General features: G+C 48.7%; 13 protein-coding genes and 1 long non-coding RNA gene across 16 annotated transcripts in view; 5 read left to right on the top strand and 9 right to left on the bottom strand.

The window, feature by feature from the left end:
- The window catches only part of HIF3A (hypoxia inducible factor 3 subunit alpha), a 39,087-nt gene extending 3,007 nt beyond the window's left edge, over positions 1 to 36,080 (bottom strand). Inside the window, exons 1-15 of one of the 2 annotated variants that reach the window (XM_063312411.1) lie at positions 36,023 to 36,080; positions 17,210 to 17,400; positions 15,818 to 15,963; positions 14,721 to 14,805; positions 13,955 to 14,064; positions 13,026 to 13,240; positions 11,107 to 11,213; positions 10,217 to 10,364; positions 8,999 to 9,159; positions 8,683 to 8,915; positions 7,334 to 7,429; positions 6,044 to 6,426; positions 4,970 to 5,081; positions 4,751 to 4,856; positions 1 to 3,691 (exon numbers count right to left, since the gene is read on the bottom strand). The exon at positions 1 to 3,691 is cut by the window's left edge and continues 3,007 nt beyond it. In XM_063312411.1, coding sequence (XP_063168481.1) covers positions 3,540 to 3,691; positions 4,751 to 4,856; positions 4,970 to 5,081; positions 6,044 to 6,426; positions 7,334 to 7,429; positions 8,683 to 8,915; positions 8,999 to 9,159; positions 10,217 to 10,364; positions 11,107 to 11,213; positions 13,026 to 13,240; positions 13,955 to 14,064; positions 14,721 to 14,805; positions 15,818 to 15,963; positions 17,210 to 17,400; positions 36,023 to 36,048 — 2,271 coding nt within the window. In that variant the 5' untranslated portion in view covers positions 36,049 to 36,080 and the 3' untranslated portion in view covers positions 1 to 3,539. Of the gene's footprint in view, positions 3,692 to 4,750; positions 4,857 to 4,969; positions 5,082 to 6,043; positions 6,427 to 7,333; positions 7,430 to 8,682; positions 8,916 to 8,998; positions 9,160 to 10,216; positions 10,365 to 11,106; positions 11,214 to 13,025; positions 13,241 to 13,954; positions 14,065 to 14,720; positions 14,806 to 15,817; positions 15,964 to 17,209; positions 17,401 to 20,684; positions 20,787 to 36,022 lie in introns of those variants that run through there. The other variant, XM_063312410.1, reaches the window with a different exon arrangement.
- A 14,983-nt stretch (positions 36,081 to 51,063) lies between these two features.
- SNRPD2 (small nuclear ribonucleoprotein D2 polypeptide) lies at positions 51,064 to 53,941 on the top strand. Its single transcript, XM_063312419.1, has 3 exons — positions 51,064 to 51,128; positions 52,779 to 52,958; positions 53,512 to 53,941. Coding segments are annotated over exons 1-3 (357 nt in total). The 5' UTR covers positions 51,064 to 51,126; the 3' UTR covers positions 53,687 to 53,941.
- Positions 53,942 to 59,319: 5,378 nt separating this feature from the next.
- On the bottom strand, positions 59,320 to 60,624 carry LOC134503586 (adenosine receptor A1-like). Its single transcript, XM_063312417.1, has one exon. The coding sequence runs from the start codon at positions 60,442 to 60,444 to the stop codon at positions 59,395 to 59,397; it is 1,050 nt and encodes a 349-aa protein (XP_063168487.1). The 5' UTR covers positions 60,445 to 60,624; the 3' UTR covers positions 59,320 to 59,394.
- Positions 60,625 to 70,689: 10,065 nt separating this feature from the next.
- MEIOSIN (meiosis initiator) lies at positions 70,690 to 82,678 on the top strand. Its single transcript, XM_063312623.1, has 13 exons — positions 70,690 to 70,779; positions 71,205 to 71,295; positions 71,488 to 71,587; positions 72,726 to 72,854; positions 73,396 to 73,668; positions 74,612 to 74,738; positions 75,592 to 75,695; positions 75,940 to 76,086; positions 76,930 to 77,006; positions 78,839 to 78,955; positions 80,670 to 80,920; positions 81,554 to 81,643; positions 82,486 to 82,678. The coding sequence occupies exons 1-13, from the start codon at positions 70,700 to 70,702 to the stop codon at positions 82,676 to 82,678; spliced, it is 1,779 nt and encodes a 592-aa protein (XP_063168693.1). The 5' UTR covers positions 70,690 to 70,699.
- A 1,854-nt stretch (positions 82,679 to 84,532) lies between these two features.
- LOC134503345 (homeobox protein six1b-like) lies at positions 84,533 to 91,886 on the bottom strand. The gene is made up of 3 exons (XM_063312124.1): positions 89,739 to 91,886; positions 87,412 to 87,575; positions 84,533 to 85,783 (listed from the first exon to the last, which is right to left on the bottom strand). The coding sequence occupies exons 1-3, from the start codon at positions 90,120 to 90,122 to the stop codon at positions 85,534 to 85,536; spliced, it is 798 nt and encodes a 265-aa protein (XP_063168194.1). The 5' UTR covers positions 90,123 to 91,886; the 3' UTR covers positions 84,533 to 85,533.
- Positions 91,887 to 94,006: 2,120 nt separating this feature from the next.
- Positions 94,007 to 106,037, bottom strand: SIX5 (SIX homeobox 5). The gene is made up of 4 exons (XM_063312642.1): positions 105,273 to 106,037; positions 101,582 to 102,861; positions 95,335 to 97,554; positions 94,007 to 95,281 (listed from the first exon to the last, which is right to left on the bottom strand). The coding sequence occupies exons 1-3, from the start codon at positions 106,016 to 106,018 to the stop codon at positions 96,959 to 96,961; spliced, it is 2,622 nt and encodes an 873-aa protein (XP_063168712.1). The 5' UTR covers positions 106,019 to 106,037; the 3' UTR covers positions 94,007 to 95,281; positions 95,335 to 96,958.
- An 8,025-nt stretch (positions 106,038 to 114,062) lies between these two features.
- On the top strand, positions 114,063 to 141,778 carry DMPK (DM1 protein kinase). Of its 2 annotated transcripts, none has more exons than XM_063311958.1 (15): positions 114,063 to 114,799; positions 125,855 to 125,946; positions 127,033 to 127,116; positions 128,108 to 128,203; positions 129,053 to 129,201; positions 131,085 to 131,178; positions 131,514 to 131,714; positions 131,880 to 132,143; positions 134,131 to 134,216; positions 135,177 to 135,282; positions 135,922 to 136,064; positions 137,137 to 137,234; positions 138,536 to 138,612; positions 139,051 to 139,127; positions 140,439 to 141,778. In XM_063311958.1, exons 1-15 carry the CDS (start codon positions 114,640 to 114,642, stop codon positions 140,542 to 140,544), a joined length of 1,833 nt encoding a protein of 610 aa, XP_063168028.1. In that variant the 5' UTR covers positions 114,063 to 114,639; the 3' UTR covers positions 140,545 to 141,778. The 2 variants fall into 2 exon arrangements, with proteins under 2 accessions (XP_063168028.1, XP_063168027.1); XM_063311957.1 differs by having other exon boundaries at positions 139,047 to 139,127; positions 140,439 to 140,547.
- Positions 141,779 to 145,341: 3,563 nt separating this feature from the next.
- DMWD (DM1 locus, WD repeat containing) lies at positions 145,342 to 150,495 on the bottom strand. Its single transcript, XM_063312604.1, has 4 exons — positions 150,013 to 150,495; positions 149,226 to 149,408; positions 146,939 to 148,192; positions 145,342 to 145,639 (listed from the first exon to the last, which is right to left on the bottom strand). Exons 1-4 carry the CDS (start codon positions 150,463 to 150,465, stop codon positions 145,592 to 145,594), a joined length of 1,938 nt encoding a protein of 645 aa, XP_063168674.1. The 5' UTR covers positions 150,466 to 150,495; the 3' UTR covers positions 145,342 to 145,591.
- A 305-nt stretch (positions 150,496 to 150,800) lies between these two features.
- On the bottom strand, positions 150,801 to 166,426 carry SYMPK (symplekin scaffold protein). Its single transcript, XM_063311941.1, has 26 exons — positions 166,269 to 166,426; positions 165,616 to 165,681; positions 164,747 to 164,800; positions 164,404 to 164,477; positions 164,095 to 164,221; positions 163,252 to 163,501; positions 161,967 to 162,137; positions 161,220 to 161,459; positions 160,957 to 161,111; positions 160,462 to 160,612; positions 159,879 to 160,095; positions 159,076 to 159,226; positions 158,759 to 158,994; positions 158,157 to 158,238; positions 157,484 to 157,597; positions 155,785 to 155,932; positions 155,482 to 155,642; positions 155,293 to 155,401; positions 155,045 to 155,145; positions 154,267 to 154,357; positions 153,948 to 154,049; positions 153,165 to 153,352; positions 152,852 to 153,028; positions 152,412 to 152,552; positions 151,320 to 151,622; positions 150,801 to 151,085 (listed from the first exon to the last, which is right to left on the bottom strand). The coding sequence occupies exons 1-26, from the start codon at positions 166,380 to 166,382 to the stop codon at positions 150,876 to 150,878; spliced, it is 3,933 nt and encodes a 1,310-aa protein (XP_063168011.1). The 5' UTR covers positions 166,383 to 166,426; the 3' UTR covers positions 150,801 to 150,875.
- Positions 166,427 to 172,326: 5,900 nt separating this feature from the next.
- On the top strand, positions 172,327 to 212,416 carry LOC134503647 (uncharacterized). The gene is made up of 3 exons (XR_010068565.1): positions 172,327 to 172,370; positions 210,855 to 211,603; positions 212,092 to 212,416. It is a non-coding gene; the product is annotated as an uncharacterized LOC134503647 (long non-coding RNA).
- FOXA3 (forkhead box A3) lies at positions 188,646 to 211,157 on the bottom strand. The gene is made up of 2 exons (XM_063312525.1): positions 211,076 to 211,157; positions 188,646 to 193,085 (listed from the first exon to the last, which is right to left on the bottom strand). Exons 1-2 carry the CDS (start codon positions 211,145 to 211,147, stop codon positions 191,898 to 191,900), a joined length of 1,260 nt encoding a protein of 419 aa, XP_063168595.1. The 5' UTR covers positions 211,148 to 211,157; the 3' UTR covers positions 188,646 to 191,897.
- Positions 212,417 to 216,293: 3,877 nt separating the features above from the next.
- Positions 216,294 to 218,320, bottom strand: IRF2BP1 (interferon regulatory factor 2 binding protein 1). The gene is given in 3 exon segments (XM_063312071.1): positions 216,294 to 216,741; positions 216,744 to 216,855; positions 216,857 to 218,320. Coding segments are annotated over 3 exon segments (1,791 nt in total). The 5' UTR covers positions 218,263 to 218,320; the 3' UTR covers positions 216,294 to 216,468.
- Positions 218,321 to 223,920: 5,600 nt separating this feature from the next.
- MYPOP (Myb related transcription factor, partner of profilin) lies at positions 223,921 to 224,806 on the bottom strand. The gene has a single exon (XM_063312622.1). It carries the CDS (start codon positions 224,799 to 224,801, stop codon positions 224,124 to 224,126), a length of 678 nt encoding a protein of 225 aa, XP_063168692.1. The 5' UTR covers positions 224,802 to 224,806; the 3' UTR covers positions 223,921 to 224,123.
- Positions 224,807 to 234,031: 9,225 nt separating this feature from the next.
- NOVA2 (NOVA alternative splicing regulator 2) lies at positions 234,032 to 269,606 on the top strand. Its single transcript, XM_063311952.1, has 4 exons — positions 234,032 to 234,490; positions 252,571 to 252,714; positions 262,733 to 262,899; positions 267,216 to 269,606. The coding sequence occupies exons 1-4, from the start codon at positions 234,268 to 234,270 to the stop codon at positions 268,224 to 268,226; spliced, it is 1,545 nt and encodes a 514-aa protein (XP_063168022.1). The 5' UTR covers positions 234,032 to 234,267; the 3' UTR covers positions 268,227 to 269,606.
- The last annotated feature ends 11,039 nt before the right edge of the window (positions 269,607 to 280,645 follow it).

Raw genomic sequence — 280,645 nt, 5'->3', positions numbered from 1 at the left:
GTGTGCGTGAGAGCTTTGCTCGCAACGAAAGGGGACAGTCTGAGTTGGCAGGTCCTAGCAGGGCTGGTTCTCCCCACAACCCCCTTCGCCCATCTTCTCGCTTTCCAAACCATGCGGCTTGGATGTTACGGACAGCTCCAGGAAGGGAGTTCCGTGTTCCATGTTCACAAGGAGGAACCTACCTTTTGCAGAGGATCCAGGAACTAGCCACTTTCTCCCTGTGCCTCTGTGCCATTGACCAGAGTCATGCTCACTCCCCAACCAGGAAACGATTGAAAAGGGCTGGATTCGTTTCGGGTTTTGTTTGCAGCTGGTGAAGTTGTCAACGAGAAGGCACAGGTGAACGATGACCGAGGCAAAAGTGGTGTACGGGCAGGGCCGGCCCCTCTCAAGACTGCAGCTTTCAGCACGGCTGATCAGGGGAGAGAACGGGGGACGCCGAAAAAGAGGTCTCCCGTGCCACTGCAATTGTGCGAGGGGGCCCGACCCCGTGTTTTTGCAAAACGGTCATTCCCCAGCTGGACTGGAGCAGGCCCCAAGTCTGGAGGACCTGTTCAGGGTTGAATTCCCCTTTTGGAACTCAACCTCTGCTCCACCACGAGGACAAGCGTGCAGTGGACCACAGACCAGGACTTGTTCACCCTCGGTGAGCCCGCTAACGCCTGTGGACGGGTGCCCCTCCCCACACTGGGTGTCACCAGGTGTATGTGGGACAGAGGAGAAGAAAGCACCACGAGGAAAGGGAGAATTTGGCTTAAGTATGGAGCTTCTGACAGCTGCTATCCAGCTGGGAAACCGGGGGGGGCCTTCACCCCACTCAGCCACTTCTGCTAAGGGGAAGTGGGGTCACTCAGTCCCTGGTCAACAAAATGACAACTTTTCTCAGACACATACACCAACGGGCACACACACACACACACACACAGACACCCCCCCCTAAGGGAGGCGTGAGAAACACTGGTTTTAGCTTACACTGTCTCCTAACACTCCATTTTCCTTTTTTTTTTTTTTTTTCATCCAAAGGCTTTGGACAGCGGGGGAAAGCAGTGAATTGTGCAGATTAAGCCTGGTTTTGGGACCGGGTGCAAAATCCAACCTTTAACATGCAAAAGCCTGTAAAGTTTTGCTGTTAAAGTAGCAATGCCGTGGGCTAAGCAACTGAGGGGTTTATATATATAAAATGAAAAACAGAAACAAGACAACTTGTTCTTTGTTCTAAACTGGGAATACTTGGAATCTCCCTCCCCCCCACCACCAAAGGCATTATCTAAGATTGTTCCCAAATCTGTAGGGGAGGGTTGCAGTGATTTTAAGAGCCTCACAGATAGGAGAACTCCAGCCAGTGTCGGTTCACCCGTTGTGGTAGCTTTACAGTGGGGGATTAAACACTGGCCAACCTTCCTTTTCCTGGGCGGCAATTCAAGATTATTTAATTAAATTAAGTGCAACCTCTTTATAAGCATTAAACCTTTGGGGGCCTTCTCAGTCCAAAAGACAGGAAAGAGGTAAGGCAATTCAACTTTTTGATAACTTTTGCTCGTCCAGGAGCATTGGATTTACAGAACGGAAAAGTAGCTCGTTTTTAAGCCCATTGGTGAGTTACAAATGCAAAGGTTTTGCTTGCTCCTTATCACAGGATCCTGTGACTTCATTGCAAAACCTTTCTTCATACGAGCCAAAAATGAGTTACCTTCCCATACTGCTGGTAAGATTGCAATCGTAGGCATGCTGACTTGAAAGTAAAGTAAACTCACTGAGCACCATGAGATTAGCTTTTAAGTAAAACATTCGTAAGATCAGGCTCTAAAAAAGTTGGGTGTAATTTCTATACACCAGTGTTTTTCAACCTTGGCCACTTTAAGATGGGTGGACTTCAACTCCCAGAATTCCCCAGCCAACATCTTAAAGTGGCCAAGGTTGAGAAACACTGCTATACCCCATTACTTTGAACTAAGTTGCACTGATTTTGGTGCAACTTACTTCCAAGTAAGCATGACTGGGATCAAGGTTAAAAACACAAGAAAGGGGAGCACCTTTTTGAAATTTTGATTCCCCTCTCTTTAAAGTAGAAAAAAAAATGATTGAAGTATTGACAACAATGTCATTTCTAACAACAGATGACATTTTGTAGCACCGGTTCAAGCTTGCTTAATGAAAAGCTTTCTTCGTTTTCAAAGATCTTAGTCGCAGGCTGTCCATCCTGAAGCTCAAACACAGGACGGCCTTTCACTTCACGCTCAAAAAGCTTGTCTCTGAGATTGTCTTTTTAGAAACTTCAGGTAGTACTTTAAGGGTCCTGAAAATTTCCCTTCCGGTTCCGGATTTTGCAACCACTTTCTATTTTTCTGGAGAGTTTTGGCTACTGATAGGTTCGAAATGCTGAATGGGGTGTTTGTTTGTTTTTCTGGTTCCTTCCTATTCAAGTCTTTTTTTTTTTTTTTTTAGGTTTGCATGTTGGGGGGCTGTTGGATAGAAAAATTTTGAGCTATCCAATCTTCCCCAATCTGGCCCTCTCCAGATCTGCGTTGGCTGCCATGACAGCTGGCAGGGTGGATCTGGGCCCTGCCCTCCCAACGCACCTGGTGACCACTTGATAAGGGAAGCTGGCCCAAGATGCTTTTTAAAAAATTTTCTGAATTTTTTTTCCCAGCTCGCCTTTTTTCTACATTGCATCCAATTTCTCTGCACTGAACATGTGCAGAATGGAGAGCACTTTTGTAAACATATTTAACGAGGCCCAGAAACGGCCAAAGCACCACAGTTTTGTTCTAGGGACTGGTTATTCAGACGTTGGCTGTCTCCGGGGGGAAAGATCAGTCTGGAGTTAAGGACAGGCATTCTAACCTGGCCAAGATCTCCTCTCCGGAGCAGAAGCTTCGAGGACCTCTCTGGCTTTCCTTTTTGAAAAGCGAGACCTCTGCTGAGGTCAGCGGGAGGCACCGGGCGTTGTGGTGAGGACTGCCCTGAGAGGCTGAGGCTGAAGCAGATGTTCGCCCTGTTCTCAGAGCAGGCCCCCCCACTTTCCACCTCCCTCAAATGGGCGAGCCCTTCCGTTGCCCCGGGAAGGGCCGATCGCGTGCTGGGAATGCCCTGACGGGCATGTCCTCGCTGGCTGAGGGCAGAGGAGATGGCACAGCGCCCTGGGCCCTGCGTCTCTTGAGGGGGAGGCCGCACCGCCCTTTCTCGACCCGGGAGTCCCTCTGTGGTGCTTTCTCTTCCTCTGGGGGATGGAGAGAGCAGGCCGCTCCGCGAATCGGTCCTGCTGCCAGCCCCCCTTCCTGCTGCTCGAGAACACCCGGGTGGATAAGCACCAAACGGGGCGGCGGAGCCTTCCTCCGGACCTCTCCGGGGGGGAGAGGCTGCCTGGGGAGGGGACGGGACCGAGGTAGGAACAGTCCTAAGAGCGCCAGGGGAGGGTGGAGGGGAGGGGCAGGAGGGACCCCTCCCCAGGGCATTTGGTTGGATTTGGGTCCGTGAGTCCCATCTGCGGCGCAGGAGTGCGGGGTGGAGGCGCGGTGGGGGCGGCCACGGGAGCCGCTTCAGGTGGCCTGGTCGAGCTCCACGAGGAGTTCCTCCCCCAGCTGGAAGTGCGCTCCGCCACGCCCGGAGGCCTCCTCCTCGCCATCGCACAGGGCCAGCTGGGAGAGCGCCGGTCCGTCCACCACGAAGGGCAGCACGTCTCCCAAGAGGCCTGGGGGCAGAGAGAGCAGCCGTCAGGCCAGCACCCCTCCTCAGATCCGGCTGTCGTGGGACGTCCCGAGACGGCGTCTCCCAGGATTCCCAGAGACGCCCCGGCTGACCCTCGACCGGGCCCCTCCCTGGTACCCCATTTGCGCCCCGACCGCCATTGCTGGGCGGCAAAGGCCACATTGCACCGAGGGGAGGGCTGGCCGTGCCTGCTCCCTCGCCCAAACCGCACCGTTGCTGGAGCAATCTGCTCGAGTGCAAATTCAAGATGTGGGGATGGATCCTGGCCTCCCCACCCCACCCCCCATTTGCACACAGACCCTTCAAGGCCTGTCATACGCCACCCATGAGTAAGAGGGGTGGTCTAAGCAAAGCAATGATGAGGCAACAGCCACAGATGGAGGTAAGTACTGATGAGGAAAGGATGCCCATGAGATGGATGGGCACATGAATGCCCAGCTGGACACTATGCCTGATGCCAGCACAGGGAGTGAGAGGGAGCCAACAAAAGAGGCAAAGATCAGCTTTACAGGTAGTCCTCGCTTAACGACCACAATTGGGACCAGAATTTTGGTCACTAAGCAAAGCGGTCATTAAGCTAATCCGACCCGATTTTATGATCGTTTTTGCAGCAGTCGTTAAGTGAATCACTGTGATCATTAAGCAAATTGTGCGGTTCCCCATTGATTCTGCTTGCTGGAAGCTGTCTGGGAAGGCTGAAAATGGCAATTACATGACTGCAGGATGCTGCAACGGTCATAAATGCAAACCGGTTGCCAAGCACCCAAATCGTGATCACATGACTGCAGGGATGCTGTGACTGTCATAAATGTGAGGACGAGTCTCAAGTTGGTTTTTCAGCACCGTTTTAAGTCCAAACTGCCACTAAACGAATTGCCATTCAGTGAGGACAACCGGTATGCTTTTTATCTAAGAAGCAGCTGCCACTGGGAGCCCAAAACGTGAGAAACGTTCGTTCAAGAGCGCCAGGTCGGAGGGGCGGGCCAGGGGTTCTCGCCTTGTTCGCGAAACCGCTTCCAACTCAGGCACCAGGGGCACTCACCCATTGGTTCCTCCAGAGACAGAAGCTTCTTGCCCAGGGCCACAGTGCCGCCGCAGCCACGCTCAGGCCTGGCATCCAGACACTCTTCCACGCTGAGCAGGAACCCCTGGCAGAATGGAAAGGTTGGCCGTCACAAGGGGTCTCCCGTGGGCCCAGGCAAATGTGCCGGCTGCATCCTGGGCCTTCTTCCCCAAACGGGTGGGGCACCTTGGCACTTACCAGGCTGAGCGAGGGCATCAGGAATCCCTCTGCCTCATGGCTATGGGCACGCTTAGGGGGGCCAGTCTCCAGGAAGAGGTCCCTTTCTTCTTCCACGCTCACCTCCCGAGCCCTGTTGGAGGAACAGCGGAAAGCCTTAGCAAAGGGACTTGGAAGGAAACACGGGTTCAAACTGGGGTGTCTACAGGGAGCATTGCAAAAGAGGGCGGCTGTGCCACACAATCCGAGCCCCACCCGTTTCCTGCAAGTGTGCTGTTTGTAAAAAAGGGGCATAGTTGTGGCTCCATCTTGATTTTGCTTATCTCCCTGCAGACGCCTCTTAGTTAAACGGAGCAAAAACGGGCATGGCTTATTTGAAAACAAAAACAGCATATATTTTAGATCAGTGCTTCTCAACCTCGGCAACTTTAAGATGTGTGGACTTCAACTCCCATGGCTGGCTGGGGAATTCTGGGAGTTGAGTTCTGGGAGTCGAAGTCCACACATCTTAAAGTTGCCGAGGTTGAGAAGCACTATTTTCAATGCCGAGCAGATTAAAGGCTTCCTGATAGACCAGCGCCTCCATTCCTCAAAACAACTGTTCTTTCAGTTTTAACATACAGGTGGATGGCCAATGCCAGAATGCCAAGCTTCATCCAGGATGCCAACCTTCAGATGGATTAAATGCCTTGGTGAAAGTGATGTAAAAAGAAAAAAAGTTCACTGTTGGAAAATTTCAAAGGTAGCCTGGTCTTTCCCCTCCTTTTGGTAGTATTCACAGAGTTATTTTTATAAACTTCAGACAGCAAAGTTTATCAGGGAACTTCGCAGTAGAGTAAGACAATTCTTACAAAAGTCTTCCCTAATCTATTTGGACTTCACTGCCCGGAATTTCACTGCCCAGCGAAGTCATCAGGCTGGGAAAGACACTCCAACGGTTTGCTTCTAAATGTTACGATCAATAGTATATTTTTACCTATGGGATAGTAATATGCATTTGCCTGTGAACAAAGCACATCCTGGTTTTCCTCTATTTTGGGGTTATCACAGTCAGCCGCCCTACAAATTCTGATATGATAAAAGTCAGCGCCTGACCTCTTTCTCCCACCCAAGGGGGACCTCTGGCCACTCAGATTGGTCCCGTCTTGCACAGACTGAATCTTGACCGATGCCACCATCTCCACCATCTGGCCTTCTCCGCAGGGAGAGTTGGCAAGAGGTGGCTGGATGGGGCGGCCTTGGCTCAAACTGCTGTCGCTGCCCCAGCGGGGGAGGGTAGCTGGCTCTGGCGGGCGTGGGGACACCCCATGGAAACTTCGGGAACGAGGCCTTGGAGGGGGTGAGGCTGGCCGGGGTCCTGCCCCCAGGTCTCCTTGTTTCTCGGCAAGCCAAGGAGGATGGTCGGTGCTGCTGAGCTGGAAATCGTCGTCCATCGAGATGTAAGGTGCCAGCATCTCCAAGTCCAGGCCTTCGTAATCCTGCAACGGGGAGCAGGGAGTTCTCAATGGAGGTGGGAGTCAGACAGGAGAATGTGGGGGGAAGGGCTGCAGGACACCCCAAAACAGTGGCCTGGGGTTCTTTCCCAACTGGGCTGATTATTTTGGTAGCACAGTTGCTGAAAACCCGAAACCCAGTTTCCCACTATTTGGAGACTGGAAACCCATCAACAACATAACTTACATGCTGAAAACAGGACAAAATAAAACTAAGAAAGGAAGAAGGATCTTCATTCATAAGGGTAATAGGCACCATCCCACCTTTTGCATCATCAACCTGCCCTTGGCCACCCCAAGATTGCTTGTTCTGGGCTGCTTATTCGGTCTTTGGACGATGAGTGTCAGCCTTACCAGGTAGACCAGACAGGAAACACAACCAGATGAGCTGATTCTACTTTATTGTAAAGCTACATTGACGGCATCTTGCAAGTCTGAAAGTACAATTCTCCTGCCGCCTCCTTTACAGCCCGAGAAACTAGGGAGGGTCCCTTCTGAGCCTCTTGCCCTTCCCACTATCCAGCTGTGGGCTATGTCCCCTCTTATCGGACCATTCCCTTGGCAGCATCTCTTTGCCCAGTCTCCCAAGGACTTTCCCACATACCATTATATCAAGTAACCCTTGTCAAGACAAAAAAGGGGGCTGATATGCCACACAAAAGGGATCTGGACATCTCTTACAACCCAAACTCAACTAAGCCCACCCAGAGCAGGGTCTGGAACTGGAAGAAAGAGGTCTCAAGGAAATCCCTCTCCCTTTAAAGAGGGAAAGCAGCAGTTAGTTTCTTCCAAGGTCACCCAATTTAATACTAAATCAAACAGATGGATCAGAGAAGCTGTTCGGCCTAAACCTCCCAACTGACCCCCTTCTCTGACTCCCAAATGGTCATACCTGCAGCGCCGTCTCCATGGGCTGCCCCTCCTTGTTGGTTGCAAAGAGCTTCTGGACGTTCTCCATGTCAAAAAGCAACTCTTCCGGCAGGTCCGCCTTGGGGTAGAGGAGAGAGGAACTGAGCCTGAAAGCTGGAATAACCCACCTCCTTGGTGTCCATTTCTACCCCAGCAAGGCCTTTTCCTTCCTCACCCCCAGGGATCTCGAGTGGAGGCCATTTTAGACAGGGAAAACTTACCATAAGGGTATCAACAGAGAGAGGGCAGATGTGTGCTCAGCTCTGTCCCCCTCCCCCCCATACCCAGTGTTTCTCAACCCTGGCTACTTTAAGATGGGTGGACTTCACCCCCCCGAATTCCCTGGCCAGCCATCTTAAAGTAGCCAGGGTTGAGAAACACTGTTCTAACCAGAGATTATTTATTCATTTAAAGCAAGGAAGGGCGTAATTTCCACCGGGTGGGGTTGCCTTTTAATCTTTTATTCACCCTCGGAGGACCACGGGGGGTGTGGATGGAACAGGCTTGACTCACTTAAATCTTTACTGGTTTTAAGATAGAGAGAGAAAAAAAAATGTGCTGCCAAAAATGGCCAGACTATTGCTGAATTTTGACAGCACAGTCCTAGCTCTGCCTGGGAGACTGTAAAAATAGGGTGCTGTTCTGATTTTTTTTAATTGAAAAGATCCTGACTGGTCCATCCCTTCCTTGTCCCTCTCATCTCATTAATTTGTACTGGTATTATACATTGTTTATGATCGTATTTGCTTTTTTGCAGTTTATTAAAATTGTTGTGAGAGCCAGTTTGGTGTAGCGGTTAAGGTGCCAGGCTAGAAACTGGGAGGCTGTGAGTTCTAGTCCCACCTTAGGCACCAAGCTAGTTGGGAGACCTTGAGCCAGTCCCTCTCTCTCAGCCCAAGAGCCAATCAGGCATGGTATGAGACTTCTAGTCCCGCCTTAGGCACGAAAGCCAGCTGGGTGACCTTGGGCCAGCCACCTTCTCTCAGCCCTCAGAAGGAGGCAATGGCAATCCACTTCTGAAAAAGCTTGCCAAGAAAACTGCAGGGACTGGTCCAGGCAGTCTCCAAGAATCAGACATGACTGAAAGGATTAAAAAATAAATGTTGTAAGCCATCTAGAGACGTGAAGTTGAGATGGGCAGCTACATAAATGGGACTATAAATAAATAAGTAAACCAGCCACATGGAGTCTCCCCACGATGCAGGCACTGGGCCAACTGGTGCTCTTCCACCAACGGCCTGCTGCTTAGCTGACCACCCGGCAGGGCCCACTAAGCCGACCGCCAAGATCGTGCCACCCCCAACCCACAGCTGCCCCTCCAGGTTGCCTTACTGGACTGTTATTTCCAGAAGCCTTCTTAGAAACCAGAGCCAGCTTGGGAAGTGGGGCGGGAGGTCTTGCCCGCACGGTCCCTGCTGCTGAATTCTGGGCCCCAGGTGGGTCGAAGATGGGCCCCAGCAATTTCTGGAGGTCCGGGCTGCAGAAACGTTTGGGATCGAGCTGCAATTCCTCCTCACTGATGTTGGCCGGATGCAGAAAGGCCAGGATTTTGGGGCCACGCAGCTCTGGGGGTGAAGAGAGGAAGCGCCGATGTTTAATGGGAGGGGCCTGGGCTCACTCCCCACCCCTCCCCACCATCTTTCCGCACCAAAGCTGAGGTTGATAATGGTGTCTCCTCCGTTGGGGTCCATCTCATCCAGGGCATTGTCTGAGTCCAGCTCTTCGAGGCAGGGCGGGGGCAGCCGGCGATGCTCCCCCTGGCGCTCAGTTTGCTCCAGGGACAGCACCAAGCCATTCTCTTCCACTTGGCTGTGAAAGGACACGGGGACAAGGTGTGGGCATTTGTCCACCTTTCGAGGTAGGGCAGGTTGCAAAACAGACTCCCCAAGTTTGATTGGAACTCTGTTGAGATAGACGACAGCAGCATTCTTCAGCCTTGGCCCCTTTAAGATGCATGGACTACAACTCCCAGAATTCCCCAGCCAGCATGCTGGCTGGAGAATTCTGGGAGTTGAAGTCCACATATTTGAAAGGGGCCAAGGTTGAGAAACACTTCCACGGTGCTTCCCACACTTTTTCCTTCATTACCCCAAACCACTTATTAGAAAGTCCTTTTTACCCAATGTAGGTAAAGCACTTTTAAGTCAATTTTATGGGTTTGTGTGTCATTACCTAAAGAAAAACCACTTTTACCCAATTTTGGGTAATTTAGCACCTGAGCTCTGGGTATCAGTGCAAGGTCACCCTCTGCTGGCAGCAGCCAGAATGGCCGCATGGTCCTGCTGTCCCAGCTGGATCTGAGCACTGAGGAGCATCTTGCGAGTGTAATATTTAGCATATTTTACATTTCATTTTAGGACATACTGTATGTTAGTATTCAATGTGATTTTCCTTGTGTTTTCAAGACTTTGTTTTGACCCCTTGTGTGGGGGAGTTATTGTTTGACGCTATAAGCTGATCAGAAATGTGGGGTATGAACTGAATAAGCAAGTATATAATTGTGCCAGCCTCAGGGGCATCCACACGGTGTGGCCAAAAATATCAAGATGGTAGGCATGATGGTGCGATAGCTCAGTCCGTTTTTTAATGTGCATTGCACCATTGTGGCCATCATCTTCACTTTTTTGACCATGCCTTGCAGATGCCCAGCCTAAAGCCCCAAATCTCTTGGGCTCTGCTGCTCCCACCCCACCGCCCCCCCAGCAGGCAGACAGGGTAGTGGGCATCATCTCAAAACTCAGCAATTCTCTCCACCTTTGTTTTTCAGGGGCAGCTGAGCAGGTTTGGGAATTGCAATGCATATAACAAAGGGGCGGGGCTTCGGAGATGGCCCCCATCTTGATGTTTCTGACCTCCCGGAGCTGACCTCAACACAAAGTGAATGCAGACGATGCTCTCGGGCTGAGAGTTCTTGCTGCTAGAGATGACGGTGGCTTCAGTCTGGATCCAGAGGTAGCCGCCATTCCTGGCCAGGAAGCGGTACTGCCCGGTCACTGCCTGCCCTTTGCTCAGCACTACCAATAGGGAGTGAAAGACAGACAGTCTAGAACAGACAGACAAACGGATAAGCGGGGACATGGGGAAAAGACTGTAAGGCTGAACAGGATTCACTCTTGTGGGGAAGAAATTACATCCGCGCACAGGCCCCCTTTCTAGCGCCCTTTCGTCTTCCGCACCGGTCTCCCTGCGCCTTTGTCCTCCAGATGTGGAGTGGATGGTAACTCCCCTCATTCCTAAGCAGCACGGCGACTTTCCAAGAATGCCAGAAACGGCTCCCTTGAGTGAGCGCATCAAACTACCTGACCCTGGATCCAAAACTCAAAAGATTCTTCAGGCTTGCCTGTGTATGTGTGTGCACAGAGACAGGTAATTTGATGCTTACATGCTCCTGCACGAAGCCAGATCTGGATGCCCTGATCTCTACCCATTACGCAAATTAAATGAGCACATATCTATTTCATTCCCAGCGGCCTCTGTGCAAGGAGGTCAAGCAATCAGTCCCTGGTGTATTTGTCAAGGTTCCCTTAGCCCTCAGAAGGACTAGAAACTTCATTGAAATAAATGAGGACAGCGCTTTGGCACTGCTGATTTCTGCCCCTTGGGTGTCCCTCTGCACTCTGTTAAGTCTGCCTTTTCCTGCCATTCTCACTTTTATTTTTGCAGCAGGGAAGGGCCGTTTCAAAGCCAGGACCTCGCTCCTTGAAAACTTGGATTTTCCATGAAGATCAGGCCAGGCCTGGGACAGGCGGGACTTACGGGTGTTGATGCTCTTGCTGACGGAATCTGAGTCCAAAGCGTGGATGTACTCATAGAGGGAGCAGCCGAGCAAGCTTTCGGAGGTGTAACCAGCCATCTCAACGATCCTGGCCGGCAGAGGAGGGACAGTAAGCAGGAAATCATGGAGTCACAGAATCTTAGGTCTGGAAGGGACCTTGCAGGTCTTCTGGCCCAGCCCCCTGCCCAAGGCAGGAGTCCTCATCCCATCTCGGACAACGGGTTGCCCCATCTTTTCTTGAAAACCTCCATCGATGGAGCACCCACCACTCCGTTCCACTGTTTAATAGTTCTCACTGTCAGGAAATTTCTCCTTGTTTGGGCTGAGTCAGGCTAGGCTGGCCCCAGCAACTGGGTAGTTTGTGTTACGGGAGTTGTGAGAAGTGGGACACCGGTTTCCTATGTGGGTGAACCAAACCACCAGGTTAGACCCCCTGGGTTTCCTGGGGGGTGAGAAGGTGAAAGGTCCCCTGTGCCTGCACCGAGTCACGTCCGACCCTTTGGGGGGACGCTGCTTTCGCGACCTTTTCTTGGCAGACCATAGCGGGGTGGTTTGCCGTTGCCTTCCCCAGTCGTCGCCTTCTGGATGGCAAGCTGGGCGCTCATTTTACCAACCTCGGAAGGATGGAGGGCTGAGTCGACCTGAGCCGGCCACCCGAGAATCCGGCTTCCACCGGGATCGAATCCGGGTTGTGGGGAGAGTTTCAGCTGCAATACTGCCGCCTGCCACTCTGCGCCACACGAGGCTCATTTTGAACTCTCCTGGGGGGACGGTTCAAAAAAAGTAAAAGTGGCCTCTGTGATTGTGTGATTAGAGAGGGGAAGTCTTCAATCACATGGTCTTGGTAGCCATCTTGACTTTTCTGACCCTCCTCTGTAGATGCTTCAGGGCTCCTAGCTCCTTATGGGAATGCAGCCGTTGATTAACCTGGCTTTCCAGATTAGCGTGCTATGAGAACCAAGACGCAGCCAGGCTACATTTGAGAGCTTTCTTTTCCAACCTTCTGCATCCCTTGAAGGAACCCCCCATTACCCCCAGCTAACTGGCTGGATAGTATGGGAAATGTAGTCCGATGCATCTGGGGAGGGCTGGGTTAGGAAAGGCAAATTTAGAGACACTTGCTGCAGCCCCCCAGTGGGCTCAAGGCCCTCCTGTCTGAATTGGGGTGAGTGAAATGAGAAGAGCCACACATGTCTGATGCCCTCCCTGCCCCACACATGCAGACCCCACGGCCTCAACCGAGGGGCACGAACTGTCTTCCACTCCTATGATGGGACACCAATCTGCTGACCTTCTTTGCTATAAGGAGCCCCCAGGGGTCATCTTCAGCTGGGGGACAGGGCCAGGACAGTCCCCAGAGTGGGGAAGACCTGCAGGGGGCAGAAGCTGGCTTACGACGACTGGCTCGGAGTTCCCGCATCCCACTAACTTGGACCGTGTTAGAACCTAAAAGGCACACGAGGTATGCAACATGCTACCGTAGACTTTTCTGGGGCTAACACAGCAGCAGCTGCAGAAGCTGTTTTCCAAACTCATCTGGAAAACACTGAATGTCGAGGGGGTGGCTTGGATAACTCAATGTTGCCCCTGCAAAGTCAATTTATATCTCCTTCGTATGGTACTCTCCAGACTTGGGGGCGGGGTGCGTGTGTGTGCGGAAAGGGAGAGATCTTTTAGCTCTAGGGTTGAGCCTTGTTTGCTCATCGGCCACGTTTGCCCTGTACGAGATAGTCACAACCGCTTGGCACAAAGTCATAGCCCACGTTAAGGAGCCCCTCAGCCACGGACAGAACACAATGGCTGCCGGATGAAGCATCCCCCTTGGCTGCTATCTCCCCAACTCCCTGGAGGGCAGGAGGGTTGAAAAAAGAGAGGGCGGTCCTTGGCATCTCCGGCTCACCTTTCATCACAGTAAGTAAACTTCATGTCCATGGTATGGCGGCTGAGGAAGGTGCCACTGTCCAGGGGGGTCTCAATGTTGGCGGGGTGTGGGATAGCCTCACAGATGAGCACCAGGCACCGCAGTGGAGGCTCCACAAAGCCACCTTCCCCTTCCTTCCCTGCGGCAGGCTTGGAAGGCACATAGGAGCGCATGTGCCCAGCGCAGTGCAGCACCTGGCAGGAGGAGAGAGGAAGGAAGCCAAGCGCAACTGATGGATGCAGGCAGTGGCTAGGTTTGCCGGCCTCCTTATTCCGACATGCCCCTTCTGAGGGTGTTGAGACGGGTCGACTCTTCCAAAATTGCTCTCCCTTGGCCATCGGATACCCTGCCCTGCTATTCCATGTGACTGGGCCTTCCTGGGAACAAGCCCAGCCTGTTCTCCCTCATCGTGGCGTTTGACCAGCCCCGGTGCTCCAAGACACTGCCACCCGAACCACCAATCTTCAGCAGCGAGGTTGTTTTCCCATTTCTGTTTTTCACAAAATAAAGCCAAAGAAAGCATGCTAAACACCTACAGCAGTGTTTCTCAACCGTGGCGACTTTAAGCTGGGTGGACTTCAACTCCCAGAAGCTGGCTGGGGAATTCTGGGAGTTGAAGTCCACCCAGCTTAAAGTCGCCAAGGCTGAGAAACACTGGCCTACTGGGTTAATGAGGTTAGCCTGTCTGAACGCCTCATCACGGCCCCATCAAAGAATCAAAAGGGGTTGGAAATTGCAGGCCTCTCTGGATGCTGCTTCAGAACCTGGGAAAGTAATTTTATGAAGTGCAGCCCCCGACTGCAGGAAGACCTGCCCTCTTCTCCGGAATCCTGTTTCTTGGAGGGCCCAACCACCCCCTCCCCAAATCCACCCCTGTTCCCCCCCCAACCCCGCCAGGAGTCACTCACTTTCCAGGTGGCAGACTTGAGGTTGACGGTGCGCCCCCTGGTGGTGAGAGTGCTCTTCATGCGCAATGAAAAATCGCGCTCGGTCTTCACTTCTGCCTTCTTGGAGAAACCTGGGGAGAGCCAGGGTCAGATGCTGATCAAGATATGGGGTGCACGGACCCAATGGGCAGAGCAGGAAGGGAGCAGGATGGGATGCGCCCCACATGTCTGGTCCTACTTCCTGGCTTTGGGGAATCAGAGGTGCAAGCAAAATAGGTATCTGGAGATTACTGAATGCTTAAGTCCCTGTTTTGTTTTTTATTTCTTTTTCAAAACATGGCAAATTGCACTGGAAAATTACACAGGTATAATTCAAGGAGGCTTCAAAGAGGGGAGGAGGAGGAGGAGGAGAAGGAGGAAGAGAAGAAGGAAGAAAAGGAGGAGGAGGAAGAGGAGAAGGAAGAGAGGAGGAGAAGGAGGAGAAGGAAGAGGAAAAGAAGAAGGAAGAAGAGGAGAAAGAGGGAAAGGAGAAGGAGAAGGAGGAGAGGAGGAGGAGAAAGAGAAGGGGGAGGAGAAGAAGGAGAAGTTGAAGGAGGAGGAAGAGGAAGAGGAAGAGAAGGAGCGGCTGCTAGAGGGCCCTGTGCAGCAGCCTACAGCCCCCTGAATACCCCGGGGCAGAACTGTGACGTGCCCGGAACGGCAACGCGGTGGAGGACAGGGGAAGGCAGGGGGCGCTCTTTGCCACCTCCGGCTCCCAGTCTGCACACGACGGCGAGGGGAGACTCACCCTGCCTCGGACTCAGTACATCTTGGAGCTCTTCCTGATCACAGGGATGGATGAAATCAAACACGCTGTGGCCAATGAGCTCCAGCTAGCGGGAGGAAGTAGGAAAAAATACGAGGCGCCTCAGAGAGCAGGAGCGGCGGGAGAAGCCGCGGGGGCGCTGGGGCTGCAGTACCGGGCCCGGCCGAGCCGCGCATCAGCAGCAGCGCATCGCCATGTGCTTGCGCACGTGCCGGGACCGGACACCGGCCAGGCGCCAACTGATTGGCGGGGCTCCCCGGGGCCAGCCAATCAGAAAGCCCTCCTCCTCCTCCCCTCTCCGACGGTCACAACTTCACGTCAGATCCCAGATTGGGAAGGACACGTTTTCAAAAGGCGTCCTGGCCCCCGGGTGAGAGACCTCTTCTTTATTCTTTAGCCCAACTTTTGCAAAGATTTACAAGGAGGCGGGGACTAAAAGCTTGTAAAAGTTTGCTTTGGTACGACTAAGAGAATGAGGCTATTGTACCGGATGAAAGAACCGGATTATGGACATCCACTCTTCGGCAAAGAAAAAAGAGAAGAAAATCAACTCATGCACTCAGCAACGACAGGAATGTGATTTCATGTACAAGGCAGGAGAAATTAGAGGGGGAAAAAAATCAGGGCATTTTGCAAAGAGGCCAGTGCATTTGGGGCAAAAACAGTTCATTTGAACCAGATTTCAGCAAAAAATGAGAAATCAATTCATTTGAAAGTATGGCTTGATTGGAATATTTAGAATGGCCTTCTTAAACTTATCCCCCCACCCCACCCCACCTCCCCAAAATTATCTACGGGATAAAGCTGAAGCTAACCCCGAAGAACAAAAAGATCCATTCAGAAATCAGTCTGCAGGGCGGGAGAGGAATTTTAATGTTAACCCCTCTGAAATTTGAATAGAAAATGCCAGCATGGGGGGGGGGGGTGTTCCACAAGACTGAGAGAGAAGTGTTGTCTTAAATTTGGAAAATGCTCCCAGTGCACAGTGTGAATGCGAATGGGCCGTCTTTTCTTGAACTGTCCCCTTCCCACCTAGGCAGGCTCCTCCCGCTTTTGGCTGGCTCTCTTTCGGATCTCACCTGGCTGAGGCCCAGGTGCTTGTTGACGTTCTCAGAGAGGTAGATCATGTCTCCTTCCTCAGTCAGGACCATAAGGAAACCATCCAAGGCTTTCAGATAGTAAGAATCCATCTGTTCCTCAGCTTCTACTTGATCTTGCCATTCTCCTGGGTAAATGGAGTTTTTAAAAATTGCTTTAAGGCGAGGCTGGATTAAGGGTGACTTCCCATACCGAAGTTGCAAGGCAGGGGCATCTGCGGTGGGGTGGGGCTCAAAAAAGACATGTCAGTGGCCGCCATTGTGCGATCCTGCCTCTTTTTTACATACAGTATGTAAAAGTGTGTAAAAGTCAGTATGTTTACTTTTTTGATCCCTTCCTCCTGTAACTTTCTGCTTTTTCTTTTTTGTGCCTTCGAGTCAATGTCGACTCCTGGCGACTGCCTGGACAAGTCCCTGCAGTTTTCTTGGCAAGGTTTCAGAAGTGGTTTACCCTTCCCTCCTTCCTAGGGCTGAGAGAGAGAGACTGGCCCAAGGTCACCCAGCCGGCTTTGTGCCCAAGGCGAAACTAGAACTCCTGGTCTCCTGGTTTCTAGCCTGGCGCCTTAGCCACTGCACCACGCTGGCTGTCTAACTCCCTACTTAACAGCAGCAAAATCTGGTACAGTCCCGGTGGAGATGAAAGGAACCCTTGTGGACTCGCTTCGGGCATCGGGTTTATTGAGCGAAGAGTCTCTGCAATTTAGTCCAAGCAAGTTTATGGACCTCCTGAGCGGGGTGGCACTTTTGAAAATGCATGCGTAGCATTATCACAGCAGGAAATAGGTTTTCTTAGTGTAGAATTTTGTACACTTCAAAAGATATTCAATTCTGGGAAAGGTGAGAACCCTCTAAGCCCCTGAAAGGCAGGCTGGGGGCGTCTAGACCCAAGACTGGGATGCAAACTGATGACGCGGTGCTGCATGTAGCCCCCAGCCCCTTTTCCCTGGTCACCGAGATCTCCTGCAAACATGTTGCTCAAAAGCAATTGTCAGAGGGAGAAATAAAGAGGCAGTTGTCCCTGGAAAAGTTTTCACAAGCCAGCAAACAGAATGGAGGGCAATTTCCTTCCCATCCTGTTGGCCAAGGGAACAACAGCAAGCGATTTGTACTAAGGGCGAAGAACGCATGCATCCCAAAGCCCAGAGATGGGTGGTAGCAATTTTTGGAACCTGAGAATCTCCTACTTTTTTTTAAACTTAAAGCACCAGGTTCTAATCCAGCTGGGCCCTGCTTGCTGCCTGGGTTAGGGTTAGGTGAGGGTCCCAGACGTTGACATCTAATCTGTCTGGAGAACATCTGCTTAGGGAAGAAAAGGACCCTGTTAGCATCTTTCACGATCTCCCCCCTTTGCCAAGGGAATGTGGCAACCCTCACCAGAATTCAGCAGCTTATGCATCCTTAGGTAGCTAATGGTCAGCCGCATGATAGAGGCTTTGTCCAAGTGGGCGCTAACCCCCCGAGCGAAGGGCAGGGTGTGCGCCAGCTGGTAGAACACCTCCGTCTCCTTGCTGCGTCGGCATCGTGCTGCATCCCGGGATTTCTCCTTCCGGATTTCTGTGGTAGACCTGCAGAGCAAAGGAGAGGCAGACAGTGAGACTGTGACCTGTGAGTGGGAACTGCTGGGGAGGGGCAGATTAATGGGGAACACACCAGCTAGAACCAGAGAGACCTGGGTTTGAATCTCCACCAGGGCAGAGAGTTCATTTGGGCACCATGGCCTTTCAAATTCTCTCCCTCTCTTTCCATCTCCTTCTCTGACCCCATATCTCATCTTAAAAGAATAAAGAAAAGCGGAGTAGGATGCAAATATAAGTCAGCAGAATATTATCAGCTCTCTTTCTGAGTTCTGTCTCTGGATCTAGAACTGTATATACAGCAGGCAACTAACAACCAACTTTCTTCTGTATGCACGTTTTTTAAAGCAGTGTTTTTAAAGCTTGGCAACTTTAAGATGTGTGGACTTCAACTCCCAGAATTCCCCAGCCAGCATGTCCAGACATCTTAAAGTCGCCAAGTTTGAAAAACACTGTTTTAAAGCACACTGGTTTACAGTCATTGAGTGACTGGGTAAAGAGTACGAAATCCTTGTATGGAGGCAGGGAAAGAGAAAGCGATGAGAGGCCAGCGTAGCCAACCAAAGCTTTGAACTTGCCCACTCCTCCTCTGACACGCTCTGCCTTGACGGTATGCTATTCTAGCTTTGTCCCAGCTGTTGCTCTTGTTATCAAAATTATAGTAGAGCGTCTGAAAGAAGGAAGTTCCCATCTGCACTATGATACGGTCGAAACTATGGAGTCCAATGGCCCAGGCAATGAACTGACTTTACATACCAACCCCACTGTGGTCCAGGAGATGGAGAAGGTCAAGCCTTCTCCCCTGCTGGTTGATTCCTTCTGGAATACCCTCTCCAAAGTAGGTCCCGTGAGGACCCTGTTGGGGATCCCCTCTTGCTTCTGTTGAAGTGGGCCCGTTCTACAAAAGTCTAGGCCAAACTGCTTCTCAAGTCCAGCCCTGTTTTGGGAAGGGGGAATTAATCCGGCTTAATGCTTGACCTTTCCTTGCTGTGGACGGATGCGGTTGAGTGGAGAAGACATCTGTATCTGCACCTGTGCGTGGCTCCACCAACCCAGAAAGACAGTGATGAAATGAGCACCTATGTCAAGAGTTCCTACACCTTACGGACAGCTAAAATACTGGGGAGAAAATTGGTCGTGTGCGAACAAGCCACTTTCCAGAGCAAAATGCAAACAGTTCCAGCTGGCTGTGTAACACGTCTACGCTACTCTTACTCTAAGCAGTGAGGTTGTTATGAGTAAAAGCAACCCCATGAACATACCACCTTCCTTGATCACACCTAAATATGCAGTTTAGGGTAGCACGTTTTACCTCTGACGTGGAGGCGTCCACGCACTGCCAGGACCACGTTCCCAACCCAAATAATCACGTATGTCACTTGTGATTCCCCACAAAGCCCGCTAGAACAGGACTTTGAAGGGTGTGACTTCATTTTTACCCTCACAGTCATCCTATAAAGTGGGCTGTGTGTGAGGGAGGTCTCTCCAAGTCTGCCACTGAGCGCTGAGGCTCAACAGGTTTTCCCAGTCTGTCCCACTCTCCCCCCACTTGATTTTTTTCCTCTCACCCAGTGGAGAGGCTCTACCGATCACACTGCGAAGGTGCACAGCTCCTTCCATCAGCATAAGCCCCTCTTCGTGAAACCCCTGTCGAGTGATACACAGCCTCGGTCAACCCCCCTCCCCACCCACATGCACCGAGGCTAGGTTCACACGACACACTGAATCCCAAACCTGGGTTAATAAACCTCGGTGGCCGTGTTCTCACCCCTTGCTGCGCCCAAACAAATCAGACATACGAGAGTTAACACAATGGCATGCCGATTCGCGCAGGACGCTAAGGCACGGGCTGAGGGCACTATTGCATGAAGCCAGATGCAAATGTAAAGATCGTATCCTACATGCAAAACGAGCCCTCCTGCCCCCAAGCTCAGTTCCAGAATAACATCGGTTGCAAGTCCTTTCCCCCAGCTGAGCGTTCTGGGAGGCGCAGTCCAAATCACCTGGAAGACGCCCTTTGGGGCCGACACTTGGCAGGCTTGCGCATAGAAACTACCACTTTGGAAGCACACTCCAAACCCAAGCGGATCCTGGCCCTGACCCTGTTTAAACAAGCCCTTAAACCTGGGTCTTCCCCCTGTGTGGGATTTCAGTTTATCTGGTGGGTGGCCGTTGGTTTCTCACAGCTTTTGGCCTTTTCAGGTGATGTATCTCTTCGTTCTTGTGGCCTTTGTTGATAAGAGTCGTGACAGACTGGGGTGGCCCGTGGAAGTCCCAGAGAAATAAATAAACCCGCCCACCCTGGGCCAACGTCACAACTGCAACTTGTTCCAAAACGTACAGGAGCAGACACTTGGGGTGGAATGGAGGCAGCCCTTCACCGCCATTAATCTTTTGGCCCAAACGTGCCCTCTGGTTGGAGTTTCCCAGAGCAGATAAAGCAACTGAGGACAACGAAGTGGAGGCAGAGCTGAGCGGGCAAGAATACGGGAGGGCAGATGCCACCCCCAGCTGAAAAACAGCAACTTTCCTCTATTTAATTCCCTCCTCTGCAACAGATCCCAGAGCCCCCCCCTTTTCTTTATTCTACCATCAAAATTAAGCTTAAATTAAAATTAACCTCCCATCAAATCTCCTCCAAAATCTAACGCTTTCCACGCCCCTGGACCTAAACCACCACATGAACTTCCTTCTCCAGATCCCACTGCTTTTTGGAACTCGTTATCTCTTCTTTTTGCAGTCCCAGCGGGTTCTAGTTACCTCATTTTTCAGATTTCTGGGGTTCCCCTTTCCCCCAAGTGCATCCTCTTTACATTGCAAGCTTTGGAAAGATCTCCAGGCACCTGGGGTCCACTCTCCTGAGCCACCCGGGTCTAGTTTGCAAAAAATGTCAGCGACAAAAACCCCCAAACCTCACAGATCCCAGAAATGGGCTGCCCACAATGAAAACACTAACTGCTTGCCACAGCTGGCTCCACAGACATCCTGCCCAACAGAGACCTGAACAAGCAATAGGAAAACTGAGGTTCACACCGTTTCTTAGCTTTCTGGCCTGATTTCACCCCAGACTGAAGCCCTTGCCCTGGAAAGGCCCTAGAACAGTTCCAGGATCTTCCGGGAGCCCACCAAACCACGCATCTCCTGTGAAGACACCACACCCTGCTGGGAAGTGGACAGGGAGATGGTTCCTGCGTACCACGGACACCATACAAGCTGGGGAGCACGGAAGTTTGCCATGCCCCAGGGGCTTCATCCAAGCACCAGAGGCCCCTTACCTGCACCATCTCCTGCCCCTTGGCCGCTTCCAACGCCACCACATAGCCGATGTCTGGCTTCCCCTTCGCTCCCCGAGACGACCGAGCTGGACTTCGCACTTCCTGATCCTCCCACAGCTTCTTTCCACCATCCCTCCCTCTCCGGTCCTCTTCAGGGTACAGGCTGTTCCATTTCTGTGCCCTGGCACCCTGCCCATCATCCTGGGGCTCTGTTTTGCAGAGAGCAGGCAACAGTTTGCCACAAGGTTCGGCAACATCTTCTCTGCCTCCCAAACGGCTCCCAAGCAAAGGGGTCACCAAAGAGGCATGGCCGCTAGCCAGCCCAACCGTGGGGTCATCAGACATGGCTGGCCGGCCGCAAACGGGGCCGGCCTCATCCCTGCCACAGGTACCAGCCTTGTGAATAGGCACGTTGCGCCTGGGAGCCATAAACAGCCTCAACATAAACAGTGGCTGGGCCAGTGAGAAGGCCAGGTTGAATTCTGATGCAGCCTTGCCCCAACAAAGCAGCAGAGGAGGAAATTTGGTGGGATGCACCCTCTTATCTCCCCCAAACCCTGCAGAATTTGCAAGGAAAAGCTCTGATCAGGCTGTGATTTATTTTTAGAAAGAAAGGTCCTGGAAGTAAAATCTTTTGCCTGGGATGCACAAGTTCCAAGTTAGATTCTATGCAAGTACATGTATTAGCCATAGAGGCGTGTTTACTGGATGTGCGACCTTTGCCTACAAGGCAGAGCTCCCGATTGAAAGGGACTTCTCCACCCTCCCTTACAGTATCTGTATGCTTGAAGGCACTCTGCGTATGATCAGAAGAACTCTTTGTGAATATCTCCTTCCACATTCCAAAGGCTTTCCAAGTCTTTTTCTGGATAGAATCTTAATCTTCTTTCTCTTCTCTTTCTCCTCTTTTAGAATATTCTTAGCATCTTCTAAGCGGAAGACTAGTGGCCTGCCCGATTATGCTCACAGACCATTGACGCAAATTTCACATTGAATAAAACAGGCATAATTTAAGGGCCCCGACAGAAAGATCCGCACTTACATCAACTCCTCAGTTGCCGTATCGGTCTTCTGGGAACCCCCTTCAGGAGGCCCCCAAGCATGGTCGTGTTTGGCCCCAACATCAGCTCTTCAGAGGTGCATTTCTCTGAGCACTGAGTTGGGTTTAAGCAAGAGTCATTTCTGGGGTGTGTCATGGCTACAAACTGAGTTCTTTGTTTTAGCTCAGCTTCCATCCAAGTTGGGACTTCTCAGAATTCTCAGCCAGTCTGAACAAATCATTTATCCGATGCATTATCCCGCTACTTCTGACCTTCGAACGGTCAACTGCATAATATATCGCCAAACACTTGGGAATGCAGCATTCCTGGAACCTCAACTTTCCATCCCCGCACCCCCATAGCAAGCTTCTAGTCCTTAAGGTTGTTTAAAAAAAAAACTAGGCTGGAGAGATTGCGGGCAACGATCCACATTACTTGCCTGGGAAGCTGTTTATGAATACTTTTTTTTTTTGTTCTAATTTTAGTTCTAGACAAACAAGGCCTCCTGAACAGGAAAAAAGCAGCAGTGGCAAAGCCCACGGGGGACCAAGCAGGTGAAAGCTGGGGAGGCATCCATAATCTTTGCAGCTGCCCACCCACTCCCCCCTCACCCCCAGCTGCTGGTGCCCTATCTTGGATGCGGACTGCGCCAAGACCCGAACTCATTCTGGGACATGTTCTGCACGCAGTGGCATCGGTCGTCAGCAACCGGCGACGCAAAAGCTCACGCGCATCGTCAAAGCCTCCTGCTCAGATCAGGCATCTCTGACGTCAATTTCCTTCCTCCACTGAGAATATCTCGGTTTCGCACATGCCGCATGTTACCAACTGGTTCTTTGGCACACAGCTTCCCCCTTATTAGCCCAGAACTGAAAAAGGGGGCGGGAGAGAGAAGGGGACGCTGCAGGCAGGCAGAACATGCTCTCCTTGCATCCCAACGGCCTCTGCAACTGCAGCCCCCCCGCCCCCCCCCCCCTTCGTTCCACCCAGATGTCTTCTTTCAACTAGGACAGTCAGTGGATGGGAAGACAACCTCCCAGGAGGCAACCATGAATGCAGATTTCAAACACCGAAAACGGTGCTTTACAGAGCCCACTGAAGCAGGAGGCTTCCCCAGCCCCCCACCCGACACTGGGGTAGCAGGCCCCCCGCTAGAAAACAGCAACGGGAGGATGAGCGCCTCGGCCAACTTCCCTGCGAGAGGCTTCAGTGGCTGACTGCACTCAACACTCCGAACGCAGGCCAGGAAAACACCGTGGCTGTCTTCCGGGAGCCAGCTATGCCCAGGCAAACCCGCTTCTGCCTTCGTGGTCTGTTCACACGGCAGGCCATGGCACAAGCTGGGCGGTTCCCACAACCCGCTGCCCCACAAACATACTGAGCAACCCTGCTAGTGTTTTGTTCTAACTATACTGTGTTCCTACTGGTAGATGGGCAGCCACATACGTTTGGCCAGTTAATGAATTAATTAGCAGCCTCACCTGGAGGTGGATTGCGTGTACACGCCCGGACTGGCCGTCCGCCTGGATGGTAGGGCTATATCCTGGTCCCCCGTTAGACTGATTTTTAGGATTTGAGGGTCCCGGTGGGCTGGCGTGTCCTGCCATCCTTGCTAGGCAGGGGGATGCCACTGACTATGGGTGAGCTGGCCCTTGGACTTCTTACCACGCCTGGAACAATCCCTGCTAGACATGGCTGCCCCACATGGCCAGATTTGCATTCCACCCATACAAACTGAGGGTGGTAAGGGGGGAAAAAACTTTGTGCATGCTTAGGGGCACTCTCCCCACGACAGACGTTTTGTTTTCCGGCAACACAATGGGGGAAATATCACCCCCCCACAGAACACAAACCCAGCTCCCAGTCTGGGGGCCACCCCCTCGCTTTCCAAACAGATTCCCTACCCAAGCTAGTCTGTGCTCAGTGTCATTGTCATGGGTGAGCGTGAGCGTGCTGCAAAGCCTTACCGAGGCAGCATCCTGCTCTGCAGTGCCCAGTCCCTGAAGCTGTCCCCGCCCACTCCCATCCAAGATCCTCGCCCTGTGTGCGTGTGCGCGTGTGTGCATCTCTTGTCTCCCGCCCACTCCAAAGCAGGAATCCTGCTGCACGTGCCCTTGGCAATGCCTTTGGCTGTTCTGTCCACGTCAGTCCAGGACACTGTGTACTGGAAACAGGGACCGATGCCAGCTGCTTGTCGCGGGAGGAGGGAAAAGGGCGGGAGTGGAAGGAGGCTGACGGATGGGGAGGAGGAAAAGGCTTCATTCATTACTGCAAGTCTTGTACAACCCTTGGGCACCGCTCCGAAAACGAGTGGGACATCACATGCCTCTGCACTCGGTGGGACCCGTACACCCCAGCCCCGCTGCACGTATATTCCCAAACCAATCTTATTATCCGGCCCAACGGAGGCAGATCTGCTCCCTAACATCACTCCCAAGAGGACAAGTTAAGGATTCCAAATGCTTTTTAAAATTGTTTTGATTAGCAGCTCCTTTTTCCCCACGTTGCAGGACCAGCACCACACGGGAATCTTGCACGGGGCCCTTTCCTGCCCCTCAGACTGAACGGGCCACTACAAAGCCAGCCCTCCCCCACCCCCAACCCCCCGCTCCTCACACCCACACAAAGGCCTCTTCCCTCTGGCTCGGGTGGGAACGCGATGTTCCTGGCAAGGGAGCGAGCTCCACGCCCCACAGCTTTACATCTGGAGAGCCCTGTTTATGTACACAAGGGAGGGGCAAAGCACCTTTCACCTGAACCCACCCTGGATGGTGGCGGGAATCTGGGCAGGGCTGCCAAGAAAAAAGAAACAAAATGCCACCGCGTGCTTTCAGTCTGTCTGGTTTTTTTTTAACCTATACATTAATGCACGGAATGAAATCGACAACTGGCTTTCCGGATTCAGCCCCGTCTTTGGGCTCACGGTTTTCCCTGTTCCCCAGACCGAGAACTGACCAATGTTGGCAAACCAGGAGACGCTCCTAAGAGGCCAAGGTTCTGCAGCCAAGTCTCCGTGTGCTGGATCACGTCTGTTCTTAGGGAGCGGGCTCACAATTCCTTAAAAACCAGGCAAGGGCAGCCAGTGTATCAAAGCTATTCTCACTTCGGGTGGTGGCTCTCTCCAAGGCAGAGAAGCGCTTGTTGGCACATCTTCCCCCAGATTATGGGACTCACTGGAGCCCCCTTCCCAAATTCTAATCTCTAATCCTGGCACAAATACTGTGGAAGGGGTTGCTTCCTCCCCACGTCTTGCATGATTTGGGGCAATTCTTCTCCACTTTATCACCTGCGGTTACAGAACTCCTGGCAGTAGCTATTCTGAAACAACCAAGTGTGGGCACCTCCCTGCGGCGACCAACTCTTTCCCCTTTTCTCTGTTGATGAGCAGGAAGGCAACTTGCCCAAGGAAAGCAGGAGGGAGAACCTCACAAATTCCTTCTCATGGGTCACCTCTACTTGGCTGGCATGAGAATCTGGACTCGTATACCAATATTTTGGGACACCAGACCAGCACTCAGACAGCTGCTTCCGCACATCAGTGGCAAGGGATCCGGCCTTGGAAAGCCAGTGTGCACTACTTTCGGGGCTGGGCTTTTCAACAGGGGTTCCGCATAGGTGCGGGCGTAACCATCACCCACAAAATCCGCCAGCTCGTATAAGAGGATTCTCGGTAGAGGAGCAAATTCAACCAGCAGGCGATGGCACGGGCTGGGGTGTGGGTGGGAGTAGTTTATTTTCCTCCCTACGGCTAAATCAGGCTTGAAATGCCCTCTCGTCTCGGCAGGCAGGCTCTGATCCAAGTGGGTCAGTGGGTGACGGGAGGAAGGGCCCCCTGGCTGAGTCACCCGGACTGCCTACCCAGGGCATAAGCAGCCTGGCTTTCCCTAGCCGCCGGAGCATCCAAAACTCCGCAGGCAACTGGAAGGGGAAAGCCCAATGCCTCTCTGGTGCTCTTGAGGTGGGGGCTGCAGCACCAGAAGGATGCACACCGCCGGCCAGGCAGACTTTCCTTGGCGCTTTTCCATGGCCTGTTCCCAGGCTGAGCCAGCGGAGAAAGCCAAGAACATACATAGCGTGTGAATAAACAGGGAGTCGGAGCAGAGTCCCCTGACAGCCAGTGAGAAATGGTGCCGGAGGCTCTCCTGGCGAATGCTGCCAGGACCGGGACCCTAGGCCTTGCTTCGCGACTTCACCCACTGCCCTATAAAAAGGGATTGGGCTTGGAAAGGCTTCCCCAGCCTGATCCCTGCACTGCCTGATCCCCAGCCTGATCCCACGGTGGTCCCAGCAACGACCAAGCCGGCCAGTGGGGGATGGAGGTTATAGACCAGTGTTTCCCAAAGTTGGCTGCTTTAAGATGGGTGGACTTCAACTCCCAGAATTCCCCAGCCAGCAAGCGGCCAACTTTGGGAAACACTGCTACAGACTGATGCATCAGGAGGGCATCAGGTTGGGGAAGGAGTCTTAAGAAGAGTCCTGGGATTGGCTGTAATTACTGTGGGCCCCCATCCTCCTAAAACATTCAGTGATGTGTGGCTGAAGTTCAGCCTTCTTCAATTTAGCATCCTCCAGTGGCTGGAGAAGCGCACCCACCATCCCCGAGCCATGGTGGAAGGGGATGGTGGGAATTGTAGTTCAGTCCAGCCCCCTCCCCTTGCAAGCTGAAAAAACAATGCTGTTTGTCCATTCTAGGCCCAGGGCCATGCACTGTGGAAGTCTGAGAATCCTCCTGGAAAAAAGAACCCGTGGCCTGAAATCCATCCTTAAATATCTCCTGTTCCACCCCTTCCCTCGCTGCAAAACGCCAATTTGGAGACCGCGCCAGTTGGTGGATAAGTATCCAGAAGAAGGCCTTTCCGAATGTGGATCCTAAACCTTGTATGACCTTACGACAGGCCAGAGGAGCGAGAGGAAAGATCTTGCGTGGAACAAGCAAGCTGGGTTGCTCCTTTCCCACTCACGCAGTAGTGCATTCCCTGAGAAAAGAGATGCACGCTCTGCAGGCTGAAGTCAGCATTGGTGGGAGGCAGAGAGGGTTTTTGGGGGCAGGGTCCCCTGGATAGAAAGAGTGCTTCCCCCAAATGCCGGCTGGGCACTCTGGGAGCTGTGGCCACAACGCCTCTGCGGAATGCCAGCCTGGGAAATCAGCAGCCCAGAGACTGGAATAGCACCATCAACTGCCTTTGCAACCAGCCCAGCTGATGGGGGGGGGGGCGCCTGGCTTGAGCTGGCCTCTACGGTTGCCCACGGCGCACAGCCAGCCAAGAAGCCATGCCTCTGGGTGCCCTCTGGTGCCGTGGCCGCCCTGCTTTGGGGGAGCCCCTCCCTTCGTGCCAACCTGGCAAGCCAGGCTCCTGGGCACCGAGCGAGCCTCAGCTTGCCGCCTGCACCACCCTGGCCTCTGGGTCCTTGAGAGGCCTGAGCCGCTCCCCTGCCCTCCCCCAGCCCCCCTCACTTGGAAGGCAGCCCAGAGGCCCCTGGCTCAGGCCAGGCCTACGTGAGCTGAGCGACGGGCGGGGGGACAGGGCAGGCCGAGAGCAGCCAACCAGCGGCCGGCCTTTTTCCTGTTTGCCTGCTAATTTCGGTTGGGAACACAGTGCTGCCATTGGACGCCTGGCTGCAACGCACAGACTTGGGCCCTCTGCCAAATGGGCCGGCGCAGGGCTGCTGCTGCGGCAGCTGCTGATGGGCTGGGGGCCGGAGAGGAAGGAGATACAAGCTCCCCCCACAGGAGACCAGCCTGGGAAACCAATGCAAGGAAGGAAAGCGGGCAGTGTGTGAAGAGTCCAGGCATACCCCCTCTCCCCTCTCTCTGGATTCTGCTTCCCCCACTGTTAAAATACACAGTGCAACTTTTTGTTCCATTTTCATGCAACGCCAAAATGCTGCGGGCCTCCCCACTGCCGCTTCTTAATTTTAGTTTAATAAAGCCTCGTTGCTGAGACGGGTTCGGAGCAGAGACCGGGTGTGGGGTCCATTCCTCCATCCTTTCAGCCGAAAGCCCCCTTCCCCTTCCCAAAATAGTGGGGATGTGTATTAGTCACCAGTGAATTAGCTGAAGGCAATGATATCACATACACAAGGTGGAACACTTTGCGCGAGCATAAAAACGGGTTTCATGCAAAATAGATGGTAGGGAAGAGAGTAAATTGGCATTCGCGAGCTTTGTAGGAACATTTTGCCCTCCTCGGTTTTGAAGCCATTTTCGTTAATACCAGTATTCGTGCATGTCTCTTTCCAGGGAGTGATCTGGCCCTACTGGCACCCCTGGATTCTGTATGTAGCGCTTGATTTGTAAGCATGCAGTTAAAAGGGGAAAGAAATTGTCACCCTTTGCCTGCTCTTTAGTCATCCATCTTTGAGTGCAATTAGCAGAGGAACTACAGTGTGCGAACAGCTAAACAATCTCGAGTCGTACGCCTGGTATCACCGGTTGCAAGATATTTCACCCGCTGGTTTGGATTTAGAGGTTTCTGAACCAGCTTTGGAGACTGGAGTGTGTGTAAGAAGGTCTATAGGATTTCCATGACCAAGTCCCACAGACACCCCTAGGACCAGGCATCAGCTCCAAGCCTGATGCACAAGTCCACTGTCTTCTCCAGATGGATTGGACTGTGGCTCCCTTCACCCCTGTCCAAGGGCTCTTCCTAAGCTTGCAAAAAATATAAATGAAAATCATATATTGGGAGTCCCAAAAGTCTGGGTCCATTTTTGACCTGAGAACAAGCCAAGGATGCCTCCAGGTGTTGCAAAGATACCTCCAACCCCAGATGCCCATGACTTGAATTGTGAGGAAGAAAGATTTCCTCTCTCCATGGGAAGCAGAGTCAATCAAGACCCCAAATGCCCATTACGGATGTCCTCCGATGGTGCTCTCCAAACGTGTTGGATTCCAACACCCATAATTGCCAATCAGCGGGAGAAGGTTGCTCTACACAGAGAGCTGTTGGCATTCAGAGGTTCATAACACAGAGATGCCACCACCTCATCGCAATGGTGAGACGATCAAAGCTGGCTGACAAAACCCTTCCCTACTGGCATCTTGTGGACATGGGCTGCAATACTTTACTTGCCAGGAAGAGAGCTAGTAAGGACTTTGGGATCAGATTTTGTTTTGTTTTGTTTTGTTTTGCTGGAGAGAGGTGGAAAGTAGGACCACTCCATAACTCTTTTCCCCTTCCTTGGCTGGTTTTCATGAGTGCAGATTTCTGTATGAGCAGAGGCGATAACCAGAAACAGTGCAAAACCATGCGTCTCTTGCACAGTCTCAACTCTCTTAGAAGACAATGGTCCCTCTCCAACCTTGATAGATTCCCCACTTCAGACCTCAGAGCGAAAGAACAGAGAGAGCCAGAGGTTCTTCAGCCCAAGCATTGGTCCAAGATGTGATGCAGTGGTGCCCATCACAACACCACAGTCTGCAGGGTATGGTCAAACAAGTCAAAATGGCATCTTCACTTGTTCCACCATACCCCGGGGACACTCCTGGGACAGTATCATGCAAATGACATGAATTATACAATTTGCAATTGACACACAATTCAGATGCTGCTAAATTACAACGCCCGGTAACCGGAACACTGGACAAAGATCAGAGCTGCTGGGCATCACAGCTCAGAGACGTCAGGCCAATGAGGCTGCCCAGCCCTGAGAATTATACTAAAGACAGTTATTCCCAAACACAGTTTGCCCATACAGCAAACAAACAATGCTGGCTGTCTTCATGACATGGCAAACTAGAACTCCGAACAATTTTGGATGTCTTGATCATTCTCAGCCAACTTCTAATAGGAGACAAAGCACAGAAGCATGCGTATGTGTGAGCCAGAAAGGAGTTTTCTTGATCCAATAACACAGCTGTTGATGTTGTTATCATTTACATTGACAGGTCACCCAACTCCAGAACAACTCTGAGTGGCTTACACTCAAAAACAAAAACAAAAATAAAAAAGATGCTGTGTGCCTGGACACACCCCACAGGAAGAGCCAAGCATGCCAGAATTCAGAAAAGTCATGGCATAGGGTGATATGCACCCAAAAACAAGTGGCAACTGATGAAAGAATTGCAAGAAGCTAAACAACAATTAATACATATTTATTTAACTTTGGAAAGGCGGAGAAAAAAATGTGCAGCACCCCCACCAAAATCCACTACCCAGAAGAAAATCTGGGACAAGGAATCCTCTAATCAATGCTCATGGTCAAAGCCAACAGAGAATCAAATAACTGAAAATGCCCTTGGCCTCTGTCTGAAAACCACTCGTGCTCGGCAGAACCAGATTACCATTCCCACTCTAAAGGCCAGGAAGAGAGGAGAGTGTTCTACTTACTGTACAGTGGCAGAAGGGCGGGGAGAGGAACCCCATTCGTTTTCCTAAACAGAATATTGTGTATCACGTACAGGTGGGGGTCTTAAAAGCCAGAGTTCTTACATTCTGGGAGAAAAGCAGAGGCTAAGCTAGAGAGGGGTGTGCATGTAGCAGCCACAACCATGCAGTTGAAACCCCACCCCTTTTAACTTGTGCATTAAAAAGGTGTGGGGCTTCAGGAAGTCACTCTTCCTTTCCAATCTGTGTCAGTCTGACCACATTAAGAATAGGGCATCCAGTTCTGGGTATCATACTTTAGAAAACGGAATCCATCCAGGGGAGACCTACCAAGATGATCAGGGGCTGAAAGGAAAAGCACACGAGGAAAGGCTGGGCACGTTTAGCTTGCAGAAGGTAAGAGAGCAGGGAGACCTGAAAGCCTCTTCAAGTATCTGGAGATCGTCATGCAGAAGATGGAGTAGAACCACTCAGGACTGATCCAGAAGACAGGACAGGAAGTGGTGGGTTTATATTGCAAGGAAGTAGATTTTGGGTGGGCCTGGGGGCAGGGGGGAAATGTCCTAATCTAAGAGCTGGTCAACAGTGGGGGAGGCTGACTTGAGAGGTGGTGGACTTTCCTTCAGTGGAGGTGCTGAAGTGATGGCTGGATGGTCTTCTGTTGGGGATGCTGGAGTTGGCGTAGATGATCTCCAGGTCCTTTCCAGTCCTTACGTTCTGTGATGTATTGCTTCTGAGATTTGAAGAAGCTGCTTCCATACAAAGGGTTTACTTCCTAGCCACTCTACCTGCTTATCGATGACCTCTTCACCCCCAGCTCACACTGAAGAGTCTTCCTGCTGAAGTGATGGACATATCACCGTCAATGTGCAGGGGCCAGGCTGGCAGGAGAGAGGGCAAGTCCCTCAACAGTCCTAGTTGATTGGGAACAGTATGGGGCAGTCCTTGGCGAGCCTCTCTCCTTTGGCCCAGCCTCCCTTACAGGCGTGTGATTTGGCCCATCTTGTATGCGGCCTTCAGGTCCACCTTCATTTTTTGCAGTCTCCTCCTCATTTGGAAAGGGAAATCAGCACCCAACAAAGCACATCCAAACACACTCCCGGGGGTGTGAATTCAGCATAGACATATGCGTGCATGGTGCCAGCATTCTTTCTCTGTACTGCTTTGTGTTTTGGAGCTTATCAGGTTTAATTTATACCAGTCTTGCCCCTTCAATTTCCTGTATTTACGTGTTTGCTTGTTTGTTTGATTTTTTATATATATATCCCACTGTAATCTTGCAACTCTTAGCAATATTCAATTGACTTTGGAGCATGCAAAACAGTGCCTCTGGACACGCACAGAGAACATTTCCTTCCCAAGAGCGTAATTCAAGCCTGTGGAAGAAGAGCTTGCAACATGGACGCTGCTGCTCTTTTAGAGCACATATGGACCTGGATTCTTATTTTAGAAAATTAATCACTGGTTGCCCAACAGTCATATCCTCTGAAAGACCTTGGTGGCTGGCCAGGATTTCTTTAAAGAAGTCTGCAAGGTGTAGGGATGACTCCTCTGTTAGATATGCGACATGGAAGACCCCTTTGGCGCAACACACTTTTAACCCTGTTGGCCTACTTAGAATTTGTACGCAAGCAAAAGGGAAGTCAGTAGCAGCACCAACAAAGCCACAATTCTCACACTTTGAAGGTCGAAATACCTCTGTCCTTCCCAACACCTCCTGGTCCTCTTTCTTGCTCATCATGAGATGGGAAGGCCAACCTCTAGAGCCCCTTGGTTCATCCAAGACCACGAACAAATAAGTGCTAAAAACGGCATCCTGAGTGTGCCTGTTACCCAATTCAAGGGAGGGGGAGACTGAGGCACTAAAGGCACTTATCGATCTACAAGGAGTCCTCAACATGCTCCCACCTTTGTGACTGCCACAAGACCAACCTTCCCAGGAGACATGCTCCCACCTTTGTGACTGCTCTGGCTCTGATTCTCCAAGGGGTCATCATCATCCCTCAAGTCTCATTCCCCCTACACAGTCCCTCTTGCCAAGAGAATAAGCCCCATTTCAAGCAGATCAATCTAGTCCCATCAACAGGAGCATAAAAGAAAAGAAAAGGGGGAATAACATGGTCTGGATTCTGAATACAGAAAACATTCAGACGAACCGCCTTCAAGTTCTAGATTCATGCACCTGAGGTCTTGCTGTTTCGCCAGTGTAGTGGGCAGACCATATTTTCGCAACATCAATTCTGTGTTGCTGCTTGGAATATGCGTACAAGTCAAGAGAGGCCCCCCAAAAAGGGCCTGAATGCCCCAAGCCTGAACTATGACTGGAAAGGAACAGCCAATTCAGTTTGGACAGAGTATAGACCAGAGGATGCAAGAATGTGTGTGTGTGTGTGTGAGAGAGAGAGAGAGAGAGAGGACTGATTAAAATAATAGAGAAAAGAGATGGGAGGAAACTAAAAAGAGATGAAGGAATGGATAGCGAAACATACAGGGAGGGAGGAAGATTTAAGAAATGAAGGGGAGGCAGGCAAAGATACAGCTGAGCAGGAAACACATCCCAGAAGGAAGGAATAAAATGTTCTAGAGCAGATCAGAGAATGGAGAACAGAGAATTAACTGATGGGGAAACCAGAAGAGAAAGAGACAAGGGGAAAGAGGAGGAAGAAAGCAAGAGAATATCTGCAGGAAAAACTGGATGCAAAATGAGAGGAAAATGAAGCAAAGCATGAACGGGAAGGCGCACATGGGAGGAGAGAGTGAGTGGAAAGCGCAAACAAACCAAGCAGAGAAAGAAGAGCTGGCAGGAAGGAAAGACACAGCGGCAGAACAGTGCCCAAACTCACCTGCTCCAGAGCCCCCCCACGGGAAAGGCACCCTCGGGCCCAGCTTCCTGCCTAACTGCCCCATCGCTGGCCGCCGACTCGTTGCCAACCCCAAGCCGAGCAGGCTCCTCTCCATATGTGGAACTGGATCCTACCTCCACCCACCGCGTCACGGCCTGGCATGGGGCCGGGAACACGTGATGTACACAAGACCTGTCATGTGTTCATCGTCCAGCACGCGAGGGCCACCGGCTTCCCTGCCCGGAGGAAAACAGCCAACAGCAAAGGCTGCGGAGGAAGGACATGTGTGAGGAGGAGGCTGGGTTGGGACAGCAGCCAGTCAAGATGCCTGCAAATGGGAAAAGGCTGGTGCAAAAGCAAGAGTGAGCGAGGAATGGGGAGGCCACTAGGGGGTGCCAGCAGAGCAGAGGGGGAGAAGGACCCCGCAGTGCCAGGGAAGTTCTGCAGAGGCAGAAGTCCCAATTCCAGAAGGAACAGAGGGCGCACGGGGATTATGCTTATGGAAGGACTTTACTGGGCACCAGGTTAATGTTTTAAAAGTCTCCCTCCTCTTGGCCCAAATAACTTTTCAGAAGTTATGATCAGTGGTTGGGCATCGGCTGGGCATCAGCTGGGGGCACCCAGAACAACCAGCCCCAGAGGCTGCAGGAGTTTGCAGGACTGACGCGGTGCTTGAGAGGCACCAAAGGCTCCCGGTGAACAGACAAAGTTGCCGATAGCTTCTCCTTAAGGTGAAAATCCATGGAGTCCCAGGACCGCCCTCCTGGAGCCAGCAGGAGCGGTGTCTTTGTGGGCAGGAATGGCTCAGGGCCTTGGAACAGTGGCCAGGATCGGCAGGAGACCAGCTCTGGATTTTAAAATGGGTGGGGGTTGATTTAGTCAATCACAGCAACGATCGTTGGGAGAGAAGGAGAGGGATCCCAGGTTCTCAGCAGAATCAACAGGTGCAAATTCCTTCCATGAGCCTTTCCGTATTCCCAGAGACAGAGATGGTGAGGAGCTGAAATGCTCTTTATTTTAGCTCATCAAAGCTTTCCCTTACCTTTGATATTTTGACCAGGACATCCTTGCGTTATACATTCATTGTCTGGGCTGATGGATACCTCTGCCCTCCAGAAAGTTCTCCACGCTCATCTTAGCGAGAGGCCACAAGAGGCTAAAACTCTTATAGGCAAGTAGCAAGCATTTCAAAAAAGGAGGGGAGGGGCAAAGTGAGGTCTGCCTCGGCCGAATGCCTGTTACGGGTGGAAGAGTGCCAGTTTTGTCCTACCCAGCGACAGAGGCCAAGATCTGCCTCGGAACAGCCAGTGCGGCAAATTCTGCAGCCCGGAACCACGCAGCAGAGCAGGGCCACACACCCACCTGTGGGCAGCAATGCTCCCGGGGGCACACACCCTGCCCCCTCCCAACAAACCGGGCGGAGGCCCCAGTGCACAGCTGAGCAACCTAACAAGTCCCAAATTCCTTTCAGAAAGCTGAAAAGCACGCGCCAGGTGGAACTTGGCTTCCAGCTGGTATCTTTATGTCCCGCCAAAGCACCAGCCACCCCTTCTCTACTCTGCCTGACCCAGTTCTGGGAAGATCCAGACAGATTTGACCTACATCCCCATCACCTTGTCTGCCCACCGCACACTCTGGGAGCTGGTCTGCAAGTGCGCCTTCAAGACCACTTTTTTGCTAAGCTTAAAACCAAACTCAGGTCGCCGACAGTATTTGGATGCATATTGATCCCAGGAGCCCCTTTCTCTTCCCCCTACTTTCTTGGGAATGTAAACTTCCAGCCTCCAACCTCGGTGGCTGTAAAAGCCTGTTGCAAGACCAACGTTCCTAGACATTGCCAAGAACTTGGCTACTTTTACCCAGTCACAAACATTCTCATTAACAATGTTACTGCCACCGTAATCGGTAAGAACTGGCGAGCGTTTCCCAGCATTTCCCTGGTCAGTTTCTCCGCAATCCTACTGGACAAAAATCCCTGCCAGTTGCAAGCTGCATGCTGTTGTCCCCTTACGGTTGGCTTCTTCCTTTGTAAGTGCCTTTGAATATGTATATATGTATGTATCACACACACACACACACACAACACCGGAGAATGCTGCAAAAGCATCCAAGCAGAAATATTTTTGAAAAATAGTGAGACCTTTGCCCCCAACTCCCTCTTCCTTGTGCAGATCCCCCCACCCCCCTCCACTTCTAATCCATACGATTAAATAACCCAGCTGGGGTCTGAAGGCAGCAGGCGAGAGGCCATGACAGGAACCCTGCCGCACTGTAAACAAGATGTATGTGGAGGCTGAATTGCATACACACGACCAGGGAAGAGACAGGAAGAACGCCCCGCTCGGGATCTGCTCCATGATCCCCTCCTCAGACTTATAGCTGGCAACCAGACGGGGGCTCACCTTTCCCCCCTTTCTCTAATTGCTGATTAATACTTGGAAAGATCTCTACTGTAATCTAGTAGATTTCCTCGCAGCCAAGAAGACATTTTCCCCCTTCCTTTCTTCTGCAGAACTACAGGCAGAGTAAGGAGTGACATGTACGTTCAATGACAAATCTGGCCAATTGATTTATTTTTCAGTGCCCAAATAATAAACGCCCCTCTCCTAAGCACCCCCCGCCGCCTCCAATGCAATCAACATTCCGAAGGAGCCCCGCCACGGAGGATGCCACGATCCTTCCCCAGACACTTTTCCAGGACACCTGGAGGGGGCGGGAGAAGAAGAGGACTTTTTTCGAGGGAATAAGAGGGGTCTTCTGTGCGAGGGAAAAAAAATGGGGGGGGGGACTTCACCTTGCAAACTGCAAGTAGCGCTGGAAACCTCCACGTCCAAACGAGGGGACGGGGTGGAGGGTAGGATGTTTTTCAAGAATTTGCTGAGTCTGCAAGTCTGCACCCCCCCCAACTCCATACCAATCTACCCAGTCGCCCCTCCGCGCCCATGTGTCTCTGGGTTCAAGAGACCCCTGCAGAAAAAATTCCCCCACCTCGGCCTCCCCTCCCCTCCCCTCCCCTCCGAGCACCCGGGCTGTCCGCCGCCCGCGCATCCTGCCAGTCCTGCAAAGGATGCAGCACCACGCGCGAAAATCGACGCGGGAGCTTCCCGGCGGATCTCCCGCGGCTTTACCTGGGACCCTGCAGCCCATTCTCCATGGCTGGCTGGCTGGCTCGCTCCCCTTCTCTTCTCTTCCTTTCCCTTCCCTTCCCTTCCCGGGTCCGGCTGCTCGGCTCCGCGCGCTCTCCCTCCGATCTCTCCGCCTGCGCTCCTTTGGCCCCCCGCCCCGAAGCCCACTCCCCTGCAGGCTACTCCCACCGCCCCTCCCCCACCCGCGCCATTGGCTCCCCCTCCCACCCCCGAGGAGGCCCCCTCTCCAGCCAGGCAGATTCGGGACGCTTTGGCACGCCTCCTTCTGCGGAGACGCGCGGCCATTGGGCGCTGGGCTGTCACTCCTGAGCCCGGGGGGCTCTTCTCCCTCATTTGCGGGCACTTGGCCGGGTCGAGGGTGCCCCCCCGCGGCTGCGGATGGGAGCTCCCGGCGGGGGCGCGAGCGGTGGGCGTCTGAATTCAGCGCAGGCAGCTTGGCCGCGCAGAGCTTCTCCAAGCCAGCGCGAATCTGGAGTCCCGCGTATTTGGTTTGGCAGGTTGGCGCCTCGGCGGATATACCTGGGAGTGAATCCTGCTGAGTACAGGGTGGAGGGGGCGTACTTCGGAGCCAGCGGCACCATCCAGGACCCCAAGGGGGCTGACTCCGTATTAGGCTGCCCTGCGCGGGGCTTAGCAGTCGCGGGGGAGGCTGGCACCGAGAGTTGCAGGACGCGCGCCGGGAAAGCGATTCCCAGGCTGGGGCGCAGGTCCAGGAGGGGTCGGGTGGAGAAGGGAAGGCAAGGAAGGGGGCCGGCACCCCGGGCAAAAGGAGACGCCCCCCTCCGCTGGGTGCGGCGACTGGGGGCTGGTTTGCTTTCCTTACTCCCCCCCACCCAAAAAAAATTAGAGGTCACGCCGTCAAGTTTATACTGTACTTCAAATGGAGTAATCCGAAATCATCTCTAGGAAGTTAATCGCGGTTTCCCCCACCCCAGTCTCGCATCAGGCGGGGGAGCAATGCATCGCATCGGGATGGATTACGCCAGCGTCCCCGAGCCGGGTCCAAATCCCGTTGCAGGAGGATGGCATTTGTACTCCAGCGCACCTGGAGCTGCGTCTCCCCTTTCCCCCGCAAATGGCTTCTGCGAGGCGAAGCAAGGGCCGCTCCTGCCAGCGCGCGCTCCCGGCCCCCGCCCCGCAAACACCTGTTCGGCGGCGGACGGCCCGGGTCCTGGAGTGGGCGAGGACCTCGGACCGCCGGAACGGTTGTGTGGACGCGCCCCCTTGCGGGGAAAGGAGGCAGCCCACCCGTTCTCCGGCTGCGAAACCCTTTCCACAATCCGCGACATGCGGCCCTACTCGGTTGATGCGCTTTAGGCTGTATTTATTTCTGTGGGGGCGGGCGGGGGGAGACACCCGCGCGTTAACCATTCCTTCTCCCAAGCTTACCATACGATGGAGCAACACAATCGCTAAAACGAAGCAAACGGGGCAGGACGCGCAGAGCAACTGGGTATTTTGTGCACCCCAGAACCTGCTTTCCATCTCTCTGGCCTGGCCGTCTCTTTTATGGCAGCATTCCCCAACCGGGTGCCCTCTGCATTTGAGGACTACAACTTCCGTCACTGCCAACCAAGACATTCCAGGATCCACTTGCTGTGGGAGGGGGGTTCGTTCTGGGGATGCAGAATTCCAGGGAGGGGGCCAAGGAAGGGCAAGGGGGGAAACTTCTGGACAGGCCTCTCCATGACCACCGTCCACTAGAGGGCACCGCTGGATCTCCGGCTGGGCTCCCTGAAAAAGCCAGCTGGTTCTCATCTTGGGTACCGCTGATTTAATAGGGGTGAAACCCTTTTCAAAGTGGGTTAGCTGCTCCCACTTGAGCGCACCAGCCCATTGTGTGTTTTAGCTTTGCTGGGACAGTCAAAAGGCAAAGACCGAGAGAGCAGATCATGGCAGACGGCCAAGCAACAGCAGCGCTCCTGCCTTTGCCGGAAATGTCGCTCCTGGCCTCCTCCTGTTTTTTTGTTGTTTTCCAAACAAGAAATTCACAACTTTGCAACCTCGGGCTAAAATATCTCCAGAAATATTCATTTGGGAGAGTCAGTCTGGGATAAAAAGCCTCCGCCCCGCACTGCCATCAATGAACTAACTCTGGGGGGACTATAACTCGATGGCCAGGATTATGGGTTTATTTTGCTGATGGATAAATCCTGCTCGGTCTCACAGGGGTGTGGCAAGACAGCTGAGTCCCTTTCTGACTGGCCACTTAACTTGAAGATGTTGAAAAATCCTGTTAGCAGGAATCAGGCAGCGAGCCCAGCTGGGGTGGCAAGATTACGCAGCTGAACCTTGGGGTGTCTTGGCAGGAGATAAATTGCAGTAGTAGGAAAAATGCACAGATTCTTTTCCACGCCCTCTGAACCCAGCTGGCCGAGATCCTGGCTTAATGTCAGATTCCCCACCCTCACCCTGTCTTTTGGCTCGTTTCCAGGGTTCATGCGTGAGGAAGAATACAAACTGTTTTCTTTAACCTTGTCCTTGTTCTGGATTCCAGCCACAATGGATGAAGTACCCGTAAAGAATTCTTGCTGTTTATAGTTTCTATGGCTGGTAGATGTTTTGGCAACTCTGTTTATTTTAAAACGAAAACACAGTAGGAACTGGGAGGTTAAAAAGGCAGCCTTGTCCTCAGATCCACGGTGACTCTTGGTGATGACTTGGACACACCGTTTCCGTGCAACAGTGAGAAAGAGGTTTGTTACGGCCTTATTCTGAGCTGTTTTCCCAATTTCCCAGTCCAGCTCTCAGCCCTGGGATCTTCCGATGGTCTTCCATCCAAGTTCTAATTAGGACTGACTGGTTTAGGTTTTGAGCCCAGACAAGGCGGACTTTGGTGCCTTTCCATATTCTTAAAAGCAGATGAGAAAAGTTGTACTACTTTTAAGAGGCCCCAAAAACATATAGGTAGGCTGGGTGAAGAGAGGAACAGGCTTCAGCATTTCTGAAAGTCAAATTCTCCATCCTAATTGTTTGGCTTCTTAGGAAAAAGGCTTAGGAAGGAGGCCGCAAAACTCTGTGGTGGAGACGTTTCACATAGACAAGTTGATGAGGATGCGCTGTCTTGCTGCATCCCGTCTGAAAATGTCCGGCAGTGTTTGAACGGTGGAGTCCCTGGTGGTGCTCTCTGAGCCTGGTTGTTTTCCTGCAGACGTTTCATGGCCAGACTAGGCAACATCTTCAGTGTGAAGAGGGAGAAGCCTTGCTGTCTTGTTTATATATAGTGGCTTGGCCTGCTTGTGTTGGTGGTGGGGGGTGTTCTCTCCTTGGGGGTTCCTTGTTTGGGCTGTTGTTTGCTGCTGGGTTGATGGACTGAGTTAATGGCTCCTTGATCAGGGTGTATTGTGCTGTTTGGTGGTTCATCTGGTGTTAATCCTAGTGTTGATTTTTGGATATCTGGGTGTTGATTGCAAAAATATACAAAATCAACACTAGGATTAACACCAGATGAACCACCAAACAGCACAATACGCCCTGATCAAGGAGCCATTAACTCAGTCCATCAACCCAGTAGCAAACAACAGCCCAATCAAGGAACCCCCAAGGAGAGAACAACACCTCCACCAACACAGGCAGGGCAAGCCAGGGTGTATAAACGGAGAGCAAGGCCCGCTCCCTCCTTGCACCGAAGGTGTTGCCTCGTCTGGCCATGAAACGTCTGCAAGAAAACAAGGCTCAGAGAGCACCACCCAGGACTCCACCGTTCAACCCTGAGCTACAAATATTCGCTTCGATTGGTACCAGCGTTTGAATGTCAGACGTTGCTTGGGGAGTCAAATTTAGGAGAACTGTTTTTTCTGTCTCTGTTCTGGACAAAGTACTTAGATGTTGAAAAGGAGCTAAACAAACGAGAACCAAGGTGTCTATGTCCAACATACTCCATCCGCCCCAATTATGTAAATGGGAACGGGACACGATGCATCCGGGCACCAGTGCAAGAAAACCGGCTTCCAAGGAAAGAATTACGGGCATGAGAGCAACAGCAGAGGTTGAGCAAGCTTGAGGGCTTCCCAACAGAAGCCCCAAGTCACTCTGCACCTGCAGGGCTGAAAACGTCTCTCTGTTGTGTGGTTGGGTAACCAGCAAAGACAAAGGACTTTTCAGGGGTGACCCTGGGCCTGCCGTGATCATAGGGGGTACAGCCAAACAAAAATGACTGACGCTTTTGTAAACAGATCCAAGCCCAAGGAAGCTGAGGCCGAGCCATCCCAGCTGCCCCAACGCTGAGAGACAGGAAGGAGAGGGGCCGATAGTGTGGAGAGATGCCAAGCGCCAGGCAAAAACTGCAGCTGGGATAGGTGCGAGGCAGAAGGAGACATGTGGGACGCTCTGCACGAGATGGCCCCCGGCATGGAAGGGAAAGGTGCTCACCCGTCCCATTTCGGAGGTGCAGGTCGCACCCGTCCCACACACTAGTTAATGTGGAACAGGCCCGTCTGTTGGGAACTGACATGAAAACTGTGGAGAAGAGCCACTGGGCAGCTGGGGCTTGAAAACGGGCTCACCCACCAAGAAGTGACACTTCGCCGTAGATGGCAGAAGTTCTTGAGCTGTGCTGAGATGGAGAGCCAGGTGCACAGAGGCTGCGCTGTCCCCTTCAGTTAAGGGGAAGAAAGAAGAGGGGGGAAGAGGGATGGGGAAATAGGGGGAGGTTTCAGATGGAAGGCAAGACTGTCTGGATCCCGGGAAAATCTTGGGGACCTGGCAGGGCCTGTTAAATCCCTCAACAGCAAAGGGCTAAAAGAAATGTGGAAAGCAGGCTTCCTTCGAGAAAGAGCTGTACGAGGGAATCCCTTTTTCAAAAACCATCCACATTTTGAACACGTCACAAATCATAATTGTTTTCCTGCCCCAGTTCAAAACTCATTAATAAATTTAACAATTTTTTAAAGTGCCTGGCTGAGATGGGAAAAACCTGGAAGTCACAAATCTGCCTTGAAAAAGGCAATCTGAGTGAAAGTCCATTTGTCTGTCAGCTCCTTTAAAAAAAAATTGGATTTTTTTTTAAAAAACAGGCTTGTCAGCTCCTTATTTTTTATTCCTAGCTTCCCAAATTGTTACATGCACAGTAAAAATGGTTTAATGGTTTTGGGAACCATTTAAAACCTCTGCTCTATAATAGAAATACAATTTCACATATTCGAAAAATCTAATTATGTTAAAAGCAGCTTCTATGTTTATTTGGCAATTTTACAAACTTAATACCCTCCCTCCTTACGACCTACTATTTTTCTGTTTTTCTTTCATTTACAAAATTGGTTCAATGGTTTCTTTTAATAGTTACTTTCCAGGAATCATAAACTTAGGGTTTGAGGGAGTACATTGTTTTATTTCGAAATAGCCATTCTATTTATAAAAAGTGCCACCAAAATCATTGTTAAAATTTACAGATTGGTTGTCACATTGAAACGCTTCTTTTTTGTTTAAAACAAACAAACAAACTTGGGAGCTATTTAAGAAAATTTAGATGGAAAGATTATTCCCTTCTTTTTTTAGTGCTGACCATCTTATTTGTAAGTCACAACATTAACACTTCACCCACATTGGGGATAACATTTATATACGTTTCCTCTTTTTTTAACTAGCAAAAAAAAGGGAACAGAAAAAAAGAGAAAGTCAGAAATGTATTGAATATACAGTCTAGAATGAGTAAACAACTGCAGTATTAAACTCCAGCTATAAGAAACTCTTGAATCTCTTTGAAGGTATTTATCTTTTTTCCCTGCTCCTCTTAAAAAACATGTGCTAAAAAAAGATGCCAAGGAATTTAAAGAACCTGCAACCTGGAATGACTACACAATTGCAACATCGCATCCCATCTGACGTAAATCGAAGTTGGGAACTTTTCACTGAACAGAGGTTGCTGAAGAATGTTTCCTGCCTGCAGTCCTTTTTTTCAAAGCTCCCATCAGCTTACATGGAAGTTGTCCTGCTTATGGTTAGGCTTTAAAGTTAGGATCCAATTAAAACTAAAGACAGAAGCGTCACATTTGCTGCCTTTCATACTGGATTTAGCCCTGTGGCCTGGAAGTGTGCAATACCTAAATCAAATCTGGTAGAACAGATTGCCATACCACATTGTCAACGTCTTTACCCATCCGAGTGAAACTAATGGTGCAGTTTATCAGATCCTGATTTTGGCCTCAAATTAAAGAATTTTGGAAATTTATTTAACTGGAGAAACAAGTTCAGCTGATCAGCTTAACTGAATTATCTGAAGGAAACAGTTTCTAAGAAATTTACTACATACATATTTGTTATGTCACACGAAGGAATCTTTTTGCAGACAAGAAGTGATTACAAATATTGTGTGCTATTCAGAAAACTATTACTGAAAAAAGGAAAAGTTGAAAAAGTGTAAAAAAATGTTTTTTTTAAATAATGGCCAGAATGATGTTGGAAGTAAACAAGCTGATAAAGATTTGGGGAAAACAATATTTCATTGCAAAATTAAATATTTCTTTGAACATGGTTTAATCTATACATTCAATTAATTACAAATTATGCACAATGAAATTTTAAGTACTTAAAGTTCATGTCATAATTTTCAAACAAATTTTCAAACAAAGCTTACTTCAAAAGAGGCAAAAAATAAACTCCCCAAACTTACTGTAGAAATAATCACATACATATGTATACACAGACAAACACATGGAAATACAAACCACAGATTTCTAAATTTTTCAAAACTGGGTGCAGCTGTATCACCGGATTTTCAGAGAAATTCTAGTTTCAGTTTGTTTTCCAATTCTTATATGAACATCAAAGACATGCATCAATATTTGCTTTGGAGAAATAATTTTAAATCAGGATGAATTTGTTTTCTTGTTATGAATCTGATATAAGGTAGAAAATTAAAAATTTCACATGATCAACCCAAACTGCCCATATTAAAAAGCAAGGTCTAATAGAGACATTTGAATATATTCTTCAGTCATTAATTTCCTATATCTGCTTCAAGGTAATCAGTTCCTAGCATTTCCCAGTCCTCACCAGAAACTACACAAAGAATTATTATTTATTTTTCATGCAAATAGATATATTACACATTTTCTTTGTTTGCATATATCATGCTATGTTCCATCCACACTAGTACTATGATGGGGTTTATGTGGGCAAGAAAGAAACGACCAGCAGCAATTCAGATAAAAAATATCTCCCAACTTTTAAAATTTAGTTTATCATGTTTTTGTTAAAATCCAATTGTCTTGCTGCTTCCATGACTCACTACTAGTTCAAAATGGAAGTATTCCAGGTGTGCAAGAACACTTGGAAACACTAAACGAAAATGAAAAATCTGGTGTTAAAATGGCAATGGCTGTTTTTACAAAATAGCATACTGAATAAGTGCTACTAGATTCTCCCTTATCTTTGAGACTAGCAAATGCAACAGTGAAATTATTAACACTAATTTTAAAAATAATGGGATGATCAAAAGGGGTCTAGCAGAAGGCATGGGCTGACAATGTTTATGTCGAGAAATACTGCACTGTAAATTACCGCCCACGTGTCACAGCAGATGCAGAAAACATAGTTTGCCCTTGGAAAAACAGAAGAGAAAGACAACAGAAAGATACATAATCATAGAGACTCCACTGTTGTTTTGTTCTTTAAAAGAAGATTAGATTTCTCTGCAGTCCAACCCAAAACTAGGATGATTTAGGAAGACAATGAAAGGGTTATTACACCATTCTGCTCAGAAGTAAATTTCCTGACCCAAAACTCCCTGGTGATTATTCTCACACATTTAGTATAATACTACAACTGTCCTAGACATGCAGTATTTTCATGTTTTTTTTTAAATTTATACTTCCATTATTTTAATATTCCTTTTGTTGTAAATCACCCAAAGTGAATGGTAATCTCCAGTCTATGTGGCAGTCCCTTTGCGCAGAGAGAAAGAAGGACAAGCATGCAAAAATAAATGTATGACAAAACAACAATATTGCATTTAAAAGCTTATTTCAAAATGCCTTTTTTCTGCGACAGCAGCATCAGTTGGATTTCATGCTGTTAATAATTCACACTGTTTTAAGGCAAAAGGGAGGGATTACCTTTGCAAAACACATTCAATCCGTCCCTGGGGGTTTGGAACAAAGACACTGTAATACCTTGTTTTGTTTGTATAGATTTTTAAAAACATTCTATAAATGTAATATCTTTTCTTCCTTCTAAAATAACCTATAAAGCACTGCTTTCACAAGTTTCCTAAGCCTGTTATTTGTTTAGAATCCAACCAAAGGAATTTTAGTTGTGTGAGTATAATGGATTTGTTCAACACCGATTAAAAATGCCCACCAAATAGGAATCAATTGTTCTCTCTGTTACTTATTTCTTTCAAATAAAAAATGTGGGGGCATTGAGGCAAACCCAAGTAATCAATGAATTTTAAAGTGGGGAGGATGGTTTCAAATCACTCAGCAAAGACTAACTAGCTAACCAACCAACCAGTCTCTCTCCGTTTAATTCATGTTTGTTGCTAAAAGAAAACAGAAACGGATATACAGTATACTGGCCTGAAATCTCCGAGGAAACAAGGAGTTAAACTATATGTTTTAATTTGGGCAATGTAGCATGTTTGTATCCCCCCCCCTTTATTTTTTTTGCATCATAGCTTTAGCAACAATACAGCTGCAATTCATGGCTAGAACATTTCAGAATTCCAAAGGATTGCGCAATTGAATTTCCACCATAGTAAGATCTGACCTACGGGCCATTCTAGGACTTCCCATCAGAATTTATTTATTTATTTATCTATCAAATTTGTCACCGCCCATCTCCTCCGACCGGAGGGACTCTGGGCGGTTTACAATACAGAATAAATATACAATAAAATGCGAATAAATATACAATAAGATTCTAATAAAATCCCATTATTTAGCCATTAGGATATCACTAACGGCTCCTCTGTGGTCATCAAAGCAGGAGCAATGCCTGGCACTTTGCTGCTCACCACCAAATGGGGGTGTGGATACCACAGCCACTGTGACGGGATTGGCTAAACTGCCAGAGCCCAACCACCCTGGATTGGTTAAAAAAGGGAGGAGACTTGGTGGTGGCTACACAGCAGCTCCCTTGCTGCACTGAGTTAACGAACCAGCCCATTTGCTGGACAGGTTGGCTGAGTTTGTGGACTCTTGGGTGGACCCACAACGCCCAGCTCCACCCCGTCCTTTGTCAGCAATGGAACGATTCAGTCCCGACGGCTGGGTCCTGGAATCTCCCTTTAGCATCACCAACCTCCTCCAAGATGTAGCCTCGAGCAAAGGTCTTGGGGGACCTCTGTCATCACCGCTGGGGGAAGAGGAGGTAGTGGCAGTTCCCAGCAAGGGACGCCGGCGGTTTGGAAAAGGAGATATTTCTGCTGAGGGGAGAGGGAAAACCGAGAGGCCACCTTTCAGCTACGATGCTCCGATTGTGACGGCTGTCTGTCAGAGCCCAGAGAAGCGCCTCACGTTCAGTGGCATCTATGAATTCATCACGGGGAACTTCCCTTACTACCAGGGGAACAAGCAAGGTTGGCAGAACTCCATCCGCCACAATCTCAGCCTGAATAAATGTTTTGTCAAGGTGCCCCGGCACTACGATGGCCCAGGTAAAGGAAATTGCTGGATGCTGGGCCCTTCCAGTGAAGACACCTTCATCGGAGGGGCCACAGGCAAGTTGAGGAGGAGGACTGTCGCCTCCCAGGCCAAGACGGCCGTCCGGAAGGGTGCTAGGCTACCTTCAACCAGGGTGACCCTCGCTGGGTCATCCCATTGGCCTCTGCCCCCTCTCTGTGGTGCTACTTCAGCTTACCCGGGCCACGTCCTCCCAGCTCTTTCCCCCAGCAGGCTCTCACCCCTCCAGGGGGGCACGGACAGGCTGAAAGAGGCAGTCATCGACACCTCAGCCTTACCCTACGGTCTCACCGGATCTGATCATCTGGAAGGCCAGGCAGCTCCCACCGTCTCTTGGAGACACCACCATGCCTTGCCAACGAGCTCTCGGCTCGGCCTCCCATCAAAATCCTCCAACTGTCCCTGGACAGCTCTCTCCAGAACCCCCAGCCTTCTTTGCTTTTCCAAATCGCCGAGCTTCGTTTCAACCATGTCTGCCCTGATGATACCTCATCTTCTCTATAGCCATTTTACTAAAACAACAAAACAAAACAACTACAGAACGTCCTGCCTGGTCGTGTTTAACCTTTAAAAGCACCAAGGATCAGACAAATCCAACATGTTGTGTTCCGTATTCTTTGATTACCGTCCAGTGACTGTGGAGAAATTTGACCGATCACCCACGTGTTCCTTTCCTTTGCTGCATCTTTCTAACATATATAATGACAAAATCCCCTTGGTGGGCGTGAGCATGAAACATGCTTTTGCTAATATGCTGAACCGGAAGCAGCCATGCCTTCAAGGGTTGACGAAAGTGCGCAATCGCCCAGTACACGTCCAAGATTTTCCCCCATCGGGAACCAAGTTGATGCTCTGCACCTCTGGTGAGACAGGCCTGCTTGGCCAGGCATCGACAAAAATAATATCCACAGGTAGCACACACATTCACTTGCGTTGTCTCCGGTATCATTGGAGCACAACTTTCTAATTTTTTTTAATCCGTTCAATCATGTCCAAATCTGATACCGTAAATCAGTAGATCCTAAATGCGCATAAAACGGCAAAGCTAAGCATTTGCTTAATTGCAGAAGTACTTACTAACTTCTTTCTCTTAATAAGCCTGATTGTTTTCTCATTTTGGAGATACGTTTAAAAAGAGCAAAATGATTGAAGCACCATCCAGTAAAGCTTTAATTTAGATGAGCTGGGATTGAGCTGTTAAGCTCCTCCTTGTAATTAGATTTGTACTGTTTGGCCATCGGCCATTTACATTAACAAGGTTCAGGTACAGCTAAATAGAAGTGAGCCAAGCGTGGCTGGATGGAATGATCTTTTGGGTGAGACTGTTATTAATCTAATGGGGCAGCAAAGAGATATCTGTCCACAAGGACCTTTCTGTATAATTTCAACTGTGAAGAAAGATGAGAAGAATGGAAGGAACAGATAAACGAAAGACTGTGACGAATGCACTCATCCCTTTCTGCAACTGACTAGAAGTTTTAATGAGAAGCTGTACTGCTTGAGGGTACTATCATCATATTTGGTTCTGTTACAAATACACAGGTTATACAGGGCTTAAATATTCTGGCAGCTAAGGTCTGTTGATCTTTAGAGACAACTAAGATGTTTCCAAAGCCTTAATACAGTTCTTCGTATTTTTTAATTTCCTCTGAATAGACAGTAAGATTACATTACGTTTCATATTAAACTGGAGTAAATTGATCTGTCGTGCTAAGTCGACACAGACTTGATGGCATATAATCAGTCAGCGGATGGAAATACAATTCTTCTATTCAGCAGATTCCCAAAATTATCCTGTATTAAGATGTAACTGGTTCGTTGTTTCATTTTCAATACAGCCTATTGTGTCTTGGAACATCAAAGGGCTTCTAAACCAGGGCTATTCATCCCAATCTCGGAATCATAAACTTCCCAAGTGGGAGAGATTCCAGAGGTCATCTGGTCCAACCCTCAAACTTAAGGTAGAAAGAACCCTCAGAAAAAGAAAGATGCATTTTCCCCAAGAGCAACTCCGAAGGTCACGCAAAGTGCAAAATGGGTTTCATACCTTTCCTTGGTCCATTATGACCCACCGGGATCATGTCAGAATAAAGCACTCCAGGAATCTGAAATGGAGGAATTGGCAGTTATTATTAGACATGCTTACTTGCACAGAGCAAAGACACTGTTCTCCAGAACAGCCAGCCTCAAATGCTGTGGATGCTCAAACAGCACCTTATTGTTAAAGGCAGGCCATTTTAGACTAGACACAGAGACCCAGTTTGCCCATCATGTTAAACCATAATGTAGTTTGTTTGGTTTTACTTTACGGGTTGTGCAAACCCAGCCATCGCAGCTTAAAAACCATGTTTCGTCTTAATAGTACATGGAATCCCACCAATTGTGTCTTACTTACCAAACCATGATAAAGCAACCATGGCCAAACACAATATGTGAACATGGACATCTATAATTATAAGGCTAACAGTCATGCATTTACCAGTCATTTTTTAAAAATCAGGTTACGTGGAAGCCATTTCTGCTCTATTTTTAGTGAATCGCAAAATTAATCTTATTAAGCAAATGAAATATTGCATTTGTTTACAACTTGTTAATTGGTGTAATTGAAGGATCTCAAAATCTAGCAGTTTGGAACAGGAATACGTGCTCGGCGCTCACCGATTCCCAAATAGCGCTTCCAGTCTGCCAATTTACAGCGCTGAGATGGCAATCTTTCAAAAATTTTTCTAAAACCAACTGGTTTCTAAATGAAGCTCCAGTTTCGACTGTTTTCTTTTAAACTGATTTCTCAGTGAGCAACACTGCATTTGGAACGGTAACTTGATGATTATACTGTGAAGTCCCATTGATTTGAGTGCTCTACATCTGAAAATGGATTCAAAAGCAGTTAATTTCTAGCATATTTATTTCCAATGTTTTACAGAATTCTTACATTGTTATTAATTAGTTGCTATAATGTTTGCATCTTCATTCAGAGAAACAAAACACTTGCAGCTCAAATATTAACTTGCATAAATCACCCCTCAAGGAAACCAAAGGCAACTTACATTTTTCAAATATTCTAATTTCTGTTTTAATGTGCATTTAGATTTAAGAGCTGGCTACAAATGAACTAAGAGAATGAGCTCTTAAAACATGAAAAATCGTATTTTGATTCTATTATCTTCCACACTGTTTTAAACAGAGAAGCTCCTTAACATGAAAACTTATTTTAGGGGTGCTGCCTGTTTAATTATTTTATTTCCCAGTGAACCTCAAAAAATAAGAGCACATTCTATTAAAGAAGGTTCATGCAGAGAAGCCAGTAAACATTATTAATTATATGCAGGAACTGTCATAAGGTGGTGTATCTTTCAAATTCTGCTGGAACAATTTGTTTCCATGGAAGAAGTATCAAAGAAAAGACCTTTTGGTACTGCAAAAACTATGAATGAAATGCCCCTGAATCAATAAAGATATATATTCAAATGTTTCTCAAAAGTGGTCTTTGTAGTTTATTTTTAACGTGATTATTCTGTCATGTTCATTACTAGAATTGCGGACATTGTATGGTAATCTGGGCAATTTGTTGCATCCTTGCATAGTCTCACAAAACTGGGTGAGCATTTTTGTTCTCCTGTGAAGGAAAACTTCAAGACAGCTTACAACATAACCTTTAATGCAATACAATCAGTCCATGATGCACATAAAAGGCGCAGCTTCAGTTGCACCGTCTTGGCCCCATCCTGACTTTTAGGATCATATCTTGTGTTGAATGCAGAGCTGTGGCCACCATCTTGACTTTTTTATCCATTCCTTGCTTTGATTGCACCATCGTGGCCACCTTTTTTACTTTTTCATACACACTCTGAGGATGCCGCTGTCAGCTTGATATTCCTAACCCTATCCCCAAAGCATGATTGTAAACCGCCCAGAGTCCCCTTCTTGGGGGAGATGGGCGGTGATGGAAATTTGAAATATAAATATAAATATAAATCTATCTATATATAAATATAAATCTATCTGTATATAAATATAAATCTATCTATCTATCTATCTATCTATCTCCTTGTTACGCCCTGTCGGCCTTGCCTTTTCTCAAAGCAGGGTGGGCCCCGTTCTTTCACAAGCCAGCATCTCCCCCGGAATCCAAGGGCTGGAGATGCAGTTGGAACTGAAGCAAAGAATCAAAGGGAAGACGTGCCATGGCCAGGCTCGCCATCCAGGAGGGTTGGGGTCTATGGGGGGCTGACTCAATGGGGCCATTTCAACAATATGGGTTGTCCTCGCTTAACAACTACAATTGGGACCAGAATTTCAGTTGCTAAGCAAAGTGGTCGTTAAACAAATGCAACCCAATTTTATGACCTTTTTTGCAGCAGTTGTTAAGTGAATCACCATGGGTGTTAAGTGAACCGCATGGTTGTTAAGCGAATCATGTTGTTCCCCCATTGATTTTGCTTGCCAGAAGCCAGCTGGGAAGGTTGATAATGGCAATCATGTGACCACAGGATGCTGCGATGGCCATAAATGCGAACTGGTTGCCAAGTCCCCAAAATCATGACCTTGTGACTGCAGGGACGTGGTGATGGTCGTAAGTGTGAGGACTGGTCGTAACTTGTTTTTTCCAATACCGTTGTCTGAACCGCCACTAAACAAACAGTTGTTAAGTGAAGACTACCTGTAAGGCAGGGATGCCCACACCCACTGCTCCGTTAGCTAGTCTGGTGTCCTGGGGAAGCTGCTCAACCAGGAACTGGGAGGCCCGTGTTCCAATCCTCCCTCAGGTGTGAAAAGCGGCTGGGTGATTTTGAATCCGTGCCTTTCTGTCATCCCAGCCCACCTTGCAGGGTTGGTGTTGTTGGGGAAAACAGGCAGAAGGAGCATTATATACCCCACCTTGTACAAAACAGAAGTGGGATATGAATGTCATAAATAAATAATCGACCCCACCGTTAGCCACGGGGGGCCAATCCGACGAGGGAAGGCACCGCCACTTGGGCTTCCGGGGTCTTCTCCCCGAAGACCGGTGGATGGTGAAACCAGGCTTCAACAGTTGCCATCCCCGCTCAGCCATGGGTCTCTCGGGAGATCCTGGCCTACCGCGCAGGGTTGTTGTAGCAAGTTAGTTCAGCCAAGGATTCGACAAAATGGAGTAAAACGCAAGCTATTTTCCACTCGGCCGCCTTCCCGCGCTTAAGCTTCGCGCTCCTCCCGCTCCGCGTCGCCTAATCAAATCGCCACAGAAAGAACCGCCTTCCCTCCGGCGCACGCGCCGTAGAAAACGCGTGGGTTTTTCTAAGTTTTGACCCTCTGGGCTAGCCGTCGCCGTTGCCACGGAGAACGCCAGCGGGCGACCAACCCCGCCCTCCCCGATTCATCCGACGCATGCGCGCCCTTGCCTTAGCCCGGAAGCGGAAACGGTTTCTTCCCAAGCGCGGCGGAGTAATTTCTCACGCGAGAGGGGGAGTCCATCGCACCGGCATCATGTGAGGAAGCCAGGAGGGAGATGGCGGGGGCTCTCAGTGGTGGTGGTGGGGGACGGGGTTGTCTGTCTGTGAGTATTATATGTGTAGGGGCTTCACCGTAAACCTTGGAATAGGTGCCCCTGTTGGAAGACCGTTACCTTTCAGCTCTGCTCTGGGGTAGCCGCCGGGGGGAGGGTTGGTGGGGGGCAAGGAAGGACTTCCTCCTGTCACTTCCTTGTCTGCGCTCTCCCCTCGCCCAAGTCTTGCTTGCAGGGGGGGCGCCTGGCATTTCCTTGCGCGGCTGGGGATGAACGCAGCCAATTTGTTGGGGGGGCGCCGTAGGTCCCCTTCCCTGGCACGTACTTACTTATTTATCATGTTTATATAGCCGGCCATCTCACAAAACGTGACTCTGGGCGGCATACAATAAACAAGAAACACCATAAAATAAACAAGAATTTAAAAAGCTTTTTACAATTAAGACATTACTATTATTATTCAAAGGATAGGAGACAGCATTAGATGCTACAAACAACGTAGCCACCTCATTAAGTCACCATTTCCGTGAGATCCTTAGAGCTCCTCCTCTTCTTTATATTGCTGGGGTCTGTAGTGGCTGTGCAGTATTCTAATTACCCTTTATCTAAGGACTGATGGCCATGTTTCAGGAATGTTCTTCTCTGCAGTTAACCCTGGCTGAACCCGGTTTTCTGAGATCCCAAAGCCATGAATGAACCCATGGGCGGTGTTTGCCCAACACGCTGAGTTAAAATGCAACTGGATGACTTGTAGGTTGTGAAAACGCAGTCCGTAGACTCAAGAGTCTATGGGAACGGGTGGCCATAACAAATTTAATGAAATAAGTAAATCATGTCTTTGCTGCTGCCCTCAGAGGCAAGGAGGAGGTCAGTTGTGGCTCCCCACGTCTGAGGACAGTCATAGCTTCTAAGCTTGTGAACCGTGTTTGCACTTGGCTGAGAGATTCAGCACTGACGCCTGTTTTCAATACTGTACCTGGTGGCTACACTGTCTTCCTCAAAACAGCCCTTTCTTAATGTAATAGACAATTGTTTCTCATTATTTTCAACCTATTTGGCTATTGGCTGGAGGAAGACACAGGCTGAGAGTTCCAGACCTTGGCACCATTATGATTTTCCTTTGTTTAAGAAATACAGTAAGTTTGTTTCTTTTTTCTTTTTTGCAGTTGGAAACAGGAGAGCAAGGACGCTACATAGGCTGAATAGTAGTAATACCTTTCTACTGCATTTTGAAGAGCAGTATTATATCTGTAGTCTGGTGATTTGTAGCATCTGGGTGGTAGTCATTCTAAATTAGCGCAGAAGTTAGTGCTCTTTTGTTGCAGAATTATTGGGAGAGAGTAATATGAGTCTCTGCCTCTCATTCCCCTTTAGTTATCATGGTGATGATCTTAGTTACTGTATTTGTTGGTTATATATATACAATATGTGCTGCATTTTTTTCCAATAACCTGTTAGAAGAAAAGTAATGCTTCCTATAGCTGTGATGTTTCTTCCCAGTACTTTGGATAGGAGGACTAGAAAGCTTTTAAAGTCAGTCTTGTTCAAAGAGGGCTTGTTTTCATCCATTTAAAGACCTATGGCATAACCCCAAAATCTAACATTATGTGTTTATTTTCCTTTCCTTTTTTAGGAGCCTCTTAAACAAGCCCAAAAGTGAGATGACCCCTGAAGAACTGCAGAAGCGGGAGGAGGAAGAATTCAATACAGGGCCTTTGTCAGTACTCACACAATCCGTTAAAAATAATACCCAGGTGCTAATCAATTGTCGCAATAACAAGAAGCTTCTGGGGCGTGTCAAGGCCTTTGACAGGTAGGTTCTCATCTGGGAACTTCTCTATTCCGTCAGATGGTTATCTGTGGGTTTAGTTTATATTTTCAGAGAAACTATTTTGTAGTGTTCTGGTTTGTTTAAGATTTCTTATTCAGAAGGAATATGCAGCTATGGGGATCCAAAGAGGGAAAGGTGCTTCGGATCCAGCATAGGTACACAATTGTCAGTGGTTCCATAAAAGAAGTGCTGCTTTCCCTGGGCTCAGGTAGGAGCCATATGGACTGCAATAACATGGCTACCATGAGTTCCCAGGAAAGCTCGTGACTTCTTTAAGAAGCTGCCAGCAGGTACTGTGAGCACATTGCCAGTGGATTCAGAGTTCCTTTTCTGCTTCAGGTCAGAATCATTGTGTATCCCTACTTTTCAGTCTTGAATTCTATGGGAGTTGGGCTTTAGCTTCGTCTCTCCGAACTTCCTCTGGAACAGCAGGGTTGTTTGGCATCAGAATGGTGCAGGCATTCTGGTCCCTGCTGATTTGCCAGGGGCCGGTCAGGGCATCTCGTCACTGCATAACAGGCCCTTTTTCCACTAGGCACTGCAACATGGTGTTAGAAAACGTCAAGGAGATGTGGACCGAGGTGCCCAAGAGTGGGAAGGGCAAGAAGAAGTCCAAGCCAGTCAACAAGGACCGCTACATCTCGAAGATGTTCCTGCGGGGAGATTCAGTCATTGTAGTGCTGAGGAATCCCCTTATTGCTGGCAAGTAACAGGCTGAGGAGGCTCACGAGCCTGGCAATGCCAGGATGCTATATTTCAGGTCCTTGTCAAGAGAGTGGAATATTTTGCCCATAACTTTGATATTTTTCCATTGATATTTTGCCCATACGAAGCAGGGATATCACTGTGAACCGTCTGCCTTTCAAATGTTTCTTGTGTCAGAAGTATTCAGTTCCCTGATCAGCTGATACAGAATTCCCACTTCACGTTGGTATGTTCTTGCATGCGGGTTTTTGATTTTTCCTTTTTTTTGTAATAAACATTTTGTTAAATTCATTGGATTGCTTTTTCTGGTACCGGCTCTTCTGCCCAGTGAGTATTTCATGATTTTGGAGACAGAGTTATATTTATGAGTAGGGCAGAGTGACTTTTATTGCCATGTCACTATACACCAAAGTGTACATAAAAATGAAATTTTGTTACAATTGGCTCAGCAATAAATAGCTGGCCTTCTCCCTTCCTGGAGCTCAGTTGTATGGTTAGATATTAGGTAAACCTGTTTGCACATGGAGACAGCCTAATTCTTTTCGATTGGCACAGCCTAATTTCATTACACTCTGACTCATTTGCTTTCTTTCCTTACGTCTTCACCACCTGGTTAGTCAGCATACCTGACCGTTGCTTGGATCCAGCCAAATGAAGAGTATCTTTGCAGCCAGATGGCTCTTGCTGAAGGGAACAGAGTTTTCTGTCCAGAGGCTTGAGACTGGTCATGCACACCCACGTATGTTTTAATTCAAAGAAAATAAGTGCTTTTAATCCTGTGAATGCCCCCTTCTTGGCTCCTTAAAATGTATGGTTTTGTTTTTTATCTCTGGTAAGGAAGGGATACTTGGGGATCCATTTTCTAACTCTAGCATTTTCCAATTAATATTATCACATCCCTGATCAAACCCTAACACCAACAAAAAATTTTATCCTAATCCCAACCCCAAATCTCTGGGCTTTAAGGGCTGAAAGTGGCGAGGCAAGAACTAGCCTAATACAGAATAATGATGTAAACACCAAGCAGATATCTCTAATTCTCAAGGCCAGGAAAAAAAAAGGGTGAAAATCAATTTACTCAAAAGGATTTAAATCCTGGGCTCACACGAATGCACATAGTTTGGCTGCCATGTTCTGCAGTACACGGATCTACATACATGACTTCTTTCTCGTTTGCAATAAAACAACATCTCAGCTTTTGATTCTGTAAGCAAGTACCTGATTTACGGGGTTCACTGTCTGGAGAGCTGAGATCTATTCTTATGCCTGATGTGAAGTCCGATATCACAGTAACAGAAACGTAGCACACATGATAAAAACTTAACTTCCTAATTTAACCCTAACTCTGGCAAAACCCTGACACAGATACGCACACTTAATCTCAACCGGAGAGTCAGGCGGAGTTGGGTGGCATAAAAAAAATAGAAGTCTATAAATAAACTAACCTAGCCCTAACCATCAAAGACTTAAGATTTGATGTGTTGCACAATTCAGTGTTTTTAGCCAAACTGAATGATAAAACTGTTCTTAAATATGAATTTGTGCGTAAGGGGAAAAAAGTAATTTGAACTATAATTCCTAAAGTTACTGTGATTTCCTGATGTTGTTTCTGTCTGCTTTTATTTTCCATGCTGTCTGCTCTGCCATATGCGTCTTCTCCGCCCACCTGGTTAGCAGGAGCTCACTCCTTAGGCCCAGCTGTCCTTCTCTCATCCCGCCCAGCCCCAATGAAACTTTAGGTCTCCCCACCCTCTGAAAGTGTCTTTGTATTGCTTTGATGTGGGACCTTTTTACCACTTCATGCATCCTATGGTTATATCTGTTGGAGCAGCACCATGACATAAAAACACATTTACTTAAAACATCAATTATCCTCCAGGGAACAATCAGTTGAGTACACACAGTGAAATCCCGTGGCCGCATTGGGGGAAATTCTATATGGGGACAGATGGCTTTCTCAGAAGGGTCTTGGCAGAAGGACTAAGGTAAAGGTGGGGTGCCCTGCAGCGTTTTCATCACAGACACGGGGGAACCAAGATAAAAATACGGAAAAGTACTTCCACCCTGCATTTCTGGAAGCGACATAAATGGTAGTCTTCCCTTTGCACATTAATCAGATCAGTAGCAGGGCTCACCATGTAGTCAGTGGCATCTGTCATGTACCTCTGGGAACGTGTCCTTACTGGTGCACCTACTCCGTAACTGCAACTCATCAACAGCTGCATGGTCCAGAAAGCCATCCTGTTTCCCAAGAAGCCCTCTGGGAAAAGTAGTTCATTAAGCTGAGTACATGTGAATGGATCATTTCCATATTCAGGGGCTCCCCAGCAGATACCCTGACTGCAGTTGACCAGTGTGCTGGTTTGTCCGAATGCGGTAACATTGCTCCAAAGAAACAGTAGATCGTGTAAAGTGTGAAGAAGACGTTGGGGTACTAGTAAGGCTTTCAGAGGCACTTCAGAATTCCCTGCTAAGCACAGGGCAGAGCAAGACGAGCATCCTGGAGACCAAGCATCACATTTCTCATTCCCTAGAGCCTTCTGTTGCCCTCCTCCCTCGCCCCCAGTTCACACATCCAGGCAAGAAAATCCGGCTCAATATTGTAGCTCAGATTTAGTTCAAGCCAGGGCTCCGATTTCAATGAGTCACAGGTTTTTCACTTCAGGAAATGGAGAGAGAGAAAAGTCCAATTACTAATTCAGGAAGAAAGGGAGAAGAGGGTGACGGTTAAAGGCAGGACCTGGGCCAAGAGATGGAATATTGTAATGCTTCCCACTTAGCCAAGTGAGGAGCCTGAATCCCACAGCATAGATGCTCCAGAATAATTAACTAGCTTCTGCCTTAAAAAAAAAATACACAGACTGCAGCCCTTTCAAGGACACTGTATGCTTAGCAATATTAACTTAATGGCAAAAGCTTTATCAACTTCCAGGTTTCCATCATTCATGGCTCAATTTTCCCCTAGCCTAATAAGATAGAAAGTGTGGCAGGTTATCAGATGCTAATATCAGATTTCTTCCTCCCACCTCATCCTTAAGTAGGTCCAGAGGTGGACAATATTGACGCCTTGCATTTCCACAGCTGACTGTGACACACAGCCATCTCCAGCCTGGAACAGCAGCTTTAACAGGATCTGGGAACAGAAGCCGTTCGCTCAATGCGTTGTAGGGAAGAGGCAAATAGTTAAGGATGCTGACCATTTCCAGCAAACGTGCTGAATGCCTTGAGCTGGCGTTGGCCACAGCTTCTAAAGAGAAACCATCCGTTTTCAAGGGACAGTCTCGTTGCACAGAAAAACCAGCAAAATAAAGATGTCTCTGGAGCGTTCTGAACCGAGGAGTTCTGAATCCTAAATCTTACTGCTGCGTTAACTTGACCCAGCAATATTTTTGTTTCTGGAGAGAAAATATAGCAACTTTTACAAAGGCAGCAGCAATCTGTGGTGTTACAACCCAACCTTCGAATTCTGACGTGAGAGCTCTAACTATCCAATACTGAGAATTAGAAATCTCATATGAATTGATCCTTCATCTCATCTGCCCAAGTTCCAGAATGAAACCTGAACAGAGAAAATCAGGAACAGCAGCAAACATAACAGCCCCTCTTAGCTTTCACGTCTCATGGCGGGCTGAACGCTGGTTTGGGAAAAGATTCCAGTTAAAAAAAGGAAAGGAAAGAAATCTGGCCTGGACATGAGGAATATTCTTAGTTCTGGGAAGTGTGTCTAGTGCAGTGTCCTTGGTACAATTTTGAAAAATAATTATGCAGTGAGCTGTATTGGGAAGTAGTGGAAGTCAGTCATTAGCTGATGCTCATTGTTTTCTCATGGTTAAGACAGCGGAGAAAACTAATCCTTTTCAAGTCCTGCTGCCCCCTCTTGTGGGGCATGTGATTCATAGAACTAATGAAACGGACGGTCACTGTATAGCTGATGAAATCGTTCTTTCGTCATACAAAACTACGGGGAATCACCCAGTTAAAACAACGCTGGGTAGGAAGCTTCTATCACGTGTCCTATATGTTACAAATTCATTCTCTTAAGGTGAAGCAAATCACACACAAGAGGGGAGGGATCAGTTTAGGGAGAGGCCAGGACTTGCCAAAGTACAAAAAAAGATTCTAGGGGGAAAACGGTGAGGAGAAATGCAAAGCCTAAAACAACTGAAGGAGGACTTAGGCTGCTCAGATGGGGGTGATCAGAAGGGTATTTTAAGTTTTGCTTGTGTGATACACTGCAGCGCTGACTGCTTCAGTTTACAAACCGAAAAGGCCTAGATGCATTCATGGAGGAGATATATTTATTCGGTCAGCAGTTGCTTTAGGATGGGGCTTCATAGAACAGAGGTGGTCTGCCACTAAATGCCATACATTGTGCATAAACCTCAAGAGGTGCCCCTCCCCACCCTTCCCTGGGAAAGAAAACTGGCCTTGATGGACTTTTACACCCCAAAAGTAGGAACCACCACAGGGTTTGCATGTATGTTGTTTCCTTGGAATCTTTCAAATACTTCAGAGATTGGTCCATAAATCATCATAACAGCCCTTAAGGTCGGCCAACATTAATATTGTTCCCCTATTTCAAACAGGGAAGGATAGGGCTGGGATGGAAAAAGAAGGGCTCTTGTAAATCCCCCTCCCACAAGGTCATGACTAAAGCTTTTGGGAGTTAATTCAGTGTTCCTTTTGACCATTATGCTGCACCAGCCATAAAATAGTGGAAAGAGAACTGGAGGCCCCCTGAGACTCTGTCCTCATTTCTAAGGCAGGTTTCACCCCACGTTCAGCTTGCTGGCAAAAAAAAAGTATTTATTTGCCTGGATCTTGCAGTTTCAGACAGGATCTCCTCTTTTCCTGGGCAGCATCAGGAGCTTTCAACTTGGAAAGTGGGGTACCATCAAGAAGCTGCCAGCCTTCTCTATGCTTTTCATTTTTTGACTGGCTTCCCTTTGGACAAGCAAGTGAAGAAAAGGGGCAACGAGGATGTGATGCTGCATCTCCTGCTGTTTGCTAATCCCTCGGCACCCAGGTCTTCAAGCAGCTGGTTCAACCCTGGCAAGGAGCCTAGGAAGCCATAAGGCCCATTTGAGGAGCTGTTCCTCACAAATACAGTATTGGTTGCAAGGCTAAGATTCACCAGCATTTCATGCTGGCCAGAACTTTCCCGTATCAGAAAAGAAATGAATGATCCAAGACAGAAATTAGTTACAAAAATTGGTACAAATCAGCCAGGAAACACAGGAATTCAGAGACAGCAGGCCCCAACCTTTCACTCTGCATGTTCTGACATTTTCTGCAATTCCATGGCAACAGAGAACAAAAGTAGATGGCACCGACTAGAGAATTTGATTTTCTGAGAATTTCAGCTTTTGAAAAAGAGCAAATTTGTAGCCCTTGTGGTATGAAGATATGTTTGAAAGGACGGGGCAATCTTCCAAGTCATAAGGCTGAGCTAAGCAAGTTTCCCAATGGGCACTTGTGACTTTAACAGCAACTTACCCCTTCCCATAAGTAGCAATCCCAGAAGAAAATATGTCAGGAGAGCATCAGTTACCTCTTTTGCAAAAGGAGTTCAGCCTCCCTTGGTGCCCAGTGTAGATTTTGGCCGCAGCGTTACACAAATATTTTGCTACGTCGCCCAGACAGAATTTTACTGGCTCTGATATTTTCTTTCCCATTGGATAATAGTTTGATAGTTCCAATCAGACTTCTAAATTCACTTCCCTGGCAGTAAAGTGTTATGAAGCGGTGGCACTTCTAAAATGTTGGAGGGCATTATCTCAGATGTGGAAAATGTGGCGGAGCAGCAGATGCAGAGGAAGGTGCTTTCGAGGGCCTTCCGGAAGGATCGCACACGGAAGACGTAGACCACTGGATTTATGGCAGAGTTGGCATGGGAGAGGATTATGGTGGCCAGGATAAGCTGACTGGGGATGCAACAGGTTGGACAGAGAAGCATGATGGTGTTGAGAATGTGAAGTGGGAGCCAACAAACAATGAAGAAGAAGAGGATGATAAAGAGCGAGGTGGCAGTCTGCATCTCCTTGCGCACAATGATCCGGCGTCTCTTTTGGGCACTGATGTTGACTTCCCCCTCGGCAACTTTACGGATCTGGCGCTTGACCTCCAAGAAGATGCGTCCGTACAGCATCAGCATGACCATCAGTGGTGCCAGCATGCACACCATGAAGTTGAAGTAGACCATGTATGTATTTGTGATGATGCTGTTAAAGAGGCATTCCCCACTGGGCGGCAAGGGGTCATGCCAGCCCATCAGAGGCGCCAGGCCAATCAAAATGGATAGCAGCCAGGAAGTCAAAATCACCAGCAGGGAATTGCGAGGGCACATCAGAGACTGGTACTGGAATGGTTTCAGGATGGAGATGTACCTTTCCACAGCAATGGCCAGCAGCCCAAAGACAGAGGCCTGTGTGAACATTAGAAGCATACAAAGCATCAGGAGACACAGCTGTGGCCTGGACCGTGGCAAGCCCACATCAGTAAACTGGGCACAAGGGATGGCCACTGCCCCTACCAGGAAGTCTGCTACAGCCAGCGAGACCAGAAAATAGTTGGTGACGGTGGCACGCAACTTCCTGTTCCTCAAGATGACAGTACAGATGAACAGGTTGCCCACGATGGACAGCAGAGCAGCCGTGCTGTCGCTCAGCAAATAGGGGATGTCCAGAACAGATGGGGACGTGGCGTTAGCTGCTATAAAGCACTGCTGCAGCTTTGCGGAGGACGAATTCTCCAAATTACCCATTACAGGACTTGGGCCATGTTGACTCTATTGAGGAGAATCTTCCTTTCGGGTTTTTGAACCTCTGCAGATTGTTGTCCTGTTACCTTCCATGCTTAAAGAAGTGAAGAATCTGTGAAATGGGGTTGGGAGAGGAGGAGAAAACTCTGCTGAGAATTCAGTTAGGTTTCTCAATCATATTGCTGCTTTTCTGGTGACAAATTTCCTGTAGGTTGTTAAGGTTGGTATCACACTTGTGCTTTTAACATTTTCTGCATTCAGAAAACACTTTTTTTTTAATGTAGACTCATCTGTTGGAAGAAAAAGCACACTGTAGATGGTTCTTGAGGAATGTTCTAAGATGCACTCCCAGTTAATTCTGTGAAATTCTTTCACTTGTACAGTATGTTACAAGGGGCCAGATTCCTTTCAAGGAAGCTTGCCCGCCTTTACTTATCTTCTGTGTGAGGAATTCTGATAAGCTTCAAGGAGCAATGGACTTCGTCAAACACTTTCTGGAAATCACTGTTCCAGCGTACCTGTCGGGAATATAGGAAGCTATCATGCATCAGGTCATTCACTGAGATTTCGAAGACTTTTTTCCATTACCTGTTACCTGACTTTTATGAATAAAAACACTGGGATTGATCCTGCTCAGCTCTCCTGTAAGCAAGGCTTGTGCTCTGCCACCAAGTTAGACCCCTTCCCCAACATGAGAAACATTATCAACAGGGAGTGTTACAGAATAATAATGACCACGGTGTGGCAAATGGCTTCCCCCACATATCAAAATGCTGCTGCTGTTCCACAGACTTTCTGTAGGCTTCCCTTGATGTGTGCCCAATATTATTCCATAAATGTTTATGCAAGTCACCCCAGAGGCATAAAAATAGGGCAAAGCAGATAACCAAATATTGGTTGTGTATTTCATGAATACAGCTCCCTAATTAAAAAAAAAAAAAGTCTGGTACGACTTTTTTTTCTGCAAATGCATGGAAGAGGGTTTATGGAGAAATCACCTAGCAAGTGTTTCATATTTTAAAAGCTGATTTCAAGTCCCTTCTTTGTTAGCCACACTCCTCCACTTGAATCACCAAGCATCCCTCCTGGTCACATCTTTAAGCCCTCCCTCTCTTTTGATGCATCACTGCAGATCGTCTTAGGGTCTGGTACCATACACATGGATCAGAAACATTTAAATTGTCCACATTTATAGCAAGGAAGCCTCAGATATACAAGGTGATGTACGTCACAAGATTTAGTGCTGTAAAGACAAGAGGTGGGATAGAATAGTAGCCCTTGAGTTGGGTATGTAAATACTGCTTACAAAGAAGCAACAAGGCAGATGAATCCTAAGAATGACCACAATTGAAACTGGTATCTGACTTACCTACAGATCTCTCCTGTCATCCCCCAACGCAAAGGGGCGTCATCAAAAGTGGGGGGAAAAACACCTGCAGGCTTCCAATATCACCTCTTGTGCAATCTGAAATGTCTGGTCCAACCGTGGCTCATTTTTTCTGCTGCTTCTGCCTTCCGATGTTTATAAATATTAGATCTGATAAGTAGCAGTCGGCCTACAAAAGCTGCTGCATTTTCCACGAAAAGGGATAAACAACGGCTGGGCCGCAAAGAGAACGCTTGCCTTGCCGCAACCGCAGAAGAGGGTGGAAGAAGGAAGAAGTACAGAAACAATTGGCAGATGCATTTAAATTATCTGTGATGAAGAGCATAGCAAAGTTCAGATCACATTGTATAGCTGCAGCCTGGCTGTGAAATGTGGGGTGACAGCAGCGAAGCAGGGACTGCTTCTCGTATCTCATAACCTCCTAGTTTTCTCAGCCTCTGGGCTGCTGTGAGAGAGGAGCCATATGAGTCACAGACACTTTCCCCACAAAGAGACTGAATTAAAGGTAAACATCATGTCCCTTTGCTTTGTTTTGCTTGTGGTATTTGCATTACAGACACAGGAACACAGTCAGAAAAAAAACACACACCGGTTTGGACCCTCAGGGCAGTGTTATCACGGAGTTCTGGAGAATGTGTTGATTCTCCACTTTGGAGAAGGCAGCAAGTAGGTCTCTCCAAAATTTTTAAAAACTTACTTTTACATCAAAGAAGCCTAATTTTTTTTCTTATCTGGGGATGTAGCTGGCAGGGAGAAAGGAATCAAAGGCCTCGTAAAAGCTTTTATCCAATGGACGGTTCATTAAACCGGTTAATCTAGGAATACAGGCTTGGTGGAAAGGTCACCCATTACAGGCTGGTCTTCACATCTACCAAACAGCTAGCTTTTTATTTGTGTGTGAAAAAGTTCAGAGATTGATTTTTGTTTGTTATGTGTTTTACAGTTCTATGAAAACCACAATTGCCTTAGAGAGCTAAATCAATATTGTTTAAATAAACATTCATTATTGGGGGCAGAAAGAGGGAAGGGATTTCAAAGGAAATTCATGGATGGGAGGAAAGCAATCTCTCTTCGGGGGTCCTTTTTCTCAGAATGTGTTATTTATTCTATATAGTCTCCCCTGAATTTTAGTTCAAAGATATTAGAAAATACCTTTCAATTCTGGAAAGCTTTTTAGGGTTGTTTCTTTCCTGTGTATACCGACTTGTCCAGTTTCAGATTATTTATTTATTTATCTATCTATCTATCAGATTTGTCGCTGCCCATCTCCTCCGACCAGAGGGACAAATTATGCTTTGTTTCCTGTTATTTCTTGGCTTGATCTTATTAGGGGCATTACAGTGCCAATTATCTGATAAATACGTCAGTGCAGTTATCTATTTAAAGAGTGGAGCCTGGCAGACTTGAAATGTCAAGAACCACAGAGGTCTTTTACCAGACTGGCTTTGGCAGATGTATTAAATGTACCTCCCATCGCTGAGGCTGGGATGTGTTTGTATAAATAGATCCCACCATTTATTTGGGCATAAATGATGCAATGCAGGTACTATAGTTACTCTTCTGAAATAGATAAAATATATATAGTTAGTGCTTCGAATGGCCACTTTGGAGTAAAAACTCAATCAAGTAAAAAACGTTATTTTGAAAGTAAGGAAACCCTTGAACGGGTGTACCTGCAATTCAGAATACCCCTTGGCTTGCTCTAGGCATCAACTTCCTGGTTTCACCTGCAAAGAAGTTCCTGGATATCACGTTAGCCTCAAGCAAATCATTTTCCTTGCAGCAGAATAAAATAGCAAGATGATAAAGGAGGCTGAAGCAGACATTCTGCTTCCAAAACACTCCAGTCCCACCGTCTCGACCGGCTTAATGAAGTAGCAAAACCCTCCCCGGGAAGGAATAGTGGCTTTGCTGACTGCAGGCTCTCCTCTAGCACTGTGGGCAGTCTACAGATCAGGGTTGTGCCTGTCAACGTGGAAAATTTTGTTCCAGAGGGTCCACAGTGGAGTTGTGGTTTGCCACAACTGGAAGAGAACTAAGCCTAGAGGTCCGGGACCGCTCCTCAGTTCCTGAACCAAGCCTCGGGCTGTATCCCTTTGCCTGGAAGAACCAGATGACCAGTGTAGGATGTGGGGAAAGGGGGCTGCTCTGACTCTGCACACCCTCACAGCACCAGGAGATAGATAGATAGATAGATAGATAGATAGATAGATAGATAGATAGATAGATAGATAGATAGATTGATTTGTAAATTTATTCACCGCCCATCTCTCCTCAATAGGGGGACTCTGGGCAGCTTACAATAAAACAAGATTAAAATATAAAACCATTACGATTACAAAATACAATAAAAATATAAACATAATAAAATCTACACGGCGAAGAGATCTTAATCAGACCTTCAGTGTGGTAGGTCCCTCCGGATCACTTCATGGCGCTAGCCATCCCCAGGTGTAATTATTTGCCCTCCCGTTCCAAGCCTGCCTGCAAAACCAGGTCTTTAATCTTTTGCGGAAGTCCCGGAGCGAGGGGGCCTGTCTCACCTCTGGGGGAGGATGTTCCAAAGGGCAGGAGCTACGGCAGAGAAGGCCTGCTTCTGGGACCCCGCCAGGTGGGGTTCTCTTACCGATGGGGTCCGCAGCACGCCCTCTGCACGATCGGGTGGGGAGGGCCGATGTAACGGGGAAGAGGCGGTCCCTCAGGTGGCCTGGCCCCATGCCATGGAGGGCTTTAAAGGTGATAACCAACACCTTGAATTGGACCCGGAAGCAAACTGGGACCCAGTGGAGCTCACGCAACAAAGGTGTTATCTGTGCAAATCTCAATGGCCAAGGTTGAGAAACACTAATCTAGCCTCTGTAATTTATACATTTATATACCACCTTCTTCAGCAAAGGATTGTTACCTTGTCGTGGTGCTGGAGCTTGAGCACCTCAATGACGCCATGAGCTAAACCGTGAAGGGCCACCCAAGTCGGGAAGGTCATGACAGAGAGGTCAGACTAAATGCGATCCCTGGGGAAGGTAATGGCAACCCACCCCAGTATTCTTGCCGAGAAAACTCAATGGATCAGTACAACCAGAGATATGTCGGTAAACCATCGGAAGATGAGACCCCCCAGGTCGGAAGATGGTCAAAATGCTGCTGGGGAGGAACAGAGGATGAGTTCAACTAGCCCCAGACGTGATGACGCAGCTAGCTCAAAGCCGAAAGGACGGTGCTGGTGGTGAGCGGTGAACCCGATGTTCTAAGGATCAACACACCATCGGAACCTGGAATGTAAGATCTATGAGCCAGGGCAAATTGGATGTGGTTATTGGTGAGATGTCAAGATTAAAGATAGACATTCTGGGCGTCAGTGAACTGAAATGGACTGGAATGGGCCACTTCACATCAGACGACCACCAACTCTACTACTGCGGACAAGAGGACCACAGAAGAAATGGAATAGCCTTCATAATTAATAGTAAAGTGGCTAAAGCAGTGCTTGGATACAGTCCAAAAAACGATAGAATGATCTCAATTAAATTCAGGGCAAGCCATCTAACATCACAGTGATCCAAATATACGCCCCAACCACAGATGCTGAAGAAGCTGAAGTAGAGCAGTTCTATGAGGATCTGCAGCACCTACTGGACAACATGCCTAAAAGAGATGTTATTTTCATCATGGGAGACTGGAATGCTAAGGTGGGCAGTCAAATGACACCTGGAATTACAGGTAAGCATGGCCCGGGAGAACAAAACGAAGCAGGACATAGGCTGATAGAATTTTGCCAAGACAATTCACTCTGCATAACAAACACTCTCTTCCGACAACCGAAGAGACGGCTTTATACATGGACTTCACCAGAGGGACAACACCGAAATCAGATTGACTACATCCTCTGCAGCCAAAGATGGTGGACATCTGTACAGTTGGTAAAAACAAGACCTGGAGCTGACTGTAGTTCAGATCACAAACTTATTGCACAATTTAGGATAAGACTAAAGAGATTAGGGAAGACCCACAGATCAGCTAGATATGACCTCACTAATATTCCTAAGGAATATGCAGTGGAGGTGAAGAATTGATTTAAGGGACTGGACTTAGTAGACAGGGTCCCGGAAGAACTATGGACAGAAGTTCGCAACATGGTTCAGGAGGCGGCAACAAAATACATCCCAAAGAAAGAGAAAACCAAGAAGGCAAAATGGCTGTCTGCTGAGACACTAGAAGTAGCCCAAGAAAGAAGGAAAGCAAAAGGCAACAGTGATAGGGGGAGATATGCCCAATTAAATGCAAAATTCCACAGGTTAGCCAGAAGAGATAAGGAATTATTTTTAAACAAGCAATGCACAGAAGTGGAAGAAGACAATAGAATAGGAAGGACAAGAGACCTCTTCCAGAAAATTAGAAACATCGGAGGTAAATTCCACGCCAAAATGGGTATGATCAAAAACAAAGATGGCAAGGACCTAGCAGAAGAAGAAGAGATCAAGAAAAGGTGGCAAGAATATACAGAAGACCTGTATAGGAAGGATAACAATATCAGGGATAGCTTTGACGGTGTGGTCAGTGAGCTAGAGCCAGACATCCTGAAGAGTGAGGTTGAATGGGCCTTAAGAAGCATTGCTAACAACAAGGCAGCAGGAGATGATGGCATCCCAGCTGAACTGTTCAAAATCTTGCAAGATGATGCTGTCAAGGTAATGCATGCTATATGCCAGCAAATTTGGAAAACACAAAAATGGCCATCAGACAGGAAAAAATCAACTTATATCCCCATACCAAAAAAGGGAAACACTAAAGAATGTTCAAACTATCGAACAGTGGCACTCATTTCACATGCCAGTAAGGTAATGCTCAAGATCCTGCAAGGTAGACTTCAGCAGTTCATGGAGCGAGAATTGCCAGATGTACAGGCTGGGTTTAGAAAAGGCAGAGGAACTAGAGACCAAATTGCCAATATCTGATGGATAATGGAAAAAGCCAGGGAGTTTCAGAAAAACATCTATTTCTGTTTTATTGACTATTCTAAAGCCTTTGACTGTGTGGACCAGAACAAATTGTGGCAAGTTCTTAGCGGTATGGGGATACCAAGTCATCTTGTCTGCCTCCTGAAGAATCTGTGTAACGACCAAGTAGCAACAGTAAGAACAGACCACGGAACAACAGACTGGTTTAAGATTGGGAAAGGAGTACGGCAGGGCTGTATACTCTCACCCTACCTATTCAACTTGTACGCAGAACACATCATGCGACAAGCTGGGCTTGAGGAATCCAAGGCTGGAGTTAAAATCGCTGTAAGAAACATTAACAATCTCAGATATGCAGATGATACCACTTTGATGGTTGAGAGCTAAGAGGAACTGAGGAGCCTTATGATGAAGGTGAAAGAAGAAAGTGCAAAAGCTGGCTTGCAGCTAAACCTCAAAAAAACCAAGATTATGGCAACCAGCTTGATTGACAACTGGCAAATAGAGGGATAAAATGTAGAGGCAGTGAAAGACTTTGTATTTCTAGGTGTGAAGATTACTGCAGATGCTGACTGCAGTCAGAAAATCAGAAGATGCTTAATTCTTGGGAGAAGAGCAATGACCAATCTCGATAAAATAGTTAAGAGCAGAGACATCACACTGACAACAAAGGCCCGCATAGTTAAAGCAATGGTGTTCCCAGTAGTGACATATGGCTGCGAGAGCTGGACCATAAGGAAGGCTGAGAGAAGGAAGATCGATGCCTTGGAACTGTGGTGTTGGAGGAAAATTCTGAGAGCGCCTTGGACTGCAAGAAGATCCAACCAGTCCATCCTCCAGGAAATAAAGCCAGACTGCTCACTTGAGGGAACGATATTAAAGGCAAAACTGAAGTACTTTGGCCACATAATGAGAAGACAGGACAGCCTGGAGGAGATGCTGATGCTGGGGAGAGCGGAGGGCAAAAGGAAGAGGGGCCGACCAAGGGCAAGGTGGACGGATGGTATTCTGGAGGTGACGGACTCGTCCCTGGGGGAGCTGGGGGTGTTGACGACCAACAGGAAGCTCTGGCGTGGGCTGGTCCATGAAGTCACGAAGGGTTGGAAGCGACTAAACGAATAAACAAGAAAATATACCACCTTGACTTGTTCACCTCAAGGCAGTGTCAATAAAGTTCCCTCCTCTTTTCTCCACAACTACCACCCTGTTGGTGAGTTATCCCAGAGAACAGGAAACAAAAAAAATAATTTGGTACAGGAAAGTCGATCTGGTTGAATGTGAGGGGTTAAAGAAGAGCAGTGTGACAGTAACAGTAAAACCATTTAATCATCTCCTTACAAACGGATTTGCTGCCCACTCCCTGAACACCTCAGTGTGATTTTTCCAAACTGGGCAACCCCCTTGGCCCTTTTTCCCCCCCAACCCAGCTCTCGGGTCGGGGAGAATGTCATTTTTAAAACGGCAGTTGGTAGGTCGGTGTAATCCAATTACCACACAGTACTTCCTAGCATGGACAGAAGAGGAGCTGACCCCTTCACTTCTCATGGCAAAAAATCAGGAGCCTAAAGGCTCAGCCTTTGAATAAAACGTGCGAGTCGGAAAAGGGCTCCCAGACTCCTGATTTTCCGTCCCGTAGGCTATCGCAGCTCTCCTCTCACAAGGTCTCAACTGCCGGAGGTGACTCTACTGATTAAGAGCAAAGGAGGAGCGAGGGGTAGCCACGCTTCGCCCCTCAGAGAAAAGCGTCAAGCATGCTCCCCCACCCCACAAAGAGCAAGAGAGTTGCAACCCACGCCTTTTATAGTGGCATCGGTTCCCGCCAAAAGCGGGAGAGACGCCGGCGGACTGGCCGGCCTCTTTCCGTAAGTCCCGCCCCGCCGAGGCCACAAATCAATCGGCTTGCCCCGCCTGGCCTTATGAGGACAGACTCCGCCCTCCCGCGCCGCCTGTCCCCTCGCTCCCGCTCTGGCCGCTCCCTTTTGCCCCCGGGCGCGCGCGCCCCTGAATTGCGCGGGCCCCGGCCTGGGAAGAGCGCGCGCTGCTACCGCGGCTCCCTCCCCCGCGCTCGTGTCCGCCGTAAGGCAGCGAAGGTATCCCTGAGGGGATCCGATCAGCTGCTCGCCTCCCTTCATGAATGCCCCCCGCTGCCATTCCTACGACGCGCTGGGAGGGGGGGTACATCCAGATCTTCCTCATAATTTGTTCCTCTCCTTTCCTCTCCTCCCTCCACAAAAGAAAAAAGATACATAAACTGCTATCCCCTCCTTGGTCAAAACCCTTTCTGACCTGCTTTTCTAATTCAGATGAAGCCTCCCGGGATGGTTTGCAGCCCTGGGTGGCCAAACCAGGTTTCTAGAATAAGCCATGGTGGTCTGGGTGTGCATGATCTCCCAATTGTGGTTTACAAGCCTCAGTGGGTTCATCCCAAGCTGGTCAAATGTGACAAGGGCTTGAAGTAGTGTGCAAACCAGATTCCTCAGCTGGATCCCTTAGTTGGATCTGCTCTCTCGATGCCCCTGTGGGAAAATCACCTATATTCCACCTCTTGAGCATCCTCCATCGGCTTCTTCTTCTTCAGCTGGTTTCCCTTTCTGTCTTGCATCTGATCCTGGCATCCATTTGCCACCGCTGCCACCCCGCCTTCCCCACCACCACCTGTGGCCTCCCCGAGGGGAACCTTCCAGTGAAATCGGATGAAAATGGCCATTTGTCTGAATCTGGATCATCCGTGCCTCCCTTTCCTCTCTCCCTGGGCTAAGAAAGTTCTCTGCCTCTGGCCCCCCCAGAATAATCCTCATCCCTCAGGACTTCCAGGAGGTGCCTAGGTTCCCCCCCCCTTTTTGGGGGGTAGCCAAAATCCTTTTTTGGGTAGCCAAAAGCGGCTGTTTTTTCCTTTCTGGCCTTCAGTTCGTAACGCCCAAGAAAGTTAACCAAAGTTTAACTTTTCAATTATCTCATCATCACCGACGTTTGATTATAGGGTACCCCCCAAAACAGATCCGTTCCCCTCTGCCCTCACGCTCTCGCTCCTTAATAGTTCTTGTAACACAATGTGCGTCCACACTTTTCTGTTCTTTCTAGAGAGGTCTCTTTTAAATGCTTCACTGCCATTTTGAATCCCTCAATTTACTATTCTTTTACTGTACTTTCCCCCATTGATTGATTTTCCTCTCCATTGTTCTCCCCAGGCCATTGTCAGCACAGGGTTCCCGTTTACCTGTCTTTCACTATAGCATTTTATTTCTCCCATCATGACTTACAATCTCGGATCCCGCAACAGAATAATTGCAGTAGCTATTTTTGTCTTTCTTGAGAGTTGCTCTCTCTGGTGTTCGACAAAACCCTGCTTTGGAACAAATCTACACCACTTGTGACCTCCTCTTTTGAGTGCAGTGCTTATTGGTGTCTGGAATGAGTTTGACAGCTGACGTTGTGGTCTCGAGTTGAGGCTGCTGCACACATACTTGGTTGGCTTACAAATTCTGTAGGCCTGGTTCCCATTCAGCTAATGGAAGAAAACGGAGCATTCTAGTCCGTTCAATTCCAAAATGGAGCACAGCATACCGAGCACATTTTCTTTGTTTTAGGTCTTTCCCACTGAGGAACTCCTGCCTCCTAATTCCTTTTCCCAATTCATGTGCAATTTTGCCCTTTCTCTTACAACAATGGTTTTCAATCTTGGCAAGCATTCTGGCCAGGGAATTCTGGGAGCTGGTCCACACAACTTAAATCATACTGGATGGGGAATTCTGGGAGCTGAGGTCCACACTTCTTAAAGTTGCCAAGGTTGAAAAGCATTGTCTTATAAGGTTAAATTTCCTCTCACATTCTTTTCACTCTCCCCTCATAGCAACACACTTTTTATAGCTATGAATTATGGAATCAAGAAAATTTCTCTTCACTTCTCTCTTAGATGTGGGACCAAATAGGACGGGTTTGCTCTGAGGAATTGCAAGCAAATAGCAAAAATTTCAAACAGAATTGTGATGACAGGTGAGGAAAGAAAGCAAACCAGCTGTAATCCTACATCCTCAGTGACGATGATATAATAATAACCACCGCTATTGGGTCAAACAAAGGTTGTTTTAACACAGCTGCAATCTTTTAGATATTACACACACACACACACGATACAGTACGTAATACATATATCTGAGACTGCCCCGTTGAATAGAATGAAGTGGAAGGGACTGAAAGTTCTTCCAGTGATATTACTGGATTAAATATTGGTATTTGACAATTGCTTTAATAATATCTAAGAGTGAAAGGATGCTCAATTTTGTACTTGGACAATGAGAGGGCAATCATCTATTGCCTCTGGAGAACAAAAGTAGCAGGCACCTACAGAGAGAGAGAGAGAGTCTGTGTGTGCATTTGTAAGAAATACCTAACATTCCTTCTCTCTTTATTCTTAACAGAAGGAAACGCAATAACTACACCAACACACTTAAAGAATTGGCTCAGATGTTGCCCATACCATTGCGGACTAGCTGTAAGAGGTTGACAAAGGTATTGTAATCAAGAATATATCATAAACATTCAAGGGACATTTTGTCATTTTGGATCTGCACAGCTGAAACTGGTCCTGGTTGTGCAACCAATTTAATGTGTGTGCTGATTCCAAACTGTAATTAATAAAAATGGCAGATGTTCCTTTTTCCATTTCTGCTCTTTAGTTTTGCATTTTTAAAATTTAAACAGAAAGAAATCCTGCTCCGGGTACTCCGCTACATTGAACATCTGCAGGCAAGCATTGATACAGCCAGATCACTGCTCCAAGTTCGTGGTGGGGAGCAAAAAGGTAGCGTAATGCCAGAATAGAGGCAGAGAAGAAACATGGCTTAAACAGTGCGAGCGCCATGGCGTAAAAGCCAAAGCATACTAAAGAGTTGAAATAATACGACACATAAATCAGTCCAGGTGCAGTAGGGAAATAATAGAAGACGGTTGTCTAAGAAAAGTCAGGGAGCAAACCAAGGTAACCTGTAATTTATAAGCTTGTAAATGGTTCACCACTTGTTCATATAAAGCAGTGTTTCTCAACCTTGGCGACTTTAAGCTGTGTGGACTCCAACTCCCAGAATTTTCCAGTGAGTGCTTGCTGGGGAATTCTGGGAGTTGAAGTCCACATAGCTTAAAGTCGCCAAGGTTGAGAAACACTGATCTAGGGTAAGTAAAAATTGCCATCAGTGACTGGGCAAAAATCTTTATGAAACTCGTTGGTAATGAGATATGCCTGAACAGAGTGCCTAGTAAATACTTCTGTGAAGTAACATTTTTATGCAATTATTTGCCAATTAGCTACAAAACAGCATTGCCAGTGTTCTGTGTTCCCTTCTGCACAAATGGTTTTTCCATTAAGGAAGCATGCCTTTTGGGTTGGAGATGTGTACTGTAAATAATAAATACACTTGCAGAGTGTTTATTTATATGTAAAATTATATTTTAAGACATGATTATGTTAAGATTATTGTAATTATTTCTAGAGCACCTCCTTAATTAATCACTATATCTTTATTTGTTTGTTTGTTTATCAGATTTATTGCCCGCCCATCTCACTCAGAGAGTGGCTCTGGGCAGGTCGCTATATAAAACAAAAATGAAAATCACAGCTTTTCCTTCAGATTTAGAATCTGAGTGATGAGAGCCAAGAGGAAAGGGGAATGGAGAGAGAGGCATCAAATCAATTTAGGGACTAATAGCAGGATGATTTGAGCTTTTACTGGAACGAGTTCAAGGGAAGGGAGAACGTGTACAGTTACAGATTGGAGGATAAAGTTCTACCCTACAAAGAATATTGGAGGAGTGATAAATGGAAAGAGGAGGTAGAAGCAGAGTGATAAGAAACACAAGAGAGTCCAGACATGTTGGGGGGCAGACAATGCAGAGGACATAATAGAACAAAAACTCTGGTCCTATTTTCTCTTTGGTCAAAACAGCTGGATCTCAGCGGGTGGTAATATCTGCCCTGAAGAGGGAGCGCAGAGAAGTCACGCCACGGGCAAAAAATCCCAAGCCACTGGGCGTCTACAAGAAACCTAGAAAGAGGAGACGGACCCGCAAATCAGGTTTGGGAAGTATTCACGAAGCTTTGGGCTTCTACAGTTGATGCTTCCGTGTGTTTTGCTTTGTAGGTTTTTCTTCCTTCCTCTGCACGATAAGCCATTGCAGTGCTGTATGTTACAGCCCATGCCTCACATCCATCGATGGCTTCAGTAATTTTAAACATTTCCTTCTCTTCTACTTGGATCTTGGGTGGATGACAAGGCAGAGGCAGGTAGTGGATGTGGCACAACATACTTGTTGCTTTTTGATGGAGAAGTGGTCTGGAGAGGAGGCACGGTAGCTGCATGGCTCAGCCAAGAAAGAAACTAGATAAATGGGGTTTTGCACTCCTGGGGAGGTTAAAAAAGGAAATAAGAGATGTGGGAGCTGATTGAGCTAAGGAAATTGGTATAGCAGATGGATAAACTTGGTGCAGAATTTTCTTACGTTTTGGTGCAACATAGGGAGAAGTGTCTTGCTTAAGGCTCCTGCTGAAATGAGGCAGGTCACTGTGAAACCTGAGATTCAGCTCCTCTAGCATGCTTGTATCACTTGGTTTTGTAGATCGGCGAGGTGTGAGCAAGAAAGTGTGCAAGTGCCTTGCTCTGGAGACAGGAAAGGACTCTGCCCGTACTGTCTCCCCCCCAGAGGAGGAGAGCCTGCCTGATGTGGGAGACGTGTCTTCCATTCTTTCATCCTTCCAGGAGCAATCAACTTCCCTTCCCAATTTTAAGGTTCCATTGCCAGAGTCGGGCCAGGCTGCAAACACTAACCTTCTGGATATCACCAAGGTTGGAGTCCCATTTGATCCTGCAGGTATAATTTCTTTGTTGCTTTGTAAAAAATTCGGTGGAGAATAAATTGCTCCTTTGTGTCAAACGGCGTTTATAACTTGAAATATGGGAGAGGTTAATGAGGGCCTGTTTCCATCAAAGGGAAAAAACCCATATTATTTATTAGATTGTGTTGGTGTCTGAACATAAGGAATTCTGTTGTACAAGACCAACAATTTGCTTAGTCCAGAATTCTGTTTCCCACAATAGCCAATCAGCAGCCACTGGATGTTTGCAATCCTGATGCTTTAACCCTGCATCTGGCATTCAGTGCTGAATGCTGCCATGTGTCTCTGAACAAGTTGCTTCACTCTAATTGCTAAGAGGCAAGGAGTATATCCTTTCCATATGTTTATACAGGTCACTAGTGTCTGTGTGGAATGGCAGTGAATTCCAAATAATTATGCATTGGGCAGGAAAAAAATATTCTGCCAGTTTTCAATAAATCATTTTAATTGGGAGCCCCCCTTTAAGTATTTTTAGACAGAACTTGTCATTAAGATGCAAATATTTTTGGCTACCTGAAATAGATTTTTCTCATTAAACTTGTGGCACGCAATAGTTCAGCAACGTCCTTGCTAGTCTCTGCTAAATCCACTAGCCTTAATGAGTCTATTAAAAAAATCCACCTGAATACGTCACATTCCTTAGTTTCCAGAGTTATTGTTTCATCTATATTTAATATTAACCTACATATGCATATATTAGCATCTCATGTAAGTCTGTCTGCCTGTCTTTCTTTCTGGATTCAGGTCTGGCTTTTATCAATTTTCAGAAAGAGTTCTTGACATGAGGAAAGATCACTACAAATTGTTCTGTATATTCTATTCCTATTTCATTTACAATAAAACTTGATTTTCATAACTCACAGGGTATAAATTGAATAGGATTGGATTCTGAAGAGTTTAACAATTTTTCTCCTCTGTCGCTGTCACTGTTATTGACAGGCTGGCATTTTGGTGCCCATGGTGACCAGGAATATAAGAATGACAATGTGCTTTCTATGTGTGCAGCACAAGTGGCTTACAATAAGCTGCATCAAGGTAGTGAGGGGCCTGGACACACATTGGTGAGGTAGGAGCTGAGTGTTGATATCTGACATTTTGTAAAACTGAGTTCCTAATGGCTGTGGATTTGTATTAGACCATTTTTAAAATGTTTGTGGCTTTTTAAAATAGACAAGTTTTAAAAAATAGACCATTTTTTAAATGTTTGTGGCTTTTTTAAAGCCAAGAAGTATGGCATCTCCATTCTAGAGAAGATGAAACACTTCTCAGTAACAAGAGGTTCCGTTAGACCTCTTATTGCTGAGCTAAGTTGCTCACTTACATTTGGCTGTGTCTTGGCAGTTTCACAAGGGTCATCAGATACGAGTGATACAAGTTAGACCTCTTTGCCTGCCTGCATTCAAGACTGATGACGTTCACTATATAATAAATGGTTTGAGGGGAACGTAGGATTGGAGAGGAAAGAAACGTGAGCTAACTGAAAAATCTTTGAGGATGGTGATCAAATGGGACCGGAATTTAGGATGCTAAGCGACGTGGCCGTTAAGCAAATCACACAGTTCCCTATGGATTTTTGCTTATCGGAAGCCAGCTGGGAAGGCTGAAAATGGCAATCACATGACCATGGGACACGGCAACCATTGTAAATATGCGACGGTTTCCAAGCACCTGAATCATGATCATGTGACCGTGGGGTCACTGTGATGGTCGTAAGTGTGAAGAACAGTCATAAGTAGGTTTTTTCAGCACCATTGTAACCCTGGATGGTTGCTAAACAAACAGTCATTAAGCGAGGACTACCTGTATCTTGTTCCTGTAAAACAGGAAAGATCACCCGTAGCCATTCCTTTTTCTGTTGTCTTCTTAATCTTGTACAGTATCATATTGTCCCTTCACTGTCTTCATCTCAATTGTTCCAGGCAGGAGCTAGTGCATTATCATTCCTCTTGTGAAGAAGAAGAGGAAGAAGGACCCAAAGCTAATCCTTGGCTTTCCGTCCAGTCCCCTTTGGGATTCTCCAGTAGTAAGTTGTTGCCTGCAAATATGCAGAAGAGCTCGAAAAAAGGCACTGCTGAAGGGTTGGTGGAGATCAAGCTAGCAAGTTTAGTAAGAATGAAACTCTATGAAATTTAGTATGATTTAGGCTTCCTGCCTAAATACTGAGAGGTACAGGTGCTGCTACTGGGGTTATTACTTTCAACTTCTTCTAAAAATGAGTGTGCTGAAATGAATAATATCCTGTATATTTTATTCATTTGATACTGTAGCAGGAAGTATGCAGCTGTGTTCCCCTCGGATTGGAACCCAAAGCAACAGTTGTTCTGATTTGGGGCTGAGCCCGTCACTTTTCTCCTCTCCTGCTCGGCTCCTCCCCACACACATTCTCCAAGGTGTTCAGGAGGAACTTTCTCCAGGTAAATTGGCAGAAAGGCAGGAAGGAATCTTTACAAGCAACTTCACCCTGTGAGATCAGTTTTATAGGCAGCCTTTCTCAAAAGAGGGACGCGGTGGCGCTGCGGGTTAAACCGCTGAGCTGCCGATTGGAAGGTCGGTGGTTCGAAACCGCGCGGCGGGGTGAGCTCCTGTTGCTCGTCCCAGCTCCTGCTCACCTAGCAGTTCGAAAACATGCAAATGTGAGTAGATCAATAGGTACCGCTTCGGTGGGAAGGTAACGGCGTTCCGTGTCGTCATGACCTGGAAAATGTCTACGGACAACGCCGGCTCCAAGGCTTAGAAACGGAGATGAGCACCGCCCCCTAGAGTCGGACACGACTGGACTTTACGTCAAGGGAAACCTTTACCTTTTACTTTTCTCAAAAGCTTATTGTGTTTCTCACCAGAAGGGATGAGTCTGTACCCACAGGCCCCTTCCCTCCTGAACTGCTTTGTTTTCCTCTTTAAATATGAGGAGAGCAAATTGATTTAGGAAGGTTTCCCTGGAAGTGGAACATGTTAAAACTGCCAACCTTATTGGTCTGTTACAGACGGCAGCCTCTGTGGGAACTAAACCCTGGGCACACCGAGGCCTTATGAATGGTGGGTCACTGGAAGATGATATCTGCAAAGCTGCAGTGTGATCCTTGAGGAGGAGGGTTGCCTTCCAGTAAATGTGACGTTTGAATGAGTTGAAAAGAGGGAAACAAAGAGCAAGTTACCAAACTTGCTTGATTGGTTTTGGCGAATGTGAACCTTCTCTTGAAATGTGATGAAGGGAAGCAGGTGACCTTTAAAAGATCTTTCATTTTGTTTCTCCACAGTATTATTCGAAGATGTGTATTTGTCTCCTCAGTCCGGCAGTTCAGCTCAGACCCCTTCTGGAACACTCTTGAGAAAGGTAAGAACTTCGCTATTCGGCGCATAGTATATTATTTTCCTTCTTCATCTTCCATTCGTCTATTTCAGATATAGTCAGCTTGCAGAGTCTGAATTCCAGCTTTTCCCAACCTGGTGTTCTCCTGAAGTATGGAACTACAAATTCCATCATGCAACATGATGTGTAGTTCCAGGTATATGTGTTATTTCTTTCTTCATTTGCTAGATTTATTTCCTCCCTTTCACAGAGGAGCTCAAGGCAATGTACGCAGAGTTCCCTCCTCCTATTTTTCCCCACCACAATAATCCACGAAGCAGATTGAGTTGAGAACGTGTGACTGACCCGAAGCCACGTAGTGGGCTTCTGTCGCTGAGACCGACCTCAGCCTGGAATTCCCGGCTCCTAGTCTGACGACTTAACCTCTACCCACACTGGCTCTCAGTAGTGTCGTTCCAGATATTAATAGCAACAGACTGGAGAAGGAAGCTTGCTCTGTTGTGGGCCCTTTTACTTCTGTCCATCTGAGGTGTTTCTCACACTCTTGCTCATTGCAATTGATTGCAATCAAATGTTGACTTGTGAATGTTAATGAATAACTGCACAACACAGTTTCCTATTGTTAGCTCACATAGGATATTTTTCAACGGAGACAGTTTACATACTTGGGTTAAGACTAATTGTATACATTGTATAATTATTTCATTGTATAACAGTGAAAGATTTTATGTACTTACATGTGTCCTGGCCTTAATAGCAGACTGGGAAGGCAAGAAATGCTTAATGGTGGAGCAGATGTTTTGCATACAGAAGACCGTGCAATGTCCTTGTAATCTACAGTATAGGGTAAAAGGTAAAGGTAAAGGTTTCCCTTGACGTAAAGTCCAGTCGTGTCTGACTCTAGGGGGCGGTGCTCATCTCCGTTTCAAAGCCTTGGAGCCGGCGTTGTCCATAGGACACTTCCGGGTCATGTGGCCAGCATGACTCACGGAACGCCGTTACCTTCCCGCCGAAGCGGTACCAATTAATCTACTCACATTTGCATGTTTTCGAACTGCTTGGTGTGCAGGAGCTGGGACGAGCAACGGGAGCTCACCCCGCCGCGCGGTTTCGAACCGCCGACCTTCCGATCGACAGCTCAGCGGTTTAACCCGCAGCACCACCGCGTCCCTCTCACAGTATAGGGTAGCTAATGATAATTCTCTGAAGACCCTGGAAAGCCTTGGGCAGTTGCAGTAGATGGCATTGGATTATGTCTGGAATATGCAGGTTCCTTTTAGGCTGAGGGCCACACTTGGCATTTGAGTTGTATGCCAGAGGCATGCTCTCAACAGGGTAAAGAAATGAGGAAATCTAGGAGAAAATTATTCTAAAACAGCAAAGAAAAGTTAAATACAATTAGTATGGCAATTCAGTAACAGCTTTTAGAGTCTGTGGGAGCCTTGAGGTCTAAGATGTGCTTAATATCTTGGTCAATATGCAGTTTCTTCAATGGTCTGACCCTATGGCTCTTGCGGTGCCCAACTGCATGCTTATTTATTTTTATTCTAATAGCCCTGTCTTTCTAAGTTTCAGTAAGCAGCTCTTTTGGGATTAAGTTATCGTCACAGTTGTTAACAACTTTGCAAATCATGTGCAGCTAAACAGATCCAAGACTAACTTCAGTTTAAATGATAAGGAAATAAGATTGAATGGAACTTTAGACAGGATTTTGTGTCAATGACTGTTATATACATTCGTATAAAATCTTATATTTGAAGCATAATATTCTTTTCTGTTCTTCCTTCCTGCACCTGTCCTCATTAATTCCATTTACGATGCCATCCCTCTCTGATTTCTTCCTTCATCTCTTGCAGTCAGCATTCACACTGGATCACTGTTACCTTTCCTACAGTGAAGCAGGTAAAACCGATTCCAGCCCCGCGTCAAGAGTGAATGAAATAGAATCCTCATGGAGCGAACAATTCCAAGAGGTGGGGAATGGATTGTGGGTAATGGAACTGGAAATGGTAATTTGTGAGCCAGAGAAATCAGGTCACGGAACCGTCTGATTTCCTTATTAAAGCCTATTCTTATACTTAACCAATATATTTTTCGGTCCAAAATGTAGTCATTGTCACCTGTATTACCATGGCTTTAAAACAGAACTAAAGAATTAATTGAGAAATTATAAATAGCTGTACATCAGTAGTATATTACTTCCAGGGTCAAAGGCAGCATCATGAGCCTGAGTATCAGTAATTAGGATCAATAGATGTTGTCCTTATTCAGTCTTTTGGTCACTTTTGACTCTTCGTGACCCAGTGGATATGACTTTGCCAGGAATGTCTGTCAGTAACTGTCTCCTTGAGTTCTTGTAAGGTTTTGCTTATGTCTTCAGCTAGATTGTCTAACTAGCTTGTCCTCTGTCAGCCCTTTTCCCCACTGTGGTCAATTCCTCCAAGCATTAGTGTCTTCTCCAGTGACTCCTGCCTTTGCATTACGTGCCCCAAATATTAGAGCTTCAGTCTCATTCTTTGTGCTTCCAGTGTGTCTGCGTTTACTTCATCTAATACTGAATGGTTTATTCTTCTTGCTCAATAATTTTCCCCAGCACCATAGTTCAAAAGCATACATTTCTCTTCGTTCATCCTTCGTGCTGATCCAACTTCAACAGTCGTATAATCTGGGAAAACTTTAACCTTGACAATATGTACTTTGTTCTGAGCGTGTTTCTAAGCACTTTAATATTTTGTCTGCATTTGTCATAGTGTTTCTCCCAAGTAGCAGACATCTTACAGTCACCATCCCAGTGAATTTCTGAGCCTATAGGAAGAACTACTGTTCTCATTTCCTGCTGACTGGGTTTGTATTCTGCCATTCCACAAATGCTCATAGTGGTCAACAAATAAAGAAAGCAGTATAAGATTATCACAAAACATTATTGCAAAACCCCATAGAACTGACAGGCCTATGATCTGATCATCCAGCAGGGCTCTTTTTACAACTAATTTTTAAAATTCTTTTACAGATGGGTGTGTGTGTTATAACTGACTATAAACATAAAAAAAAATGTAAAACCTTCTAACATGCAACACTTTTAGTACTATGTATTCTATTCAAATTAAGAGCTTGACTATTCTGTGGTATTTTAACATTCTCTTCTGTACCTGTATTTAGTTTAAGATTTTATCAAAAGTCAGTAAGATTAGTGAAACCCTTGTTAAAATAAATGGGAGGAATGGGACACTGTCTAAGAGACTGAATTCTACATGTCTCCAGTGGGGCAGAAAATGCTAATTAAACAACCTAGTCACTCACTTATGTTAGTGTAGCAATTAAGATATGTTTTTCATTTTAGTACGTGTATTTGTTCATACTTCAAGGAGGTTTTCTGAGAGTAAGATGTTGGTGGGCAGGTCTGTGATTCTCCATAGAAATTAACATTCAAGGTCACTCCAACCCCAGATACTAGATCAGTGTATGCTTTACTCCTGTGCATTTACGCAATATAATATTTTTCCATTAAATTAAATTATTTCAAGCACGTCTTACTGTGTCTGTAATTTAACTGAGGGTCAGATGACTGAAGTTATATTCATAGTAGAGCTAGTTCCATGTTATTACCTTTCTTATCCAGACAATTATTTGACATCGGTTACAGTTCCGTTTGCCTCTTTTTGCACTGAGTCCACCTTACCCTTTCAGGAGGCTCCTCTCATCAGATCAGAATGTCCTGTATCCTCCAGTGATGAGAACAGTGACAGCACCTGGACCCCGTGCAAGAGGGCCAAGTCGTCACAGGGACCCTGTCAGAAGAAGAAGAAAGTGGGCAGGAGACAGAAGCGCCGACCAGCGGCCTGTGAGAAACGCAGCAGCTCATCTCCCCTGCAGCTGAAGAAGAAATGCGTGAATGGCTTTATCATGTTTTGTCGCTTGAACCGCAAGCACTTCATCCGGTGAGAACTGAAAGAGCAAATTCTTTTAGGGAGATTAAGCTCCACCTATCTGATGTATTTCCTACAATTAGCAGGTGTGTGGCATTTTAGTTTTTCTTAATATATATGATCACCACTAGAACAGTCTTGAAATGTAAATTATTTTATTTTCTATCCCTCCTTTATCATTTTTATAAATCACTCAAGGCGGGGAACAGACCTAATACTCCTTCCTCTTCCTATTTTCCCCACAGCAACAACCCTGTGAGGTGGGCTGGGCTGAGAGAGAGAGGGACTGGCCCAAGGTCACCCAGCCGGCTTTCGTGCCCAAGGCGGGACTAGAACTCACGGTCTCCTGGTTTCTAGCCTGGCGCCTTAACCACTACACCAAACTGGCTCTCTTTATAATACCATAGATTCCTTTATATATAAAAAGGATGTAGATAGGATGTATGTGTCAGGGATGTTAGGTTTCATGTAGATTTTTTCCAGTTCTTTTTTAAATCTTTAATCTCATTGGAGGAAAAAGGCTGGCCTGGGTAGAGCTCACTACAGAAACATTTTTTTCTTGAAGGCTTCGAGGGATTTAGGGAGGTGGACAGTATCTGGGCTGCCTGCTTCTCACGAGTTTGATCAAATGTTTTCTCTTCACAGCACTTGCCCCGGCATGGCTTCTACTGCAGCTACAAGGGAACTGGCCCAGCTGTGGCGTCTGATGACAAAGCAAGAGCGGAAGCCGTATTGGTACGTTTGGTTTGGGCAACAACAGATGGTGGGATTAGGTAGTTCTTTGGGGAATCAGTGGGCCTGTGGTAGATCATTCCAGTAACTAAGAAAGTGCTTAGAGAAGATCCCAGCCTTCGTTCTGGGCATTCGACTCACAGAACCAGCGACTTTTGGTCAGTATGCAGAGAGAGATGATCAGACAGGTGTAAGGCCTCTTCCTGTGTATCTCTCTGTATCTCAGGCTGATGGAACTCACCTGCTAATACCTTTCTTAAGTCCTTGTGAACCTAACTATGAAAGAAGATATCATGTTGCCTCCCGTCCTAATTTTGGTGCCTTTCCTTTGACAAATTTGTGTCTCTCATTTTGTTACCTGAATGCATATACCTAGTATTTGAGCTTTTTTTTCAATGAAATAAAACTTCGCATTCTTTCACCTAGGCAAATATGGTGATTGATGTACCAATCATTTGTTCTTCTTCTATTTTGCTTTTCTTTAAAAATTAACGAATGCCATTTTTCAAGGACTGATCTTTTGTTTTGCTATGTATGATGTTTTAAATCAGCAAGTCCTCTGAGGGCCGTCTTTGGGCTAAAGTCTGATTGACAAGGACTCATAAACTAAGTCGATAAAGAGGAGGTGGGCCTTTCATTTCTCATTTCAGGGCAAGCGGTGCTGAGTGGACTCGTCTCGCATGGTTGTAGTTCGTCTTCTACTGACGTTTTTCACATGGTAGATTGGCTGGCGGTGGTGTCCATCACCGCCTGCTTTATATGGTGTGTCTGTACAGATAATTCCAACAGAAAGTAGCCTGTAGGTTCTGAACTTACTTCTCATGTCATCTCCCTCCTTCTCGTAGCATGAAAGCTCGGAGGTTCAGCCGCCTCAACAACCGAATCGTGCGGGACGGCTTCTCCAGTGGTGACGAGGAGCCCGAGCCACCCAAGCCCTTCCACCTGCTGCTTGCCGAGAAGTCGGTTCCCGGCAGCCTGGCCTTTGGCGGCTTCCCTTCGTCCAGCTGTGTCCATGACTCTTCACCACCGCAACGGTAATGCCCATCTGTCCAGCGGGGTCAGGACCCCACCCCGTTTCTGCAGATGGTGCCTGAACACCCTGACCCACAGGCCTGCGATGCAGCGTGTGCCTGCTGCGTTTCTAGCAATGTATCAAGCAGTGGGAGCTTTCCTGGCCTCCTTAGCAGGGGGAATGTAGGGCAGTAGGGAAGTCCTAAGGGAGGAGGCCATCCCCCCCCGCCCGTTTCCTCCGTTCTATCGGTCCTCCCCATCCGTTTCCTTCTTCAGCGCTTGCATAGCATCCCACCATCCGCGTTTCCTCTGTCGCGGTGCTTTCTTTGAGACTCCCAGGTGTTCCTGTCAGGTATGCTGTTCTGTCCTGCCTGTGGCCCTAAGTTGATCTCTAGTGGTCCTGGACAGAGCAGTATCAACTGCAGGAAGAAAACAGCAAGAGGAAAGGGAACCCACGGCTCTAGGTGATGGGATCATGTTGGTTTACTTGAGAACCTGCAAGCTGGAGGTTTTATATTAACCTTTATCCCTGATCTAAGAGCACAGTTGCATTTGAAATGAAGGGATCTAATTTTTAAAATAACTCCAATGGGCTGGAAACTTTTTTTTAATCTAAAATCTATGTTTATTGTTTTTTATCTCCCCTTTCTCTCTCCCACAGCTTAGTGCAGGGAGTAGGTTTTATTCTATCCAGCCCAATGAGTTTAGTTACCAGCTGCTTAGTTCCATGAGCTATTTGGCAGGTACAAAATGCCGTTTCTGAGGTCTGTATAGACTCACTTGCTGCACACCAAGTTTGATGCTTTATTATATAGCAAATCGTTTCTGGGTTCTTTAAACTTTTAACTGAAGCAAATCCATTTCAGAGCTTGGTCTGGACGGCACTGCATTCCCACTGACCCTTAGATGTGGGCTAATACCTCAAGTTCCTGAGGAAGGAATAATTCTGTAGATTTGCTTTTGTTCAAGGAGAGTTAGGAAGTTTTAAAGAGACAAAACTAGTTCTGAGCTAAGGAGGATTAATGCTTCATATTGAGAAGGGAGAATTCTGTCTTTGTGAAGGGCATAAATCAGGCTCTGCTTCTGGATGGTTTCTGTTTTGTTTGGTGGAACGCAGAGTCCTCCTTCCCTTATCCGCTTTTTTGGGCTGTCTCTTCTTTGCACCTATCACAATCAACTGCTGTTTGAAATTCTGTTATAGGCTTCAGTGGATTTTTCCATTGTTGTTTTTACCTATTTATATATTTATTGGTAGTGTTTCCTCCGTCAACTCTATTTATAATTAAAATAAAATATGACAGTAAAATCAACTGTTTTGGTGCCTCGGTGTCTCTTCTCTTTAGATCTGAGTTCAGTGGCTGTGAAAGTGAAAGGTAGCCATAGAGTGGTCAGTACACATTTTGATCATGTAGGCAGCAGAACTCCTAACCACGCATTAGCTTTGGAATATATTGTTGTATGTTCTTTATTAATATGCTCTTTTAAACAGCCCTGTAAAGCAGAGCAGCATTATTATTTTTCCCTTCCTGCAAATGTAGATCAGGGGCTGAGAGACTGATGATGTGCCTCACAAGTTTGAAGTAGACATAGTATTTGTCCCAGAGCGTGCTGGCTGGGGAATTCTGGGAGCTGAAGTCCACACACCTTCAAGTGGCCAAGGTGGAGAAACGCCGTCCTAGAGATTTCCAAGTCTGCAATGCGGTCCTGTGCATGTCTACTTAAAAATAATTCCCATTCGGTTAGGACATGTCCTCAAATAGGAAACTGCAGCCTCCATTACTGATTCCAGAAATTACCATAGAATAGCCTTGTACCCAGCATTTTTCTTGGAAGCTAACCACAGTTGCCAACAGAACCACGGCAGACGGGTGAAAAGGGAAGACGGACTGACAGCCACACAAAGGTTTGTGTAGGAAAGAAGCAGATGGGCAGTGGGTCTTTTACTTGGACATAACCCAAAAAGTGGTTAATCTGGCCCTAGATAATTTTTTCTTCAATTTTACATTTATTAAAAAATTGGCAGTAGAACATTATTTGGCTTTGATGGACTACTTGTACACCATTTGATTCTATACAAGCAATCAGTCAAAATAGGCTTTGATGCCTATCCCACACCTTTCAAGAGGTATATTCCAGGATCATCTCCCAACCCTGTTAATTCTTCTTGCTGAACCTTTCTGCAGAAGGAGCCACCAGCAGACGATAAATAGCAGGCTATTTCTAACCCCCCCTTTTCCTGGTCCCGTTCCAAAATCCATCGAATGTTCCACTATAGTTCTCTGTCCAAGTCATTAGGGTTCTTGGCACCGTGGCAAGATATGCCAATTGCATTTGTTCTCTCTGGAGGGTAAGTGTTTATACGTGCTCAGCTGTCCAGGCCTAAGTCCTAATTAACCTTAATTGGATGCTTTCTAGTTTAAACAGATGTTCCTGGTGTATACGCCCATGCTAACTTTAAACTTGTGATTCTGTGCCTTTCGTTACTAGTTTGCTACTTCGCTTTTGCTTGGTTCTATAGGGAGAGGACTACCCTTGTTTTGCAGCTAACTGGTTTTTATGCTGGTGTTCTGGTGCAAAGGGCAGAGAAATCAAGATTTTTGGCAATTCAGGGAATGTGCAGATAGACGAAATTTCACAGGCTGACGGCTTCTGCCTTTCTCACAATTAGAAAAACACGTGTCATTTTCCACCAACATAAAGGCTGTTGCTTTTTGCTCAATATCAAAAGTGGTGATTCAATATGGTTGTAGCACAGTTTCCCTGTTAGAAAGAGACATGATGTGATGTGATAGTTTTAGTGGGAAACAGGAATATTTATGCGTGGAAGGGCTAGAACAAAGAAGCAATCCACCGAGAATGGGGCGGCCTCTTATTGTACTGTTTCAGGACCCCAGATTTACAAGCGTGGAAGTGAGGGATCCCAGGAGACCGCTGTGGAGTGGCTGGTGCTGCAGGTAATCCACGCTTTGGGCATTGTGAATGGAGTTTCCCTCAGGAGCTGAAAGCTGCACAGCAGGGTACAGCAGCGAGGGACTGTCAGTGGGGGAACTTTCATCCTCGGAGCTGGGGATCACATGTCTGTCTCGTGGCAGGCCCCTGCCTTCCTTCAGAACACCACCCTCGCTGTTCTCCCTGCAGCCAGAAAGAAAAAGACAGTGCCCAAGTCCACGCTGTTCAGAAACTCTTCAGCCGAGATGCCAGATAAGACAGTTGGGCCCACAGTAGTCTAATCAGTTGCATATGTTAATAGATATTTCAGCCTTCTCTGATCCAGGATATTTCAGGGGTGCCTGCAGGGGGTCATCAGGAAAGTCAAGATGGTGGCCACGATGGTGTGATTAAAGCCCTTCCTGTTTTTCATCTGTGTTTCACATAAAAAACAGGCAAAGCTTTGGTTGAACTGTCATGGCCACCACACTGACTTTTTTGACCACACCCTGCAGACATGTTTTTTGAATACATTAATTAACCCTGATACACACACACATATATACACACCCTAGTTCTCTACTACTTTATATCAAAACACAGAGCATTTGGATTTTCCCTCTGAAACTTCAGAGAGGCAATTTACATCAGAGAAATATTCAGGAATACGGTCATCCTTTCTTCTAGCAATGCTGCTGCCTTTCAGAAGCCCTCCCCTCAACTGCTTTCGGGTAAAAATGGAAAGGTTGGGAGATCTCCTGAAAGATCTCCAAATCATGGGAAAGATGATGAGCAGCTGGAGCCAACAAGACCGGCCCCAATAAGAGTCAGCTTGGCTGTTGGCAGTGACGGGGAGCAGGGACTTCGGGGCAGGCTGCGTGGGCTGGCCTGGTGGGCCCGAAGTTTCCATTCTTGTTCTACTTCTTGTCTGACTCAGACCACTTTGCAGTTAAAACTGCCTTTTAGAAAGTCAGAAGACATTATTGTTGGCTGCCCTGAGTACCAGTAGAATGATTGGATGGAAAGATGGATGGATAAATGAAATTAAGGCTGAGGTGTGGTCATCACCCACATGACAGTTGCATCCGGTCACTGTTCTGCACCTAAACAGAATACTGAATAAGCAGCTTCCCCCGCTTTTCACGGCCTGCAAAAGGCAACAGGACAGGACCAATGGAGAAGCTAGGTGGACCAATGGTAAAGCGTGCTGGAAAAATGAAGCTATTACTGCTGGTTTGGGAAAAGCTTCACAGGAAAGTTTTAGAGGATTTGAAAGAGAAGTAGCAACAGGACAATTTATCAGCATGAGGCTACTCTAAACCAATGGGGGCATTACAATGTGGCATCTGAAAAGCTTGGGATGCAAAGATGGAGAACAGGGAATCTTGTTGAGCAGAGTGGCGGCAGAGGGCACATAGCTGTCTTAAATGGAAGGAGTGAGGATTTGCGGTGGAGAATGACACAGTGATGAAAGGGAAGTTTGGATAACTGAGAGAATTAATGACAGGTCTCTGGAGTGTCCTTGGTAACAAGACAGGTTATAAATCTGAATTTCTTAGTGGCAGTGGCAGTGGCAGCAGCGTGGAGAGATGAAGATGGAAAAGCATGGAAGGTCTTTCCCTCTCCAGAGATCCCCCCAAGTTTCTGTTCCGCATCTGCCCATGCCTTGATCCTAATTTCTCGGCTCACCCTGGCCATCACCTGCATGTCTAGCACCAGGACCACTTTCCTCCCCCTGCCTGTGCCCCAAAGTATTTCATGTCTGCTGCTGCTGTGGTAAGAAATACAGAGTGGCTGTGTTGGATTCCATGCTGGCGGAGAAGCCCCCTCACCTCTCTTTGGTCTCAGCTGCACGGTCTCTCTGGCGCCGGTTCTTGAACCAGTTGCTGACCTGAATAGTGGTCAACCCAGTAGCTTCTGCCAGTTCTCTCTTCTCACGAGGGGAAGGGTAGGGGTTGTGGATGTACCATTCCCGTAACACGCTCCGGGATTTTTCCTGTAGGAGCGGAAAGTCATTGAACTTAGCATTAGTCCAACCAAAATCATCAGCTGTCTGGGAAAACAAAATCACCTCTCTGCACTACAGGTAGTCCTCGACTTCCAACCACAATTGGGACTGAAACTTCCACTGCTAAGCGAGGCAGTCGTTAAGTGAGTCACACCCAATTTTACTTTTGCCATGGCCATTAATCGAATCACCAGTCAGTAAGTGAATCATGTGGTTGTTAAACAATCTGGCTTCCCCCATTGTCTTTGCTTGTTGGAAGCCAGCTGGGAAGGTCAGAAATGGCAGTCACATGACCCTGGGATGCTGCAACCGCTGTAAATACATGCTGGTTGCCAAATGCTTGAGTTTTGATCATGTGACTGGGGGGACACCGCAACGGTTGTAAGTGTGAGGACTGGCCACAGGTCACTTTTTTCAGTGCCGTTGTAACTTTGAATGGTCGCTAAACAAATGGTCGTAGTCAAGGACTACCTGTACTTGTAATATAAGGCTCTATCTGATCCTTACTGAAATATTTTCTTCTAAAATAACGGCACGGAACTCTTTAACTGACTCCATACAGAGTACTCCAGTTCTTTGAACATTTTAGTTATTGATTTCTAAACATTTTCCAGCTAGGGCAATCAGATCTGTATACGCTTTAAACGGACTTAGTAGCTTTCGGCTTCTTTTTGCAGGAATCCAAAATCAGAAATTCCACCAAGGTTTTCTCCTGATTCCAAAACCTTTTTCTTGAATTGCTGCAACTAGTTTTGTCCCCAAGTATATGTTTCAAGTGTATGTTTCAATGCCAGGTTAAATGTTATAACGTAACCTACAGGGGGCAATGTCATCGTACTTTGATCTTTGTTGTCTTCCAAAAATTAGCAGTCAGTCACCATTCCCTTCTTTTATTTTTAATCAAGGGGGAAATTTTGCAAAGCCTTAAGGCTTGGCCAGTTTATGTAATATAATGGTGAAGGAAAAACTAGCTTGATTGTATTAAGTGAGCTAGGGCATATATTATCTCCCTTGGTTGCCAAAGGCTGTATAAAATAAATGAGGTTTGAAACTTTTCCAGAATGTTGTCAGAAATGCATAGTATTAGGCCTTACTCAGGAGTTTATTTCAGGAGGTTTCAGGAGGAACTCAGAGGAAGTGTGGAACGGCATGGAAGACTGAAGCAGGCAAGAGGCCCCTTCCCCAAGAATCTCCCGATTTAAATTTTGCAGAAAAGGAGAATAATACAAAGACAAGGATAAGAGGGAGTATTATGAGTAGCAGCAAGCTTGTGCTTTGTACTTTCACTAGGCTTTTCAAGATGTTGATAAGGCATTAAAAAGTTTTGAGCAGTGGTACACAGCCTGAGACTCCTGAACCATAGAGAGCCCCGGGAAGCCTTGGGCGTATCACCCAGCGACCCTCGAAACGCTGCTCCAACATTTTCAATGTGACAAAAAGAGGGAAGCATAAACACAGGGGAGATATCCTTGTTCCTTAATTAAGCTAGTATTTATTAAATGAAGTAAATGAAAATGAATGAAATCAAGGGCAATTTTAATCTTCACTGGGCAATCATTTTTGTCTTGTCCCTTCTACTTTCTGAAATAGAGCCCCAGTTTCTAAGAGCAGCCCTCAGCCTGAAAAAGGTTTACGTACCGATGGTCAGGAGGAAATTTCAAAGGGCAGGTTCTTGCATGACCCGAGTGTTTCGGAGAGACTATCAGGAAAAAGAGGAGGAGGAGGAAAGAAAGAAAGAAAGGGATGGGATCAATAGGCAAGGTGTCTTGGCAGGAGAAGAAAACAAGACAGTTGGATCACAAGGAAGGCAACAGGGTCAATGCAGAGGCTTAGAGAGAAATAATACATCCTAAAGGTAATCAGGTAAAAGCTATTCCAGTGGGGAGTGACACTGGAGTTGTGTGTGATAGAAATATGAAGGATAATTAGAAGGAAGTTGCAGATTTAGGCAAGAGAGGAGTTGTAATAATCTTACTGGAGTTCCAGGTTGTTTATCCAAAACGTAAAACTTTTCAAGGAACGATTTATCTTTTTTGTGCCTGCGAAACTCCAAGTTCTGAGTGTTGGAAACTTACCTTTGTTCCATCCTTGGGAGAGGGATTTCCATGAGAGTTGAGAACTACCCTTAATGTTAATTCCAAGGAGACTTACCTTGAAACAGTAACTGGTTTCTTCCCCGTCCCAGATTGTCCGAGGCAAAGGGAATTTGCGCCGCACCCTGTATTTTCCCACGGCCCCCAGCGGCCTTCCGCGCAACTTCTCTGCTTCAGAGTAGTGAGCCTTGAGCCACAGTTGCTGGAGTTTGGGGTGATTGTGCGGTGAGAACTGATAGCCCTCCAAGATCTTGTAGAGCTCCCGGAAATTGCCCCGATGGAAAGCCACCACAGCCTTGGCCTTGAGGACACTCTCATTTTTGTGCAGGTGGTCACAGGCGGGCAGGGACCAGAGGAAACGGCCCAAGCGCTCGATGTTGCCCCCTTGCTGCAAGACTTCGCATACGCATGCCACTTGCTCTTGCGTGAAGCCAAAATTCATGGCGGAGTGGGAAGTAATTTACTCCTCTTTCCTGGAGGATGTACAGTGGGGGCTCCAAAGCTTGGTGGCTTTTAAAACCGATCTATGAAGGTCCACCAAGGCCAGCCAACACCTACACGCGCTGCCTGTAGAAGACGCTGCTGCCCTTGAAGCAAAGAAGGGGAGATGGTCCTGTCTGGTTGGAAGAGGGAGCCAGATCTGCCTCACTAGGACAAGAAAGGCCAAGAGGAGTGAGAGGCCAAGCCGGCGCCCATCCCATTCCCCACTTTGGTGGCCATGTCCCTCTGCCTCTCTCCAGGACTCTGCGCACAGGACTCCCTTTCTCTGTCTTCTGGCTCTAGAGACAGTTGCCCAGGGTACATGTCTTGGGGGGTATCGGTTACAGGCCCAGCCCACACAGACTGCAGCTGTGGCCAGCCATTGGCCAACTCTGCAAGAAGAGCAAGGGAGACTTTTACCACGTCACCCTGGGATGGTAAACCTTTCAGTGGAGGGGGTCATCAGGGAATGGAAATGTGAGATGCCCCCTACAGAGGGGGGAGCAGGAGAGACATGAAAGGAAAGGAAAGGCCCAGCTCTCCTTTTGTTCCCCAATCTGCTAAAGTCAGCCCATTTGTCCAAAATCAGAGCTTTTCTGATTTGCACTTTATGTAATGCTGGCTTCAACGTGGATTGCTTCCCCCTTCTTGTCGATTATTGGTAAGGGACAAAGAACTAAACAGGACACAGATGCTTCTACCAACACTGGGAATCCTGCCCAACCTGTCCCTAAGCTCCAAGAATTTTATCAAACGTAACCCGCCTTCAAGGATAACTTATAAATTTTAAGGCCTTCTCTCCTCTTTTTAAAAAGGGAAAACTTAGAAGCACAATAGTAACAAGGTTCCTCTTTTCCGAACATACAGGTATGGGGAAGCGGTGGTTGTTTCTTAATCTTCCACTTTCTGAGTAAAATAAGTGGATTTTTTTCATAGGGTGGCCCGGGTCCCTCTGAAAATGGCTTTGTCTCCCTTTGTTCCTGGCCTCACCAGGTGACAGTGTGGGCAGAAAGCCAAGGTTCCTGCCTCTGCCGTTTCCTGCTGTTCCCATGCAGGGATCGTGTTTCGGGCCAGGCCGGCAGCTATTCACCAGACAAATAACCTGTTGCGACGCAAATAACAAGAGGCTGTCGCAGCCGCAGGCAAAAGGAATATCCATTACGAGCGAGGGATGGCTGGAAGGCAAAGCCTTGATGGAGCGATCTCCCCAGATGCGCCGGAACAGAAGCATCACAGTCTTTCCTGCCAAACAAGGCCGTATTCTATTGAATGGTTCGTGATGGGATACCTGCAGGATCTCAACTCTCCGCATGGTGCGCCCTCCTCTCCCGTGCTGTGGCTTATTGGCCATCATTGCAACATGCTCAGCTGGGACCCTTGGTGGGCTGTTCTCCTCTTCGTTTGGCAAAAAGAAGTGGCATTTCTTGAAAAGTATATACAACCTTCTTTCTCCAGCGCTTCCAGCACACAAGCTAATCTTTCAGAAGGATGGCAAGTGGCCAGGGGTGTCCGCAGCAGGCGGTCCAAAAAGTCAAGACTGTGGCCGTGGCGGAGCCATCGAACTTGACTTTGCGGACCACCTCCTGCAGACTCGATTTCAAGTGGCCATTTCTGGAACATCGCTCAGCCAGAAAGTATGAGTTTATTTAGAACCACGAGAGCCAGTCTGGTGTAGTGGTTAAGGCACTGGGCTAGAAACCGGGAGATGGTGAGTTCTAGTCCCACCTTGGGCCTGAAAGCCAGCTGGGGGACCCTGGGCCAGTCCCTCTCTCTCGGCCCTAGGAAGGTGGCAATGGCAAACCACTTCCAAAAAACCTTGCCAAGAAAACTGCTGGGACTTGTCCAGGCAGTCTCCGAAAATTGGACACAATTGAACAGATTAAAAAAAAAACACTTGAAAAATAAGGAAATTCTGCAACTTGTTCCTTTTTTTGGTCTAGTTGGCACACTCCTTTTCTTTGGGCCTGTAGTCTGCTTTTGTATGACTGCTGCGACTAACTGCAGGAAACCATCTTCAACATGACATTTCCAGCTTTAAGGACCAGAAAACGTGCTTTCCAAATTTTATTTTCTTCAAAACAGCAGGCTGCGTTTCCTTGGGGCTGAATTGGATACTCAATACTGTTGAGTGCAATGGAGAGGGACTTGGTGTTACATACAGCAGGCTGCCTTGAGCTGCCAAAAGCGAGGTGGGATATTCATCTAATGCAGCATATCTCAACCTTGGCCATTTTAAGAAGTGTGGACTTCAACTCCCAGAATTCCCCAGCCCACATGCTGGCTGGGGAATTCTGGCAATTGAGGTCCACACAATTTAAAGTTGACAAGGTTGAGAAACGCTGATCTAATGAACGAATCAGTAACATCACATACATAAATCCAGATCTGGGCTTGCTGTACTGCTTGATGTTGCTACTCAGAGCCTTTCAGTCTAAATTCTAATTTTCATTCCTACAGCAACTTGCAAGCTGCTCCTCTTCCTGCATGTTTCATACCAGTGCAAGATTTAATCCCTACAAAGGGTTAAGCTCACCTGAGATTCGGCCTGTCCCTCCACCCCCCCCTGCTGCATCTTCCAGTTCAAGGACCAGAAAATCCCCCACATGCTCCCACCCCAGACGGTATTACTTACCCAGCCATCTGAGTCACACTATCCAGCCTGGATTACCTTCCTTCTTCCCAGCAACTCAACTCTCTGGGGAAATCCTGGCTTTGTTCTGGAGTTGAAATCGCCCCACATTCACCAGCGCATTTTCCACAGGAAGGCCCTGGGTTCCTCCCAGTGCACTGGAGGGCTGTGTGAATGACCATCTGTTCGAACTGGTACAGTTCAGGGATGCAGCGGCTCCTACCTGAGGTGACTTTAATGCTTGTTTTAACTTTTCAAAAAGGCAAATTAATGGCTTGGTCTATGTGAACTCTAACTGCAACTATCTCCAGAGATATCCAACTGGCCCCTTTTGGAAGCCAAAAGCTGAACAGTCTAACTCTGATCTGGAATAACATTCACGTTCTTGAAACCTGAGATGCATAATTAAGGTTATGGACAGAAACCAGTATTCAGAAGAGTGAATTAGGGTGAACTGGCCAAGGTTGTCACTGAGTTCTTGTGAGCAACGTTGCCTAAAGCCAAATTGTTTCCATTCTTTCCTTGAATCTTTTTTACATAAATTCGCCTCTTGAGGTGGTCATGAAACACGCTTGGCTGTGGATGCATTTTTAAAAATTTCCCAGCAAGCAAAGTCAAACAGCTATTAAAGACAATTAGGTATTTATCAAATTGAAGGCGCTTTCTTCAGGATTTCTGTTTTGCTTGCCAACCCCACCAATCTCTGTGCAAATTAATATTTAACTTACATTAAAGGTATTATCATTACTAGATACTAACAGGAGGCAGGTGGGTCCATGGGTGGCCAAAAATGGCAAGATGGCAGCCACAGGTGTGCAAACACACTGGTAACTAGGATCAAAAGGGCCTCCCGATATTACCAATTTCAACTCCTATCAGTTCCAGCCAGCAAGAGCGATGCCAAGAGATTGTGGGACTTGTGGTTTCAACTGTCTAGAGCAGTGATTCTCAACCTTGGCCACTCTCAGATGGGTGGGCTTCAAGCTTGGCTGGCTGGGGAATTCTGGGAGTTGAAGTCCACCCATCTGAGAGTGGCCAAGGTTGAGAATCACTGCTCTAGAAGGCCAGGTGACTTATCCTGATTGTAAACTATATGCAATCTTGAAAACTTGGTTTAAATATTGAGAACTTAACAGTCCTCAACTATGGAGACAAACTGTCTCATAAATCAGTGCATAATCTGAATTCACAATAGGACGTATATACACAAAGACGGCTTTAGGATAAAATATATATTTATATATATATATATATAAAATATATATAAAAGACACAAATAGACATAAAAACAACAAAGGAGAGATATAAAAATATCTTATAGAAATGATTGCTTCTCACAAACTGTGGGAAAAGATGTGATTCTGTAGTACCTGACCGGAGGGAGGGCATATTTAGAGAAATCACAATGCTTTATTTGGACACGCTGAGGAAAAGGTAGTGTTGGAATAGAACAATTAGATGATCACTTTGCCGTACTGATGGAATTGATCTCGTACAGAGAATTGTGAAGTTTCCCACTTTACCATTAAATGTATCTCAACTGGTAATTCCATCCAACAATGGTTTTTCAGTTCAAAGCCTTCATAGACAGCAAGTGGTTCAGAAAGAGGGTGATTTTTTTTAAAGGAAAAAAAAATCACTTGAGCTACAAGTTTCTGCCCTGGAGGACTGGAACTAACTGCATTTTTTTTTTTTTTTAGCGTGAGGGATAATGGAGAAAGGTACCCCATTGTATTATTTAAAAATATCAGACCTGTCTGTGTCAGAACTTGGAATGGACATGCGTGTAAAATGTACACTTCAAACTACTGTAATGCCGTTTGGAATTCCAAAGGCATGTGCAAAAATATGTAGCTGGGGAAAAAAAACACCTTCTGTCTACTGGAGAGAAAGTATGCGTAACACGTATTTCACAATGGGAAGACTGCTTGCAAGAATATACACTTCAGAAGTGGGTACAGAAATTGGAAACACGCATCAACTATTCTGCATGTGAAAGGGGCGGGGCTTTCATTACACAGTTGCGGCCATCGTCTTGACCTTTTTGCCCCCCCCCCCAATACATGCGCTGTATTGATGCTAAAACAACCGAGTAGAACCTTCAGTCAATAAAGTAAGAATCAGATGAAAACAAAACTGGCATTTGCTCATCCCTACCAAGAAGTAAAGTGCAAGGAAGCTGCCTTACGTCGTAGACCTCTGGGCCATCTTACCTAGTTTAGTTCTGTCCACACTGACTAAAGGCAGCTCTCCAGGATTCCCTCAAGAATATTTCTCAGCTTTAGCTGGAAAAACCAGGATTTCAATCTGCAATTTTGCTCTGCAAAAAAATAAACGTCTCCAGTTTAGAACAACGTATTTTTGCTTGTGAGGAATGTGGGCACTTTCTTTTTAAAAAGCATCTTTCTAGAGGACATGTAAAAAGCTGGCCTATTATGACTATGTTTGATGCAAGATTATTGCACTAGGGCAGTGTTTTTCGAACTTGGCCACTTTAAGATGTGTGGACTTCAACTCCCAGAATTCAAATTCAACTTCAAATCACAGCATGGCTGGCTGAGGAATTCTGGGAGTTGAAGTCCATACATCTTAAAGTAGCCAAATTTGAAAAACACTGCATTAAGGCTTTACTCCCCACCCCCCCGGTCCCCATCCATATATGGCAACTTTAATTTATAGTAAACTCCAAATTCATTTTATGACTGGGATAGCTTCAGTACTTAAAATCCATTCTCACGTGTTCCTCAACTTCTTAAGATTTCCTAAAAATCCTAAGAATGTAGTGTGAAAAAATGGTACTTTTTTCCATTGATCCACATGATAGAAGCTCAGATATACTGTACAGATAGGAGAGTTGCAAACTATGGGGAAATGTGTTTTTTAAGACCTTTCTATTAGAAATGGATTTTATGTATATTTTTTTTCTCTGCCTTACAGAAAATCAGATTGCTGGCTTTAGGATTTAGACATGCGACAAGGGAAGCAATACATTTTGGGAACATTGGGGATGAACTCAGTTTTGCAATAATGCTCAATTATTTCTGTCTTTCAGGCCATTCCCTCCACCCCATGCCTAAGTAGCACTGGTTGATGGCTGCCTTTGGCTCCCAACCCCCAAATATAGAGATGTTACAGCGTTAACTAAATTTCGTTGTGGCTTAAGAAGCTAATTCTGTATCTAAAATCTATGTACCTTTTAACTAGAGGACCAACCTGTGCAGAATCCAATCCCATGTCTTGCATTGTCCATCGACAGGACTGTCATGGTTGGCCCAACATTTTTGTAGTTCTCCTATCTTCACTGAAAACGCTCAAAATCTGTTCCACAGACAAGGCATGCGGGCATAGAGATCAGAGACATTCCAGCTGCCCTTTCTGCCACAGAGGACTAGCACTATTTCAGAACAGTGTTATTTGAACTCCCTAAGATTGCACGCTCATGGCCCAAAACAGCCTCCTCCAACCCGGGATGCTCCAGATGCGTTCGGTTTCTTCCCCGTCATTATCTCCATACCGTCAGAGGCCATCCTCCTGAAGGAGGACAGGGAAAGCTGTCTTCAACACCACAGAAAAAAATGAGAATGAAAGCTGGGAGAAGCTGGATAATTTTCCTGCCCCTCCAAAGTGGGATTTGGGATCACACCAGTAGCCAGACCCCATCCCTAGCACCATGGGCGAGAGGAAAGGAAATACAACTCTATCCTAGATGTTCTCCTTGCACCGAGTGGGACGTTCCCAGCTTCCCAAGTTCTATTGTGACTTTGAAAATGCCAGAGGAGAATCTACTCGAAAGGAAGTTCAAAGAGGATATGAAGGGGAGCACCTGACCTTCACGGGCCCTCCTTTGCCTATGAAGGAAGTAGTGTTTGCTATTCTGTCAGCAACCACAAGGCAGCGCCCAGGTGTGCTACACCAGCAGTGGTCTGTCATGGTCAGCATGGAGGGCAGAGGGGAGAACTGCCCCTGCCCTGTAGTGTTATACCATCCCTGTGCACAGATGGAACTGCAGCCCCGATGGACAGGGGGCCTGAAAAGGGAAGCGTTTCTCTTATCGAGGCACTTTGAGGACTTCCAAACTCACAGTTACACTGGGAAAGATCAGGAGCCCAAGAATTCTCAGTCTGAAGGAGAACACTGCCCAAGGTGACACATCACCAACTGCCCAAGCCTTACAAGTCCAGCGGCTCTTCCACTGGCACAGACTGCAGCTGGGTCAGCACTTTCTCATCCGAGTCCAGAGCTTCAGGACCCATGGCGTCATCTCCAGAAGCATCCAGCAGAAGGCCCTCACCCTCAGGGAGATGGAGCTCCTCTATGGAGCCCTTCTCCATCTCAAATAGCCCCTCAGAACTGTTCCCTTGAAGATCCATGCTGACCGGGCTGGACCACACCACCTGCTGTTGGGACACGGTCAGGGTCTCTGGCTGGGAGAAGCTGGAGAGGAGGCTGGCTTCACTGGAGTCTGTTCCAAAAGCCAGGCTGGCTGGCCTGGCGCTGTCAGAGGTTGAAAGAGGGGAGGCTACCGAGGGAACCCCTGGAAGCAACACCCCGTTGCCTTCATGGCCCCCCAGAGCTGCTGATGTGGCCACCGCAACCTCCTGCTTGATGGGGAGAGTCAAGGTTGAGGCTGCTGGAGCAGAGAGGACAGGAGTCATCAGCATGCCGGCTGGGAAGGCGGCTGTGAGGATGAGCTTGCCTTGCTGTACGGCCATGCCAGTGACAATGGTGCTATTGCCAGTGGCTGGGCTGGCCAGGAGAAAGTTACCTAGAGCAGAAAGACAGCAGAGAATCCCCTTTAGGCACAAAAAAAAACAAAACAAAACTCTACCATTCTGGCTCCCCATCCCTCGATCCTGGTGTCTCCCTCGTCTCCTGATTTAGTCACAAAGTGCACAGGAATGTGGAGATGGCCTTGGGGAAGGAATGAGCAGACAGTTGAGGGAGGAGGAATGGCAACTTGGTCCCGAGAAAGTGGAAAGCATGAGAAAGGAACTCATAATAACCCCACCTTGATTTTGACTGGTATAAGACGAGCTGAGAAACTCTTGAGAGGTCAAGAAATAGTCATCATAGGGATTCCAGGAATGCACACAAGTTTGTGTGTGCTCCTTCTAGCCGGTTTTTTACTCCTGGTGACTGCCTGGACAAGTCCCTGCAGTTTTCTTGGCAAGATTTCAGAAGGGGTTTGCCCTTGCCTCATTCCTCTGGCTGAGAGGGACTGGCCCAAGGTCACCCAGCTGGGTTTCTGCCCAAGGTGGGACTAGAGTTTGCGGTCTCCTGGTTTCTAGCCTGGTGCCTTAAGCACTTAACTGCAAACTGGCTCTCCTTATCGTTGCAGAATCCTGAAAGCCCATCAGAATTTCTCACTACTCTATCTTATACCAAGCAAAATGAAGGCGGGGTTATTTTGAGGGTCCTTCCCACACTTTCTTCCTGATCAGGACCAAGTTGCCATTTCTTCTCCCTTAATGATTGGTTCCTTCCTTCCCTCCCTCTCAAAGGTCACTTCTACCTTCCTTTACATGCAGAGACTTTTGAAATGGCCACTACAGCAGCAACAATGCCAGGAAGCAAAGTTTGGCTTATGAAGCCTGCATTCTTTGACTATTTGTTGACTATGCTGTATCTACACCTTTATCGTAACTCTAGACTCCTGCACAAGGACAATCCTGTTTCTGATTAATTTTATTGATTAGGAATCCGGCACAAGGTAATGGCAACCCACCCCAGTATTCTTGCCGTGAAAACTAAATGGATCAGTACAACCAGAGATATGTCAGTATACCATTGGAAGATGAGACCCCCAGGTCGGAAGATGGTCAAAATGCTACTGGGGAGGAACAGAAGATGAGTTCAACTAGCCCCAGACGTGATGACGCAGCTAGCTCAAAGCCGAAAGGACGGCTAGTGGCCGAAGGTGCTGGTGGTGAACGGCGAATCCGATGTTCTAAGGATCAACACACCATTAGAACCTGGAATGTAAGATCTATGAGCCAGGGCAAATTGGATGTAGTTATTGGTGAGATGTCAAGATTAAAGATAGACATTTTGGGCGTCAGTGAACTGAAATGGACTGGAATGGGCCACCAGATGACTACCAGATCTACTACTGTGGACAAGAGGACCATAGAAGAAATGGAGTAGCCTTCATAATTAATAGTAAAGTGGCTAAAGCAGTGCTTGGATACAATCCAAAAAACGATAGAATGATCTCAATTCGAATTCAGGGCAAGCCATCTAACATCACAGTGATCCAAATATACGCCCCAACCACAGATGCTGAAGAAGCTGAAGTAGAGCAGTTCTATGAGGATCTGCAGCACCTACTGGACAACACGCCTAAAAGAGATGTTATTTTCATCACGGGAGACTGGAATGCTAAGGTGGGCAGTCAAATGACACCTGGAATTACAGGTAAGCATGGCCTGGGAGAACAAAACGAAGCAGGACATAGGCTGATAGAATTTTGCCAAGACAACTCACTCTGCATAACAAACACTCTCTTCCAACAACCTAAGAGACGGCTTTATACGTGGACTTCACCAGAGGGACAACACCGAAATCAGATTGACTACATCCTCTGCAGCCAAAGATGGTGGACATCTATACAGTCGGTAAAAACAAGACCTGGAGCTGACTGTAGTTCAGATCACAAACTTCTTATTGCACAATTTAGGTTAAGACTAAAGAGATTAGGGAAGACCCACAGATCAGCTAGATATGAGCTCACTAATATTCCTAAGGAATATGCAGTGGAGGTGAAGAATTGATTTAAGGGACTGGACTTAGTAGACAGGGTCCCGGAAGAACTATGGACAGAAGTTCGCAACATGGTTCAGGAGGCGGCAACAAAATACATCCCAAAGAAAGAGAAAACCAAGAAGGCAAAATGGCTGTCTGCTGAGACACTAGAAGTAGCCCAAGAAAGAAGGAAAGCAAAAGGCAACAGTGATAGGGGGAGATATGCCCAATTAAATGCAAAATTCCACAGGTTAGCCAGAAGAGATAAGGAATTATTTTTAAACAAGCAATGCACAGAAGTGGAAGAAGACAATAGAATAGGAAGGACAAGAGACCTCTTCCAGAAAATTAGAAACATCGGAGGTAAATTCCACGCCAAAATGGGTATGATCAAAAACAAAGATGGCAAGGACCTAACAGGAAGAAGAGATCAAGAAAAGGTGGCAAGAATATACAGAAGAGCTGTATAGGAAGGATAACAATATCGGGGATAGCTTTGACGGTGTGGTCAGTGAGCTAGAGCCAGACATCCTGAAGAGTGAGGTTGAATAGGCCTTAAGAAGCATTGCTAATAACAAGGCAGCAGGAGATGACGGCATCCCAGCTGCATTGTCCAAAATCTTGTGAGATGATGTTGTAAAGGTAATACATGCTATATGCCAGCAAATTTGGAAAACACAAGAATGGCCATCAGACAGGAAAAAATCAACTTATATCCCCATACCAAAAAAGGGAAACACTAAAGAATGTTCAAACTATCAGCCAGGGAGTTTCAGAAAAACATCTATTTCTGTTTTATTGACTATTCTAAAGCCTTTGACTGTGTGGACCATAACAAATTGTGGCAAGTTCTTAGCAGTATGGGGATACCAAGTCATCTTGTATTCTCCTGAAGGATCTGTATAACGACCAAGTAGCAACGGTAAGAACAGACCACGGAACAACAGACTGGTTTAAGATTGGGAAAGGAGTATGGCAGGGCTGTATGCTCTCACCCTACCTATTCAACTTGTACGCAGAACACATCATGTGACATGCTGGCCTTGAGGAATCCAAGGCTGGAGTTAAAATCGCTGGAAGAAACATTAACAATCTCAGATATGCAGATGATACCACTTTGATGGCTGAAAGCGAAGAGGAACTGGGGAGCCTTATGATGAAGGTGAAAGAAGAAAGTGCAAAAGCTGGCTTGCAGCTAAACCTCAAAAAAACCAAGATTATGGCAACCAGCTTGATTGACAACTGGCAAATAGAGGGAGAAAACGTAGAAGCAGTGAAAGACTTTGTATTTCTAGGTGCGAAGATTACTGCGGATGCTGACTGCAGTCCGGAAATCAGAAGACGCTTCATCCTTGGGAGAAGAGCAATGACAAATCTCGATAAAATAGTTAAGAGCAGAGACATCACACTGACACAAAGGTCCGCATAGTTAAAGCAATGGTGTTCCCCGTAGTAACATATGGCTGCGAGAGCTGGACCATAAGGAAGGCTGAGAGAAGGAAGATCGATGCTTTTGAACTGTGGTGCTGGAGGAAAATTCTGAGAGTGCCTTGGACTGCAAGAAGATCCAACCAGTCCATCCTCCAGGAAATAAAGCCAGACTGCTCACTTGAGGGAATGATATTAAAGGCAAAACTGAAATACTTTGGCCACATAATGAGAAGACAGGACACCCTGGAGAAGATGCTGATGCTAGGGAGAGTGGAAGGCAAAAGGAAGAGGGGCCGACCAAGGGCAAGATGGATGGATGACATTCTGGAGGTGACGGACTCGTCCCTGGGGGAGCTGGGGGTGTTGACAACTGACAGGAAGCTCTGGCATGGGCTGGTCCATGAAGTCACAAAGAGTTGGAAGCGACTAAACGAATAAACCACCACCACAAAAGGAATCCAGCACAGGGGCCACCATTTCTAAGACAGCAACCCCCTTGCAATTCTGAACTTTTCACAGTTGACCTTCCAGAGAATACCTAGTCCTCCTCTAACGGTATGAGAAGTCCTTGATTATGGACTTCTCAGGGCTCAGCCACTTCGGATGCCCTTGGTAGGTACCTGGGGCCGTGCCTGGAAGCTGCAACGTTGTGACGCCTACGCCGGCATTGAGCAGGTGGATGTTGTTCTGGCCGAGGCCTCCAGCAGCCACCGTGCCTTGTGGAGTCCCAGCCATGGGGCCCACCTTGATGGGCGTAGCACTGGTCAGGATTTGGATGGGGTTGCCCACGCCCTGCTGCAGAGTCACCACCTGAGAGGTGGGCACCACTTGGGGCAGGGAGATAAGCTGGGAGCCTTGTGCCACCTGAGGAATGGAGACAAGCTGAGGAGGTGGAGCCCCATGGGAGACAGTGTAGATCTGGGTGGGGGACACAGGCACCATCTGAGGCGGGGACAGCAGCTGGGTTCCTGGGACCGGCTGGGACAGAGGGACAACCTGCGAAGGGGGCGACACCTGGGTGAGAGGGAGAAGGGAGGGGGCAGGAACATGGAGGACCGTAGCCTGGGCTGCAGAGGACACAGGGACCGAGAGCAAGGGCGTGGCGGGGACAGTCGGAGACGGTGCCGCTGCCGTCCCCTGCCCACTGCCTACTGCCCCTGTTCCCTGGGAGGTGGGCAGAGCTTGGCCAACAGGGATCAGTTTAGCAAGGGGGACAATCTGAGGACTGGGGGGGGCTGCTGGCTGAGGAGCTAGGGGCACCTGGGGGGCTGGGGGGCTTTCTTCATTTGAAGGAACAACCTGGGGCAGGGACACCGTGGCCAACAATGCCCCCCTGCGCTCTGAGAGGAGTACAGAGGCATCCGGGAGAGAGAGCAGGGGTGGCATGGCTGCCCCCTGGCCATCCTCGGACTTCATCTCCATGCCCAGCGCCAGCGTGTCAGCGGCTTCTGACTTCACCTCACCCTGGAGAGCAGCCGGGCTGAGGATGATCGTGGCTGGGGAGAGGCTCTCCTGGGGGGCTTTGCCAATCTCCTGGCGGCCGGGGGCCTTCGGGCTCAGCAGGCCAGTGGAGCCGTTCAGGAGGATGGGCGGGCTGGGCGCTGCCACGGGGCTGAGGGTGACCGTTTGGTTCTCCCCTAGGGTCAGCCCGTTGAGGATGACCCCTCCGGCGGGAGTCTGGATCACAGAGCCCCCGTTCAGGAGCACGGTGGGCGGGGAGCTGGCAGTGATGAAGTTCCCGTTCAGGAGGATGGACGAGGCACCGGAGCAGGCAGCGGGCAGGAACAGGCTGCTGGGGGCTGCGACTCCTTCGTGGCCAGCGGGCAGTCCCCCGGCTGCTTCGGGTTCTTCAGGACCGTGGCTGGACTCATCCTCTGTGCTGGGGTTCCCATCAGATTCGCTGCAGGAGAGATCAGGCAGTGAGTCCCCTGATAGCGTTGGGGTACAGGCTGCACCTCCAAGAAAATCCTCAAGGAGACAATCTTCAACCTCTCTACAGCTCCCTGAATTCCTGCCACCACTTAGTACGTTTCATTCTTTATTTTCAGTTTAAGAGCACTGTTCATACATACATACAGGCCTACCCATGAAACGCATATAATAATTTTGTAACTTCTGCCCTATCTTTGAGCCTGAACGTGCAAGGGGTCCCCGAGGCCTGAAAAATATTTCAAGGGTCCCTCCAGGGCCAAAACATTGAGAAAGGCTGACTCAGGACCTCCCTTAGGGATCCCCATTCCTCTGGGCCAGGACAAGCTACTAGCTTTCTTCCTACAAATTTCTTTAGGAGGTGAAGGGGACATGCACAGGGTTAGGGTTAGCACCATCTGATCCAGCACCAGGCATCTCCCCTGGGGTCAATCACGTTTCTTTGCCAAGCCCACAAGCATGAACCTTCTGGGAATTATGGAAGGTGTGATCCAATTTCCTTGGATACTGCCAGGTTGGAAAAGGCTGGTGGCTCAAAAGAACAGTTCGGGGAGGGGGGGAGGTGTTTTGCCGTCAACTAAAATATATATATATTTTTTTTTCAGCCACCTGGGCTGCAGAGACCACAGTACTCAAGCTGATGGGGAATGGAATTTTCAGCCCCCTCTTTCTGATGTGTGAAACCCTAATCCTGGGTAAATAAACCACCATTCGATGTTCCTAGAGCATGGGCACCTAAATGTGTCTTTGGATGAGTTCCCATGGTCCCCACCCCCGGGAACCTGTCATACTAATGACTAAATTCCCGTAGTAGACTCAGCTTCCTTTAAAGCAGTGTTTCTCAACCTCGGCCGCTTTAAGAGGTGTGGACTCCAACTCCCAGAATTCCCTGGCCAGCATTTGCTGGCTGGGGAATTCTGGGAGTTGGAGTCCACACCTCTTAAAGCGGCCAAGGTTGAGAAACACTGCTTTAGAGGGTTGCACAAACCGAGCCAATGTAAGGATTCCCAACCCTTGAGGAAAAGGCGGGACTCAGCCCGCTACCTCTGACGAGGAGATGCTTCTGGGTCTCCACCCTTGCACTGGGAAGGGAGGAGACCAGGAGAAAAAGGCCAAGGGAAATTCAACGCCTGGGATTCAGATTTCACAACAAAGGGGAAGCTCGGAGCAGCCCCGTCCACGTTGCGACTGCTGAAGGCAGCCCAGGCAGGGCTTCCCTCGACTTGGGAAAGAGGGACATGGAGGAGCAGGAAAGCAGCAGCAGCTGCAGGCACATCTGGAACAGCCAGCCTGGCTGTGCTCCACCCCACCTCCCTTGAGAGCAAGGGGGCAGAGGAATGACGGGGAGCGTTCTCCCACTCCTTTGTTCGGGGAGGGCCTAGAAGAGATGTCACCTCCCCAGTTTCCTGGCCTTTCATGATGGGGGGGGGGGAGAGACCAAGATGCTCAGGAGGGCCTTTCACAGGGCCCCTAATTCCATCTCTAACAGTGCCTCTGCAAGGCCCTGGCTGACCTCCCCCAGGTTCCCCCCACCTCATTTGCCCTTTTTGCACATTCAGAAAGTTCTGATAACTCCAAAGAAGGGCAAGCTGGCATGCACGCTCACCTCTGGCACCGCCCTGGTTCCCCCCCCCCACAAAAAAACGATTTGCAAACCCAGAGAAATGGAATTGGTGAAGGCACGGACCAAGGCCTCCTTCGTAAGCCTGCTTGCCAGCTCAGGACAAGGCCAAAGTTGGGGAGGGCCAGGAGGGAGGTTCCTGGGGAAACAGGTTGCCTTGGGGGGCGCCAGGGATGTGCACCTGGCCAGGTTCTTGCACGGCAGCCATTTTGTGAGTGGGGAAGACCTCCCAAGAACTACTTTGCAAAAACACCCACAGGGCATTCCCCGAATTCCAAGGCTGCCCCCCCTTCCGAAAGCAGCTGGGGGCAGCAGGTGGAATCCCCTGCACACCTCCTCAAGATCAGGCTGAAGTTTATCTGCTGCTCTGTGGCTCGCTGGGGGGGGTTGCTTTGATTCAGGCCTGCAGGAGTTGGGTTTACCCAAGCTCTTAGGGCTGCATCCCCACCCCATTTGGGGGTAGACCTGCCAAGACTTCAGCCCCCACCCCATCTGGGGATTATGAGGAACGGCCTCCCACGCACTCAGAAGGCACTAACTTCGGGACCGTGGCCCACCCCCGCGCCGCCCGCTAAGTGCGCATCCAAGACGTCTGCAAGCCTGTCCACCCGGGCCCCGATAGCCTGCGCACGCCCACGGAGGATCTACTGAGCCCCGCCTCGCCGTGCCCCAGGCGGCAGAAGCGGCCTTCCAGCAGCCCCGGGGAAGCGGGCGCGCTCTGTCCATGCGCAGAGGGCCCGCCTTCCCGGCGGAGAGCTCACCTCTTGCTGGGCGTGCCGCCGCCGCCGCCGCCGCTGCGGTCGCGCTGCCGCCGGTTCTTGAACCAGTTGCTGACCTGCGTGAGCGAGAGGCCGGTGTCGCGGGCCAGGCGGCGCTTCTGCTCCGGGCTGGGGTAGCGGCTGCGCCCGTAGGAGTCGCGCAGGGCGGCGCGCGAGCGGCGCTTGAAGCAGTAGACGGTCTCCTCGCCGTCCCAGATGGTGTTGGGCAGCGGGAACTTCTTGCGCAGGCGGTACTTGTCGACGGCGCCCAGCGCCCGGCCCCGCGCCGCCTCGGCCTCCCGGTAGCGGGCGCGCAGGTAGAGGTCCTGCAGGAAGGGGTGGTGCGGCGCGCCGAAGGGCCGGCTCTGCACCAGGCGGTACAGCTCGGCGAAGTCGCCCCGCTGGAAGGCCAGCAGCGCCCGCGCCTTGGCCAGGCTCTCGCCCGCTTGCGCCTCCAGGCGGGGCGCCTCGTCGGCCGGCAGCGAGCCCAGGAAGCGCCCCAGCCGGCCCGGGTCGCCCGCCTGCAGCAGCGCTTCGCACACGCACGAGACCTGCTCGGCCGAGAAGCGCGGCGGGCGCGGGGCAGGCGCCGGAGCCGCGGCGGGCTCTCCGCCGGGCGGCGCCGGGGAGGACGGGGCGGGCGCCGAAGTTGGCAGAAGTTTGCGCGCCTCGGCGCCGGCAGCCTCCGGCGCTCCCGCGGGTGGGCCGCGGCCGGGAGGTTCCGCGGGCTCCGCAGGGAAGGAGGCCATGTTCGGGCGCGGGAGTCCGGCCCCCGCCTCCCTCCCTCCCTCCCTCCCTCCCTCCGGCCGGTCCCCTCCCCGTCCGGCCCCCTCGCGCCCCTAGCCGTGCGCGCCCCCGCCCTCCCGGCCGCGCCGCCCGCTCCGCATTCTCCCAGGCCGAGCGAGCCTCGAGTCCTCCCGCGCCCGCCGCTGCCCCGCCGCCCCCGGCCGCCGCCCCTCCAACTTTCCTTTCCCCTCCCTTCCGCCTTCCTCCTCCGGGCCCTCGGGCTCCTCCTCCCACTCCCCCCGCGCGCTCTCCCGCTCCGGCGAGGCTGCGCCCGGCCCTCGCCGACGCCGCCCCCCGGCGCCCCCCCGCGCCCCGCGACACTCGGCCGCCCCGCGGAAGCGCCCCCCTTCGCGAGCGGCGCAGTCCCTTCAGGCGCGTCCGAGGGGGTCTCCCCGCGGGAAGCTGCTTTCGGACCGGCGGGCGTTGGCTCCCCCCGGCCCCCCGCGTCTGTCGGGCCCCTTGGAGCAACCCCCCCCCAAAGAAAGCGGAGTGGCGCGGGAGGATGACCCGGGACGAGTTCCCGGAGCCGAAGTCCCCGAGGGCCCTTTATGCCGAGGCTGAACTCGAACCTGGGACTGCCCCCTTCAGCTCCCGTAAATCTCAGCCGGGACGGGGCGAAGCGACCCATCTGGGGGCCGGCGGGGAAGGCCGACCTGCCCCGTCCGGCATCTGCCCTCCGACCAAGGCGGCTTGTGCCCCGTCTGCGGCCCGGCCTCCCGGGCCGGGCAGGAGCGGTTCTCCGAGGCCAGGACCGGCCCATCCTGGTTGGCGCTGTGTCCCAGCAGCTCCCGTCCACTTCGTCCCGGGCTCAGGCTTGCAGCTTCTCTTGGACCGTCCCGGCGCCCCAGCCTGGGCATCCCCCACCGGCAGCAGCAAGATGGATTGGAGAGGGCAGCTTCATCAGCCCCACTCAGGAGGAATGGGGGGCTTTAGGGGCGGCCGTCCAGTGGACTTGGAGGGCCCCCGGTTGGGGAAGGCTGCTGTAGCAGGCCCTTAAAAGCAGGTGCAAATTCCCTGCACACCTCCAGGAGTAATTCAGAGAGGCAGCCGTGGATGGCAAAAGCCGCCAGCACCTCGATCTCCCTATCCCAGCAGTGCCATCTGCCCAGGGCCCCCCTCAGTGGGGCACCAGATGGAGAAGAGCCAGAGAGGGCATTTTTGCTGTGGCATCCCCACTACATAGAGGCCAGGCTGGTGCCAGCTTGGGTGCCCTCTGAAAGTCAGGGACAGCCTTTGATTGGAGAAAAACAGTATCTACATTTATGGCTGACTGGAAACCCCTTACGGACTTTTTGCAAGAAACGGGGAAAAATGCACTCTTGATTTGTGGTCTTGATGATTAGAAAAGAATTGGATAAGAAAAAAAAGCGAGCTTTGGTTTTTGTAACCATAGAGGAAGTTAATTTTCTAATTGTACTTACCTTTGCTGCGGAAGAAATCGGAAGCTTCTATTTCTTTTTGTTCTTCTTTTCTGCACTTTTTCCTTCTTCCTCCTTTTTTCCCTTTCTTTGCTTCTTGTACCCTATTTGTTTGTGTTAGTTTTTACATTCTTCGTAAAACTTTTAATAACATTCTTTAAAAGTAAAATTATTTTCAAAAAATTAAAGTCAGGTACAGCTGCCTGCCTGGAATTCTCTTTATCATGTTTTTACTGTTCTCTGTATTTCTTTTATTGATTGCATCTGCTGTTGAGATAAGGCAGTTATAAGTCCTTCCGTAATACAGTAACACAATAATACTGTAAAGGGTGGGGGGGACTGTTCTGGGCCTTCCAACCCAGAGCTTTCAGGAAACCCTTAACTGGAGCCTGAAAGCATTAATTTTGTGGAACGGTGACCCTCTAATGCAGCGTTTCTCCACCTGGGCAGCTTGAAGGTGGGTGGACTTCAACATGGCTGGCTGGGGAATTCTGGGAGTTGAAGTCCACCCATCTTCAAGCTGCCCAGGTGGAGAAACACTGCTCTAATAATGCCTGAATTTGTGTGATACCCCCGTTACCCCCTTACAATATATTATTTACAACAGTTAAACTTTAAACTAGTGTAATCTGGGACTGCCCCATTCAGATGCTCAAACGTTGTGGTCCTCCTGAATATGCATAGGCAAAGCAAGGCTGATAGGTGAGTAATAAGTGAACTCCCTCCTCAAGAGGTCCTGCCCCAGTTTGATTCTGTTCCCTCCGAGCCAGTTTGGTGTAATGGTTAAGGTGCCAGGCTAGAAACCGGGAGACCCTGAGTTCTAGTTGTGCCTTGGCCACAAAGCCAGCTGGGTGACCTTGGGCCGGCCAGTCTCTCTCAGCCCCAGGAAGCAGGCAATGGCAAACCACTTCCAAAATCTTGCCAAGAAAACTGCAGGGACTTGTCCAGGCAGTCACCAGGAGTCAGGACTGATTAAAAAATGTGCATGCATGCGTGTATGCGCACACATGCACACTCAGTTCTCTGGCTGGCTATGCCATGCCTCTTGGTTGGACCAGGAGTGGGCAGCAGGGACCAGGGCAATGAGGACACCATGCCTCATCACCCCTGGCTGGACCTTAGATTTTCCTCCTCTTTTTTTTTTGCCTTGGGGATGAATTTTGAGGATTTTCTTTGTTTTGGAACCACTGTAGCACAGCCTCAGTTTTTATGCTAGCAAATGCAATTCCCATTTTCATCATGTGGGACTTGCGATCCATACTGGTTGTCCTCATTAAGTTTTAGGAGGGCCTACTGTGCAGTTGTACTTTCTGCCAGATAAGAACCAGTGTGCACACCTGGTGGTTTTTCCTCCCTTTAAAGCAGTGTTTCTCAACCTTGGCAAGTTTAAGATGGGTGGACTTCAACTCCCAGAATTCTCCAGCCAGCAAAGCTGACTACGGAATTCTGGAAGTTGAGGTCCACCCATCTTAAATACTGCCCTGGCTCTGAGATCAATCTCTTCCACTGTCCCTCAACCCCCTGCTATTACGCCGCCCCCCGCCCTTAATTCCCTTGCTTGATGAAGAGTTCTGAGAAACTTGAAAATCTGCAACTGTTCCCTAACTTGGCCCAACGGCGGTGTTGCTTTGAATAGAATTCGAGGGTTGCCTGCTATTCCCAGAATTGACACCAGGGGTCGCTGCTTGCCACGCCAGTTTATCTGCTTAATAGAGAATTCTAAGGGGGGGCGGTTCTTAGAAAGAAAAAAACGAAGACAAAAGGGCTTAACGTCTGTAGGTAACAAGTCCTGTTTGCAGATAAGAAATTCCAGCAGTATGTTGGACATCCGGGGTGGGATAGAAATGGGGCAGGGAGGCTTAATCTCTTAAAATCAGGAGTCTGGGAGCACCTTTTCCGAAGAACCCATTTTATTAGAAACTTTTATGAACTGTTTCTGCCTTTTAATGAAATGGGTTCGTCGGAAAAGGTGCTCCCAGACTCCTGATTTTTCTGCTGCGACCGGCAAATGCTTCTCCTCAAATGTCTAACCTGTTTGGCTATTCTAAAAGATACCTAACCTAGCAAAGCATCACTAAGCGTTCAACGCTTGCCTTCGCTTAGCATATCTGAAACAAAGCAGCAGGAGATGCTTAGAAAATTAAAAACCACTTTGTGGAGGTTTCTGACACGCGGAATTTAAAAGGCAGATTTAAACGTCTAGAATAGGTTTTTGAGGACTGCAATAGAAACTAACAATAATTACTAAAGTTTGATGCAAAGCTCATATATCTAAACTGTGGTCTGTGGTTGAAGATACATGGAAGGGAAGGGAAGGAGGTATTACCAAAAAGTAATTTACTTTTCCTTTTTACTCTTTTTTTTTTAATTCAAATGTAGCATCTTTTTTTTTTCTTTCATCCTGTTTTATTTTCTCTCTACTTTCTCTGTGCAGGTAGTCCTTGATTAATGACCATTTGGTTAGCGATGGTTCGGACTTACAACGGTGCTAGAAAATGACTTGTGGCCAGTCTGCACACTTACAACCATGACAGCGTCCCCGTGGTCATGTGATCTCCATTCCCAGCTGGCTTCCAGCAAGCAAAATCAATGGGGAACTGTGTGATTCACTTAACGACCATGTGGCTCACTTAACAACCATGTGATCTGCTTAACAACCATTGCAAAAAGGTAAATCAGTCTGGATTCACTTAATGACCACATCGCTTAGTGACCAAAATTCCAGTCCCAGTTGTGGTCATTAAGCAAGGACTATCTGTATATAATTATGGCTGGTTCTTCACTCTTGTGCTGCCACAGCAAATCAGTTCAGCTTCTGACCAATGCCCAGTGCCAGCTTTGGGCCGTCCACCCAGGAATGTCTCTGCTGCTCTTGGCATTCAACTTGCTCCCTGGGATATTCTCCTGAAGCTTCTCCAAGGAGGGATGACTGGCGAGCAAGAAGCGTGACCCCAGAGAGAACCAGGCTGGGGAAGGGTCTGTCTTGCTCCCTTAAGCTGATTCACCCAACAAACTAAGCAAGGGATGGGCAACCTTTGCTTGCTGGGAGATGCGTCTTGGCTGCCTGGTCTTCCGGAGACCAAAGGTGGCTGCCCGTTGACTCAACGAGAACATTGGGGCACATTGTTGGCCTTTTTTTCAGAACTGAGTGCGGGGGAATGGGGAGACTCCTGGGAAGCCAACTGCTCCCTTCCCCCTCATCCTTAACCCCCACTCCCCAAACAGCCCCACATTCTGCCACTGAATGTCAGCAACATGATCCCGGCCTGCAGATGTGGTGGGTTCCCTGATTTAACCGGGATCTGACAACCAGCTAAGCCCCCGAGTTCATGTTCCAGACGCTGGGGCTGCGTGCCCATAGTAAATCAAAACCCAAGAAACCATGTGTGAAACTGGTCATGCCAGCTTATCCTCAACACGTTGCTTAGCTTTACCTTCCGCCTTTTGCTCAGGAGCTCGAGGCCGGGCACGTGGCGTGTCCTCCTCCTGTTTCTCCCCACAACAACAACCCCGTGAGGTAGGTTGGCTGAGAGTTCCCAAGAGTTCTTCTGTGGCTGAGCTGGGGGGTGAAGCTGGTCTCTCCAGTGCCAATCCCCCCCTCATCCCTATGCCTTCCTGCCTCAAGTTGGCTGACGGGTGCAGCTAGATCTGCTCAGACCTTGCTCCCAACTGGATCTGCTCCGGTGATCAGATGTGTAAGGAGGGGGATCCCTATTGACCTGGCAGGTCAAAAAAGTCAAGATGGCAGCCACAACGGTGTGACCAAAGCCTGCGATGCCCATAAGAAACAAGCGGTGCTTTGGTCACACCGTTGTGGCTGCCATCTTGACTTTTTTGACCCCGTCCTGTGGACGCTGCTGCTATTAACTTTGTTCCTGATCAAGCCAACATCTCTTCCCTGAGAAAGCCAGCTAGGAAACAATTGCCATCTGGCCTTTGCTGCTGGCGGGGGCAGCTGGCTGCTAGGCAGGCTGGAGGGCCCCTGCTGGAGAGGGACATGGGGCAGATCTCTAGCCCAGGCCCCGAAAATGGCCGGCGACATTCGTGGGGGCAGGAGGGTGAAAGGGGAGGCCGAGAGCCTTGCAAGCCGCTCCCAGCCAGCCGAAAAATGCCGGCTGCCCCGTCCCTCCCTTGATTTAGGCTCCAGGAATGTCTCTGTTCTAAACTTAGCTTGGTGGGGAGGGGGGGCGCTCTCCAGCCAGCTGATCAGGGCCCCATCACAGCGGTGGGTGGGGGGTCCCTAAGGGCACCACCTCAAGCAGAAGAAGCCCCCCTCAGACATCCTCGTGGCCTGGGTGGGTGGGGGAGAGCCCCACCCCCCAACTCTCTTCCCTGTTTACCTCCTGATCACTCCTCCGGACACCAACCGGCATTTACCGGCCCAAGCAAAATGGTTCTGCGCATCTGTCTTTGCACTTCAATCGAAATCCCAGCATTTCCCAGGTTAGCCCCCTCCCTCCTGGACTTCAGGAAACGGCTGGAGACCTGGTTTTGTCACCATGCTTGGAGTGGGAGAGGAAGAGCCACTCCTGGGGCTGGCTGGCTCCCTAGCTGTGCCGGAACCAGTCTCGTCCCCTTTGGGTGGAATTAGATCTGCCGTTACTTCATTATATTTTATATTTACATTTGTTGATTATCGATATTATTATGATTTTATTGAACTTTAAATTGTTTTATTGTGAACCACCCGGGGTCCCCCGAGTGGGGGAGATGGGCGGTAATAAAAATATGATTGATAGATAGATAGATAGATAGATAGATAGATAGATAGATAGATAGATAGATAGATAAATTTCACGCTGCTCCCGCCATCTCAAGCCCGCCCCACCCCTTCTGCTGCCTCCTGCAGCCCTAATACAGGGCTTCCTGTACTTTTTCTCAAGGAGAAGGAAGTCTTACTTGCAGCGACCCTTTTAAGAATAGGACCAGGTCAGAGCATCAATGTGCAAATGAGTTACCCTTGCAAGGAATGGTTTGCCTATGCTCTGTTAGAAGCTGGCAGTGCAGAGTCAAAGTGGGTGTGTTAACACACGGGAGTGGCTTTTTAACTAAGGATGTGTGTTTTACAGATCAGTCACCTGCCTCCTCTGTCTGTGCGCAGGAAAACCTTGCTGTTGCGCATGGAGTATGGCTTGCAGGATGTAAGCAGAAACCAATAGCCATCTTTACTGTTTAACGTAGAGCAGAGATGTCTAAACTGCAGTTAGCAGTCGGGGACCCAAACAGAAGGGAGGACGTGTGACTGGAAAGTCTTTCCACCACGTTTCTAATTTGTATGTAGCAGCGATTCTTCTGTTTTATCTTTTTCTTACTCCCATTTGTACTTCCTTCTTTTAATAATAAGATCTCAAGGGGGGGGGAAGATTTTTTAAAAATTCCTCCTGCTCCGAATGTGGAAGGTGAAAAGGTGAGCAGCAAACTCAGCACCAACATGGTGAAAGAAGAAATAATGTGAAATTCAATGTAGATTGTGTGTGTGCAGCTGCACCGGGGTGCATTCTGACAACACGCAGGTCACCACTCTTTTGGCAAACCCATTTTCCCCGTGGCTAGTGAAAGAAGAAACACGAGCGATAGTTTTTCATGGTTTACACTTCCTTGAGCCACTGAAGCTGTCCTGGCCTTTTTCTCAGTGGTTATGTAAGACTGGTAACAGGATGTCCCTCATTAAAGTTCCTTTAATGGAAGGTGACATTCCAGTTTGCAAGTACTTTGTCTGTGGGGGAGGACGGACATTCAAGGTCACAGGCAGGTAGCCTTTGTGTAACACGTGACATTCGCCAGTTGGCTGTGGCGTTTGGCTGCAAGGCAGTGCACCGCGGCGGCAGCGGGTGACTTTTTAAAGGAAATTCCCATCTCGTTTGCATTCCTCAACCAGCTTGTCTGGGAAGCCAGTCTCGCCCCAAGTCTTGCCCAAAGAAAGTTGGGTGGGTCGATACACAACTAGAGTGGTCCTTGCCTTGTCTTTCCCCCTCTGGAATTTCATTACCAATCCCATCATCTGCAGCCAGGCTGGGGAGGATGGATTGCAGCTACAGGATCCCAGGTTGGGGAAGCCTTTGGACCCCACCCTGGTGGTGATGGGTAATGCTTCAGGAGGGGATCGGTGTTCCAGACTCCCCCCAGCGCAAAAGTGTAACCTTGGTTTGCTGGAGCTATTTTTAAAACCTCCCCCCCCCAAGAGCTGCAGGACTCATGCAGGATATGACTTTTAGACCCCAGGCAGGAAAGGGTTAAGTAGGAGACCAGCCTCTTGGCCTCCATTCCTGGGACCTTTAAATGGGCACCTCTTGCCTGTTTGCTCCTGCCCAGGCCTTGGCACAGAAAGGCACCCCTGGCTGGATTGGGCAGGACGGAGCAGGAGTGCAGGCAGGGAGGCCAAGGTCTGGCTTCCAGGGGGTGGGGGCTGAGCCAGAGAGGGGGAAAAGGAGCACAGGAGGGGGGGGGAGAAAGAGGGCTGGGGCTTTTTCCCCAGAGGGGGCCGGCCGAGAAGGTTTGAGTGCTGGAGCTCGGCAGAGGAGCGAGCGAGGAGAGATTGTCTGTGCACGAAGGAGGGGACGGAGGGCTGCAGGCTGTGCCAAGCCCCAGCAGCCAGCGACGGGGTGGGGAGGGAGTGTGCAAGTCCAGGAGAAGGAGCCTATTTTGGCTCGAATGGGAGAGCGCTTTTGATACTGGGGAAGGCGTGGAAAACCGGGGTGTTTGTGGGTTTCGGGGAAAGAGCATCCATCCAACTCGGGGTGGCCACAACGCAGGCAGCGCAGCCAGTCTTTGGCGGGGGGTGGGGGGTTCTCCAGGGAAGAGGCACTGTGTGAGTGAGTGACAGAGGGAGGAAAGACTAAGGCCAGGTCTGGGGCATGCAGCGGAGAGAAATCTGTGTCTCTGTGTGTGCGTGCATACGAAGAAGTTGCCCGGCTCTGCGTTGGTGGGAGAGAGAGCGTTTTTGTCCCCCGCATCGCTCTCAAGCAGCCTGTGGATTGTAGAAGTTGTGCTGCCACCCAGGGCGGAGATGGCCGTGCCCGCCATGAGCCGGGGGGGTGCCTGCTCAACATAGGCCCCCTGGCAGCTGCAGCCAGCCCTCCCTGGATGCAGCCGGACCCCCTGCGGAAGGCGCAGCGACAGCCGTTGCTGCTGCTGGAGCGACCCCAGTCCCCAGCCAAGCTGGCACCATGGCAGCGGAGGTCCGACTGAAGAGACTGGAGGAGCTGGTCCTCGACCCCAATGTGGTGGGCTTGGAGATGCTGGTGGACCTTCTGCTCTGCGTGCATCATGAGCTGAGCACATCGCCCCTGGCCCCAGAGAAGTACATCATGGAGTTCCTGCAGTGGGGTGAGTCACTCTGAAGCACCTGCCGTGGGTGGGTGAGACCTTGCTTGGTGGTAGTTGATGTGCCCCTCAAAAGCAGGGAGTGAGGCAGTGGTGGGGCGGGGGGTGGGGGAGACTGTAGATTTCCAGACAGTTAGTGGCTTTGAGGGCACATCTGCGATCCTGCTTTACCACGTAGTTAGGTTAGATGGACCTCTCAAACTTGGAAAAAGGTTCTCTTCCGACTGGTAGGTTCTGAGGGACTGAAAGAGATACCGACAGTGCTCTCATCAGCCAGGCCACAAGGAATCGTGGGTCGAGGACCACTCTTCTGGGCATCTGTTTTCAACCTGAGCAAGGCATCTGCGGAGCAGCTCTGTGCCAGGGCTTCTAAATTTCCCTGTTTTACAGTTGGCGTGACTCAGGCCCGGGCCTATCGAGCAAATCTTTTCAAGGCTGTATGCTTTGGTCAAATCCAGTACCCAAAACCCTCCAGCAGTGTTTCTCAACCTTGGCAACTTTAAGAGGTGTGGACTTCAACTCCCAGAATGCCCAGAATTCCCCAGCCCACATGCATGCATGCTGGCTGGGGAATTCTGGGAGTTGAAGTCCACACCTCTTAAAAGTTGCCAAGGTTGAGAAACGCTGCTCTCCAGGGACAAAGATTTTAGCTGTCAAGAAAAGTTTTCACTGCAGGAGCTGTAAAGGTGGGCAGAGTAAATTTTTCAGTGTATACTGAAATGTATGTGAAAGCAACCATACCAATTTGAAACAGAATACTGAGGAAATGATCAATTTGTCGGTTGCCTTGACTGAATCACAAAAAGCAGTAATATGCGAGTGTAGCTGTAGTTTTCTCCAGTGTGTTCCATTGTGATAAATGTAATTTAACAAAAGTTACTTTCCATCTAAAAGGGCCACCCCCTCTGCAAAATAAGAGCTGCTTTCTGCTAACATGAAGCGTCCTGATCTGAAATTCCCACCCAAAGATGTAAAAGCCTGGGGGATGCAGAGGTTGTTGGCTTGCTCCATTCGGGACTAAGCAAAACTATTCACGTTGCCTGGGACAATATTTACTTCTGAGGAGATGTGTATCATGGTTTCCAAAGCTTTAGGAAGTGGCCTGCGCACCCTTTCCCATCTACATCAATCAGATACGTAAAATATTGCTATTTCTAGCACTCTTCCTATAGACCGCAGGATTTACACACTTTCTGCTTCACCACACGTAATTCTTCATCGGTGGATTTCTGTTATGAGGTGTCAGTGGGGAGCAACCACCAGAACATTGAAAAAGAGGTTGGTGAGACTTTGGGCAGGAGAAGGCATGAACACATGAAGGCTCTTCAGTTAAGCGTTCATCGCAACAGCAACGTATTTTGTCCGGTATCTCTCATGGGGCTGTGGAAGGTCCTCTCCACGCAGAAACCCGGTGTATATTATTCCTAACCCGGCCATCTTTGCTGTATCAACACCCTGGCCAGGTTTCCGTCTCCCCTCTTCTGCTTGCCTAGCTGCTTCTCTCCCCTGCTGCTATCCACCACCCTTCCAACCAATGAAGATTTGCTGTCTCAGAAGACTTGCACACCCACCTCTGTCACCAACAGGACACCAAAGTCTTCCACCTCTACCCGTCTCCGATCCTGCTCCTCCCTCAAATGCATATGCACTATTTCCTCCCGAAATGTACATTTTCCAAGCCCACCTGCTCACTTATATTCGTTTTCAGACTGCTAAACAGAGTCAACATGGGTAGGATTTGGATGGGGGGCGACCAGGAAATCTTAGGGTGATCAGTTAGACTGGAAAGATGAAAAGCATTCCAGAGGAAGGGAATGGCAAACTACTACTTCTCCTGCACAGCCACCTTGAAGGATATTTTACTTTCGCCCACCCAAATGGAAAGACTCTCACAGATGACCACGGTGGCCTAGCCGGTTGCTTGGAAATCATTTTTTACCTCCTTAGTTGAGGGTCGGTTTGTAGGCTTGCGACGGCAGGGGGCGGGGATGCCCACCCCCAATCTGAAAAACCAAAAATCACCCAAGAACACCGATAAGCTCTTTTGCGCAGAATCAACATGAAAGGCATGCTCTGGCTGCAGTTTGTGTTGGAACTATCTTTAGCCATTCAGGATACCGAGAGATGCAATTTACTTTTTATTTTTTATTTTCCATGGCTTTCTTTTTTTTAACTTAAACACCGTAGTCTTTCTCTTTTTTTTGGTATCATTTTGGTTTTGTCGCTCTTTTTCCCTTTCTTTGTATTCCACTATTTGCCTTTTTCAATATTCTTTGTATTTTAGTATTTTAATAATAAAGTTATAGACAAATAGACATGGACAGACCTAGACCTAGACACACTGTGAAAGAAATGGTATCTTCACAACCTGCCCAGGGAAACTTTAAAAAAGCAAGAGCTGAGTCCAATGTGATAAAGAGGAATTAACTTGTTCTTTGATATTGATCATTTAGATTCTCAGCTGATGAGCTTGAGCCTTATCAGTGAGATCAAAGGACCCTGGATCTGTGGCTTTAGGTTTTGTTTAGTTTTGAATTGGCAATTCCTTTTTTTCCTCTGACCGAAGGCCGGACCAAACTTGTATTTCTTCACACTCCGTTCCGCTTCTCCTTGGTCATTTGGCTAAAGGGCATAGAGTGGTCTTATTAGTGGACTGGGTAATTGGGTCACTTAATGAGAGTCCCGGGTTACTCTTTGTGGTCTGCTCATGAGGAAATAAGATGTGGGTATCAACGGGACTTGCTTGCTTCAGCCTTCTTGCCGACCAAGAGGCCCCCAACTTTTATAGTCCCTGATGCTGGGTGAGGCGTGATAGGCTTTGAATGGTTGTGTGATGAACAAGATGGGAAATTGCAGCTACTGGAGAGATTTATCTTGCGGGGGGAGGGGGTTAACCATCTTCTTGGGGTGGGGGTGGGGTTAAAGAAAATGTTCCCAAATAGGGTTTCTGTCTGGAATGGGAAAAATTTCTGGTGAGCATTGAGATGCTACGCACAGTGGCCAGCTGACTTACAGACAAAAACACAACCATCACCATCAAGAGGCAGTTCTTCAGACTCACAGCCACACCCACACTCACTTCCTGGCGTCCCTCCAGCTGTGTTTGTATGTGTGTATCTGAGAACTGCAAATGTTACGAGCAACTGTCCAGACTTTAATCTGAGACCGGCTCCTGTTCGACCCCGCGAGAAGGTCAGGATTTTGGAACTGGGTGCCAGGGATCGATCTATATGGCCTTTGCTGTTGTAAGACTTTGTGATGACGGGGAGAAAAGCATTTTCCCCAGACGTCGGTTGGTGCTGTGTGGGCAGTTCCAGAACTGGCACTGAATGGGATGGTGGGGACTGATGTTTTTTTGAGCATATAAATAAAAGGAGTTGAAAAGCCAACAGGACCTTTAAAATAATATATATCAACGCCCTTGGAGTTCTGGTTTAGTTGTCTTGGGTGTATAAAATCCATAACTTGGGACCTGCAAAAGGAATCATATTGGTAATCTTTGTGAATCAGATGCACGGCAAAGGAACAAAAGATCACCAGCGCGATTGCCATCCTCCACAGCAGAAAGAGAAGGGGGAAAAGGCTATTTTGCAGAGTCTTCTTCTAACTCAGTGTTCCTCAACCTCGGCAACTTTAAGTCATGTGGACTTCAACTCCCAGAATTCCCCAGCCAGCAAAGCAAAGCTGGCTAGGGAATTCTGGGAGTTGAAGTCCACATGACTTAAAGTTGCCGAGGTTGAGGAACACTGTTCTAGCTTCTTAATTGCACCACCGTCCCTCTCCCCTTCCTTCAGCAGTGCAACTGGCCTTTTGTGGACAAGAGGGCACAGTCCAGACCTCCAACTCCGCCCCTTTCCCTGGGAGATCCGGCGGGCCGAGCGTGGGCCTTCCCGGGCCTGCGTGAGAAGCTTCTAGGCTGCCACGACGTTGGAAAATGCCATAAAAGGCCACCTGCGTAGCACACGCCGGGCCTTCTTCTCCTATCTTTGCCTTCAACTTCTCACTCCCTTCTCCGCTGTGCCACAGTACTGTTTATTCCAGGGAGAAAGCGTGCTGGCCGCCTCCGCGCATTTTCCTTGCTTTTAATTGCAAAAGTTGCCAGTGGGGCAGGCCTGCTGGCAGAAGGAACGGGTGAAGCGGTGAAGGGAGAGGTTTTCAGAGGAACCCTGTGAAGGGCAGGACAGGGCTTGTATTTAGCGGATCCGTTAACCGTTCGCTGCCTTGAGGGCGGTCATTTGGATGTTGAAAGGAACAGAACAAGCTTAAGGTTGCTTCCTCTGAAAGCGTCTGTTTGTTCAAGCTGGATGCAAATGCAAAGAAAATAATACTGTTCTCCTCTGCCTGGGAATGTATAGGTCAACAGCAAAGATTTCAGGGGGGTTCACTTACTAGGTATGGGTAGAATTGCACCCTCAGCTTCAGGCCTCATCTGGGGATTAGCTGCACTCTGCACATGCCACAAAGCCCTTTACTCTTGAGGGAGGCTGCAAAAATCCCAGAGCGCCACCTTTTCCGAGACCGATCCCCAGCTGGAGTTGAATCCGGATGAAAAGCTCCACCTTTGGACTTTGACAGCTTGTGTACTGCACAAAAGTTTCCACGGGCAGGAATGCTACGCGCGCCCCTCCCGCCCCAGCCGTGAGCACGCAGTCTCCCAGCGCCCGCGCTGGAATCTGAGAATTGTCGCGAGCCCAGATTCCCAACCGGCCTGGTGCCCGAAATAGGAACGCAGCGGAGCAGCTTCTTCCCCTGCTGTCTGGCAAACCCTCTAGGTTGGCTGGGGAGGGAGGCTCACCCCAGCTGCCCCCCTCCCTGCTCCTGGCTGGAGGGTTGTGTATATGTTGGGAGAGGCCAAAAATAATCTTGGAACCAGATATACCCTGTGCCTGCTTTCCACTGAGGGAGCCGGGGATCTTTGCAGGCCGCTGGAAGCCGAATCAGGCAGACCGATGATTGATTGATTGATTGATTTAAACTCACACACAGTGACTCTGGGCAGCTTATGATGAATAGATGATGATGATGATGATGATGATGATGATGATGATGATAGATAGATAGATAGATAGATAGATAGATAGATAGATAGATATAGATGATGGATGGATGGATAGATAATGGATAGATGGATGATGGATGATGGATGGATGGATAGATGATAGATGATGGATAGATAGATGTATAGATAGATAATGGATGGATGGATAGGTAGATGATTGATGGATGGATGGATGGATGGACGGACAGATAGATAGATAGATAGATAGATAGATAGATAGAGATGATGGATGGATGGATAGATAGATAATGGATAGATGGATGATGGATGATGGATGATGGATGGATGGATAGATGATAGATGATGGATAGATGTATAGATAGATAATGGATGGATAGGTAGATGATGGATGGATGGATGGATGGATGGATGGATGGACGGACTGACGGACGGATGGACAGACAGACAGACAGACAGACAGACAGATAGATAGATAGATAGATAGATAGATAGATAGATGATGGATGGATGGATGGATGGATGGATGTAGATAGATAGATAGATAGATAGATAGATAGATAGATAGATAGATAGATAGATAGATAGATAGATAGATGATCGATCTTGTTACCTGACACTTCCCCGCACCCCACCTGAAAAACTGTGAATTGATTTGGGAGTGTGAGGGCTCACTCATTCACTTCTGTGTCTCATCCTGTGATTTTGCAGCCAGGAAAGAATGTGTGAACAGGTCAAAAGCATCCTTGTGTCAGCTGTGGGCAAAAGAAGGAGCTGGAGAAGTTATTTTTGACTGTTGGGTTGGTTTTATGTTAGCAATGTCTGATTCCTTAAAGCAGTTCATTACTTGATTAATAGCTAGAAGCTGCTCCTCTGCAGTTCTGCTTAGCAGGAAAAAAGGTGCACCCAGGTTACCTTGTACTGTGTAGTTCTTCCAACAGACAGTGGGTGTTGGCACAGCTAGGGTTGGGCTCCTACACGGCGCACAGGGGCATCCCAGTGGCCCAGTTCGCTTCATCTTGAGCCCCGGGTTAAAGAGGGAAACAGTTGCCGGTGAGGCCAGGAAGCTGGAGGGAGGATGTCATTAGCACCTCAGTCTGTGCACATCTCAAATGATCTTCTCCAGTGCCCTGGTCCAGCTCTTCTCATCATCACTGCAACTTTAATCTTCGAAAGAGTTCCTATTGGCAAGAGTTGGCAAAAGCTCTGCCTCTCCTCGCTTGATAGGGCATCATCCAGTGAAGTGGCTGGCTGGAGGGTATTTTTCCATTAGCTTTTTTGAGATTTGTTTGTGTGCATGTGTGTGATGCAGGGTATGAAGAAGGGAAATGTTCAGAATGTTTTTCTGGAGAAAGGCCTGATCCTGTCCTCCACTGGAAAAGCAGAGTATGGAGTTATCCTTGGGTGGAAGTAGGCTCCAAAAGAGATAGAAAATCCCCCCCTTTTCACATCTTTCAGGACTTTTCATTGGTCGATTGATTGATTGATTGATTGATTATATGCCATCAAGTTGGTGTTGACTCCAAGTGACCACATAGATTTTCTCCATGATGATCTGGAGAACCTGGACCTTCAGGTCTTCTAATAGTGCCCCCATTGCTGCTGTCACGGAGTCCCTCCACCTCGCTGCTGGTCATCCTCTTCTTCTTTTTCCTTCCACCCTTCCCAGCATTGGAGCCTCCTCCAGAGAGCTGGGTCTTCACATAATAGGTCCGAAGTAGGATAATTTGAGCCTGGTTATTTGTGCCTCGAGTGATAACTCTGGGTTGATTCATTTGATGATCCATTGGTTTATTTTCTTGGCTGTCCACAGTATTCTCAGGAGTCTTCTCCATCACCAAAGTTCAAAGGTGTCAATAGTTTTCCTGCCCTGCTTCTTCAAAATCCAACTTTTTCTTCCAAAGAGTATCACAGGGAATATTATTACTTGCACGGTTCAGATCTCGATAGGTATAGACACATAATGACCTCTGAATATCTTTGAGGTCTTATTTATTGGCAACTGCCTTGGCCATCTCAAATATTCTGTATGAATGCTCCTCTGGGTGTGAATTAAAAGCAAAGGGCTGGTTTCAGGATCTAAGTTCCTCTGCAAGTTCTTTCACATCAATTTTACTGGACCTGAACTACTACATATTTCACTCCTAAGGGCTGTATTCACACAACAGACTTAAACAGGGCTCTTAAGGACTACCCTTGGTTAGTTTTAACACCGGCCGGTATTTCCTTGGCTTAGCATGTGGCATCAGCCCATACCATTTCATTAGTTTATGGGGCAATATAATGTCTGAACCTGAAACTGGGTGAAATCAGTGATCGGATTAATCCTGCTGGTGAACAAGATGTCAGCTCCTTTGCCTGCCAGCTTCAGTTGGGCAATGCCTGGGTTAGAACGTCTCAACAGAGGTTGGAATAATACATCCTAATTAAGCCATGAAGTGGTTTGCTTGTTTTTGAGTCAGCTTGTTGTAAGAACTATGGATTATTTAATGTTAAAGCATGGTTTAGTGCAGTTAACATAGAATGACCACACAGTAGATTACTTGCCTTATTTTAAATAATGTGGCATTGTTATATTTTTAAGCATGTGCATTTTATTTATATATTTATATTTATATTGTGCAAAGGGACAGTAAAACAGAAAACAGTTTGTGCCTTGACCGACCTGATGCTAAATAGGTTGGGAATGCAGCTTCCAGAATTCCTAGCCAACACTGGCTGGAAAATTCTGGGAGTTGCAAAACCAACACATCTGGGAAGCCCCAAGAAGGCTGGGTTGCTCTGTATTTTAAAAATTTTGCAAACAGAATCTTTAAAGAGCTTGGTCTTTACCGCTACTTATGTTGACTCAAGATGAATCTCGCTGTCCAACTGGATTTGCTCTCAGGCAGTACCTAGAACACCAGTGTTTATGTCCATTATAATAATTAGTGCCCATTATTTATTACAGGGCTCACTGCATGAATTGCGCCTTAAAATTACATCCGATTGCTCAATCTGTGGATATGTCGGAACTTTAAGAAATATGAGAATGGAACAAAAAAAACCCTGTTTGTTTCCCTTCTTGTCTTGGAATCTGGTCCTATTTTTGTCCTTTCTTCGCTGGTGCCAAGAATCGGTGGCTTCTTAGCATGTCTGGATACATTTCTCAGGTGCTGCTGTGAAATTCCTAGGAAAGTTGTTAAAGAGCGCTTCTTGTTAGGGTGTTGCAGACTCATGTCCAAATTTGTCCCTTCATTTTTAATGCCCCCCTTTTTTTTAATGAGTTGGCCTGAGGCATGGTAAGAAGTTGGTTCTCGGCCTGGAGGAATTTACTTACTCACTTACTTACTTATTTATTATGCGCGGGTTTTTTTATACTGCCCGCATCACCAAATTCTGAGTGGTATATAAAAACACAGGAATGCTAATTTTTAACACTTACTAACACTGACATTTATTATAAAACAAATATAACCTCTCCAACACAGAGTAAAATAGCCTCCCCCCGGGGGGGTCTGCAGACTGGTCAAAAAAAGCAAGATGGCGGCCATAACGGTGCACTTGAAGCTCCGCCTGTGTTTTATGTGTATCGCCCCTCATTATCGACATTTCAGAAGGCGGTGAAATCAGTCTTATTTGGGCAGGTTCTTGAAGTATAATGGTGTCAGCCTTTTCAAGTAGACAAGGTCAAGAAACAGACAGTGGAATTTCTCTCTCAGGCTTCCTTCAGGCTCTGAACTGTGTAATCTCTTCTCTGAGTCCCTCTTCAGCAGCTCTTTCACACCCTCCCCGAGGTCGGCTCTCAGTTCCTTTACCAGGGTGATAGGACCACCTGTTTCTTCTTTTGGGTGCTTTGGGGGGCTTTACGTTGTTTTAACGTTTTATGAACTCTTCTTACGCTTCGGCGTTAGCACGCACCATTTGGAATCTGGTGCCCTGGCCTGTTAATGAATCAGCAAAACAAAAACCCAGTTCAGATGATTAATGGGGGGCTCGACAAAGTAGCTTTCTCTCAGCTGGTGCCTTCTGGAGGTGTTGGATGACATTTCCGCTATTCTCAGCCTGCTTGATGGCTTGTTCCACCTTCTGTGGAGCAAGGCCTGCCTGCCTGCCTGCCTGCCTGCCTGCCTGCCTTCCATGAACCTGGGGAAGATGCAGTCCAAATGATGGACTGGAGATTCTGTGATTAGCCAGTGGAACTCGCTGCCACGTGGCGTCCGGGCAGTGCGGGACCCACATTCAGCTGAGAGGAGAGGACGGCTCTTGTGAGTTGCCACAAGGGCTCCAGAGCGCTCCAGCTTCAAGGCCAGCCGGAGGTGCGCCGGGGGCAGTGGCTTTGCTGGACTGCAGCAAGCCCCCCTCCCCCACCATTTGACGACACTTCCCCGAGGTGCCGGCTGGGGACGATGAGTCTTGTAGCCCTCTCCCCTGAACGGCGCCAGTTGGGCCTTTTCCTCCCATCTCTCCGGCTGTTTGCGTCGCCTTTGGCAACCCCGGCCCCCCTCCCCAGAGGAGTCCCATTCCAGCTGCCTTGATCACATCCTTAAGCTATTTATAAGCCTGCTTCTTCTCCAGAGGGTTTAGCTGTGCTCCTGCCAAGCTGACGACAGCATCTCTCTGCTCCTCCTGGATCTCTTTGCTTTATCTTTTTGTCACCATGTGAGGAAATCATTTTAGATCCTTGGGATGTTTTATCCTCCCCCCTCCGCCAAATCTGGGTATCTATGCAGGCCAGCAGCTGAGTCACCCGTTGATGTTAAACTTGATGACCACTTGACCTCTTACTGGTTGCAGGTCACATGGTTTCTCTCCTTCCCCCCCCCAAGTTGGCACCCACACCTTTATTTTCAAGGCGTGCACTCAGTCCTTGCATGCCGAAGACAATCCTTAACAAATAGCTGAGTCACGCTACCGGATCCATGATTTACATGATGGAATATGGGATCCTCTCTGTGGTTGTTAATATGTGTGGAAGGGAGCTTGGCCAGTGCCAGGAGGGGCAGAGTGCTTAAAGGGCCGGGCAGTGGCCAACAAGAAAATGAGGGGACTTCTTTCCTGCCCTCTTGCTGATCCCAAATCACCATCTCACACAGGGTAGGTAGAGTTCAAACCATAAATGTGTGGAAGTCATTCTACAGCCCTCCCCACCTGTACAGGTAGTCCTCACTTAATGACCATTCATTTAACAATGGCTTGGAGCTACAGTGCGGCTAAAAAAGTTACTTATGACCTGTCCTCAAAGTTATGACTGTTGCATCATCCCCATGGTCACATGATCTTGATTTGGGTGCTTGGCAGCTGGTTTGCATTTACAACCGGTTGTAGCATCCTGTAGTCACGTGATCACAATTTGTGACCTTCCCAGCCAGTTTCCGACAAGCCAAATCAATAGGGAACAATTGATTTGCTTAACAACCACATGGTTTGCTTAATGACTGCAGTAAAATGGTCATAAGATTGGGTCCTGTCATGTGATGCCTCGCTTAATGACTGCATCATTTAGCGACCAAAATTCCAGTCCCAATTGCGGCCATTAAGCGAGAACTACCTGTAATGGTATGTGAGAAAGACCTTGAGAAACAGGGCGAAGAGATGCTGCCTAGGGAATAGTCAGATAAGAGAGAGCAGAGCCCAGAGCTGCATAACGGGTGGAGAAAGAGGCTCAGGAGGGACCCTCCCTAAGTTCTCGGGTTATAAAAGAGATGGCAGGAGATTTGGACTTTCAGATTTGCCAGATTCTGTCAGTGTAGCTTTACAATAAAGTAGAATGAGCTCATCTGGTCGTGGTTGCTGTCTGGTCTTCCTGGGCAGGCTGACATCACCTGGCATCCTGCAGAGGTGTTAAGCCTGGAAATGCTGGGCGTTGCCATCCCACACCTGTCCCTCTCAAATGCTGCTTGAGATTTTGTACCTTCCTTTTAGCAGCGACCGTACGAGACGGTGCCTCCCGTTTCCTTCTTCAACCTCTCAGCCTCAGGGTTTCTGGATATTTAATTTAATCACACCCAAAGTGGCCATTATATGAGGAGCCCCAGTAATTTCTGTCTCCTTCTCTCCAGCGGAGCCAGTAACCTCCAGGCTAAAACAGCTTCGGTTGCAGCGAGATGACTTTGAGATCCTAAAGGTGATTGGCCGAGGAGCTTTCAGTGAGGTGAGGAGAGGAGATGGGCCCCACTGGAGGTGGCTTTAGGGATGGCCAAAGGGACATGTTTGTTCTCGCAGTGAAAACAGCATTGATGGGAGACCTCCGTTAGAGCAGAAGTGGCCACAATTGAGTAGGACATTTCAGGTGGGCGGAACAGTATGGAAGAAAACCATGCTTACATTTTATGCAATTATTCCAAAGTTGTTAGACAACTCTGGGATGATTGGCAGGGTGTTTGGGAGGAGGCACCTAAGCTATCGTAATGGGCAGGGAATAACCTTGAGGAAGAGGAGGAAGCAAGCGCTGCAACTGAGGCAACGGTCAGATAAGAGGAATCTGAGTCTGGGGCAGAAACGTAATTTGAGAAAGCATCTTAGACATGATCCTCCCTAGTTCTCTTGAAGATAAAGGGAGGGAGGTGGGGAGGTGCATTCAGACTTGCAAGACTGATGTCAGCCTCCAAGGTAGACCAAATTTGGAAACCAACAACATGCAAGCTAATACTACTTTTATTATTAGATTATAGTAACAGAATCTTGCAAGTCTGAATGCGCTTCCCCCCTCCCTCCCTTTATCTTCAAGAGAACTAGGGAGGATCATGTCTAAGATGCTTTCTCAAATTACATTTCTGCCCCAGACTCAGATTCCTCTTATCTGACCTCTTACCTGACCGTTGTCTCTGGTGCTTCCTCCTGTTCCTCAAGGTTATTCCTTCTTCCCATTACGCCTACGGCCACCTCAAACCTTGTTCCTGCCTGGTTGATGAATCATCACTATTCCCCACCTAATTTGAGCGTGGCCTCTGCAGACGGGATCTCTTTTAAAGCCAATGTCTCTGTCTTGGTTCACATGTTGCTCTTTCTTTGGGGGCAAAGCATTCCCCCAGAGGGTGCATGTCTTCAGTTGATGATGAGAATGCATGGGTGGGCTCCGTCCCCCTTGGCTTGAATTGTGATTACTGGCTCTTCAGTGGACTAAACAACAATGCGTTCGTGTATTTGTTTTGCGTTCCCGATCCTTGAGAGATGCAGTCAGTGTCACTGGTTGAAATGTGGATGTGGTGTCTCTCTCTTGGCTGTTTTACCTGTGCAGGTGGCAGTGGTGAAGCAGAAGAGGACCTCTCAGGTGTATGCCATGAAAATAATGAATAAATGGGACATGTTGAAACGAGGAGAGGTAAGTGTACCTGCCAGGCCACCATGGCTATCTAATGGGGATTTCCACTTCAGTCTGTGCTCAGCCTGTTCCAGTTTTGCATAAGCCCCTTTATCATTTTGCCACTAAAGAAACCAAGAAAAATTGCATTTCTTTTTCAGTGCAGCTTTTCTTAAGGCACACTGTTTGGTGCCCAATTTTGTCTGAAAAAGGGACCATGCATTCACTGAAGCCTGATGTATGTGCTGCCTTTTGAACCAAAACTGATCTTCAAGAAGACAAGTAATGCAATGGCTAGTAAGAGAACAAGTAAAACGAATCAGCATATCTTCTGGTCAAAAGCCTGAGCGAGCCCCGAGCTTTAAATCAATTTCTGAAGGCAGTAGAAAATGAAACCGGGTGGGGAGGAACATGCACAGTACCAAGAGCAGGGTGTCACCGCAGAGAAGACTTTTACCCTGCTGTAAATCCATCTCAGCTTTTGAAAATGGGGCCTATCCGAGAAAAACCTCCATTCAGCATCTTCAGCGCATGGACAGGCGTGGACAGAAGTAGGAGGCCTAACAGACCGTGCCCAATGCTTTGAAGTTCTCCAGGAAACACAGCTCCTATGGGGAAGGTCTCCAGGCGGTTGACTGCCTGTCACTTCAGACCCCCAGATGTTTCAGCCACTTCAGAGTCCCCCTTTGGGGGAGATAGGCGGTGAGAGAAATTGGAAATATAACCAAATAAACAGGGCTGCTGCTGAGAATTTAGGCTGGTTTACATTTGTTCACACTGCACTTTTAGCAGCAGGACACACCGCCTGATTTTCTCTTTTATTGAGCATCCGCCCAGCAAGGGACGATCTTATAAGTCCCATGCTGTTGGCAGGAAAGTTTGTCTGACAGTTGCCTGAGACCAACTAGAGAACTGCAGTTGGGATCTTACCCGCTTGAGCCCGTTGCCGTACAAAGCAGACGTCTGATCAGAGATGTCTACCTGTCTGAAATCTCAGCTCTGCTTGCTCCAGGTTTCCTGCTTCAGGGAGGAGAGGGATGTTCTGGTGAATGGAGACAAGCGCTGGATTACGCAGTTGCATTTTGCTTTCCAAGATGAGAATTACCTGGTGAGTCCTGCCGTTGCGGCGGATGGGGGTGACATTTTAATTAAAACATAAGCGGCCCAGGACTGGGTCAATGGATCTGAGCCAGATTCAAGTGAAGCTCAAAAGCAGACAAGGTAGTATTGGAAACATTCAGCCCAGATTCTTGTTTGGACTTGGGATACTAGCAACAGAAGGATTTGGGCAAGCGTGGGGTATCTGTCCTTCATCATCGGATGATGGAAACAGATGAAAATACGCCAGAGGGTCATAGAATCACAGGGTTGGAAGGGATCTTGGAGTCTTCTAGTCCAACCCTTTGCCCAGGGCAGGAACCCTCAGACCATCCCAGTCAAATGGCTCTCCAACCTTTGCTTGAAAACTTCTAGCAATGGAGCCCCTCTGACTCCAGGAGGCAGGCTGTTCCACTGCTTCATAGCTCTTGTGGTCAGGAAATCCCCTAGTTTTGAGTCTGGATCTTTCTAAGTAAAGCTTCTGTCATGAGCACTGATGGTGAGCAGGAGGGGGCCCCTATCCAGGGGGGAAAGCGCATGCGTAGCACTGAGGAGTTAAGCAGCCATTCAGAGAGACACAGATCAGACCCGCCTTGACTTTTGGGGTTTATCTGTCTGGGTTTTTCCCACGCTTCTCCAGTTTGTTAGGATTCTGTTTTATGTAGCAGTAATAAACACTAGAGACCTACTCCTCGTCTCAGCGTGGTTCCTGGCTGTTAGGACAGCTTCTGTCCCACCCGCCCCCCTCCGGTTTTTGTCTGCCTGGAAAAGGTGGGCACTATGGTGGAGATGTAAACACACTTGTCTAAGATCAGAACCATCTCCCCTTCTTAGTTTTCCTTCTTCTGCCTCCCTCTAGTACCTGGTGATGGACTACTATGTTGGTGGTGACCTCCTGACCCTGCTGAGCAAGTTTGGTGACCGCATCCCTCTGGAGATGGCCCGGTTCTACTTGGCTGAGATGGTGATGGCCATCGACTCAATACACAGCATGGGTTATGTGCACAGGCAAGCTGGTGCATAGACTGGGGGGAGGGCTCCGAAGGAGGCTGGTAGAGAAAGGGAAGTTTAAAATTCTCCTGACACTGGACATCTTACTTCTCACACACTCCTGGGCCTTGCTTCCCACCTTCTTGAATGTATTTTATTTATTTAATTTATTACCTACTGCTTCTGAGTGCAGAAGACACAGAGGGGATGCTGAGTGGAATCCCCGAGACCTATTTTCTGCACCCAGTCTAGGCCAGTTGTTCAACCGAGGCTAATGCTAAAACTTCAGAGCTCTCTTGATTCCAGATCCTTTCCTGTTTCCACTGCCAGCATTTCTTTAAAAAAGGATATTCTCTTTCCTCATTCTAACCTGTGGAACTCCTGGGCTAATCCCGTCAACAAATCTAGTCTTTCCCCTCCCTGAAGCACAGGCTAGACCTTCTGGATGCCCTCAACCCAGTTCCGTGTGGTTCAAAGGCAGGATACATCATTGAGCTTGGAAGAGATTACGAAACTATCACTTTGGGGACATGCAGGAGTGAGGACCGGCTGATCTAGGGGCCTGGCTGGGCCTCTGCACAGCGTTTGCCTTTCTGAGTTGAAAGCAGCTGTGAACCTTGGCCTAGATTCATAGCTACCTCATTCATCTCTGGCTAAGACGGTTGGGCTTCTGTCCAAGCATGTGAATAGCCAAAGCTTGGCAGTGCAACAGAGGAGACGGTTATGGTGGGTGGGCAGGAGATGAGACGGGTCGGAGGGGGAGATGGTGATTCAACTGAGCTGACAAACCGGGGTGACTGCAGGGAGGGGACCAAAAATGTCATGGAGCCACAACCATGCCATCAAAGCCCCACCGTTGTCTATGTGAATGTAATACGCGTGTAAAAAAGGGCAGGGTTACTGGAGTGTGACCGCCAAGTAAAAGAGTGTGTTCCATCGTCTTAGGATCTAGTGGTATTCCTGCAGTTTCAGTAAGAGGCTAAGAAGCAGGGTGTTCCCCTTCCCCACCAGCTCTTACAGATTTCCTCAAGGTAGGATGGCCTGGTCTGTAGGATACATTGCAGCGGTACCTATTAACAAAGAGGTTATCTGGCCAGAGACCGACGTATGTACCAAAGGAGTGGATTAATCAACAATTATAAAAGTGCACTCTTTGCTAGGGGAATTGGAGCCCCGGATGTCCTAAAGGGATAGAGCAGGACTGAAATTTTCCTCTGGAGGTTCATGTTCAAGGGGCTGATTCAAGAACGGCACAAGTTTGAGAATGGGATGATGAGGCTGATTGGGAGTCTGAGTGCATAGTTGATGCATGAATCTTTTGTCCATATTCTGGGGAGTGAGTTCTCCAAAGTCCAGGTTTTTTTTACAGTGAAGGCGGTGTCGAAAATATCTTCCGTGTGATTTCCTGCACAAGTGCAGAATAGCATTGTCTAGCCAGGGGGGCCACAAGGTGAGCTCCCTTCCTCCCCAGTGGTTCCTGGCACTTAAGTTGTATTGTTGCAGGGTGGCTATTGCCTTTGGACTAGAGAGAGGACTGTTTCCAGAAGGGCCTGCTGCCCTGTGTGTGCAGAAGGGCCTGGGCTCACTGCCCCTCTAAGTGTACAATCTCGGAAGAAGACTGCCTGGAAACGGCGGGCCCTGCTCTGCCTTCAGGGGCCTTGAACAGCTGTTGCCAGCCAGGGTGGGCAATACTGGCTTGGCCAGCCTTCCCAAGTGGGCGCCCTCCAAAATGTGTTGGACCACAATTCCCAGAGATCTCAGCCAACTCTCTGGAAGTTGTAGTCCAACCCGCTTGGACAGCACCAGGTGGGATTTGGAGGTGCCCAGTTAGCTTGTTTCCCAAGTTCATATGCTGGTTCTTCTGCCCATCTTGCCAATCATCTCTGTTCTTTGCCTGACAGAGACATCAAACCAGACAACATCCTGCTTGATCGATGTGGGCACATTCGGCTGGGCGATTTTGGATCCTGTCTCAAGCTTCGAGAAGATGGGACGGTGAGGCTTCCGAGAGAGCTGGGTGGGCAAGTTAGAGCTCAGCTCTAGGAGTGCGGACTTATGAAGAGCATAACAATCATAGCTTTATAGTGGCCAAGGGGTGTGGTTTTGACCCGAAGAGCATTCTGACTTCCCATCAGACATACACACAAACCATGATTACCAGTGGAGGGTCTGTGTTTCAAGGCAGTCTGGCAGTGATGACTGAGCGGGATCCCACCTCCTCCCCCTGCTTGTGGGCTTTCCAAAGACCCCTGCCTAGGCCATGTCAGAAGCAGGATTTGGCGGATTGGGGTCTGGTTCTGAGGTTCTCACCCCCATTCTCACGGCGGCAGGTCTGTTCCACAGTGGCAGTGGGCACTCCGGATTACCTCTCCCCTGAGATCCTGCGAGCAGTGGAAGATGGGGCTCATTCCTATGGCACGGAATGCGATTGGTGGTCTCTGGGCATTTTTGCCTATGAGATGTTCTTTGGGCACACCCCCTTCTTTGCCGACTCTGTTGTGGAAACCTATGGCAAGATTATGCACTTCAAGGTTGGTGGCAGAAGGACAACCAGCTGGGTTCGTAGGGTGGGTTCACATGCCCCATTTCTGGAGAGACGCTCGAGGTCGCTGCACCCTGCTCGGCTTTCACTCATGCGACACTCCCTCTGTCGACTTTTTGCACTCACCCCTCTGCCCCGACGTTCGTTTTCCCAGGAGCATTTCCAGTTCCCCCTCTCGGCCCCAGAGATCCCCCCGGAAGCCCAGGCCTTAATCGAAGGGCTGATCTGTCCTCGAGAGACACGGCTGGGATGTAATGGCGTCCGGGACTTCCAGGAACACCCCTTCTTCGCTGGCATTGACTGGGAGGCCCTGCGGGACTGTGCCCCTTCCTTTGTGCCCGAGTTTGCCAACGCCATGGACACGTGTAACTTCGACGTGGTGGACGACTGTCTCACCGACATGGTGAGAGGGGGAGGGGTACGTGACCTCTTATTTTTCTCCCCTTTCCTGCCCGCTCCACCTGGGGCCGGTCCGTGCTGAATCGCAGGCTTACTGGCACTCGACTGGGTTTGGTTTTATTTTTTTTAAACTTGGAACATTTGCCTTTGGGGAGCCTTTTAGGCAACCTCTTGAACGCCCGGAAGTTAAGAAATTAAGGTCTGCTGTACGGGGGGGTGCTGAAGCAGAAGTTGGGACTTCCTTGGGCAGGGCGGTGCTCCCATGCCTCTTGCCGGGGCGGTGGGGCTGCCTGTTGCTTGAAGGGAGGGGTTCTCCGCCCCGGCAACTTTACCGTGTGTGGACTTCAACTCCCAGAATTCCCCAGCCGGCAAACACTGCTCTGATGCTCACCTGCTGCTGTCCAGATGTGCTGGGATGTCGCTTCCTGAATGCACGTCTGAGTAGCGGTGGGCAACAGTTGTGAGACTGGGGGGTTACGCTTTCTGGTTTTCCTTAAAAAAAAAAAAATCAGACTTTGAAGGGAACGTGGCTGAGGATATAACAATCCCTAGTTTTTTAAAAAAAAATTGTGCGGGATGGAGGTCTTGCTTGTTTTCTTTGTATACAGGTAGTTCTCGCTTAATGGCCACAATTGAGACTGGCATTTTGGTCGCTAAGCGATATAGTCGTTAAGCATCACGTGACCGGACCTGATTATACAGCCATTTTTACTGTGGTCATTAAGCAAATCACTGTGGTCGTTAAGCGAATCAGTGGTTCCCTATTGATTTGGCTTGTTGGAAGCCAGCTGGGAAGGTTGCAAATTGCGATCACATGACCGCATTACGCTGCAACTGGTCATAAATTTGAGCTGGTTGCCAAGTGCCCAAATCATGATCACATGACCACGGGGGTGGTACGATGGTTGTAACTTTGAGGATGGATTGTAAGTAACTGTTTAGCCCCGTCGTATCTCCAAACCATCGTTAAATGAATGGTCGTTAAGCGAGGACTACCTCTAGAACGTGGGTTACGCCTGCCAGAATCTGTCCATATCTATTTTAATTTTTAAAAACAGAAAAAATACTGACTTCCCCCCATCCCAAAAATCCTATTTCTAAATATTGCCATTTTGCAGTTGTATTTCAGTAGCATGACCCCCAAAGAACCAGGAATAGGGAGGGAGCCAACATAGCCAATGAACTGTGGCTTGTCTAGCCCTGATACAGAAACTTAAGCAAGCAGCACGGCAAGATGATTGTGTGCAAAAAGTTGGAAAAGCCATGAAATGCCTACGGCGGAGGGCTGGATTATTAAATTAACTGAGCTTGCAGAAATGGCAAAGCTGACCAGTTTGGTCGGAGAAAAAAAACGATAAAGACTTCTGTAAAAGACTGGAAACCTTATATGGGCTTTTCGCTGGAAGAACAGAAGAAACAAATTGATTTGGGGATTAAAAATGAGATGAGGAGGTTGGAGAACAGTTTAAGATGATAATGACTCGATAGAAAGAAGGGCAGAAGGCACAGGTGTATGTTATTGGGGTCCCCCCCCAATTTTTTTCTGGTTTCTCTGGTTCTTACTTTGTCTTTTGTCTGTTTTGTATATTTTATTATATTGAAAAATTCTAATTTTTTTTAAAAAAGGAACTTAAGCAGAATGATTTTAACGGCTTGATATTTATTTTATTTTATTTTATTTATTAGATTTATAGTACCACCCCTCTCCCCCAATGGGGGACTCTGGGCGGTTTACAATAAAAAAGATAATAAAAACATCTAAGCCTCAGTCACAGTTTTAAAAACATAAATAAGATAATAAATATATCCTGGAAAATCCCTCCCCCCTCCAGCCCCCCCCCAGCTCCTACCAGGGAAACCGCCTTTAGTTCTGGCCTTCTCTGCTAAAGCCTCAGGAGGATCCTGGGCAGAGCCCAACGCCTCCTGGGCAGCATCACACTCAGCCCCGTCCTGCTCCGATGGGAACCGCCCCTCCGTTTCTGAATGCTTCTGCCCCCCTCTTCCAGGAGACCCTGTCGGATGTGATCGAGACCTCTCCGCTCGGGGTGCACCTGCCCTTTGTGGGATACTCCTACACTTACCCGGCTGTGAAGTAAGAAGTGTTTTTGGCACCTCTTTGTGCTTGGGAGGGATGCGTGCTTCGGCAGCAAAGGCTAGGCTGAGTCCGCAACCTCCGTGTTTCTTTCTGGTCCTCTGGGTGGCCTCTTTTTCCTCGGTATTGCCAGACCCAAAGGGTTGTTCTCAGCAGGTTCTTCGCCTGCAGAACTGACTCTTCCAGATGCTTCTGGGGTCAGTCGCGGGCAATCGGTGGGTTAGGAGGTGCAGCTCTGCTGGTTCCACCAACTCGACAAGGGGGGCTCTGTGATCAGTATGTGGGCTGTGACTGTCGATCCGTTGGAGCTTTATGGAGTATGAAGGCAAATCTTCACCTCCGTCTGCTTTCCCTTGAAGGCCACTGTCCTGGCTTAAGCAAAGACCACGCCGAGATGAGGAGAAAGTCTCTAGTGTTTATTAAACTGCTATAGTAGACAGAAAATCCTACCAAACAGGAAGCATGGGAAAACCCAGACAGATGAACCCCAAAAGTCAAGGCGGGTCTGTTCTGGGTTTCTTTGAATGGCAGTTCAAAGCCTCTAAACTGCGCGTGCGTTTTCCCCCCTGGATAGGGGCTTCCTCCTGCTCACTATCCGTACTCGTAACAGCCACAAAGCCCTGGATTTTCCCCCCGGGGCTGAGCCAGGAGGTTAGACTGGCCCAATACAGGGGTGGTTGGTGTGGTGAGTCTGTTATACAGCAACTGGGCTGCTGCATTATGATTATTTTAGCTGTGGTTTTTGATTTTACCCGTAGAGGTTCTGTGATATTGTTTTCTTGGGAATTGTTGATAGCCGCCCAGAGCTATGTATTGTTTGTAAGACGGGCGGCCATCTGCCTGTTCTAAGTAAGTAAGTAAATAAACAAAGCCAGCTGTGGGGAGTCAGAGAGGACCAGTTGGAGATACAGATGCCGTGGCTTGAAAAACGGGGTTGGTGAGAGCATCCCTTTCTCTCAGACAGAATGATCCTGAGGAAAGTGACCGAGGTAACATCGCCATGGATGTGGATTGTGCTGGGAGGATCTTATCAGGGGAAGCAGAGAAAACCCCTCCCGAGGAGCTGGTAGGTAGAGAAATGGGAACGCTCGTATCAAGCGGCACTGCAGGTAGGATGGTGGTGGTGGTGGTGGTTCTATTTGCACTTGGCAACACCAGACTTGGGCACACTTTGTGCAGCCAAGTTGTTCTGGAGGGGCCTAGCAGCGACATGTACCACTCTTTCAATTGGCTTTTAATTGTCTTCCGATAGTATTTTATTTGCCCTTTAATTGCATTTTAAGTTGTATTGCTTTAGATTTTGAATGGATCGCCTTGCTGTTGCCTAGTTGGTATGACGTTTTCATTTTGCATTCTACTTGATTTTACTGTACATTTTTTTCTTCCAGCTGTATTTTTCAGGGCGTTTTAGAGTACACCGCCCGAGAGCTTTGGCTGCTGGGTGGTTTAAACCTTTTAATAAATGAAGATGAATAAGTAAAATAAATAAATTTAAAACTTTCAAAAAAGAAATGAGATGCATTTTGCAGACCTACATATTTGCAAAAAAAGAAAAGGAAGGGGAGAGAAAGAGAGAAGAAAATTGCCTAACACTTAAATGTGATGCCAGGTTTTAGTGGCACGATCTGGAGGGGCACCGGGGGCTGTAAAAAAGGTGGGAAGCCCCGTGATGCTCAGTGCTGGCACCGCCTCTGTTTCCTGCTAGGCCCGTAAACTGCCGGATGGGCAGAAGCTGGACCTGTCCACTTTTCTAGAACTGCAGGCAGCCTTCGAGGAGGAACTGAAGAGTCGGGAAATGCTGCGCCAAGAGCTCAGCATGGTCAAGGTGGCCAATCAGACTTTGGCCAGGTGAGCTGAGGAGGCAGGGGGTTCTGCAGGGGGTGGTCAAAAAGGGAAAGAGGGCTTTGATCGTGTGGGCACGGCCAGCACCTCGGCTTTTTAATCGTAGCCTGCGGAAGCCCCTGTGCGGGAGGCGTCAGGGAGGGAGCCAGCGGAGACGTCATCCTGGTTAGATTACCCTCCGGATTGTGGCCATCTGCTCCAGGGTGGCAAGGATGCTGAGGGGTTGACAAAGGACGGGACTGTTTATTCCGCCCAGTTACTGTATCCTGTGTGGTCTAAAGCAAAGAACAGAGGGGCTTACCTTGCAGAAGAGTTTAGCGGGTCCAGGAGGGTATTTTATGGAAGTCTCCTTGGAGCAATCAAGCACAGTTGACTCAACGGAGGGAGGGAGACGAGTCCCCCGCCCCAGCAAAAAAGATGGGAAGGGGGGCATGTTAGATGCCATCAATCAGAAAGCATCCAGAAGGCGCCAGACTGGAGAAGGTTGCATTATAGCCTCTTGTTGAAAAAAGAGAGAAGTGGTTATTTATTTTGGAAAAGAAGGGGGTCCCTTACCTGTTACTATTACAGGTAGTCCTTGTTTAGCGACTGCCTCATTTAGCAACCGTTCGAAGTTACGATGGCAGTGAAAAAGTAACTTTACAACTGGTCCTCACACTTGTGACCGTCGCAGCATCCCTGCAGTCAGGTGATTCAGGCACTTTGCAACCGGCAGGCATTTACGACCATCATCCCACAGTCACGTGATGATCGCCATTTGCGTGCTTCATAGCCGGCTTCTGACAAGCAGAGTCAATGGAGAAGCTGGCAGTAAAATCGCAAGTCGTGGTGGTGTGATGTCTCACGTAACAACCATGAGTGACTTGCTTAACAACCATGGCAGAAGTGAGGTTGTAAGTCTGGTGCAGTCATGTGATCTTTCATTTAATGACCGGGTCGCTTAGTGACAGAGTTGCTGGTTCCAGTTGTGGTTGTTAAGCGAGGACTAGCTGTACCTAAGATGCATTATGGCTGCCCGCTCCAAAAGATTCCACCTTTCTGCTGACAGTCGGTTTTTCTTTCCCCGCTGCCCACTCAGCCGGCTAAAGGACGCCGAGAGCCGAAACCTGGAACTGGAAGCTCAGATCAGACGCCTGAAGGAGCAGACGGAAGGGGTGAAGCCGGCGGCTGAGGAGGGCAAGTTCTGTCTTCCCCTGTAGACTCCATTCCCCGTCCTGCCCGGCTCTTTCCTTACTGGCTCCTCGGGGCATTTGGGGCACCAAGGTTCTCTGCCATCCAGGTGGAATTGTCTGTAGGTTGAGTCAGGGCAGCGGGATTTCTTTCTTTTTGGTTGAAACGTTTTGCGGCTTGTCGAAGCAGCTTCTTCAGAAGAAGACTGAAGAAGCTGCTTCGACAAGCCGCAAAACGTCTCGACCGCAAAGAAAGAAATCCCGCTGCCCTGACTCAACCTACAGACAGCAGAGTGCACCGAACCGCTTGGACACACTTTGGGGAGCCCGAGAGCAGGAAAACCCGAGGGATGGGGGACGAGGTTTGGCCGAAAGAGGGGCGCAGGGTGAGGCTCTGGCATTCCCCAGGAGCCCCTTTCGCCCACCACCTGAGCCCTGACACTTGTGAGGGTCCTCGTACGTTGTGTCGGCAACTGTGGGCGGAGCGAGGCAGGTGCTGCCTTTGCCCAGAGCCCCCCAAACCGTGTCTGGAAATCCCTGCCTGCGAAGGACCCGTTGGCCCCACGTGAACTCGTGAAGTGGCGTCCGAGGCTGTCTGAGGTCCGGGATTCCTTGCTTGCTCCCCCAGAGAGGGGGGAGAGCGGCGCAGAGTGGAAGGGCTGGCCCAAGCCTCCAGCAGGTCGTGACTCCCACATCCCAGCCTCTTTCGGCCGGGGCCTTCTCACGGACCGTGGCAAAGAAGTCTTCCTCGCTGGACGGTGAGGCTAGGGTTGGGGTGGTGCGATTCACACAATGCACCAGGCTAGGCTCAGACGGGGTGGGGGAGTTTGCAGCTCACCGCTCTCCAAGAACCCACCGCCAACAAGGTTCGCTTGAGCGTAGCCTGCTGGGGGGACCAAGCAAGCGTCTTGGGTTAACCCAAGTTTAGGGTTCAGTGTGTTGTGTGAACCCAGCTACCTGTATACGCGGCAGGGTTAGCGATTGTTGCGCTCCCTGGATCGTTCATCATTCTTCCTTAGGCCTAACCCACTTCTTGCTGTTTGGGGGAGGGGCAAAGTCTTGGCTGGTGAACACGGGTGCACCTTTAGGGAGTCCAAACCATGATATGTGAAATCCAGGATAGGGAAAGGAGCTGGGGGCCTCTGCATGAAGGGAATCCCTAGCATGGAGTGCATATTGCCCAGTACGTTGCAGTGGCAGCGAGTTTCGCCCGATGCGCCTGCTAGCATGCACGATACATTCCAGCATGCATGCCTGTCCCGCCCCCTCCAAGAAGCCCTTGGCCCCACATTTTTCTTTTCCTTCCAGCTGCTCTAGGGTGGAGCCCACCTTGGCCCCCTAACCACTCCCAGCCTTTCTTGTGCTGCGTGGAGCAGCCAGCCGATGTAAGACTCTGTGGGTCACCATAATGCCGGGGAGAAAAAAGGGTGTCGCGGGTAGGGGTTTCGTCTGGCTGAAGCTGTGGGGAAGGAGACACATTTGGGCTTGCTTTGCAGGGATTGCGGGGGGGTGCACCTCTATGTGGGACTCTGAGGTCTTTGCTCCCCCCATTTGAAAGTTTGTCTCTTTGAAAGAGCCTTTCAGCCAGCAGCTGTTTTAAGAACAGGTGGCAAACTGGAGAAACGGGAGTGAGAAAGCGATTGGAGGGGCTTTCTTCTCAAGAGGACTAGGAACTTGTTTGCAAAAGGTCCGTAGGTGCTACGGGATGGTGACTGGTACGCAAGGAATAGATGCCATGAGACTGGTGTTCTCCCCCCTTTCCCGCCCTCTCGTTTGGTGCTCTCCCGGGCCGACGTTGACCTCTGCTTTCTCTTTTCAGCAAGGCGGCACCGTGGCATCCCGGCTCTGTGAATACCCGCTTGTGGTACCTCTGTACCGGCACTTGCTGCTCTTTTCCAGGGTATGTCGGCTGCTCTTCCTGTGTGCACGCTGCTTTCTTTTCTTGCTCTGAGCACACTTGCCCGGCGCATGCTTTTGGCTGGCAGCGGGCCTGTCCATTTTCTGCGCAACCTTTTGTTCTTCCACGTGCACCGAGCCCAGGGGCGCCACCAGGACCTTGAAGTCCAGAGGCCTGTGTCCTGAGGCTCAGGACACTCCCGTCCACCCTTGCGGGTCAGGCCACAGATCCGCCTCCTGCAGTGCCCCTAAGGCACATGCCGTAAAGGCATCTGTGGCGCTTCTGGCACTGGGGAGGCTGATTGTTCTGTCTCTGAGTGATTGGCTGCTCTGCTTGGCTGCCTTCTCCCTCGATTCCAGGGGGAGAATCATGCAGCTTTGTCCAGGCTTTAACCATCTGGAGCTGGAGAACAAGAACCCGCAAGACAACCCATTCATAGCGCCCGACTCCTGCCAGAGTTATATTTTGTGGTCTTGCTAGATGGGGCGGGGGGAGCCCGTCCAGTCCATCATTCTCTCCCCCACTGGCTAACTAAATTGATCTGACGAGCTCACAAACAGGAATGGGCAATTGTACCCTCACAATGGCACAGGACCTTATAATCTCTGACCCTGGAACAGATTTTAAGGGAGCAAATTCTGAAGCCGTTCTAATTTGTGGTCATCTCAGTATCTGGCAGTAATGCATTCTACAGGCTAATCAAAAACTGGTGTTTCTCAGCCTTGGCAGCTTGAAGATGTCTGGACTTCGACTCCCAGAATTCCCCAGCCAGCCGGTTGAGAAACACTGCCATAAACTGTCCTTTCCTGGGTCCTGCATTTTCCACCAGAGCAAAATTTCTCCCTACCCATAGTTTTATAAACCTCTTTGCTGTGTCCCTCTTCCCCCAAGTTGAAGCGGCTCCCAACATTTGCAAGCTTTTCTTTTTCAGAGAGTGGCCTGAGCGTTCAAGACCACTCTTCCAGATACCGCAGCCAGCCTGAGTAGCCTTTTTCGAAGTGTCCTGCCCACCGGCTGCTCACACTGGGCCAGGGGTATTGGCAAGATAGGCCGCTTACGTTGAAACACACACGTGCACCTCCCTGCTCTAATTCAGAGGAAAGTATGTTTCAGCCACTAGGAAACTGGGGACTTAAGAGCCGCACCTCAGATCCTTCAGCTAGACACGGCACCGACCAGCCCTGGCATTCTCTGCGTCCGAGAGCAGGAGGGGGGCTCTGCAACCCTCATTTCTCTCCCTCTTTCTCCTTTTGGCCACCCCCAGAGAACTCCTTTGGGGCCTGGCATCTTGACCAGTCTGCATTTCCTTTACAGGTACATAGGCCCTGCATCGTCAATGTGGGATACCTGCTCCTATGCACTGGTGGGTTTGGACTGGAGGCCCCCACCCGGAGCTCAGTGGAAGCAGTTTGAACACTGACGGCGCAAGGGACAGTCGGTCACGTCAGCAGCTGTTCGGTCAAGTCTAACCTTGAGGAAAAGCCCCCTTAACTTAGGATCCGCTTGGACAAATTCTTGGGCCCAGAGGCGGTGAAGCCAGGTCGAGCTCCAGCTGCAGACGGCCCAGCTCAGCTTCACCTCTGCTTCTCTCCCATTTGTTTCAAGAGATAACCATCCACCTTCTCTAAGCAGACCACTCCAAGGAGAAAGCCAGGAGGGAACAGGAAGAGCTGAAGGCACAATCCAGGGATCCTGCCTTCCAGCATCCTTGCACCCTCTGTATATACCCCCCTACAGGAAACACGCCCAGCTCTGACGGCACTTCCCAATGCAAGTGCATCCCGTTCCCTAAAGGCTGTTAGGGGATCCCAAGCGTCGAGACTAAGCTGTGACGCAGAAGGCCCTTTGTTCTGGACACATCTCCTCCCACCAGGCCGCTGCAAGCTGCTTCTGTTGCTGCAAAGGATTTTGAGCTGGCAAGATTCTTCCAGGGACTTTTGCCCGCCTGGCAATGGCTGCTTCTGCACCTGACGCCCCTGGGGAAATGAGGGTTAGAAGGGCCGGTGGCAGGAAAAGGGCATCCAGATCCTGCCCTGGTGGGCTTGTGAAGCCCGACTCCTAAGGGTTAGTCAAATGGTTTGCTAGGCAAGCTGTAACCAGCGTGCTTCAGGGCCAGGAGTTTGACACTTGAAGGCTAGAGTGCTCCCTGGGAGAAAAAAGGGGCCCGCCTGTTTTTTCTGCAAGGCCTTATGGGCCCCTTGGACTCTACAGGGGGGATGCTAGTTTTAAACTGCCAGACATGATTTTTATCAGCACTTCCCCACTTCTGGTACCGGATGCTAAACCTGGCTCTCTAGCGCTCCACAGTTCCACCCACCCATTCTTTGTCCGTTATTTGAAATGGCGGGGGTGGGGGGAGTGGCAGCCCCACAGGCTGGAGAGCCAGGCCTCCGGTCCCCCCGTTTTGAAGAGCGTATGCATGTCGATAGAACAAGCACACAGAACCCCAATCTGGCTTGCAGGGGCAAACTGCTAGTGTAGGGTTTTTCACTCAGCCCCTTGGCATCTCTCACCCCCTCCCCAATATTTATTATTCCTCTTTGTGTAACCTGGTGCGTTGGCTGGATGCATGAAAACACTGTACATTCTGACACTGTGAGCTGAGGATGTTCCCTCCTTTGAGAGGTGTGTGAATAAAGTCGGACTGTTCCGTGGTCTCTGTGGGATGGGGGTCATTGAGAGAGACCCTTAGGACTCGGCAGCCGCAACCAAACGCAGAACAGAAGCAAGGGAGTAGAATTGCTGTGTGTGTGCGGGTGTGAGAGTGCACACACGCAGGCGAGGAAGCAAGTGCAAGAGGCTGTGTTCCCACAAGCCGTTCCAAGCCTTCAGGGCTGAGACAGGGCGGGCTTTTACCCTCGGGTTGCCCCTCAGTTTGATTCTCGCCAGCCTGAGCTCCGTCAGCTCCAACGCGGCCCTGATCCCCCGCCGGCAAGCAACATTTAGCAGGGGAGTCTGAACTGTGAAAACGGTCTCTTTAGTATAAATAGGCATTCACGATTCTATAATTTAAACGCTTTTTCAGACACAACAGTAACAAACGTTTACAGCAGGTAGTAAAGTGACGAAGGCACAGGGGGAGCGTCGGCAGCTTCCGGATGTGTTCTTCTGCGGAGTCGGGGCAAAGGGACTGGTGGGGGGGGGGGGGGGCTCGGCTGCCAGACACCAGCTGGCTTGCAAAGGCCACAAGGGGCCAGACATGCACCTGGGGTGGGTTTAGGGAAAGAGGAACGAAAAGCAAATTAATACTGTCTTCTGAGGCCCGTCCACCTCACTGCAAAGGATCCAAGCAGACCTGATGAAAAACTAGACTCTCCCTTCCTCCCCCAGTCGCTTTTGCCAGACAGGGATGAAGCAGGCGTCCGTGGTTGCGGACCAGTATGGCTTTTTCTTCCTGGGGGAGAGGAGCCACTGCCATGGTGCTAAGTCCTCCATCCGCTCCGAGTGCAGGGCCGGGGGCCTTTTGTTCGCCAAGCCAAATTTTGCAACCTGCAGAGCCAAAGATGCACTCAGTGAACCAGATGGTGCAGAGACAGATCCCTTGTTGGTACGGGATTTTATCAGTTTTCACACAGTCGATGGTACAAACAGCGGTCAAAATCTGACAGACGAATGCAGGTTTGCAGGTTTAGTCTGCGATGAGCCAAATCTGGATCAGAAGTGAAACCGCAAGCAATGAATATTCTCCCGAGTGGGCATAGAGAACAGCAGCGCTGGAACTGCAGCTAAGCCACAAACGTTTCCAGAACCCCAAGGAAACACATCTCTGTGGCCAGTTGGCTTTTAGGAATCAAGTCCCAGCAGGCAGCTCTTCCCGCAGCGCATCAAAATGCTTGCTGCTAATCCAAACAGCTGCCTTGGCTACCAGCTCCATCAGATGGAACACGTTTGAATGCGCAAGGCACAGCCCTGCCTGCGCATGGCCTGCTGAGAAGATGGAGTGGAAAATTTGTAGAGATAGAGCCTCTTCCCGTGGCAAGTAGCCTTAGGGGACCCTCCAACTGATACCTGACAGAAGAGAACGATTCAACGGGGCGTCTGCTACTTCATTTGTACCTCAGTTCTTCACCGCAAAGAATTCACAGGCCCAGAGGCTGTGGGGCCGAGTCTCACAGGCTGATGAGCCTCACTGCTGGCGGCTGGGTCCTCTCCATGTTCCTGGCTATGCGCCCAAGACGGCTTCTGCTGCCTGCATCCTGCATTGCCAAGCCCAGTTTCTTTTTCGCCCCCAGGCAATCGTATATGGAAGCAGAAGGAAAGCAAACCCCGTATCAAGCACCTGTAGGAGGATTAAAAACTATCTCATCTGCTTCTAAATGTGAGCCAGGCTCTTATTTTTTAACCGGCCCAGTCCAGTGGGAAGCTCAGCTGGTTAAAAATCTGCACCGTTGCAACCAACTACGGATTCAAAGTCAACCAAAACGTGAAGGCGTGCGTATTTTAAAGAAAGCACACTTGCAGAAAACAATGTATGTATTGGTATTTACCATCACCCATACTCCTTTTTAATACAATTCCAGCAAGTGTGTGTGTGTGTGTGTATAAATGAAAAGATGCTAAGACTATCCTTAATTGTCAACAGGCCCAAAGCATAGTTGGGATATTTTCAAGACTCCATACCAAATTTAAAATGCTTTTAAAAATGTTTTGGTTGGCTCTGAATCCGTTTTTGGAGCAGCTGTTTTTCTAAACATTGTGCAATTTCTGAAACCTCAATCTTCAACTCACTCTCCTTATGCAAACCAAACCCTAAATCAGATTGAAGCCAAGCTACCCAAGACGTATGCAGAGACACCAAGAAACTGAATTCAACCTCTGTGCCAACGTTTCTCAGCCTCAGCAACTTTAAGATGCTTGGACTCCAACTCCCAGAATGCAAGCTGGCTGGGGCTTCTGGAGTTGAAGTCCACATATCATAAGGCTGCCAAGGTTGAGAAACACCACTCTACTCTACTGACTTAAATAACCAACCCAGGAACATGACCACCTATCCACGGTGCACCGCAAGAGCGAAGTTCATGGAAGATCAAGCCGACTTGAACTAGCCTGGCACATCAAGATGGAGGACCCCAGCTCCAGAAGCCAGGATTTGCCATAAGCAGTCCTAAATCCTTACTTTTTGTGACCAAGAATCATTGACAACTTCCACAAGATCTCTAAGCCTAAGCTAGGCAACCTAAGCGAGAGTCAGATGCTGCAACTACATAGTCTAGGCTAGTGTTTCTCAGCCTCAGCAACATGGCTGGCTGGGGAATTCTGGGAGTTGAAGTCCACACATCTTAACGTTGCTGAGGTTAAGAAACACTGGTCTAGACTCAGACAGGTGGTGGTTTAAAATTTGTAGACTGCATCTATGCAAATCAACCGTGGAAGTGCTGGGATCTCCAGTGCATAAACACATAGTTTGTTAACCCAGAGGACAGGCAACAAAAAGAAGCGACAGAGAAAAGTGACCAAATTTGGGCAGAAATCACTGGTCCAACGATGAGATCCAATTCAGAGGGAGGCAGCTGGGGGAAAGAGCTCCCAGCAAATTGTCGTCAAGGAGAAGGACCAGGTAGCAGCAAGCGGTTGTCGAGTACAAGGACCAGCCAATGGACAGAGAGACCCATTTTGCTTTGAGAAAACCTCTGAGAAGCCTTTCAAGATGAAGTGGAGGTGGCACAGGAAGCAAAAGCGGAGGTCCACAACACGGCCAAAGACGTTGGAAAACGGATGGCAGGAACTCCCTGGCAGTATTGTGCTGGGTCTCCAAGATCGAGCGGTATCTCTAGGAGTCAGCTGGCTGCACTGGAGGGAGGACGTGGGGAGGACTGTCTGCTGTTCGGTCACAAAGAACCACCTGCGGGATAGAGGTATCTCTGCCACCTCAGGTCACCCGAAATACCGGAACTTCCTGTGCAAAACGGAACTAAAAGGGTCCTTTGTTAAAACGAAGGGGGTGGGGTGGGGGGAAGACAAGGACCGTTACACATTGCAGGGGATTAGTGTTCTCTCCCCTGCACAAAAGGGATTCCTTCTGATTTTTTCTTTCCAAGCAGCCAGGCAGATGGAGATCAGGGCAGACGTGGCTGAGTCGGGGCAACACAGCGGAAAGTTGGCCAGAATCCCTGTCTGGGTGAAGTGGGGGGGGGCGGGGGGCAGAAGGGGGCAGCTCAGTTCGCCCTTGTGCAAAATCTGCCCCTCCAGCAACCTGTGCTAAGATCTTAGCTTTAAATATAGTTTGTTAATCGATACTTTTAAACAGCCGAGAGGTGCAGAGAGCCCTGCGCTACGTTGGTCTCGGGAGGTTAAAGTTAGGATCCCTGTTTCCGTACAGTCAGGTTTCACAGGCGAGGGAGGGAAGAAACAACCTGTACACGCGTGGAAAAAGTCAGAACACTTTCCCATCTTGGCCAAATTTACTCCATTGAGCAAGGAACCGGAAACACCTGCTAGGAGGTCAGCTGAGCGCGAGTCAGTGCTGATTACACTATGGTGCCGCTTGGAGAGCCACCGTTCTGGGAACTCAGGGTCTGAAAACCAAAGTTGAGGAAAAGTTTAAAAATACCACCATGGCTAGTTAGTCCTCTGGAGCGAATCAACAGATGTGAAACCTAGTCTGGGCTGGTCAGGAATCACCCCCCCCCCACCTGCGGATCAGCACGTGGGGTCTTCCTTCGAGCCTGCGATTCTGGCCTCCAGGTCTCGGCCATCTACGGTTAAATACAAAACAAGCCACCTTCCTCTGCTTTCCCACCTGTGTCTGCCACTGGACAGGCTTACGGACAGGGATCGCTAGACCCGCCAGCAGGCTAAGGCAGGGAGGATCCCTGCTGGGGAATCAAGGCGAAACCTGGTTATACCACCCCAAACAAGAGTCAGATTTGCACACAAGGGAGCCTTCAAGGGCAACACACAGGTCTGGGGGCAAACGGCCCTAAAGCAGCAGGGACTGACAACTCTTCCAATCAGACCTGCAAAAGCGAAGTGGGCTTGTCCTGGCCTGCGCCACAGAGGGAGTCGCTGCTTCTGCACACGGAGACGGCTGCCTGGCGCAGCAGAGCTGAGCCGCTGGTCCAAGGCCTTCAGTGCTGAGGGATTTTTCTACCCCTACTCGGATCTGAGGCTTTTCATATACTGCGCCTGACCACTGAGCTATCTTCCCATCTTCTCCCCAGGAGTTCACCCAACATGCTTAACCCTAAGTCCACGTTGCCAAACCATTAGTGCGGTATTCACATAGCCGGGACACCCACACGAGCCAGCCGTGTTATGGCTTAAGGTGACGGCCTGGTTCGCACAACACACTAAGGCGAAGGCTGGGTTCCTCTAGCGTACAGGTAGTCCTCACTTAATGACCATTCACTTAGTGACAGTTCAGACATGATGGTGCTGAGAAAACCGACTTACAACAGGTGCTCACACTTACGACTATCACAGTGTCCCTGCAGTCACGTGATCATGACTTGGGCACTTGGCAACTGGTTTGCATTTAAGGTCCCGTGATCGTCATTTTTGACCTTCCTAGTGGCTTCCGGCAAGCAAAATCAACATGGAACCACATGATTCGTTTAACAACCACCACAAAAAAGGTTGTAAAATCGGGTCAGATTCGCTTAATGACCACTTCGCTTAGCAACCAAAAATCCGGTCTCAATTGTGGTCATTAAGCAAGGGCTACCTGTATGGCATCTCAAATCCCCAAGCCCCACTTCAGCCTATCCAGGAGTGCCGGGCGAACCCAGCTCTACCTCGGAATCAGACTTCTGAGCCGTGGCTAGCTTCGAAAGGAGCTGTGGCCCTCCTGCAGGAGAGAAGGGGGACCGGCTTACCACTTTCCCTGGTCTGGCCCAGGTGCAGATCAGCCCTTCCTGGCAGGCAGTGATGATACAGTCCTCCAGGAACAGCAGCACGGTCAGCCTCTCATGGGCGATCTTCTTGCACACCAGCGGCTCCAGCAGGGGGACCTCGTTGATGCGGGGGCACAGGGCAGTGCCCAAGACCTTGGCCGTGTCCAGCTTGCTTTTCGGCACCATGTTGAGCTTGTCGCTGCTCTTGCTGATGTTGCCCAGGCTGTGGTAGCGCTTGTGCTCCTTCTCAGTGTTTTTGTCGCGCCGCTCCTGCAAGGTGAGGGTGGCAAACTTGCCGATGCTGAAGGGCACTGCCCCGTCCCCCACGTGGCTTTTGGTGGCACCGGTAACGGCCGGGTGCGGCAGGCTGTTGGAGCGCGACAGGGAGCGCGGAAGGGCCCCGCCCCCCGACTCGGCGGCCAGGTTGCTCCCCCCGCTGCCCGAGGGAGGGATGCCGGCGCCGAAGGTGTTGGTGAGCGTCCGGGCCCGGGGCAGTGGGTGGTGGGGGTACAGGATGTCTTCCGTGAGATCCCAAAGGCAGAACTGGGTGTCCTGCCCCGCAGAACCAAAGCGGTAGGTCACCGAGGGGCTGCTTTTGGCGCTGTGCTTGGACAGGTGGGACAGAGTGCTGCTGGTCCGCACCCGCCTGAAATCCGCAGAGTCTTGGAGGTCCTCGTCGCTCCCACTGAGCTCCCCGCTCTCTCCATCCTCAGTGCTGGTGGTGTAGGGGTCAAAAGCCACCGCGTTGACCCACGACTTGTGGCCATGGCCCCGGGCGATGACCCGGCCCTCCGCAAAGGACCAAACCGTCACCAGGTCGTCTTCGCCCCCCGTCACAATATAGCGTCCATCGGGGCTCCAACAGACGCAGAGCAGGCCCCCGAAGTAGCTCTTCATCATCCCCTGCAGGAGCATGGAGTCAAAATGGAAGACGCGCAGGCAGCCGTCTTGGCTGACGCATGCCAGGTAGCGGCCGTCGGGCGAGAAGGCAAATTCGTTCAGCGCCCCTTCACCGACTGCCCACTTCAGGAGTGGGTTACGGGCGCTCTTGCCCTTGCAGGCGTAGACTGTGAAGCCCTCGCCTTGCTTGAGGAGGGTGTACTGGGGGGAGGTCGAGCCGCAGGGCTGCTCCACGTTGTACAGGTACAGGTGCCCACTGGCGTGGGAAGCCAGGAAGAGACTGTCTGTCTCGGGGATCCACTTCACAAAGGTGACCTTTGACTTGTCGATTAGCCTCTGAGGACACAGAGGGGGAGGGGCAAAGAGCAGGAAGCAAGCATGAGAAGGACCCCCAGAATTCCAAGGTACCACCAGTATCCTTCTGCAGGCAGATTCTGAGAAGCCCCGAGAATGCCCAGCTCGCTCTACATTTCTGAAAGTCAACCTCATTGCTAGACGGGGTCATCTTTCTGCTTCGCGTGGGGAGCACGTAAAACTAAACCCGCATCAATGAGATGTCAGACTGACCAGCAAGGTACAAATGTCCATTTACTTGTTTAGTGTTATGTCTACTTGGGGCTTCCCTGGAAACCATGATGCACAGAAGAATACAATCCCACCTCAGCATCAAAATGCTTGGCAGTTCTTTTTTCCCAACCTACAATGCAAATTTGAGGGTTAACTGCTTCTTCTTCAGGGCACAGGTCTATGACAATGGCTTTGCTAAAACTTTGAGTCCTCTTTCTGTCAAGGCCCCAAAGCCGCCAGCGGAACGGTCTAAGAACTACGGCCGTAAAGCTACAATTTGATTAATAGAGAGCCAGTTTGGTCTAGCGGTTAAGGCAACGGGCTAGAAACCAGGAGACTGAGAGTTCTAGTCCCGCCTGAGGCATGAAAGCGGGCTGGGTGACCTTGGGCCAGTCCCCCCCCCTCTCAGCCCAACCCACCTCACAGGGTTGTTGTTGTGGGGAAAACAGGAGGAGGAAGGAGTATTTGGTATGTTCCCCGCCTTGAGTTATTTATAAAAAAATTAATAGTAAAGGTGGGACATAAAATTAATTAATTAAATAAATAAAACAATAGTGCCGATTAAAGTCGGTAATAAGAAATAAAAGAAGTCATTAAGAACAGACTGAAATCAAGAGAGTCTTTGGGAAGAGTTCTCCAGATGTCCTCCTCCAGAACTCTCAGCACCGGCAACGGCCAAAGATGTGGGAAACAACAGTATCGGACATCAAGAAGCCATTAGCTGCCTGCTCCCGCTTAACTGAGCCTCGCTGAGCTGAAAGAGCGGTGCAAACATCCTCAAATAATACTCCCCTCGACTCACCTCCTCGTTAAATAGCTTACTGGTATCTTTCTTGATAAGATCCAAGTATTGCACTTGCCCGGCTGAGAAGCCAACCAACAGGGAGATGCTTTCTGAAGAGGCCGTGAACTGGTTGAAGTCATGGCAAGTGGGCTGCGTCCCCTTATAGATCCGCTTGTCAATGGGTTTCTTCAGGTCGATGGACTGGGAATACCACAAAAGAAAATACACATTTAAAAAAACAAGCAACAACAACAACAAAAAGCAAGAGGCAAGGATTTCAAACACAAGAATCTGAAGCTGGAAAGGACGCCGCCCAGCGAACCTGTCCGCCCCTTTCTCTGGCTAGCCCTAATCCCGTTTTTAACGGCTATGGACAGTTCTTGCTGAGGCGTGGTGAAGAAAGGCTAGGGTCGGCTGCATGCACCGAATGGGCGAGCAAGGCCACAGGGGTTACTAGCCAAGACGCCCACGTGGGATCTTTCGTCTTCCGGGAGGCTGTCCTGCCTGGCGACGCAAAAGCCCGGAGGAGCCGCGCCAAGGCAGCCACCTTCTGCTTCGGCGCTTCCTTCCGCGCACCAGCTGCGCTCGCCTTCCAGCTTTGCCCACCGGCCACACCGGCGCCTTCCGCCTGCCCCTCCCGTCTGCTCTCCACCCGTCCTCCCCAGATCCCCCCCCCGCTGCCTCTCACCCGGGGGCCTCCGTCCGCCCCGGCCCAGGTGACCCGCCGCCCCCGCCCGGGCCCGCCGCCCCCTCCACGCCCGGGGGTCCCGCCCTTCCCGGCGCCGCCCGGCCCTTGCGCGCTCACCCTGCGTCCCCGCCCGGACGCGCCCCCGGAGCCCGAGTAGAAGTAGAGCTCCCGGCCCAGGTTGAAGCAGACGCGGCTCCGCTCAGCGGCCAGCGCGCCCAGCTCTCCGTCCCCGCACGGGTCGCCCCCTCCTCCCGACAACCCCAGACGCACCAGCGAGAGGCGCACCGGGGGCAGCGACGGGGCGGGCGGCGCGGAGCCTCCGCCGGGGGCTGCGGAGGGCGGCAGCGGCGGGGCCGGGGCGGCGCTGGGGGCGCCGGCGGGCGCTCCTCCGGCGGGCGCGGCGGGGCGGGCGCGCGGCTCGGGCGCGCCCAGCAGCCGGTAGGAGCCCTCGCGGGTGCGGAACTGGCTCTTGATCTCGTGCGGCGGCGGGGGCGGCGGCGGGGGCGGCGGCGGCGGGGGGCCTCCGTCGGGGGCCGGCGCCGGGGCGGGGGGAGCCAGTGCCGCCGCCATCTTCCCGCCGGGCCGCCGCCTCCCGGAAGTCGCGACCCCTCGGTCACCTCGCCGCGGCCGGAAGTCGCCGAGCCGAGCCCTGGCAACGCGGGGTGGGGGCTGCTGGGCAACAGCCCGCGGGACGGGCCGGCCTTGGCAGCGAGGGGGCGGGGCGCGGCCGCCTTAGCAACGGGCCGTTGAGGCTCCGCGGGCTGCCTGGTCGGGGCCCGCCTCTGCCGCCGCCCGCGCGTTGCCCGCCCGCCCGCCCGCCAGCCAGGGGGATGGCCGCCGTCCCTCAAACGCGGCGGCACGCCCTCGGGACTCCCTCTGCAGAGATGACACGGGAGCCACGAGAGGACTAGCTGAGACACTTTATTGAGAAAGCAGAGCTCCCGTATTCCCCAGTCTCTCCCCGCCCCGCCATCCGCCCATCAGCTCTCCATCTTCTCTTCTTCCTCGGTGCTGGGCTGTGGCGGTGGCGGTGGCTCTTCCGACAGGCTCGGCGGGCTGCCTTCTGCTGCTGGCCCGTCCTTGGCTGGCTCCTCTGGGGAGGGCGTAGGCGGTGCCACGGCAGGGGGCTTGCCAGAGGACCCCTCGTCTGAGCTGCTGCTGCTGGCCCCCCCTTCCTTGCTGAGCAGCTCCTGTGGAAAGGCCAGCAACACCCGTCAGAGTCCCAGTCAGACATGAGAGAAACGATTGAAAGCCAAGTGGGGAATTCCAGACAAAATTGTTCTCAACCGAATAGGAAGCTGAGGAAGCGACCCGGTTTTTAGCTGTGAAACTGCAACAGCACCCAGAACTGAACTCAGATGGGCAATTTTTTCACTGTGGACAGCAAAAGCCCTCCCACCCCAAGTGTTCAAAGAGCCGGGTACCTTGCTGGGCCAGGGTCCCTCTAGACTGGAATCCAGCAAGGAGCTGTCTCCCCCAAAACTCTCCTCCTCCTCCTGCATGCTGATGAAGATGGTGGGGGTCTCGGCCTCGGGCACCTCTTCTGGCAAGTCCACCAACTCCTCGGCAGGAAGAGGGGTTGGTGGGCAGGCGGGCCGAGCTTGCTGCTGCTGCTTCAGCTTTTGCTCCTCCTCCAGCTGCCGCTTAAGGGCCTTCTCCTGGGCCAGGCGCAAGGCGATCATATCCTGGGACACCCGAGGCAGGAGGGGCTGGGGCTCTGCTTCTTCCTGGGGGTCAGACAGACTGGGTTCAGGGTCTCCTAGAGCAACCAAAGTTCTTTGCTCCTTCAAGAATCCGGTTAGACTAGGTACAGGCCCGACATATCCGGGCAGTTTAATCCCCAGCTGCATCTATCCCCATTTGTGACGCTGAGCAAGTCCCACGTTTGGCCATCGCGTCTCTCTAGCACAATCGCTGCTTTCCTTTGAAATGGATTCCAAAGGGTATAGGGTTAGCAAGCGTAGACGAAAAGCTGCATCAACAGCAGGTCGACGAGTCTGCCTGAACCTATCCTGCCCTCAAATAAATGGAATCGAATAAATAAAAGCGGAGATGTGCAAAGAAAGGTTTGGGAGTAAGCGTCGGCAGGCAAGAAAGAAGGGGCTTAAAATGACAAGAAAATATGGAAGACGGAAATCGGATTCCAGTGGTAAGACCATCCTTTTCTAATCCTGTTCTGGTAATTCTCTAGCCAAGGCTGCTCATGGATACTTAAAGACCGAGAGAGCTAGGAAATGCCCTCTTCTTTTTAGCTTTTTGTGTGTGTGTGTGTGCTGCCAAAGCTTGGCTTCCATACCAAAACTGAAATAGAAAACAAAACCTAGGCTTTTCTCTTCACCTGGCTGGACCCTCCAAGCAAGGGAAAAGCCAGTATTTTCTAGGTAGTTCTTCCCCACAGTGCCTTCTCTTTCAGCACTCACAAAGTCAAACTCTTGCCCTACACAGTGTTGCAACTCAGAACAATCTGCACGCGCTCAGTGCAATGATTCAGCTACCTCCGTCCCCATGGTGCTGACCTCCCTCTCTCTTCTCAGGGTCTTGGTCCTGGATGGAGCAGCGCCCCTCCCTTCCTCCAGCGGCTGCAGCTCTTTGCCTTCTGTATCCTGTTTGCTGCTGGCTTCCAGAACGGCCATGATGGAATTGGGGACATGGGCTTGCTGGGACGAGAAAGACTCTGCGTCAAGCAAACTAGCAGAACTTACGGCAGCAAAATGAACGTCACCTACTTGGCAGAAAGAGACTCCAAACAACAAATACAGTATTATTCTGGATTCAGATTTTTAACTAACGTTTAAATATAGATCCACTCACCATTCTGATCCAGTTCTATCCCAGTAACTACCTTTGAGAATATACTCTGGAAGCAAACAGGGTAAATGCCCTCATAGGCACACTGGGATATATTCTAGATCTTTATTTGGTTTTCATCATCCATGTGCTACATCTGGGGCCCTACCTGGTGCGGGGTGAAGGACCGGACATGAGCAAGCAGAGGCTCCCGCAGCTCTGGGCACTTCTCAAAGACTGCACTGAGCTGCTGTGGAGGTAACTGGAGGATGACTTGGAAGGACTGGGGCTTGGTGCGCTGGCAGCATTTGATGAAGCCCTCCCAGACCTTGGGATACTTCCACACCTGGGGAAGAAGCAGAGCTCAACAATGTGACTGAGCATCTTGGGTCTTGCTCTTCTAGAAAGGAATGGCCATGCCATATCAGGTTAAAATCCAGCTTTTTAAGGACCCAAGGCTTGGTTCCCCGCATCCTGCTCACCTGCTTCGAGATGAGGCGTGCAAGGATGTTCATGACAAAGCCACCCAGGCGTGGGTACATGGTCAGGGACTGGATGACTGTCCGCATGAGAAGCATAGGCAGTGGATTCTGTTCCATGAGCTGCTGCATCACCACAGCCAGTACCTCGGAGGTATATACATTATGCTCAGCAAAGCAGAGGTTGGTCGCTGCATGCAGGAAGATCAACAAGGTGAGAAAATCTGCTCCAAGCTCAGAAAAATAGCAAAAGAATGCAAAATGGGGCTACAAATGTGACAATGGTCAATCCCTTTATATGCAGAGCAGGAGAAAGATTCTTCACGTTATTGCCTCCAAGGAACAGGACCCAGAACTGGGATGTAAAATAAACTTTATATTATTCTGGTACCACTTCCAAAAGCTGATTAACAGCCTGTTCAGTTGTAATAGCGTTCTCCATGGTTGGATGCATGGCCAGACGGAGGCTACATGTTTGTGTTACTCCTAGAGGAGGTAGCAACCAAAAACATGGAGCGACGATACTGTGAGAATCCGCTCAACTCCACCCTGCGGGATATAACTGTGGCCTTAGAGCCTTCGTTCCAATCCATCTTCAAGTAAGTTGGGACCCTTCAGCCAATATGGCCTTTGAATTCTGGGAGGTGCAGTACCCACCCATCTAGAAGGTGCCACTATAAGGGAAAGCTTTAAGGGAAAGTTTCGGAGAACTGCCTGCCGTGAATCCATCCGTGAGGAGTTCAGCTGATCTAGTGGAAGGCAGGCAGATGCACAGTGGCAGCCAACCTTTGATGATGGACTTCATATCGCACTTGGTGGAATCAATGTTGTGGAGGGCAATCAACAACTCCCCAGGATTCAGAGGGGAAACTGCAGAATTTCCTTCACCTGTTGAAATTGCAGCAAGAGAAATTAGTCAATGGGGGTCCCTAGAACCCTGGAGAGCAGCCCCTGACCAAGCAGAGAATAAAGCTGTTTGGTTCATTTGTTTGGTTGACCACTCTCTCGAGTCCTCTCCCCACTTTCTTTCCCGACCTTGGCATTCCTTGGTGCATGGGCAACAGAAACTCAAGATCGGCTGCTTGCAGTGGGGATTGATTCCTACCATGTTGTGTTCCCAGGAGCCGGTTAAAAACCTCCTTCACAACGATGGGATTCAGCTTGATGAGTTTTGGCAAAGCCTGGATCACCTCTTTCTAGAAAAAGACAGGGAGCTTTAAGAAATTGGCTCCTGATCCCATGCCCAGAGAAAGAGATTCGTTTCAAATTTTCTGTGAAACCTAGGATGGTGCCTTTTTAAGGGCCCCCTTTTCCTCTTCTTTTGTCAGTCTTCAGTTTGCACTGGCTTCTCTGCAATGTGCACACGGAACAGCGAGGTACAAGTCATACCAGCCATGAAGCCCAATCCCCTACTCAGCGAAGGAATTCAAATCAAGCTTTCTCAATAGATTGTTTTCCAGCCTCTTGTCTGGAACAACCCCACTCTTGCAAGACAGCCTTCTGGATCAGGCCAGCATTCCCACAGTGGTTACCAGATGCCTCTGAGAAGCCTACAATCACAGACAAAACATTCCCCCCACCCTTGCTCAACAACTGAACTTCGAAGGCAGACTGCCTCAGATAATTCAGCCTTTTTCCTAAGGATCTCTTTGGGATTTGCCTTCTTTCCACACACTGGGTTGACCTTTCGCCTCAACTTCCCAAGATCCCTTTTCATCAAATTGGTCATCTAACTCATTACCAATGGCTGCCTTTCCTGCTTGGCCAATCTTCCATGTGCTGTGGAAAATGCCAGCAGGAACAGATCAAGAGTAAAGGGACCGCCAGATAAATCAGGGAATAATGTATCTTAAGGCAGCCTCACACAGGAACACGAGGAGTACCTTTTCCAAACCATTGAGGACAGGGATAAGGAATCGGACATCTGGGAGCCTCTTGTTGTACAGATCTCGAACGCGTTTCACTAGCTCTGGAGAGGGAGGAACTGCACAGAGAACATCGTGTCACCTTAAGCAGCTCAGTGTCTTGTTCAAGAGTCAAACTGATGTGGGTCAAATGGCCAGGAGCCACTGTGAGGCCACAGGAGAGGACAGCAGCATCCAGCAGGTCACATGGCAAAGGACGCCTGTACCTTTATCTGTCAGACTGTGCAGACAACGGGTCACCAGAGTCTCGGCACCTTTGGGACAGTTCTTAACCAGCTTAAGCAGCTCCTGAGAATTCATTCCCATCCCTCGGATCTGAAAATGGGGAAGAGTAAGCATGGGGAGGACAAGGAAAGGAAAGCCGTTTGCCCAGGAGAAGGGAGATGCTGACTCACCGGCTGCTCGATAACCCTGAGCACTGTGCGCTTGATGTCTGCAATGGCCTCAGTGTAGACAGATGCCAACTCATGGATCAGTTTGTGGTTCTGGGGGAGGAGGGCCAAGTAGAGGTAGAGGCAGTGCTTAATGGTCTCTTCTGTCCAGGGGGCAGCCACCTCTGCAAGGTAGAGGAAGGGTGAGAAGGAAAAGGCCAGGCAGCCGTGACTTGGGAGAGCAAGGGAGGGAGGGAGGGTGACCAAGGCTCCGGGAAGGATCTCCTTTTCTTTCCTCCCCTCCAGACACCTTGCCGGACCAGTTACCCGTATCTTTATCAGCACCAAAGAGGACAGAAGGAGGGTTGGGGTGGACCAGCAGCTGCAAGTAATTCAGTGCAAACTTCTCCACATATTCCCGCAGATGGTCCTTCTCATACATCCGCTTGATGAAGAGGAGGGCTTGCTGACGAACCTGAGATAGAAGTGCATCCAGCACTGAAAGGGCCATTTGCAAATCCAACAGGAAGCATCAAGAATTTCAGGGGATTAGGGTTTGTTTTTAAAACAAATTTCATACCCAAGGGGAAAAAACATGTGAAGTGGTCCACTACACAATTCACAAGTGGACTGAAGATAAAAGAGTTGAGAAGGCCTAAGAGGTGGATGGGAAGAGCATGACAGTTACTCTCAGTTTCATTATTTTGTTTGTAGTTTCGTGCTAGCAGTCTTTCTGGGCTTGGCTCTAGCTCACACGACCAAGGAAGGGAGAATCAATTCCAGCGCACTGAAGAGAAGCAAGTTGCCTCCTCCTCCTCCTCTAACAAAGGAGTCCTATAACGCTTCAAAATACGATGCCGTCCAACAACTGTGGCCCAAACGCTCATTTGTTTTGTTTAGGGGTGGTTCGCCAAGCAACTTCCAGGACAAGGCTCGTGGTCTCATCGCTGTGTGCCTAGACCAGTGTTTCTCAGCCCTGGCAACTTTAAGATGTGCGGACTTTGGCCCAAGTGGCAAGGCTAACAGCGTTGATGAGAGAAAACACACCGCGTCTGGATTTGTCTCTATTAGGCAACCACTGTTAGACTATGTGCTTGTATCAGAAAAAAACTGAAGTTTTGATTTTGGGTTTTGATGATTAAATGGTCTGATTTGATAGAAATAATGTTACTCAGGTTTAACTAATGGTAAGAGATTATATTTGTAATTGCATTTATATCTGTATTGGAGAAGGTCGGAAGGGACTTTCTGTTTCTGTCTTCTAATTCTGCACTTTTACAGGGTTTTTTTTCTTTAATCCTGTACGCTATCTTTTTTATATTCTATCTTTTGTATTTTAATTATACTCTGAAAATTAATAAAGTTCTTTTTTTAAAAAAAAGATGTGTGGACTTCAACACCCAGAATTCCCCAGCCAGCATCTTAAAGTCCGCACATCTTAAAGCTGCCAAGGTTGAGAAACACTGGTCTAGACAAATGCAACGTGCTGTCCGTGGAGCCGCTTCCCAAGACTACTCAGACACTGCTACGAAACACAGCCGCCCATCTGTTAGTGGGGGGGAGCTGATGCAGCCCTGTAACACCTGTGCTGCAGGCCCTGCATTCGCTTCCAGTAGATTTCCAGGGCAATTCAGAGATTACGGGAGTATGTAAAATTGACAACCAAGACCGCAAAAACACCGCAAAACCCAACTTCCCCAGACTCCAGATGTCCAAGACTTGTTCTCAGCTACCATAGCGATGCTGGCTGGGAGGTAAATTCCCACAGCAACCTGGGGAAGGCAACACTGAACAAATCACAGTAAGAAATTAACAATTCCAAAGTTGTTTTTAAGAGTTTAAAAAGAAAGCCTCAGACAAAGCTCTCTTGGCCTTTTCTCCAGTGGCCAACTACCTTGCTTTTGTCTGGTGCCGAGGTTGGTCGTAATAACCAGAGAGAGTACAGGGAAATTTAGGATTAAAATCTTCAAAGCTGTACACAAGAGGATTTGGCCCAGCCCAGGACTGCGCACCACCGGAGGCTCACCTTGTCTTTCTCATGGGAGCTGAGGTCCAACAGAACATGCAGATACTCAAACTGCCTGGATGGGCGCTTAAAGATGAGATCGCGGAGCGTCGACATGCCCAGATATGTCCGGCTCTGCAAGGGAGCCCAGGAGAAAAATGGTGGAAAGAATGATCCCATGGACATGGTTAGTATGTTTAAATTATTAATTTTTCCAACTAACGCTTTTAATAGGGCATTGATACTGAGATGTCTCACTTCACATATTCTTGTAATGAAAAGACTTAAGGGAAGGATATACTTGGCTCAGGATACTACTGGGTCATCCGATGTATGGAATTTCCCAATTTTTCTAATGGAAGATATTTTGGGGAGCACCATTGCAAAAGAGATCTACTCTTTTGGAATGACTGAAGAACCATGTTAATCTTTTACCCAAAATGAGGGGTGTGAAAATTTTTTTATCTACGATAATGTGCGGGTACATTGCAGTCTAATTTTTCCCAACCCGGTGCTCCCCAGATATCCTGAAATCCAACTCCCATAATCCCCAGCCAGCGCTGCCTCTGAAGCGCAAGCTGCGATGAATGATCGCGTCGCCCTGTCACGCTGGCTGGGGATGCCGGAAGCAGCAGTCCCACGTCTTTGAAGGGCATCCAGTTGCCGCGGATGGGTTGCGGCCCGGGAGACGCACCTCGTCTTCACAGTACTTCCGTATCACTTCCAGGGCGCTCTCTGTGATCAGTGGGGCTTCCAGAACCACCTTAGTGAAGATCCTGCAGGGGACGAAAGCGGAAGCAAACACAGTGAGAGTCGCAAACTTACACCAAGTGATCAGGAAGGAGGATAAAAGTACTGCAAGAAATGCTTCCGTCGCAACGTGAGCGCTGCAACAGTCCAGCCAGCAAGGTGACTGAAATCTTCTCCATTAAAAAGATGACCCCACAGGAAGCAGATGTTTAAATTACTTACACGGGTATCATTTTGAATCGGAGCACTTCCAAAACCATTTCCCAGAGACATTTTATTGGAGGAGACAGGCCACCCTGAGGCCCCCTCTTGAAACAGTTCTTGTCCCTTCAGAACAATTCAGCTAATTCTTGTGCCAATTTCAAAATCAACCACCTCAGCTTCAGAAATCTGCTAAACTAGGTGGCAACTCTAATTTAAGAATGCTAGTGGCAACCGGAGAAATAAAAATTAGGGCTCCAAACATAAATGGAGGGGTCTCCTAGCCCTGGTTCCTGTCCCCACCACCATTTCCACCTTGCCAGGGATGCAGAACCAGCTCCTCACCCGTCCTTCTGGTCGGGCTTCTCCTGCAGGCCAGAGAGGAGGCCGATGAGACACTCGTCGTAGTTGCTGAGGGAGCCAGAGGGGTATTGGCTCAGGTAAGCATTATATTCCTGATACAGCCACGCAAAGGCCAAGTCCAGCCGGTTGCGGATGTCATCCAGAACGAAGGTCAAGATCTCTCGCTTCAGAGGGACCTCAAACTGGGTCACCAGAGACGAAAGAATCTTCACCCGGGCCTGTAGGAAGAAAGGCAGGGCTGAGGTGAGCATACTTGACCACCTGAGTTGCCCATGGCGGCCAGCTTCCAACCTACTCACGTGGGCTGCCCCACTGCAAGCCACCGCCTTCTCTGACCGCAGGATCCGCTTCACAGCTGCCAGTTTCAGCTTGTCCTTCTGCGCATCGGTCAGAGGCTTGATCACGTCACTCAGGCGGAAAATCTTCTTGCGGCCACTGGCGCCTGCCAGCCTGGAACACAACGACAGAAATACCAGCTTTTGAAGTGGACTTGACCTCACGGAAGAGTGAGGAGGGTGCTTATCCAAAACGCAAGAAAGAGCCTTCCATTTCGGTAGTTCGCTGTACTGGGGGAAATCCACCTGTCCTTAAAAACGCTCAGTAACCTTGAAGACTTCCTGGCAACCCCCAAGAGTCTCTGGAATCTACTGATGGAGGAGGGACACCCTTCTTCTCATGCTTGAGCACCAAGCATCTGCCCTCTGCCCTAACCCAGTCAGGAGCTAAGGCAGCCCAGGTGGCCTCCAGCTTGAAAACTGCACCAGCAAGACAGCAGCATTCATTTCTTTACGATGGGAGCGATATCCTGCCTTTTGGCCAACTATGTAAAGCAGTGTTTTTCAAACTTGACCAGCTTTAAGATGTGTGGACTTCAATTCCCAGAATTTCCCAGCCAGCACGCTGTTGCCACAGTTGAAAAACACTGGTATAAAGGTTGAGCGGGGGAGGGAGGCCAGGAAAAGTGCTCTGCATGGTTCTTTGTAAAAACCTGAGTTTTTGTCAGTCTTTGTATGTTGTAAATAAGTAGAGTAATGTTGCGTATTGCAAGTCTCTTGAATCCCATTCTGTTGGGGCCCCACCAAGCATTTCTGCTACCTCTCACCTTGGCTGGGCAGAAGGAATGATTGGCTCTGGGCGCCGCTTGGCCTGTGGTGCCCCCGTTTCCACCGCAGTGGGGGAAGCAGAGCTTTGAGCCCCCACCACTGAGATGGCCTGGCCTGGGTTGAGAGTGGAAATGCGTCGCTTGATCAGCACGCTTTCTGGCTTGGTTGTCTTCTCTTCTTTCATTGCTTCCTTGGCCTGTTTGATCTGCTCCACCCCTGCAAACGAGAGCAAGGGAGTTAACAGTTTGCCAGACACAAGTGACCAGTTCCAACCCCATTAAAATTAAGTCATTAGAGAGATGAATAAACTCCAAGTATTCCATTCATCGTCAATAAAGTAACATGTAAGAATTAAGTGGCATACTAGGAGAGAGTGATTTTTTAAAACCTGCCCCTGCAAACACACCCTTTGAAAAGTTTTCTTACTGAGTTATACAACATGACAAAAGCAAACAGAACTCACACACACACACACACACACCCTGCGGCACAGATAACTCACAGCATTCATAAAATTCCTTCCCTGCCCAATTGTTGCTGGTAGCCAATGCAACTCCTCCAAGGCCCCCTTTGCAGGCCCACCTGGCCCCAGTCCAGCGGCAGTCATCTGGGTGGCCATCAGCCGGGCCAAGTGCTTGATCTGGACTTCAGTGCCAGCAGATTCCACTGGTGTGTATGTAGCTTGGAAGGAAGCAGGCATGTTCTCTGGAAGGTACACCATGCTGATGAGCACCTGGGGGTGGAAAAACAACATCAGGGAGGGGGGTAGAAAGCCAAGGAAGAGATACATGTATTTTAAATTTGCTGAACTGCTTTCCCAAAAGCTCTACAACAAAAACATGACGCACATCAATCAAACATCAGCAGAGTGACAAGCGTTAATTCTGTTTCCAGAATAAGATCTTTGATCAACCCTCTTTCAGGAGTTTGTTCCCTTGCCCCTTCTACTCCTCCTAGCTCCAAAGCAAAGAGTTCTAGGCCTCTTTGCCACAAGGGATTTTCCCTCCAAGTGCAGAAAATACTCAAACTACAGAAAAGCAAAGAGCTGCTTCAGCAACTAAACCCAGGAATACCCACCAAGTTGGCGACGTTATCTGGAGTCAAAAGGGGCTGCAGAAACTCAGCTGTGATATCTATATCTGACTGCGTGCTGATCTGAATGGATGGTTTGGGGGCAGGCACTGCTACCTGCTCCAGATCTTTGTCCTCGTCATCTTCCCCAAGGGGTGGTTCTGCAACCAGGAGCAGGAGAGAAGTTACACAGTGGTGATCATCAGTCTTTGGCAAAAGAGCATGCCCTACGTGCAAGGCACCCCTGCCCTCTAAAAGAGACCACTCACCAAGCTTCATTTTCTTCAAGGTAGGGTCACTCTCATCCCGAGGGCGTTTGCGTAACTCCTTCAGGTTGGGCATATTGCGGGTAATTTCAGCCTGCTGGGTGCCCAAGTCCATCAGCAGGGTGGTGATCTGGGCCTGGAACTCAACGGAGGCTGGGTGTTTCAGGACACTAAGCAAGTGGAGCTTGAGGTTCTTGCGGACGCTGCTCACCTGGGATTTGGCCAGTGTGGGAGGGAGGTTGGCTGTCAGGAGGACAGGACAGGAAGCAGGTCAGGCAGCCAGCAACCTGAAGGACATCCTCAGGTTCTCTCCCAGGAGAAATTGGCTAGGGGAAAGAACTAGAGGAGAAACAAGGGACTTCTAGCCCACCCTATATCTTCATGGTCCCTCTTTGGAGCTGGCTAAGAGGGCCGATTAATATGATAACCCTAATCGTATCTACTCAGGACAAGTATAAGACTGCAGCTTAAACTGGTAAGATGGCATAACTAATAACAATGATCTGAAGGATCAAAGATAGCTGCTTTCTAAAAGGCCACTGCATTCTATCCTGGTACAGATATTGCCACAGTAAGCTTCTGGTTAGAAAAATTAGAAGGATATCACTGGGAGACCTCTAAATTTGGCCTCGGAAATCACTGTATTCCTGTTTTTCCCTTTCACACACACACAAAGATCTAAACTAATTTGGGTCAGATCACTTGAACTGCCCAGCCAAGTCCCTGGTGCAGTGACCTGGGATGGCTTACCGTGCAGCGTCTCGTAGGCCTGGATCACCTCTGACATGAACATCGGCCGCTGTCGGGCGATGGAGGCCAGGGAGCCCAGCGCTGCTGTCAGGTTGATGCTGGAGATGGCTGGGTGTACCATGAACTTCAGGAGCTGTTCAAGTGCTGCCTTCCCTTCCTCCCACAGGACATCTGACGTGATGGGGAAAAGGCCGGCAGTCAACAGACATCAAACTACAGACTGCTACCACATGCACAATTCTGTTAATTTCATTAAATCGGTATCCTGCCTTTCCTCCAGGAGCAAAAGCAGCATAGGCGACCCTCTCCGCCATCGGGATTGCCACCACAACCCTGACAGGTAGGCTGGGCTGAGGGAGGGTAACTGGCCCAAAGGCCCCCCGTGAGTCTCCACGTCAGTCTCAATCTGGGTCCCCCTAGTCCAGTGCCTTAGCCAAGAAGAGCACACTGTACTGCATCTGCAGGGTGATCCAGGATAAGGAAGAGGATTAACAAATGGGCAGTCTCTCCTAGGGGTTGTTCTGGAGATTTGAAACTCCTGTTGCTTTGCAGCAGGGCTAGGGAACAAGAGCCCTCTTAATGCTGCCGGGCCTAGCGTTCCCGTCGGCCGTGAGCCACTCTGGCTGGGCAGATGGGACCTTGCGGTGGATTTCAGGAATGCTGCTGGTTCTCAGGAAGGAGGGAGCACATTCCAAGGAGGAGGACGAGGTAAGTGGAGACACCGTCCAGGAAGCAGCTGTGGGAAAATCAAGGGGTTCAGAATAGCCCCGCCCTGGAGCTTTCCCAGGTGATTTCTCCTCAGGTTAGATAGAGCTGCTTTACTCTGGCAAGCTTGATGTCTGGCCCAGCCCAAGAACAACGAAGAATCAATCCAGCCAAACTTCAGTTCTTCATTTGCTCACACCGTATAGACAGAATCTTGCCAGACGAAAGCTGCTCTTCCTAACCTGAGGGGAAATCACCTGGGAGAGCTCTAGGGCGGGACTAGTCTGAACCTCTTAGTCGTTCCACAATCGCTTCCTGGACGGTGCCTCCTCTTATCTTGTCCTCCACCTTGGAATGTGCTCCCTCCTTCCTGAGAACCAGCAGCATTCCTGAAATCCACCACATCACCTCCCCCTTCAGAGACACATTCCATCAGAGACCTGGTGTCTGGCTCTAAAGTCTCCCTTCTGTTCCACCAGGCATTTACCCAGTGGTTAGTCCAGCCCCAAACCAGGTCGGAAGGGTAAACACGATTTCCCTTGGACTATACCCCTCGGGCCTCCCCCTCCGCCTTTCTTACTATATTTGATGTATGTGTGGTCTGTGGGAACCCGGTCAAGGCTGATGTCATTCTCGTGTCGCTTGGGCACCTCCGACTCTGGCATACGGGGCGAGAGGGTAATGATCAGCCCCTCCACAAACTTGATGGCGTGAGTGCGGATCCCATCATTGTCGGAGTCCAGCAGCTGGATGATTTCGCTGGCCATGGCTGACACCATCTCCCAGCAGGCTTCTTGCATCTCATTGATCACTCTGGATTTCACCATCCACTGTTCAGCAACACAAAGGAGGGGAGTCTGCTGTGAGCAGCTCTGCATGCTAGCGAGACAGGTTCAAGGGGGCTCAGGCAGATGAGGAATATTTGGAAATGGAAATGGAGTCCTTGGTGCTCTTTGAGGCTTGCTGTTTTCTTGCAGATGTTTCATGGCCAGACTAGGCAACATCTTCAGTGCAAAAAGGGAGTGGGCCTTGCTCTCAGTTGATACACCCTGGCTTGCCCTGCTTGTGTTGGTGGGGGTGCCGTTCTCTCCCTGGGGGTTCCTTGATTGGGCGGCTGTTTGCTGCTGGGTTGATGGCCTGAGTTAACGGTTCCTTGATTAAGGTATAACGTACTGCTTGATGGTTCATCTGGCGTTAATTCTAGTATTAATCTTTGCACACCTCGGTTCACCCCTGAGCTACAAATATTAGCTTCGATTGGAAATGGAAATTCTGCTCGTACCCTGTGCCTCCATGACCACCACCCACTTCCCGCTCAGGGTTTTGTGTTTTATTCACTTGTGACTATCTTGTTACTCCAAGAAGGTGCAGTCCCAGGTTCCACTTTTTATGTCAAGCGATGACAACCATGGGAGCAACTCACCTGCAGGGCCACTTTATACAGCTGGGTCATGGCAAGGATGGCCTTCTTGACCACGTTGACGTTCTCATCCCTCAGCAGCATGTTCAGGTTGGCAATGAGCTTCAGCAGCAGTTCCGTGTCCCGTTTGCTGAAAGCAAGAGATTCCCAAAAGGGGAATGAACCAGGACAGGACTAGCCAGGTGTCTACAAGTACAGCTGCTACAGAGAACAACAGGAAGCACCTCGGGAACCAGGTCAAATGGCCTGCCCCTGCCTCAGAAGCGAGAGGGGAAACTGGGCATCCAGGTGGCAGATGCACCACAGACTTACCAGGCTTCCTCTATGAACCCGATAACGAATTTCCGCACCTCAACGGACTTATCTGCCTGGAAAGCAATGATTTCCTACAACAGAGAAGCAAATGGGGGGAGGGATTGTGACAATTGTGCTTGTCAGTCCCAAGGAAAACCACGTCCGGCTGGAACGGAGCATGCGGGACAGACCGGAACAGGCACCCGGACGAAGACTAAGAGCTGAGCCCAGTTCTAGCAGCCACGATCTCCCCACCCCCTGCTCAAACACAACTGGGTGGCATGAATTACGGGCAGGAAGAACCGCAAAGCAGACCCCGATGGAGAAAAGGGGATTTCTAGCCAATTCCCAGCAGACTCACATCCAGGAAGTTATCCAGCAAGGTAGGGTCCTTGTTTATGATCAGTTCCTGGACCTAAGAAAGGGGAGAATGATCAAGACAATGAAGAAAAATCCAGCCAAAAAGGGAGGAAAACCTGGAAGAACCCCTCTAGTATAGCATCAGGCTCTCTGAGCATTCCCCAGATGTGCCAACCCCAAGCCCCACTTTGTCCTTCTGCACAAAGGATCAGACTGCAGGAAAAGCCCAGGGAGGGATACAGAGTACAGGGGCCTCATAAGCCACTGCAGATTCATTCATCAGGCCCCTGAATGCAAAAACCGTTCCAATGTACAGAATGGCCGAAGATTTTAATCCTCTAATACAGGGTTCCTCAGCCTTGGCAACTCTAAGCTGTGCGGACTTCAACTCCCAGAATCCCCCAGCCAGCTTTGCTTTGAATTCTGGGAGTTGAAGCCCGCACAGCTTAGAGTTGCCGAGGCTGAGGAACCCTGCACTAGACCAAACTGGCTCTCTGATTCTCTACTTCCAGAATCATTACTGTGCATGAAAACTTGGCTGTACTGAGCTACATTGACAAGCTCCTTTAGATCCCTTTCTAGTTGGCCAGCCTTTAAGTAATAAGTAAACTTGCTTTTTCCCCATCACAATGTTTTTTTTAAAAAAACTCTCATGATTCTATGTCCACTTGAAACTTACCTAGGAAGTAATGAGGCTATTCAAATACATAGAAGCGAAATTAGAGGAAATTAGGCCACTGGCCCCTCTGTAACAGCAAGCGTTTTGGCTGGCTGGCCAGAGAGGGATCTTGCACAAGTCAGTTAAAACCATTTAACTGAAGAAAAACAGGGATCAAATTCAAGAAGAGGAAAAGCAGTTACTTCACTCACTTGTTTAAGGATCGTGATTTTAGACTCGTTGATTATTAAGGCAGCCTGATTTAGCAAATCCACAACCTGGTTATTTAAAAGGAAAGAGAAAGAGATAATCAGCATCAGGAACGAAAAAAGCATTTTCAGAGAAGCCTATTCTACCTATGGGGAAATTAATGGGTGTAATAATTCCTAATGTGTTGGAAAAGAGAAGAGACTGAACGGAAAAGCATGTGAATTTTCGTTTTAACTACGCAATTTACTTTCTTGCAAATGTGACACCCGGCAATCTGAAGAACAAATGGACTGAAGGATCAAAGCCAGAGGAAAATGAGGGAAGCCAGCAAAGAAGATGCCCTCCACGAGCTACATACATGAGTCCCAACTGGTTTTAAGATCATGGATTCCCTTCAGGCTTCTTGTTTATTTATTTATTTAATTTTTATCCCCCCTTTATTATTTTTTATGAATAACTCAAGGTGGCGAACATACCAAATACTCCTTCCTCCTTCTACTTTCCCCACAACAACAACCCTGTGAGGTGAGTTGGGCTGAGAGAGAGGGACTGGCCCAAGGTCACCCAGCTGGCTTTCGTGCCTCAGGCGGGACTAGAACTCCCAGTCTCCTGGTTTCTAGCCCAGCACCTTAACCACTAGACCTGGGAATCTTACTTTCTCTGATGTAGTCATGGTATCAGTCTCCGCCGTTTCCTCTCCAGAAAAGAACTGGGATGCAATACTCATCCGCGAAAGGCCAGGGTCTCCCACCCCACTGGCATTCGCCATGGCTTCGCACCCTCAATCCAAGCCAACAACAAGCAGACTGAGACCTAGAAACAAGGCACAGGGTGTACCGTTAAAAACAAGCTAGAAAGAAACTAACAGTGATTCCAGAGACTAACTTGCAAAGGTATATCATGGGAACTTTGTCACCAGGCCTGTTGAATGAAATAGGAAAGCTGCTGATGTTTTCCCCTCGCCCCTCAACTAGTTAGGATTTCAAATTAGTTAGGATTTTCTGGAGCACACAGAGTTATTGGCGTTCTGGTCGCCAAACGTCCGGAGACCACCAGGATGGTGTTTACCTATTTGGTTCAGTTCTGTTAAAAGGGCAAATGTCAGCTGTGCTTCATTCACAAAGAGTTGCTAAAACTAGGCAAAAAGTTGGATGGATCTGAAAAAGCTGCAGTCATATCTCTGAATGGTTAGATAAATGGAATTGCACAGAAGCCTTCTCCAAGCACACCAAGTCCTGTGCAACTCAAAGCCTTGAAACAAACGCATGCATTCTTCGAGCCCTTTATTTAGTATCAAAAATGACAATTTCTGTACTCTTGCAAAATACAAAGCAACTGAGCCAACCCCGATTGTTCTGTACCGGTGGCCCAGCTTTCCCTTCTCTCTCTGACAGTGCTTCTCATCCTCAGCAACGTTAAGATGTGTGGACTTCAACTCCCAGAATTCCTCAGCCAGCCATGCCGGCTGGGGAATTCTGGGAGTTGAAGTCCACACATCTTAACGTTGCTGAGGATGAGAAATATCCGTCTAAAAAAACAACCTAACAAATGGGCATAGTTTTCCCTACAGGAGCTGCTTCATCTAATCTCTCTCGGTCCCGTGGCGGTCAGTTCCACAGGCTCACACGGCGCTGGGTGAGCCCCGGAAAGACAGGCTGCGTTGGATGTCGGCTCCCACTTGCCACGCTGGCTGGGGACGATGGGGGTACGAGTCCAGCACCTCCAGAAGGCCCATCGCTGACCGGCTCGATCCCCGCCATCTCGCCCTACGTGCCCCCAAAGCACCCGGCCGTCGCAGCCCCCCCACCGAGCTGACCTCCCCCTCCCTGGGGGCCTCCCCTTCCGTTTCCATGACAACTGCTAGGCCTTTCGCGCCCCGTCCCGTCAGCGGGGCCTCCTCTTACCGACACCACCGGGCAGAGCCTTTCCTTCGCCTCAGTGAGCGAAAACTAATTCCTTTGCTTTCTGCCCCGTACCCTTTTTTTTTAGTCAGACTTCCCCGAACCCCTCATGTTGGCAAACGCAAATCCCCCTCGCATTTAACGAAGCACCACCACGCATGCGCGGAGAGCAACGCCTCTCGGGTAGCGTAGTTTGCTCCGTCCGCCCCAAAGGCGGCCCGGCTCGCTTCTCCCTTGCCATTAGGGGAGGAGCAGGAGGAGGAGGAGGCTGGCGCCGGCCGCACGGCACCCTGGGTAGAGCCGCTCCGCCGATCGAGTGCCGTCACGCGCTCCAACGGGTCGAGGAGGCGCTGCGTGCAAAGGGTTCTGGGTGGCGTAGTTTTCCCGGGAGGGAAAGTGCGTCGCCGCGGGGAATTCTGGGACGCGGAGGCTTTATCCTGCCTCCATTTTATAGCGTTCGACGAAATGTGAGGAAGGTTGTCTTCCTCTCACGCGCGTTACCTCAGTGGCACAGCGAGGTGCTCGTCGCATAAGCTCCCTTTGGTTACGTTAGTGAACTCCAGCCCTGTTGGGAACGGCTGGTTTATTGTCCTCAGGAATATTTCTGGCCGGGAGGGAGAGAAACGTTCGTTGAAACGAAATCTGAAAGCTGTGGCCCACGCGGCACTCCCACGACTTTCGTGAGAAAGTGGAAGGAGGACCGAGAAGAGGCGGTTCTTTTCCACCAGAAGAACTGAGCTGTTCCCAGCGTTTGAATTTCCCCCTGCCTTGCCCTCCTGTTATGAGACCAGGTTCACGCGTTGTGCTAAGCCATTTGTTTTAAACCACCATAGGCCAGGACATTACCCCCATCAGTTAATGTATGTGCGTATGTATACATGTGCATAATTTATTGTATTTATTTTAGATAATATAATACAAGATAAGATAAGATAAAAAGCCCATCTAACCAGCTGGTATATGTATGATATGATCGTGCAAGCCATGACACTCTATGGAAGCAAAAGTTGGACTTTGAAGCAGGATGGGAAGATTATTGATGCCTTTGGACTTTGGTGTTGGAGAAGATTTTGGGCAATACCATGGACAGCCAAGAAAACAAACTGGTGGATTGTCAAATCAACATACAGTTCTCTCTCCCGGCACAAATGACCAGGCTCAAATTATCCTACTTTGGACGTGTTATGTGAAGACCCAGCTCTCTGGAGGAGGCTCTAATGCTGGGGAAGGTGGAAGGAAAGAGAAGAAGAGGATGCCCAGCAGCCAGGGGGGAGGGAGACAGTGACAGTGGCAGTGGGGGCACTGCTGGAAGACCTGGAGGACCAGGTTAGGGACAGATCATCACAGAGAGGGTCTGTCTATGTGGTCGCTAGGAGTTGAAAACTTGGCACATAATATATGATCTGCCAAACACCCTAGGTAGATCATATACCTCCATCGTGCTTGGCCCAAACCAAGCAAAGCCCATTAAGACTTAGTGAGATGCCTCCACCCCAAAAGTTGATTTACTTTTTGCTGCATGTTTTATGCAACAGAAGGGTCAGATTGGCTTCCACTGTTTGCTCAGACTTGAAGCAATGGTTTGCGCCTAACCATTTTTATTTTTTATTTTATTTTGATGTTTATTGTTAAAACATTGAAATACAAAGAACGTAGAAAAATACTGAAATACAAAGAAAAGAAAAAAAACAAGGTGATGCAAAAAGACTGCAACATTTGAATTAAAAAAAAAGTGGAAAGAGAAAAAGTAAATTATATCCTTCCCTTCCTATCTCCAACCACAAGCCACGGTTTAGTTGTTTCAACTGTGCACCTAACACTAATTGTTGTTAGTTTTCTATTTGAGTCCTGAAAACCATATTCCAGATGTCTAAATAGCATGGAAAAATAATCCATACTGCCACCTAAAGTGGCACCTTCCTAATCAGAGCACAAAGTCCAGAGCAGGTGTGTGCAATTCGTAGAGGGGAAAGGGCCACATGGATACATTAAAAATAATTGTGGGCCCCAAAGGAATAGCTGGCGTGCCAGTCACTGCTCAGCATTTAGCAGCTTGCTGGCATTGTTGGTGAGGTGTTGGAGGCACTTGGCAGTATATCTTTCAGGGTGGCGCTGGCAGATCTGTCTGGCAGCAGTGGATTTACTGAGTTTTCAGAAAACACTGGCAGGCTGTACAAGGTTGCTTGGAAGGCTGCATGTTGCCCACGGGCTATATGGTGTGCAGGTGCATCTAGAGGCTAAAACTGTCTATAACTGTTGCAAGATTTATTTAAATCAAAACAAAAATAGGAGCAAACAACAGTGGGGAAAAATCTCATAAAATCTCAATTAAAAATGATACCAGAACTAAATTAAACAAGTAAAATATGCTTAAAAACTGGAGGAGAGGAGAAAGCCTCTAGTGTCATGTACTTTGCAAGGTCCTGTGTGTAGATCAGGAAAAGGTGGTTTTTTTGGGGGGGGGGGCTTCCACTTGTTTTTATTTTTCAAAAGAAAAGTCCCCTTTGAGTCCTTTAGAGGGAGGCAGTTCTCCGTTGGCTAGATACTCATCCCATGTTTCTGCTGCTCTGGAGCAGAGTTCAGAAACCACTTGTGGGTGCTGCTGCACTGGGATGCTAATAATCGGTGCACAAACTCACAAGGTACAGCTGTGCCTCCAGAAGACAGCAGATTGTCCTAATTGTTTTATTTGATGTTTGAATAATCTTGGAGTTATATAGCTTTTGAGGTGGTATTCTATAACTTCCTTTGAAGATGCTCAGGGGGAAAAGCAGAATGAATATAAAAATAAGCGTACAACTGTATTCCTGGATGGTTTTCTAGAGGACTGGGCATTTGTTCCATAAAGGCCTAGTTAAGTAAAGAGTATCGATCAGTTTGCTCTTATAGCCTGATGGGTTACAGAGCTGTATATCTTTTCTTGTCTTTTGAGTGATGAAAAGGCCACTTTGACAGGGATGATGGAGTACCAAACCATGAGAATAACCATATCCTCTGTGCAGTGGTGGTCTCAGATGAAAAGAGGATTATTTTTCCACAACAATGCCTAGTGTCACAAATCTCATTGAGCCATAATGTAACATCGAGTGTTGTATGGACCCAGCTTAATACTTTTCCAGCAAACCATGGTTAAAAAAAAAATTGTGTGTGATTTTTGTGGACCCATATTGGCCAACAGCCTTTCTGAATGGCCCAGGGTCAGTGGTTGAAGGCATGTAGGAATCCAGTTGCGCTGTACAAGATTGTTTGCATGTGCTGCAGCCTGGATGCCGTAATTTTGACAAAATGGAAGATGGAAGGAATCTGGCTGGGACGATTATCTTTTAGGTGCCAGGGCTATTGGCATCCAGCAGGAAGGGCTGCTTCTGAGTTACTTTCCTATATTAGCAAAATCTGCCAGAGATGCCCTTGCAACGTTCATTCTGAAGCCGCAGATGCCTTGTTAAAAGACAACGGTGAAACCCCTGTGGAAAAAAACTGGCCTTGATTCTTTGTGAGGAATGAGCACTCAGGTCCCAACTCTACCCTTTCCTGGGCAGCAAGCTTGTGTGTAAAGGTTATAATTCTGTTTTCATATGTCTTAGAGCCTTATCGGCTAATGGGTGAGGGCAGTGCCCCCCGCCCTTCAAAGCCTGGTTCAAATGTTTTTTAATTACTTGAGCCATCACCCGGGGGCCCTTGCAACCTTCTCCCTTGGCCATGGTGCAAGAATTTTGTCTCAGTAAAAGAAAATGGTTGGGAGACCTGCGTAAGGTCCACATGCAGGCTGTGAGTAGCTTGGCCATGGTTTATGGAATTAACTACAGTTGGCTGGCTACCTGGAGCATGCTAAACCAGAAGCAAACAAAGCACTTCAGCAGGTTGCATGTTGGAATTACATAATTAATCCCAGACAATGGGGAAGGAACCAGGATTGAATAATAAGTCTTACTGAAGGGTCCAAAGTATCATTCCCCATTTAGGAATGAGGAGGGGCAATGATAAACATACCAATCATAAACATACCAATCATACAGGAGGGAGGCAGAATCCAAGACAGCCCCTAAGCTAACTGGGAGAACCTTTGGAGTGGGATCCAACTTCCCTTGCACCCCTCCAGCACCCAACTTTACTGTTACTTGTTCTTCTTTTAGTTCCCTTTTACCTGCTTCAAATTGGCCATTCTTTGAGTGGGCTGTTTATGATTTTTAAGAATAATACAAGTCTTCCTATGTGGTGTTTGTTACAGCTTGGGACCTTGGGACTTTTGAAAGCATGTGGGGGGCGCTCAAACAAAATGGCTGCTTTGGGCTTGGTGGGGGCAGGGGGAAGAGTTGTTTCCCAGAAGACGAAACACCCACTTCCAAGCAGCCAGATACTGAGGCTGATATCTGCCATCCTCTCAAGCCTACTTTTGTCTTTTTTCTAGTTAAGTGGCATATTTTAAAGCCAAGCCCTGGGCTATAGCATTTTTATTTTATGAGGTTGCCTCAAAAGCCAACATGGGTCCAAAAGTATCTTTGGATGTAAAAATGATGGTGCTTTGCTTTTCAAATACTGCTGTCCTTTGCTCAAGAAGAAAATGGGCTGGGTTACACATCAATCTAAATTACGGTTTGTTTAACCATTTTAACCATGGTTTGTTGACTTCACATAAGCCCAGGTTGTTATTTACAAAGCACAATGGCAGGTCTACAGAATGCATGAAGAGAACAGACTATGTTATGGCGTCCTGAAAGATATAAGCCCAGCCAGTGTCCCCTTTCCCAGCTGTAACAATGGATATTTCTGTTTGATTTCTTTTCTTTACTCTTATATTTATATCTCATCTTTTCTCTGGCAGGCCAAGATGCAACATCCAGCAATCATCTTGTGAGGTAAGTCAGGCTAAGAGACTATGATTGGACTGAAATCGTCCCCCTGAGCCCCCTGGTGAAGCAGGGACTTGAAGCTGATTCTCTCCGGCCCTAGTCGGTGTGTTGGTGAATACATGGAGTTATCTTGTATTGATTGTCAATCTCACTACTGTGGTCCTCCTCCCTTTGGCAACCTGTGGCCCCCAACATCTGGAAATCATAGAAGTGGAAGGATGGTTTACCTGCTAGACTATTTCATCATCATATTAATCATATTTGTGTAGCTGCCCATCTCACAAAAATGTGACTTTGGGCGGTGTACAAGAAAAAAACTATAGGACAGTGTGATATAAAAACTATTTATAATTTGACATTATAAGTATGATGAAATATGATAAATACCCAGTCTTTCTGTGTAAAAAGCACCTGCCCCACCTCTGGATTCTGTTTTCTAGGCCCACGTAACTCCTGAGGCAGACCCTTGTAACTTTCAACTCTCAGGATGGTTAACAAGCCCACTGGGAGGCCTAGATCACATGCCCTCCTCCTTTCTCTGGTGTCTCTTGATCATCTCCCCCTGCACCAGCAGACCAGGCCTTTCTGCCATTTTTCAGCAGCAAACAGGAAGTCCTGGTTAATCATCAACTGGGCAGCCCCACGGTGACAGGTGTGGGCCAAGGACGCCAAGAGATAAGGAAACAGACGGTGCTGGTGGTAGTGGTGGAGCTGGAGGGGACCCACCCGTAGATAACACGTAGCCGAGCTGTCACTTAACCTTTTCCAGTCCACAAGCGTCTTCCATATGTTTTGAAAAGGCAGCAGTTGAAAGGGAATCCAAAAGCTGATAGACCAGGCCAGTTCCGATACTGGTCTGACTTGGGGATAAGTTGTAGAAAGTTTACCGGGCCTTGGTATCTAGATGGTGTTTCGTGTGTCGCACACGGTTCCCCAGCAGCACCAGTCTGGGGTGTATTTTTTTCAGAGCACCTGTAACTTCCCAGAGAATAACCCTCCTCTCCAAACTGGATATGAAAAAATAGGCTCAAGCTAAATGTGGGGAAAAGGTTGAGCGAGTCACTCCTTTGCAGCTAGGCTACCTTGCCAGGTGGTTGAAAAACAAAAATGATGCCTCTGAGGTGTGTGCTGGAAGACTGAGATGCAAATGGAGCCTCTGTGCTGCTTTCTCCAAAACGTGAAAGTGCATCATCATCCCTTTGTGTGTAAACTGACATCCATTTTGTCTTCCTCACCAGTTGCATGTGGTCCAGAGTAGGTGAGTAGCAGGCAGGCGTATTTTATCCTTAGCTGCATAAAGAGTCTTCATTGTAGTGGGGCTCTTCCCCAATTCAGTGCCCTCTAGAAGAGGTGGACCAAAGGGCCCTTCGTCACCAGCTGGCACAGAAAACATAGCGTGCCCACCAGGAGGGGACCAAGTTAGCAGAAGCCGCTGGGGAGCTAGTAGCATTTTTTGTTTTGTTTTCAAGGAGATTGAAAGCAAATGGAAATCAGCCCTTGCAGTGTTTATACATATCTCACTTTCGCTTCTGATAAACATCTTTGGAAGATTATGTGTGTGTGTGTTTTCAAAAACCTACCCAACTTACTTGAACAGAGATGAGAAGACATGGTGTGTACTCCTTCAGCTCTTAAAAATGGTTGCCTATCACCAGCCTAAAGGAGAAAGGCTGCTTCTAGGCTGTGCTGGGAGTCACAGGACATGGTCTGGCTCATCTTTTCCTGACTGCACCGCCAGGAATTTTGGGACTGCAGCTCCCAGAATTCCCCAGCCACTCCCAGCTTGTTTGGAGGGCACCAGGTTGGGGAATGTCACACGCAGTGGCTCAGGTCTTTCTTGGGGGAATTTCAGTGGCTGTGATCACCCAGCATACATTACCTGGTCAGGGGAAGGTCTAGCAGATGTGTTTGCATGTGAAACTAGGTTTGTGTTAGCCTTTTGTTAGTTGGTGGGTTTTTTTACAGCTTCGTGTGTTGCGTGACGTTAGCCCATCTCATCTGGTTAGCCTTATAGTGTGCTTATTCTGTAAATCCAGGAAATGAGTTAATTCTGGAGTCAGTGTGTTGTATGAATGCAGCTCGTAAGAACCATAGAGATGGGCTTTTTGTCATCCTCACCAGTCCCAACCCCACCTTTAGTCATTGAGAACTGGGCAGTATATTTAATAAATTGGGCAGCAAGTTTAATAAATTATTATATCTATAAAAGGGATCAGACAAAATGTCTGATCTGTCCCCTCCTCGGCCAGTGTTGCCTTTGACCCAGTTGTGCCTGTCCTGCAGAAGGCAAGCAATGGCTTTCATGCAGAACTGGCAGCAGTGACCCAGTTTTTGCAAACTGGTGGAATAAACAGCCAGGGGCATAAAGCCTCTAGGTCAGTGTTTCTCAACTTTGGCAGCTTGAGGCTGTGTGGACTTCAACTCCCAGAATTCCCCAGCCAGCATGGCGCTGGTCCACACAGCTTCAAGCTGCCAGGGTTGAGAAACACTGCTCTAGGTGGTGTGTGTGTGTGTGTGTGTGTGTTTTGCCTTAACATGTGCAAACCCAGCCCTTGTGTTCTGTAAATCATGGCTTGTGTTTTACCATGCTGTGTGAACCCACTCAGTTGTGGTTTATTAAATAAACCCCAGTCAAGTAAATCGTGTCTTCACATGATAGTTGAAAGCAGTCCCAGCAGAATGAAGCACAAAGGCATTTGATTTGAGATGGTGGCTTTCTTCATTGTTTCATTTTTCCAGTTTTCTCTGTCACAAGTCTGAATCACCGCTCACATTTTTTGCAATGTGGTGGTCCTGCAATTCCTCCTCCTCCCCTCCCCCACTCTGGATCCCCCCCCTCATCCAACACTGGCTGTGTTTCAGTTTGGCCAAAAGTATTACTCACTGGGCTTTGACTGATAGCATTTTATCGTGATAAAGGAGCTGTTAAAACTGAGAAAACATCTGACTACTGTGCACACCTTAGCTTTGGATACTGGGGGTGAATTTCCCAGTATGTGTTTATTGTATTTTTCCTTTCCTTTTCCTTTTCATTGAACTATTAAAATACCAGCTTTAGGGTTAGGGTTCTCTGGGAGGTCAGCCTGGAAAGCTGGGTGCCAACTGTGACTTCTTCCAAGAATTCAATTATTTCAATATTCTTTCCTTATTTATCAGTACTTTTAGGTTGCCCTGTCATCAGACTCCAGGTAGCATATAAAAATATTCGAGCATCCTGTAAGACCATACAATGGCATAACCCTCCAATACAGAGTAAAAATCATTCCCTCCCCCCTGCCCTCCACTTCTAAAATGTCAGTCATGTGGGGCCGAGAGTGTCTGAGGAACGTGATCAAAAAAGTCAAGATATGTTTCACGCACTGCCATGGCTGCCATCTTGACTTTTTTGACCACACCCCTCAGACAGCCCTGGAGGGGCTGGCCCACCTGTGGGGGGAAGCTATTCCAGAGCTTCCACGGAAAAGTCCTGCCTTCTGGAACCAGAGCATCTTAAGGCGTTAGCAGACATTAAAATCCACTCTCTGGTGGAAGAGTGGCCGCCCCTTACCTACAGCCACAAAAAACAGTCCCTGAGCCCCTCCTGGGAGTTTCTGCCTTTCCAAACCAGCCTCCTCCTCTTTTTGCAAGGCAACAAACATTTGCGATCAAAAAACCAGCCCTGTAAAAGGTGCAGATACGCATCTTGCCCATTCCTCTGCCTGAAACTCGGAGAAGAGAGACCGGTTCAAGCTGTTTCCCTTAGCCACTGAGATGCCCCCCCTTCTCCACAGCCTGGTCCTGGAAAACATACAAAAACATCCAGCCACTGGCAGTTGGGCACTTTTGAAAAAAATATGCTGATGAGGCCATTGAGGCTGCGGCTTGGCGCAGCTTCCAGGAGCACCCAATGGGGGAGTGGCACCCTGGTTCTGCCCTTCTCTGGAAAGCTCCGGGCCCATACCTGTCCCTTTAAGAGCTGGCCTGAACACCTCCCTTTATAGGCCTTGGGGGGAGAGGGAAATAGCCCTCAGGTAATCCCTCCTGGCAAACAGCTTGTGTGCTCAAGATAGAGGGCCTCCCAATAGATTCTTCCCCCCACCCCCACCCGAAACAGCCGGGGCCTCTCCCATCACCCGCACCACCACCCAAGGGCAAAAGTAATCCATCAAGTGGGGACACATTTGCTGGCAGCTCATTAACCATTAACCCTGGGGTAGGCTTTGCTGCCTCCCGGCCAGCGCCAGGAGGGCGTTCCTGGGTGCTCTGGGCTTGGGTGGCACCCGCTGGTTGATGTCAACCTCTTAATTTGGCCCCATGAAGGCATCTTGGCACACTCTCAGTTCCTGCTCTTGGAATGCTACCACCCCAGTTTGGTCGCTGTTGGCAAGTCTTAGCTCTGGGTTCAAATTCTGCTCTTAGAGAATGGAGAAGGTACCACTTCCTAAAGCAAAGCTCTGAAACCCAATTGTATGCCAGTGGCCTGGCTCCTGTGCCCAAGAATGGGCAGCCATTATGAGGCAGAGTAGCAACAATCTTGGCTGATCGCCGGGAGCAAATCAGAGTTGGACCCGGTTAGGACTTTGATGGGGGACTCCTAGAAGATACGGCTGCTGTAATTGAACTGTTCTCCCAGAAGCAGCCGCTGGCGAACCGCTTGTGGCCCCCAGAACTCCATGGATGTGTCCAGGAAGTCGCCGAGAGAGAGATGTTACCTTTTTAATGACTTTAATCTATTCCCTAACATGGTCCCTCCATGAGTGTCAGGCTAGAAGTCACACTCCAGGGAGGACAGCAGCTGTAGTCCAACACATTTAGAGGAGACCAGCAGAAAGGCCTCAAGGCTGCTAAGCGGGCACTGCCCCTTCAGGCTGACAGAGCAGAGGTGGAAAAAAAGACTATATGCTGTGAGCCTCATTTTCCCTCCGTGGGTTCTAAGAATCCACCTTCTCCCACATCATCTGTGGCCTCTTTCTCCCTACACCGCACCCCCCCCTCCGTCCTCTGTGTGCCGGCACACGCACGCACGGCCCAGCTCTGCCCATCTGATTTGTCTCTCTGTCCTGCACCTTGGGAGGAACCTGGCAGCCTGCACAGGCGCATCATTATGCTGGCTGGAAGGAAGCTGAGGTCTCTGCATCCAGCCCACCTAGCCAGATACAAAGACCCGAGTGTTCGGTGTCGTCACCCCGCCCCCCCCACTCACGTGTTCTCCAAGGCCCAACTACCTGGAAAAGACACGGGCTCGATGTGTTGATTTAATAATGTATGGATCTATATAAAACGATTCCAAGCAACCGGGCCAGGAGACGGATGTTTTCAGGGAAACCAAGTGAGGATGTGAAGAAGGGTGGACAGGCAGCAACCCAGCAGCGTGAATGTCGACGGGGAAAACCAGCTGCTTGGCTAAAAAAAAAAGCGGGGGGAGAAGAGGAGGAAGAAGAAACAATCAAATATTATTTATTGCCATCTCTTCTCTACCATGCTATGACTTTTTGGAGTGCCAGCGTGGGACCATTTCTGAAGTTGAGGTCTGGTACGCTGACTTGGGGATGGGTGGAGGAAACCAAGCTTATAATTAGAGGGCACAGAAAGTTTGTCCATTCCTCTCACCCACCCTCCCTCCCTCCCTAAAGAACACCTTGCCATTTCAGAACTGCTTCCCCCTCCCCAGAGCTGCCACCAATCTCTGGTCCTCCTGCTCCAAAAAGGACCCCAACAGGTTCAGGAACACACCTTGCTCTTCTTCCCTAAGTCAACACTGATGGATGCTGAGAATGGCTGCAAATTACAAGAGTCAAATCCTGATGGCTCTTGGCCAGGCTGGCAGGGAATCCTGGGAGTGGTAGTCGCAGCATACAAAGGCCGCCTTTGGCAAACCATCTCCCCATTTAGCCTTTCCCAGCAAGATCAGGATGGCTCGCTTTACAGAGCGGGTGTAAGGATTACTGAGGACAAATCGGTAGTGTAGTTGGACATTCCAACTGAGAGCCTTCCAGGTGTTTGAAAGCAGTGTTTCTCAACCTCAGCAACTGTAAGGTGTGGACTTCAGCTCCCAGAATTCCCCAGCCAGTTGGGGAATTTGCTGAGGCTGAGAAACACTGGTCTAAAAAACCGGTCTGACAAACGGGCATTCATAGTTTTCCCTACATGAGATGCTTCATCTAATCCCATTTTAAAGTCACCCAAGCGGGCAGCCCTCAATCCTGAGACACTGAGTTCCACAGTGTCACGTGGCACTGGACGAGGACAAGTTGTGTTGGACTACAGTTCCCAGTTGTCATGCTGGCTGGAGAATTCTGGGAGTTTAAGTCCACCATCTTAAAGTTGCTGAGGTTGAGAAACACCGTTTTAGACTGTAACTCCTAGCCAGCCCTGTGCAGTGGGCCTATCTGGAGGGCATACCAAGTTCAGGATAGGTCCTCAGAACTACAGATATTTATGCTGCTACTACTTTTTTAATTTACTTTTTATTAATTACTGAATTTATATCCATGCACTCCTGGCATACCAGCCTGTGGCAGCTTGCAACAGAATACTGAAGAACATCGAACACCATAAATTAATGTCAATTAATTCAGATTGTATGGTTATTTTTATTATTGTTGGCATTGTGTGTCTGTGTGTATGAGACAGAAATCACACGTGTCTGCTTTTTTAAGCTTTGAGGATAATCATGATGATCTGGAGCTTGGCTTCCGTATGGTATACAATAGCTCGATTTGCTTCGATTGATACAATAGATCTTCCAGTAGTTAAGTAAGTAGTTATGTTGCTGTTTTATTGATTGTTTGTATATATGTTGGTTTACTATAAGTCATCAAGGAAGGAAGGAAGGTTTTTTTCCCTTATCAGTGGTCAACTTTACTGCCTTTTTCACAGATACAGAAAATCAAGCACTTCCCTCTAACCAACTTGATTCTTTTTGAAACCGTTGCTCCTTTCTTCATTTAAGTAGCTGAATGCTTGATGTTTCTAGCAATTGCCTTGAGCGGTATTTCTTTCCTGATCTTATTTTCTGTTTGGGAGTATGTTGTTTTAAACACGCTGTGATTCATCCCCATTTTTATCTTAGGAATTTGTTGTCAGTACCTCTAATGCAGCCTTTCTCCACCTTTTGACCCTGGAGGAACCCTTGGAATATTTTCCAGGCCTCGGGGAGCCCCTGCACATTCCGGCTCAAAGAGAGGCCTGAAGCTACAACATTATTATATTCGTTTCATGGGTAGGCCCGTAGATATGTACTAACAGTGTACTTAAACTAAAAATAAAGGATGAAACTTACCTCTTTCATGTGAAGTTGCCCCAATTTGAAATAATTTTTAAAAATAAATCGTGATCTCCTACGGAACCCCTAGTGACCTCGCGTGGAACCTGAGGGTGCCACGGAACCCTCGTTGAGAAACCCTGCTCTAATGATGAAGGAAGGATTTTCACAGTTGCTTTACTGAGGTTTTTTTGAGTTCCTGTTTTACCTGAGGTGCCCATCAATGTTCCTAATTTATTGTATCAGTGTTTTCAGATTTACATACTCTATTAAATGCACTTAATCTAACTGCTCTGTTTTGAAGGAGCCTGCAAGAAAGACAGTGCCACTGGGCAAGGCCTGGGCTGGTGGAAGGGAAGGCAGCTAGCCGGAGCAACAGTCCCATCTGTCGTGCAAATAACGGAGGCAGCCAGGGGCTGGTCTCTGGCGAGTGCGGCAACAGCCACCGCCCCTGCACAGGAGCATGAAAGGGGCCTTTGTAGTCTCGGGCTGGGTATGCCAGGGAAAAGGGCAGGGTACTGTCCCCTCCTGCCCGTTATTTGTAAGGGCCAGCAGGTATTCCACATCTACCCCCAGCCCACCCCCAGAGCCCAGGGCAAACTCACCTGATCCTGCGTGGCAGTTGTGAGCATCCCACGACCCTGGGATAAAACTCTGGGTAGCCAAAAGTTGGCTGACATGACACAGTGTCTCCTTCCAGGTTCTGGGGCTCCCCAGTAAGGCATGGCCAGGAGTCCACGTGCATAAGGAAAGTGTCCTTCTAGGCCTGATTTGGGAGCTCCTACTGCATCCTTTGGATCCTGTTCCACACTTCTAGCTGGAGTAGCCACTGCATATCTAAGGTCCCGAGGGGCCTCCAGTTTTCAATCCAAAAGCTGCTGTAAAGCTATTCCAACCTGCCTTCATTTGGAAAGGGAATGCTGGGAAAGATGAGAGAATTAGCAGTGGCACATGAGGGGCTCTACTTCTACTACCCCCCATCCCACCAGCAAAATCCAGTCCTTGAGGCAAGGTTATTGCACACACAGAAAGCATTGCTAGAAAGTGCCCAGCCACTGATGTTGTAAATACCATAATCCTCTCACACATTCCACATAACTCTGCATTTGCCCACAAGTATGGAAGCATATTTCATATAAAGCACATATTTATACATATTTTCATTCTATATGCCTGTCCTTTAAGGAATTCCTGTATTTGAGTCTTGCGATGGTTCTGCTGTAGGCTGGAAGGAAGGGCTGTATTTATATTAAGCTGGGATTTGCTTAACCATGATTGTTGAACAGGTCCCCATTGACTGCGTTCATGCAGTGCTTAAAATCATAAAACGTGGTTTCCAGTGTGCTAGCATCAAAGAAGCAGGCTTCGTGTTGTTTGTCAACCTGGTCTTCCCACGTCACCATAATTAAGTTCTGGGCTGAATTCAGCCTATTTAGCTCCTCAGATGTGGGTCTCTGGAATTCCTTTGTCCTTTGCCTCCATGCAGCTCCTTTCTTGTACACCACCCTTTCCCAAACTGCTGCCTTTCTAAGAATCAAACCTCAGCTCCTAAATTTCACTAGCGTGTCTTACGGCTATCACCATGGCTAGAAGGTGTCAAGCTGTCAGGAGAGCCCCACTTTGGGGGGAAAGAGAATGCTTCATATTTTACATTTTCAGATGCTGTCTTTTGAGAAAGAACAACCCAGATGTATGAAGACTTTCATACATTATTTTCTGTTGACCTCTGGTTTGAGCCTGCAAAATCTCTTGACCTTCTCAGGACAAAATGGAAGAAGACCGTGTGGTCCTGGCTGCCTCTGCGATCTCAGGAAATCCCATCTGCTTTCCCAGAGCACAAGCGTAGCTTTTCCTCACCATACAAGAGGAGCGCATACCGCTGGCCAAGGTGATTCTTTAGCTGTGTTTGCCCTTGCAATGCACAAATGGGAAGGACTCACCATGGCAAAGCAAACAGATTAAATTGTACTGAGCAAAGAGGGTAAGACCTGAGGAGGACAGCATCAGCTGCCACCTCTAAGCCTCAACAAAGGCTTCATGGGTGTGGATCAGGATGTGGGGCATCCTGTTGAAGACTGGGTGGATGCGTGGGATCTTCACCCAGGGGGAAGCTTGTCTAGCGGGTAAGCTCACCTCACCTGCAAATCAGGTGAGGATGCTGGGATACATCTCCCAGGGTCATGGAGAGAATGAGAGAGAGAGGAGGATGACAAAATCCTGGTTCATGGGAGAATTTTTGTTCCTCGAGGAGGAGGATGTTATGGCAGCCAATTCTCATGTTGGGAGGCTACCTTTTGCTTGCTTGTTGGTTGATTTAGAGGTGGGTTTTCCATAAAGCAGTGCACAGCAGTTGAAGAGACAACAATGCAAACCAGTCAATGGAGATCAGCATTCCCCAACCTGGTGCTCTCCAGATATGTGAGCTATGATGGCTGAGGTACCTGGTGGTTGCAATCAGAATACATTTGGAAGGCCCTAGGCTTGAGGAAAGTTGATGGAGAGAAGATGGACCAACACTCTTATGTCTTCTCATCTTTCTTGGACAATTATCTAAATTTTAAATCCAGAGGGTGGCACTTAGCTGACCTTGAAAAGAGGTGGACATGGATGTGAGATCACCGGGGAATTCCAGGGTGGTAGGCTAGACTTTCTGCAATGGTACACTCATTTTATTTCAAAAGTATTTTTACCTGCATAGAAATGTATGCAGATGTAATGGATTGTTTGCTCATCGGTTGCAGGACTAATCAACTGGGATCACTTAAATGGGTGTGGCTCCAAAAGCAGCATTATTAAGCCAAGCCAAGGGCTTTTTGTCTACCTACCTACATATCTATGTTGAAGTCAAGGGATATCTGCCAGGAGTGTGCGATCTTAGTGCCCCAGCTGCTTGATACTCCCCAGCTTGGCAGCCTCCATTGTCCCCAGCCAGCACAGTTGGAGACAAACTGTGCATATCTGGGGAGCGCCAGGTTGAGGAAGGCTGGTATATATATATTTTTTTTAAAAAATTCATAAGCTTCAACACCATATGAAGTCTTCCTTTCCGTGCCCACCTGTGAAGGATCTCTGCCTCCAAGGTTCCTCACAACTCCTAGCTGCAAGTGCTGCCTACCTTGCTTCAGTTGCCTGTACTTTTCCATCCATGCTGAGTTTGACCCGTTCTTATTTTTCTTTTTCAGCCTCCCTTCTCTCTCTGTCTCTCTCTCCTTCCTCTCTCCCCACGTTGCCTGCTTTTCCCTGGACTTCAGTGCCAAGCACGGGGCTGATTTCAAGGTCTTATTTGCAGGTTCCATATGGGCATTGTGGTCAACCCCAGCCAGCACACCAGGCCTTAGTATAATCAGTGCTTTGCTCAGAAGGGTCCACGGGAAGAAGGGAAAAAAAAAAAAAAGATGGACTGAAGTGTTTTTCATTTGGAACGGGAACGGAGGGTGATGCCAGGTCGTGGGCTCTGGCAGATAAATTTAGCACCTCTTAGAATCCAGGTGGCTGGTTTTTTTTTTCCTTTTCAGTCTAGCCTGGACCCCCTTGGAAAAGGATATTGAAGAAACATTCACCTGGGCCCCATACAGGTTAGGTTCATCTCTGTCACGTCAATGAAAACTTTTTCAAACTGGAATGGTACTTTCATTAGCTCAGGGGATGCGTCCAGAGCTGTTTGTTTATTTATTCCTCACATTTCTTCGCCTCCCGTCTCACCAAAGCGACTCCGTTGGGTGCATGCTTTGTAATGACAGTGGTCCATTCTTCAAGCAGAGCAAAAACGAAAGGGAGCATCCTTCTTAATAGCTTTGCTCCAGGTAGAAACCTAGAAACCGCCCAGAGTTGCTCTTTGGGTGAGATAGGTGGTGACTAAATTTGAAATATAAATGATAGACAGACAGACTGGCCAGTGACTGCTCTTCTGCTTTTCGCCACAGGTGGAATTGTCTGTACTTCCCATGCTCCGTCAGGTACACTACCTGAAATGTCATGCAGCTGGTGGAGAGGCAGAGTCCTGTAGACTCTGGATTTGGAAGGATTCCCCAAGATTTCTATTTCTCATATCCCTTGGGTTCCCCAACATACTGAGTTTTACTAAGTGTGTATCACCCCTGTCCAGTGTGGCGTTTCCTGTGTTGATTGGGAATGAATGTGATTGCAGTCCAGGTGTTTCAAGGATGCCTGGTTGGGGAAGGCTGCCATACATGACACCCATCATCAGATGGACACATTTCCATACTTCGTCACTTCCAAGGGTAGCAATGCCACCGTTTCCCAATAATGGGGTTCCTTTCGTTTCAAAGGTTGCAGGGAAATGTACTTCCTCTCGGCTGGGTCTTTAAGAAGCATCTCACTTGCTGCTTTCTCCTCCCCCTTCCCAGTGTCTTGGCTCTGGAAAAGAAAAGCGTTCAGTTTAACTTTAGCTTCTTCATGCCAAACAAAAGCAAGTTTGTCCTCTGCACATACTTGGTGGCAGTTAACCTGGTGTGGTTGTGTTTTTTGTTTTTTTGTTTTTGTTTTTAATGCAAAGTTACTCTTAGCTCAAGCATCCATTTATATGACTCAGGCAGGCGGAAGAGCCTTCTGGATGAGTGAGGCCCATCTCAGTTTGGGATATTTTGGTGGGCCTGGGCCATTTTTGAAACTGTTTCTGTCTTTTGGCTGGCCCATTGGCATCCTTCCAAGCTAACTCAGAGAATGGGCATTACCCATTGGTTTTTACAACTAAGAACGGTAAATCCCAAACCAGGAAACAATATCCTGTTTACTGGGGCCTTTGCAGCCACACCTTGTTTTTATCACGGCGAAGGAGAAGCAACCAGGAAGTTGAGGTGCCTGCATGGGCCTTCTCCCTGGTTCAGTCCTGGACACAGGGGGAGAAATAATCTGCAACAGTCAGGAAGCCATTTTTGCAGGTGCCCATTTGGTGCGGGATGCCACACTGAACAGTTGCCTAGGGGAACCTATGCAGAATAGAAAACAGCAGTCAAGCCTCGAAACAAGGCTGGTCATCCTCAGCAAGGTCAGCTGACTAGACGGTAACTTGGTGGCAGCCTCTCTTTCAGGAGAGCCACAGCTGCAAATACACCTCTGCCGAGGAATTGAAGGATGTACTAGCTAACCATGCCATCTGCAGCAGGTGGGCAGGGAGCTGGGAAAGACCCCAGTGGGTTGAGCTGTAGCCTCCTTGGCAGCCAGCAGACCCAATTCTGCCATCTGCTCATTGCAAATTCCGGGCGAAAGTGGACGAAGTACTGATGGTCCAGGGAGGCCAACCCATCAAATGCAAAAATTCCTCCTAGGGATCTTTTGGAGAGCAGGATTCCTCTGCTGGAGAATTCTCAGGATTCCCTGGGTCTGCAGCACCCTCGTCTGCTCAGTTCAGGGCCCTTGGTCCTTTTTTCATTCCACGGCAAAGGCGCGACAAAGAAGCTGCAGAGCCCTGACCTTCTCCCAGCAAGGCCGTGGTGTTTTCATTAAGAAGGTGTTGCCGGAATGACGTTTTGCCCATCCAGCTCTCTGAATAAAGAGCTCTTTCTGGTCAGTGTTTCATACTAGCCCGCCTCGGCCTGGAAATTGTTAAAAACAGCCCTAAGAAGGAAAGGAGAGAGATGGTCAAATGGAAAAGATGGGCAAGGAGGCACAAGGAGGAGGAGGAGGAGATGGTCCCCTATCTTCTCACTTGGGAAAGCTGCCGTTTGGGGGGCTGGGGTTTATGGGGAGCTTGGTTGGCGCCGCAGTGACGTTTTGCACCCTCCGCCTCCGCACGCTGTGGCCACAGTTGGGATCAAAGCTCTGCCACTTTTTAATGTGTGGACACCGCTGGGCTCCTAGAAGGCGTGTCAGGCTTGCATTTCTTTGCTCAGGCTTGGCCGGGGACGAGGGGAGTCACAGTCCCACGTATCTGAAAGGCCTCTGGTTGGGAAAGGCTTTCGGAGCACACCTATCCCCAAGGATGTGGGGGCACAGCTATATATGACGACCGTCCCTAGGCTTGCAACAGCCCAGGAGGTGGGTTGGGCAGAAAGGCAGTCCCTGAAACTTGTCCCAGCGTACAGCTGGGGGAGGATCGGGACCCAGCCCTCCCCTCCCCGATTCCACATGGAGGCCCTTTGATACGGAGTGCAGCGGAACAATCGGAGTATCAATATCAGTCTCAAATCACCCAGATTCAGATCGGCCGCCTTGAGCCAGTTGAGATGAGCAGACCTCGCCCCACACCGCCTTTCCATCTGCAGGATGGGAGTCACAAGGATCCCAATGGCCTACCTGACAGGACCGGTGTGAGAACCTGACCCCTGAAGCACTTTGGACCCTCGGAATCAAGGGCTTCCCACCCAGATTGTGGGACCATCAGAGGAAGAGGCAGTGGCTAGGGATGAGGGGTGCTGTAGTCCAGCCTATCAAGGAGTAAGCAGCCAGATTTTGTAGCGTTGCGCAGAGGCGCCCTTTCCAGTCGGAGGGGTGGTACAAATGCATGGCAGGCAGCCCTCTGAAACACCTGGCCGTATACCTTTACCTGACTGATTTCTGCCTAGCAAGCAAGGAAGCCCAAGGGGCGGGGCGGGGCGGCGGGGCTCGGGCGTCCTCCCGTCTTTCCCCGTCCGACGGGGAGGAGGGCGTTTCCCGCCGCCCCTCGTTGAGCTGGCCGGGCCGCCGCCGCCCCAGGCATAGAGGCCCCTTTTTCCCTCCCCGCCGGGGTGTTGTTTTTTCCAGGAATGTGCGGAATCGCGCTGCGTCCGGCCAGCAGGCGGATACGCGCACACTGCTTCCATTCACGCCGGCGCCCGAGACGGGGGCAACCGCACCGCGGGCTGGCTGGCTGGCACCCCGCGGGCAGCGGCGAATCCGCCCCTGGAAGAGGCATCGCGGCCGGCGGGGCAGGGCGAAGGAGCGTCTTCCTTCCCCAGGCCTGGGGGTGCCCTCCGACGAGGCGCTGGACGGCACTCCCTGCCCTGGCCGTAAACCACTCTCCGGGCCGGCTGCCGAGTCCCGCGCGGGAGGAAGGGAGCGGCCCCGCCCCTCTGGAGAGCGCCGCGTTGGGGAAGGCGGATGTGGCAGGGCGGAGGAGAAGGGAAGATCCGAAATGTTTTCGAATCTGCTGTGCCAAAAGCCGGGAGAGTCTGGAAGCCCCTTTTCCGTCCAACCAGTTTGGTTAAATTGTACGGTATTAAAAATTTCCGTGAGCTGCAAGAAAGCTTCTCCCTTCGGATAAAACGTGTTAGGCCGACAAGGGGCTTCCAGACTCCTGATTTTTTTGCCACCGTAGACTAACACGCCTCTCCTACAGGATCTGGGGTGACCCTTCCGCGGCGGGTCAGGCCCGAAGGCGGCTCGTTTAAGAGCCTCCACGATGCCTACGATGCCTCAGAGCAGACAGCTTGCGCTCAAACGGAGCGGGCTGAGCGGTTAAGGCTTGTTAAGTTACTCTGCTCCTTCCTCTTCTTGCTCCGTCTTTCACAAGGAAATTTACAGGGAGGGAGTGTCCCCCCCCCAATCTGAAGTGGATGCCACCTCAAGGTGCTTGTATGATAAGGGCAAGAGTACCACTGAGCATATGAAAAATTTCCAAGCTCCTCACTCGGAGGCTAGCCCAGTCAAGACAGCCGGGGCACCTGGCTCAGCATGGCTGGGGTGCTCTGTGAGGAGAGTGAGGTGAGGAAGATGAGTTGCAGGTTGCTGAAGCTCCGGCTTGGAAGAAAGGTTGCAGCCACTATCCTCAACCTCCTTTGCCCAAAGGTGTTTCTAGCCTGGCAGCCATCCCCTTGCCTCTGCTCTCCCCATTAATGGGCCCTCAACCCCATTCCGGGTTAGATTTGTGGTCCTCTTTTCGTTCAGCAGTTTAAGGCGGTGTGCATGGCACTCCTTGTTTTTCATTGCAACAACCACCCTGTGAGGTAGGCCAGCCCAAGAGAGCGACAGGCCCAGAGCCCCCTAGGCAGCTTCTGGAGCTGAGCGGAGGTTCGGATCTGGATCTCCCCTGTAACAGTCCATCCATTTCCCAGGGATTTAGTTTTCCTGCCTAGACAGATCTGGATTTCAGTGTCACGTCATCACCACAACCCTGTCAGTTGGCTGGGCTCATGGGGCTGGGCCTCCTGCTCCCTCTCCAACACTTCGCTGCCACCACCCTGGCTCTTGTTCCGGGCCTTCCTGGAAGAGGAGTGGATCCTATTTCAGGCGATGTGCAAAATCAGGACGTGCCCCAAGTGTGCTGCGCTTGGCCACGTGGCTCCTCCCTGACCCCATTGCCTGGGTGTCGGTGCCCCAGCGAGTTAGTGATTAATCTGCTCTGCAAGGGCAGCGGGGGTGGGGTCTGAGGCCCCCAGTGCCCCCCCCCCAGAGGTGGGCATCGTGTTTGAGGAGCAAACAAATCCTGGGGTCATGGACTGCCCTGTGTGGGTGGCAGTAAAAGGTAGAGGTTGGAGCCACCGCTCGGGCTACTTGGAAGGGGGTCTTCAGGAGCTGATTGGAAGTTGAAAGTAGTAGGAGGGGGAGTGCTCTGCCCCCCTCTCCAGTTGCGCTTCCATAGCACAGCCTGGTGTCACACCGTCTAACCTAGAACACTTGGCCCAAATGCGATTCTGCTTGATAAAATTCTTAGCAAAGCCTCTTTTCTTCCTTTATCAGCAATTGACAGGTTTGAGTTATCCAGATGCTTCAAAATCAGCCAGGTGTGATCTTACCTTGGAAAGAAGCTGGAGTCTGGCAAAGAACTCTGTTTCCATTTGGACATTTTAATGCATTTACAAAAAGGTCCATCTGTTTTTTCCAAGAGTCTTGCGGTTCCTAACAAACCAAAATTAATTTCCTTGTTCCCAGCATTGCATTCGAGGCCTGGAAGGAGGGGAAATTTACCAGCAAAATGCATGACTAGGAGAGCTTGGAAAAGGGATACCCTTTTCAAATGGTGGGTGATCAGAACGACTGGTTTCAATGAGGATTAAAGGCCCGCTTTTGAAATTATATTTTCAAATTAAATTGCAAGATGAAGCTATGTTTATGGCCATTTTTGTGTGTTTTCACATTAGCCAAAGCAGTGTTAACAGCACATTTTAAACTGTTGAACCTTCGATGTGCTGGATTCGGAGGATTAATGACACATGTTCAGAACACAGGAAGACTGCAGAGAAGAGGGTCTTCTGCTATTCCAGTTTTCTGGAGACTTAAGATAGAAGGGTTAGAGTAGATTAATCTTAAAATGGGAAGAGCTTGCAAATCTGGGGTAAATGGAAGCCAAGTCCCAATTCTGTCTTGAAGAAGCGAATCCAGGTTCTGCTTCACAGAAGACAGTTAGTTGTCTCTTTGAAAGCATTCTCTGAAGGCTGTCCAAGTCTGGTTTCAGGATCAAAGATCATCAGAAGGCAGAGCAAAAACCCTGAAATTGCCCAGCCGGTTAGCAGGCCGAGTAGGCAATCCAGGCCACCCTAGCCATTGCGGCGAGATAGGTCGCCTTTTACTTTAAATTGCAATAATTCAAATTTTTCATCTGCACATGTAATTCAGTCTGTGGGAATCATACACATTTGTGTCCTTTATTGCTTTTTTTTTTTTAAGTCGGTTAATACATTTTCCTTACGTTGGGAGATGTGCAGTTGGCCACTTCACCCCAAATAGAAAGCTAGCACGTCAGGGAGAAAGATCTAGCTTTCTCCCTGAAATGTTGATTTGTGTGTGTGTGTGTGTGTGTGTCCAAGCAATCTGAAATGGAATACAGCACAAGTCCATCGTCTTCCCCTACAGGCTGTAGCAGCTAACAGGTACTTTCTGCCGAGGAGGAAAGTTCCCCCAGAAGTGTGAGTAGGGAAGAACTCTCGATTGCAACATTCCTCCAAGCCGCCTCCAACTTTGGGAAGGTGACATGATATGGAGTGGCGCTAAGATGGAGTCACAGAGTCCTTCTTTCACCCGAGACCTCCAAGCTGTATTTTCCCTGGGAAATTCAGTAACGAAGCAGGAGCAGGTTTGTGTTCCAGAACCAGATTCTGCGCTCCTTCCTGCTCTTTCCCTTCTACAGTTTGGCTTGAAGGACCCTCCTTAATTTGAGCCCTGTGGGCTTTGTTCCCAGGGGCTCCCCAACAGTTGCAGGAGGCAACAACACCCTCTCCCCTTTCTGAGACTCGGAAACCGTACAACGGAAGCCGATGGCCTGACCTTATCCGTAAGGCTCTTAGTTTATCAAGAGAAATCGAAGGAGGAAAAGCTGTTATGGCAAAGGAGAAAAATGGGGAGATGAAATCCCAACGGTATCCCTGAAGCAAAGCATTTATTGGCCTGGCTAAATTCCACATTAATTCATCTTCAGGTGCACTTAAAAAGCAAGCCCCTTACATTCCCTAGAACATATAGAGAATAATGCATTGTACATATTCTCCAAACGCTTTAGGCCTCTCAGGATTTAAACTGGAACAGCACTGGCAAATCAAATGTTTATTTTTGTGCACTCTTAGAATTGTATCTATTCCTCGTTTTCCTCCTAAATAGTCAATCCCAGAAGAAAAAGGCATGATCTCACAAGGGTGGGGTGGAGGTTTTGGCCCACTGTTCCTTATTCCTTGTCATACTGGCCCTCCTAGTTGCTGACCTGCATTTTATAGACCAGAATGGATTGGCAGCAAGAAACATGTAACTTCCTCCACCTTAAATCACATTACTGGTTGGTACAGTAAAGCAAACACTTGCCTGGGCTAGTGTCTGCTAGGTAGCTCTTAAACTACATCACATATGTTATTTAATAATCCCATTGGATGGTACAGCAAACATGACAGATTCCCCTTGGAGTTAGAAAGCCGAATGGGGCATGACCTACAGATTTTGCCTCCCATTAAAACTTTCTTACAAGGTTTGCATAATCAGTGGAGAGAGAAGGGTAGAATTAAGAGTTTGCCAATCTATTTGATCAAACTCCCTCTGAAGGTTTCATTGATGGGTATTTCCCAAGGAACCATCTCTCTTTGCATGCCCTGACATAAGGAATGAAAGAAGGGTACGATGGTGACTGTCAAATGAGGTAAGGTAGGAGTAGCTATATAAAAATCATGTTTGCTGGTCAAGGTACCAATACTGTGGACACTGCAGTCTAAACAAAAATTAAGAAAGTTTCATGGATCTCAGTGTTACTTAAATGCATCTAATTTTTGCTGGATCACACTTCTCTTAAAATCACTTCTGTGATTTGGATGGTAGGTCAGATGTTACTTGGAAGGGGAAAACAAGATTTCATGGTGTATCTAGGCATAGTTGATTTTGGAAAAAAATGGTAATAGTTGTTTATTTATTATCAATAATAATAAAACTTTATAAGATCTTACTAGGGATTAGGAGTCATCTTTCATTATAGCCCCAGGGCAGATTTATAAATGTTTCAGGGGAAAACAATCCTGTATCCCATTTTTTGTTCTAATCATCCCTGATAGCAAAAGAGAAGAGAGACACACAATTGAAACAAAGACACTGCCCTGAACTGTCTCTAAAGTATGATATATTAAATCAACTCTTACCCTTTTCCCAACAGAAAGCACATGTATTTAAATATAAAGCCATTACAAAAAAAAAAAAAATTGAACTACTGTATGTTCCCTGTTCATCTTCAGGCTGTGGCCTAAATTGTCCTTGGTGTAACCAAACCCCTTTCTGATTGTGTAACAATGGAAGTCCCACCAAGTATGATTCTGACCTAAATGGGTGGGTTTGAGTATCCCAAGACAAAATTTCAATCATTGACTGTAACATTTTTGTTGAGACAGCAAAGTCAGGCGTCCTTGGGCTGCAGAACAGCCTCCAGTGTGCTCCAGATTTCAGAATTTCCTATTCTGTCTCCCTCTTCACTTATGTGTGGACATTCACCATAACTCCACTCTTGAAGAAATAAAACATAGTTAATAGCTGAAACATTCAGAGTGGGGCCCCTCAGTCTGGGATGGTGGGTCTGGCCCTGGGGAATCCATGCTGACCAGTGACATCCATGTCAACGTGAACAGAGATCAACAGCTGGTCTTAACCAGTTTGCCCGTGGCTGATAGCAGCAAGGCATGGAGCTTTTCTTTCTTGCTGTTCCCTGTTACTTTGGGCTCGTGAGTCTGTTGAAATAGAAGGCACTGTTTACCACGATGAGATCTGGAAAGCAGTAGGATTCATCAGAATCTGGTAGACCAGCTCCTGCAGTAAGCTCCTTTCCACTACCCATGTTGTAGCTGGCTGGCGCTGGGAGGGAACATCTCGCGGATGGTCTTTCTCATGATTGTGGCAGAGTTTCTCTTGTCTGTCTGGTGTCCTTCCTTTTATTTTGTGGTAGGGTAGCAGCCTTATGAGGCGTTGAGCAAAGAACGGCTGTAGAGGCTCTGATAGTAGGAACCGGTCTCACTGAGTGAGGTGGATGTCTCATAGGTATGTTTACTTTCCACTGAGTGTGGGGAGTTGTAGCCGCTGTATGCCATGGCCTGCTCATAGGACTTCAGGTCGATCTTGTGGCTTTGCTCTGTGGACATCAAGTTGGTGATGGAAAAAGGGTGATTGAAGTTGAACTGAGGGTCCATTTTGAGATCATTCGGAAGATCCAGGTTGGTAATGGAGTTGGCAAAGTAGTGACTATTCATAGATTGTGAGATGGGAGCTGGGGAGGCCTCAGAAGCTGGGGATGATCCCTGAGCCCCTGAACAATCAAGCTGAACCAAACTTCTTTGCTCCTCAGAACCGTGGGAGGTGTCTGAATGGCCGGACTCTGCTCCTTCTGAACCAGGGTTGGGACTCTGACCTTCCTGGAGGCCTTCAGAAACCTTCGAGCCTTGCTCTCGAGCATTGGAAGCCTTGGGGTTTGTCTTCTTGGCCTTGTCCTCAATTTTGAAACGCTTCTGGCGTCTCAGATAGCAGCCATTTTCAAACATGTTGCCTGAATTGGGGTGGAGGGCCCAGTAGGAACCCTTGCCCGGCTTGTCTGGGGAACGTGCTACCTTGACAAAGCAGTCGTTGAAGGAGAGGGAGTGGCGGATTGAGTTCTGCCAGCGTTGCTGATTCTCACGGTAGTAGGGGAACAAGTCCATGATCCACTGGTAGATCTCATTGAGGGTCAGCATTTTGCTGGGGGCCTGCTGAATGGCCATGGTTATGAGGGAGATGTATGAGTAGGGCGGCTTGGCATGGGTCAGGGTGCGCCGGTAGGACTTGCTGATCTCTTTGGGCCTGCTCATATTTGGGGGGGAGTAGCCCAGAGGGGCCATTGATTGGCCAACATTTTGATAGGGTGACAGTGAATTGAGAGTGGGTGCCTGGGCTCCCAGTGGAGTCAATACTGGGCTGACAGGAGATGCCACTGTTGGGAGACCCATGGGGCTGGTGGCGTTGGTCAGTCCCGTGACAGAAGGGCTGCTCAAGCCACTGTTTGGGTAAGCCATATTTATTGAATTGGGAGAACTTAAAGGATTCAGGGTCACGTAAGAATTAATTGGGTTCATCGGCCCCAAACTGGACGTCATGGTGCTGACCGAAGGGAATACCTGAGGAAAACAGAAGAAAGACTTTGTCAAAAGATAGACTTATGTTCTGTGGGGAGGAAGTAACAAAACAGGCAGAAAATCCATAGGTGAAGCTTTTCCCTCCTTCAGGATAAAATCAGGGAGGCAGCTGTATCTGCTGAAAATTTATTTAGGCAGCTGCTAAAGAGACCATCTTCTCTAGTTATAAAGGAGCAGAGGGTTAGTGGCTGATCACAGAATAAACTTAGATAGACTTGTTGGTCTCAGAAGAGAATAATAGGAAGGGAAGGCACAGCACAGTTTATCTAGGGAACTAGAAGGATAGAGTCCTAATGACCCATAAGCGGTAGCCCACGGTTGTTTCATGGCATTTACAGAACAGCCATCTCTGTTTCGTTGAATGGATCAGCCTGTCTTCTTTTCTATGAGGTCTTGCCCTACCTACCACTCATTGGAAGAAGTTTTTTTCTGTTCCCTTTTCCAACAAGACCAAAAAATGCCACAAAACTATAATTCTGAATGTGATAGAAGGAGAAATTCAGTAAATACATATCTAGGGAGCAACCATATTAATTATATTTAATTTTCATTAACTGTACATATAACACAACCAAATCCAGTTTTGACCTTGCATCACCTGATCCTTCTCGAAACGCAGCCTTCAGCCCCCAGCTCGAAAGCCAAGTTCAGCTCTTAGATTAGAAAAGATTGGGAACTTTTGCCATAAATGGAGGTGGATTGGTGATGCGTAAGTTCGGTAATTTCCCATTTGGGCATAATCGTGGTTATCTAATATTTGTTTGCTCAGAACCATGGAAGGGAGAATTAAACGCTGACATTTGAAAGAGAGCAGCGCCCGCCACCACCCACCCACTGATGTTTATATAAGATAGGGGCTTAATTGACAATGTTATTCGTCTTCCTTAATTAATGAAGAGTTGCTGCCAAGGGCTAGGTGAAACCAGTTAATGCAGGTTGGTGCCATGTTGGCCGTTGGCTGTGTCTGCAGAGCAGCAAGACGGAACTGGTGCATTTGCATAGGGTTTTACTGAAGACGGGGAGTGCACCTGAAGAGGTTAGTGTTGGGTAGGAAAACCCAGATTCAAATCCCAGCACACTTAGGATGCTTCCTGGGTCTGAATCGTGAGCACCATGCAGGGAGGTGAAGATTAGAAAGGAGGACACTCCACACCCGGAGCGAAACAAATCAAAGCAACTTTCTCCTACCCAGTGCCTTCCAGATGCTTTGGGTTCCAGTGCTCAGAAGTCACAGCCATTTCTTAGCCCTGGGATTTGTAGTGGCAACATGTCTGAAGGGCACCACTTTGTTGGAAACTGTATAATGGCACCTCCCCCTCATTCCCTCAAGAAAGGGGATTCTCAGACCTTTAGAAAACTTCAATTCCCAAGTTTCCTTGAGCCAATAGTGTGCCCTCATTCAGGTTGCAATCCAGGAGGCTCTCGTGTTTGCAGAGTCCTTTGGGAAGATTCAAAGCACATTCTATGCAATAAAAGGGTCAAGGGGAGCATGTCTGAAATTAATAATATTATGCGTGGCATAGACTCTAATGAGTCTTCCCATCCCAGGGAAGTAAATGAAGGGAGATTTGGAACAGAAAAAAGGGTCCTTGTTAACACACCGTGGCATTCATTTCCACAGGACGTAGAGTTGGTTGCTCTTGTTATTACATCTACATGTTTTGCATAATTGTTCATACAAGCTTGCAAGGCAAATGACAATCAAACCTAACACAAAATATCAAGCACTGCAATCAAATCAATGCAACTGCAATCATTAAAACAAGGAACAGCTAAAAACTTGGCAAAAGAGATGTTTTTGCTGTTTTGCTGAGGTCAGATACAGCAGCCTGGGGTTGGGCAAATTAATGGTGGTGGAGGAGGCTATTAATAGCAATTAATTACTATGGCAATATATTTTTTACAGTATTGGAGAGAAAATGCGAAGCGCACACGAGGGGTTGGTTTTTGCTTTAGGGCTTCCCAGAGACGCCATGCTGGATGTTGGCCTGATCTAGCAGAACCCCCTCCTTACGTTTTTTATCCCAGTGGCTGTTACAACAGTTCAGTAACGTGGCTTACTGTTGCTGTCCTCTTTCTGCAGATGTCAGTTGGCTGGTTCAAGGTCAACTTGTCAACCAAGCTGACATCAGGACTGGAGATTTTCCATCTCACTGTCAGTCCTTCTTCAACCTGTTCCCCTACAGTTGGACTATGGTTCCCATCATCACCACCAGCCAGCATTGGCAACACCATAAAGATTGTGAAGATTGGCCTTTGTAGTTCAACATGTGTGGAGGATCTGAAACTCTGAAGCCCAACACTGCCCAATGATCCTCCCTTTTGTTTCCTGGGCTGGATCAATCTAAAGACACCCACCCAAATGTTTGCCTTATACCCTTAAATAACCCATTTCCCTGCTCCACCCAGTGCCTTGGCAGTGAACAGGAGTGGCACAAGCATTGTGTTGCAGGGTAATGCTGTTGCATGCTGAATGTGGGGCAGAGTTCCCCTGGCACCTAAGGGGAACTAATGCTTCACAAAAGGAAGAGACTGGTGGGAAGGACTTTTTTCTCCATCAGCTAAGACCAGGCTCATAGTTCATTTGGGACAGGGAGGGATGATTGTCCTGTTCTAAGCCAGGAGAATGACCACTCCTTTCTGATGCCCACTTCCCCAACGTGATGCCCTTCAGATGTGTTGGACTATATCTCTCATGATTTCCCTGTCAGTGTGGCTGATAGTAGCTATTGGAATTATGGCCTGACCCATCTGAAGGTGGCCTGGTCAAAGGAGGCCTTGGCAGAACCTCCTGCTTCATATGTGGAAGAGGGTTTCCATCCTGGGTATTTCCCAAACACCTTAAGATCAACTGATCTTAGGCAGCAAGGCCAGGCCAGGCTTCTGCCTAATGCTGTGTTGTCAGGTAAGGTCATAAGTCATGGTAGCCAAAGCGACCCTCTCTTAGGCAAACTTTTTGTGCTGCCTTTGACCAAAGGTTGGAAAGTAGGGGGCCACTGAGCTATGTAGGTGAAAGGTCCGATTCATTGAAGAGCAAAATGCAGCCCTGGGGAAAAGAACTCCCCAGCCTTATTTTGCTCCTTGTGCTTTGGAAAGAACATTTTGGAGAGGCCTCAAATGACATTTGGTCTTCAAGCAGTAACTCATAATCTAAGAGCAAACAGGAACTTTCGATTGACTCCGGCTTGGGTTCTGTTCCCAGCAGTTCCTTTAGTCTTGGATGTACATTTTGCAGTTTGGTTTGGTGGGCCAAACATTATAAATCCTTTTTAGAATAAGTGAAGGAGATTAGTCCTCTTCTAACCAAGGCCAGTGTCCCATTGTCTCTGAGATCATAGATGGCTTTTGAACCTTCTTTCCTTATCTTAGATTAAAAAGAGCTATTTCAGGGCCACTCTTAAAGTCCCTTGTCACATGACTGGAATTTACTAGCCAGATGTTTCTTAGGTCCAGTAGGAACTTTTTCCCCTAATATGGAAAGCAACCTTTGGAACAATCTTTCGGAGGATTTCTTGAGCAGGACATTTTGAAACCAATCCGAGATGCCGCATCTCTTGCTCCAAGGGTCAAATCTCATTTGGTCACTAAGGGTTAGGAGCAAATGTGTCTCTATAAATAAGTGGCGATGTATACTGTTTGACACAGATCAACCATGTGTTTACAAATAAAACTGCTGTGCTGCACACTTAGGGGTTTTATTGTTTCTGGCACCAGAATGTATGTGGCAAACATAACTGGCCACATAAATTATGAACTGTCTGAGAGAGAGCAGGTTTTGTAGCTGACTCTTTCTCCTCACGTGTATATGTAGCTTAAAACAATGAGGATGGAGCTTATACCTGCCCAGTTGTTGGGCTAGATACGCTTGGTGGATTCTAAACATTTCTGCATAATTCTGTGAGCTAGAACCTGCTTTTTCTCCTAAATGAAAATTCAGGGGCTCTATGAAATATGCAGACCGTAGATAATCAGTTACACAGTTACACAGCCTATGGTGCATGCTGGCTGGAGATTTCTGGGAATTGAAGTCCACACATCCTAAAGTTGCTGAGATTGAGAAACGCTGCTGTGGTGGGTGTAAAGGGAAATGAGTTAGACCTGGAGTTGGGAACTGTGGGTTGAAAGCTCTACATGTGACCCTTGGCCTGTGTGTTCTTCCAAACATTTGATTTTTTTGCCACAACAAAGCCTGGAACAGAATTAACACTCATTTTCTGGAGGGGCTGGACAATTCTGCTCATACAGGATTTGAGTTCCCTCATTTCTCCTTTTTCATTTGCATTTGGTGAGTTTCAGCATTTTCCCTTCCAGGTTTTGCAAGTTGGGAAGAACAAAACAGCTTTAACTGCAGCTTTGGGGAGGGAAGATTTGGTTTTTCCATGGCCGCTCTCATCTTCCAGATAGGCCCAAATCCTTTCCAAACAGCCAAGCAGACGCTCAGGTTGTGCAAGTGAGACTGGGGCCGTCACCCCTCACCCTCCCCCCTGAGTAGGCAGCCTTGGACATTAGCATCTGTTGTTTGCATGGGGTCTGGCAATCAGTGCGGGGCTTGGTTCTCTCCCAAAAGGACAGAGGGAACTCTCATCCCCCCGCCGCCCCACACCATGTGGACAAGATGACCTTTAGAACATGAGAGCAGCAGCATCATGCCCCACCCCTTAGTTGGGAAACTGGGAGTTCAAACCCCTCGTGTCGGAGAGAGGGATGCAAAATCTTTAAACGCTGGTTTTACCTAATTTTTTAAATCCAGCCTACCTCTGTCTGATGCCCTGCAGATGTGTTGGGCTGCAGCTTCCATCCTCACCCCTTAGCCCCCACTGAGGGCATAGATTAGAAAAAGTCTGTTCCATCAGCGTAACGGTAGATTAACTGAACTGGGATAATCACCATGCCTTGATTTCCCAGTCAGAGTGCAAGCCTGGGCAGGCTTACTCAGAAGCACGGCTTGCACGTGATCCTAGAAGGTGAGCCATAGATCGCAGCTCCAGCCACTGAGCAATTGCAACATCGTGCACCCCGGGCCAGGACCTGTGTCTCCCAGAGCACTGTTTTTTTAATGCACATTTTGTCCTTCCTAAAACACCAAGCTGGTGGCAAATGACTGTCCCTTTGTACAAGCACCTTGAGTTGGGGATCAAGACTTCTTTAGCCAAACTCCCCTTTAGGGCTAATCTGGGTTAGATGAACTGATTTAAAATCCTTTTAGAGGACTAAAAACCCACCATCCTCCAAAGCTGGGATTAATTGGGCCACCTTTAGTTAACCTTTTTTTAATACAAGGAACAATTGCAGAAAGTCTGTTCCGTGTTAGAAGTGGCGTGTTTCTCCTGAATGACTCCTTCCCCAATTTGTTGGCCTCCAGATTGTTTAGTTTGTAACTCCAAATTCTGCATGAGGTATGGTCAACAGCAATTCCAAAGAAGCGTGCTTTTTTGTTTTTGTTGTTAAAAGAGCTATTATTTTCCCTCCATGTGTGCCAACCAATGTCATGCTTTTGGAGATGGAGGTGATCAATTAATAGATTTCTTGACTCAGGCTGCAACTCTAAACGGTCTTGCCTAGACTATCAGCCTCCAAGGGATTTATTTCTTCGTCAACATGCTCCACATTATAGTGTGGAAAGTGCAAGTGATGCTTACCTATTTGAACGTCAATCCCGCTAATATCAGGGAACTTGGATTAGATTTTGCTGCATGATTTCTCTGGCAAATGGCTATCTGGGTTTTATATCTTTGGAGATAGGAGCATCCTTTCTTTACTGATGCCCTGCCTGAAGAAAATATGAGACTTATAGGATAACATAAGCAAAATGAAAGTCCCTGCCCCAAGGAACTTACGGTTGAATGGCTACTTTGCCTTTGAGTAGGTGGTCCCTCTCCTGCCAACCTAGCAGTTCGAAAACATGCAAGTGTGAGTAGATTAATAGGTACCGCTTCGGCGGGCAGGTAACGGTGTTCTGTTTAGTCATGCCAGCCACGTGACCACGGAAGTGTCTACGGACAAACGCCGGCTCTTCGGCTTTGAAACGGAGATGAGCACCGCCCCCTAGAGTCGGACATGACTGGACTTAATGTCAAGGGAAACCTTTACTTTTACCTTAGGTGGTCCCTGGGTTAAGAATGTCCAGTTTATGGATGACCCATAGTGAAGAACGGAGCCTATTGTAGCAAAGTCTGAGTTAAATACACAATGGTTCGAGTTAATTACACAATATTACTTATACAGTATTATACAATAATACTGTTTCAGCTCACATACATATCTGACTTCAGGACAGATACAGTAGCTGATTTTTCTTTGACAAGTAGAGGTCTCCATTTTTTTTTTTTTACCTCTTCTGGGATCCTCAGTATCAGCAGCAGGCATGCCAGAGCAAGCGTGATTCTGATTAGAGCTAAAGAGTTGGGGGGGAGGGGGGCAATGGATTAAAGTCCCTTCCCCAACTTGGTGCCCTGTAGAAACTGCGGTTCCCAGCATTCCCAGCACCAGCTGGACTGAACCAGCCTCCCTGCGAGTTTCATTCTCCCCTTGCTGGTTACTTGTCAAAGAAAAATCAGCTACACAAGGGGGAAATACGTGACAAATGCTGTTTCTGTGTTGTCCCTAAATGTTTGAGTTTACTGCATGTTCTTACTCAAACTTTAGAATGCAGAATCTGGTACCCCCCCCCCCCACACCCCTATCCTTTCCAAACATTGCTGCCTAACTGAAAGGATTGCAGTGAGAGTAGGCAAGAATGATTATGTAGATTTTGGGGGGCGGCGGGAGGGAAATAATCAAATTACCTTTTAATTAAAGCTAAGTTGCATTTTGTTTTGTCCTGGATCTGCCTCTTGGGGAAGGATTCCTCATTCAAAAGCTGAGTGTGGCCCTTGCCTGGAAACAGCTGTCTGGCTCTGATCTCCCCTCTTTCTGTACTTCCTCTGGTGATTCCCCAGCCCCTAGAGCTCACCCCCCAGATCTGTAGCCCAGGTATGGTTCCATCCTTGTGCACAGTTGGAGGAAATGTCCAAGCTGCTTGCAAGAGATCTGTGGACTGGAGTACAACCCGTATACTGCTACCTCCTGCAAAAGACAGACGCAAGGAGCTGCAAGGGCTGTTGGGCAAGGCTCCCATGGCGAGATCCTGCTCCTCCCTGGAGGACTGGGCCCTATGTCAGGAATCACCCCTAGCTTGCACCATCATTTTGAGAACCAGCCTGCTTAGTGTAAGCCGGTGTTTCTCAACCTTGGCCCCTTTCAGATGTGTGGACTTCAACTCTCAGAATTCCCCAGCCAGCCATGGCTGGCTGGGGAATTCTGGGAATTGAAGTCCACACATCTGAAAGGGGCCAAGATTGAGAAACACTGGTGTAAGCTCATGCAGCTTCTCTCTGAGCTCAGCTTTCTGCACAAAAAGTGGAGGTAATCAGTCAACCCTTTGGACCCTGAGCTGGTAGGGGAAGAAAGGAGCAGGGATTAGCAAGGCTCCAAAGCAGATACGTATTTTTGTGAGTGGAAGTAACAGAGTGATTCAGCTGAAGGTAACGAATTGCGTCTTCTTGTCTGGGAATGCAGTGGTGGGAGACCTTTCTCCAGGTCCTGCATGCCAGCCTGCCCTGCTCAAAGCGCGGGGACAAAGCATCGTTCAGAACGCTGGCTCCCTCTTTCACACCTTGTTCCATCATTAATGGAGATGGAAGTCATTGGCCTTCCCTGCCACCCATCCACTGACCTTCTACGCAGGCAGAAGTGCTGGCTTGAAGCAAGAAATTAAATGTGACCGGGCAGGAAGGGTTGGCAGTTCTTCTGAAGACCCTTCCCTGCCCTCCCCCACCAGAAGGAACCTTTTGCTTGCCCCGTTGCAGGCTGGGAATCCACAGTTTTCTCTTGTACCCAGATTTGTCCCACCATGAGGTTATTGGGTGGGAGCAGGATTTGAAACTGAGAAAATTGTGCCTGGCTTTACAAATGCACTAGCCTAGACCAAATGGGTTGGGTAATAATTATGTTTCAGCATGTGCTGTCAATCAGGCTTCTGCCTTGATCCAGGATATGGTTTGTTTGTTTGGGCAGAGCGTGTCGTGCAAACATGGCCCTTGGGCTTTGTTAACCGGGCTTAGTGTGTTGTATGAAGCCAGCCAATGCAGCATTAAAAAAATTGACTGTGTTCAGTTGTGATCCCAACACAAAGTGTCTCAGGGCCCCTCCCCAGACCCTTAGCTGACCCAGTCAGTTTTCCCGCGGTCACTTCTAGCTTGCTTGCTCATGACTGTAACTTGGTGATTTTGGATTTTCTTAGCCCTCAGTGCAGGAGGAGAGACCTGTTATTCTATGATAGCAAAAGTTCAGAAGGCGTCTGGTAGCACCTTTGCCAACTAACCAGTTTTATTGAATTATGTTAGTCGGAGAAGGCACCACCAGACTCCTCCTAATCTTGGCACACAAGTGGCTCCTCTTAATCTGTGCCTTTTCTGTGTTAGATTGAAATTGGTCCCTACTCCCCAGGCAGCACGAAACATCTTGCCATATTCACCAAAGAGATGAACCCTCAGTATGTGTAAAATAATGCCCCCCTCCTCACTTCCTGCTGTTTCCACGCATTGCTAAAATATAGATTATAAGACTAACTGTCAATCTGATTTTTACTGCTATTTTTGCTGATGCTGCAAAGCTCTGTGTGAACTAGCACAGTATTTTTGTCATCGTGGCTTTGATTTCCAGAATAAAGCCTCTAGCTGACTTTATCTGAAACCTACTTTATTAGTGCCAACCGAAGTGACACTAGGGTCTGCACAAGCGTTTCAGTTCTCTAGGTCTGTTCCTCAAGGAGTGTGTTGCTAAAACCAGGGGATAGGGAAGACATAAGAAAAGTAAAAAAAATAAGTCCAAATACTACAACCATGAGATCTGCAGTCCAAGTTAGAATTAGCAAACTGAATGCACGCGTTAGGCTTTTGCCACAGTCACACCTCACAAATTTCTGACCTGGCAGAAAGTTGGTATTAAAAAAAAACAACCCACCCTCTTTATGTTAGCAAAAATAATGATGGGTGTTTCTCTAGGTTAAAACACAAAGTAAATCCCTGTGAAGTATTTGCATAGTTGTGTTTGAAACCTGGCACAGTTTAAATGTGCTCCTATCTAGAATCCCACCCTGATTAGATGGAACGGATAGTGGCAAAAAATATTCCTCACTGGCAGCCATATCCAGCCATCACTGGGCTTCCTGGACGAAGTGTCCGTCCTGCTCAGCAGGTTTCTGTTTGCTCCATTCCACGAAGACCACAGAAGGTGCTAAAATTAAGTTGATTTTCCTGCAGGGCAATGTCTGGGCCAATTCCGAAAGTCTGGGCTCTGGGCGTGATGATGGATTGGTCCATGAAGCAGGAGGGAGGTGGGGGGGGGAAGGGTTGTTGTCTTCAAAAAGGTTCAGGCGCCAGCTCCATCTGAGCTCGCAATAGATTTTTTTTAATGAGCCCCCAGAAAGATGACCGTAAAGTTGCCAGATTTTTAACTGGCTCTGCTCCTGTGCCTCTGACATCTTTCTCCATTACATTACTCATTAAAAGCTTCTTCTATTGAAAGTGCTGCCAAGTTGCCACTGAAGGCGGAAGAGCAGATCTAATTTAAAAACTTGGTAAGCCTTTTCTAGGTGTCGGATTCTGCCAGCCTGTATTCATTCACTGAATCAAAAGTTTCAGGTGTTTAATACATCCGGAAAGAGAAGTAATAGGACTTCCTTTGAAGCGAGCATTTTATCTGTGCTTTTCTCACAATACGCAAAATTAAGTGCTATTAATTAAGCCATCCTACGTAACTGCATAGGGACTAAAACAGCGAAGAGAGAGCTCTGTATAGGATAAATTTTAAAAGGCCAGTAAACAGTACCAGCTAATACCAGATTATAAGCTGAGGTTTAATAAAATATTTCATTAACAATTTCAACGTGATTCAGACTGAGACAGAAATGATTAGGCAGGGGGCTTTCCACATAATCTCTTGCCTTTTTTGTGTCTTTTGGAGCTAAATGGTACAACCCTTCATTAATCTGGACGTCTGAATTGAATAGATTGGTCTTGCTCTGTTTTTACTGTATTCTGGACACTTTTTATGCTTCAAGATACAGGAATACTATCAATGAATGAATGAATGAATGAATGACCTGAAGCGCGCACACACTTCCCGGTCAGAAGCTCATTTACTTGGATCCAAGTCCCGCTACGGTGACGCGTGGCTTGCTATTCCGAAGGACGTTTTGCAGGAAGCTGCAACTCGGGCGTGGGGGGAGCGCTTCTCGTAGTACCATGGCCTGGGCCCTAAAGGAGACATTTTGTGACCCCTCCTCTCATTTCCTCACTCCCGATGTTCTGGAACTGCAGAGCTTGCTTAAGTGTAAGGCAAAAGGGTGCTGGATTTACTTTACTACTACTACTACTTGCAGTTTTTAATAATGTCATAGAAATACTGACAGGAGTATCTGTGAGGGGCAGGGGAGAGGCAAAAAAGTCAAGATGGCAGCCACAACCATGCATTTGAAGCCCCCTGTTTGTGTGTGCCGCAAGTGCCCACCAACTTAAGCCCACCACATTAAATACATCTCGTTGCATTCAGTAGTATGTTCATCCTACTAAGGTCCAGATCTTAGGGGACAGCTCAAGGATACACTCTCAACAGAATCTAAACTTGGAACCTCTAATCCAGGCCTCTGAAATTGGCACAAGGACCCCAGCAATGCATTCAGGCAATTTTAGGGTTTTGCCCAGTAAAGTACCTTTACTGTTTTCATGCCCCTGTCAATGAGCGAATGAGTCATTCAGCCCGGATCTCTAAAGTAAGCTTTAAATAAGCAAAAGAGCAATCCTAGCCTCACTTCCCCTGCCCCACGGAAGGCCCGCTGGTGGGGTTTAACATGAGGCAGAGGAACCCTTCAATGTCAGAGAACAAGTGCTGGAAGATCTTGGACACAAGGTGACCACTGGCCATTTTTCCACTGGTGGTGGGTCTGAAATAGTCTTCCAGGCTCAGAATATACCTGGGACCAACTCATCTTCCTCTCCCAAGACCATGCCAAATCAGACTCTTTGACTATGCCGGTTATAATCGGCATGTAAAATTTCCCTCCTGTTAATTACATCAGGAAGTAAAAATATAAAAATTGCAAGAGTAAAGCTCTGGTGAAAATAGAAAAAGATGGAAAGGAAACACGTACACCACACCTTCAGTCTGGGTCAGCAGTAGCTGGCGCAACTTTAGAAATGATGAATTACCTGGCACAATACACACAAACCTCCCCAATTGCTCCCTACACAGGTGAGGAATTAAGTCAATAAATACGCGTTTGAAGGAAGAGATGTGAACGCTTTGCTCTGGACACCCAAATTCAGCCAATTGTACAGTTCATTTCTGAATGGCTTTCAAACAACATCACAAATAAATGGAGTCCTTGTTGGTGTCATCTTCCCACCCCCAGTGTTAGGGGAGCGATTGTTTTCATTGCACATCTTACGGTCTATTTAAATACCCTTTAAGTATCCTTTACTTATTTTAAAGGTGCCTCTTTTTGTGCACTTTCTGCAATAACCTTTGTTAAGACTCCTGACGTTTTCCAGGTCTGCCCCTTAGCCTCATATCTAAGGCTGTGTGCAGTTCACGTCCGTAAGGATTCGTCACCCTGGGTGTGGGCCACACACTTTTTATAGCGCAGGTGTGTTTGCACGTAAGCTCAGCCAGGCTCAGCCTTCTTTGGGGAGGTGGGCATTCTTATCCTGGAAGCATGAGCCATGCAATGAGCAATTTCTCTCCTGAGCGGTATCTGCCCACACCGGGGCTTGGGGCAAAATAACATGGCCTCCTGACTGGTGACCCTCAAGCCCTCCTTGAGGTTCCTCAGCCTACTGTACTTTTGTTTAGAACTTGTATCTATTAAAAACAAAAACGCTTTAGGTAACACCTTGTTAGGAGGGAGGCTGGTGCTGAGGGTAACTTGTTTAGATTTTGGGGGGAGTGAGGTGGAACTTCCCGGTCTGAAGCAGGAAGTGGGTACAGCTCCCCAAAGCTGTGGATGCAGATCCATCACAAGCTCTATGGCACATTTTGTTTATCATCTTGTTTACTGGATTTATAGCCTTTTCTCTCCGGGCTCAAGGCAACTCCTCAAACAGCAGCGTGATATGGTAGGTTGGGCTGAGAGAAACCCCACGGAGCTTTATGGAGGGGGGGCTTCATTCTCCCTGATTCCAGTCCAACATCTAACTACCACATTCAAATTTGTAATGGGACAGAAAGGTGAAATAATTAAACCCATAATAGGAGAGTAATATTAATGTTAATTAAAATATTAATTTTGGTGAAAAGTCAGTGAAATGAAATCAAATTGATTTGTGTCTTCATGCTATTCATTCTCAGCCCTTGGCCCAGTAAAAATTTCCCGATTTCATAAGTCAGTTAATTCCATAGCTGCAAATTTAAGTTTTATACAGAAAGCCTCAGCAATTAGAATGAAGCTGTTGTTAATTCAGAGTTACACCAGTGCCAAAGTTACTGATTAATCCGAATCTTTCCAGCGGTTTCCAGAAAAAGCCCCAGTCGTAAAATCTTCCACAAGATAATAAACACATATTAATCTTCGAGAGAGATGATATGAACCACAACAACTTCATTTTCCCACCACGTAAATCTAGTGCCTTTAGCCCAACCTCAGTTTAAACTGGTTTGTAGGCCTGCAAGTTTAAATCAGTTTCATCCAGAAATTAAGCTCAAACAGGCAGAAGTGGCCTCCTATGATGGGTTTTGGGGGAGCAGGATTGTGACCCTAAGAGGTGCTGAAAGTTGAGGGCATATATCTTGGTGGTAGCTCCTTTGGTTAAGCGCTCCCACCTATCAAAACCTGACAAAGGACAATATTAAGTTGGCCTGTTTCTTTATTCTCTGCATCTTCTTTTGGGTGCCTGTATTTAGGGCTGACACTAAGAACTCAAGTAGTGAGCTAAAAGAGCAGTCAGCTAAATCAGCCCACCGTCTGATTTTCTTGTTTGTGTTTATTTATATCAAAGCGGGCAACTGGGCACTGACAAAACATCTCCAGTGTGGCGAACCTGAATTAGATTACCCAGATCACGGGGGACTGTCGTTGAGCAACGGGTCCCTGCCTGAAGTGGTGCAATCTGGGTTATTTTATCTCAGCTGCTGAATGAAAAATCAGGTGAAGCAATTGACCCCACGCAGTTTCTCTCCCTCCTGCGGCACCAGTTCCTCTTCCGGCTACATTGGATCCTTCTGGTTTAGAGGGCCTTCCCCTTCTTTGAATGTAGTCCTGGACAAAGGGATATTCACGGAATGGCAGCTTCCTGGCTGGCCGTGACTCTAGTGGGGTGGGGCAGGGCAGGGCGAGGTGGGGGAAGTTGGTTTTGTGTGCGTGTTTTAATTTTGGAAATCTTAAAGCCACCTTCCCCAACCAGCAACCTGAATGAGGAAAATAATAGAAAAGAGTTCAGCATCATTTGATAAGGCAGAAGTTGTGGGGCATCTAGTAAAATACCGCAATACGGACGTGCTTGGAAGCAGTACAAAATCCTATTTGCTCCTGTTGACAGGCTGCTGATCTTTTAGTTTTAATCTATTTCCCTCTTTGCTCCTCCTTTTTTTTTATTTTGTGGTTTTCATCTTGTTAATACTTGGGGTGGTTTTAAGCCTTGTGCCTTGTTTCTGTGTTTTGTTTGTTTAAATTGGAAGAAAAAGTAAAATAAACAATATATATATATATATGCATGCATTACTAATCCATTGTGGAATTGCTTTAAAATTATGAAACAGTGGGATGGATGTTTTGTAAATAAATTTAATTCATGTAAAACCACTGTATTATTATTATCATCATCATCATCAAGAACAACTATAATATTTCTAGAATATCAGTAAATAAGAGAATATTAATGTTACAACAAGAGAGTGCAAGGTGGTTGCAGCAGGGAGTTCTACTCTTTGGAACTGCCATCAATACCCTTTTCCAGGTTATTCTATTCTATTCCATACCATTTCCCATTTCCCTACTCCCAAAAGTGGAACTGATTTTTTCGCCCTCTCTTTAGGGCTCCCTCCCCACCATGGTCTTCAGAACTTGAGCAAAACTCAAGATTTCCCTCCTGCTGCTTCCTCACTGGGGGTGATTGGTCCAGGTGATTGGTCCACTGGGGGAACCAAATTTGCTATTAATAAATAAGGATGGAGTGAAGATGATGGCAGGGTTGGGCCTGGTGGTGTTTCCAGATTACTCAAGACACCTTGTGCGCTTTGGGCTCTCTATATTTCTCCAAGGAAAATAAGAGTGAAATAAATGGGGATAAAAGCTGCCCAGCTTGGGTGGTCCTGGGAAGCTACCAAGCTGCGTGGGATAGAAGTGATCTCTCCCTGGTTCTGTTTCTCTCCAGAAGCCAATTATAGATACTATCCCCGAATGCAGATTGGGCAGCCCCTAGCTCCTAAGGAGGGAGATCCAAGATCTTCCTTCCAACAAGCAAAGGAAGTAAAATTAAGGATGAAAACCAGAGGTGGCTTTGGGACCATGTTTCTCGACCTTAGCAGTTGAGACAGTGTTTCTCAACCTTCTTAGTTTAAGAAGTCCGCACACATCTTAAAGTTGCCAAGGTTGAGAAACACTGCTTTGGAATGATGCTTGATGCTAACCCAGCAGCCTCCCAGGTGGTTAAAAAAAACCAAAACAACAAAAGATGGGTTAGCAGAAATAATGAGGTTGATGATTTTGGAACCCTTGACAAGCAGCCTTTGAGTTCCTTGACTGATTGAGGTGACTTTCCCAACTTGGGGACCTCCAAAGACACTAATTCCCCTTAGCCCGAGCTAACCAGTCATAGCCTGGGCTGTAGGGGTTACCCGTTTGGGTTAGAAAAACAGTCCCATTGTCAGGATTAACATCCTGCTTGGTCTGTAAAATCCAGGAGCACCAGCTTCTCTTGGTCTGCTTGGAAGGATAGCCCACTGTGATGGGAAGTTTTTTTCTCAAGCCTTCCACTGGTGTTTTGTTCCCAAGCCTAAGCAGTTTACAATTCACGTTAAGCTCTTTGTTTACTCAGAAAACTGATATGGCAGCCCATCTTATATACCAAAACGCTGGGTGGTTCACAGCAATAACAATAAAAACATGTTAAAAAATGCTATTATGTGTTCTGTCTGTTTTTGGCATAGGGTGGTGACATTTGCAACAATATGGTTAAAACCATGGTGTAGCATTACAGAGGAAGCCATCCCGTCCCTCAGTGGCTGGACCTGCATATAGTTGAGTCCTATAATAAAGTGAGTTGATTTGGCCTTTAATATACTAACCCAGCCATTGTTCTTTACAATTATTCCCAATTATGGTTTGTTCAGTAGATAATATGAAACAAATGATGGTTTAACATCCTGGTAGGGAACATTTTGAAGGCTGTTCACAGTTTGTGTGATTCCTGCTTCAAATGGCAGAAAATTTTCTAGCAGCTGTAGTCTCAGGTGGCTCAGTGGGCTATGTGTTAAGGAGCTAAGCAGCCTTCTAAATGTAATAAATCAGTGAATGAATCCAGACTTGGCACAGTTGCAGATTAGGCCAAAATCTCTCTTCCTACGTAACTGGTGGCTTCTGTTGACTCACACGTGCAAGTTCCCTTACGGTACTTATTTTAACTTCAAACAATGACCTGCACATGTGAACAAGTCAGTCAACATGACCTACCTCAAGCAAATCTTTTGAGGCACGAGAAGGTGTCAGCTCAAACAAGGAGCATTCCCACATTCAGCTGAGTGCTGGATTGCAATTTTTAATCAGGCTTACTTTAGTTTGTAGATCTATAACCAGATTTTTGTTTTTGAGATTTAATATTTCTTCTCCTTTCTAAAAAAAATCATCACCATCATCATCATCATCATCATCTCCATTATGTTTTGGTTGATTTTACCAAAGATGTGAGGTAATGGTGCAGAAATCATCCATTTTTTTAAAAGATCCACCCTCTGACTATTCCCAGTGTTGCTAAGGGATCACCTTATTTCCAGAGTTTGGCAAAAACATGAGGCCCTGTCTGAAAGTTTTCTCCCACCGTTTCTGAGCATCAGATCCTTGGCAGCTTATCTGCTGCCAGAAACAGATTTCCTTGTGAAAATATATCTGGACTCGTTGCTTAGAATTCCACGCCCGCAAAGAAAAAATAAGAATCACCTTGCGGCAGACAGATCCAGGGGTGCGGATCTGCTGAAATTTTGTGTCAGAAAGTTCCCCAAGTTAATTATGCAGCATGTGAAGGATTTCTTTTTGCCAGTGCCGAATTTCTTGCTCATCCTTGGGTGGCCGTGAATTGTGTTATTGAGGTGCAGAGAAAGATGGAGGTTTACTCTGAATTTAGTTCCATGAAGACCAGCGAAGTACTACACACAGCTAAGCATGTGTAGATTTCAGCTGCTGCCTTAATCTTTTCAGTTACTTATGTGCAGAAGGGATTAAGGCCAGAACGGGTGAATTCGGAGCTGGGTTGGTTGCTGAGAGCTGCAAGGAGCAGAATGGGAAATTGCTGGCAAGATGGGCATCTTTGGTACAAAAGCACATTCAGGTGGTAAAAGCATGCAGATGGTGATTTTACTTGCAGCTGAACACGGGTAGCATGGGAGACATCTTATAAATAGCCAAAGATGGTTTCCGACAGGGTGCATATGAAATCAACCCAGCTCCAGATCAGACAGGGTGGCAATCAGTCCCACTGTACCAAAATCAAGCAACTGGGAATACAGAAGTTCTCCAGCAAATTCCCTTTGCTCCATATTGCCTGTTTATGGAGCCATTTCGGAAATTGGCCTTGCAGACTCTAAGAATTAGGTAGCTGTCTCCGTGGCGTAAACTGAGCCCAGAGGCCTTCGAAATCAATGCATTGTGAAGCTGATTATATTTGCTTATTTAGTTAAAAAAATTAATTAAAATAAGAGCAAGAAAGAGGACAGGAATGATGTCCCTTTGCTCACACTTGTAAGTTTTTATAAGTGCGGCTTTCATTTTTTAAACAATCAGCTAGCATTATTAAGAAGCTTTTGTTAATTGCACCAAAAGTGGCCACCACAGAAAAATGATTGGGTTTTATTCTTTTAGATGAAGATGAGGAGGAGGAGGAGGAGGATTCGAAGTAAAGCAGTGCTGGTACCAATCAGATTGGTCTGGAGTGCAACCCTTTTATCCCTAGCCCGCACAGTTGACAGCCATCTGTCTGGGAATGATGGGAATTTTCATCTAACATATCTATCAGGGTTAGGGGAAAGTTAGAAGATTGACAAGAGAGCTGATTGATATAATATATTAGAATGCAAATTATCAATGAGTTCTTCTGTATTTACAAAGTTACAGTTTATTTTAAGCATGTTATTGGATGCAACGCTGAAGAAATAATAGTTTAAAAAAATGATTAGACAAAATTAGGAGTAATTTCTCTTGTTTGTGAGAGCAGAATGGAATCTCCAGACTTGGGGAGTTTATAAATAATGAAAAATGATCTGATTCTGAATTTCCCGCAGAGGTCTAATTTGCCATTGTTGGAACAAGAACTTGTTAGAATAAATGGATCTCGGCTGGAGATGGAAGGCGATTCTTCTGTTCTTAAATGTTAAACGTAGAACTCTGCTCTAAGTTACACCTCAACCCTCTTTTTCCTTTTCATTATCAAAATGCAGAACTCAGCTGCCAAAGGTGATCAGTCTATTTTATTATTTTATTTCATTTTATTTTATTTCTACCCATAGGCAAGAGAGAACAAGGAAACCCATCCTGCTGTCTGTAATATTCTGGGGGCCCAGAGAAATGCTCTCCTACTTTTTCTGTGAAATCACCTCTCAGAACCCACATTATTTTCTATGCACACATTCCAAACACAAAGGAGGCACAGATTTCTTCTCCGCGCAAATAGCCCAGATTCTCTGAACACTACTTCTTTTTCAGAACACATGCATTCCACTCCACGTACCTCTGTGGGTTCGTTGTAATACGATGTCCATTCGGAAATATCGTGCGATTCCATTTTGACGGAGCCCAGCATTCCAAAATTCCGGAGAGGAAAAATAATTGCTTGTACGTGCTTAATTTAAAGGAGAGGGGGAATCCTGGAATCGATTTCTTCGGGAAGCTTAACGCTTTTTTCTTCCTCTTCTTCCCCCCAATGTGTTCTTTTTGAGATTCAGCCTAAGCCCACAAACTGAAATAACCAAAGGGAAGGATTGATGTTGGAATGAACTGTCTGCCTTCCCCTTTTTGAAAGTGTGCAGTGGCCGTTTGGGAGCCAAAGACTTAATATGCCCAGAAGTCAGAGGAATCAACAGGTTTCCATGGTATAGGATGAAGGAGGACAATCCATCCAGTTTTGGGACCTGAAGTCTGGGATGACTTGCAGGAGGGCTGTTTTTGTGATGTGCAAGTTGTCTGCGTCCGTCTAAACCTGGACTGCTGGTTGTCCTGAGGTTGTCTCCCAGTATGTGAAGGGCTGTCACCTGGACAGGTCTGAGTCTTTATAAAGCTACCTCTTTATCCCAACACTCCGCCTGCTGGTTGACAGTTAAAAAGTTACTGCGCTCCCTAGTTATCTGGCATTGGCAAGTGATGGAAACCATGTTCCTCTGCCACCTGGTGGAAAGGACACAGTTGGCAAGAAAGTTGGTGGCCAAATGATGTCACAACAAAGTGTTGGTTTAACTCTACTGAGTAGCAACTCCTGGGACGACCAAACTGGCAAAGCACACGCTGCTTCCCAGAAAGTCTCTGAATCTGCGGGCAAACATTTGCAATTCTCATTCTCCATCTTTTGCAGGAGCAGGCCTCCCCTCCCCTCCCCTCCCCTTCCCTGAATTCCCTACCCCAAAATGGGTTTCTCTGTTGGAGAAGAGGGCAGCCAGCTTTGAACCCATCGTTGTAACAGTGTAGCATTTTAATGCATTTTTAACAAGTCTATTAATATTTATTCATTTATTCCATTTTTCATTCGCTCAGTCATTTTCTCTGGAGAGATTACAAAACTATCACAAGAGAGAAAAATGTGAAAAAGTAGCTTGGCCATAAGAAACACCAAGTCCCTTAGGGACAGTTTGGGGGAAGACGCAGGAAGGGTGGGTTCTCCACCTTTGGCTCCTGGAAGAAAAGCAGGTTATAAATCTAACAAGTAAATAAGCAGCTCAGGTGTCCCCAGGAAGGGGTCAAAAAAGTTAAGATAGTGGCCACCACCTAGTGGTGAATCCCCTGCCCCTTTATATGTGTGCTGTGGTGCGATTTAATGAAGTGAGCTGCAGCTCATGAAAGCTTCTGCCTTTTAATAGGACGTGTTAGTCACAAAAGGTGCCACCATTCTCCTCCCAATTTTTGGCTCTCCTAGACTCACGCAGCTCTCCTTCTACAACATAAGCTGGAGAGTCATTCAACAGCCACCGCTGCGCCCAGTCTGGACCCACTCCTTGGCCAGCACCACCCTTCCCACTGTCTTTTTTCCCCTTCAGGATCCACCCAACCCAGATGCAGTTCCATAAAGGATTTGGCATTGCCGTTGTTGCGGCAGAGTCTTGATTGCAAAGGATGGTGAGAAGGAACCATTTCCCGGATGCTCAGGTGATCTGTCTGGCTTCAGCTGGCCCAGGAAGGGCAGCAGGCAAGGAGGTGGGTGAGCAGGCAGGCTGGGAGAAGACCCCTGGTTCTTCCTCGGACTGTGAGCAAGTTGTCTTTTCCAACCACTGCTTTCAGTTGCCTGAGACAGGTGAGCAGGTGAAGCCACCAGTTCTTGGTGGGAGGCCACCTTGCAGCGGGGCTGATGTCTTGAGTAACGTGGTGAGCATCGCAGCTTCATCGGCTGGGACTGAGAGGTCCTCCTTTCTCTAGGGTGGCTTCGTGAATCCTGGTCTTCCAGTCTGACTCAGAAACTGTTCTAGGTAGCTTCTGGGAAGCTTCTCCTACACATGCGGACCCATGGCATGTGAGATTGTTGATTGCTAAGAACTCTGTGCAGTGCATGGAACTTGCCTGTTTTGCTGCTGACCTGGCCTTTATGTTTCATGAGAAAACGGTGAAAGCTGTCATGACAGAGCTCCAGTTTTCTCTGGGCAAGGAGGAGAGCACAGACTCCTGCTGCTCAGCCTTCTTCAGGGTGGTTGGACATTTCTGACAGGCAGTGGTTGGAGAAGCTGTCCACGTGCCCGGAATGACCCCCTGGCCTTTCCCTCCTTTGATGGTTCGACTAGAGGACTCATGCACTCTCCCCATGATGTGCCCAGTGAGTCCTGCAGCTCCTGTGTTATCCCCTTCCTTCCTTTTGCTAGGCTTCTATGGCTCTTTGTGCCCAGCCACATCTCTCCAACGTTTGACGTACGCACTGCTGGGAATGCAGAGGGTTGTCTTCAGGAACGGACCGGCAATGGTGCTGCTGCTTTGCGCTCTGAATCTTGCATGTTGTGGCATGGTTGGGCTTCTGAGGGACTGAAACCCTTCCCTCCTCAGTTCATCAGCCCTTCCGGTGCGCGTGCGCGCGTGCAGCAATGTGGACACTATTCCAAATGGAGGGCACATCGTCTTGGCCCATCTGGCTTTGCTAAGCACTGGCTTTACCTGCAAAAACGTCTTATCCCCCTACCATCCTTTTCCCAACTGTTAAGCAGCAACTGCACCTGTCTCGACCCCACCGCCTCTGGTGCTGTCCACAGTGCCTGGTCTGTCTAGCACCGTGTCCTCTCCACCTGGTCGCCTTCAAATGTGCTCCACTGCAGTCCCCCGATTCCCAGTCAGTGCAGCCAACTGCTCAATTTCTGCAGGAGAATACAAAGGCAGACGATCCTGGGTTAGGGAAGTGGTACCCAGGCTGTAGGGACACCTGCTGGATTGGAGCTTTGCTTGCTGTGCCACTGAAATGGACGTGGTGCACGGTCCTGCACGTTCCGTCACAATGCAACGGGTGAGCTGGGCTGAGTGGTGCGCTGCTCAGGAAATGTCCCCGTTCTTGGTTTGTAATTAATCTGCTTCTGGATCTTAACGGAGATCATTGACGTGTCTCTCTACTCTCTACTGTATCCCTGCCTCCACCTCCACCTATTTTTTTAATCCATTCAATTGAGTCCAGTTCTCGGAGACTGCCTGCATTAAGTCCCTGCAGTTTTCTTGGCAAGGTTTCCCCCCCCCCCCCAGAAGTGGTTTGCCATTGCCTCCTTCCTAGGGCCGAGAGACAGCGGCTGGCCCAAGGTCGCCCAGCTGGCTTTGTGCCTCAGGCAGGACTAGAACTCACAGTCCCCTGGTTTCTAGCCTGGAGCCTTAACCACTAGACCAAACCGGCTCTCTCCCAACCACTACCTAGGCAGAAAGAGCCAAAACACTTTTAAGCCCTGGGAAACACGGTGATGTTCAGAAGTGGCCAGGCACATGCATCCCTGATTCACTGGCCTAGGAGGAGGAGGGATGTTTATAGACATCCCATGCCATCACTTGCCTCCAGAAAACATGTAGGTGGCACCACTGTCTATCTCTTCTGGAGCGGATACAGGAATTGTGAAACGTGACAGTGGGCCTGAGGTCCATCACTACGGCTCCCATTATAGCCTTCTTGACAGGGTTGTTGGGAGAACACAACAAAGAGCGACTTCAGATGGCAAGCAAAGTTGCACGTGTGTGCAGGCGTGTGTGTACGGTATCTATATTTAGGGGTGTGTGCACACAATACCAGAGAAGGAGAGTAATACATGGAAAAAAAGATAATCAAGTTTATTGACAGAGACAAGTAAAAGAAATACAAAAACAAATTTAACATTCTCTCTCCCCTCCCCAAAAGTCTTAAATGCGGGAATCTGATTCCCACGTCCTCCCCTCTGACCTTTTCCCCGTTGCAACACAAACACACACCAAAGTAGGTAGAGCCACCAATCAATGAGTGAAACAGATGTAGAGCCACACACACATCAGATGTTGTGGGGCGGGTGCCCCCCTGCACCTCCAAACCCACCACACTGAGTGCGCCATTCCCCCCTCCCCCCCGGCCCTCATGGATGTGCGGCTACCCTTCTCCTTCGACTCAGAAGCTGCTTGTCCTCCACTCCACCCCATTCCCTTTCTCCGCTCAGAGCCATCAAACCGTGAGATCTGGGAGCTGCTCTGTCACAGGTGCCTTCTGGCGGAGGCGAGGAAACATAACCTGTGGGTTTTTTGCCCAGTGCCATCCTGAGCAAGGATAAAGCCCGCGGCACCCCAAAGCAGTCTCCCTGTCCAACCCGAGCCCCTGTACCCATTATTCCCAGCCTAGGCTGGCTAAGCATCATGGGTGTAGAAGCCCAGCACATCTGGAAGGTTCAAGGCGGGGGGCTGGGAAAGATCTGTGTGCTTCTCTTATTCGTTCAACAGAGTTTGTGCAGCAGAAAACTGCGGTGGATTGGGCCCATATTAAGTATTTTCCTCCGCACACCTCTCTCAATCCTGGCCGTTCTTCTTCCTTCTCTACTCTCTTCCACCCTACAAATTTATGCATTTAAAAAAAACCTTATTTTTGGCGTGCATGCTTAGTCTTTTGGTATGAAAAATACCCCTCCCTGCCCAACTGAGGATCAGCACGTGAGGCACTTTTTCCATCTCTCTTTCTCCTGCCACGCCACTTCCCCCCAATTTTCCAGACCCTCTTCCTCCTCTCCCCTGATTCCCCCACAGCATGCCTCCTCCCTTTCCCTTCCCGTCCCCTCCCCTGGGTCAAACAGCATCCAACCAGGGTTGGTTAGAGACTTCTGAACTTCGCAACAAAGCCGCACAGATTCCGAGCCGTGTCCAACGACGGGCTGCGACGGCTGGGCCACGGAGTGACACTAACAGAGGCTGACCACTCAGTGGGGAGGGGGCTTTGAATGCAGTGGAATGGGGGTGTGAGGAAGTGAAGCTGCACCCAGGATTAAGTAGCACCCATGGAACAGATGTGGGATTGGAAAAGTGTTTTGGTTTGGGAAAGTCAAACATCAAGAAATCGGAGAAGATGGGCTGTAGCACGTTCACGGTGGGTGGGATGCCAGAAGAGACTTCTTCAGAAATACGTACGCTAAGCTTGTCAAATTCTCCACTGCCCTGCTTTTAAGCATCTCCTTCCCATCCCGCAAATGAGTAGTCCAACTGCCCACCCCTTACCCACCCATACCCCTGTAGTAGGTTACGTAGATGGGACTTCAGATATAAGCTGGCTATGGAAATATTATTTAAAAAATAGATTTATATACAGCCCCCCCAGTCCGCAGTGGGTTACAGAGGATGTTGGATGGGGAATAAGTTACTCCAGTCACTGCCCCGGTGGCCAGGAGAAAAGGCAGGTAGGGGCACTCGAGTATCCCCCGGCCCACCGTCCCGGATCCCAGCTGCTCTCCCACTTCACGGATCCCGTTCCTTTTTTACTTTCACATCTCCAGCTAGGATAGTGGCGATCTCGCCCTGCATGAAGGCCCAGGGGACGTTGGATCCCACAAGGGGGCATTTTTCACCACTGGGGCAGTATACCTCCCCAGCTGCTCCTTGGGCCTTAATGAAATCCCGGGAACAAGGGAAGCAGAACTTGTGCCCAGGCACGGAAGGACACTGGACGAAGTGGGTATCCTCCAGCCTCTCGTGGCAAATGGTGCAGCACAGCGGGGCACTCCCGGCCCCCCCAGAGGAATCGGGGGCACTCTGCGTGCCGCTGGGCTCCGCTCCCCCGGAAGAGTGGGCTCCAGATGAAGAAGAGGAGGAGGAGGAAGAGGTGGTGGTGGCGGCTTGGCCAGGTTCGCCGTTGCGGGGCACCAGCCGGTGTTGTCCCGAGGCGGCCGGCGAGGCCGGGCTGGTGCTGTTTTGCCGGGCCGTGGTGGAGTGGACTGGGTTGAGCTCCTTCCCGCCCAGCGTGTCGGCCACGTTCTTCAGAGCGGTGATGGGAGACGGGTCGTTCCGCAGGGAGCCCTCGGGCAGGGCCGCCTGGCAGGTCGAGGCGGGCAGGTGGGCCAGGCCTGGTGGGTAGAGGCCCCCCCCGGAGCCCTGGGGCAGCCAGTGCTGCCGCTGCTGCTGCTCCTCGCCGGTCAGCTTGCCCGACAGGTCGCCCTCGGGCTCCGGGGAGGCTTTGCGCCGCCGCATGACGGCCCGGGAGGGGGGTGCGGCCCGCAGCAGCACGTTGGGTGGCAGAGCGCCGCTGCCATCGAGGAACTGCTGGGGCAGGGCGTCGGGTGCGGGCGCCTCCCGGAAGTAGCGGACACCCTCGGTGAAGAGCTCGCCCAGCAGGCGCCAGTCGCCCGAGCCGTGCCGCCTCTCGTACTCCAGGTACTTGTAGCCCGAGGAGACGGCCTTGCCGGGGTCCTTGAGGCAGTCCTGGAACATCTGCTTGGCCACGGCCAGCACGCCCGCGAAGACGTTGCCGGAGCCGCAGGGGTACTCGGCGAAGAGCTTCAGCTCGAACTCGTAGCCGGGCCGCGGGGCCGCGTCGAAGGCGAAGACGCGCCCGGTCAGCGAGTGGTCCTTCTTGAAGCGCACCGTGAACGGGGCGCAGCCGCAGAGCGCCAGCAGCTGCTCGCGCACGGCCTTGGGCTTGCCGTGCCACTCCTCGGCGCGGGCGCGCATGGCCTCGTTCAGCTCGGCCAGGCACTCGCTGTGCCGCTGCTTCTCCTTCTCGTAGTCGCCGCCGTAGCCCTGCCGCGCCGGCTTGGCCAGCTCGCCCAGCAGCGGGGAGGCCAGCGGCAGCGGGGCGGGCGCCGGGCGCACGGCGGCCAGCATCAGGCCCTGCGGCACCAGGCTGGGCGGCGCGGGCCCCACCAGGGCGCGCCGGGCCGTGGGGCTCTGCCGGCTGCCCTCGCCGCCCGCCTCCTCCCCGCCGCCGCCGCCGCGGGCCAGCCCGTTGGGCAAGCGCGGGCTGAGCGCGTAGTCGCTGCTGGGCAGGCGGCCGCGCTCGTAGCGCTCCAGCGCCGCCCCGCCGCCGTCCTTGGCCTGCTTGGCGCCCGGCGGCCCCGGCGAGCGGCCCTCGGGCATGGCGTGGCTGCGCTTGAGCTGGCGCGCCGTCTCGATCAGCAGCTCGATGCGATCTGCGCCCTCGAAGTTGACGCAGCCCCGGCACACGGCCTCGCTGAAGTCCCAGATCATGGCCCAGGGCATCTTGGGCAGGTCGCACAAGTAGCACCATTGTCTGCGGGACGCCTGCACCGAAGACATCTTGGCCGCGGCCCGCCGCCTCTCGCGCGCCCCTCGCGCAGCCCCGCCGCCGCCGCCGCCGCCGCCGCCGCCGCCGCCGGGAGGGGGGAGCCGCCTTCCTACACCTGCGCGCCCGGGAACGGGCTTGGAGCGGGGCGGGGGAGGAAGCCTTGGAGCGGGGAGGAAGAAGAGACGAGAGGAGGAAAAAAAAAGGGGGGGGGAATCCCCTCTCTCGCCTGCCCTCCTACATGGAGAAACTTACATAAGTCCCTTGCAAAGCCTGTTGGGAGATGTAGTACTGGAACCAGGATGGAAGCGGAGGGTGTGCGGGGGGGGTGGCTCTTAAAGGCAACCGGGCCCCGGCGCGTGGCTCGCCGAGCGTCCCGCGGCAGCGCCCGGGTGCGTTGCGCTGCTGCCTGGTGGCGCAGTCGGAGCAGAGTTGGGGCTGCGCGGGATCTGCGCTGCGCTGCGCAGGGTGTCTGGCCGATTGCCGGTATTCCTAAGAGGAACGACTTCGTTGAAGCCGCCTCAGCCAGATGCCTCCCAGGTGTGCGGGACCACCGTCCCCGCCATTCCCGAGGCGCAGCGCGGTGGCTGGGGGAGGCTTCTTGTATGGCCAAGCGGGGAGGACGACAACGGGAGCCTCAGTGGCAAGTTGCTCTAGAACGGAGTTGCTGCTCAGCCCTCGCCTCAAGCTGCGCGTGGGGCCGGGTCGCCGAACAGCAACGCGGTCCGGGCGCTGCAGATGGCCTGTTGGGAATCAGAGTAGCTGCATTAGCCGGGGATGATGGGTGCAGCAGCCAGCCCACAGTGAGGAACGAGTGGGCAACCGGCAGCGCCCCCGGCGCCCCTGCAGTCCCTCCCGTCCCCCGTAGAGGCGGTCCTTTCGGGCCAGGAGGCATCCAAACAGATGTTGATGAAAGCAGATACTAAGGCCGGGGGGGGGGGGTGCCCGACATCCGCGGTCTAACAGCTCCTTTTCCCCAGGAGCTGAAGTTCCCCCACTTTCTTCCCTCTCCTGTCTTCACCCTCAGTTTCCAGATGCCCCGGGGTCCAAATACTGTCCCTCGACTGCCGTAGGAGGAGACTTTCAGATGCCCGGGGAGTAACCGAGCCACACTCCCCGTAATTCACGGATTTAATTTTGAGCTTTAAGCATGGGTGGTCCGGGCCCCACCGGGACTGCCCGCTAGCTAGCTAGCTGTTTGTTTGTTTGTTATATTTTTATTACCGCCCATCCCCCCCGCCATTCTGCCCTTTTTGGGGTGCAGAAGACTGTCCCCAGACCCAGGACGTCTCTGCCCCTAGAAAAGCCGTGCGCTCGCCTTCTGCGGAGGAAACCCACGAAGCTTGAAAGAGTTAACTGGGTTTTTCCGTGCTAAGGGCAAAGAAAATACATTACCCGACTTGCAAAGCGTCTTTAAAGCCCGGATGCTGCGCTGCGGCGCGTTTCCTGCCCTTTTACTTCCTCCTTCCCCCCCTTCCTTGCAGTTCAGAGTTCAACTTTAGGGGTGCTATTAAGGGGGTTCGTGACAGGCGGGGTAAAAAAGAACACAAAATGCACAAAGAAGAGGCAGTTACCACGATGCAACCATCCCAATCCTTTTCTCATAGCCAGAGCGAGTCCAAGCGTTAACTTCCAGCCATGGAGACCCGATAGTGGGCACTTCTCTAAATCCTTGCAACAATTAATGAAAAGAACGTGGGCAACGTGTCGCGAATAGACACGGCATTGCTTAACCCAGCGTTTTTGAAGCTTGGCAACTGAGATGTGTGGACTTCAACTCCCAGAATTCCCCTGGTTGGGGGATTCTGGGAGTTGAAGTCCATGCATCTCACAGTTGCCAAATTTCAAAAACACTGTGTTTACCAGACCTGCAAATCCTCCTTGCGTTGTGCACTGGAGCAGCAGCTCTGTCTTCCAACTTAGCTGGTGCCAGTTGGCAAGTGCCCGATAGCCATGGGAAGCCCCGGGCTTCCGAGGGGACTGTGGTGAGCCGCATCCGTCTGCAGGGCAAGATGGCAGAAGAAGAGAGGAGGTCGGGCACTCAGCGTGGCTGGTCCAGCCATAATAGTTTATGGAACAAGTTTTTCCTTCCAAAAGCAAACTTCTTTTTGTCTCTGTTTTGGCTGGGGAGGAATACAAGTTCTGTATTTCTGATTTTATCTTCTCTGATGCTTTCCTAATTTGCTTCTTGTGGGTAAAATTTTCACCCTCTGCTCTGACTTGCTTGTGCTAATTTTACTTTTCTTATGGCAGCAGGAGGTTCCCTCCTACCCTGCATGATCCCTCTTTTTATTCCTTACAGTATTTTCCTGTAAGCCTACCGTTTTCATCATGTTCCTTCTCGTTTTGGAAGCATGCTGCTTCATGCCAATGTGCAGCAAGAGACATCAGGCTGAAGGCAGAGATGCCCCCTTTCCAGTTCTTTGGTTAGTTCAATAAAGCAGGAAGGTTCTTCTGGTTTCCAAGAACAGAAGGAATAAATAAGATTACGGCACATTTTGTTTCTGCGGTGGAGATAGGGCAGCTCTGAACGTCCCAGAATCATCCTGCTTGATGAAAATTTGATTGTGCTGGGAAGTTCAGGGCTGATGCCCTAACCACCCTTGTCGGCCTGATCTCCTATAGTTGCGTTGGCCTCTGACCTCCATTATGCTTTCCAGAAGTGGGACCATGTTGTCCAAGGAAGACACACAATAGACTGGGGAAAGCTAAACAGTTCTGCTTTCAGGAAACCCACTATTAAAATATGCACTAACATTAAAAAAATAGTTTCCAAACTTAGAATTATATGACCACCTCCTTTTGAAGAGGGGTCATGCCCTCACCAAATGGGGATGTATTTGTGGTGCCTGTCACTTTGGGCCTTTGAAGAAAACGAGTCACTTGCTTCTGACTTCCGCGGCTCCCAAAGGCTGCGAGGCTATCTGTCTCCTGGGAACAGCCGCCTCCTCTCATCGCTGAGATTGTCGTTGGGTGCACACACACAAGCACCCAGCTTCCCTTGCATCACCATTTAGAAGGGTGACACCTGTGGGAAGGGCCTTTTTGGTGGTGCCACCCCATCTGTGGATGGTCTCTCTGGGGAGGCTGATCTTCTGCCAGATGGGTTGCCCTTAAAGTGAAGGTGAAAGGTCCCTTGTGCAAGCAGCGAGTCACGTCTGACCCGTTGGAGGGACGGCGCTTTTGCGACGTTTTCTTGGCAGACTATAGAGCGGGGTGGTTTGCTGTTGCCTTCCCCAGTCGTCCCCTTCCCCAGCAAGCCGGGTTCTCATTTTACCAACCTCGGAAGGAAGGAAGGAAGGAAGGAAGGAAGGAAGGAAGGAAGGAAGGAAGGAAGGAAGGAAGGAAGGAAGGCTGAGTTGACCTGAGCCGGCCACCCTAGCTTTTACCTAGGTTCGTCCTCATGGCTACATTCTTCCAGTCCTTGAGTGGGCTGGAAAAAATGTCGGCTTATTTAGGCCGCCCTGATGGCTGAGCTTGCAAATGGTTCTGCCCTCACAGCTTTGGTGAGGGGCAAGTTAAGGGCAGCGCTTGGGGGATTTCCCCTCCCATCCAGTGTCAGCCACTAGCAGGGAGAACCACCAGCTGTCACCCTCCTTAAAACAGGATGGGCAGGTGGGGCAAGCTCAGGTGTTTCCCTGGGAAAAGCCACCTTTCATTGCTCCACATGTAACCGGTCACTTGGGCCACTTCTGAATGCAGGTCTACCAGTCATATGGAACATTGTTTCTCCATCTTGGCAACTTTAAGAGGTGTGGACTTCAACTCCCAGAATTCCCCAACCAGAATAACCCTAACTCCAAGGGAATTCTGGGAGTTGAAGTCCACACCTCTTAAAGTTGCCACGGTTGAGAAATACTGGCCTGGAAGCTCAAGTTACAGGAAGAATGGTAACCCTGTCCAACAGTCTTCTGTTTTACTCTTCTTCCTGTCACAGGAAAGGGAAACTGGCAGAACTCTTGACAATTTCTCCCCAGCTCCCAAACATCCCCTCTGCATCTGTAAGTGCTGCAAGGACGGCACTGCATAGTGGCGACTGGCAGCACCCAGAAGCACCCATGGAGGATGCAGAGTGGCGTCAGAGTAGGCACTGCTTCCCTCCCAAAGTCATAAAGGTGGCTGTGCAAAATCCCTTGTTAGTGGAAGCAACGGGAAGCCTTTAATCTGAGACCAAAACAAATTCCTCTCTTTCCCAGTTTAAATTTGGTTTTTACAGCTAGGTTTGTTGATCTTTTGAAAGAGCACTGAAATGTTTAATCACAAAGCTAGTGGTTTTCCAAGAGCCTACGCAATACCCGGGTGGCACTTTGCAAAGAGTTCAGGCCTTACACAGACATGGGCTGAGCTGCATCATCTCTGGTCTTTGGCGCCTGTCCTCAACCACCTGCTCTACGTGGTACGCCCGTAGGCTCTATCCACTGTTTCCACAGTGCTGTGGGACTTGATTAAATTGGAAGGGGCTTCTTTATATGTCTTAGAGTCTTGGCATTTGGCTGGGGTGGAGTTTTCTGGATCTGGCAAATCCTCCCCTGGGCACATCTCTAAGTTCCCCCTGCATGTGGGACTGAAAGCTGGAGAGATTAGCTAATTGAGCAGGGGGCGGGGAAGCTCCCCTCTCTGGAACGGGAATTATTCTGATCAGAATAAAGGGAGATGAGAACAACTGAACTGTTTCCTGTCCGTCAGCGATCGAGAGCATTTCACTCCACACTCCCACCCACCCAGGAGCTCAAGGCCCAGATGGGACAGTTTCACGCTCTTCCCCAACTTGCTGGGGCTGCTAGTAAGCCGGGTGATAGCAAATGGTTTCTCCCTCTGTAGCTGGAAAACACAATCTCTCTCCCAGGTGAAGGATTCTGCATAACTCTGCCGTTTGCAGACTCCTGACCTCGTAGAAAACACGCAGGTGCTGTATTCCAATTTTTAAAAAGTGCCGTGGGGAAAGAGGAGCTCAAGAGCCTTAAAAGAACCTCAGTTCCAGTCCTGGCAATTCCAAGCGAGATTGCTACTGGTATGAGCAAAGCCAGCCATATAAAACATCTCACCTTTTTCTTGGTAAGAACACCTCATGCGTTACTAATTTTATCAATGTTGTATCTTAATGAGGTGCGTACGGGAGAGTGGGATTCCATCTTCCTTGCGGGCAGCCCTGCCATCCCTCACCACTCATGCCACAGGTGTTCAAATAAGAATTTAGCGACTCCCAGGGAGATCTGATCGTACGAAAATAGTTTATTGAGTTTCCACAAGACGGACTCCGGTGAAATAAAAGGTATGGTCAGACCCACGGGAGACAGGCTTTCTTCGACGCGATGCTCTTCTGACCTTCCTGGTGTGAAACTTTAAAAGGTTTTGGTTTCCAGCAATGGAGCGGACTGAAGAGCGACTGGACCAGCTCCCCATTCAGTGGGGCTGAGCAAAGAAGACTGTTGTGATGTGGGGACGGCACTGCAGGAGCCCCAAGCCTGACTGAGGAAGCTGGCCTGTCTATTGCAGGGCCCCATCTGTTTTCTCTGAATTTTTCCCACAAATGTTCCCTTTGTCATTTAAGACAGACATCCACAAATTGATGAGTTGGTGGCTATGTGTGGCAGCCCACTAGGAATGGAATCAATTTCGCAGTTATGCTTGGACTACAAAAACCAGCAGGTGCAATGGGAGGGACTGGCATGGTGCATGGCTCCTGGTGCTGACACCACAAGCCCTGGCATCAGGAAGTGGGAGTGCAGAGGGGTCCGTCTTGCACTCCCCCTGGGAAGACAGGAGCGAGGGTGAAACAACTCATTCAGGCCTTGCCTGTCCCAGGGGAGCAGCCCCCCTCTGCCTTTCCTTCTTGGGATTTGAGGGGGGGAGGGCAGCACGTCTGTCCTGGCCCTCACAAGTTCTTCCAGCGTCCCCTGCGTTTCCGAGTTGGGATCCCTTTCCTCCACTTCTGTGCCGGAGGGGCCCGGTGTGGAGATGGCCCCCTTTCAGTCCCAAGGTCCCGTTCCGCTTGCAGAAGACGAACCCCGTTCTCTTCCTGCCCCAGGGACAGCTCTGTCTTGGCAGGGAAGCCCTCCCGGGCAGCCGGGGTCTCTGCAGCCGGGGCTGCTGTCGGGAGAGCGAACTCCCCCTGCGGGGGCAGCAGACCACTCGGCAGGGCCGGCAGGAGGGGCAGCAGTGCCCCCACCACGTCTGTGAGCCGCTCCAGGCCTTGCCGCAGGGTGTCAGTCAGCTCCCGGATGGCCTCGGCCGTCTCCCTCTGGGCCCGCAGGAAATCCAGAGGGGGCTCAGCAGGGAGGTCCAGGCAGGCACGTCGGCGCTGCAGCAGGGGCGAAGTTGAAGGGCATGGGGTGCTGCCCAACAGCTCTCCAGGGGAGTGTTCAGGATGCGGCCGGCAGCCCAAGCAGGGTGGTGAGGGAGCCAGCTGGACAATCTGCAGTGATGAGGGCTGGGTCGGAAGGGGCGCCGGTGAGTCGCGTTCCTTGGGCTTCAGCAAGCCCCTCTCCAGACTATAGCACGAAGGCCGGGCAGAGGTCTCTGGGCTGCTGGAGACGTTCAGCCTGGCGGGCATATCTGTAGGGGCCAAGGAAGGAGAGTCACCACCCTGCTGGCATCTCCTACCCAGCTGCTGCTCCCGATGACACGACCGATACCAAGGGGGTCATCCCTGACCTCCTGAGCCAACACAACTGGCCAGAAACAGAAGGTGTGACAGTACAGCTTCTCTAGGTGGGTACGGTTGAAATTCAGAGCATGTGCCAGAAAAGCCTCTGCTTGTCTAGAAAAAGCAAGGCTAAAAACCTCATGCCATGTTTTCCTGGGCATGTTTCTGTTGGTTTGGTTTGGTTTGGTTTCTGACACGAGACAAAATTCAAACATGCAACAACCCACTCCTTGCTCCACTGGGGTGTCTGTAACAACGGGGGTCAAAAGATGCCAGCTGTGCCCATGCGATGGAAGCCCCACCCCTTTTTACATGTGACACATGTGCAAAGGGTGTGGGGCTTTAATTGCCTGGGCACAGCTACATCCTGCCTTTTTTGACCCCCCCCCCCCCCGTAGACACCTGTGCAACCCAGTGTGGTTTATTCAATCCCAGTTAAGCAAACCGGGGCTTAGCATGACATGCAAGACTAGCCAGGGTGCAAAAGTGTCAGTGCCAGGGCCTCTCTTCCCTGACTTGGTTTCCCTTTGTTCCTCCAAGTTGTTTCTGCATGTTCTGCATGTGCATCGTATAGAAAGGAATATGGGAGCTGGGGTGAAGCATGGATGGGCCAGAGCGACAGCTGCAGGCAGGAAGGGTGGTCAATCCAGCTGCACCGTTTGGGTTAGAGTCTGTGGCGGGGATTATTTGGTGCAAAAATGCTGGGTCTTATGTTTCTTTCTTGAAGAGCTGGGGCTGGGCTTTTTTCTGGACGCTTGTTTTATATCTGCCCACGATCTAGCCCTGATCCTGCCCTGAGGCATCTGGGAAGCCAGCTTAATCCACAAAGCTCCCATTTGGTCTCCTTGCAATACCTGGAGACAGCAAATAGAAGAGAAAGAACTGGGGAAAATCACAAAATACAAAGACCTGCAAATAGAACGATTGTGGCAAAAGAAAGCAAAGATAGTATCAATAGTAATAGGCACCTTGGGTGCAATTCCAAAACATCTGGAGCACCCCTTGAACTCCATCAGCAATGGCAAAATCAACACCTGTCAATTGCAAAAGGCAGCCTTACCTGGAACAGCTTTCACCCTGCACTATCAAACAACATCTGCCTATCCCAGGTTCTTGGGAAGGACTCAATAGGTGGACATAAATGCCAAATCCAGACCAAACATCTGGCTGACTGTGCAAAAAATTTAATAGTAATATATTAAATTTATATGCTGCCCAACTCCCAGCAACTCTACTTCTTTTATTCTTCTTTCCCCCTCCTTGCAGATCCAGGGAGATAACATTTCCAAAGTCAAAAAGGGAAAAGAATTTATCACTTGCACACATATCGTTACAGCTGTTGGAGGACTGAAAAATCATCTAATTCAAGAAATTTCGAACATTGAGGGGGCATCCTTCAAACACTGCACTGGATCCTTTTCTTCCCGGTTCCACATGGTTAGGGAGCCAATATTACAAGCCTGGCAATTTATCTGCCTAGAGAAATGCATGTGGGGTGGGATAAAAATAGCATTTCTTCAGGACTCAGTCCTCCAATCCTGGGTACCAGGACTCTTCTTGGAGAAACTGGTACCTCTGATCATGTGCAGAGTGCTCTTTCTTTATCAGAGTGCTGCATCCGGAATCAGGGCAAGGCCCCAAGACAGAGCAGGACTTTCAAGATGATGCATACTCCCACTGCCTCTTTAAAACAGAATAAATTAACTCCTGGACTAGTCAACGCTTTTTGGTTGTCTGTATAAAGGATGTGGGAGTTTGTTTATCCAGCACATCAAAAAAAAGGGTTTAAAAATGATGTGGCAAAGCTTGTAAAATCTACATTGACTTAGCTGCCTAATGGCTCTGGACCACATAGAATTTTTTCTTCCACTGCAGTAGATTTTCCTTGCCAAAAGCGAATATTTCATTTCCATCCCACTTGCAACAACAGTGAGATCGACCCATCTGTTGCCTTTTTAAAAATGGGGCGGGGGGAGGTGGCTGGTCTCAAACTTTGCCTTAACCCCCTACAACTGGAAGGCATGTGCTACCCCGTACCTAAATACAAACAAATACGATACAAATGATTTCCTTTTATTGAGGGACGAAGAGAGACAGTTTATTACGGTTGTGAACCAGCTCAAAATAAATACAGAATTCAAATGTGCAGTTCCCAAACAGTGAGTAATGAAAATAAACAGTAGGACACAGAGTTGTGAAACCTCAGTTGGAGTGACTGATTAAAATAGATAAAGCTGTTCTATCCGCTTGTCAGTGGGAGGGAAGTACTCGGCTCATGTTCAGAGGCACCCTGGCAAGCCTGTTGCCTTTTCGCAGTGAAGTCTGGCCTGGTATCTCTCTCATTTAGAAACCAGCACCCGCTCCTGGCAACCGTCTCCACCCAGGTCTCAGTTCTGTCCATATGCCAACCCACACCTTGGCGACCCGGCCCAAAGCGTGCCTGCTCCAGCCTTGGCACCCCAATGCCCCACTGACCTTTTTGCCCCTGGGACCATGGGTACTCACCCGTGCCATGCTCAGCTGCCAGTCGGTAACTGGGGGGGACAAAGCCAGATGCGCCCTGCAAGGCCCCGGGCTCTGCCCCTCCTGTGCCTGTCATCACACCGGGCCCCAGGATGGCAAAGAGCGTCTCCTCTTCGGCAGAGAAGGTCTCGTCGCAGGTGTTGCCAGCGCCCTGGGTGGAATGGGGCACCCGGGCCAGCTTCTCCTTGGTGCGCCTCTTGAAGTCATTCCAGCGCTTCTGCACCTCCTGGCCGGTGCGCTTCCAGCTGGTGATGCTGTTGATCTTGGCAGCGATGCCCTCCCAGACCCGCCGGCGTTCAGCCACGGTCACCCGCCGGCTCTGGGTGCCATAGAGTTTGCCATAGTTGGCCCGCACTTCCTGGATCAGGATCTGGTTCTCCTCATAGGAGAAACGTGGCTTGCGAAGGCGGGTGACCTCTTCGCTCTCCCCAGACATCTCTTGCGGCAGGCACCCTTCTTAAGGCTGGCTTGTGCTCTCCTCTCGGGCCCCTTCTGCCTGGCTCCTGGCAGTCGGGGGGGGGGCTGCCAGGGGGCTCAGCTCGGTGCTGCGTGGCTGGCAGTGCCAGGTGGGGTAGAGGCAGCTGCTGTTGCTGCTGCTCCAGGGAGACCGAGAGGGGCTCTTTCTGGCATCGCTGGGCAGGAGCCTGGCAGCCTGCAGGCTGGCACAGGGGTACCCTACCAAGAAGAAAGCAAGGGGCAGCCTGGATGCTGGGCACCTCTGCTTCGCAGGTCGCTGTCTAGGGCCGCCCTCACCTTTGGTGCCCCCGGCTCCCCCTGGATGCCCACTCAGCTGCCTTGCTCCATCCTGATGCCAGCCTCTCGCCTGCCTCCCTGCCTCCCTCCCTCCCTCCCGTCCCTCCTCCTCCTCCTCTCCTCCTCCTCCTCGGGCATGCTCACTGCTTAGCCGCACTCCCAGCAGGCCATGGGGGCAGCCAGGCGGTTTCCATAGCAACTCTGGCCGGCTGCCTGCCCACGGGCCTCCTCCAGCGGGCAGCCGGCCAGCCCCAAAGGCTGCTGTGAGTTCGCAGAGGCAGCAGCATCCCAGGTCACAAACCCCGAGGGGGGCCTTCTTGGCCATGTCCCCCCCAAGTGGAGCATGACATGCATGACATACAGAGCTTGGCACCCCCAATTCCAGGGGAGAACCCTTTGCGGAGGAGAGGATTTTGCCACTTGCTTTTGCGTAAGCTGGTCTCCTGGGTGTCCAGGTTCCCTTGGCACTGCATTCCTTAAATCTCCGCTGATCTTCAGCCAGCAGGGACCAATGCCCTATTTTATCCCCACTTCCTCACCTTAGGTGGTTCTGCAATGGTGCAAAAAACATTTCATTGGACCGTTGTGGGGCAAACAGCCAGCAGGTGGCAGTGCTGGAGCAGACTAGCACATAAGCCAACCCTGAAGTCTGGGAATTCACCATTCCACAGAAAATCCTGCCAGAGGGAAATTAATTCAAAAATGTAGACCAGCCTTGAAATGGTTCAAGAAGATGGCTTTCCCCCATGCAGTGCCTTCCACAAGGGATGGACTACAAGTCCCATGAGTCTCAGCCTGCATTACAATAGTCTGATGCATTTGGACGGGGTGAGGTGGGGGAAGGCTGGGTTTCCCCAGCTGTTTTTCCACTGCCCTGTAAATGCAAAATGTTAACAAGGTTTATCCTGGCTTCACGCACCGTATCTACAGCTCGACTCATCTGACGTGCTAAGCCATAACCTGGTTGGCTTGGCTTGGACTCAATGCGTGGTGTGAATCCCATTGGTGGTGCTCTAATTACCAAAACTGTGGCGCCCCTCAGAGTACTTTGTCCAGTTTTGTGCCTCATAATCTAAAAAGGGCATCAGTGAGTTCCAAGGAGGGCTATCAAGATGGGGAGGAGAGACCAAGTTCTCTGTGGAGCATTTAAAGCAATTGGCTATGTGTGGCCTACAGAAGAGGAGACTCACAGGAAAGAACGGTTTTCCGACATCTGAAGGACTGTCACACACGAGAGGGAATGGAATTGTTCTCTGTTGCCCTGAAACTGTGGGAAAATAGATTCAGGTTAGAGGAATTTCTTCAATGCAAAGCTGTTAGCCAGTGGAACTGGCTGCCTCATGAAATGCTGCCTTCCCCTTCACTGGAGGTCTTCAAACAGGCTGGGTACCTGTCTGCCCAAAATGCTTTAGCACAATATGTCTCAAAGTGTGGTCCAAGGGCCTCTGGGGGTCCCCCAAGATCCTCTCAGGGGTCCGTGAAAATAAAATGATTCGCCAGCCTAGGTTGAAAAATAATATGGTATTAAAATCCCCTCAAACTATTATGGAGAAGCAGTAGCAGCAGCGAAGGCGTCCATTTTAATTTTTATTCCAGTAAATATCGATCAACATAACCCAAACAAACAAAAGCTCTTTTGGGGTCCTTCATATTTTTAAAAGGGGGAAGGGGTCCTGAGAGAAAAAAGTTTAAGAAAGGCTGCTTCAGCAGTTACAAACTCCTTCCGTGTCCTCAGATAAAATCAGTACAGTATTTGCCCAATATTCCAGTTCTGCAGTTTAATGCAGAAGTAACACAGATGTGCACTCAGGGTTTTTTGCAAGCTTGCTGATGCATTAAAGCAGGCTTTATAGATGAGGGTGTCTGCAGGGAGGGAGGTCCAAAAAGTCAAGATGGCGGCCACAACCAGGCTTTATCACGTGGTGGCCACCATTTTGACTTTTTAGACCCCTTCCCTGCAGACAGCCCTGTCTTAGAATGTTTGACACGTTTGAAATACCGAATGATCGACACTGGCAGGGTCTTGACATTGCAGTGCCAGATTTTGCCCTGTGGTGCTTAAAAGCTGTTACCCAGGAACAATCTGGAAATGTTCAAAAGTCTTCGATCATTTTCCTCGATAAATAAAAGAACAAGTATAATTTGTTGAATTGGGTTCTCTTTATCTAGCTTTAGGACTTGTGTGGAGAACAGATCACATTTTAGGTCAATATTGATGCAGAAATATTGAACATTCAGAAAGGTTCACAAATTCTTCACCACTGGGCTTTGCTCCCACCCCTTCAATCTCTGCTCTGTGGATGATGCAGTCTATGAAATGGGTCAGCAAGTGTGTGTGTGTGTGTGTGTTGTCTTTTCCTTTTGAGCAGGAATTAATTTTTCAGCAAGTCTAGGAGGGGGCCAGACAGGTAGGAAGGGAAGGGTGGATCCCTTTGGGTGGATCTCTCAGCCCTCATCAGGGGGGTGGTGAGGAAGGATGGGGGTCCCCTTGTGGATGGAGGATGGGGGTTCCTTGGTGCAGACAAGGGGGCTCAGCTCCCTTTGCCTGGAATCAGACAGCAGGACTGAGGCTTCTTCAGCCAAAGGGTGGGAGACTCTGGAGACTGCGTGAAGGGGGGGGGGAGCGTCCAGGCTGCACAGAGTCCAGATGTGTCAGCCATGGACAATAGGCAAGCAGGAAAGGACAGACAGATGGGCCGCCCAAGACAATGGCCAGCCGCTTAACATTCAGGAGCTGTTCTCTGCTGACTTGCTGCCCCCCCCACCCCGCTATTGAGCCGGCCAAAGGCTGCCAGGATGAAAAGCCCATCTGCTCAAGGCTCCCCCCACCGCCCACCCCATTCACTTGAGAAGCAGAGAGGGCCTGAAAGAGACTGCAGTATTCCCCGTTTTCTCTTTTCCTCGATCTGCAAATGGTGGGGGTGTTCAACACATCTCATTGCCTATGATTCTTTCTTTCTTTCTTTCTTTCTTTCTTTCTTTCTTTCTTTCTTTCTCTCTTTCTTTCTTTCTTTCTCTCTTTCTTTCTTTCTTTTTCTTTCTTTCCCTCCCTCCCTCCCTCCCTCCCTCCCTTTTCATGCCCATTATAGAGGTTGGGGAAACTGAGAGTAAACTGTGGACCTCCTGCTCAAAGTCCCTGCCCATCAAAGCCATGGTTGAGGAAGGGGTGTCAATCCGAATGGTTTTTTTTAAGTGCACTGACAAAAGGCCTGCATGGAATCCAGAGCCTCTGATTTGAACAGAGGATGATAGCCTGCTTCACAACAGGCCTTTGATCCAGCTAGCCTGCCATTTTTGACACTGACTTATAACTCTATAAATTATGGTTAGGTAAAGAATGGCTCACTAAGGTATGTCCCTAAAGTCTTTGCGTGAGAAAGGGCTATGGAAAAGGATGAGAGTGAAAAAATATACTATTCCGAAAGAGCACCCAAGGGTTGATTATAGGTGGATCTTGAAACCACAGCCTGGTTTTTTATGGCATAGAAAGTCTGTAGCTATGAGCAGGGTTGGGGCCAAATTTATCACCGGCCAGGATTTTCTAAGTAGCTCAGCATCCCCTTTTCAGGCTCTGTTGGACAAGATGCTGAGGTCCTCAGAAAAGCAGTTCATTTATTTTTGTGCTTATGTGGGAGGTTGGATCTGCGGAGCAAGTAAAAAGGGAGAGAGAAACAACTGATGTGCACCGTGTGCTATAAAATGTCCTGTGTTAAGAATCGATGCTTCTTGCTGCAGATAGAGATGGAACATGTTTGTGTTGGAGGAAACTTGGGGGTGAAACCATAGTTTCAATGGAGGACGATGTATCTCCTTCTGGGTCCATATCTCTGGAAAGAGGTCATGGATGTGGTACTTCCATCCCTGTAGGAGGTGAGTTTGAATGGATTCGCACATTGCACAAAACCATAATAAGATGTTGTTTGGGTTTGGCTTAGTGCGATGTGTGAAACCCGTCTTTGGGTGTGACAGAGAAACAGAAGCATAATTGTATAAATCCTTGTGTTTTTATTTTTAGCTGAGCTCACATTCAGCGATTTTCCTGGGGCCTTCAAAATGTGCCAGGGCTCTTTCTAAGGGATCTTTGCAGCCTTCAGGGCTAGAAACTTGGAGGTTTGGTTTTAGCGAAAGAGCTAAGATTCATAGGATGTTAACATTGGCAGTTTTTAAATGTCTTTGCAGAACTGGTGCATGCCCAGAGCCTTGCTCCACAATAAAACATGATTTAATTGTATTCTTGTAAAGTCCTACACAGAATGGGTTAGAACAGATTGCTTTAGCAATGTGGTATCTCAGGCTTTGTAAAGGCACACTTAAAAAAAAAACATGCCCTAAAGTGACACAGTCTTGCTGGATGTCAGGAGGTGGTGCTATCGTGCAGCTTAGCTGTAAGGGACATGCTGGTTAATGGGCCCCTGGGCCCTGGGATGTGGCTTCTTAAATTGGCAGAGAAATTATGTGCAAGTTGAAATCCCTCCCCACTTTCAATGTTATTTGACGAGGGAAGCAGAGAATTTAGGGAAATTAAGAGGTGCATAAATTAGCTAGGAGTTATTTTACCAAAAATGGTTATAAGAAATTTCTTGATAGTAAATGGAGCTTTGGTGCTTTGAAAAACTGATGCTGTTGACTGACCATAGTGAGCTCTCTGAGGTTTCAAGCAGAGCCCTGTGATTTGAAATCATTTTACTGGGGAGGATCAATCCCCATTTCTCCCAGTTTTAGGTCTCTCTGCACCGAGCAGGTGGAATACCTACCCCAGTTCACACTTTGCCTGGAATGGATGGTAAATAAACCATCCTGGGAGAAATTAATCTTGTGTCCCTTGGACAAGGGCAGAACAGAGTGAGGGACCACGAAGAAGGAAAATCTTGGTGGAAACATTTTGCCAGGGCTGGCAGAGGCCGGGAGCAGAACAACCCCCTAAGGCTGGCACCACCCCGGGATGGCCCTCTCGGCCTCTGGGCTCTGGACTTGCCGCCCGAAGGCAGCTCCCCAAGGCAGGGGTTTTTTCACGGATGCCCTGAGCATCCCACCTCCACGGCTTTGGGCGTGGCTTCTCGCCCCCACCTTTAGCCTCCTAACAACCCTGAGAGGTAGGCTGGGAGGATTCAGAAAGGCAGCCGAGCGGGTAGGAAAGCGCACGAGGGAGGGAGGGAAGAGGAAGAAGGGGATGGACGGCACACCAGAGGACAGACCCCCCCTTTTCCTTTCCCCGTCGGCTCTGCCCTCCACCCCACCCTGCCAGCTGCCGCCTCTTCTGTCCGCCCTCCCTCCCGCCCAGCTGCTTCCCCCTCCCGGGAAGAATGGCTCCTCTCTCTCATTCCGTGCCACTCCACCCGCCCCCCCCGCCCCGCTTCACTTGTCAGCTCCTGGCAGCCAATCTGCTGGGGGGACGGAGGGAGGTGGGTCTCTCCTCTCACGTCAGGGCTGGGCTGCTCCCTCCGCCGCCAGTGCCACCCCCGGCCGGGCGAAAGAGGGATGCGGGGAAAGCGAGGCTGCTGCTCGTCCTCCGCTCTGCCTCTCTCTTCCCGAACGCGCTCCGGTGGGTTTCGCTCCCCTCTCCCCCGCTCCCGTTTCCTTCCACCTCCGCAGGTCCCGGGGCTCCCCCGGCGCCCCTAAATCGCCTCTGCCCCCCTCCCCCCGCTCAGCACCTTCCTAGGCGTCCCCACGAAACCTAGACAGAGGGGGACTCTCCGGGCGGGCGGGCGGGCAGGCTGGGCTGCCTTTGCTCCTTGCTTGCTTCTCCCTTCCTTTGTGGGTGTTAGACCTCGCCCCCCACCGCACCCCCGCCGCCGCTTTTCGGATTTTTCTTGGCTTGGGGGGAGGAGGAGGCGGGGGCTGGGGAGAGAGGGGAACGTCGGAAAAGGAGGACTCGGTTGCTCCCGGTTACCCACCCCGCCAATCCCCTCCCGCCTGGTCGATTTCACCACTTTGGCCATTTTCACCTGGATGTCTCCGCTCTTCCCCAGCTGGACACACCTCCCTCCTCCTTCTCCCACCCCTCCCTAAAATCCGAGCATCTCCCCCCCCCCGCCTCCCCCTGCTGGAGTCTCACGGGTACCGCGGGGGGGAAATCCTCCGCGCCATCGGCTTGAAAATGATGGCAGGTGGATCGGTCCATCAGAACGGCCTCTTTCCTTCGGCACCTCAGCAGCCGCCGCCGCCGCCGCCGCCGTCGCAGCAACAAGGGGGGCCCCAGCCTCAGCAGCCCCCCCCAGCCGCTCCGCAACCCCCCATGGATTCGGATCCTCCCGACTCCAGGAAAAGGCCCTTGGAGACCCCCACCGAAGCCATTAGCACCAAGAGAAGCAATACGGGAGGTGAGTAGACGGAGGGCTGGGGAGGGGCGAGGCGAGGGACACGGACTGGGTCCGTGGCGCGGTGGGGGAGAGAACCTAAAGAGTGAGGAAATCAACGGTGCAGGCGCCCCCCCCTCGCCGGCTTCCCAAACTGCAAGGTGCGCGTCTTCCAGGCGCTGGGCTGGGGAGGGGTCGAGGGGACACCTAGCTCCTTAAAATACCGTGCCCCATCCTTGTGGAGTCCTACTCCCTAAATTTGCTTGTCTCTCACCGACACCCCAGGTCTTTCGTGCAAAACATCCCCCCCCCCCGCATATCTGAATCTCCCCAAAGAGCCTCTTCTCTTTCAGGGAGTGGGGTAGTCAACTGTGTCTCTTTCTCTAGCATGGCACCAGAGCCCCTCAAATCTATTTTATCCCCCCCCCACACACACACCATTTTTCTGCTCTCTTCTTGCTCCCCCCTCCTTCTTCTTCCCTTTCTTCTCCCCCCCCCCTTTCTTGGATTTCTTCTCCCAGCCTTCAATGTGTTTTTCCCCCCCTTCACGCCCCACCACCCACAGTTGTCGCCCTCCAGGACCAGGGGTTCAATTTCATTCCCTGAAGAATGAATCCCTCAATTCAAAAGAGGAATTCTCTCCCTTCTGGCTTCAGCACCATCCCTGGCTCTGAAGGTTTGGGGGAATCCAGTTGTCCCCTTCCCCAGCCTGTCTTTAAACCTGGGAAAGCATCTCAGCTACCATCTTCTGCATTTCCTGCCTTGAAAGGAGTGTGTATATGTGGAAGCACACAAAAGATTACTCCAGCACACCTCTTTTTCCACGAATCCACATTTCCCGGCAAAATTTTCACCCTAGCCCATTGCAGCTGGTTATGTCAAAATGGAGTCGAATTGTCTGCTTGGGAGGGAAAGGGAGTGGAAAGATTAATTTTTTTCACCCACAGAGACTATGGAAAACCTGTCAGCCCCCCCTCCCCTTTCTCCCCCTCCCCTCTGCAGCTGAGGAAATGGAGAGGGGAAGGATGTGAAAATGTGGACGAAAGCAAGGATGCCAAAGGGGACTGGGTGATCCAGGGATTTCTGGGCAAGGAAGGAGGGACTATGCCAACTGAGAATCAAGACTCGGGTCTTTCTGATGTGCTTATTTTTTATTTATTTTTTTCTGCCTTTTTGAATGTGGAAAAATGCTTTCAAAATGATTGGCCTTGAGATGGGGATTCTAGTCATCATGCTGCCGAAAAAATAGGAATCTGTAAAGTAGCTTGTTCTTCCTTCCTTCCTTTCTCTTTCTCTTTCTCTGACCGGCTGGACTGTCTTTGTGAAGGGCAACTTTGATTCTGTGTTTTTTCAAGCGCTTTTGTTTTTGTTCCTGCGCAGTTCTAAGAATAGAAATAATAATAATAATAATAATAATAATAATTATTATTATTATTATTACATCGTGATTGAACCTGGTTCTGTTTTATTGCTTAGAATGATGATGAGGCTGTATAAGCACCCATCGAAACGCGTGGCTGCACAGGCAGGGATTCAGCGCTGACACCACCCTCTAGATGCAATTAACATTTTGAGCTGCTTGGGAGCTGCAGCGTTAGGGTGAAAAGCAATAAATATTGCTTGGAAACAGCCTTGGGTTCCTTGGAGGAAAGTGTCCTGCCTTATGGCCACCGGAAATAAATAATGTTAGGAGAGGAGGCCTGAACCTCCAACTTGGGCTGGAGGAAGGAAGAGGGAGAAAAACGGCCAGCAAGAAGGACCCCCGTTTGGTGGCTGTCCCAAGCAGGCTGCCTTGAAGGAGATGGCACCAGATGGGTTCGGTGGGTGCTGCTGCAGAAGGCTGTTGAGTCAAATGCCTGGCTGGTCCCGCGTTGACTTTGCTTTTAATGACGGACAGGTCTGGGTGGAGAATCGGCCGATTGGGCTGGTTCCAGTATAGATTTCAGGGAGGGAGAAGGGGAGTGAATTTGATGGCACTACGGGGGGGCGGGGAGGGAGTGTGCCGAGATGTGTTAGTAGTACCTAGCGTGCATTGCAAAGGACACGGATTGCTGTGGAAATGCGCAAGAGTGAGAGCTATGCAGGCCTCACGGCCCAGCCAGGAGGTTAGTGAGCCCGTGGCTACTTGAGGAGCATCTGTGCCTGGGCGTGTGCGTTGTGAACTCAGAGGGGGTGAAGGTCAAATGGGGTGGGATTGTTTATACTGGATAAAGTTAGGTGTTTCAGTCTTTTAACGGAAGGACATCGGGTTGCCGGATGGAGTCAGAAGGGCAAAAATAGGAAGAGCGTTCTGAATGCAAAGGGTCAGATTAATTCTGGCTTTTTGTGGCCAGCGGGTAATCCCGGGTTCACTGGATCCCTGGGAACCCCCATCTGGGCCAGGCGGTCCCTGCTACAACCAGGCCTTTCTGGCAGAGGACAGAGCCCGCGTTGCATCACCGGCTGGAGGGGTGACCCAAGGAAGATAGAGAGCCACCGAACCTCTAGCCTTGGCACAGGAGCACGGCTGACTGGACCTCTGGGTAGTTTGTGGTCACAGGGGCTGTGAAGTTGGGAGGGCATGGCGAAGTCTAATGCCCTGCCGAGGATTCTGCGGAGGTAGCACTCGGAGATGAACGTGGGCTGGTATTTTTAGCCTCCAAAGACGAGGTGGGATCTTGGAGCTTGGATAGTCTTCCTGATGTCCCAGCCTGACCTTGCCTTTGCGTTTCTCCTTCATGCTGGTGGCACGGTGAAAGCTCAGCTCTTGTTTGGTCCTGAAGAAAACAAATTGGGAGCAGTCTGCTTCTGGCTGGAGCAGAGGGATGTTGCCTGTTTTCTCAAAATGGCTGCAGAGACAGCTCCTCCCATCCAAAGCTTGCTTACGATGGTAGAGGAAGGGAGGCCCTCAGACCAATTTCAAGGCAAAAAAGAGGAGATCCCCCCCAACCAAGTGGTTCTTCACCTTTTGGGGGGGTGGGGGTGAGGCTGAATTAATACAGAGAGAAGCTGAGATCCTGCCAAAACAGGAGAGCCCTAGTCACAAAGCCGTGGGGGCAGAGGGTAAGCAGCTGGTGAACCAACGCTTTTAGAAGTTTGGGAGAGTAAACAACTCTTCCCACCATGAAATTGTGTTGTTGTCGTTGCTGCTGTTTTCAAGGCAAGATACCTCCAACAGCCAAGTCCCAATAAAATTAGCAATTAGTGGTTTGCATGAAGCGTTAATGAAATGAAGCGTTGTGTGCAATAAGTCATGCACACAACGCGTTTAACCTGGTTGCTGGATTAACCTGTTTTCTGGGTCTGCATTATACCTTCAACCGTAAAATAATCAAATGGGCTGAACCTGCCCCCCCCAAAGCTACACACTTGCACACGCGAAAGCACTAAGGGTGGTTACAACAAACCCAGCTTAGCGTGGGGTTAGGATGCAGCCACTGGGTTTGCCAATGATCTGGCTAAGCATGTTGTGTGAAGACCACCTACTTGTGCGGCTGTCTGATTCCTTGATGGATGGGAGTTGTGAGCATGCGTGCCCTCAGGACAGGGAGTCTCTGAGGAGCAATGCATTTTCTTGAGATCAAGACAGCTGAGCAGTAAAAGCTAAAAGAAGCAGAGAGGTAGACCTTCTGGGGCTCCAAAACAGAGCAGTTATGTAGAACAAGAGTCTCCTAGGCAGAAGAATGAAAGGAGGTCTTCTTCTCAGGTGATCTTGAGTTCTTTGGTGCTGAGGTTTTCCTTTAGGATTGAATCAATGCCTCAGCAGAGGATCACTTGGTCATTTAGGACCTTATAGGCATGCCTACGATGGGAACCCTTGACTGTGTGGTGGCTCACTTACTCATCACGCAGGATGCAGTAAGGCATGCTGCCTGAATAACAGAGCTCCGGCTTTGTGTATCCAGTCCAGTCCTCAGCTTCTCCAGATACTTCTTGCCTAAAAGCATCAAAGAAGTTACAAAGCTTGGTAGAGCAGGTTTCCATGCTCTGAGGCATGCTGGCACCAGAAATACTCAGAAATACAGTGGTGGAAAAGCTCCATTTCATTCCTCGGATACAATTCTGAAATCGAGGACCTTTTCCACATTTCCAGATTGTTCCTGAATTTTGTAAACGACATACTTTGCATTGGGATGGAGATCTGGACTTTTACTAAGCACAGAACATTTAGGGACAGTGCAAGTCTTTGTAAAAGAAAACAAAAGAAAAAAAGAAAAAAGCCCTTAATCTTCTCTTGGACTTCAGTAGAAGCAAAATATTGGTGCTTAATAGTAAGAGAGTCGGGTGGGGGGATTGTAAGCTGGCAGGAGACCCTAGTTTAAGACAAATGTTCCAGATGAACCAAAGCAGGGGATTAGCAACTTTGGTGGAAATTTGAGAGAGTATATTGGGGGTGCTTTCACAAAATGGCTGCCTGGCCAGTCACAAAGCAACCATTTACCAGAAGGCAAAGTGCTGAGTTGTTCCTCTCTCCCCACTTGCCCAATCTTACTAGCCTTTGTCCTTTTCATCAGCTGGGATCCATCCACCTGCCATCCTTACTTTCTAAGACTAAGGAGCCTAGAGGTACCTTGGATGTAATGATGATGTTACAGGCTGGCACGTTCTTTTGTAGCATTCCAAATGGCATTAAAAAATTAATAACTGGGGGGGGGAACTCCCATATGTGGTAGAGAATCTACTAGGCTCCAAGGGAGGAGCCTGCAGGTGGATGGAGGCTCACCGACACCAGGTTTCCTATTCTGTCCCTGATCTAAAGGGAGATAAGGTTGATGCTGGCAGTGGGCATGGTCTTAGGGCACCAAAGAAACTTAAGGAAAGACATTGGGTAGGAGACTTCCAGAGCAAGCAAGCTGTCATCCACAGGCAGAAGACAGGGCAGAATCCTTCAGGGTTGCTCCAGAAGACTAGACGAAAAAACAATGGGTTTAAATTACAAGGGAGTAGATTTCGGCCGAACGTCAGGAAAATCTCATAACAATGTGAACTGTTCCACAGTGGAGCAGCCTGCCTGCGGAAGAGGCGGGCTCTCCTTTGTTAGAAGTGTTTAAAAGAGGCTGGATGGCCGTCTGGCAGGGATGCTCTAGTGATGGGTTCCTGCACTGGACAGGGAGTTGGACTAGATGATGCCCTCCCTCCTCTTCCATCCTAGGGTTCTAATATAAACTATAGGCAGAACTGCAGTTGATCCTCCACCCTTGCTGGCTGGGGAATTCTGGGAGTCGAAGTCCACCCATCTTAAAGTTGCCACCGTGGAGAAACACTGATCTAAGTAGTGGCAAAGAGAATGACCTGAAAAGGAGCAAGCAGAAGGGGGTTGGAATTTGAAGAAGAGATTATCAATCCATGTTGTTGGATGTCAATCTACAAGGCACATACTTGGAGAAGAAAGAAAAGGTCAGGCGTACAGATCTGTATGAGAAGTCTAAATAAGACATTCTCCAATAGAGTTGATGACAGTTTGCACACTCATTTCTTTTTTCTTTTCTTTTCTTTGTTTTTAAAGAACCCACACTGTGTTGTGGTTTACAAAGGACACAATCAAATCCAACAGGCTTCCTCAATTTGGTGACTCCCAGACAGAGGGAGTTTAGACTCGAACAAGTTGGGGAAGGCTAAACTAGGGGAAGAGAAGTCTTGGACGGCTGATGGGGGGTGGGGGACGCCTGTCATTCCAAGGCTTAAATGTGAGTCTCTCAGTGGCCAAGAGTGGATCGACCCACTGAGTGGATCTAATATACAGGTCGTAGTTGAGCGATATATGTGTATCTGTAGACCCTATTGATTAGTATAAGAGCTGCAATCCTGAAAAATGGGACAGGACAATGCCACTTTAACTCCCAGAATTCTTAGTGCTGGCATTGCTGGTAGAAGAATTCTGGGAATGGAAGTCCGTACATGGGAGTGTATTCAGCAAGGCTGAGCTAAGGGGCTTCAGACCAGTGGCATGTAACCACCAGCATCTTGCTTTGAGGGGACAGAAATGGCACGAAGGGTTGAAATATATAAGGATGCGTCTGTGTCTCTCTCTGTGTGTGTATCGTATCTTTAATTTCAAGTCAGTAGAGACAGGCTACAAAGAAGTGGAACAAGTTTTCTACTGGTAGGGCTGGCTGATTGTGGCTGTCAAATGTTTTACTGATTGATTAGTTCAATTTAATTGATAAAGGGCTGCCTATCTCAGCCTAGTGACTCTGGGTGGCTAATGGTGCATAAAGACGCAAAAAGAGCAAAATAAAATAAATGCAATACCATGCAGTGGGGCTGAGCTTTGGAACAAAACTTGCCTTGACATGTAATAAAATATATATATATATATACTGGGTTCAACTAACATCCTGGCCCTAGTGCCTAGGGGAAAATGCCAGGGGCAGGGCCATCTAACTCTCAGGGGGATTACAGCTGCCATAATCCTTGACCATTCCTGGCCAGGAGTGATGGGACTTGAGTTTCAAAATGTTACCAGGGTCCCACCCTGTCTCCACTCTGTTCTGGCAGGTGATGTATCAAAGTTGCTCATAAAAGAAGGCCTAGAGCCGTGTTTCTCAAAACTTGGGAACTTTAAGATGGGTGGACTTCAACTCCCAGAAGTCCCCAGCCAGCCATGCTGGCTGGGGAATTCTGGGAGTTGAAGTCCACCCATCTTAAAGTTCCCAAGTTTGAAAAACACCGGCTTAAAGGGTTGAGAATAGATCAAATACCAACAGAGAGACCAAAATCAAACCGAGGCACAGTGGCCGTTTTTGGAAATCTAAAGATATCAGATTTGTGATTGCTACCGATTTGCCTTGGCCACGATTCTTTAAGAGTGAACCAAAGGGGAAAATAACGCCTAACCTTCCCATTGATCTGAAGTATAGATTTCACACCGTGCCTTGAACTCACAAAAATCTTTAGCTCCCAGTTGCAGCTCAGTTTTTAGGTTAACGTCAATGTGTCTAACAATAAAGGTAACGTGTCTTTTAAGCTGAGCTCATTTCCTGGTCGTTTCTGGGACACAGCCCTGTGGTTTTCTTGGCAGCAATCTGGAAGCAAACTTCTGAGATTTTTCCTTTTTGAAAAAAATTTCCCACCGGTGGGATTTCCTGGTGCTCTCCCACCTCAGCACTAACTGGTCAGATCCTACGTAGCTGTTTTCAGATCAGCCAAGGTTGCTAGGAGCTGCCACCTCACGAGGTCCAAATGGGAATAAGGGTCAAATTACAATTGACAAGCAGAGTTGCACATCTCTGGCCATGTGTAGGTGGTGGGACAAGTCCTTTTTGCGGATGTGGGAAGCCCATGGTGGTGTGGAAAGGGGGTGAGGAGAGCCCTACTGTATAGGGTAGAGAAGGTGAAATCCATGGGTGCTCGTGATTGAAGAGCCTGCGAGAAGAATGTCAACATGGTGGTGTGGAAAGGGGGTGAGGAGAGGATCAGGCAAGGTATCCAGATCACGCTATCCAGATCAAAGAGGTCTTCAATAAAAGAATTCCAGTCGAGACCGTGCATGGGTATCTGCAGGGCATGGTCAAAAAAGTAAAGATGGCAGCTGTGATGGTGTGATTGATGCTCCACCTGTGTTTTATGTGTGGGACACACAAAAAACAAGCAGAGATTTGATCTCACTGTTGCACCCACCGGCTTGACGTTTTAGACCATTTCCTACGTTTACTACGTCTAGGGGACTGTAGAGTCTCATTCACCAATCCTGGTGGGGGCGGGAGAAGATCAACTTTATGAAAAACGCTCAATTAACAGGCAGTTGCCATTTCTGGGGAGAAATCCTGAATAAATCTTTGAGAGAGAGTATCTCAATTCTGAAAACCAGCTCTTGGGAGCTGCAAGAAATTTTCCAATACAATAGGTGGTCGAACATTAAGACTGGAATATCTTAACGGCCCTCCATGTATTCCCTGCAAGGAGGTCCATCTCTCCAAACACAAAGATCTTTCTGTGCTCTCACAAGAGCCCAGACTCAGAGTGACTTAGTTTGCAAGGTCTCCTAGTGGTTTCCTTTTTGAGGAGTTTAGCGTGCATTCAGGAGGCCTTTGGTGGGAAGAGGGTGCCACGCCACTTGTAATTTCTGTGGTCTCTTAAGTAGTGCCAAAACATATCTCCAGCTGTGCTTTTTCAAATCATGTTGTGATGATGATGATGATGATGATGATGAAGAAGAAGATGAAAAAGTGCATTAAGTCAGTGTCAAGTCGTAGTGACCACATAGGCAAATTTTCTCCAGGACGATCCCTCCCCAACCTGGATTTTCAGATCTTCCAATGGTGTCCCCATTGCCTCTGTCACTGTGTCGATCCCCCTTGCACCCGGTCGTCCTCTTCTTCCCTTTCCTTCCACCTTTCCCAGCATCAGAGCCTCCTCCAGAAAGCTCGGCCTTCACATAACTTGTCCAAATTAAGATTAATCTGAGCCTGGTTCTTTGTGCCCTGAGTGAGAACTCTGGGTTGATTTGTTCAATGATCTATATACTATTATATACTGTTACAATAGTATTTTTTTTTAACCCATTCAATCGTGTCTGATTCTCAGAGACTGCCTGGACAAGTCCCTGCAGTTTTCTTGGCAAGGTTTTTCGGGAGTGGTTTGCCTCCTTCCTAGGGCTGAGAAAGAGCGACTGGCCCAAGGTCACCCAGCTGGCTTCTGTGCCTAGGCAGGACTAGAACTCACGGCCTCCCGATTTCTGGCCTGGCACCTTAGCCACTGCACCAAACTGGCTCTCATAACAGTATTATCATATTGTAAATTTGAGATAGCCTTTTAGAGATCATGTGCTAAAACAAACACAATTTTTTTTTGAAAAACCTCATCAATAAAATATTTTCCAATCGTTTTATGAATGAAAATGAAAGGTTTATATACGCATACACACTTGGTTGAGAGAGGGATATATATAGTACACACCACAAGATTGTACTACAGTACTGTAACGTACCGTACTCACAATTACGAGCCACAATGGTTTGGTTCACACAAACGTCCCAGGCTTAGAAGATTATGTGACCCCACCCGTTATGGTTTGTAAGCTAGTTTCAAACCGTCTGTTCGGTGAGAGCCAACTGTAGCTTGTTCATCACCTCAAATCCAGGGTTTGGCAGCCAGAACTCTGGCTCCTGACTGCAAGAGCCAAGATGCTAGGAAGCATTTGTGCTTCTTGTCTGACATGATTCACACACAATGAAGAGCACCCATGAACTATTTCTGTTACTAATCTTGGGGCTTTCTGTCTCCCAGGCCTGCTGGTAGAAGAAGCTGCTAATCCAGGCCACTCCCCCACCCCTGGAAAGAGATGAAATCCTTTCCTGCCCCCACAGGGGCCATTTTTCAGACCGTCTTGAGGGTCCTGCCCCAGTCCTGGCGTGATAATCACAACATGGAGGGAGGAAGAAGGGACAGAGAGGAGTTATAATCCCTGATTTGCAGCCGATGATTTGTAATTTCCGATTGGAAAGCTCTCCCAGCTGTCTGCAGCTGTCCTAGTCACGCCTCTGCTGGAGCAGAAGGAGGAAGAGAGGGCAAGAGTGGGAGGGTGAGGTTGGGGGCCAGAGCTGATCATCATCTGACTTTCGGTGTGACCTGGTTGCACTCCTTCGCAGCTCCGTCTCTCTTGCGCAGAGGGTCATCTGGTCACCGGGTGGCAAAGGCGAGGTTTTGAACTTGGCAGACTTCTGCACACTGGCTGGAGTGACATGTCCAGGGCATGCTGATGGGCAGAACTTTCCTGCCATCTCTTCCTCCCTCTCCCCTTCAGTTAAAAAAGGTTCTTAATAGGTGAGGCTGGGGGAAAAAGCCCAAGGGGGTGAGGAGTAGCTTCTAATCAGCATAGAGCAGTGTTTCTCCACCTTGGCCACTTGAAGATGGGTGGACAGCTGGCTGGGGAATTCTGGGAGTTGAAGTCCACCCATCTTCAAGTGGCCAAGGTGGAGAAGCACAACTCGTGATTATAGCAGCCTACTGTATAGGGTAGAGAAGGTGAAATCCATGGGTGCTCGTGATTGAAGAGCCTGCGAGAAGAATGTCAACATGGTGGTGTGGAAAGGGGGTGAGGAGAGGATCAGGCAAGGTTCTCTGGCCAAGAGGACAGATACCTTTGCTTCTGATGTTTCTCCACCTTGGCCACTTGAAGATGGGTGGACTTCAACTCCCAGAATTCCCCAGCCAGCTTAGCTTAGCTGGCTGGGGAATTCTGGGAGTTGAAGTCCACCCATCTTCAAGTGGCCAAGGTGGAGAAACACTGGCACAGAGAGGAAAGAGGAGATGTTGCTGCTAAGGTAGCCTTGTGGCCAGGGGAGGCAATCCCAAAGTGATGGCTGTGCAGCCCAGGTAACTTTGCATCTCAGCCGAAGAGGTGAAAATCTGGGAGGGAGGAAGAGGGGCAGGGGAGAAGCCTTCCCTGCAGAAGTTGAAGAGTCACTCCCAAGCAGCACAGATAATAATCCTTGGCATAACACAGCTTCCCAGCTAATGCTTCCCCCATTGCACTAAATCATAGTTTGTTTACCCATTGTTGATTGAACAAACCATGACTGGGTGCGTTGGTGCAGTGGACTAAATCATAAATCATGGGGAAGCATGGCTGAGATATTGAACGTGCCACGCCGAATCAAATGACTGAGTTACCAGCTGGCTTCCCCATCACCTAAACCAGACTTTCTCAACCTTTTGACCCTGGAGGAACCCTTGAAATATGTTCCAAGCCTCGGGGACCCCCTGCACATCCAGGCTCAAAGAGAGGCCAGGAGTTACAAAATCATTATATTTGTTTCATGGGTAGGCCTGTCTATATGCACGAACAGTGTTCTTAAACTGAAAATACGAGAATGAAACTTGCCTCTTTCATGTGAACTTGCCCAAATTTGAAATAATTTTTTAAATAAATTGTGATCTCCCAGGGAACCCCCAGTGACCTCTCGCGGAAGCCTGGTGGAGAAACCCTGCCCTAAACTCTAACGCCTGGTTTACAGATCCCAATGGCTGCATTCCTGCAACATGCTAAGATAAAGCCAAAAGGCATCATGTCCAAGCAGGACAGAGCCACAGTGGGTCTCATGATTAGTTGTGCTGCCTGATGTAAAATGGTGGTCTTGTGGAAGAAGGAAAGGATCTCTAGTTCATGAAAACCAAGGTGGATCCTGATATCAGGACGAGACTAAGACGGCGTTAGTGACTCAGTGTAATGTGGAAACGTATTGTGGAAACCCAGCCTGTGAGCTTAGTACACGTTCAGTGCAGTTGCTGCGTCAGCCCAGGCAGTTGGGTTAATTCAACAAACTCTAGTTTAAGTAAGCATTAATGTGTCCTAGAAACTCAACCAATCCAGCAGTTTGTAAACCTCAGCCACATTTCACTACCTGCCAGTGGTTTTTACTGAACGAAAAGCTGCAGATCTTTGAAGAAGATTGCTACCAGCATCTCTCCACCTCTTGCAGAATGGAACCATGCCGAAGGTACCAAGGAATTACGCCTTTGTCTCAAAGCAGGTCCCTTAGTCGCTGGGTTGGTTGGCAGGTGTCCTCCAGTAACTCAGGCCAGACTTTCCCAGCCTGGGGGAATATGGGGCTCTTAGCCTTCAGCCCCATGGTCTTTCTCTGGCTGCTATAACCAAAGGTGCAGAAGACTCTTGTTAGCAGGGCCTGCTGGTGTTGAAGAACAAAGACGCTTCACATCAGTGAAGAGTTGGTCCCGCAGCCTTCCAACAGACTGGATGTTGTTATTTCTGGCATTTAATTTGTGCAAAGTAGACGTTGGTCGGTCTCGTCTTTAACTGGTTTATTTTTTAGAGCGGCGCTCGTCTCTAGCCTCCTTTTGCTCTGTATTTTATGGGCAAGTGGTGTCGCTGTATGTCCGCAGGGTACCAGTGGATGATGCTGAGATGACAATAAAGAGAGCATGGCTGTAAGAGTGGCGATGATGGCTGTGGATTTAATAAGGCGCCTTAAGCCGATTTGTCAGGGATGCTGGAAACCGAAAACATTATTGCTTGAAGCTGCAGCCTAGCTTGCTCATCCCCTAAGGCAGTGTTTCTCAACCTTGGCAACGTTAAGATGTATGAACTTCAACTCCCAGAATTCCCCAGCCAACCACGCTGGCTGGGGAATTCTGGGAGTTGAAGTCCATACATCTTAACGTTGCTAAGGTAAAACAGCCTCTAGATAGGGTGGGCCTGGGTTATTAATACTGAAAACTTGGGCTTCTGCCCACACAGGAGAACACCCTTCTGGGTTTGAAATACAAACTTCTTCTTCTCCAGAGTTCTTTGTGAAGACCTCTGCTCCAGTTACTGACATCTGGAACCCCCTGGTGGAGACTGTCTCCTCCAGCTATCAGGACACTTAGCTTTAGCTTGCCCATCTCGGAAATGGGTATAATAAGGATCCCCTGAGCAGATGGGAGCTTGCTAGACCTCCTTAGAAATGGTGACATGTGGAGAAGGGTTGTCTCACACACTGCTTGCTAATAATCAAACACACTTGGTTTGATTATTCATACGTATTTAATGACCCTTGCACATGCCTCTTGATATATAGGGCTGCAGTTCTGGGCTTACTAAAGATAATAGGATTGATTGATTGATTGATTGATTGATTGATTGATTGATTCATTCATTCATTCATTCATTCATTCATTCATTCATTCATTCATTCATATGGCTGCCCATCTCCAACATATGACTCTGGGTACCTAACAAGGGATAAAAACAAGTAAAAACATCATAACATTTTGTTTCTTCTCCGTCTTAGTTGGCCTGTTTGTCTCCTGTCCCAGGATGGTAGCAAAGCCCAATTATTAAACAGGCTCAGATAATCTGGGATCCCGGTTCATTCCAAAGGGATGGCTTCTAAGGGGCAGTAAGGGGCTTGACAAGAGATAGAAACTCTGATTCCCATCTCAAAAATAGGTCTGCAAAGAGAAGGAGAAATAAAACGAGCTAGGCTTCTACAATGTGAAGTTTAAAGTGTTTAGAGCAGGACGGTAGAAACTAAACCAACACAGAGGAATTATTTTTGGAGTTCTAGGTCACCCAGTCCCACTGATGGGCAGGGGTGGTGGTGGTCAAGACTTTCTCCCATCAGCTATAATGAAATTGAAAGTGACTTTTGGGAGGCAGGCTGATTCCAGATAGTTAAAACGGCTTCATAAGCAGATGCCATGTGCTGAAGCCGTGTGGCTGAGGACGGTCTCCTTGCTTACTCTGTGTTGACAGGCCAGGGAGAAGCCTTGCTGGGTGCAGAGAGAGGAGGAGGCTTTTCAAGGAAGGAGGCAGCAAAAGTCACCCCGAGGAGCACAAAAAGCCTTTCTCAGACCCTCTTGGAGTCAGATGGGGAGAAGGAAAAGACGAAGCGCCACTTTCTCTTTGTTGATCAGCTTGGGCTCTGACACCGTTCTAATGACTTAACTGCTTTAATCTACCCGAGAGGGGATTCTTTTAAGTGGATTTGGACTGAAGATCCTTCTGCTTACAGAAACCCCCACGGGAACCTCGCTGGGGTGTCAGGACAGGATGGGACGTGAAGATGTCCGAGAATAGATACGGTTGACTTTCTCCCTCTCTTCCTCCTGAGAAGCCATTCTTATTTCCAAGTGGCCCGTAGACATGAAAAAACAAAAAGTGTGACCACTGCAGCACAATCTACCAAGATATTCCTCTAGGACAGTGTTTCTCAACCTTAGCAACTTTAAGATATGTGGACTTCAATTCCCGGAATTCCCCAGGGAGCATGCTTATTTGGGAAAGCCGAGCTCAGTGGGTGGGATTTCTTTTTAGGACTGCATCCTTGTTAAAGAAAACAAAAATCAAGCTCTTACTTGTCAACATGAGTGTGTGCTCTCAATTTCTTCTCCATTCTCTGTATATTTGTGTGTGTGTGTGTGTGTGTGTGTAGGGTCGTGGTGGTGGTCGTGTAGGTATTTTCCAAGTTATAACATTTGTACATCATATGCTTAATAAGCATGATACGGATCTGAAACCTGAAGTTTTGAATTCCCTCCAACAACCCAGGAACTGTGGTTTCAGGAAGTGTGTTTAAATATAGTTTTTTTTTTAATTGGGAAACATAGTTAACACAGGCCTCTGGAAGTGGTTTAAACATGTCGTCTGGAGGCATGCAGCTGTGGCCCCTTTGAAGGCTATGTTCAAGCCTGAGGGAAGCTGAGGCCTGTGCATTTGTTGGCGACAAGCCTTTGTAGGAATTGGGATAGTTTGCCGAGACGCCGTGGAAGAAGAGACAACGAAGAACATCAGAACTAATACAGACATGAAGGTTGGCCTCTACATTAATCATGGATTAAACACTAGCCTTACATACACTAAACCTGACCTGCTGAACCGGTGTTTCTCAACCTCAGCAACCTTGAGATGTGTGGATTTCAGTTCCCAGAATTCCCCAGCCACCTTTTCTAATATGTATTGATAGGGACCAATTTGCCTTCGTCTGTCTCCAGAAGCATTATCAGGCTCAAAATGGTCACTTTTAGCATTTAGGATGATCACTTTTCGATGGTGCCTGCTTGCCAGTGTCAGGAAAAAAACCAAACCAAACCCACAACCCCGTCTTTTGTAGGAAGGCACATGTGTGTGGTCAAACAAGCTTCCACAATTCCTGTCTTCAGCTTCAAAAACAAATATTCGAGGGAGAAAGGAAGAGATTCTTGAGGTAACCAATAGCAACAGCAAGTGTGTTTTAAAGAAACCAAGATATTTTGCAGCGGGTCAACAAAATGTCTCCGTTTTGGTTCTCGGTTCCTAGGCCCTACCCCCCCCCCAAAAAAAAAAAGATTGTTAGAAACTGTGATGACTTTTCTTTATTAGTGACTTTTGTCTAACACAGTGTTTCTCAACCTCAGCAACTTTAAGATGTGTGGACTTCAGCTCCCAGAATTCCCCAGCCAGCATAAATACTCCTCTTGTGCTCTGGGTTTTCAGAATTTTCTCTGCCCTGATGCCTTGGTGGGTAGTAAAAGATTAAGGGTAGCTGACCCTGCCAGTTGTTGATGGATCAGTCTCTTTGTCAGCAAATGCATTTACTTACCCAGAAGTTGTTTAAGGCAGGGGCACTGTGCTGCAAGTCTTCTAATAAAATCTGGATGGCTTAAAGAAAAACTTGCTTTGGTTTGTCTGGAATCAGCCCCTTGTCAGCCGGCTCTCTCTGTTCATACAATTCAAACAGCTGCGTTCTTGCAATTTGCAAAGTTTGGATAATTTTAATCTTGGACGTGTGTGTGTGTGTTTCAGTATTTTCTGTGGATCCAGTTTATGATCCAGTCTGTTTTGCAAATCTGGAAGATGGATTAGATCAAGCTTATTATGTAAATGCAGTCTCTTCTTGTGACTGAAAAGGAGTTTGAAATTTCCCACTTCTTAGGCATCAGGTGTCATTTAAAGGGCTCTCTAGCATCTTATCCCCATCACTGTTTTTCTTCCATAATTAAAAGCCCCCAAGATCTCCATGGGGAACCTTGCCTTGCCTTCTATAGGTCACAAAGGAAAACGATGCAAGGCACCAGGTTGTGCTATGGGATTTTTTTTTTTAAAAAGCAGCGGAAAAGAAGGTGTGTGTGTGTGTGAAAGAGAGAGAGAGCCAGCGAGCAAGAGATCGGCCTCTCTCAATGGAAGGCTTTGATTTAGCACTGGGGTGGGGGGACCTTTGCAGTCAGAGGAGCAGTGGGCCCAGATCACATGTTTTCTCACCAGCCTTGGCATTAACATCTTCCTGAGCATAGGTGAGACTGAAGCAGAAGTAGGTCAGGCCTGTTTCTGGAGTAAGAGCTGTGCAAGAGCAACCCCTCCATTCAGGTCAGGTAAAAATAGATGCTCCTGAGCAAAAGTGAAGGGATGGCTTTTCAGTGCCGGACAGGAGCGGCCTTTCTCCCTGCACCATTGTGCAGCTCGCCGTATGCTTCCCCAGACAAACGCCAAACCAAACTTAATTTTATTGTGATCAAGGCGGGTGAGAGAGGATTGTAAGCAGGATGGCAGAAAGTCCTTTCTCTGGACTAATCAGGGGCTGGGTTTGCATGACCCATTTGACGAGATGAAAATGGGGTTGGGGAACTTGTGGTTCAGCATGTTGTGGCCGCCTAGCTGTCATCTTAACTTGTTTGCAAACTGTCATCTGAAGCTGTAATTCAGCATATTTGAGTTATATGCTGTACATTTCTTAACCTGGGTTTTTTGGGTTAGCAAGTTGTGTGAAGGCAGGCAATAAGAACTGACTTCAGACCAGAGGTTGCTTTAATACAGTATTCAGCTTCCCAGAGGGCACAGTTGGGCGCCTATTCAAGAATGCAACTAAGCTGTTCCCTCTGTCTGCATCCTGAGACCCCATTCCTCCATCCCTAAAGCAAGTTGTGTCCGTTATGCAATCAAAAGGGTAGGCAAGGTGGCAGGGCTTCTCCTCCAACGACATCCAGATATCTGAAGATGCTTGATCTAGGCCAGCCTTTCTCAACCTCTTGACCCTGGACGAACCCTTGACATGTTTTCCAGGCCTTGGGGAACCCCTGCACATTCAGGCTCAAAGAGAGGCCAGAGGTTACAAAATGATTATATGCGTTTCATGGGTAGGCCTGTCTATAGGCATCCACGGTGTTCTTAAACTAAAAATAAAGAATGAAACTTGCCTCTTTAATGTGAAGTTGCCCGAATTTTAAATAATGTCTTAAATAAATCTTAATCTCCCAGGGAACCCATAGTGACCTCTCAGGGAACCCTGGTTGAAAAACCCTGAGCTATGGAATCAGCGCAAACTTCAGTGTAAAACCAATATTTTAAGTAGAGCCATGGAGGCTGATGGGTAAGGATGTTCACCTCAGTTGGCTTGAGTCTCTTGTGCAAAATTGTAACTGCATTCTTTTTTTATAAAGAAACTCTCTTTCTGAGCAGAAAGAGCAGAGTAGATTATGGCACTGTTAATTAAATTGCGGCAGGGCCTCTTTGCTTGAAACCTGCAATCTCAGGACCGGCTCTTTGTTGGTGCTGAAAATAGCTGCGGGTCCTTGGATTCTCATGTAATGTGAGGACAAATAGAACAGCACAATTCACCCTATTATAAGAAAACAACAGCTGCTATTGACTTTATGGAGGACTGTTCTGAGGAGGAGTTTGAAAGGGGGGGGCAAAGTGAATGAGGAAAAATGCAGTTTCGTTTCAAGTTAGAACCAAAGTCAAGCTTCTAGTCCTCAGGGTTGAAGAATAGGATAGGATAGGATAGAAGGAGAGAGGTGGAATCCTTTAAGGAACCAGGATACTAGGTGTACAAAGTCTCTGCTTTCAAATAAATCAGAGACATCTAATTCATCTGTTTCCTTTTTATGCCTGCCTCCTATTCATTTTTCTTCCCAGGCTGCAGAGGAAGGTGGGGTGTTTTACTTGCTTTTGCTTTGCAAAACGGTGGGTTTTTGGAGGAACTGAGTGGGGTTGGTGGGAACTGGAAATGAGGCTGAAAAGACTATATCAAGTGTGCTGTGCCTTAAAACACTTGCGTACCAGGCAGAAAATTCAACTTTGTTCCTGCTGGACTAATTTGCTTCCTCATGCCCACTTCTTGGCTCCTGAGGTTTCTCCAACTATCACTCATGCCAACTTGTCCCAAAGAGGTGGTGTTTCATTTATGGTCCTATGCACGCTGTTTAAACTCATAGCTTTGAAAGCTGACCTCCTCAGAACGTTGAGACAGGTTTCTGCCTACTTCCTGGCCCTTAAGGACCCCTGTGTAATCCCAAACTAATCATGAGTGCTAGAAACTTGAGGCAGGGATGGGAACAAAAACCCAGATGCAGGGGCTTGCAGGAGAATCAGGAGCTAGGGTAGGTTGTGGTATGGGCTGGAACCTTTTTGTAAGATTAGGAGAGTGCGACTTAGTTTTTTGCAAAATAATTTATTTGTAAGGATGCAGAGATGCTGGGGCTACAGTTATGGGGAAAAGGCTGGATTCCAGCTGCATCTTCCTGCCAGATTTTGGGCCTTCGCAGGGCTTGTCTGGAGGCTACATAAAGCAAAACAGTTCCTTGACGGGCCTCAAAGCCAGTAGCTTTTTCCTCGATTCATTATACCCAGAGAGAGTTGTGGCTTCCACTTGATCTAGAATTTGGACGATGCCTCACGAGGCCTGTCTCTGTCTCCTCTCCTGCAGAAGATGGCGAGTACTTCCTTAAGGTCCTGATTCCCAGCTATGCCGCCGGATCCATCATTGGCAAAGGAGGCCAGACCATCGTCCAGTTGCAGAAAGAAACTGGAGCCACCATTAAGCTCTCCAAGTCCAAGGATTTCTATCCAGGTGAGTGGGGAGTTGGGCGACTTCACATTTTTCCAATGAAGGACAGCAGAGTTGAGTAAAGTGGCACCTTTGGTTCTGCTCCTGGGATATTGATGTTTTCTGAGCATTGTGGGGCTCTTTATATGCTTCTGGAGGAGTATGAACTCTAAAATGGAATATTCCGGGGGGGGGGGAATGGGAATATTCCACAGCTGGACCACTTTGTTTTGGTCCACCCTCAAGGGGAAGATGACCTGTTCTACTGACTGCAAGGTGAGGTGTTTGTTTTCCCCGGAAACTTAACCAAAACCCAGAGCTGAGAGGCAGGTTGATATGCATTTACATCACAGAGTAAATTAAATCCACCACTTATTTTTTTAAAAGTATACAATTTGCAGATATGGACCCCATCGTCCATAGCAGCAGAAATGCACTGAGTCGCCATCTATGGGTTTGGGTTCCATAATTTCATATAGAACACTTGCTTTTAGGGCAAAGAGTGTTGATTAGGAGTACTTTTTAGAAGTATACATGCTAAGGAATGTTATGTATAAAAAAGCTTAATATTGTGTCCCCCGTGGTGTTTATTAGGATCAATTCTGTACAATGTGTGCACATTTTCTTTTTTAAGAAAACAAATTAGCAGAAACATTGGATGGAAGGGAAGAGCAAGGGAATGCAGGTAAAAACGATGAGGACCTGAGGCTGGATCTCATCTGATGTCCAGGGACCAGCAGTGAAGGACTTGCTGTATTGCAGTTTGAGCCGTGCTTAGACTGTGTGGCTTCGCGGGTCCCTGTCGGAGGGGGATGATGGAGGTTGTAGTCCAGGCCCCCAGGGGTTACTGGGCAGAGGGAACCTAGTGTAGCTCTCCCCACCTCTCCCAGCTGACCTTGGACCTCTTCCTTTGTGTCTTGCTTTGTTTCACTTTCCCTGCCCAAGCCTTCCTCCCGCCTTCCACCATCGCTGTCCTCGCCAGCCCTCCACTGTCCTGCTGGAACCAAGGGCCGGCCTTCCATGCTCAGAGAAGGCCCAGCCAGAGGAGCTGCAAACAGCACCCTGGGCGGGGGGGGGGCAATGAATATCGAGCCTACGCTGCAGAGAGGACAGGATGAGCATGTGTCCCCCCCCTCCTTTTTGGGGGGGGTCCTTAATCCCATCTGGGATTGAAGAACAGACAGCCTTCGGCTGGGGCACCCTGGTTAAGCCGCTTTCCCTTCTCAGCCCTCGATTGCTGGTTTAGAAAGGCTGACCAGGAAATCCTCCCCAGTGCCAAAGGATGGTTGGGCGGGGTGGCAGAGAAGAAGAAATAGGCCTGGATGGTGTTGCCATGGTGATGGGGAGCAGGTGCCCTATTTGTTTGCAGCTTCCGGGTGGGAGCCCCCTTCCCTCCCCTTTTCCATCAAGGGGAAGGAAACCCTCTGGATGCTACAGGATTTGGCAGCGGTGGAAACCCTGCAGGGCAGGCGGATGTGGGGACTGCGTGCCCTTGGTGGCAGCTTCAGCTGCGTTTACAAAAGTCTCGCCGCCCGTGCATTCTGCGGAGATTAATCCCAGAGCAGGGATGCTCCCTTCCTCCTCTCTGGGCAATCCGGCGGAAAGTGGGACTGAGCTGACATAGAGCCTTGGGGCAGAATAAGCACCACCATCCCATGATGCGGTCAGGCCTGGGGGCTGGGACGTTCACAGCATGGTTCGCACGGACATCTGTTTAACTGGAGGTTGAAATCAACTTCCGATATCATTTTCAGCACAGAGGTACAAGCCTGAAATAGGTGACATTGCAAGGGGGATCCTGAGCATGTGCAGAATGCCTTTCTGGATCCCATTCCGTAACCACGGGGGGCATTTTGGAGAGGAAGAAGCAAGCTGTGTGGAAGTTGGGAAGCAGAGAGTGTGGCTGCTGTGCCAGTTTTGAGAAGCCTGTGCGGACCAGGATTATACAATTGTGGTCACGTGGGATTGGCCAAGATTCACAGGGCTTCCTCTTAAGTAAGCGTGAATAAGGGGGCTGCTTTGGAGAGATCCGGAATGCAGAATTGCTGGAGTTGGGAAAGGAATGGAATTATTGGAGCTCAGCAATGAAACCGGTTTCCGGTTTCCCTTGCAGAGGGTGGATGCTTGGATTCAGAACTGCCTCTGCGTTTTAAAAACTCAGACCCCTAATTTGGGGGCAAGTGGCAGCTTGCAAAAAAGTGGGGCCTCCTCCAGATCAGAATCAGGGGAGCTACAATCAGCACCCCAAATTTACACCCCTGGGAGGCCGGGCCACTGAACTGTAGCTGCTGCTTGGGACGTTCTGCGGCAGCAGAGTTTGGGTGGGGGTGAACGGAAAGGAAACGGGAAGGGCAGGCTGGGTTGGCCGGGGGTGGGGGAAACAGATTGAATGGCAGGAAACGTGCCTCGTGATAAGGTGACTGGCAGGACGCAGGCTGGGATGCTGCGCTCCAGAGCAGTGTGTTGAGGCCTGAACCAGATTTAAAAGTTTATTTTTTTAATTTATTTTATTTATCAAATTTTTATCACCGCCCATCTCTCCCCGCAAGGAGGGACTCTGGGCGGTTTACAACAAGTTGGATGTCTGTTTCAAAGGCAGGGGCAGGAAATGAATCAGGCCCCCAACAGGACAGAGAGCTGCACAGCTTGGTTCTAGGAAGGGGTCGTCATCGGAAGAAGGCGAATGGGGCTGGTCAGCCTGGTCTTTGGAGAGATGCTGTCACAGGATCTCCAGCGAGAATCCGTGGCCCAGCTGAGGGGAGGTGGCCGATGGTGTGTTCTGTGGAATTCCTGTAAAAACACAGGAACAATGAGCGGGGTTGCCTGTTGGAAAACTAGGAGGAAGAGCCAAACAAAAAGGCTATGGATGGTTATTCATTAGATTTCATAGGTTACTGGTCCTCAAAAAGCATCAAACAACCAAGGGAAAGCGAGCTCTCTATTTTTATTTGGGGGTAAAGCATCCTATGGGGCCATGATCCACCTTGTGCCTTGAGCAGTTCTTGTTCTCTCTCTGTGACTGTGGAAAATGGGAATAGGAATTCAATTTGGATCGTGGCCCCACATGATCCAAATTGAATTCCTATTCCCATTTTCCACAGTCACAGAGAGAGAACAAGAACTGCTCAAGGCACAAGGTGGATCATGGCCCCATAGGATGCTTTACCCCCAGCTTTCTTTCCAAATCAAAGTGGTCCACCAAAGCAAGTCCGTCCTTCCTTCCTTCCTTCCTTCCTTCCTTCCTTCCTTCCTTCCTTCCTTCCTTCCTTCCTTCCTTTCTTGCATTTTTAATGCACACAGTCTTTTCCTCCTAAGCCATTTGGGAAACATCAGCCATCTGCAAAAGAATGTCTGGATGCTGATGGGTGAAATAATTCTCTCTGAATTCACAAAAACCTACTCGGTTGCCGATGACCTTTACTGATCAGAAGGGAGTGAAAGTCACAGCCGTGCATCGTCCTCATCCTCATCAATCATGTTTATGCTCTATGTTTCCTTTTTAAAAGCTGGCAACAAATCATCTCGAAAACAGCTCTGTGCAATGGGCAGACGACTGTGACTAAGCCCTGGGTACCACATTTCCAGAAGGATGCTGATAAGTCAGAAGAGGTACGGAGGAAGGCAGCAAAGGCAATACAGGATTTGAGAACAGGCTGAAGGAACTTGGGGTGTTCAGTGGAGGAAAGGAGATGGAGGGGAGACATGATAACCATGTTCAGGTGCATAAAGGGAAGCTGTGGGCAAGATGGCCGAGATCTATCTTCCATGGCCGCAGAAACTGGGACCAGAATTAACAGATTAAACCTGCAGCTACCTAGTTTTCATTCAAATACAGGTAGTCCTCGTTTAACAATCCCTCCTCCAGCGACAGTTCAAAGTTATGAGTGATACTTATGACTGGTCCTCGAAGTTCCGGCCATTGCAGCGTCCCCACAGTCACATGATCATGACCTAGGTGCTTGGCAACCAGCTCTCACTTATGAGGTTGCGATGTCCCACGTTCACGTGATCGCCATCTGCAACCTTCTCTGCCAGCTTCCCACGAGCAAAGTCAATGGGGAAGCCAGAAGGAGGTCGCAAATCACTCCCGTAAGCCACTTGCACCTCCCCCTGCCCCACAACAGTCACTTACCTGCTGGCCGGCCTGCTTCCAAGCCTCCTGGGACTCGCTTAACAACCCGCAATCCTTGCTTAATGATGGCAGCAGGGAGTGCCGGGATCGACATCACTAAGCGATGCGGTCACATGATGTCATGCTTTACGACTGCATTGCTTCGCGATGGAAATTCCAGTCCCGATCACCATTGTTATATGGAAGCCTTTCCTAAGATCCATACAAGAGTGGAGCACTCTCCATTTCAGAAGCTGTGGGTTCTCCATCTCTGGCGGGTTTTGAAAAGAGGCCAAACAGCCACCTCTCATGGGTAGTTTGGCTGGGGTTCCTGCACACTGCAGGAGGCGAAGCTTGGGGTCCCTCCACAGTGCTCAGATTTTAAAGAAATTCAAACTTGGCCCGCTCTGCCCCAGCCCAGGCTTTTGCACTCTGGTGTCTCTGCTGCCTGCTGTACAGCTGTTGAATGAAGGCTTTTTCCACAGAATGGTCCTGAAAGGATGGACACATTGGGTTTTGGATGCTTCAAACAACACCTGGCACCTTACAAGGTGATCTATTTTTTAAGGATGCCATGTTGACCTCCTTGTCTCCCGTCCACACCAATTTTGGGTTCATCATCTCTCCTTTCAGGCAAATGCCTCCTGTTTTTTATCTAGTTCTTGTGCTGTTCACAGCTACTAACAACCCCCATTCAAGAGGTGAAGGTTTTTCCCCAGCTCTACATCTGCAGGCTGGGAAGAAGCAGAGAGACTGAATTTTATGACGGCTGCGCAGTGACAGAGAGGCCCATTGCTTGGTGATAACCACCTAGGACTTATGAGACTTCCTTTCTCCTACTGTATCTCCTGCCCCTCATGGGGTCCCAGGGCTTGGGACCAGCAGCTGTCTTGCCCACCCAGAAGAAGCTTGAAGGAACAGCCTTACCACCTAATAGCGTGCTCCCCATTCGCCCCTCTTGATCCAGTCTACACCCTTTCCTATTTATCCAAGTGGAGATGTAGTTCTGAGCAGGTTGGAGCATTGCCAGCAAAGGCTGAAAACTCCCTCGGCTTACCTTTCAAGAAGAAGAGAGGCACCCTCCTGGACAGGTGGCCTTATTGCTGCGCAGTGGATCTTGACGGCTGCAAAACGCAAGCCATAAGCACCAGTTCCATTCCAAAGCCTTGCCCTTGACAGTAGCCACCCAGGTGCCACCTGTAAAGATCACAGATGAGATCTCACTTCTCCTGTACTACCCTGGCATCTGGCACGCCTAAACCCAATGGTCAGAAATTTGAGTTGTCTTTCTGATCCGGTGATTACAATCTTCCTTCTGCAAGGTCTAAGGCAGTGTTTCTCAACCTCGGCAGCTTGAAGATGTGTGGACTTCAACTCCCAGAATTCCCTAGCCAGCCTGGCTGGCTGGGGAATTCTGGGAGTTGAAGTCCACACATCTTCAAGCTGCCGAGGTTGAGAAACACTGATCTAAGCCATGGCTAGCAGAAGTCATTTGGTACCCTCTTTTCATTATTAAGTTCTTCAGGGTTAGGGTTTTTTTGGGGGGGGGTATTTCAATGGTCTAGGACCATAAATAAATAAATAAAGAAGATTTTTCCTGTTTATCCATCCGCACTATTTGATCCACTGAGTAGACTGGCTCTGAGTACAGAGGTGTCTTTCGGTTTTACTGCTGTAATGGTGTGTCGAGGTTTTCTGGAACGTGGCTCTCTCTGGAGGACAGTCCATCCACTAATAAATGGCTTCATAGGAACAGTCCTGCAAGATCCAGTTAAAACCAAAATCAGAAGGGAATCAGGAGTTCCCTGCACGGCTGGCTTAGAAACTCTTACTTTGTTCAGAGGTTCCAACTCTAGTGGGTGGCTAAGGTGCTAATTTATGCAAAAATGGTTTTTCAGCACCCTGAAATGTGTGCTGAATAGGGTGGCTATGGCGTGAAAGGTGAAAGGTCCCCTGTTCAAGCACTGAGTCATGTTTGACCCTTTGGGGGGCTGCAGCTTTATACATTGATTAAACAGATAAATAAATTGGAGGAGCATACTAAGGGCCCATGGTTGACTTCCCCTTGTAGAGATGGTAGTCGTGCCTGCTCCAAGGTCTTGTGAAACTGAGCACAGCATTCTGGGGACGTTGAAGAAGTTGGCTTTTCGTAGCAATGGTAGCAATGTCTGCATGCTCCTGTGTGGTGCCATGAAACTGCTCAATGCCTGGTTTTTCTAAATGGGTTTGCATGGCATAGCTAATATTCCTGGACTGTTGGTTTGGATGACAGGCCATTTGGGCCCGTAATGTGGTCGGTTATGCTACCATCCTGGCCTGCTGTGCAGTTGGCACATCTGTGCAAGATGTCTTCTTAATCTGTGGTGACTGGGGATGTGACTACCATTCCCTGCCAGTGTGGCTAATGATTATTGAGGGCAGCAATTGGTGCTCCAGGCACGGGATGGGAACCATTTACGGAAAAGTTTTGTAATTCTGTTTGCAGAGAGATTTCTCCAGGTACTGTATATGCTCGTAGATAAACTGGGAATTTTAGGTTCCAAAATACATCCCCCAAATTGGGTTTGGATTATCTGTGGAGCACAGCTCAGATTTCTTAAAGCCCGTCACAGCCTTAAAATCACACGGTTTTATAAATGATGACGTAACAGTTTGCAGTTTCCCGCCTGTCGTTGCAGTTAAAAATTTGACAGTTGGCTTATCCATGGGTGATGCATTTTTCACGGTACAGTATTTTGACTGAAATTTTGAGGCTCGGTTTATCCACCAATGGGCTTATCTGCAATTATATATGGTAAATGTTTCAAGACATGCAGTCCTGGTTCTCCTTGGAGATGGGTCATCTTGCATGGATGGATGGATGGATGGATGGATGGATGGAAGGAAGGAAGGAAGGAAGGAAGGAAGGAAGGAAGGAAGGAAGGAAGGAAGGAAGGAAGGAAGGAAGGAAGGGAGATGTATATATTTGGCAGAAGAATTTAAAAAGTATGCTTTTGGGGCAATGTGCTCTGTGGAATAGTGTCTTCTATGTAATCCTTATTTCTTGCTGTTCTATTTGTATGTCAGAGCAAGGCAACATACATCATTATAATCTCTGCCTCACTTATCTGCACAGCACCCCTGTGAAGTAGGTGAGACTGAGGTAACCTGCAGGGCAGAGGGGGATGCCATCTTGGTGCGCCCTGGTCCCAAGTTCTCTATTACACGGACACTACTTTTGCTGTGTTGTTAATTAAGTTCTGTTTCCATACAACGCTTAAGCCAAGTCAGCTGCAAGCCCACCCAGATCTCCTTAACGGTGGGTCTGGCACTGCAGGCTCATACCAACTGGGTCGCTTTGGAATTACGCCATCCCCACCCCCTTCCTCCAAGGAATGCCCGGGATCCCCTGATTCCTCAGGTTTCGAGGGTCACCAGGTCCCTTCCCATTGACCAGAGAGGCAGCAGTGGGCATATCTTGGAGACAAGGCAGTCTGAGCCGCAGGGCTTTGACAGTGAGTTCTGTGATGTAGGGGGTCGTTCAGCTGCTCTTTCTCTCCAGCTCTATGTTTGGGAGGACTAGATAGGCAAAATTGGCTGGGTTTTGGTGTTCTCACAGCTGACTGTTGAAATTACCGTTTTGGCTTAAATCCAGACCCTGGTGGTTAGTTGACTTGGTCAGCGGTCCCCTTTGTGGTGTTTCCACAGCACACAAGTCTGCCCTTTGGCAAAGTGAAATGTGTTATAGCAGTGTTTTTCGAACTTGGCCGCTTTAAGATGTGTGGACTTCAACTCCCAGAAATCCCCAGCCAGCATGGCTGGCTGGGGAATTCTGGGAGGTGAAGTCCACACATCTTAAAGCGGCCAAGTTCAAAAAACGCTGCATTGCAGGGAACCTTGGACTTGTTCCTCCCAAATGTGGATACGATACCCATCACCACCAGATATTTATCAGTCATTGCTGGTAATAGGAACCCAGCTCATGAGGAAGTCATCAGTTTTTAAATCATCAAACGAATTTTAAAAATTCCCTCCGCTGTATGCTGATGTTTATGGTAACATCTGAGCTAGGTGGGTGCAGCACAGCTGGCTGACTGGCCCTGGGTGGAATATGTTTTCCCAAAGGTAAAGACTTCTTTGCGTCAAGTTTTCTTGACAACGATACAGAAGTCACTTGCCGTTGGCTACTTTCAGGACACTTTTTCAACTTCCCTGTCTAGTCATCCGGGCTGAGATTTCCTGGTGGTCTCCCATCCACAGACTGGCCCATCCTGGCCCTGCTTAAATCTTTAAAGCTAAAATGTGGCCAAAGGGCCTTTGGGTTGAGCTTCTGAGTCCATGTGGGATTTCTAAGGCCAATTCTAATTAGTAAATGACTACTGTACCTTACCCAAGTGACAAACAGAAGGTGAACTCTGCCTTCTGTGGTGGGCGGTTCATATAGCAAGACGTGCATGTGGTGACGCCAATCTTGGATGCTTGCAACATGTTAGAGCATCCCAGTTTTTCTAAAATGGTGCGGGGAAGGGTTTGGAAGCCACATCTCTGGAATGGGAGGCATCTCTTCCTTAATCCCAGAGCTGCAGGGAAGAACATTCTGCGTATGCTCAGAAACACACCCACCTTGGCAGCTTTACGTAACCAAGAATGCTTTCCCCTTCCAAAGTAAGATGCTGGGGGTTCCAATACATGTGTGTGTGTGTCGGGGGGTATCTTTATCTCCCTCTTCCCCAAATGCCTCCTTTTCACACCTCGCTCCCACACCGCTCAGTGCCAGCCGGCTTCTCATGCGCCGAAAGATGGCAGGAGGGAGACCCTCACCCACCCCTCCTCCCCATAAGCCGTGCTCTCCCCACCCGCGGCCACATGGGGAAGGTGGTCCCCTCTTTCCACCACCTTCTGGTTGCCTTGACGATAGCCTCCTCCCCTCCCCCACCAAGCCGCCTCCTTTTGCGGATGAGGGGGTGCTGGTTGCCGTGGCAATGGGCCCTCGAGGCCAGCCGCCACGGATTGGGAGGTGGCAGAGGGCGGGGAGAAGAAGGCCGCGGTGGGTTGCCATGGCAATCACAAGCCGGGGAAGAGAAGCCGAAGATGCAGGGACCCATCTTGGGGAGGGGGGGTGGTTGGTGGGGGCAAGCAATTTGTTAGAGGGGTTGGTTGTCCAGGACCCCTAATCTTCCCCTCCTCCTCCTCCTCCTTCAGAAATGCTAAGCACAGCCCTTCCATGCTGCAACCTTGTGCTGCTTCGAAGCCGCTTTTATCTTTAAGATGCCTCAGTTGTTCCTTTCCTTCTTCCCTTTCTCTTGCCTGCCGAGGGAAGGGCCCTGAAGTTCAGTTGCAAAACACCTGCTTTGCGTGCCCAAAGTCCCAGGAACATTTGCATCATCGTCTCTAAATAAACACCGGCGGGTGCATCGGGGAGCACCAGAGCTGCAGTGGGTGGGGCCAGGGTGCAAAATGGGTGGGGCCATGTCACCCCAAGGGCAAAGAGTCCCGAATTCTGGAGGGAGGGATGTTGGGATTGTTTTGCTTTGCACTTCGAACTTTGATGTCCAAAGAAAAGGGAGTCCTGATAGGCATTATGCTAGAGCTGTTGCATTTTTCCAACGTCCAAATGGGGGGAGGGTATCTGGACCATCCATTTTTGGTAACCAAGGTCCACAAAATAGGGTCAAGGCCCAGAAGCCTTGGACTCATTATTTCCAAGAAGAAGGATCAGGTAGCAGGTAGCAGCTGATAGGGAAAACCTTTCTTGCTGCAAGATCCTTGAATACGGGATCCTGGGTGGTGGATCATGAGTGGATCCTGTCCCTGAATGTCTTTGATTCTTTGCTCTGAATTGCCACTTCAAGACCTGTTCCCTGCAAGGAAGGAGAACCAAGCCACTCTCGATCCCTTCCAGGGCAGCCGAATTCCCTTTTAAGCGTGCCCTGTGACTTTTCTCCAATACAGGGACCACGGAGCGTGTGTGCCTCGTGCAGGGCACAGCAGAAGCCCTCAATGCTGTTCACAACTTTATTGCTGAGAAGGTTCGAGAAATCCCCCAGTCTGTGGTGAAACCCGAGTCGGTCAATATCCTGCAGCCCCAGACAACCATGAACCCCGATCGAGCCAAGCAGGTGAAGAACGGTGGACATTTAATATTTGTGGGGTTTTGTGTTATTGGTGGGAATGTATGGTCTGGGGTACTTCTTAAAAGAGAATAGGAGACCTCTGCTAGATTAGTGCAAAGGGCCGTTTTGTTCAATTTGCCCCAACCTGATGCTCTCCGAGTGGATTAGACCAGTGCTTTTCAACCTTGGCCACTTTAAGATGGGTGGACTTCAACTCCCAGAATTCCCCAGGCAGAATTCCTGCTGCCTGGGGAATTCTGGGAGTTGAAGTCCACCCATCAAAGTGGCTGAGTTTGAAAAATACTGGATTAGGCCATGGTTCCCATCATCTCCAGACCAGCAAAATTCGATGAGTGGCGTAATGCAACACATTTGAGAAAGATTTTGGCTCCTGTTACCTTACAAATCAATGAGTTCAAAATGGGGTACAGAGTACTAAAAGTATAATGGTTAAGCTGGTGCTTTGGAAATATCGCCCCACCAAAAGAACGTTATGAAGGCGATATTTCATTCAGCTTTCCCTGAGCACCTAATGCTAAGACAGTGTGCTGTTTTTTACCATTTTGCTGGCATAGCTAATAGTCATCTGGGAGACTTAGACTGTGTGCCATTGTGCTTATTTTGGTCTTTAACTGATGATTCAACACTGAAGGGGGCTGTCAAACAAGAATAAGGAAACTTTCTTTCTATTGTTCGCTGCATTTGGAAAGGAATCTAGATTCAGGTCCTCCCTGCTGACTGACAGTCAGACATTTTCAGATATGAATTCCAACATTTCCTTTCTGGGAAGCATTTAAAATAGTTCTTCACTTCCACTGCATTAAAACCATAGCCCCGTCCTAGTTCGGCAACGAATGTTAGGTCCGGTCCTTTCCCCCACCACAACCCCTCCCCGAATCAAACATTAAAAATTGAAAAACAAGATCTACCTTCAGTTCAAACAAACAAGCAAACAAAACCCCTAACCAACACATGCTTTTATAAAAATGCAGCTGCATGAAGAAAGGGTCTGTATTTTTCCCATTCCGAGGAAAAGATGTCCTGAAAAGCCACGAGGTGGTCTTCTTTTTTGCCACCCAAGCTTCGTGTATGCAGAAGAGGTTGGAACGCAGGTCTGCATTGTCCCTTGGTTTGCCGTTGCTATGGCAGCCCCAAGGAAAACCAGCTGTGGGCTAGAAGCCGAACACAAAGATGATGCCACGTTCACACAGGAGCCAGGGATGTGGTATAGAAGGCAGTTTATATGCCCGCCTGGATAGCTGAGGAAACAGAGGCGGTGTTTCTTCCTAATATGGGTGCATCCTCAGCTCCTGCCAGCTTAAAAAGGCCCTTCCTTTTTCAGAAGACTCCCAAAATTCAGACGAAAAGGCCTTTTCCTCAATTAGCCCAGCAGCTGGTCTCTCAACGCTCTCTCCACCCCTGCCACCCTAAAGGGGATCCAGAAAAATCCAGAAAAGCAAAACCACAACCGTTGGAAAAGTAATTTAAATTTAGAAACCGTCCCCACCCAGTGACGAACCCGTGAGATAGGCTCGCCGTAGGAGAACATCAAAATCAAAAAAATGCAAGCAGGGTAGGAAAGGGGAGAGATCCAGCTTGGCATGGCGAAACACCCCCCCCCCCTCCTGCAATTGGCTCTTTAGCATCTCCAGGTGCGGCTGAGGAAGAAAGAGTCCACTCAGGAACAGGAGTGACCCTTTAAATGGGGAGGGGGGAGGCTGTTCCACTGGACTGCTCAAAGCACTTCAAAAGGGCAGGAAGACAGAGATCATCTCATTGATTCCCTTCCCATTTTGGAAAGACTGGTTGTTGAAGCCAGGCCAAGCCCCACTTTCTTAGGCATCCCAATCCCAGCAGCCTGGGGTTGAGGGTGGGCTCTGTTCCTCCCTCCCTCCCTTGGCGATATGATCTCGGTCAGCTTGTTTGCACGGGGCCATGAATTTCTGAAAGTGCCCACAACCTGGTTACATCAGAGCATTTCCTTGCTAAATCTTTAATCGTTTTCTCTGTTGTGGCGGCTCTATAAAGGTAGATGTCAGCCCCACGAGGTAGGTCAGACTAGAAAATCAGCTCCACAGGAAGACCAGAACTAGGCTTTGTTGAGAAGGACTATAATAACAGAATCTTGCAAGTCTGATTGGGCTGTCCCTCCCCTCCTCCTCCTACACCAGTGAATCAGGGATGCATGTGCCTGGCCACTTCTGAACATTATCTTGTTTCCCAGGGCTTAAAAGAGTGTTTTGGCTCTTTTTGCCTAGGTAGTGGTTAAGAGAGAGCTGGTTTGGTTCAGTGGTTAAGGCTCCAGGCTAGAAACCAGGAGATTGTGAGTTCTAGTCCTGCCTGAGGCACAAAGCCAGCTGGGCGACCTTGGGCCAGTCACTCTCTTGCAGCCCTCAGAAGAAGGCAATGGCAAACCACTTCCAAAAATCGTGCCAAAAAACCTGCAGGGAGAATCAGACACAATTGAACAGATTTTTAAAAATGGTTAAGAACATAAGCAGTACCCTTCTGGATCAGACCCCTGGTCCATCTGGGCCAGCATCCTACTCTCCCGGAGGCCCACCAACTGCACAAGAAAGCCCACTAGTCTCCCAGCAGATGGCCTTCAGAGGCAGCCTCATGGCCATCAAGGCTAGTAGCCATTGAGTTCTTGCTCATTTCTCTCAAGGTCACCTCCCTTACTCTCTACACCATAGACTGGGCTGGGTGGAGAATCCTCATCTGTCAACCTTACCAGGTAGACCGGTCAGGAAACATGACCAGATGGGCTAATTCTACTTTATTGTAGAGCTACATTGACAGAATCTTGCAAGTCTGAAAGTACAACTCTCCCCCATCTCCTTTACAGCCCGAGAAACTAGGGAGGGTCCCTCCTGAGCCTCTTTCTCCCCCCATTACACAGCTGTGGGCTGTTCCTTCTCTTATCTGACTGTTCCCTAGGCAGCATCTCTTTGCCCCATTTCTCAAGGTCTTTCACACATACCATTATACCATCCCACATTATCACAGAGGTTTTCTATAACCGCACTCTCCCCACCCCCGTGATTGCCTCCTCTCCCATTTGTTCTCTTTCATCAGATTCGAGAATTTGGTCCCCATCAGCTCCGGTCTCCAAAGCCAGCAGCATTATTGAAGGAATTCACACCCCCCCACACCCCCCCACACACAAAATCTGGTTCAAGGCTCCACACTTTAAATTATATCTTAATTATAACGTAACTCTAGGATTATAACTTAATCTTAGTATAAGTTGAGTGTATTCTAACTAAAGCTGTGTATAGTCAGCAGTTTTGTGGAAGCACAAAAAAATTCACCAAGCACGTCATTGTCTTCTAAATTCACCTTCCTTGGAAACATCACCTTCAGTTATTAAAAATAGCAAAAGCAAGCTTCTGGGCCTCATTCATAGAACTAATTTATATTTTCCCCTTCTTGTTAGTAAACTCCACAGGAGGTTCCAGCTATAAGTAGGACAAGTTTTGCTTTCCTATCATGTGCGTGTTTGTGTGTGTGTGTTTGCACGCAAACACATATTTCAGTTTCCATCATGTCTAAGATGGAATGCCTGCAGCCAAAACATGTCAAAACTTGACAGCATGTCCCTAGATTAGAAGGGCATTGGGAGAGGATGGGTAAACCCAGAACTGTCCTAAAATGGATCTTCTTGAGTGTTTCAATGTAAGGAGGTGGTGCTGTCCATGGTGCTGAAGGGAGTTTATGATGATACTTGTTCTAAATTAGATGTGCTGAGTCTCACTGGCAAATAAAATAATATGGGATGGTTAAAAAAGGAAGAGGATTAATGGGCCTGCATTGTATGCTGTTTATTTATATTACTTTTTAACTTCCCTCTGACAAGACCTGGGTGAATTGGATTGCAAAGGAGTTTAGAAAGTAGTAGAATGCTATGAAGGGCAAAAAACCCACTGCCTGTTGGAAATGAAATATTTTAAAGCCTTTACTAGCTGCTCTCTCTTCTTTCAATAATACATCTCTACAATGTAGGCTTAAATCCATGTGCCATTTTAAGGTAGGAGGTAAGGTTCCCCAGGATTCCCATGGGGTGACTTTCCCCATCTGAGAGTTCTCTAAGTGCCCTGGGTTACAGATCTGAGAATCCACAGCCAAACCCTGAGTGAATAAAACACAACCGCTATACAAAATTGGAATAATGATTAACAGCCAGCGCAGAAACTACCCAGTCCCATTTTAGCCTAGTTTAGCATGATGCACCATCCAGCCATGATGTAGAAAAGGAGACTCATGTAAACAGAAATAAACATACAAAATAAATGCCATTCCTCTCATTTCCCAAAATGCAGGCCAAGGTGATTGTTCCAAACAGCACAGCTGGGCTGATCATTGGCAAAGGGGGTGCCACTGTGAAAGCCATCATGGAACAGTCTGGCGCTTGGGTGCAGCTGAGCCAGAAACCCGAAGGCATCAACCTCCAAGAGCGCGTGGTGACCATCAGTGGGGAACCCGAACAGATCCACAAAGCCGTCGACATCATTGTCCAGAAGATCCAGGAGGATCCGCAGAGCAGCAGCTGCCTCAACATTAGCTATGCCAACATTACGGGCCCTGTGGCCAACTCTAACCCAACTGGATCTCCCTACGCCAACTCCACAGACGTTCTACCAGCGGCTGCTGCCACCGCTTCGGGCCTGCTGGGCCACACCAGCCTCGCGGGCGTCGGAGCCTTCCCAGCTGCCCTGCCTGGTTTCTCCGGCAGTGACCTCTTGGCCATCAGCACAGCGCTCAACACCTTAGCGAGTTATGGATACAACACCAACTCCTTGGGGCTCGGCCTCAATTCTGCCGCCGCCTCTGGGGTGCTGGCAGCTGTTGCGGCCGGGGCGAACCCAGCAGCTGCTGCCGCCGCTAACCTCTTAGCCTCATACGCCAACGAAGCGTCCACCAGCACCACTGCCCCAGCCGGTGCCATGGGCGCCTTCACCTTGGGCTCCTTAGCTGCGGCCACTGGGGCCGCCAACGGCTACTTAGGGACAGCCTCCCCGCTGGTGGCCAGCTCTTTCCTAGCCACGGAGAAGCTTGTGGAAAGCACCAAAGATATGGTGGAAATTGCCGTGCCGGAAAACCTAGTGGGTGCCATTTTGGGGAAGGGCGGCAAGACGTTGGTCGAGTACCAAGAGCTGACCGGGGCCCGCATCCAGATTTCCAAAAAAGGGGAGTTTATTCCAGGTACCAGGAACCGTAAAGTCACCATCACTGGCACTCCAGCCGCCACACAAGCCGCACAGTATCTAATCAGCCAGCGAGTAACATATGAGCAAGGAGTCCGTGCCACCAACCCACAGAAAGTGGGTTAATAGAAGGCTGAAGAGAAGGCTGGGGGAAGGAGTAGATTCAAATCCGTCCTTAAACCATTAAAATTGTAACCTCCATGACACCGGCCCCTGCCCAGTGTCCATCTCTCTGTTTCACACACATACACACACACACACACACTCATACAGACCCCTCTGGTTGGGAAGCGGCCCAGCCTATGTTCTGCCGGAACTTTATTTCACCGATGGTGTGGCCTGATTGTGTATATATATCTATATATATATGGCAACATTTTCTTTTCTTTTCTTTTTTCAGTTGATGGATTTTAATAGAAAAAAAATTTTTTTAAGAAAACAGTCCTCTTTCTTTCCCTCTTTCTTTCTGATTTCCTTAACAAATCTGGATGGAGAAAGGACCGCCTCTTAAAGTTTCTTTCCCTCTCTCCTGAGAGTGTAGATCAACTTATGAATTTCTTGGTGGGTTGTATGTGCCCTTCTTTGTGTCCGCCCAGAGCCTTTATCACGGGTAGATGGTCAGATCGGGTTTTGAAATAAAATGGGGAAGGAAGTAGATTTGGGCTGAAATCATGGCATAATTCCTCTAGTGATGCACCCTCCTTATCTCTTGTAGTGAAACAAGGCGTTGGGTTTGTACTTATAAGTAGCATTGTTCATTATAAATCAAGATGAGGTTGAAGAAGGAGAGGTTGGACTAGATTGACTCCGCAATGGGGAAATGACCTTGTTCAGTTGGCTTAAAAAAAAACAACTATTATTTAATGCACATTATTATTATTATTATTATTATTATTATTACTGGGGAAAATGTCTGTCCATTTTTCTCCATTTCCCAGCCCTGGTAATCGAAAGAAATAAAATGAGGTACTTAGATAAAAGTTTTGCAGATAAGGCCTGTTTCCTGTGTTACACTGAAGGAGGAGCTTGAACCAGGGCAGAGAACTGGATCCTCGTACCAACATGGAGGACTTTTGCGATAGGTGTGTCCTGACTTGCTGGGAACCTGGCCCAGAGTTTGCGTGGTCATTCCTCCTATGTGTTGGGATGAGTTTCCAGCATTGCAAAGAAACGTCAAGCCTCCTGAGATGCAACACGCACCCAAGAGCAAGGCGGTAGGGTCCTTCTTGAGTGACTGAGGTCAGATTCCCATCACAGTCTTTGGCTTCAAGGCGTGGAGACCTTCTCCTTCCTGTGGTCCATCTATTATTTGTGGCGTCTTCCTTCCCAGATTAGCTGCGTCCCCTCTGCCCTCACATCCCACTGTGTTTTGATTGCAGGAAGAAAGTTCTTCATTTATTTTTCAGAGGCTGCCAACTGAATTTGGCGAGGCTCTTTTCTTAAAGGCCAAAAGGAACAGCCAAATCGACCCCAGGTTTTAGCTACAAGTCCCAACTCTTAGTGACATCCAGGGGCAAACCTGGAAGGAACAACTTGGTGATGAAAGCTCCTGTTTTCCCAGCGGCCCGGTCAGGGGCACCCCGCGAATGACTGGAAGTTGCACCACAACTTCTTTCATTCCCGTTCACAAAGCCAAATCAGGTGGCCGTCTCCTGCCATTATCAGTATTAGGGGCGGCTGAGCTTCTCTTCAAGCCCCTGACCAATTCCATTTTCTTTCTGACTTTCTTCCTTTCTGTCTTTTCACCCCTAGTATGAACCAGCAGTATTACTAACCCACCGTGGTGAAATGGCGTTTACTCCTGCCCTGCCACCTTCACTCACGGACTTTCCCAGGGAGGATGTCCCGGTTGCAGCATGGTCCTTTTTAAAGAGTCTGGCTTGATCAGGGCTTCCTGTTCCCAGGGTAAACATGGCATCATTTGGGTAGCCATGAAGGCCGCATGGAGAGGCAGGTCCCACCACCCTTGTGGTGGCTTTCCGTTTGGTAGTCAAAGCACAGGGCTCTGCATCTCCCTCTGTCTCATCTTTTCTTCTCTCTGTTTCATTCGCTGTGGCGGGATGTCTGCAGCGTTATCTCCTCCTCTCCTTCTCCCACCCTTAAAAGGGTGAAATGGATGAACAAATAAATGAATAAAAACAGGGTATCTCCCTGCAATGTTTACATATTGAGCTTGCAACCTTCTCTACATTGGAGAGAGCGGGCGGGCTTGTCTGCTTTTGAAGGTTGCCAGCATTTTAACAAGAGGCTCAGCTCAGCTGCTGTCCCTTGATTCTGCTGGGTCCCTTCATGGATTATTAGAGTCCGGAGTTTGCCGGAAGGCTGAACAGGTCAAAAGCATTATATGGCAGTGTCAAGCCTTGGTGTGTGGTAGCTTGCTGTTTCTTTGTTTCTTACAATGATGGTGATGGTTATTAAAAAGTTGCTGGAAAGTTAGCTTGAGTGGTGACCTCACCTTGTTGACTTTTCTGGTGGGGTGACATTTCCTGTTTTCCTTATTCTGTAAGGGGCCTCAGATGTGAAGTAAAAGTCTTCCTCTTCACCCAACATCCCACGAGGTGTACCAGATAGTCTTTGGGAGCACGATATAGTACTTCTTGTAGGGTTGCACATGCAAGGGTTCCTATCCAGCCCTTAGGGCCAATGCAAGATAGGGTGATGTGGCTGGTGGATGTCTTCGCAGGCGTTGTGTTTGCTTAGATAAGCTTGTTTGAAATGAAATGGAGTTGGTGACATGATATTTCTGGACAGCAGCTAAGCTTGGAGGAGAAATCCCATTGCAAAGAGCCCAGATATTCCAAGGAGAGACGTTGCTGGCTGGTGCAGTTGGTGTTCTTCTCAAGACTTAAGACCCAAAGAAGCTGGAAAAGTAACTGAGAGAGAAGGTCTCCGCCCAACTGCTTCTCCTGATGGCTTTGCAATGCCCTTGCCCTGCCCTTCGGCACAGATTTTTCTATGCTGCATAAACCCTCTTCCCCCCTCCCACTCTTCAGCACTGAGCTGTGGACTTTGGCAATATCTTGATGACTCTCAGAGGGAAACAGTTCCTTTCACGCTCTCTCTGAAGCATCAGGTGGAGGTTTGGGTCTGCAGGGAAAGAACCTAGCACATTGTCCATCTTCCTCTAAGCTCTTAGGAGAGCTCGATCAACCGACAGGCTTGCTTAGCATTAGGCCAATGCTCTGGTTGGGGGTGGTGGGGGTTGGGGTGTATAATGGGTGGGGAATTAATCTCTTCTTAGATAGTAGCATGTGTCTGTTTTCCTTCTTAGGCTGAAGGGAGGGGTCTTAAGACTCTAAAAACCACTAGAGAACAAAACTCAAATGTGAAACTATTACTATTACTATTAATAGTAATAGTAAGACATACTATTAATGTTTTTTTTTAAGGAAGCAATATCTATATAGCATCTTGCACTGATTTTATGGAGTAAGAATGACTGCAATCAGCATTTTATCTACAAAGGTTTGCAGTTAGTGACATCTTGCAGGCAGTTAAAAGCCTGCATTTCCACTGGCTGAGATCTTGGATCTCCCGATTTTTCTTTTCGTTTTTTTTACAATGAACAAAATATGGTTGCTGTTTGTTTCGCAGCTGCATTGCATATCATGCTTTCCTTGGGGTTAGGGTTGGGGTGAGGGGAGAAGGAAAATACGGAAAAGATTTTGTGCCAAATTGTCTGCGTCTTTTTAAATATGGTCAGTGTTTAAGGCAAAAGGGGATGATGTTCCTCTTGCCTCCTTCTTCCCCCGATAAAAAAATCCTGCTGATATTTTGACAGTATCTTCCAAGGCTGTGATCTCTGCTGTTTTTTGTTTCCCCCCACCTTTCTTTCTCCCTCTGGAGCTTGCGCACAGGGCTGGGCACATTTCAGTATCAAAATTCTGTGCCAAGGAAACAAGGATTCTGCAATAAGGAAAATGACATTCTGCACTGAGTTGTGCTAATGAGCCCCATTTGCCTCATGTCTCTCATTCTGTGTATTTCTGCAAAACTGATTATTGTCAAAAGGAGGAGAGGTAAGGACTCATCCCTTAAACCCCTTTGGTCCGCCACTCAGTCACTCAGATCACAAAAGCAGGTTTCTGATGCTCTGTATCCAGAAGCAGCCTCCCCCTTTTGAAAATAAGAACGTGGGATTAGGGAATTTTGCTTCTGCAATTTCACGACAGAAAAACCAGTGCCATAGCAGAATTTCAGGTCCTTTCCCAGGCTTTTAGAGTAGGATGGGCTCTAAAACAGGAAAGAGATCAGGTCCTTTAGAATTCTAGTTTCATATTTCTATTATATCAGTGGAATTAAAGGGGAGCATTTTCTTCCTATGTCCTACGATGGGGCAGTAAGGCGCTTCTGAAGGTGTTTCCACACTGGTTTCTCCATCCCACCTCCATCCCACCTCCTAATTACAAAAGCATCTTCTGCAGCATGTATTTCTTCCCTTTCCGGAACCAGCCGAGGCTAAGATCCCTGGCTCTTTAGCTGTACGTCCAGGCTTGAAGCATTGCATTTCATCTGGGGCAAAATATCCCTTTAATCTCTGTGACAGAATAGCCGTCAACTTTATTTTTAAAAATTCTGGGCTTTGGGAAGCACAGGCCAGAAAGTTAAACGCATGCACCTTTTCTGAGCTGTTGGAAAAAATTGCCAGTCTGCTATAAGATGAGTGCCTCATTCAGTGACAGAGTGCCAATTTCATTCTGTATCACCTTCAGTTTAAAGCAAATATTTCTCAACCTCAGCAACTTTAAGTTGGGTGGACTTCAACTTCCAGAATTCCCCGGCCAGCATGGCTGGCCGGGGAATTCTGGGAGTTGAAGTCCACCCATCTGAAAGTTGCTGAAGTTGAGGAACACTGCTTTGAAGGATCCGGACAGTAATTTTTCTCTCCCTTCCTCTCCAAGAAAGCAGAAATGGCAGCTTTGAAGGCTGGATTTCCTTACCCGTCAGAATCATTTTGGCCCACTGAATTTGCCCCTTGCTGAGAGTTTTTAAGCCCTTTCTGTGCCAAGTTGCCTTTTCCAACCGGAGCATGCTGGCTGGGTTGACTCAACATACTAGCCCAAAACTTGGGTTAACAAAACAGGGCTGCTGTGTTCACCTGAGCAAACTATTTTGGATTTAACACCTCATGCTCAGCTTTCCCTACACTTTGATTCATGAATTGTTGCCCGATCTCGAGCTAGGCTAGCATGTTGTGTGAATCCAGCCACTTTAGCAGTTTCCTGGATCTGATTCATTCTCCTCCTCTCCCCAAAACTTGCTGCCATATCAGCCTGGGGAGAGAGTCCACATGTACGCTTAATCGGATGAAAGAGGATTGCAAGAAACTGCTTCTGCTGGAGAACCTTGTGGTTTATTTCTTTGCCTCTCCTTCCTTTAACTCTCCTCATTCAAATCCACACAATTATTTTCCTGTGACTTCTTTTTTTTTTTGTAAGTGACTAAGCATTTGGGACCACTGAAAGACCATTCTGGTCTGCTGCACTTTGGAGTGATCACTGTAGAATTCCTTCTCTGAAGGAGAAGAACTCCACTTTGGAAATATTACTGACATATCCTGTTTAAAAAGACGCACTTTTTTCCCATTTTTGAAGTGCCAAACTATTATTTATAGGGAACATGCAGCTTTTAAAATGAAAATTAAAAGAGGAAAATTGTTGGGGGAGGCTAGGGGCATTTTAATATTTAAAGACAAATGTTTTAAAAAAAAGTTAAGTGTAGTTAGTGGATCTGAAATCTGGATCCTTAGTAACTTTTAAATATATAAATATAATTAATATATATATATATATACACACATATAATTTTTTTTCTATAAAAAAGAGAGACCTTTGAGGACTTTCTGTCACTGTTTAGGAATCTCTGTAGCTATCTTGATGCTAATTTCTGGTTGGTTAGAGGCATGATTCCTAAATATTTTTCACCACAATCCTAGGGGTGTGATTGTATACTGACTCCTTTTGGGAAGTGTGAATCTGCTTAGTGAAACGTTTGTGTTCTTTTCATTGGGTTTTTTAAAAAACGAAATGAAACTCCAAATCTGATAAAATGCCATGCTTTTAAGAGCAAAGAGAGGTTTCCTGCATCTGCTGAGCCTAACCTTGCTTTGATAGGAACTTCTATTACTCAGGCATATGCTGGTTTTGGAGAAGAGAAGAGAAGAGGGGAGGGCAGTGAGGAAAGATCATTTTAAGTAAATCCTGGATTGATACCCAGCATTTTTTGAGCGCTAGAAAATATTCACTATTCTTCCTCTGGCAACCTGTTGTTTTGGATAGGAAAACATGCCTCTCTGGACACCCGAGAGGCCCATTCTAGCAAAAGTTAGTTGTCAGCCATGGGATTTTAGCTTAATCCTGCTAGAGTCCTCCCCACTCCAATGGTGTTATATCTCAGTCCTAAACCTGTTTTCCCAGAATTAGGTCTCCTTGATTTCCGTGGGACCTATTTCTGAGTTAAGTATGGTTAGCAGTGCTACTGTGAGTAAGCCCAGTGTGGCTGTATTTCGCATCGGTTGGCTGTTTTCCACGCTGGGATATGACACATGACAAATCTCAAGGGGGGAATTGGTCCTGTCTTTGTCCCGGTTCCTCTTAACTCTGATCCACTGGAGAAGAGGTTTTGTCCCGGTTCAATCCTTCGGTCGTGGTATGAGTTGGATGCCCAAGAGGCACGCGGAGAAAATCATTGCCAGGGATGGTGAATGTTGGCAATCAAAATGCCCATTTCCACTTGCCTCCTCTCTTCACCAGGTTCCATCACCAGGACCCACTGGTACCTCCAGGTTCTCTTTCCCCTCCCCCCTTTTGATAAATTCCTCAAGCAGCCCTTCCTGGATGTGTTGGTCCCCCCCCCCCCCTCTTCGTGTGCCGAGAGACATTGTGGCTTGAGCAAAGCAGTGGTGAAACACGTGTGGACTTTCGAGCTTTTAATGTGCCAAATATGAGCCAGATTTTTTTTTCCGAAATCAATAAGGACAAATTTTGGGAAAAGGCAGCCGTGGAGGTGGCCTGGCTGGACTTGTGTGATGCTCCCCCTTCTTGGCCTACAGGGAGGATCTGGTGTCTCCTGTCCTGTTTGGAGTCGCTCTCTGAGTTATCCCAGCTACTGCTTCCTGCCAAACTGGAGTAGGGGAAAACATACTTGGTGCTTCTGAACCCAAGCGTTGAAGGTGAGGCAGAAAGAGGGTCTGCCCCGAAAAAGGAAGGGAGAATTTCCTCTCCATAAATTCAAAGTCCTGAAGGACCAAGATGCAGCTTTGCAGCTCACGGGTCCCCCTTCACCGTGCAGCAGAACCACAAGTAGCAGGGGCAAACGCTGTCTTGTTCTCATTTCCTCTCCACTTACTGTTTCTCTTGCATTTATCATATCACTGTTGTTAGTTTCTTTCCTTCTTTCTTTCTTAATTTCCAGGTAGTTTTGATCAAATAAGTGGTTTGGTGGCAGGAGGAAAGGGAAAGCCAAGGGGTGAGGGGGCCCTTCCCCAACAAGGGTCCCAACGGTGGGGGACAGCCCACAACACAGTTGAACGCGAGTGTGTCAGGCGAAATTCCTCACCACCACTATGTCAACATCCCAGTTTTGAGTGCCAAGCCTTCATTTTTCTCTGCTGCCCCTTATTATTTTTTTATTTGTGTCAGGACACACTCATTATCTGGAGCATCTTTTCCATTCAGCATTTTGACACGTCCACACACCACAAAGTTCTCTATATAAATATATATATAAGTATGTATGTGTATATATATATATATATATATATATATGTATATGTATATGTATATGTATATGTATGTGTATATATATATATATATATTAAAAAAACTTATCTAAAACAGCGTGGGACTATTTATACAATAGCTGGCTACCTCCGGACCGCTTTTTCCAAATCCACCTTCATCTTTCTCAGCATCAAGAACATTTCTAGCACGTTGTTTTTTCGGGGGATACAGCCTTTCATCTTTCCAAAGTTTGTTTGTTTGTTTTTAAAAGTCAACTTTTGCTTCATCTGAATTTGGGGATTCCATCTCGAATTCTCTCGCTGCTGGGGACCGTCATTTTGTTCCAACCCGTCTTCTGAACTTCTGAACTCCACCCTTCCATCATTTTGAACTTTTTAACCTCCCTCCTTCTGTGTTCATCAAACCTGTGTTTTTTGGAATTCTTCCTCATCTTCCATGTTACAAAAACAAACAAAAACATTTCAAAATTATATATATATATATATATAAATATTAGGAAAAGGAAAAAAAATGCAAGAGACGGTCAGAGTCTTACGATTTAGACTATTCAATGAGGATGTCACATTTTTTTTTCCTTTTAACTGTGAAGAAAAAAGAAAAATGTTTCCCCACCATTGCTTCATTGTAAATGCTCGGTTTCTGTTTTAAACATGTTTGTGGAGGGAGGGGAAGACGGGGGTAGAAGGGAGACCATTATTTTTTTTTAATTTTTTTTGTGTTCTCAAACACCAGAGGCACAGCCATGCATAAAAGAACTGGAGGTCTGAGAAGGAAAAGAGGTCCGTTAATTTAATGCCCATAAAAGGTTGCAGAGAAATGAAGACATCTACTACTATTGCAATCCGAAGTGATATAGATTTTCTTGGAGGGTACTGCTTCTGTTGTGAGGGGAAATGATAATGTTACCTTTAAATCCTCCCACACAGGAGAAAGAAAATAAAGCTTACCTTTCATTGTGCACGTCTGAGAAAAGGATACATACAAACACACACGATCAAACACGTAAGGCCCTTTGCCCCTGATGGGACAAAATCCATGGGAGGAATTTCAAGATTCTCCAAATGAATCTTTTGTTAACCTGTATGGATGATGTGGCACCGTTCACATGTTAAACCACCCAACTTATTACTGAAAAGTTGCAGTAAAACAGAAGGATGAGTCTGTGATTGGGAGGGGAGATCTGCCCTGTTCATTTCTTCTTTGCAGTCCACGCCATATTGGGCTTGCTAGAGAAATGGAGGAAGGTTGGAGACACGGGGCAGCTGCTGGGGATGGTTGGAATGGAAAGAGCACAACCCTCTGGGTGGATGCCAATCCCATCGGGAACTTTCCAATTTGAGTAGTGAGGTGCATCCCTTCCTTCTTTCCCTAGGATGCATAGAACCAGGAAAGGTAGAACCAGGAATCAGAACATTTAATTTTGCATGATTCAAGTTCTGCTGTCCTTGGATAGCCATGTTTCCTCACCTTTAGTAATTGAAAGCCCTGAGTTTCATGCCCTTGGGGCAGTGTTTCTCAACCTTGGCCACTTTAAGATGTGCAGACTTCAACTCCCAGAATTCTGGGAGTTGAAGTCCGCACATCTTAAAGTGGCCAAGGTTGAGAAACACTGCTTTAGAGCAACATGTCTCTTTCTTCTTAGTCACAGCATCTTAGGGAGTCTCAAGTCCAGAAGCTGCCCTACAGATGCTTTCCACATGTAACACACCTAGGAACTTATTAAAACCACAGGGAAAACGTAAATACAGTCAACACAAGTCAAGATGGTGGCCACGGTGGTGTGATCAGCGCTCCGACAGTTGTGGCCGCTGTCTTGGCCTTTTTGACCATGCCCTGCAGACACCCCTGGGGGCAGGTTTCCCCAGCCTGGTTTCCTCCAGGCAGGCTGGCGTTCAGTTCCCCCCATCCTCCCTCTGACAGTCCTTGTAGCCCAACGCCTCTGAGGCTGCCAATTTGGGAAGGCCAGCCGAGACAGGCGAGGGTTCAAGGACCCGGCATTCCCATCCTAAGCAGACCAGCGAGCTGTTCCATTATGGATGTACAAACCTCCAATTCCTTTTATGCAAACTTGTCTGCAAATCATTCTGGATTTCTGTTCTCCATCCAACCTCTCCTTTTAATAGCAGTCTTATTTATTTATTCTTGGGGGGCCGTGCCAAAGGGAGTGGCACAACCAAGAAGGGGATATGGTTGAAAATGTGTTTATTGTTTAAAAAAAAAAAGGAGCAACTAAGTAACCCATTCCATCGTCCTGGCTACATAGCAAAAAAGAAAAAAAAATCTGAATGTCTTGGTAGGTTTGTGCGTTTTAGTGTAAAGTTGTGTATTGATTTTGTGCTTGGTGGAGTCAGCATTTTTTTTAGTGCTAATACTATTATTAACTCATTCCTGTCATGATAAATGTCCATTCACGGCATCTCTTCCGTCTTCCGTTGTCGTTTTTTCTTTACATTTCACAACAATCTCTTAACCCATTTTTACTAACGGAGCTGGGGCGGGGCGGCGCATCAAGCCAGGAAGAGACATCTAGGGTTCATCATTCCGCCCCTTCACGCACCCTCCCTCGTCCCATTAACCGGGCAGAAGGTCATTCTAGAACCTCCATCCCACATGCCGGGTCCCTTCAACTGTGCTGGACGTCCCCCATCCTGACCAGTAGGGCAGCTGTCTGTGCCAGGCATCACCGCCGTTTAGGATCGTGGCTCTCAGAGTGTGGCCCGGGAGTCCCCACAACCCTTTCAGGGGGTCAGTGAAGTCACATAAGTAAATATTTTTAAATTTCTCAGACTTAATTTCTAATACAGTAAGTATTGATAGATATGACCCACACGAACCACAACTCTTTGGGGTCCTCAATCATTTTTAAGGATGTCGGGGGGTCCTGAGACCAAAATGTTTGAGAACTGCTGGTTCGGGGGTATCTGGCCTCCAGGTCTGATCCCCCTTTTTGATCCCCTCATGGCTTCCAGTATTTGGCTGAAGGCCGCCAGCTGTTGTGCCCCACTTCTGCAGCTGTGAGAGTAGGCGGTCAGTTCAGACCTACGTATCCGCATCCCAAGGAAGCTGCCCTGCTGCTTCTCTGCATGAGGCATTGATCTGTGGCCCTCCCACCACCCTCAGCATGTTGGGAGCATTGTACAACCTTGCTGCAGCAGGCATGGTTGAATGATCTACTTGATCTCACAGGGACGAAGAGGGAAGAATGAAACCACCCCAAAACGAAATGGCTCTTCCATTTTGGCAGCACACTGGGGCCCAATACCAAAGTTGTGTGAGCCATTGTGGCATCACTGAATCAGTCCTTGGCTCCAAATGTATCAATAAGCACAGCCCAAGTACTTTTGGAAGCTGCCTGAGATATATAATGACTTCTGCAGAGATACAAGCCCTCTGTGCCCTGTTTCAGGAGCTCTGTATTTGTTACACTGGGACTGGAGAATTTGGGGCCTTCCAGATGATGCATGGTCTGTATGCCTGGCAGCCCCAGCTACAATCGCCACTGGCTAGGGACGATAGGTGTTGGACTCCTGCATCATCTGCAGAAGATCCCCTAGCTTCCCAAATCCCAAATTCTCTAAAATACATTTCCCTCAATTTGCTCAACGTGGCCAGCCCCAACCCAGTCAGATCTCCTTATTAATGATTCTGACAACACATCATTGCTTTAATTGGATCAACCATCATGATTTGGCTAATCTACAGCCCACACCCAGTTTCTTAGGAAAGTGCTTGATATGCCATGATCTTTGTGCCAGATGACTGGCAACACCTCATGACATCACTAGCTCTTTCCTATTGGCCAAGCAGGCAGTAATAGGTGTGGCTTGGCCACAGCAGCCAATCAGTGTTTGGGAGAGACAGTCTGTACTTCCAGGCCTTTGTGGTGAGTTCTGTGATGGAGAAGCTTGGTTTTTCTTTCAGCCTCTCTTTCCCTCCATCTCTTTTACTTGGAGGACTATATAAGTGAAAGGGGTCAATTGACTGGATTTAACCACCCTGACAGGGTGGCATTCCGTTAACCCTGTGTAAGATCTGGCTTTAATCCACAGGAGTTAATGAGCTGGGTCAGCTTGACCCCTTTTAATGTGGTCACAATATTCCAATCTCCTGCCCTGATGACCTACATAAAGGTGTTCTGAGCCCCAACTTTGGCTTGTGAGAGCAAAATGGGTCTCCAAAACACAACTAAAGACTCACAAACACCGGTGTGAATAGTTCTGTCTGGAAAAAAAGGATGGAAGGTAGCTGAGAAATGAGAGAAAAAGACAGATTAGTCTCCAACATGTTGTCACTTTAATATAGTTTTGAAACTGAGCCCAAGCCAGAATAACATCAGAAGGAACCAGACCTTGATTACTTTCATTGAATTCCGATAGGGCTTAAAGGAAAACCCTTTAGTGCGTGAGTGGCTGATGATAGTATTTAGAGCTCTATTAAAAATTCATCTGTTAATTTATTCTTCTTGATTGGAAAAAAAACACGTTGGTTGCTTATGGAAGTATTTCCAAAATATCTATTGCTCCTCCCTCCCAGATCGCAATGGCATCTCATGCAGGCTTGTTCTGAAATGGCTGCTATCTCAAGATGCCCATTTCGCCCCAAATCCGAGGAATGTGGTTCCTTCAGAAGGGTTATATTTCAAATATCTCAGAGGCCTGAGCTTGGGTTTTTGACCTCAACATTTAAATCCCTTGTTATAGAAAGCAAAACATTAGCAGTGCGAAAGAAAGCAAGGAAGAGCTGCTGGTCCTATTTATATATGAAATCTGGGGTTTAAAGTGGATTGAAAGGGATACGATTGGC

Source organism: Candoia aspera, chromosome 10 (genome assembly GCF_035149785.1).
Source record: "Candoia aspera isolate rCanAsp1 chromosome 10, rCanAsp1.hap2, whole genome shotgun sequence".
NCBI lineage: Eukaryota > Metazoa > Chordata > Lepidosauria > Squamata > Boidae > Candoia > Candoia aspera.
The sequence above is the reverse complement of the archived record's forward strand: the minus strand, read 5'-3'. Positions and strand labels throughout refer to the sequence as shown.

Excerpts from the sequence above, each read along its gene's own strand:
- FOXA3 (XM_063312525.1), bottom strand. The coding sequence starts at position 211,147 with ATGCTGGGCTCCGTCAAAATGGAATCGCACGATATTTCCGAATGGACA. Across the intron at positions 193,086-211,075 it reads ATTACAACGAACCCACAGAG|GTATTCCCTTCGGTCAGCAC; the intron begins GTACGTGGAGTG and ends TGTTTTCCTCAG.
- SIX5 (XM_063312642.1), bottom strand. The coding sequence starts at position 106,018 with ATGGCCTCCTTCCCTGCGGAGCCCGCGGAACCTCCCGGCCGCGGCCCA. Across the intron at positions 102,862-105,272 it reads GGCGGCACGCCCAGCAAGAG|CGAATCTGATGGGAACCCCA; the intron begins GTGAGCTCTCCG and ends TCTCTCCTGCAG. Across the intron at positions 97,555-101,581 it reads GCTTCCAGGCACGGCCCCAG|GTAACTTTCTCCTGGCCAGC; the intron begins GTACCTACCAAG and ends TTTCTGCTCTAG.
- NOVA2 (XM_063311952.1), top strand. The coding sequence starts at position 234,268 with ATGATGGCAGGTGGATCGGTCCATCAGAACGGCCTCTTTCCTTCGGCA. Across the intron at positions 252,715-262,732 it reads GTCCAAGGATTTCTATCCAG|GGACCACGGAGCGTGTGTGC; the intron begins GTGAGTGGGGAG and ends TCTCCAATACAG. Across the intron at positions 262,900-267,215 it reads ACCCCGATCGAGCCAAGCAG|GCCAAGGTGATTGTTCCAAA; the intron begins GTGAAGAACGGT and ends CCCAAAATGCAG.
- MYPOP (XM_063312622.1), bottom strand. The coding sequence starts at position 224,801 with ATGCCCGCCAGGCTGAACGTCTCCAGCAGCCCAGAGACCTCTGCCCGG.
- SNRPD2 (XM_063312419.1), top strand. Across the intron at positions 52,959-53,511 it reads CGTGTCAAGGCCTTTGACAG|GCACTGCAACATGGTGTTAG; the intron begins GTAGGTTCTCAT and ends TTTTTCCACTAG.
- MEIOSIN (XM_063312623.1), top strand. The coding sequence starts at position 70,700 with ATGTGGGACCAAATAGGACGGGTTTGCTCTGAGGAATTGCAAGCAAAT. Across the intron at positions 75,696-75,939 it reads CCCTTTGGGATTCTCCAGTA|CAGGAAGTATGCAGCTGTGT; the intron begins GTAAGTTGTTGC and ends TTGATACTGTAG. Across the intron at positions 81,644-82,485 it reads CAAGAGCGGAAGCCGTATTG|CATGAAAGCTCGGAGGTTCA; the intron begins GTACGTTTGGTT and ends TCCTTCTCGTAG.
- DMWD (XM_063312604.1), bottom strand. The coding sequence starts at position 150,465 with ATGGCGGCGGCACTGGCTCCCCCCGCCCCGGCGCCGGCCCCCGACGGA. Across the intron at positions 148,193-149,225 it reads GTAAGCTATTTAACGAGGAG|AGGCTAATCGACAAGTCAAA; the intron begins GTGAGTCGAGGG and ends CTGTGTCCTCAG. Across the intron at positions 145,640-146,938 it reads GGGCCAGACCAGGGAAAGTG|ACCCTGAGTTCCCAGAACGG; the intron begins GTAAGCCGGTCC and ends TTTGGTTTTCAG.
- LOC134503345 (XM_063312124.1), bottom strand. The coding sequence starts at position 90,122 with ATGAATTTTGGCTTCACGCAAGAGCAAGTGGCATGCGTATGCGAAGTC. Across the intron at positions 87,576-89,738 it reads AAACCAGTTACTGTTTCAAG|GAAAAATCCCGGAGCGTGTT; the intron begins GTAAGTCTCCTT and ends CCGCTCCTACAG. Across the intron at positions 85,784-87,411 it reads GCAGCTGAGACCAAAGAGAG|GGAGAACAGCGAGGGTGGTG; the intron begins GTGAGGGGGCTT and ends TTCTGGCTGCAG.
- SYMPK (XM_063311941.1), bottom strand. The coding sequence starts at position 166,382 with ATGGCGAATGCCAGTGGGGTGGGAGACCCTGGCCTTTCGCGGATGAGT. Across the intron at positions 157,598-158,156 it reads GGAAGTACTGTGAAGACGAG|AGCCGGACATATCTGGGCAT; the intron begins GTGCGTCTCCCG and ends GCTCCCTTGCAG. Across the intron at positions 152,553-152,851 it reads GGTCCTTCACCCCGCACCAG|CAAGCCCATGTCCCCAATTC; the intron begins GTAGGGCCCCAG and ends TTCTCGTCCCAG.
- DMPK (XM_063311958.1), top strand. The coding sequence starts at position 114,640 with ATGGCAGCGGAGGTCCGACTGAAGAGACTGGAGGAGCTGGTCCTCGAC. Across the intron at positions 114,800-125,854 it reads CATGGAGTTCCTGCAGTGGG|CGGAGCCAGTAACCTCCAGG; the intron begins GTGAGTCACTCT and ends CCTTCTCTCCAG. Across the intron at positions 129,202-131,084 it reads AGCATGGGTTATGTGCACAG|AGACATCAAACCAGACAACA; the intron begins GCAAGCTGGTGC and ends TTTGCCTGACAG.
- LOC134503586 (XM_063312417.1), bottom strand. The coding sequence starts at position 60,444 with ATGGGTAATTTGGAGAATTCGTCCTCCGCAAAGCTGCAGCAGTGCTTT.